General features: G+C 43.6%; 7 protein-coding genes, 2 long non-coding RNA genes and 1 other non-coding gene across 15 annotated transcripts in view; 5 read left to right on the top strand and 5 right to left on the bottom strand.

Moving 5' to 3' along the window:
- Positions 1-2966, top strand: part of cnep1r1 (CTD nuclear envelope phosphatase 1 regulatory subunit 1) — a 3935-nt gene extending 969 nt beyond the window's left edge. The window contains exons 2-6 of the mRNA XM_023820014.2: positions 1233-1304; positions 1523-1596; positions 1665-1774; positions 1901-1955; positions 2229-2966. Coding sequence (XP_023675782.1) covers positions 1233-1304; positions 1523-1596; positions 1665-1774; positions 1901-1955; positions 2229-2270 — 353 coding nt within the window. The 3' untranslated portion in view covers positions 2271-2966. The remainder of the gene's footprint in view (positions 1-1232; positions 1305-1522; positions 1597-1664; positions 1775-1900; positions 1956-2228) is intronic.
- A 3267-nt stretch (positions 2967-6233) lies between these two features.
- Positions 6234-28376, top strand: LOC111848222 (terminal nucleotidyltransferase 4B). 2 transcript variants are annotated; one of them, XM_023820062.2, is made up of 12 exons: positions 6234-7048; positions 21238-21361; positions 22360-22406; positions 22662-22782; positions 23509-23616; positions 23767-23895; positions 23992-24205; positions 24314-24440; positions 24533-24636; positions 24730-24932; positions 25196-25333; positions 25522-28376. In XM_023820062.2, the coding sequence occupies exons 1-12, from the start codon at positions 6546-6548 to the stop codon at positions 25654-25656; spliced, it is 1953 nt and encodes a 650-aa protein (XP_023675830.1). In that variant the 5' UTR covers positions 6234-6545; the 3' UTR covers positions 25657-28376. The 2 variants fall into 2 exon arrangements, with proteins under 2 accessions (XP_023675830.1, XP_023675829.1); XM_023820061.2 differs by having other exon boundaries at positions 24530-24636.
- A 711-nt stretch (positions 28377-29087) lies between these two features.
- On the top strand, positions 29088-65871 carry LOC111848207 (adenylate cyclase type 2-like). Of its 3 annotated transcripts, none has more exons than XM_023820028.2 (27): positions 29088-29581; positions 48127-48208; positions 48317-48703; positions 51617-51814; positions 52740-52901; positions 53206-53370; positions 55096-55238; positions 56479-56590; positions 56770-56897; positions 57528-57686; positions 57929-58061; positions 58150-58335; positions 58647-58690; positions 58975-59058; positions 59321-59390; positions 59595-59692; positions 59993-60077; positions 60247-60384; positions 60472-60573; positions 60811-60989; positions 61085-61184; positions 61285-61443; positions 63376-63522; positions 63610-63717; positions 64113-64227; positions 64422-64546; positions 65123-65871. In XM_023820028.2, exons 3-27 carry the CDS (start codon positions 48539-48541, stop codon positions 65318-65320), a joined length of 3303 nt encoding a protein of 1100 aa, XP_023675796.2. In that variant the 5' UTR covers positions 29088-29581; positions 48127-48208; positions 48317-48538; the 3' UTR covers positions 65321-65871. The 3 variants fall into 3 exon arrangements, with proteins under 3 accessions (XP_023675796.2, XP_023675798.2, XP_023675797.2); XM_023820030.2 differs by having other exon boundaries at positions 29089-29581; positions 52740-52889; XM_023820029.2 differs by lacking the exon at positions 29088-29581 and adding an exon at positions 32567-32716.
- Positions 65872-66282: 411 nt separating this feature from the next.
- brd7 (bromodomain containing 7) lies at positions 66283-77738 on the bottom strand. Of its 2 annotated transcripts, none has more exons than XM_023820032.2 (17): positions 77566-77738; positions 77040-77239; positions 76475-76604; positions 76262-76319; positions 75602-75746; positions 75386-75496; positions 73166-73350; positions 71488-71614; positions 70600-70675; positions 70403-70510; positions 69629-69764; positions 68335-68446; positions 68185-68238; positions 67877-67970; positions 67205-67348; positions 66942-67085; positions 66283-66463 (listed from the first exon to the last, which is right to left on the bottom strand). In XM_023820032.2, exons 1-17 carry the CDS (start codon positions 77612-77614, stop codon positions 66390-66392), a joined length of 1947 nt encoding a protein of 648 aa, XP_023675800.1. In that variant the 5' UTR covers positions 77615-77738; the 3' UTR covers positions 66283-66389. The 2 variants fall into 2 exon arrangements, with proteins under 2 accessions (XP_023675800.1, XP_072554220.1); XM_072698119.1 differs by having other exon boundaries at positions 77498-77656.
- Positions 74771-74935, bottom strand: LOC111848235 (U1 spliceosomal RNA). The gene has a single exon (XR_002839256.1). It is a non-coding gene; the product is annotated as a U1 spliceosomal RNA (small nuclear RNA).
- Positions 77739-120425: 42687 nt separating the features above from the next.
- On the top strand, positions 120426-151395 carry LOC111848233 (NKD inhibitor of WNT signaling pathway 1). The gene is made up of 10 exons (XM_023820071.2): positions 120426-120802; positions 120930-120962; positions 121159-121298; positions 139567-139624; positions 142585-142691; positions 142861-142956; positions 144725-144872; positions 145471-145552; positions 146490-146617; positions 147183-151395. Exons 1-10 carry the CDS (start codon positions 120778-120780, stop codon positions 147701-147703), a joined length of 1338 nt encoding a protein of 445 aa, XP_023675839.2. The 5' UTR covers positions 120426-120777; the 3' UTR covers positions 147704-151395.
- Positions 151396-159901: 8506 nt separating this feature from the next.
- On the bottom strand, positions 159902-163814 carry snx20 (sorting nexin 20). Its single transcript, XM_023820022.2, has 4 exons — positions 163370-163814; positions 163033-163188; positions 162797-162942; positions 159902-161415 (listed from the first exon to the last, which is right to left on the bottom strand). Exons 2-4 carry the CDS (start codon positions 163181-163183, stop codon positions 160744-160746), a joined length of 969 nt encoding a protein of 322 aa, XP_023675790.1. The 5' UTR covers positions 163184-163188; positions 163370-163814; the 3' UTR covers positions 159902-160743.
- A 5492-nt stretch (positions 163815-169306) lies between these two features.
- On the bottom strand, positions 169307-201294 carry LOC111848229 (uncharacterized). Its single transcript, XR_002839253.2, has 3 exons — positions 201156-201294; positions 170271-170434; positions 169307-169770 (listed from the first exon to the last, which is right to left on the bottom strand). It is a non-coding gene; the product is annotated as an uncharacterized lncRNA (long non-coding RNA).
- Positions 200855-201755, top strand: LOC111848230 (uncharacterized). The gene is made up of 2 exons (XR_002839254.2): positions 200855-200956; positions 201177-201755. It is a non-coding gene; the product is annotated as an uncharacterized lncRNA (long non-coding RNA).
- A 27374-nt stretch (positions 201756-229129) lies between these two features.
- LOC111848192 (sal-like protein 1) lies at positions 229130-242187 on the bottom strand. Of its 2 annotated transcripts, none has more exons than XM_023820001.2 (3): positions 241366-242187; positions 231937-235307; positions 229130-230902 (listed from the first exon to the last, which is right to left on the bottom strand). In XM_023820001.2, exons 1-3 carry the CDS (start codon positions 241436-241438, stop codon positions 230462-230464), a joined length of 3885 nt encoding a protein of 1294 aa, XP_023675769.2. In that variant the 5' UTR covers positions 241439-242187; the 3' UTR covers positions 229130-230461. The 2 variants fall into 2 exon arrangements, with proteins under 2 accessions (XP_023675769.2, XP_023675770.2); XM_023820002.2 differs by lacking the exon at positions 241366-242187 and adding an exon at positions 237826-238296.
- Positions 242188-288358: the final 46171 nt, after the last annotated feature.

Here is a 288358-nt window from a genome sequence, read left to right as displayed (position 1 = left end):
AGGAAGAAACCTTGAGAGGAACCTAGACTCGGAAGGGGACGAACTGAGCAAAATGATCTTTGGGAGTTTTGAATTTTAGCATGTCCTACTTAGAACAGTCTGTTGGTGGAAGTATAGTATTTACTGGAAATATTTTAGAGGCACTGATAATGAATTAATAATGACAATGAATATTTAAAGTACTTTTTGTAGTAATAGGCCTATTGATCTGATGCCACTCAAAATATTTACCTGTAATGTGGGTAGCCAAATATATAATTGAAACATGTCAAAGATCATATTAAACTTTTAATTTTACTGTTTAGATGTTGCAATCAATCTATACCAAGCACATTGAGAATCTAATCCAAATACAAAATGTATTCAGCATGCTACAATTACATATTTTCTTATAAAGTTACTAGTAGGATGTTTAGAGAGTTATGTTTACATATATAAAATCTATAAAGTAGGAGAGATTGATGCGATTTAAGGCAAAAAACATTCTCTTCTGTGCTGTGAAGCTATGACTCTGAATCTCCACAGTCTTGTCACTTAGTTATATCCCATATGTTCTCTGTTCCTGTTCTTAGATTCATGAAATGCATTGACATTAACCAGATTTGAAATGAGCAGTTCGAAGTGCAAGGGAAGAACATACAATATCTTGAACTCCTGACCATGGTGGTCAGAACACGCATGACACATATAAAATGTATTGAACCTTGTAGGTAACTGGTGAAGGTTGGGTTAGGGTTATAGTTTACTGGCTTCTATCGTCGAGCCAGAAGGCAGGATGTGTTCCCTCTCCTTGGGTGTCTGCCAGCAGGGAGGTATTAAAGCCTTCCGGCGACAATTTGAATGAATACCAGTATTCTGGGACAAACCAGCAAAGGTAGCCAATGGTACGCAGCAAGATAAGCAATAAATGAGAGACCATGGTGACTACAGGCACAGTGTGGAACAGCAGCAGTCAACAGTTAAACTCTGCAAAAAGACAGAAGTTGGCAGGCAGGTCTGCTGACTGTACATGCTGACCCTGTGAGAACTGTTGATTGATGCTGAAGGTTTTGCACATTTCAGATTTGTTAAGAATTTTAAATATAAACCTCCAATAAGTATATGTCCCTATTGAGGGCCTCTGTGAAACATGTTTTAGAAATAAATTTATTCTGTTCCATGTGATTGATGTATGGCAAAAAAGTCAAAAGAGAGCGAAATAGATAAATGAATGACATTGTATGCATTTTCAGATCTTAAGGCATTTGAAAGAAGACTCACTGAGTATGTTTCCTGTCTGCAACCTGCAACTGGTCGGTGGCGAAGTATGTCTCCCATTCTTATTATTTGTAACAAAGGATATTCTATAAATAATGGAAATTTTGTATGAAAATCAATGTGCTGCTTTCAGACAATAGTATCTAACTCAGTCCTTACTGGCTTGGGGAGAAACTAGGATTGGGTTGAGAGCCATTGATGTAATGTGACTTATGTTCGTTATTGATACGAGTATTTATGCATTGCTTTTTTTTTCCCCCTCAAGTGATCCTTATAGTGGTGTCTGTCTGTACTGCAACAGGGGCTTGGAACTGGTTGATAGATCCGGACACACAGAAGGTCAGTTTTTGTGCCAGTGGTCTTGTTGTTGCTCTCTTGTAAGACACTGAACTTATCTTTTTTTCTAGGTGTCCTTCTTCTCATCTCTATGGAATCACCCATTCTTCACAATAAGTTGCATCACCCTTATTGGTTTGTTCTTTGCTGGAATACATAAACGTGTTGTTGCCCCGTCGATGTATCCTTTTAATGTTATCAGAAGGCATTAATCTAGAGACAAGATTGCTGGTCAGTAACTAGTCTTTATCTCATCTATTATTCGATGTCATGTGCCACTTATTCTTCCTTAATCTGCATCGCTCAGAATTGCTGCACGTTGTAGGACAGTCCTAGCAGAATACAACATGTCCTGCGATGATGTAAGTTTCCTGCATGAGCCTATTCAAGTCTTGAGTAGATATTTTCATTTTTCATGATGGATGTGTCATGCTGATTAGGTGACCTTTGTCCTGATCTGATGGGAGACTAAATCACTGAAAATTCAAACCTGAGGGATATGTTTTTGTTAAATGTTGTTTTGAATAGATTTCTTCTCTTCATTCTTAACTTATGTAGCTAAGTACTTTTTGTTCCTCTTATTTGCAGTCTGTAACGTAACCCGTGTTTCTCTTTTGTTTTTGTGTTTTTTTCAGACTGGGAAATTGATCCTGAAACCACGGCCACATATACAGTAGACTTTCCATTGAGATGGGCAACTTGTGCTTGGGAAAAGTTTCTCACGATTTCTGAGGCACGTACCGGAAATCCACAAGCATGGTGATTTTGAGCAGGGATAGTACTTGCTGCTGGTGGGATGTACCTGTGTACATTAAGCCATGAGTGGAAGAGCATAGGACAGCGCTTTTCTAAAATTGAATACATCAGTCTTTCCATGTTACTGGAGAAGCCGTCCTCTGTGTGTCGAAACACCCCTAAAGGCACTGTATCTTTTATTAAATTTTTTTTGTCGTACTTCTTCATTCTCGATGGAAAAAGTTAGCAAATGGGATTTTTAAGCAAATAGGATTCCCACATTCCTGTTTTTAAAATGAAATAGTTTAATACACTAAGGAGAATGGTTGGAAGGTCGCTGGTTTAGATCTTGCGGTTGTGCTGATGTCACCGTTGGGACTTTGGGGCATTGCCCTTAACACCAATTGCTTCACGGACTGGTTGACTCTGCTTTTTCAAATGTCGCTTTGGATACAGGCGTCTGCTAAATAAATAAAGTGTGACAGGATCACAAACATTTCCAATCAGTTTGCTAGACCTGGTATCAGTGTGACCAAGCAGGTTCCACCATGGTTCCTTTTATTATGCCTTTCTGTTGACTAGCTGAACACAGCTTAGGTGTCCATGAGAATTTTTAATAAATTTAAAGGGAAATACTACTTTGTGTCATACATCTGTGTTTACTTTCTGAGACAATCCACTAAATTCACTGTCTTTGGATGGGTCTACATGTACTATACCCCCAGAAAACTATTCATTTTTAAATTTGCTGTGCATTATGTCCAGCACTGTTATTTTTGGTGAATCTGCTTTTAGTTTTCAGGTAATATTTTAGTTAAATTGTATTTACCGTAAATACAGATGCTCCTCTACTTGTGAGCTTTCAACTTACGAACTTTCAGACATACGAAAAAAGAGGACTGTAAGTCCAAATTGTGTTCCTTGGGCTCCTGTTTCCTGTCCATAACATCAATTTTTTTTTTCTGCGTGCCAATTCCGCCTAGTATGACTTCTGGCCACTACTCCCGCCATGCAGCAGCACAGCGTCCGTACTCCCAGCATCCTAGTTCTTTGTACTTGCGTAAAGCCTTAAAATGATGTTGAATAACGACTTACAAACATTTCAAATTACGAACGACCATTCGGAACATATCTCATTCGTAAGTAGAGGAGCGTCTGTATATAATATTTTTTTTTAATTCTCTCCTTTCAAATGATGGTTGATTTTCCATATGTCGAAAGTTCATTTTTATTCATTTGAAGCATCGTTGGTGGCTTGTCTTTATTGATACCTCTGAAGTATGGTTGTATATCACATGCGAAAGATTCCATTTCAGGTTTTTACGCCAGTGGAATTCCTGTTTTTAAAGTCAGTAGCCATGCTTTAAACAATCTGGTAACAGTAAATAATTTTTCCAGTTGCCAACCAAAATAAGTCTACTTCAGTAAATGCCTTTCTGATATGAAGTGCAGAGTGCACTGGGATTATAATCATCCAGCACATACTCTCTGAAATTTCCTTATGCAGTATAATTATATGCAAATTTTTATGATTGCAATGGGATAGTTTGTTGTGTGGTGCATTGTATAAAATGGCATGTTATATACCTCCGTCAGAGATGAAAGGTTTTATTACATTTATAACATTTATAGTTTAACAGCACTGCTAACTACCACCTGATGTAATAATTTTCACATGGTTCAGTTGGAGTAGATTTCAGGTTATCTCATGTAATAAAATGCAGGGGGTGCAGCACAAAGCACAGATCCACCTTGGAGGTTATGTAATGCTACATTGTTGCAGGGCAGATACATCCGCAGTCATATACTATGGGCAATTAATAGACACTGAATTGCTTAACTGTATAACTTTGGACTATAGGAGGAAACCCTCACAATATATGCAAACTTGCATGGAGCATGGGTGTGATTCAAAACCTCAATGGTGCATGTGTGAGACAACGTTGTTATCCACTGAGCCACCATGGCACCAAAATGTAGAATTCCCATCTTAAGTTGACACAGAAATGCAAAGAAATGTACCTAAGGTTGGCTCCAGTGCAGCCTTCAGGTTAGATGCAAATGCCAGCTCTTGTTTGTGTGTTTCTTTATATACATGTGCGTATTGCTATTTAAACAAAGATCTGGAATTCATATTGAGGTGTGTGCGTTTTTAGAATTCCAAACATATTTTGGTTGTATGGTTTCCATTTTGGTGGGAAAAACAGTACAGTCATGCATCCCTTAATGACGGCGCTGTGTTCTAAGAAACGCATCACTAGGCGATTTCGTCGTTTTTGCGAACATCATGGAGCATACTTGGACAAAACTAGATGGTATAGCCTACTATTTACCTAGGCTATAGTAAATTTTATTTTATAAGTAAAGTACATTCTAAAAGAATGATTAAAAATCAGTGTAGTAAATACATAAACAAGTGAACCAGTGTAGTTGGTTAGTATTAGTATCAGGTATTACATAGGGGTGCAGTGGTCAGCACTGTTGCCTCATACCTTTGGGACCACAGTTTGAGTCTCCACCATGGCTCTATGCGTGTGGACTTTCCTCTGGGTACTCCAGTTTCCCCCCACAGCTCAAAAACATGTTAAGGTGAATTAGAGTTACTAAATTGCCCATAGGTGTGAGTGTGCCCTGCAAGGAGTTGGCATCGCGTCCTAGGTTGTTCCCTGCCTTGTGCCCATAGGCTCTGGACCCTCCCCCCCATGACCCCAAATAGGAGAAATGGTTACAGAAAATGGATGGATGGAGATATTATCTACTGTAAATAATTGTGTATGCTGTACTTGTATATGACTGGCAGCACAGTTGGTTTGTTTACATCAACATCACCACAAACACACAAGTATGACATTAGGCAACAGGAATCTTTCATGACTATTGATTTTCATTTACGTACTGCACATGCATGTTTATCATGCATTAGTTTGGGTGTGAATTTCAGATTAGTTCTCTTGGAATTCATAAAACAGCACAGGCTTCACAGGAGCACATGACCAAAGTAGTTATGAACCTGTTTTGTAATTTTTGCAAAGTGGTTAGGGTGGATTCCTGCTGTTCACCTGGGACTCCTGTAAAACACCGCCATGTTCAGATAAACTAAATAAATGGTCAAATAGGTCAAGGTCATGACCCTTGTGACCCCACTTGTGGAAAAAGTCAGTAAAACTCAACAGAACCCTGTGAATGACGAAAATTAAAGGGGTGTCGTTCCTGATTTGTGTGCTATGTAACTCCTTTAAAGAAAACTAGGTTGCATGTGATAGTGTTGAATGTGAAGGGACCTTTAAAACTTTATAAAAGGTTATAAACAAGCCTTATGATGTAAATACTTTGAATACACCTGTTTTTTTCTGATCTCAGAAACTGACCTGATTAGTGTTTGGATGGGTCACTGTTAGGGAATATGAAGTGTGGTAAACATTGTTCAATTTGTCTTCTGGTGATTAATAAAAATAAATGATGTAGACCATCATTTCATCAATCAAATAAAAGTTCATCCATCATCAAGTTAACCCTAAAGGGAGACTAAACACAGATACAACATAAGTAACAAGTTTGTAAATGAAACATGAGAGGAAAGGATAAATGTTTGCAAAAAGCAAAGATGAAAATACATTTTATTTATTATGAACATTATTTTACACACACACACACACACACACACACACACACACATATTCTCATTGTGGAATCCAAGAGATTGCAGACAACAGAGTACATAATATATGCTGTGTATGGGATTTTTAAGCAAATAGGATAAATATATGATAATTTATAATTAAGATAATTTAGTCCTTCAAATAATCTGTACTAGTAATATTTTTTGCACAGCAACACAGCGCAAAAACTGCATGTAATTTCCGAAGAGCGCCCCTCGGCTCCCTCCGTCTGGCGTCCCCGCGAGTCTGCGCAGTGTTACTGTGCGGTCCGCCATTGAAGGAGCGAGCCGAAGACGGCTCACATTCACACGACAGCCAGCGGGCTCGCGTCTGCCTCGCTCATCTGTCACGTTCAACTTCTGTCCTGGCACTCACTGGCATTTTTAATTTTTGCTGTTTTATTTTTAAATTGTGTGTTAGTTACGGATACAGTGCGTCTGTATGTAGATTATTTTTTTTAATTCAGATTTGTTTACGCTCTACTGTATACGGTGGGAAAAGCGGAGCGTGTGGCTGCGAAGCGAGCTTCGCCCGGGGGTCTGCGAGCGGTACCGCTTGATGGATCCGACGGTCGACTGGTTTCAGCCACGACAGCTCGGAACCACTAACAGACTGTGGATGCAAATCTGGAAAACAACGCAAAGTCTGGGCAGCCTCTACTTTACTAACAACCATAACGCCGGTCACAGTACGCCGAGTACGATTCCAGGGGAGAACGGAGGCGAGGAAAACGAAACCGAGAAGAGCGGGGCCGGGAGCCAGGGGATGTCTGACCCGGGGGCCGAGGGCCACTTCGCGGAGCGCCGGGACTTTATACCTCTGGAGCCCTACGACAACCGCGACAGCTGGGCAGCGGGGAGAGACGCCGCCGAGGGCACCGACGGGATCCTGGGCGCCCTGAGGGGTGATCGGTACCTCAGCCATCGGAGTAAAAGGAGGAGGGACAGCGAGGCGGGTACCATCGGGTTGAGCACCGGCGACAACCCGTTCGCTGGATCCGCCGAGGACGGCTACACGGGGACGCCGTGGAAGACCAGGAACTACTCAGAAGGCGTTCAGGGGTATGTTGGCGGATCCGGGTCGGAGCTGCACGGCGCGATCGACAGCTTTGCTTATTATGGCCGAGCGCAGCAGTTGATGTGGGCAGCGAGATGAGCCGAGTGACAGTTAACCAGCTCCGTGATTGTGTCTTTGGTTACGGTCATCGCTGTCGTCTCCTGCACCCTGCGTTGTAAAAATGTCAGCCGGACAGCCGGGTAGGTTTACGCCGCCTCACCCCAGGGCGCTCGCATTGCACAGACGGTTTATTTGACTCCAGTAATCGCCGTTTATCACTTTAGCAGGAGTTAAATAGCAGTTTTACAGGCTCCAGCCGTAGGTCCCCCCCCCCCGTTGGGTTTGAATAGCTGCTGTTTTATAGGGCGACCTGTCTCGTCGCAAATCAGCCAAGTTGTTCGTTGTACGGTCGCTATGGATGGTGTGTAAAGAAGCCATCGGAAGTACCGTGGGGATGGATCAGTCACATACGGTCAGAAATGCAGGCTGATTAAAGGTCCGGATCATCACCCCTGCTGGGTGTGTTTCACGCACGCATGGTAAAGTTGGTAAAATTGTGGGTTATCGAAAGCTTTGCGGTGCTTTGCGATATTGAGCAGCGGTTTAAATGGGCTCCTTCCGTTTTAAATGGCCAGACAGCTGAAAGTTATACAGACACGGAGACCCGCTGTTGTATAATGCAAAATGTAGGAGTCGTTCAACCGATCCTACTGTAATTTCGTTAAGATAATGTAGTATGCATCATACATGTAGTCATTTAAGGTTTTATAATTGTACTCCTAGTCTATTTTGGGCGAACGTCTGAGGGCGTATGGCAAGGTTAATGGTAATTGTACATGGGAAAATTCAGCTGGGAAGCCTTTACTTCTGCCCAGGGTTTTAGGACGAGTTTTTCAAAAAGACATTTAGTAAGGCTTCGTTAGAGACCTCGATGAACCAGATGTACTTAACCAGCAGCATAACTATCCAGAACAGCTCCTATGTAGTTGCACAAGTGTAAACACTGTATGTTGGATAAGCGTTTGTGGTAGGGGAAAAAAATACCGTGGTAAATAATTATCCTTTATTTAGTTTCTTTATTTCTGAAGAAGTCAGTAGCTGGCCTTGTGTTGTAGCTAGGTCTTTCCTGCTGTTCTTATGGTCATTCACTTATTGCTGTTAGTATCTCTCCCATATCTGTCAGGGTCCTGTTGAGGTCTTCCTACATTTTTTTTGGGGGGGGGGGATCATGACATTCTTGCTAGCCTCTGGTGGAAAGGCATCCTGTGCTGTCACTCCCTTGGTGTTTACTCGTCGTCTCATGACTCAGGGTGCTGCGCACAAGCGACACCTCCATGGGAGAAATGTGAACTGGGAGGGCCGTTCTTACTCACTGTCACAGAAGGTTCCTTCTGTCAGTCCCTGAAGGAATTTACGCTGAGGTCGCTGGTCCTGTCGATCAGAGGGCTTGTGATGCGTTCCTCTGTCCTCCATGGGTGTAATAAATCGCTGCACGGAAAAGCACAAGTCAGAATGTAGTTCAGACAGGTTCACACGGGGACACTCAGTGGGTGAGTTTCTGAGTATGTTGTCAGTTTGTCTGAAAGGCATTACACTGCTTCAGTGCATCAGGTGTTCCCCAGTCGGGCCTTTATGGGTGAGAACCCCACCTCATATTAATCATTGTTCCAGTACCTTAGTAACCTGTAGTGTTGATATACAGTGCAAACTCTGGTATAGCTTGTGTTTCACTGAAGCCTTTTTTTCCCATGAGAAACTTTGTTCTTGTGAACATGGGAGATTCACACAACATCTGTATTTGATTTATGTAACACTGGGTGCTGCCCCTGCTTTTGCTGGGAATGACTGAACTGAGCTTCCTGGGCTCAAAAAATTCCCATCTCAGTTGCAGCATGCATATTGTACAGTTACCACTTGAGGTGCCGAGTGCGTTGGACGCAGACCGTTTCCAGATTCCCAAGACGCTCTACGTGTAGCGGGGAGGCCTAGCGACTTGCAGGGCCTACAGCAGAGCGCGAGGTTTGTCCTGGTGATCTCGCTGACAGCCAAGACACACTGTTCGTATGAACGCTTACCTGATTACAGCTCTCCACCCCCCATACATATAAGATGAGGGCAGCTGTTCTGCTAGACTAGGAGGTGGATGCTCCCTGTTTCATTAATATCCTGTCCTCCCCCAACTGTTAATACATTGTTAATTATGTGATTAGCCAAGCCTGTGTGTCAAGACTTTTCACTGGGTGTGTCCTGCAAGATGTAGCTCAGTGGCCTTGCTGTTTTGTGTAATCTGTCCTGTTTGCTTTCAGACGAGGCTGTGATGCTCCCTAATTAGGAGTTATTTCTCATTTGCTGTTTTTTTTTTTTTTTTTTAAATATCAGATCACATGCAGTTCACTTCTCATTGCTAACATTTAAATTTAAATATGGTCCTATGTATTTTTTTCTGAATGATCCTTTGCAGGTTATATCGTGGAAAATGTGAGTAGGTTTTTTTTTTTTTCTTTTTAGTTTAGTTTGGTGTTTCTGTTTACACTGGCATGCCATGTGGCCTTCTCGGGGTATAACAGGGATGGCAGACATTGTTGGTCTGTTTTTCTTTTTCCACATTGTCGATAGCTGCTGGGTGCAGGCGTCGCTGGGCCCGTCCGGCGTGGCTTCAGTGGCTTGGCCTCATCCTCCAAAACAAACCCGGCCCTTTCCTGTAGTGTAACCTGATCTCAAGTCTTTGTGGAGTCACCTATGGGAGGCCAGCCCCCCCACCCGCACCCATTTAGAGCCAACTTACTGAAGGAGCAGCACCGTCCTTGTGTGGAAACTTAATACCCGTTGTGTTTGGTTTTCGATGTCACATCCTGCTCTGGTGGTCAACACGACACCCAGTGTATTAGAATTCTCACCTGGCTCTGTTTTCAGTCCAATCATGTTGCAGTTGTGGGTGTAAGGATGTCATTTTCCCCCCAGTGTCAATTTAAAACCATTGAGTTGGGGGTGTTTCTGCTGTGGTGATCCACATGTAGTAGCAGAAGGAGGGACTCCTGTGGGAGACCAGGGTTCGATCCAGATGTACAGTCTACTCTTGGTGGCATCTCCTGATGGCTGGGAGCTTGTGCGGTTGTACATGGGACTGAGATGGTGGGGTCTTCTCCATTCATAGGTAGCTTCATTCAGTCTCGCAGCTATTTCTGCAAGGAAAGATGAGAGACTAAGGTATTGTGCTTTTGCTTTCTCAAATATGAATGTGGTGAATATGAAAGAGATAATCAGGATAAAAATACTATTGTCTTTTTTGTTGTGACGTATCTGTCTGCTGTAAGATTGACATAATGAAGCTTGAACCTCTCACATTGTCCTTCTGGAATAATTGGACTAGATGTTTATGGATGTTTTACTGAAGAGTTCAGTTGTAAACCGCACGCTTTTACATAGCTTACATACATGGAGAGATGATGTCTCCCAGCAGGAATTGGATTGGGCGCCGGTCTCCAACCGTGACGTATATGTGGGTACATGCGTGTGGAAATGCTGTGTCGCTGTGCTTGGTCTCCCAAGAAAATCTTGTTCTTGTTTCCTGACATATTTGAATAACATAAATACTGTACAGAAATCGGGATAGAAAACCATTTCCCACATGATAACTGGAGTCTTGATTTGTTATTGGTAAACTGAGTGTTTTCAAAATATTTCTGGGTTCAATTTATGTCAAATTGTGGTATGGACGATCACTAATACTGAGTCCACTCTCGTGGATGAGCATAAGTTTGCTGTAGCAAAAGCAAATGATCATCACCATTGTTTAGAATGGCAGATCTTTAATATACACTCATGCACATCCAGGGCACGAAGCTCCCGTTTCACCACATCCCAAAGATGCTCTATTGGGTTGAGATCTGGTGACTGTGGGGGCCATTTTAGTACAGTGAACTCATTGTCATGTTCAAGAAACCAATTTGAAATGATTCGAGCTTTGTGACATGGTGCATTATCCTGCTGGAAGTAGCCATCAGAGGATGGGTACATGGTGGTCATAAAGGGATGGACATGGTCAGAAACAATGCTCAGGTAGGCCGTGGCATTTAAACGATGCCCAATTGGCACTAAGGGGCCTAAAGTGTGCCAAGAAAACATCCCCCACACCATTACACCACCACCACCAACCTGCACAGTGGTAACAAGGCATGATGGATCCATGTTCTCATTCTGTTTAAGCCAAATTCTGACTCTACCATTTGAATGTCTCAACAGAAATCGAGACTCATCAGACCAGGCAACATGTCCAATTTTGGTGAGCTCGTGCAAATCGTAGCCTCTTTTTCCTATCTGTAGTGGAGATGAGTGGTACCCGGTGGGGTCTTCTGCTGTTGTAGCCCATCCGCCACAGGTTGTGCGTGTTGTGGCTTCACAAATGCTTTGCTGCATACCTCGGTTGTAACGAGTGGTTATTTCAGTCAAAGTTGCTCTTCTATCAGCTTGAATCAGTCGGCCCATTCTCCTCTGACCTCTAGCATCAACAAGGCATTTTCGCCCACAGAACTGCCGCATACTGGATGTTTTTCCCTTTGCACACCATTCTTTGTAAACCCTAGAAATGGTTGTGCGTGAAAATCCCAGTAACTGAGCAGATTGTGAAATACTCAGACCGGCCCGTCTGGCACCAACAACCATGCCACGCTCAAAATTGCTTAAATCACCTTTCTTTCCCATTCTGACATTCAGTTTGGAGTTCAGGAGATTGTCTTGACCAGGACCACACCCCTAAATGCATTGAAGCAACTGCCATGTGATTGGTTGATTAGATAATTGCATTAATGAGAAATTGAACAGGTGTTCCTAATAGGGATGCTCATTTCGATTAATTTTCCCAACCGACAACCGCCGTTCGTTAACCGAACATTAACCGTTAACTGATTAGATTAGAATATTAAATTCCTCTGGGGTCGGCGGTCCCGCCGGCGGGATCTGACAGAAATTTCGCCAAACCATTTAAATAACTCTGCGAGGTTTTATCATATACACATTTAAAAAACACCCTCAGAAACCTTGGACGGTCTACTTATATATATAATATAATATATATAGGTAGAAACTAAATATATTTTTATAGCTTCGTGATACGAATAGAAAGAACAAGAGTGACTGACTTAAGCGTCTGCGTCTCGAAGCAGCTCTGATCGCCCACCCACTTGCAAATTGCGCTATTTGCATGATAACAACATGATAATCCGACAGTTAGTATTGGATAAAGAAATATGTGAATACGCCCATTGTAACCGAAATAAAACAAGAGCACATGTCTGGGTAGTGTTTACACCGATCGGCTACAATATAGCACACGGATACGTCTCTGCCGCTGAAGCTTTGCGCCAATGTTTCCATTTTCAGCAGCAAAGCTCGTACCTGTGTTCATGGCTCAGTGGGCTAAGCCTGTGTGCCTGTAATCACAGTCGCCGATTCAAACCCAGTGTATTTAGAACGTGAAAAGCGATCTTCAGCTGAGATGCCACAAAACTTCATACTACTACTAATAATTAAAATATATATAAAAACATTTTAAACCGTTTAACTGATAGTAATATTCGGTCAAAATTAATTATTTCGGTTAACGGTTAAACGGTCAAAAGGAGCATCCCTAGTTCCTAATAATCCTTTAGGTGAGTGTACATACATCTTAAGCAATGCTATACAGCTGCTTATGTGCCTGCTTATTAGGTATATGTCTCAACAGCCATGGATCCCCCTGTTAAATTTCTGCAACGGCATAAACCAGCATTAAGTCCGTTACAACTATAGGCAAAAATTGTGCCTACAGCTGTGAAAATTCAGTTTAGAGTTTGTCTTGCGGTAATGACTTATGATAAAGACCTCAGCATTGAAGGCTTCCAACATTGCTTGGCCTGTAAAATATAATGGGCATCCTATCCAGGAAGTATCCTTATTTTGTGCTCTGTGGTTTCTGGGAGAGTCTTCAGGCCTCCCTGCGATCCTCACCATGATCAGTGGTTGAAAGATGGCTCCATGGGATGGATGATAATTCAAAGCCTCATCATCATTTACACCAGTAATTCCCCATCCAGTGCTTGAGGACCCCCAGATAGTACACAGTTCTGCTCCCTTCCACCTCCTGGTAGAAAGAATGAGGACTGTCTAGGGGTCCCTGAGGACCGGATTTGAAATTTTGCTTTTTAATGTCCAATCAAACTGAGGTTCCTTTTTGTGTTCCTGAGTAAATGACTCAGTTGTACTACCCACATAGATGGACTATTTTAGTGCACCTTGTGCCAGCATCCCTTTACACAATAATGAAGGTGTTTTGCCTGCTTTCTTCCCCTCATGTCGAGCATCACTGTTCTGCTGTTTTTTTCTCTGTTGCGTCTTTTTCTTATCTCGGAAAGCAGCCCTGCGATTTCCACAGTCGAGCAGCCAGTGGTAGCCCCCCCCCCCCCCCCCCAACTCCCCCAAACAGTAACACACACACAGTCGCCTCCTGGGCGAGTCGTTTGTGTAACCTGCCGCCCCCCCCCCCCCCACAATAGTGCACCTGCTGATTGAGCTCCACGTACGGCTACACTTGTAGCTTTCCAGTGGTGTTTTGAAAATGCAGCTTTTGCTTTTCTGGTGTAACCTAAACCTTGAACTTGCTCTGGAACCTCAGAATCATGGCAGGATCCAAACCTGTGAACTGGGAGGTGCGAGACCACACTATGACCCACTCAGCCACCGCGCCCTCTCTGGTCATTCATGGCAGTAAGAGAGATGAAATTAAGCGTAAGGGTGCTGGACACATGCAGGCAGTCTCCCCTGCTGGAGCAGAAACAACAGCTGGGGACACTGGCGGGCCCTGGTGTATTCTGAGTAAGCATCGTGTTATTTAAGCTTGTTATGGCAGTACACTTCAATATCTGCAAGCCCAGGATGTTATGGTACGCAGGAAGGTGATGATAGGGGGGGAGGGACGGGGAGGGACGTGGGCTGGACGTGAGTTGTTCGATGGCACAGACCCATGTCACGTGGAAATTGGTCGAGACGCTGAGCTGAGCGCACAGAGGAGGCAGTGACCTTGTAATATGATGTTGGCTCTGCAGGGTTTGCGCTTGTGCGAGTGACAGCCGTGACCAGAGAACAGAGTGGATGGGGGGGGTTAGGCTCTGGTTCCCTGGGTCCCGCTCTGGCAGCTTCCCTTCCTGCCCAGCTGTATGTTGGCACCTGTCTGCCACATGCTGGCTGAGAATACAGGGGAAAGGTAAATGTGTTGTGCCTTTCATCAGGGCACGCAGTGCAGTGACTCCCCGTTGCTCTTCCAAACCAGGATTCCCCTTTCTTTGACGTAGGCCTGTAAATGCGTGTTTTTTTATATATATATAAATGGCCTGGCTAACCTGCTTACACCCAGGGAGATCCCCTTCCATGCCATTTCTGAGTCTCGTTCAGCCTTGCTGGCTCTGTGCCCGGGGGTACCACTTGGGAAACGTGATGGTGCTGCTCTGGCATTTCTCAGGCATTCCCGCTGGCGCCGTCGCCCTACTGTTTGCGCTGCGTCAACTTTAAGAGCCCTAGAAAGGAGCCGCGACTGTTCAGCTGCGAGAGGGGGAGGGGGTGAAAAAACGCTCACGCATTCCTCTCCAAACACGAGGAATAGGCTGACTTCACAAGGGCTCGTGACACGTGCCTGCCCATGTTTGCAACTTTGGCTGACTCACATGCGCGTCCGTCTCGACTGCTGAACACCTTCGTGAGCCTGACCGTTGGCTGAGGGTTTTGTAAATGTTACCCTGTCGCCTGGTCGTAATCGGGCATCCTCGGTATAACCGTTATCTCCTTCCACTCACTCCTCACCTGCACCTCAGCTGAATATGACCACCTTTCCTTAAATGGATTGTTTTTCCCCATGCGTCTGTGCGGAATGAGGCTTTGAGACTGGATTACCAGGGGAGTGTTACCACTTAACAGTTCATCATTATCCATTGTGAAGTCGATGCTAAATGAAATGATGTGTGTAATAGGCTGTACCAATGCACAGGCCCTGTTGAGTCTGTAGTGTGGCTGTTGGAGGTAGTTTTGATCCGCTGTGCAGGAGAAGTTTGTAGTTAGTAATAGGAACAAGGGGCAACATGTCAGAGACTGTCTTATGGAAAGAAATACAGATTAACAAGAACACACCCACTACTGTATTTTTTTATTGATGTGCATGTTGTGAGAAGGCTGGGGTGTGGCAGTCTTGGGGGAGAGAGTCTGTGAGTAGGTGCTGTACCTGTTCATTCATTTTACGTCTACATTCTCTTTTCTGTCTAGATACTGGACTCTGATTCAGGATGTCTGTCCCTGTGTGGTTTGCTGTATTATTCCACATGCTCCTTCGGTATTTCCCTTTCTCACCAGAGAGTCTCCTTTACCCCCTCTCTCATTTTGCATAGATAAAGTCCCTGTAAACCCTCGGAAACACTGTTCCTAATAAATCTGGTGTTTTGTGTCCCATCGACGTATCCCACCTGGCTCCCATTTCGGCACCTCCTACTGGTCTGTCAGGAAAATAACAGCTTACAGCAGTTGCAGCATTAATGTTTCATTTCAATTCAGCATTATTCACTTGAAAATGCATTACAGCATTACAGTAATTTTTTCTATGTACATTGAATGTGATGAGGGGGTTATTGTGCATCAAGGAACATTTCAGTTACTGGAAAAATTAAAATGCATTCTTTAGCTATAGAAGTCATAGAAAATTACTATTTAGTCCGTACTCTTTTCATAGTTTGTAGTGCCAGAGGATGCATCTAAAACTTCATTTGTCACCTTAACGATCACAACAATGAATATACTTTAAGAAGGCCATCAGAGTTTGATGTATTTGTCGATGTAACTCTGAAAGTTAAGGGGCATAAACAACAAACATTCAATTAACTAAAATGAAGCAGTCATCTGCTCAGTACCATGGTTCACATACTGCAGGGGAGCTGAAAGAAAACTGCTGAAAGTGCGAACAATAGAATCGTGGTTCTTTATTCATCCTATATTCATCCTATATCCCAGGACAGGCAAATTCTATATTTGCCTGTCCTGTCTTGTTCTCCATGAGACGCATTCAGAGGTGAGAGCAAGATTGGGGGTCACAGCACAGGGTCAGTTAGTGTGGGGGTTGGGGTCCCCGAGAGAGGCCCCAACAGCATCAGTCTGCTGGCCTCAAGCTTCGAACAAGCGATCTTCTGATCACGGACACACAGTCCTAACCCGCTCAGCTACCACGCCGTAATGTGGTGATCTATGAAGCAGTGTGTGCTAGGTTATCTTCTGTTTGCCTTACAGCACATGGGCAGGTACACCTGTGTTCCTATTGTACAGCTTGATAAAGTAATTCCTGTGTGACTCCATACAATTGTAGCATGAAGTGAGCCAGCAGTGGGGCATCTCTTATCATATAAAGCTTCCTTGTCCTCATCAGAGACAATTTGAATGCCCCGTACCTTACCAAAAGGTTGTGCATTTAATTACAAAAACTTCTTGGCGTGAAATAAACCCATTCACCTCTGGCACTGAGCCTTCAGTCAGCAGTTTGTGCTCTGTGAAAGTAGGAAACTGATCTGCATAGTCATGCTAGAGGTTCCTGGGAGTCTCTTCAGTTATGCCATGTTCTTCTGCTGGCAGACATAAGAAGATTTGTTTTTGCTCATGAATGTTTGCCGATTTGAGTTACCCCATGCCTGACTTTCATTTTGTTATTGTTTGGTCTGCCTGATGTTTGATATTGTTCTTTCTATCTATCTGTATTTTATCTGTATGTAATAGAGGCATGTCCCAGTTGGTTATTGACCTCTTGGGGAGGGCCGGGAGGAGAAACAAAACTGAAAGTAGCCTGGTTTCTCCGGAGCTCTTTGTCGGAGCTGTTTGCCAGTGAAATGAAACTTAAGGGTAACAGCTCTTTGTTGTGCTTTTGTTTCTCCTAAAAGCTGCTTTGCAGAATAGAAAGGATGACAGTTTAGCTATTTTTCTCACCCCCTTTGTCATGATTGACCAGTTTCTTGTTCTTCTCCGAACGGCTTGGTAGGGGTGCATTAATGTACAGAAGATGTTGTATTAAACAACAACTGTTGTTTAATACAATTTTAAACCTAGAGTTGCCACCCGTTCCATATGTTTCAACACATTGTACCGTGGATGTTGACTGTGGTGATGTTATGACCACAGGTGCAATCCTGTGTCTATCCACACATCTTAACAGGTGTTGGGATGAAAGACAAGTGATCGAGAAGTCAAATATTTACATTGTTGTTTTTTAGAGGGTGGGGGGCATCCTCTGATCTTCAAATAATCTAGTTAAACAAACCTGCCATTTAAAACAGCCTTTACTTGCATGTGTTCACCCTGACAATCATTGCCTGGTAATGAATAAGCAGATATGGTTGCTAAAATGGCGCTCGCTTTGTACACTACTTTGTTTTCACTGACTCCATGTAACTTTCAGCTTATGTTGAATGGATATGCAATGAGTGTGTGGCAAAGTGAATGGGATGATTGCACTACTAGCTCATGAAAATACCCCTGCTATATATGGTGCTAGCATGGCATTAAAAGTTACCATAACTAACTGATGCCCTCCAGACAGCTTGTACGATAGTCACAGTACGATAGTCACAGTACGATAGTCACCCAAGGTTGGAGATCTGAGGTGTGCTTTCAAGAGTCTGTCCATTTTTTTTTGTGGGAAAATCAGTAATTTGGACAGACTGACTTTAAGCATCTTTTTTTTTTTTTTGCTTCTGCTTTTGTAATTGAGTGAGGGCTCCCACCCCCACGAAGGAGGGTGTGCCCGGACACCTTGCCGTCTGGTGTGGCTCCGCGGGCAGGTTTGCACAGAGCCTGCCTCTCTGCTCATTGTGTCAGCCTGTGACTGAAGCCCCACCCTGCAGTTACCCTCCCCGCACGGGTGTGTCACAGGGGGTGTGGGGGCGGCTTGAACGGAGCAGATTCTGGGGTCTGACAGGATACCGTCTTGGTGCTGATATTTAAGCCTCTAGAAAAGAGCTTTCAGTGAGTTCATTTAGGTCACAGTTTCACAGAAGCTTAGTGACCCCCCCCCACTTCTTCCTTCCCTTCTTCCTACTGGGGTTTGTCTTCCTGTATGATATGATATGATTCCACAAGCATCTGTTTGATAACTGATCTGAACATTAGCCGGCCATATAAATGGCCAAGTGCTGTCGGTTGTCTACACTTAATTTTCTTCTCGTTGAATTTCTTAGCCTCCTACTGTTGCTAATCGCTCCTTCTTGTCATGTCAGCTCCCTCAAAACCTCCGCAGTTATCTGCGCATCTGGTCATGTCGCCCTGTGTGGGGAAACCGGTCGCCTGGCGCGAAGCCCTGCATAGTTGAAGCCCGTCTCCACCTCAGCCGCAGCCACCATGTGACCTGCCCCGTCCAACTGAGCGTGTGCCCGGCCCGTCACACTGATGTCGGTTGGAGCAGCAGTGGGGCTTAAACTGTGCTCTTAAATCAATACCCTGTGTTGTTATGGATAAAAGGCTTCGGATATACTGGTATATATGGGATATTGCTGTAAAACAGAGAGAGCAAGATCAGATTCAGATCCATAGGTTTCTATGCAGTTTGGAACAGTATGGACCTTTATTTTGGTGTTTACCAACTCTGGGTAGTGTGGAAAAAGGAAAAAGTACTTTGGTGTTTCCAGGCTGTTTTTTGATTTGAATCACTGATGTGTGAGCTGCTTGTCAGCACCAGAATGTGCACAATGAGCACGTCTGAAACCAAGGAATGTGGGTGTATCAGTGGGGTGCATGCTTGATTAATCTCCAGCAAGAAATATTAATGTAGACAACCTTGAATTTGTAATAGCGAGTGTGGAGGAAATGCAAGTCTTCACCTGCTTGGCTTGCTAATCACAAATATTGTAACTGGTTGACTAAAGATCCCAAATGTGAATAGAAAGCAAAATGCAAAGATTGTGAAAGGTTGTTCAATATCTTCCCTATTTTCCTAAAACAAAAACAAGATAAATAAGGTTAACAACCACACTCTGAATCTTGGATGTCGGAAGTTGGTGTACCTATCTAAATGGGGATCGTCCATTCATTTCTATCGGCAACACCCTAATCCCAATCACGACACCCTTGACCCCTACCCATCCCTAACCTTAACCATAAGTAACCAACCCAAATACAAGACTTTTGGCATTTATACTTTTTTGATTGCATTCACAGTTTTTTTTTTTATTTAATAAAACTGAGGTTATCCAAATGGGGACCTCAAAAGATGTCCCCAAAAGTAGGGAAATTTCAGGTTTTACTACACTTTGGGGACAATTTGGTCCTCAAATGTTATCTATGCAAACCCACACAAACACACACTTTCCCTCTGCAGTCGTGCATTTAAAAATGTATAATACTCACTTAAACTACGGCCATTACACATTTGGCATACATGTTTGTACATAGACTGGCCTTTGGCTTTAGCAGCAGGCAATTTCCAAACTAACAACTGGGTTATGTCTTCACAGCAGAGTATTTTCGAGTTAGACTGGCTTGGGTCATGTATAACCAAAATATTTAACAGTAGTAGGTGATATTTCGTGTTTGCTACTATCCAGGCATTACACTAACGTATACGGTATTTAGTCTGTATTTCAAAATGCAACCGTCCCAGTATTTTGAAATGCCCCAAGAAACACTCGTCAAAAAAATACCACAGTATGCTGTGCTGCCATTATACTGCCCAAGCCTAAGTAGTACTTCTACTAATAAATGCGTTTTCAGTTCGTAAACATGAAAACACTTCAAAGTACAAATGTGTAAACAAGTTGTCATGCATTAACCCTTATATAGTTGATGAAAAATGTGTGTGTAGGCATCAATAAGTGGAACTTATCAAATTCCTGGTTCTTAAAAATTTAGAACAGTTGCTCTGGTGAGCCTAGTTATAAAATTTAGTCGTGCTGTTTCCTTAAATGCAAATAAATGGTCACAGTCTGGACCCCTGGACGCTATGGTTTCTCTAACATTAATGTTAAAGTGCAAAAAAACCGCTGTGAACTTCAAACTCTAGTCTTTCAGTCATTCATAAAGAAATTAAAACATTGTGAAATAGACCCTTCAACAGCAAAGCCGTGTGTGTGTGTGTGTGTCTGTGTGTGTGTGTGTGTGCTGCTGGTCCGCATCTGCCTTATCAGACTGGCCTTTAACTGTAATTCTGCTGACTAGCTGCTTATCGTTTAACTTTGAGTAGCTTTTTTTTCATCTTAAGTTAGGATCTTTAAGAAGTTTGACTGTTTGACAGGCGGTGCTCCATGAAAGTGTTTGGAATTGTAATCAGCGTGAAGCTTGTGGGTAAATAGATTCGCCTGTTAAAATGACAGCATTGTGCTTTTTAGAAGACTGTCACAGGAAGCCACCTCAAAATGCTTATCGTTACCCAAGGGACACAATGAGAGAAGCGCTTTAATGTTCACAAGGGGCATTCTTTTGTTGGCTTTTATTCTGAGTTTTATTCTGGTATATCAGTGCCAGCACACCTGAACATGCACACCTGAACATGCACACCTGAACAGTTTCCATTTCCCCGGCATTACATCGCCTAAGAACATTCCTTATGTCAACAATGACTCAGGCAGAACTAAAGAGCATTACTGTGTTTGATATGCACAGTGGTGGTTTTGCCAGACAGTGAATAAACTATAATCAGGAGCACAGGCAAAGCACTGCATAAGGTCTTTAGTTAAAAATGCTTTATTTCTTTAAGTTTTATTACTAGGAATTAGAGACAAGTGCCCCAGGTCATTTTGAAAAGGTAAATTTTACGGACTGCTTGAGGGGCTTACTGCACTATGATGCCCTCAAACAGGTAAAATACTGGCTGGTCTAGCAAGTTTGGGGCTGGGAAATTTCCCAGCTCTGGTTTCTTGTACAGCTCTTAGATTTTTAGATTTAAACAGTCTGGTACTAATTAAAATACATAATTAGGCAAAGAGCTATTTAATTAATGAAGTCATTAAGATCTGAGGTTGATTGGGGAACACCACACACACGGTGGCCCCCCAGGCTCGGATCAGTGCAGTCCTGCTGTGCACGTCATTGAGCAAGAGTGAGAGAGGCCGTTTGGTCTTGTGTGGTTAGCTCTTGAGTGTTTACCCAGAATGCCATCTACCATTCAAGCTGTGCATTTTCCTTTTCATCACTTCCTCATTCCATGCAGGCTCCACGAGGAGATCATCGACTTCTATGAGTACATGTCCCCAAGACCAGAGGAAGAGCGGATGAGGAAGGAGGTGGTGGACAGGATTGAGAGAGTCATCAAAGCCCTGTGGCCAGCAGCAGAGGTAAAAGCCCAGAGCCGTCTGGCTCAGCGAATCGGGACATACGAGACTGCAAACTCTTTCTTCTGATGATTAACCAGAAATGTAACAGGTTGAGGAAATGGGGCAAGTCTCCTAATAATGCATGTTAGCGCTGGTGATGGAAATTTTGCACTGTAAGCCCAGCAGCTGTCTTATCGGTGCCCTCTGTCATACTTGCCCTTTCCTTCCTCTGCCCTATTGTGAGGCGATCTCCCTGGTGGCCCAGTCCCTGTTGACTTTGAGCTGGCCAGCAGATAAGCTTGGTCCCCGCCCCTCAAACACTGCTTAGTTTGGCCACCAAGGCGCCTTGTGCTTCAAGGGCAGCATTAGCCTCTGTCCCACCCTCTAAATGTCCATGTCCTCTACTATTGGCCCACTCCTGCCAAGCCCCTCGGTGTGCCCAATCCTGTGATTCTCTTCAGAAACCGTATCCACGCCCTCACTGAAGCCAAACTGGGAGCAGCCTCTCTCACTCTCCTTCGTTGTTTCCCCTTTTTCTCACCTTTTTAATCATCATTTTGTAATGTGTATGTATCATGTAACTCAACTACGATGTTATTTAAGATCTTTGGCATTCAGTCAGTTCTCCTAGCAACATTAGCAGTGTTATGATAGCGCCTTATGACATGCAGGAAACTTCATGCTAATTTATGCATGATTCAAACCAGGCTCTAGTCGTGTATAATATTTTTTGGACAGTCCTTTTTGAATATGGTAATGAAATCTGTAAATGAGGTATGAAGCTGCTGCATTCACAAGTGGCCACTAGAGGCCAGCATGGCTAAATGTTTCCAGCAGGGCCTTCAGTGTGGTAAAGATGGGGACGTGTTCCTCAATTAACCAGCAGATATGAGCCCTTTTATTATTGAAATTATATTTTATTGTTACATTTATCATTTTTCTCATTGTTTGTTAGTAATATTGCTGCTATCAGAGATCCATTAACTGTCATTCTGAAATTTTAAACCCTGTTTTTTCAGCTTCAGATGTTTGGAAGTTTTAGCACTGGCCTCTATTTACCAACAAGGTGAGTCTGTTTTTATTGCTGCTGTTATTCGTAATGTAACATTGTACTGTTTAGCATTAGTACCCTTCTTTTATACCAACCACTGTTAATTAGACATTTTAGGGAATGCAGGTAGGTGGATCCACCCGTGGGTTTTATTTCTGCTGGAGTCTGATCCAGTTACCATGCCGCTGCCACACTGGCCGTTCTCCCCGGCGTGTGACACTGAGCAGCCCGCTGTGTTGGTGACATAATATCGTGACGTGCTTTCCTCAGTGACATTGATCTGGTGGTGTTCGGGATGTGGGATAACCTACCCCTTTGGACTTTGGAAGAGGCCCTGCGTAAGAGTCGCATGGCTGATGAGAACTCTGTCAAGGTGCTGGACAAGGCCACGGTAAGCATTGCCGTGCCCCCCCATCCATAGTACTGATCGAAGGAATGGGGTTAATAGCCACTTTCACGGCGAGGTTATGGAACCTGGTCCCTGGTTACAAGTTCTCGTGCTGTCTGACCTGGGGACTTTTGTAGCTCCTGGCCACATTCGTATGTCATTTTCACACCACACAACAGGAAATGGGACCTTTATGCTAAATAAGCATGGGAGATTCAAAAAGTAAACTTCACACACAATTCACAAGTACACCACCCCCCACCCCCCAAAAACCCAGCGCAAAAGTATATTGGTTATCGATGAAATGTGTCGATGCAGAAATATGGAGACACATGCAAAAAAAAATTCATTAAATGTAATTGAAATACAAAAATAACTTCATCTGCTCAGTTTTCCCTCTCTTCCCCACACTTTTGCATAACTTCCAAGTTGGCGGTGATGTTTATGGGCCCCGTAGTTTGTATTTGAATGAAAAGTACCTAGTCTGGAGTACGTACTAAAAAATGATTCCGGAACTGCCTCAAAGGAACTACAATCGTGCAGAGTTCCTGTGGTGTGAACCCACCAAAAGTTCTTGGTTCTGGAAAAGGGTGCTGGTTCCTCAGAAACGTTCCTGCAGTGTGAAAGCGCCTAATGTGAAATCACTCCCCCCCCACCCTAGTTTACTCAGCCACAAATTCTGTATTAAATGCTCATTTGTATTGATAAAAACTTATCACCAACATTCAGGTGCCCATCATCAAGCTGACTGATTCATGTACTGGAGTCAAAGTGGACATCAGCTTCAATATGCAGAACGGCGTAAAAGCTACACAGCTCATCACGGACTTCAAGAAGGTGGGGCAGCCATCTTATGCTGAGCAGAAGAGGTTTTGAAGCATAGCAGTGGTCTTTCTTGTCTTTGCTCTTCACTGATAGCTTGTATCTCGGGCTGATCACGCTGTAGAGCTCCATTGCTTCCCTGACGGTGTGTCTTTGTCCTTTCAGACGTATCCCGTGCTCCCCCATCTGGTGCTTGTACTGAAGCAGTTCCTGTTGCAAAGGGACCTAAATGAAGTTTTTACAGGTGGCATCGGGTCCTACAGCCTCTTCCTCATGGCCGTCAGCTTCTTGCAGGTGTGTCTCTCCCGTTCGCGCCATTTCGCGTCCTCCTGTCCCAACTTCGCAACTGAATTGTCAGATCTTGAGAAACCCCCGCTTTGTATCTTCTAGCTCCACTACCAGGAAGATGCCTGCGACCCCAACGTCAACATTGGGGAGATGTTGATTAAATTCTTCGAGCTCTATGGCAGGCAGTTCAACTACCTGAAGACGGGCATCCGGATAAAGGACGGCGGCAGTTACGTGGCCAAGGATGAGGTGCAGAGGAGCATGCTGGACGGTTACCTGCCATCCATGCTCTACATTGAGGATCCCCTGCAGCCAGGTGAACGTCCCGCTAGTCCGCAGGACGGAATCATAATTCCATAACCCTGAGGCAGCTGGGAATCTCGACACGTTTTTGCTTGTATGTTAATGTTGAGATTCCACTCAGACAACGACGTTGGCCGAAGCTCATACGGTGCCATGCAGGTGAAGCAGGCTTTTGACTACGCCTATGTGAAACTCCACAACGCCGTGACCTCTGTCAACAAGTACGCTCCCAAAAATGAGGCTGAGAGGTGAGCCGCCCCCTGGCAGTGGGCCCAGGTGCTTCTATCAGGTCGCCGTGCTCTGTAATTACGTGACTAACACTAACCCTTCGTTTTAGCAGCATATTGGGCCGAATAATTCTGGTCACCCAGGAGATAGTAGAATACAGAGAATGGGTCACAGAGAAATGGGGACTCCATTCTCAGAAAGACCCCGCTTTTAACGGTAAGGTACCCAGAGCCAAGTGTTGGGCAGAGACTCGGAAGCACAGACTCCCCCTGATGGTTCATTTATTCTCCCCTTTGCCCTTTGCCACAGGAAATGATGTCATGCTGCTGGACAAGTGCAACAACAACCTGTTCGCAGAGGCAGCGCCTGCGCCTCCTGCCGTGTCCTGTCCCAAGCTCTCCGGCAGCTCCTCCCCACCTCCCTCCCTGCTCTCCTTATCCTCCTTGTCTTCCCCTTCTTCCTCCTCCTCACCTTCTTCGTTCTCCTCCACGACATCCAGCTCCAGTGATGCTGTGAGTAGCCCAACCCCAGCTAGTAGTCATGTACACCCAATCAAAGGCTTTGGTAATTACTGTAGCAAACATCTGTTACATTGATTCAACTGTTAATATTGCTTCTACCTCACGCTGGAGTGATCACGTATGTTTTATGGGGTGAAAATATAGAACATACTTCCCTGAAAACATGTAGATGGGTGGTTTCTCTGTAAAATTACAGTTTTTTTGATTGTGTTTGTTTTCATGTGCCCCTTTGACCAATGACTGGTTGTATGCAGGATTCGGACGGGACCCCATGTAAGACTGCAAAGCAGCTCGGGGGGCGGAGCTCCAGCTTGCACAAGGAGACTTCAGGGGGTGTGGCCTTACAGAGCCAATCCTGCAGCAGCCCTAAGGGCTCCACCACGAAGAGCAAGGTGAGACTTGCAGCATGTGGTGTGAGCTGTGTGTACTGAGTAAGGAGCTGGTCTCCTGTTTCTCTTTCAAAGTAAGGCAACCCCCCCTCCTGGAATTACTACTCTCTTTGATCGTCCATGCACAAACACACTGACTAGTCATGTTCTTATGCTTGTTGATCAGACTTTGTGAATTGTCTGCTTTGCAGACCACTTCCTCCAAAACCGTTCAGGGGCAGCAGGGCACAGGACAGCTGAACGCCCTCCCAAGCATTAAGACCCCCCATAAGGGCGATCGCAAGAAGAGGAAACCCCCACTGGAGACTGTGGACCTGTGCAGATAGGGGAATGCTGCCCTCTAGTGACCCTCTGCTGTCTGTCCCAGAACTGCTCCAGGACTCTTTCCTACAGGAATATTTTATTACTGTCATTATTTTTTTTCCTTGAGGGATGCACAGCTTTTTATAAGTGAAACAGACAAATAAAAGCAGAACATGACTTCCTGGGCATGAACTCATCAATGAAGGAATGTTTTATAAGACGAATGCACTCTCCTTTTGTGGAACTCCTCGCCTTCTCACCGGAGGTTCTCGGTGATCCCGTAAGTATGGCTGGCGTCCCGGAGGAGCGAAGTTAGTATCCTGGAAGCATATTGTGGCTTTGGGACAGTCCCTAGTTTCATAATCCCCAGAAGTCAACTATAGCAGCTAAAAACAAGAACAAATATCAAAAACTGTCCAAAAATATTTGGCCTAATAGAAATTGTGAATGAGTGAAAAATGGGACAATGGGATTTTTTGATTATTCATGAATAATGTGTTGTGATTTTTATTTATAGAAATAAAGCACTCAGTATGAGGTTGAATTATGATGAAAGGCACTAATGTTAAAAGGTACATGTTAAAATGTCAGTGCTAGCTGTTTAAAATGAGCCAACACCATCCTCTCCCATTTGAAAACCAAGGTTCCTTCACCCACATTCCCAGTCAGGCGAGAAAGTATCCACAGATCTATGCAGCACGAGTTCTCCAGAAACTGGGGTAACGAGTCATGCAGCATGCATTTGTGATTTTTCATTCCCCTTGAATTTTATCGGTTATGGATTAAATTCTATATGCCTATTTATTTATTTTTTGATTATGAAAATGTACTTGTATATATGGAGTCAATGAAACACTTTAAATGATGCTGCCCTTTACAGAGCTGGGTTTGAGGGATGTGTTCTCCTAGCTGTGGTGGGAAGCGGTACTTGGCAGCATTCAGTGCTGATCCCCTCTGTATTCTTCCAGCACGTAGCATAGTTGAGTGACCAACATGCCTCGGAAAACCGAGTGATTTTACAGTCATAACATTAACGGGCCTACATACTTACTTGACTCTTAAAGGAAGTTGGGTTTAGGTTTTACTCTTTGGATTTAATGTCGTCGGCGACGGTGAGTTTTTCGTGACATCCGCTTTTTACCAATAGGTGGTGCAATAGGGCAAGAGATCGAAATCTGAATCGTTTAATAACTCGTGCCATTTTGGTTCCGGTAAGTTATCGATCAAGTACTTAACGAAATTTAAACTGATCTGCTTGCATTGTAGTTTCCGATGTTTAAACACACAATACAGTGAATTACTAAGTATTTTTAAATATGTTAATGCTTACATATTTCAGCAACCTAAACTTTTAGAACTGTATGGTTTTTATACTGCAAATTACTGTAATCGGCACCTTAAAGCAGCTTTGAACAATCTTGTATACTTCGCATAACGATCCATTGGGGAAAAATACCTTTTTAATCTCCAAAATGCATTGAAATTCATTATTGTTAACGGAATATTTCCTCGCCTTGGCATAGAAGACATCTCTTTAATAGGCACTTAATGTCTACATAGGCATCCGGAATTACTGTGCAAAAATCTCGTGCCATTGTTTTCAAAATGTTGTTCTTGTCTTCAGCATGTTGTTTAATATCGCGACTGTTGGTGGTGGTGAACTAGTTTAAAAATAACCATTCCCCAGCTGTTACTGTATAAGGTGAAGCATAAGCAAAGGTACACCTGAATGTGTTTGACGGTGCATAAGAAACTGCTGGGTAACTGGATATATTAAGAGTTAATGTTAAAAATAATAAAAAAAAAAAGCTAGAGTACTTTAAAAATTTGAGTCACTTAAATGTTTGAATGTCCATTGTCTTAATTCATGGGTTCTTTGTGTCCATTTCTAATTGGCGGGAAAAATGTCTAAGTGGACAATGTTGTTTTGTACATCACATGACGAAAACGACATTTGCTGCTTGTCGAGTAAAAATGTGGGTTCAGCTTGTCTGTCTGAAGCTATGATTGTATTCATAACTGGTGTGTTAATCTGCCTGATGTTGTTGCTGCTATACAATTTTTCTCCTTTATTTGCCCTTATGTTATAAAAAAAAAAAGTGGGATGTTTCCACAGTTCATATATACAAGATTAACCTTTGTCAGATAGAATAGTTAGTCGGTATTACGCTGGTTAGGGCACCCAAAAATTCACCCTGTCCTACAGTTCAATGCTGCTTTGCAGATCCAAACTTTTCATTTTGTTCAGTTTTAAACTGGGACCTTAGTAAGTGACGCCAGCGTGAATAAGAAGACGATGCAAAGTCCGGTTCTGAGGGTGCTGTATTGGACCCGTGGCTGCAACCCAGCCGTGAGCATCTGTGTTGGACACAAATCGAAACCGAAGACATTTCTCATGTCAGAGCCCTTTATGTTTTAATGATGACTTGATTACTTAATTTTCTATTGAGAAATGGAGGAAAATATTTATTTTGTTGTCAGGAACAGTTGAGCTGTTCTTTGCTATTTTTAAAATGTTAAGATTTTACTTGCTGTTCCTTTGTCCTTGTCACTGTCCACCTATGTCACCTGCACGTTCTGGTTGTATTTTTTTGAAAAATATAAGATCTTTTGCAAAGTATATTTTTTGTGAATATTTGAATTAACATGTTGGATTTAAGCATTAAATCCTTTAAATGGAATTGGAAAAAAAAAACTTTTGAAACTGTACGTTTGAATATTAAAAGGCACTTTATGAATGTCATTGCAGTGTCTGGTATATCTTTAAAATAACGTGTGTGTGTGTGTGTGTCAGTGAGAGAGAGAGAGAGAGAATTATATATATGAAAATGCATATGGTTTTCACTAAGGACATATGAGGAAGTGTTGAACAAGTACCAGCTTGTCTTTCATGCAGGTAACCATTTTACGTCATGTGTTTTTAAAAGGCAGTCAGTCTGAGCGCATGAACAATTTTTTTTTTTTTTTTTTTTTTTACTTTGTCCTGTCCGGCAGCTTTAGCAAGCAGAATCATGGTCTGAATGCACTGCTGTGCCATGAGGGGCTCTATAAACTCTGTATAGGTCCCTCATGTTGATTGATTTCTTTTTATTTATTTCATGAACATGAACATTTTTTTTCTCATTTGTTCAGACTCTTACCCTGTCTGACTGGAAGGCTTTGGTCTCCTGCTTAGGCTGTCCCAAGTATATTTAACACTTTTTTTCTGCCTTTGTGTATGTATATAGGCCTAGAGTGTTTCATTTTGGTGATGTCTTGCATTGCCAGTTGAAACACATAAGATGTTAGTCTTGTACAGGCTCACTGGTTTTGTATTCCAACAGGTCTGGTCTAGTTTAGGGAAGGGTGAAATTTAATTAAATTTGGGAAAAGCACCTTTTGGCATGTAGAAATCAGAACAGTTATATTCATATTTGAAAACTGGCAATGAAAGGAAGTAGTTACTGTACTGAGGAGGAAAGCCTGAATGATTCGGGTGCCCCATACGTGAAAGAGGCCCTGGAACATGCCAGAAATCTGGTGACTGGGGGGTCGGAGTACACAGGCTCACTCCTGCCTCTTACGCTACGAAGAAAAAAAATATATGCCTAAAGTGAATGGTAAACAAAAGTTAAGGAACAGCTTAGATTCCGTTCTGATATACAGAAGTGACCAGCTTTCAGTTAGGTATACCTAACTGGGAGTTGCGTGCCTTTAGACGTTACGAAAGTGTGCATTTCCGCGTTGATGGGGAAAGTGAGATGCGCGTGGTGCGATTCGGAGCGCGCTGCTTTGTGACAGTAAATGCTAGGGGGGGGCGGCCGGCTAGCGGAGCGTAAAGGCGGGCTAGGCTGCAGGCTGCGCGGTGAGGGCAACGTGGGGAGGTAAACACTGCCATCGCGAAGCGCAGGAGCGCCTGTCTGAGCGGCTGCGGGGATCCGCCGAGCGTCTTCGGCGTCCGGGACACCGGTGAGTAACAGAAATCCCGCGTTACCTGTCCTTTTAATCGAACCAGAAGCCCATTTATTCTTTTAAGTATAAACGACACCTGGATCGCCCGTGAAAGCAGCTCGCCCTAACATTGTGTCATGCATACCGACTCTTTATACTTCATTAAAACAGTAATAAAAGGCATCATTATACCGCTTCCCCCAAAAAGGATTTAATCATTTGCTGAATTTTAAGTCTGAAAGGGTGCAGTTCTCGAAGTTTAAAAATATATATATATTTTAATGCGATATCTGTGTAGGCGGTTAACGATGTTAGACTCGATCGCTTCCTTTTTTCGTTTGGCGTTCTTTCCGAAGCGCGACAAACGTGTTTATTCTTGTAGGAAAATGGAAAGACTCAACGATGTAAGGAAAAATTACTGTGAATCGGGTGCCGTTTCAAGAACTTCAGATACTCTGCCATTATTTCCTTATAGTAACAGAATGTGCAGTCTTAACGTATAGTTAGTGCGCAAGAAAAAAGGAAGAGGCTACCAGCCGCCTTTAAGGGTCTTAGTGCAAGACTTTCGCAGAGTTTGTGGGGAAAAGCATCATTTTCGTGCCTTCCCAAATAGTCCTAGCAGCAGCCTTCCAACGTTTGCATAAGTTTAAGTCAAAGTACGCATCATCATGCACATGAGTGACGGGAGGGGGTGGTTACTGGAATATGAAGGAGTGCTGTGAGTGAGAACTAAGGTGTAGGTGATACTTTATGTGTACGTGGGTCGCTGTACCATCCTGTTCGCCTTCATTTGTGGGTCTGAACTCCATTTTGTGTCTTGATCGGGGCCATAGCCAGGGTTTTTAAAATACCGAGGTCAAAAGTTAGCTTAAATATTTCAGCAACCTAAACTTTTAGAACTGTATGGTTTTTATACTGTGAATTACTGTAAAGGTATACCCCGTTATGGGTTGTACTCGTTGGATTTGCAGAAAAAATACTGAGGACTTCTCCTTGGTGTCCTCAATGGTAGGTACTCGCATGGCTGTGATTGTTTATTAAGATTATTTGTTTAGTTGAATCCTGCCCTCGCACATCTGTCCTGCTCACCTGGTCCAGCACACAGCTTACGTTGGTGTCTGTTGGTTTCTCCCAGTCACACTTGCTACCTTTCGTTTAAGGCAGTGGGAGCTGTCTCTCCTATGGAAGCAAAGCTCTCTAGCTGCACAAGGGGTTGGGCAGGTAAACTGAATCTTAAGGTAGGATCACCATATATCTTTTTCCCAGACTTGTGCTCTTTTTTTTGGGACCAAAAATACCTGAAATATCTGGGATTTCACTTCAATTCATGTTATAAATTTGTTTGCTACTTCCCATGTGCATATTTGCGTTGCTTTGACTCCTGGTCCTGGTGTCTCTTTTTTGCCAATTGAAATATGGTCACACTACTTGAGGTAATCCGTGCAGTATTTCCATGTGTGTTTTTGTCTGTGCTGAGGTAATGAGAAGGTTTCTGCATCACTCACCAAATGCTCAGTCGGCCTCCTGTCCTTCCCCTTCCTGTGAAGATCGTATCGCCCTGCTTGGGCTTGTAACACTCACCGTTTCATGAAAGGTGACCGACTGTTTTGTTTCTGGCACATCGTAGAGTGCACTCTTACCAATCCCCGTAATCAGGGCACAGTCCCCACACCAAAATAACCACTCCGCTTTTCCCTGGGTCCTAAAATCAGATTCCTGGGTAACTAACATTACATTAAAAATCTGTCATTGTTTTTGTAAAGAAAACCAAAAAAACAAAGCCTAAATCTATCACTATAACAAAATGGCCACCATTATATTTAATTAAAGATTGTTCTTGATGCTCAATGAATTCCATAAATGTGGTGTAAAGCACATGCGTTGGTGTGTGGATGTGATCTTCATACCCTGCCCTGCTTTCATTTTCTTTCAAATCTCATTAGAAAACTCCTTAGATGTTTTAGAAGCTAAAACAATGTCTTCTTTATTGGTTTTTCACTTTAACATGTTAATCAGGCCAATAATAGCTTTTGACCAATTGGCTTTCCCTTGTTATCCTTCTTTCCAAAAAGCTAGAAGTGCATTAAATTGGGAATATCTGTAATGGCGTGACACAGAATGGGAACTCTGGGTTCAGAGAGAAGCGTGACACAGTGGTTTTGTGGGCAAGGACTGTAGAGTCATCCGCCCCATAACTGCTCTTACCATAGCAGAAATCCTGATTGACTTGTTTTCACCATCGTTTACTCTCCCAGTTTTGAGAGGCTTTTTGTTATGCCTGTTTTTTTTTTGCGTGTGCATTTGAAATCAGTATATGTCATTTCGTACCAGGGTAAGGAGCCACATGATTGTTTGCCATCAAGGGCAAAGATTTTTCAAATAAATAAATAAAAATTTGGAAATGTCTGGAAAAACAATGACATAACATAAGCACCAACTGTTGTTTTGTGTTTTGTGGCGTGGGCTTTGCTTTAGTCTTTTAAACCACAGTAACACACATGACTCAAGAACAATATAAAGAACAAAAATACTGCTGTGCTTTTATGCTGTTATGAAATTGTTGGCTTCCTTCTCTTTCAGCTTTTTGATGGGTAAACGTTTAACAGTGATTGATATCACTGCTTTGATGTTTAATTTAAAAACAAGCATTTATGTACCCCAGATAGCGCTAAGGTGGATTTACAAATTCCTAATGCTGCATTTTTTTGCAGTGATTCATCCATTCAGACAAATCCAAGTGCTTAACCATTAAGGGGGGTCTCAGTGAACCTGGAGCCTATCCCAGACTGCGCAGGTCAGGGGTTAAGTGAGAATGAACCACACACTGCAGAAGTCATTCTGGATTGTGGCAAACGCAGCAGCACAATTTGGGTAAAAACAACACTGCCACTGACTGTTATTGTCACTGAAGCATCCCAGTAATATTCTGCTCCACCCAGCTTCTTCTGAGCAATAAATGCCTAAAAAGCTGCCAACTCAGCGGTAACTAGACAATACCTGCTAGTCAGGCAGCCTGTAAAGTTCTGTGCTTGGGAATCGCTCCTTCGTCGTTTTGCCACACTGTACAGAAGAACCTCAGCAGTGTATTGCTAGTTGCAAAGAGATTACTGGCCTGCATTTGTGACAATGTGCTGTGTGAAATTCTTAACCACAGTAAGTAGAAATATGCAGCACAATGCAATGGATATCTGTGGTGATTTGTAGCCGAGCATTTAATGCAAATGAGCTTTCACTTCCTGCTCCTGCCTTGGTTTTGCAAGCACTGTTTTGTCTATATATTTGACCAAGACGTGACAGCGGTCCTGCTGAGTTATGATGGAGAGCTTCTCGAGTGTCATCATACACACTCTCCGATTATCTCAATTCCAGTTCTCATTTAGCAAGTACGGTGTGATGTCTAACATGCTTATCTTTTAGGTGACATCATCTGCAGCTTGCGGTGTCGAGTTTTTCGTGCAGAAATGTAGTTTTCTTCTCTGTGGCCTCTTCAGTTCTTGCTGCTTGAGACTGTTGCCGGCGCCAACTTCTCTCATATATGACTGTGACTGAGAATGTTGTTTGCACCTGCGCTGCCAGAACTCCCAGTTGTGGTGTGCAGTCTAAGGGGTTTGCTGACTTTTAATTAGGGTAATGATGTTTACCCTCTAGCCTTGGGTCGGGCAGTATTTGGTGGTCGTGTTTTTGAAGTGACGATTATCCAGGAGCTTATCGTTAAATAAGTGCTCAGTAGTGTTTTTCTTAGTTTTCAGTTTCCTCCTTGTATAATTTTGAGTCTTCTTGCTCTGCTAATCTTAAGAAATGTGCGACGCTGGCTATAGTTTCTGGGGATGTGTCTGAAAGGGGGTCGACCTAGAAAGAGACTGTGATGGAAAGCACACGCTTCCTGAGTTTGTTTAGCCGTGCAGATAAATGTAGCTAAACCCTTGGCTTTTCTGAGGTGATACTTCAGGCGTCCAGGGCCCATAAGATCGCTTAGACACCACGTCTTCCAAGAATCCACTTCTCCCAGCAGGCTAGGCTAAGACAGAGGATGTGCTGTGCCCCGCAGCAGGAGTGCAACTTGAAGGGAGAAGTGAGCTGGAGCTGTTATGAGGAAATTCAGAGCTTGTTTAGGAAGACCGTTCTATTTTAGAGAACAACATGGGAAGGGTTTCACGCCGATAGTGAGACGGTGTGTGATTGGGAAACCTCTCCTGACGTTCGTTTTGAAAATCGAGGATTTTTTGACCTGTTCGTATACATCACAAGTGCAGCCACGTCTGGACATATATCACGTCTTTACAGCCTGTCCCTGTAGTGTTTATTCTGACCCCAATATTTTGGCGTATCTACTTGCTAATGGTTTTCTGAAAGAAGACTTTCATAGAGACATTAGTCTTACCGCAATTCAAAGCCGGATAAAAAGCTTCATAGTAACCATTGACTTTGCCTTCCTTTCTTTGTGTAAGAAATGAAGTCACCTGGGGTGAGATGACGTGAGCAGCGGTAGATCATCCTCTGCAGGCGGAGAGTAGGAAAGCAGGTTCTTGCTGTTTCTCGTAGGAGTGGTAAAATTTGGCACTGCTTAGAACTTTAGTTTTTCTTTTTTTTTAAAAAAAGCCTTAGAATGGGACAGGAACTGCAATTCCAACTTGGGACACTTTAAACTGGATGGCAGTTATTCAAGAATGGGCTGGGTGCATCTACTTACGTTCAGATCTGCTGAGCGTAAAAGGCCCCCACCATGCCCGTTGAATGCCCTCACATTTAGAGAGCGCCATCACACCTGAGGAATCTTCAGGCTTATGTGTTTTTTTTTTTTTTGGGGGGGGGGGGGGCATATCAGCTGGAGACACAGTGACGTGGCTGGGGTCTGTTTCAACAGCTTCTCTTAGTCTTGGAAGTTTGGATTTTTCTCTCTGGAATAGAGACGCGATACAACTAGTCCGCACATGCTCTCTGACTCACAGCAGAAGCATTTCCCTGACCATCACAGCCCCACCGCTTCAGCATGCTCCTCTGATGGAGCAGGCTTCTGTTCAGCAGCTCCCCCTGCAGCTCAGGATGACCATGCAATGGGACAAATCTGAGGTCAGAGGTAGACAGTTCAGGTCCAGAAAGTAAAAATCCAGACCAAGATTTTGTTTCTACCAACCAGTTGAGATCTCTGACTGTAACTCTTTATGCTCAACTGGTCAGTTAAAATAAATATTGGTCTGGATTTGTACTGATTTGCACCTCTGCCTGAGGTCTCTATAGCACATTGTCAGCTGCTGTAAGAAATCCATCTCTAGCAGGAATGTGAGGAAGTGAAAGGGACTGGAATGGAATTAGGTATGATTGTCGCGTCTGGCCGTGGGATGGAAAATCATCGCAGATGGCTTCCATTGACTGGGTTTGGCCGACTATCCTGCTGTGTTTGGCATTACTCCGAGGCGCTACTGCATGGCTGATCGGAGGGGAAGTAGTCAAAGTCAGCTATGGTTGTTAGATAACCCTATAGGAACCGTATCTCCTCTGTCATCTGCCACATAAGACCTTAGCTAGTCCTTTTTTTTTCTCACGGATCTCTAGAGCCGGTCTGGATCTTCTGCATTCTTACTCTGTTCATTTGTAGGACGTCTTTAGCAAAGTTACAGTGGATGGAACAGCAGAACTGCTAACATGAGGTTCTGTAGCATGCGGGTGGTCTCCTGAGTTGATATAATGTGCTATACTGCTCCATTTTAAAAAAAAATTTTTGTAAGTCACAGGTGTGTCTGTGTATAAGAGTGGCACAGAAAGCTTTCTGTGTTTTTGGGTCAGGATAAATTTATCTACCGGAAGGAAGTTACGACATCACGTCGTGCTGCTTGGTGTTTCGTTATGAGACATGAATACTCTTTCCTCATTCTGTAGAAATACAGCTTCAGGCAGTAATCGATTTGTCTCTTAGTGGCTTTGCCACTCCAGGTTTGTCTCAGACTGTCCGCCAGCCCGATGGTGAGGTGTGATGGAAGACAATCTTCTTATCCGTTATCATGTTAGGTCTCGCATTTGGTATATCTTACCCCCCGTTTACTTTCCCTGCTCATAGAAGGAGGTTCGCCAGCCTAGTGGTGTTGTGTTACGGTGCTGTGGAAGGCTCTCCTACTGTTGGTGTAAAGCTCGAGCTGGCTTTAAAGGGATTGGGGCCTGGTCACGGTGGTTCCCCTCGCTACGTAACAGCACCACAAGGTTCCAGACGCGCTTCGCTGTGCTGCGATCACGTTCCATCACCAAGTGACAGCACAGTGGAAGGCTTTCAGTGGCGAAATTCTAACCTTCCTCTCCAGCACAGATCGCACTTTCAGAGAATCACAGGAAGGAACTTCTGGAAACTGGAGCTGAGGTTTATTCCCCGAGGGCTCGGCCTGGGAGAACTGTAAAGGGAGTATCACCTACCAGGGGAACCTGTTCTAACTGTAAGGGATGAGAGTTTGTTGTGGATGGGCATATCCCAGGGGGGTGTCCGTTACTGTGTCTGAAAAAGGCATTCTGCATTGAAGTGTGCAAAGCGCTGCTGGATCTCCTCACTTTGCACACCTGTCGCTTGTAGCTTATGGCGTGACCGTCAAAGGTAACCTCATAATTAGCCCCATTGAAAACACTCTTATGTTTTTTTTGGTGCAGTTAAATGCAGGTTAAAATGGCGCTCAGTCTTTAATTTCATCGGGAAGTGCGTTTATTGGGGGGTGAACAGTCCTGTGCATGGGAGCGTGCCCCATACTGTCATCAAGGCTTGGGCGTTACTCAAAACACCACTCTTTTCTAATTTAACCATAGCACCATCACACCCTACAAGAATTTTATCACCATTAATATAGTAAAAAGTTTTGGAAAATAGCATCAAAATGTCATATACTGTGGTATAACATCTGGATGGTATGACGGTATGAAAAATTAGATATCGCCCAAGTCTGACTGTGAAGATGCCACTCAAGACCTGACCCCAGGTTCCGTGGAAGTTCTCCAGTCTTTGCTGCTGGCCGACGCCACACTGGAGATGTCATACAGGTCTGACTCATTAGCAGTTGCCTCACCTGGATTGGAGCTTCATTGACCTGCTGCTGTTTCAGTCAGTGCTGTACCCGCATTACCGGCCCAGTCGCCTTTGTGTTCAAATATCCACACATTACGCAACAGCACTGTGTGCCATGAAACACAGGTAAATAAAAATGAGCTATATTACTTTGGACTAAGAAATTTTAGGTGGTGTCCCATTTAGTTAATTCTAGGCTGTTTGTCCTATAAGAAGACCTATATGTCACCTCTAATCCACACACAGTCTCCTGTGGTGTTCCACAGGGGTCAGTTCTTGGCCCCATGCCCTTCATCCTCTACCTTTCTCTGCTCGGTCAGGTCATCAGCCACCATGGATTTTCCTTCCACTGCTATGCCGACAATACACAGCTTTATGTAAATGCCACAGCTGCAACGCCACTATCATCATTCCCATCATCCCCCTCTCAACTCACCATCTGTCTGGAGGAGATAAAGGTATGGATGGAACACAATTTCCTTCAACTCAACAGCACCAAAACCGAGGCCATTCTGGTAGGCACTCCTCACCAGACCAAATCATCACCCATAACCAGCATAATCTTTTCTGGCTCCAATATCTCTCTCTCATCGACAGTCACAAATCTTGGCGTAAAAATGGATCCCCAACTTACCTTTGAATCCCATATCAACCACCTCTGTAAGACCTCCTTCTTCCACCTCCGGAACATTTCCAAACTCCTCCCCATTCTTTCCCTATCTGATGCCGAAAAGCTGGTCCATGCCTTTATCTCCTCTAGACTGGACTACTGTAATGCACTTCTCTTTGGGATTCTTAGCAAGAGCCTGCAGAGGCTCCAATACATACAACACTCTGCAGCTAGGATCCTGTTGCGAGTGCAAAAACATGAGCACATCACTCCCATCCTCCACTCACTTCATTGGCTTCCCGTCTCTGCCAGGATTGAATATAAGGTTTTGCTTCTTACACATCAATGCATCCATGGACATGCCTCCCCCCCCCCCCCCTTACTTCAAAGAACTTATCAATCCATAACACGCAATACGTTGCCTTCGTTCTACGCACTCAGACCTCCTCCACATACCCAGAACCAATTTAAAGACTATGGGAGATGGGGCTTTCTGTGTTGCTGCTCCACGCCTGTGGAATGCCCTCCCTGACTTCCTGAGGGCACCACAACCCACTGACTGTTTCAAAAAGCATCTTAAGACATTACTCTTTAACGAAACCTTTGGTTCCCCCACTTAGAGGTTTTAAAATTGTTTACTTTTAAATTTGTTTATTTTGTCTCTTTTTTTTTTTTTTTTTTAAAACTTGTAGCCCTTTGACTTGTTGCCCCATCCTGGGTTGTTGCCCCATCCTGGGTTGTTCCCTGCCTTGTGTCCATAGCCTCTGGGATAGGCTCCGGACCTCCCGCAACCCTGTATAGGACAAGCAGTTTCAGTGGACGGATTGACGGACGGAGTATATACTATATTAATATAAATTGTACATATATACAATATATACAATAGAAAATACAGATAGTGTCCAGGGTTAGCATTACCTGTGAACAACAGTGCAGTAGCTAATGATACGGTGAGTTAAGTCAATTTAACAGCAAAAGTCCATTAACCTCTCATAACTGGGAGGAGCTGAATGGCTGTATGGCCGGGGGACAAAATCAGGAATGTAACAACAGTTTGCTACTGAACATAGTCCTCTGCCTGGTGAATGTCCAGAGGGTGGCTGGCATTGTCCATGATGGTCAGCAGTTTATTGACTTCTGCAGGTGTTTTTTTTTTTAAGCCCGGACCGCTGTAAAAAAAAGGAATAGGAAACTATTTTCGTTCCTGAAAGCCTCTGAAATGTAAAGATTTTGTTCCCCATTAAATGAAAACATGAGGGCAGTGTTTTGGTCAGGGAATGTAGGGAAGTGGGTGTCAAAGTTTTGATTGGTTCTTTGTGTATGACAGTTATTTGTTTCGTGACAGCTAAAATGGCACTAAAGTTTTGGTGTGGCGGCATCCCAGGGTAGTAAATAAGGTTAGGGACTATTGCCAATGTGGTGTTGGAAACGATATATAAACACTGTCCTGTCTGAAATTCCCTCCTGTCACATAGACTCTCACCAAGTGGATGGAGAGCAGAAATTTATTCTTTAATAAACTTCTTGTAAGAAGCAGGATTATTTTGTTAGTTATTCACAAGGCCATTTATGAATCATTTCTAAACCGGCAGATTTCTAGACACTTAAATGCTAAGATATGACTCTTGATGGGACTTATTTTGGAACTATGCGTGTGTGCATGTCTGCCTGCACGTTAATTTTAGTACGTCCTCATTACTATGACATGGCATACTTGCTGCCTTGGGTGCTACCGCTAGCCAAAGGATGGGTGGAGCTTGTGTTCTATCTGCAGCAATCCCCTCTCCAGCAGATAATGCAGACTATCTGATTGTTCCCCTGCATGCACCCACCCCGGGAGCACAGATGTTGCAGGTTTTACGGCTGCACATGCAGGAAGATCTTCAGAGGCGAGCTAAAGCTCGAGGCTGTGAGGCAGAGAGGAAGTGAGCGGGGCGTAACTAAGTGACAGCTCAAATTCGGCGGCTGTTCCTCGTGCTCATCATGTCAGGCCCAGCCATCTTGCCTGTGCTCTAAGGGGCTGTCTCAAAAAAGCATGCACATTTCAGGAGCTGTTTTAATTGCCCCTAGACCACAAGCGACTGCTCTATGACTACTCAGGAAGCCCCCTCCCCCATAAAACTGGCAAAAGAATTGAATTAGTAAATGTATCAAGATAAGATCATTTTATTTTGCGATTAAAAGTTTTATATATCACAGCGCTGATCATTTCACAGGAGTCACTTTTGACAATATATGCAGAAGGCAGTTTTATCCAGAAAGGGCCGTTGGGTATGTGGGTTTTTGCTGCAACTCCCTAATTAGATTACAAATTAGAAGACTGATTGGCTGAAGAGTCCTGACACCGGGATTTAAACAGCTGACCTGAAGGTTACCCCAAGAACCTGCATACACACCGGCCCTTTGAGGATATGGTTGCCCACCCCTGATATATATGTTAATTTTCCCTTTGAAACTAAGATAAATATGGCCAATATATACTGTGCTTCAATAACAGTCTATGGAAGGTTCTTGTTCGCTTTGTCTAAATGGAGAGGGAATATGCTCTGATTACATGTATTTGGAACCTGCCTGGACGCCTTGTTTCTCTAGGAGTCTAAGAGAGCTGAGCTTCATACACAGTTTTTGCTTAGGCAGCATTGGTTGGGAAGATAGATTTGCAGTCCGATATTACTGACCCGCCTAGAAGTTAGGCTTCTCTGTATGGTTCTCTGCAGGCTTCTCCGTCTCAACGAGACAGGATAAACTACCAAGGACATTAATGCTTACAACTGACAAGTTTCACATGCTGTCCGAGGGGTTGGTGGCTCGCAGTATTCAGTGATCCTGTCACGTGCAGGGCCACTGAAACATTTCACTGCCACCCGCAGTGACAGTTAATCATTTTGTATGTCTTTCACCAATGGCAGTTGTAAATATTGCAAATCAAGTCGTCATCATTGAATTTTGAATTTGGTTGTTTGATTTTCAGTGACATTTCAGTACGTTTTTTTGTAGAGTTGTCACAATTACTCAATTGAACTCGATAACTTGATTATTAAAAAGCGGCCTTTAAAATTTTCGTTCTCGATTACTCTTCATTATAGCATAAGGAAAGATGACGTGGATCCAAATAAAGAGCAAAATAATTAGTTCTGTGGAAGCACTTGACATTAAGAGTGAATGAAAATGCAGTAAAACCACAGCAGGACGGCAATGCAAATGCATCTTAAAAGAAGACATTCCGGTTTGACGGAGTCACCCAGTAATGTGACGTTACCAATATATATGTGCCATATAGCCGTTGGGCTGAATATTGGAAAAAGTTCACATTGTGATATTTTAAGTTTTTGCAGTATTTGGAAGTCAAGAAAATTAAATATATAGCCAAATATTACTTATTATCTACCAGTGGAAATTAGTGGGAGAACATTTTAAAACAAATTTGAGGAAGCACTTCTTTATACAGCGTGTAGTTAGAGTATGGAATAGTCTTCCTGCTAGTGTAGCGGAAGCTAAAACCCTGGGTTCCTTTAAATTAGAGCTAGATAAGATTTTAACAACTCTGAGCTATTAGTTAAGTTCTCCCCAAACGAGCTTGATGGGCCGAATGCCCCCCTCTCGTTTGTAAATTTCTTATGTTCTTATGTTCTTATGTCCAATAAGGTCTGTCAAATAAGCTGGAGGCTTTGCCAAGTTGTGCCAACAAATCATTTGCTTTTGTTCAATATCGTCTCTTTGGAAATCAAAATATTTCCATACAGCAGAAGACAAATGTCATTATCAGTTCCCTTTCCTTTTCTCCTCTTCACTTATTTTCGTTTCATTTGTCACAAACACACCACGAGGTCTATGAATCAGTTCCGCAGCAGAGACGAGAGTGAATATGATTGTCTCGGAGAGCACATGTAGAGCTCATGCAAAAGCAGTGGCGAGAAACATTAGACTGATTTTTTTTTTTACATACTTGATAATGTTGAAAAAGAACCGTTATATAGCAAAACTTTTAAAGATTTGTTTCCTATGATTGATTAAAAATGTTTTACCGCAACTTATTGATGGTTTGAACCCAGCAGACCGTTGTGGTCTTTGCGATGTGACAATTGCGTGTTCATGAAATGCTGTGTTGATATTTACATCACACATCGATCAAGCCTATAAAATGTGGGCGGCTCAGTGGGTAGTGCTATTACCTCACACCACTGCTTTGTGTGAATGTGAAGTTTGTATGTTCACTCTGTGTGTGCTTGGCTTTTTGGTGGATCCTCCAGTTTCCTTCCACTGTCCATAAACATGCAACTTAAGTGAGTTGAAGTGCCTAAATTGACTATGTGACTGAGTGTGCACCCTTCAATGGTTGGTTCCTTCCTTGTGCTCATTGCAATGTATATATTATGTTATATATAAATGATTACTTGATGAATCGTGAGGTAAATGGGTAGATTACTTGATTATTGACAGAGCTGGGTAATTCAGGTCCAAAGAGTAAAAGTCCAGACCAGGATTTTGTTTCAACCAACCTGTTGAATACTATGTCACTGTGACTCTTTATGCTCAACTGGTTGGTTGAAACAAACTCCGGATATGGACTTTTACTCTCTGGGCCTGAATTACCCAACTCTGATTATTGATATAGTCAATAGTGACAACTCTAGACTCGGTTAGTAGTTGCTCACTAACTAAGCTGTCTGTATGTTCAATACATATAAGTAACTGATGAACTAAAATAAGAAAAAGAAAAAACTTTTTTGGTTATTCTGCCAGTTGTCCACACAATGCTTTCCCTGTTTTAAAAATTTTCATCAGCTATTGCCCTAGAGTGACACAACAAATGACCTCCTGGAAATTCATAGGTGTGAATTCATTTCAGTTTGTGTCTGTTTAGTGTTTCATTTTATAACTCTGTGAGATCATTTGAACTTCCAGGAAATAGAGGAAATCAACTTTGCATGTATGCTTCACGTAAACAAGTAACTATTCACCATAGGGTCATTCCATGTCAAATCATCACACTTTCGGACCTCATTGTCACTGATTTTAACGAAACTTCGCATGCTGATTTGGTCAAATGAGTAACTCATGATACTGAAATTGGGTGAGTCTTGAATCAATATTGAGGGAGAACAAATTTTTTATTTTTTTTGGGGGGGGGGGCTATGAATTTGATTGGCTATATTTACCTTAATGTAAGCTGCACAGAAGTGGTCCTTATACTGTTTTAAAGCTATTGTCCAGCTCTATAGATTGAACAAATAATATGCCGTCCCCATATGAATAATTACTATGTAATAACCGATTAAAAAATAAAAAATTCAATAACAACAAAACCTATATTTCAAAATTGATAAAGTTGCTTTGTTCAGTTAAATCTCCATCACCATTGATTCACCCAATTTCAGTTTCATGAGTTACTCATGTGACCAATTTAGCATGCCAAGTTTTGTTAAAATCTGTGACGATGAGGTCCGAAAGTGTGATGATTTGACATGGAAAGACCGCATATAACTTGTAATAGTGTAATATAGTGTAAATATAGTGATTTTTTCTGGTATACTATAGGGCCTTTAGACATAAGACATAAGACATGTAGACATAAGAAAAATGACAACTGAGGAATAAAATAGAATTTTAATTGTATCAGTAACCATCACACAGGATTTAAGTGCAGTGGTATTTCCCCATGTTTACTTTTGCTTTTTTTGATTATTAGTTTATCTTTTGCTACAAAGTCTTCTAGCTATAAATGGATACATTTCACATGAGGGCAACTAAATCTCAAAAACAAAATTAGATATGAACTTTTCCCCAGCATGCCAGCTGTTTAAGAAGAATTAAACCGTTTTGGATAGATATTTTCAGCCATTGTTAATCCTTAGAGTGTTAATCTTCAAAGGTCTGGTATCATTTTTTAATACTACAGGGCAAATAGATGCTGTCTGGAATTGAATAATGTTGCCGTGAGAAACAACAAGAGTAAAGTGGAGGGAAGTCATGAATGTGATTGACAGGATCCACTCTAATGTAAATAAAGGAACTGATGTAACACAGGCTTATTTGAACATGTACGTCCATGTGAATACAGAATGTATGCTAAGGAATTATGACTTTTTACTGCTTCAAATTTTGTTTTCTTGTTAGCGAGAAAAACCTGACTTACATATTTTTTTGCAGTCATTTGAGGCACTTACAAGATCATATCACAAGTTCAAATGCGCAGAGAGCTGGCGAAGAACTGTCACCATTCTGGTGTTAAGCATGAGTCAGGGCTCAGCCTTGGGTGTCTTTGCACCTTCTCTTCCTCCACTCCATACGAGAAAGTACCAGCACTGTCTGGCTTATAAAATGATACCCTTTCAATGAAATCTGTGACCCCGTCCCTGTGACCTCTTCCATGTCCCGTGTGAAGATGGCAGCCATTTCACACAGAACCGCAAAAAGGAGTCTGTGCCCATCTACTGACACATGGACCTTTAATGTTGGCGTTGCGTAACCCCTTGTGTTACTGTGTTACACAATGCAGATTAGCGCTCGCTGGGACTGGCGGCAGCTAACGTGCCACTAATGAAGCCTGGTCACACGAGCTTCTTTTCACAGACACAGTCTGTTGGACGTTTCCAGGCGCTGTTAATGTATTTGAGGCAACAGGAACCCAACTGGTTTTTGTGATGGACTTGGCATCGGAGCTGCATATCGGGAGTGCTTTATGACTTAAAATCCCCGAGAAAGAAAGAAATTACTCTGCCACAATGAGCACAGATCTCACGTCTTACGTAAGACCGGTCTGCTTGAATGGTCATTCCGATACACTCGGGATCAATGGGGACCGTGACTAATCCGAGATGCCGTCAGGGGCTGAGGGTCCTCCTAATTCCCGGGCCTTTTGTGCACGTCTTCCAAAGACATCAGCGTGGACAATTTATGAGGATGAGTCTCAATAGCAACTACCCTTTAAAGAGACCTTTGTAATAATAGATGCTTGGTTTAGTGCTGTGACATCAGTGCGGTATGCATTGCCGTTTCGTTTATATATCCGTATTAGCTTTGGTATGTCTTTAAAACTGCCTTTTATGTAATCATTATTTTAGTAGTTTAGTTGTATGAATAAGGATATGACTTTGCCTTGTTTTTACTGTATGTAAGTCATTGTGGGCTACCTCTGACTGCTAGTAACAACACTGGGGCTGCCTTAATGTGGAATAACGTTATAGCCCATTACTTTAGAATGGCACACTCAGCGCCTTTCGCGTCGCACACAGGTCATTATTTTAATCTGCATAAGTTTACCAGCAGCATTTGGTCTGTCGGGCTTCCTGTTTTTATCTGAAACTGTGGGCTAAAAAAATGCTTCAGAGAGCCTAGTGTTAATCTGAGTACCTCTCAGCAGTGGAGTGTAGGACACCGTTAATTCAGTACCTGCAATGCTGCCTGTCGTAGCATTTTGTAGTGGCAGGATACCAGATGTGATTTTCCTACCACAGGCGAGGTAGTCAAACCTCAGCAGAATAGACCAGCGTGGATGAAGCTGGATTTCCGTCTCTGATGTTAGTAGACCCGTCTGTTGCCTGGGTAGTTATTGCCAGGGAAGTCATCGGATTACGAGGATAAGGATTTAAGCGGTGGTGTGGAAGAGAACCCAAATCAAGAGCATCACTGTGGCTCTGGGGACTATGTTCAGCCAGTGTATTAAAAGGAGACATTTCAATTTACGATATTAAAATGTTTTTATGGGCCACAGATAAAAGAATGAAAGACCAGCTAAAAGGCAAACTGCTTGTACAAATGCTCCTCATTCTATAACTGCTGCTGTCAGGTGGATGTATGCATAGTTTTGCATAGTAAAAAAACAAACGTTCATAGATAGGCCGTTGGTGATTCTTGGTGATTTGACTGAGTTTCTCAGTAGGTACATATCTGTACTACAATCTGTCAGCTTCAGTTGGTCACTGTGCCAGTCACTTGGCGCCACACAGGAAGCCACATGCTGTCCTGTACTCCTCACTCATGTGACCCTGTCTAAGCACTCCTAATTCAGCATCAGCTTTGCAGAAATGACACTTAACGTGTTGATTTTTAATGGCTGCGGCGGGGTAGGTGCTAGAGCTGCAAGTCACCCTGGGTGCACTGCAGGCAGAACGCACTCCTCCGGTAACTCACTCTGCCTCTCAAGGCCCATTGTGTTCATACGGTGGCTCCTCTCTGCTTCTCCCGACTCGACTCTGCTCATTTGCTCCCTTCATTCGTTTGCCATGGCAACTTAAGAACGATAGCATGAAGCCCCCATTGGCCCCCGGTTGCCTCTATACTGAGTTGCTATGTGACAAACTGTCACCCTTCTGGTGTTAAATGGCTGCATGATTCATGTTCTGCCGGAGATGCTTTGCAAGTTACGGCAGAATGTGTAGGTAGCGATCCGCTAACAGAGGCATGACTAATATGAAAAGGGACATTTCTGCTCTCTGCATAAGCCTTTTTTTTTTTTTTTTTTAGTAGTTCTGACTGGAGGTTTTACATACCGTATTTCATGGTGTAATCACCCACATTGACATAGAATCGAGATTCCTATTGCAGTTTCTTTGATGTGTGGCGGGTAAATGTTTGGGAAGTAAACAAAAATGTGGTCAATAAAACACAAATGAGCTGGACAGAGCTGTTGCTGTTGGTGTTGTATGTGAAATGAGGTTTCTATTGATTCCAGATGAAATTTGCAAGGCTACCTGAACATGATGAGCGGTAGGTCATTGGGACAAGACTTATCGACGGGGTGATCGACAAACCGTGTTCAGAAATAACCCCACTGTAATATGTGGGGGGTGGAGGATGTCCTGGGGGTTGGGCAGTCACATGACGAGTCCATTCAGTCACTTGTGCGCAGTTACTAAAAATATAAGACATATTTTGGATTTGGTTCTCAACTCCAGACCACATGACTATGCCTGATCCAAGTTGTCACCCTTCCCATGAGCCAACTCCCATTTGGGTTCCTACATATTTCCCATGTGCTGGAGCCCAAACCAGTGCATTTTCGTTCCTCTCTGCTGTTCTTTTTGTCCCATACCGAGACAAAGTATCCATTCGGTACTCCCATCCTCGTGTCACATGGTTTGGCTTACTGTCCGCACTGGGGCAGGGCTTCCACCCACTTTATGCTTTGTTGGGCTTTTGAAATTCATTATTCCTTGACAGCACCAGGAGGATTAGTACCAAGCGACCAAGGAGACAATTGCAATGCTGATATTAATAAATCTTGGTTATTTTTCAGCTGCTCATCATCTCTACCCTATTCCTATGTTAATATTGTGTTTACTCAGGTCCTGCACATTACCTGTTGTTGAAAATTATATTACTGGCCATGTGATTCTTCTTCGTATGCTCCTGTTCTGTTTTTAATGCATCATTTGGGCAATGTCTCACTATTCCTGTGAGTTCGATGGCTGAAATACTTATCCAAAATGATTTTGAGTTTTGCCCAGTTTAAATAGCAGTATTTCCCAATCCGGGCCTCAGGGACCCACAGCCGGTCCACGTTTTTGCTCCCTCCGAGCTTCTAGTTCCCAGCTCCCAATTCTGGGAGGGAGCAAAAACGTAGACTGTCTGCGGGTTCCCAAGGACCGGATTGGGAAACACTGTTGTACAGGATGGAGATTAGGTTTACTGCCTCCTTCATCGGTCTCGCAACAGGGGCCCTCTGTGTATTTAAACAGGCAATCATCATTCATCAGGTCTGTGGCCCCATGCTGCACACTGTCCACCACCCATACCTCCAACTTTAGAGAAAGCCGCCTATGATGTCAAACACGCTTCCTGTACCACCTTAACATGCACCACATCCTCTCCCTGAACCCTGACCCCATCGTGCTAACACCATCCATGCAGCTACAATTCCTGTGATTCCCCAAAGCCACAACCAGACTCTTGGCATGGGTCACAAACACTTTTGCTTGGAGAGAGCAAACCTTTGGGCCTCCCCTGTAACTCTTCAGAGCACGAACGTCAGCTTGGCCATGAGCTCATCATCTGCGGTGAACTTTCCAGTAAAAATACTCCACACAGATTTTCTTCATTTAGAGGTCCTGTTAGGGCCAGAGCTGCTTTCTATGGAAGCCGGGACAGACTTGGGATGCTGTCCTAGATGAATATGTGCAGTGTTTTTATTGCTTGTGGGAAGAACTGCAGAAACGGAATCTGGGAATTTTTCTGAATGGGCATGTACCTGTTAAGTTGAAATTGTAGTCATTTCAGTTATTTTCAGTCCAGTTTATTTGTTTCTGTCTGAAGGGGGGGGTTGCCTTCAGTGGTACAGTCTAAGCTTGGGTGATATCTATTTTTTTCATACTGTCCAAACATTATACTGCAATATGCTGTATTTTGATGGTATCAAAAGCAGCACTATTCTGGTGCTATTAAATCTTGGTGATAAAATTCAACGTTGGGGGGGGGGGCACAATGAAATTTGCAGAGTCTAGTGGTCCCCCACAATAAAATTTGCAGTCTGGTGGTCCCCCACAATAAAATTCATCCAGCCACTACATTGCACCGAACAAAAGTACCACGGTATACTGTATTGTCATAGTACCACTCAAGCGTAGTACAATCCAGCCAGCATTCAGTTCAGATAAACTGATAGATACATTACCTTTAGGGTGCGCAAACTGTGTGTGTCTCGCACCACATGCAACACCTTGCATTTTATGCAGTACTGCATCCTTGTTTGAATACGCAGCTAATGAGCAATGGTGCATGTACACCATGTCCCTGAAGGCCAATGTGCAGGTGAGATATGCAGGAGATGTGCAGGCGCAGCGATAGCAGCAGTCATCTGACGTCAACTGGAACATGATTGTACCAATGTACCCTCTGAAGAGCACCGCTGAAGCTCGCTGGAAGACTTTTAAAAGTGTGTCAGCTCACTGCATTATTTGTCTTCTCTCTTCACAGACCCAGGCCTATCCAAAGTTCTCTTTTTGTGGGTGAAACCGCTCCCAGGAACCTGAAGAACAAGAGGAGAGGAAACAAATTGGTAGGAGATTATAAACACGGCAGGATGTTTGACAGCTTTATCTCCTAACCATCCGGTCTACCTCCCTTCTCACTTTTGGCTTCCCCTATGCTGGTGTCGTCCCTCCAGCGCTGCAGAGCTGAGAGCATTAGCTGACCTTCAGGTGAATATGCTTCCACCCTAACTGATCCACAATCAGAAGGCCCCAGGATGCCCTGGACGAGGTGAATCACACTCGATTTTCCCACTCTGGATTTCAAGTTTTGGAATGACAGTGGCGATCCCACACTAGCACATAGAGAGTAGAAACTTGGTTCCCTGGAGTTCTGTGCCTGTGAAGAAGGAGGCGCCATGCCGGCCAAGAGAAAGTATCAGTTGGATGCCCAGGAGCTAAAGCAGGAGGCCCTGTACCACAAGTTCTCCTGCATCAGTCAGTACCAGCTGCTGGCCATGCTGTTGAGCCTCACCACGCTCTCCTGCATTGTCCTTCTCATCCTCTTCTTCGCTTTCGGATTGGTAAGTTCCCCGTCGTCCTTCACCACTGTCATCAACTTCTTCTTCGACCTCAGGTGGCTACTCACCTGCCTGCTCGTACTGAGGGCCTGGGGGAGAGCATTTGAGAAGAGTCACTCATTGTCACAACTGGACCTGTGGTGTAGTCAGGGGTGGCTGATGGGTTCAGCTTGAACTTCAGAGGCTGTGAGTTGGAAGGATAACATGGAACGCAGATCAAATAGCTTATAAAGCCTAGTGTGACAAAGAGAAATGTGACAATAAAATGATATCTGAGTATTACTGTGACATTGATGGGAAGTGGCAGAAATTCACATGGAACAGACTTAGTTGGGTTAGTACTGATGTCGACCAAGACACTGAAACTATACCACCAGATGCAGTCTCGGTGACACTTCATTAAACATTCTTTAAGCATTCTTGACAAACACGGACACGCATAAATAGATAAATTGTGTAAAAATGCAACTTTTCCCTTCAGTGCACTCTTATTAGACTCAGAGATAATGTTTCATGCTGTTCAGTGGTGTACCTGTCACACACTGAGCAGAAACGCAAATAACCTTTCCACGGGCCAAGCAGGTGTTCCCAGCTAGCAACGCGTCTTAGGACTCGCTAAACATTTGATTTCACTCAGTCTAATATCTTTTTTTAAACTTTGCAGAACTATCTTACCAAATATAGAAACAAAATAAATTAATCATAAAATTGTGCCACCTCATCCTACATAGTCTGTGTCACATTTGTTTTAATGGTGTTAGTGCAAGGTGATCCTGTGACAGAACCAAGGACTTGTTGTCACAAACATTAGAATGAGCTGTGTAGATGCAGGCATGGAGATTTATCGAGGCCCCCTTCTCTGGTGGCTATAGCCACGAGGGGCATGTTGGGGGGGGGGGGGCAGACTCGGAGCTGTGGATCAGATTCTTTGTTAATCTGATGGCCCTTCTGCTATATACCCAGACATGTCCGTGTAATCTGGGTCTCTCAGGATATCTCACAAATAATCCACAAATTGACATAATATTTCTACAATCAATTTTTTCTTATTCCTGTTAATTGTCTCTGATTATGTTACTGTCCTTACTTATTTGTCATGTAATTCTGGTCCATCAGTACAGCCGTGGCCATAAGTTTTGAGAATGACACAAATATTAATTTTCACAAAGTCTTCTGCCTCAGTTTTTATGATGGCAATTTGCATATATTCCTGAATGTTATTGAGTGACTTGCAAAGTTCCTTTTTGCCATGAAAATGAACTTAACCCCAAAAAACCCATTTCCACTGCATTTCAGCCCTGCCACAAAAGGACCTACTGACATCATTTCAGTGATTCTTTCGTTAACACAGGTGAGAGTGTTGATGAGGACAAGGCTGAAGATCACTCTGTCATGATGATTGAGTTAGAATAGCAGACTGGATGCTTTAAAAGGAGGGTGGTGCTTGAAATCACTGTTCTTCCGCTGTTAACTGTGCAGTCATTATTGCTTTGCACAAAAAGGGCTTCACAATTGTTGTGTAGAAGGCTTCAGGGCACCCAAGAAAGTCCAGCAAGTGCCAGGACCGTCTCCTAAAGTTGATTAAGCTGCAGGATTGGGGCACCACCAGTGCAGAGCTCGCTCAGGAATGGCAGCAGGCAGATGTGAGCGCATCTGTATGCACAGTGAGGTGAAGACTTTTGGAGGATGGCCTGGTGTCAAGAAGGGCAGTAAAGAAAACACGTCTCTCCAAGAAAAACATCAGGGACAGTCTGATATTCTACAAAAGGTACAGGGATTGGACTGCTGAGGACTGGGGTAAAGTCATTTTCTCTGATGAATCCCCTTTCCGATTGCTTGGGGCATCCGGAATAACGATCTTCCGGAGATGAAAAGGTGAGCGCTACCATCAGTCCTGTGTCATGCCAACAGTAAAGCATCCTGAGACCATTAATGTGTGGGGTATCTTCTCAGCCAAAGGAGTGGGCTCACTCACAATTTTGCCTACGAACACAGCCATGGATAAAGAATGGTACCAAAACATCCTTCGTGAGCAACTCCTCCCAACCATCCTAGCACAGTTGTTGATGAACGATGCCTTTTCCAGCATGATGGAGCACCGTGCCATAAGGCAAAAGTGATAACTAAGTGGTTCGGGGAACAAAACATCAACATTTTCAGTCCATGGCCAGGAAACTCCCCAGACCTTAATCCCATTGAGAACGTGTGGTCAATCCTCAAGAGGCGGGTGGGCAAACAAAAACCCACAAATTCTGACAAACTTCAAGCATTGATTATGCAAGAATGGGCTCAGGCAGGATTTGGCCCAGATGTTGATTGACAGCAGCCAGGGCAAATTGCAGAGGTCTTGGAAAAAGAAGGGGCTAACACTACAAATATTGACTCTTTGCATTAACTTAATGTAATTGTCAATAAAAGCCTTTGACACTTGTGAAATGCTTGTAACTATACTTCATTATACCACAGAAACATCTGACAGAAAGATCGACAAGCACTGAAGCAGCACACTTTGTAAAAACAAATACTTGTGTCATTCTCAAAACTTATGGCCATGGTTTTGTAATGGTTGTATGAGGAATCTGGGATTTTATGCACACTGAACTTGTAGAAGTGCAAAGTTATTTGTTTGGAGTGTTTTTTTTAGCAACAAAATCTGTTTTACCTAATGTCACACCTCATACAGAAACCTAAAGTCTTGTTTGTTGTTTCCGATCGGTCTACATTGAGGTCACCTTAGTCATGTCCACAGCATCTGTTGTAGTGTCTGTGTGAGCTTCTTGCAATGTGTCTGATTGGCTTTTCATCTGTTTCTGCACGTCTGAGTACGCCTGTGTCCCTATTTCATCTGCATGTGTCCAAGGTCTTTTGGCTTCGGTGTTTGCGTGTCTGTTGATGGTGTCTGCCCCCCACCCACAGGACACCGCCGAACACAAAGCCTTCGTCAGTGTGGTCAGCTGCGGCCTCTGCATCTTCCTGGTCGCCCTTCTGCTGGTGTGTAGCGAGGTCCTGCCTCAGAGCTGGATGAAGGTACTGGGAGCCTTGGTCTGGGCGATCCTCATCGCGATGGGCTTCACCTTTATCTTCAGTGGGGACAAAATCTGCGCCTGGGACCAGGTACACTATCCTCTGTCTCCTGGCCTCCTACTAAGACCTCATCACACCATGGTGTTCCATCCTTGCTTCTTTCCCTGTACCATGAGTTTCTCAGCAGGTTATGTGATAGTTAATGAGCTGGCGTACGAACAAGCGGCGAAAGAAATGAGCTGTTAGAACGTACAGTGTGTGACACTCCCATGTGCTGTCAGTCACCAGTTGACATTTCCCATTGGTTGTTTTCAACCTATCAATCAATCACCGGCCAATTATTGAAAGCTTGGGGTTGTTCCGCCCGCTGCGGCTTTCAAAGCATCATTTCACCCATCGCTACTCCAGACAACGGCATGGTTGTGATTTTAAGTACTCACATCAGTTTTTCCAGTTTAAACTCAACGTAAAAAGATTAATTAAGTGTAGAACTGCAAGTTCAGGAAAAGGACATTTATAACTATAATTAGAATTAAACTAAAGTATTTCTGAGAACTGGCATCCTGCCCAAGGGTCTATTCCTGCCCTGTGCTGCCTGGGATTGGCTCCAGGCTTCTCCTATAGCCCTGTGTGACACAATGACGATGGCTCACCAGAAAGCACTGACTATGTACCTCTGTGTCTGTGCTGTCCCTCTGGTGTACGACTCCATCTCCAGTTCTGTTTAATTTAATTCACAATGAATACGTCACTATTCTGTTCTATTCGTTCATTGGAGTTTTACGTGCGCAGTAATGTTCTGAGGGCGGAAGGAAAAATGATTGGTTCAGATGAGGTGGAACAAAGACATCTGATTGGTTGGGCCCGCCTCCTCTAGTTACTTGGACCCACCGCTTCTACAATGTCATTGGTTGTTTCTCTGAACTAATCATTTTTTCTTCTCTCCTCAGAACATTTACGTGGAAATTAAACTCCCATGAGCATTCTGTTTATATTTTTCTGGTCCTTCTTCCAGGTTCCATTCTTCCTCTTCATCATCTTTGCCGTGTTCACCATGCTGCCTTTCCGCATGCTGCACGCCATCGTTCTCAGCGCAATCTCCTGGCTGTCTCATGTCGTAGCCCTCAGCGCTTACCTCTTCAGCTCCCCTTCACACTCTATGGAGGTACAAGGGCTGGTAGGCTTTCACAGTCACCATTGCTGAGCGCCATGTTTTGTTCACTATTGTGTAACATACCGCTTAACTTGTTATCCATAACTGTGAATAATTATACCCTATACATGAGATTATACTCTTAAATGAGGCATTTAAAAAGCCCACTTAGTGTGAAAGTGCTGATTGTGTCAGTTAACTTAAGCACATCCAGCAGATGTCTGTGATAGGTTGGGGTTTGTGCTGGTGGGTTTCTGCCTCTGTGTGCTCACTGGCCAGTCAGTGCTGCAGGTCTGTGATGCGTCTTGCCTGTGTGGGGTCTTCGCAGAATCTGTTGGTCCAGATAATGGCCAACTGCGTGCTGTTCCTGTGCGTCAGCGCCGTGGGCATCTTCCATAAGGTGCTCATGGAGAGAGCCCTACGGCAGACCTTTCAGGACATGTTGCACTCACTGAGGATCTGCGTGAAGCTGGAGACTGAGAAGAGGCAGCAGGTGAGAGGAAGTCGGACGCACCTTCTACACCTCACCCTAACCACCATCTCACACAACTACCCTAACCACCACCTCACACTACTAACCCTAACCACCACCTCACACTACTACACTAGCCACCACCTCACACTACTACCCGAACCACCATCTCACACTACTGACCACCACCTCACACTACTACCTGAGCCACCATCTCACCCTAACCTTAACCATCTCACACTACTACCCCTAACCACCACCTCACACTATTAAACCAGATCACAGCCTACACACCACCTCATACTCCTAACCCTAACCCTAACCCTAACCAGAACCTCACACTCCTATACCAGTGGCCTGTGCTATGAAGCGGGGTTACTGGCTTATCGGGGTAACTTGTAGGATTTAAGGTACCACAGTTTAAATGGACTTCATATTTTTACTTACATTTTGCCCAGACTACCTTAAATCCGACAAGTTACCTTGATAAGCCAGTAACCCCGCTTCGTAGTACAGGCCCCTGATCACAGCCTACACAGCCTACAGCCTCACAGCCTACAACCTCACAGCCTACACACCACCTCATACTCCTAACCCTAACCCTAACCCTAACCAGAACTTCACACTCCTACACCAGACTACCTCCTTGCTGTCTCATTTTTCCTGGACTGTTAGGGCGTAGCTCTGGCATAGCTGTGCCATTTCCATACATATTGCTTTGATAATTATTACAGAAATCAGTGACATCATAATTGTGCAGCGGGGGATAATGGTAGCTTGGTAATAAAGGCACCCATTTTATAATTTCAATAGCTGCACAATTAAATTTAAAAAACAAGAAAAATACAAGACTTTGTAGTAGAAAATTGTAGCTATGTGACCTAATATAAAGAGTGTAATATACAAATGAATCTTATATGCATGTTGAGATGGTGGGACCTTTAGTTGAGATGATTGTGTATTTTTGTGTGTGCGACATTTACGTATCTTTGATATCGCAGCCTGGATGAGGCTTTTCTGTGGTTCATTATGAGTTACCAGAACTTTAACGTGAACTAAACCTCAAACAGAATAGAAGAAGCTTTCTTTAGGCAGGAAGGTTGGAATAACTGGTGACAATGTGAACAGAAGCTCTGTTGACTAAGGTCATGGTTGGAGTAGGTGGGCATTAGCGGATTAGACCTGATATCAGACAGACCTTAGCAGCAGGCCCTTGAGCACAGGAAGGACCGTGATAGGCCCCAGGAGAAGAACTGTCCCATTGTTTGCAGCTCTGGAAACATCTGACAAGGTGGACGGGCTCAGTTACCGCTGGCTCTCTCCACGTGACTTTTCAGGCTTCAGAGTTTAATGAAAGGGTGGAGGGCTTGAAACTGGAGATGGTTGACTACATTGGAAACGTTTTCCCTGCTGCTGGAGCAGAACCTGTGGTCTGTAGCCAGGCTGGTGCGGTGCCATTTACAATGAAAAAAGTCATAAGTGGAAATAAATTCAGCTGAGGATAGGAACATTTTCAGGAGTACCCTAACATTCCACCCTCTCTGCAATTTATACTGGATATCTTTGTAATTGCTTTGACTTTTTTATTTAAGAATAAAGTCACATCAGCCTAAATTAAAACATCAGAACAATGAAACCCCTGTATGAACTTGTCTATTACAGCAATCGTAAATGAAGTGAATGGGGTCTATGGCATTAATGTCTGCCTGACAGTCTGTAGCTAAATGCCTTTGTGCGTGTATCCAGGAAAGCCTGCTGATGTCAGTGCTGCCAATCTACATCTCCATGGGGATGAGACTGGCCATCATGGAGCGACTGCAGGAGCAGCAGTGCCTGGTGAAGGACAACAACTTCCACAGCCTGTACATCAAGAGGCACAAGAACGTCAGGTGTGCAGCCCGGAGAACGGTGCCCATTCCTGCATTTCTGGATGCCACGAACGTTACTGATGAGTTCAGGCTCATCAGTGGTCAGACATAGAGCTGTTTATGGTTTCTACCTCACCGTGAAGTAACTAAACACAATTCTTATAACTGAATGCGTGAGCTGAACCTTTAATTAAAGACACTATATCAGCGGTGGGCAACTGGTTGATCACGATCGACAGGTCAGTCTTGAAGACAGTAATAGTGAATTGATCATTTCCATGGTGTAGAAAAATACCAAGCCCCCCCACCCGACTGGCAAATTTTATAGAATCATACACCTTGGGCATATACTGGATAATTGGTAACGGAGGAGCCATCCATCCATCCATCTTCTTTATACGCTGGTCAAACATACCTAGACATAAAAAAAAATTCAAATTCTGTTTTTTAACTGATGTCTGCCAGTGCTGTTTGTATTCCAGACCATAATTAACCTCCGGCGTCTGTTGCAAATATCTGCCGCTGCTGACGATGGAAAGTGAAAGTAGATCATTGTCAGGCGTGGCGTTTTTTAGTGGGACCACAGCATTGTTCTCTCAGGCCGGCGCCTGTGAGCTCATGGCTTACGGAGTAGACGTGGTAAGATAGTTCATAGTGCCCCTGGGGGAACAGAGCATTGCAGCCCCCATCTGTATAAATAAGATCTGAGAGGAACTGGAATGAAGTTCTTTTCAGTTTTCTGTTACTTCTGTTTGTTTTTCTAATCATATAAATGGTTGTACTGTTTCCTGTATTTTTTAAAGACTGTATAAGTGGGCAGGAGACTTATGAGAGTTGGCAGCTGCGTTCATGCCTGGAAATGGGCAGTCAGGTCATGTTCTCAAGCTGGAGCAGGCAGTCTGAGGTGCCCAATAGCCACTTATAAGTGTTACCACCAGGGCTGCAATTTGGCACATGATTTGGTAAATGATTAACAGCACTTCATTGCGGTGCCAGGTTCCCACAAGGATGTGTGAGAACCTTATGCATAGCGGAGTTATCGTTCTTTTGTGAGAGAGCATACCTTTTAAACCTCATTCTGGCACCTATTACTCAGGCAATCATACTTGTGGTAATTGCCCAGTTGACACTGCTAGTGTTACTCATACTCTTCGTTCTCAATGGGCAACTGTTTATTCAACACCAATAAGCTGGGGTGTGTAGTTCAGAGACCCCCTACGCGTCGGGGGGTTTATTTATGGTCCTCGTCTCTTTGTTGTAGCATCCTGTATGCCGACATCGTGGGCTTCACCCAGCTGGCCAGCGAATGCTCGCCCAAGGAGTTGGTCATCATGCTTAATGAGCTCTTCGGGAAGTTTGACCAGATTGCCAAGGTGAGTGTTACGTTTTGGGGATACGATGGTCATCCTCTGTCCTCATCATTTCTCACCAATTCGTTGAACTGTTATGCCAGTAGACATTGCCATATTTTTTTCTTGATGAATCGACATATGTGTTTTGTCACTTTGGCCTGTAAGGGAGACTCACACGCTGATTCTGCTCCTTTCCACAGGACAACGAATGCATGAGGATAAAGATTCTTGGCGATTGTTACTACTGTGTCTCGGGACTCCCTGTCTCTCTGCCCAAGCATGCTGAGAACTGCGTCAAAATGGGCCTGGACATGTGTGAGGCCATTAAGTAAGTGCCGGCCTGGGGCCCTTAAGTGAGACACTGATTTACTCAAACAGCTTGAAGTGACAGTGGCTTCTTTGCATCTCCATGGTGATGCTACTAAATACTAGAGTACAACCACGCTTTCTCTGCCTCATAAAGCAAATAATCTAGGAGTTTAGTACATTACCTATGTTACTGAAATTGAGCATATGGGTACAGGCAGGGGCGGATTAACGCACAGGCTAGATATGGCTTAAGCCTAGGGGTCCCACGTGTGCCAGCCTGCAAGGGGGCCCCCATTGGCGCGGAGGGGGGCGGGGTTGGGGGGCCCACAGACTACTGTAGCCTAGGGGCCTCTGTGCACCTTAATCCGCCCCTGGGTACAGGAGATGGATTTTAACATTTTTATGCAGTCCTACATTTCATGGGTCAGTATCTGCTGTTGGTGATTAGGTATCAACAAATCACAACCATTGACATATAGGCCTTTGGCAATTGCATGTGTATTTATGAATAAGGCTTTGATTTGTGGATTTAAATGTAGATCTAGATATGGCACATGGTACTGCTATGTCAAACAATCGAAATATCATAACTGGTGATTGCTTGATTGCATGACTCTCAAATGGCCCACTATTCCTGCTTCTGCCACAGGCAGGTTCGGGATGCCACTGGCGTGGACATCAGCATGAGAGTAGGCGTCCATTCTGGTAACGTGCTGTGTGGGGTCATTGGCCTCCGTAAGTGGCAGTTTGACGTGTGGTCACATGATGTCACCTTGGCTAATCACATGGAGTCTGGAGGTATACCTGGGTAAGACTTCTGAAATGTGTGGGTTTGTTCTGCTTTAAAAATTATTTTGTCTTTTGAGGTCATATTGGGTTTGTATTTAAAAATTGCACAACCCTGGGAAGAAGGGTGGGTGGATGATTTAGATAGCAACCTTTACTATAGTGAACTAGCCAGGATGTTGATCTGCTGCTGCTGACAACGGGAAGTGGAAATCTATTTAAATCTTGTTTACGATGTACCTGGTGTGGCGTGTTCTTTGGCAGACGGGTGCACGTCACAGAGTCTACCCTGAAACACCTCAACAAGGCTTATGAGGTTGAGGAGGCGAATGGGCACCTGAGGGACCCCTATCTGAAGGAACAGAACATCAAGACGTATTTGGTCATCGATCCCAGGGTATGGCCTTCTTGGTTCTTATTGATAATACCTTTATACCTCAACGATGAATAAATGAGAACAGTGTTTATGTGGAACCTCCATTTAGTCCAAGGAGCCAGGCGCTGATCAGCAGAACCTGCCAAAGCCGCGGGTGAACGACGGGTTGAAGATGCGTGCTTCCGTGCGGATGACGCGCTACTTGGAGTCGTGGGGGGCTGTAAAGCCCTTTGCCCACCTGCAGAGCCGCGAAGGCCACATCATGGATGTTCTCGTCAACGGCAAACTGCGCCCTGTAAGTGGTTTGGTATTTCCTGTCCTGTCTTCTAGAGAAGACAATGAGTCTACAATTTAATGCTATGTTAAGCTTGCTAATTGTAATGCCTGGTGGACCAGTCAATGTGTTTGTGATGAAATATAACACGAGTAAGAATATATGAAGAATATACTAATAGCCTTAATTCAGTGAATGGCTCCGATCTATTGACTCCCAGTTAAAACATTTTGTATTGTATATGTGACTTTCTTACTCACCAACCTGAGCTGGATTGCAGATGGGTACTGATGTTGTACGCTATGAATAAAAAAGGTTATGCTCCTTCTCAGGATATATCCCAGCAATCGATGCCCTCTTCAAAAGTAACTGAAAGGTAAGGAGGATTACCCTTCTAGTAAGGACGCACCCTAAAATTCACAGTTTGAATGCAACGACTGAGCTCATTCACCCTAAACCCACTGCTTTCCCCTTGATTTAGATGACATCATACACAGAAAAATGTAACACACTGGACACTAATACATCTGCGCATGCACATATATAAGCAAACACCCATAGCTGGCCCTTTGCACAGAAAGCTAGGGCAGGAGTTACCGGCCTGTGATGGACAGTTGATTCATCTACTACTTCCAAATGCACCTATGTTTTGCAATGTAGGATCAAGTCCCAGAAGTTTGATGAAGACCTCCATAATATGATGACCTCAACCATTGATGAGATGACCAGCAAGTGTATACTTAAGTACAGATACCTCTGCAAGCCCAGATTATGAGATCTGAAGTTTTAAACATACAGTCAAGTCTCGCTGACAGTTGTGTTTCAACATAAAATTTTTATCTCATCTTGGAGTTTTAAAGACGTTCAGGAGATACATCGTGACTGGAGTAGATATCCTCCATGTGTACCTGTTTGTAATTTCACATTTATAAATTGCCATCAGATAAACCTTTAAAGCTTTAAAAATGTAATTAAGTTATGACTCCTGTGTTCCTCTCTTCTTCAGGGACTGGGTAAATTCGGAGGAGTTCAACAGCATAACTCTGTGGTTCACCAAGAGGGATCTTGAGAAGCAGGTACCTTTATTACAAGAAGTGTTACATGAGAGTCAGGGATTATTCTACTTGATTTTTCCAAGTAAGGTGTTTTTTCCAGATCAGAGAAAAACATTGTTGTTATAAAGCAGTCACCCCCACTTCTCTGTCAGTCTGACTGTGATACTTCTCATGTTTCACTTCCCGTGGTAATATACTAACGTGTTCCTGTCTTTCTGTTTCCAGTTCCGAGCTATTGAGTTGCCCAACTTCAAGTACTTCATTGCCTGTGCCTCTTTCATCTTCTTCTGCATCTTCCTGATCCAGTTGTTGGTGGCACAAGAGTCAGTGTCTTTTCTGACTTCTAGGAAGTTACTATGCTAGAGCTGTTTAGCACTTACCATTTGGTAACATGCACAACCAGTTCCAATACATGAAAAAACCAAATGACAAGAACATTAATGAATATGCATGCTTATAATTTTCACTGAATTCAATGCATTTAATAATAGAATTTGAGCATTTAGAAGTTTGAGGACAACTATGTGTTTACTTGCTAATTATTTTTGTAATTCTTGTATGATGAAACTTGTGTTCTTTAGTCTGACGTTGTAGCTGATGTTCTGATTGGCCCCGTCCCACAGGCGTACGCAGCTGGGTATGATTGTTGGCGTTCTTGCTTGTGTCCTCCTCCTGATCCTTGGGGTGTGTTTTGCTGGTCACCTGCAGGTCAGTATATGTATTACCCTGAGGACAATTGTTTTTGTTCAAAACACGCAGAGAACAGAGCAAAACTTTCTCTGGGAGGTATTTAATTTTTTTCCCATCATTCCTTGCCTGCCCCCCCCCCCACTCTCCACATCTCCTATTTTCTCCTGTGGCATCCTCAAACATTCAGCTGTGTTTCCCGGAGAAGCTGGCGTCGTGCCATTGGCTGACTGTGGTGTCTGAGACAGTGGGGAAGAAACCATGTGTACGGCTAACTTTGACCATCGTCTCTATGACTGTCATCCTCATTATGGCTGTCTTAAATCTGGTAATTACCATCACACACTGCTATCTGAAGTTCCACACCTTACTCTTTTTAATTACACAGTTAATTCCGAATTATTTTAATTCCTAGAAACTGTACAAATCTAGTTCTACTGATTGTGGAGTCGACCAGATCATCTGGAACATCACCCGCAACCGTCTGAACACAGACTGTGGTCTGTTCTGTCTGCCTGTGAGTAACACTTTTAAAGAATATCAAGAGCACATTGCAATAAACAGCTTGTGATGTTATGGTTAAACCTTTTTGGAATGATTCTTCATAAAAATATTCAGACTAAAAATATCTCCATTCCTGAAAATCTCCTTACTTGCATGCTCATTTTCCAGGCAGATTTTTTTTTTGATTTTGTTCTGATTCCCTACTGTGGACCTAGTCAGCAGCCCATGTGTTTCTTGTGTTTGATTGCAGTACTTCGTGTATTGCTGTATACTGGCTCTGATTGCATGCGGAGTGTTCCTTGGGGTAAGCTTTGAGCTTACAGTGCTACTAATTGTCCTGGCTTTCGGCTTATTCTACGAGATCATCTTCAAATCACAGAACGACCTCTTCCAGTCTTACGGCAGTATCCTGTACCACGTTAATAGCAGGTGAATTTCTTGGTCACATCATCCTAAGGTTAAATTACTGCTTTTTATACTGTGACTGACCTTAGTCAACATGTATTTCTTTGCATGGGTAACAGTGAGGTCTTGCTCAAATCTGGATTAATGAAGCACCCCCAGTCGATGAGCTATATTTACGCCGCACTCTTCTTGATTACCATGTTCTTAATCATTCGACAGGTGAGACAGTCTCCTCCTCCGAGCCTTACACAGGTGCTCAGTCCAACGAAGGCCACCTTCTAGGAAATCTCATCTCATTTTTCTCTCTGTACCACACTAGAACGAATACTGCTGCCGCAAGGATTTCCTGCTGAAAAATAAGAACCGCACTAAGCAAGATGAGATCGAGACTAAGGAGAATCTAAATCGACTGATGCTAGAGAATGTTCTGCCTGCCAATGTGGCTGCGGTCTTCGTGGGGGAGAACAAGAAGAATGAGGTATGATAAAGGAATATTTAAATGGGGGACAAGTGTAGAACATTATATGGACAGAAGTACTGGGACACACCTGTTAACCATTGAATTCAGGTGTTTCATTCAGACCCATTGCCACAGGTGTATAAAATCAAGCACCTAGTCTTACAGTCAGGTTTACAAACATTTATGGAAGAATGGGTCGTTCTGAAGAGCTCAATGAATTCAAGCATGGTGCTGTCATAGGATGCCACCTTTGCAGTAAGTGAGTTTGTGAAATTTCTTCCCTGCTAGATATTCCATAGTCAACTGTAAGTGGTATTATTACAGAGTGGCAGCATTTTGGAAACCCATAAAGTACACGTAAAGTAACAGCGGGGTCATTGAGTGCTGAGGTGCATGGTGCATAAAAGTCAAGTGTTAACTCAATAACTGCTGAGTTACGAACTGCCTCTGGCATTAATCCCAGCCCAAAAAACTGTGTGCCGGGAGCTTCATGGAATGGGCCTCCATGGCTGAGCAGCTGCATGCGAGCCTCACATCACCAAATGCAATGGCAAGCATCAGATGGAGGGGTGTAAAGCAAGCCCCCACTGGACTCTGGAGCAGTGGAAATGTGTTCTGTGGAGTGACAAATCACGCTTCTCTGTCTGACAGTCTGACGGACGAGTCTGGGTTTGGCAGATGCCAGTACATTACCTTTCTGACAGTATTGTGTCAATTGTCAAGTTTGGTGGAGAAGGGATAATGGTATGGGGATGTTTTTCAGGGGCTGGGCTCCTTAGTTCCAGTGAAGGGAACTCTTAATGCTTCAGACATTTTGGGCAAATCATCATGTTCCCAGCTTCGTGGGAACAATTTGGGGAAGGCCATTTTCTGTTCTAACATGACTGTGCATGAGTGCACAAGGCAAGGTCCATAAAGACACAGTTGGGTGAGTTTGGTGTGAAAGAACTTGACTGACCCACACGGAGCCCTGACCTCAACCCCATCTTGGTTGCCCAATATCAGTGCCTGACCTCACAAAGGCTCTTCTGAATGAAAGGGCAAATATTTCCACAGACACACTCCAAAATCTTGTGGAAAGGCTTCTCAGAAGATTGGCAGCTGTTATAGCTACAAAGGGGGGACCAGCTCCATATTGATTGCTATGGATTTACAATAAAAGTTCTTGTATGTGTAATGGCCAGGTGTCCCAATACTTTTGTCCATGTAGTGTATATGAAGAAATTGGAGAAGTAGAAATGTAACATTTACATATACAACCACCGGGCAATTATGGCATTGGCCTTGTGTAAGGCTGGTATTTACAGATTTGTAGCTAAAAGAGGAAAGGCCTATATACAGTAATGGTATAACGAAGCAGTGAACTCCCTTAACCCCCCAGTTGCTCCAGGGATTGTCTAAGCCTGCTTTCTCAAAAAATGTAAGTCGCTTTGGACAAAAGAATCTGGTACAGAAATGAAATACTGATTGCCAATTTTCATAATGGCCTGCCTACAACCAGTTATTTTTTTCAAAAAATATGATTTCCGATATAACAGTCTTAGTTGTCCATCCATCCTACTTCCACATCTGCAGTTCTAGGCCAGGGGTGAGTCTGGACCCTATCCCAGGAAACACGACATAAGACAGGGTCCCAGTTTTTTTGTTAGCTCTTAAACAACAAACAAACAAACAAACAAACAACAAAGGTCTGTTGGTTGTCAGAGGCATTTAAATTCATCTGGAGACTGATGTACCAGAGGTTCTTGATTGATTTTATCACATGAGGGCTTTGTGGAAACTTTGTTTTTCTATATAGCTTCTCCACATTTCTGGGTATTATGGAAAGTATTCTTAATGCGGTCAATAGTGGAAGTGACCTACTTGTAATAGCAGGTCTTCCAGTCATCATGGCCTCTAACAATGATCATATTTGATGGGTCCATCCTGTTGACATGTCTCCCCTTTCAGGATCTCTACTACCAATCGTATGACTGTGTGTGTGTGATGTTCGCCTCGGTGCCGGACTTCAAGGAGTTCTACACAGAATGTGACATCAACAAGGAGGGTCTGGAGTGTCTCCGGCTGCTCAATGAGATCATCGCAGACTTCGACGAGGTTAGCTTTTCCTGAAAGTACAGACTGACTCCCACGGAGGCATGACGGTCTGCTGCATTTGAATCTGTCCCATTGTCATCTCCACAGGTGCTATCCAAGCCTAAGTTCAGCGGGGTCGAGAAAATTAAAACTATTGGCAGCACCTACATGGCTGCTGCTGGGCTAAGTGGAACACCAGGTCAAGAAAATAACCAGGTTTGTTTACGGTCCTGATTATATGGAACAGTAGGGGACTTAGTCAGAAGAAAAGCTAGTCTTGGTCGGTTTTTGCTCAAGCATGAATTTCTGGTGATTACTGGCAAATGAAATCTGTACTTGATAAAGTGCAATTGAAGGGCAAATTTCCAAAACTCATTCAGTCCATGGGATAGGTTTTTGCTAAATATTTCTGTGGACTTTTGGAAATTTAACAAAAGTTCTTAATGAGGATTGAGGCAGTTTCGGTTCCCAATACTGTAACATATGAGCCTGGTTATTGATCTCATCTCGAAAACAACAAAAATGGACTGAGTCTTTGAAATTTGCTCTTAAATATGTCAACGAAAAAAAATGTTATGCTGAGTGTGACTTTTTGGCTTTTTTGCACACAGGATCAGGAAAAGCAGCTCGCACAGATTGGGAACATGGTTGAGTTTGCCGTTGCACTGGTAGGCAAGCTGGACGGCATCAACAGGCACTCATTCAACAGCTTCCGGTTGCGTGTCGGTGAGCATTTCTTGTCCTGTCACCATGCAAACCACCTAGGATCATAGATAAGCCAATGAGCCAGCTTGCTTTGTTTGCTGTGATTGAGTATGATAAATGAGAACATTAATCTGGAAATAAGATCCTTGTATCATGGCTATTGCTTAGGAAATCCTCTCATGGCGACTCTGTGCTCTTCTGATATAATATGGCAGGAATCAATCACGGGCCAGTGATCGCAGGTGTGATCGGAGCTAACAAGCCACAGTATGACATCTGGGGCAACACAGTGAACGTGGCCAGCAGAATGGAGAGCACCGGAGAACTGGGCAAGATCCAGGTACAGCAGAAAACCTTTGGACAAATTTGCATCAGACTGTGATTTCCTCTGCACCAACCCTGTGTCAGAACATGGGGTCTTCAGTAGTCTTTACTAGACACGATATTCCAATCATATCAATACTGACTGATGTTCAATAAAAATCTAAACTTCAGTATTGGTCCACTGTGTCAACCTTAGCCGATATTGCTGGCCAATATTTAGACTGTAGTTCATATTCAATGTTAGCAGCACCAGAGCCAGTGACATAACTCAAGGGAGTCAAACTTGCCGATGGTATTTAGTGGAATACAGATGTTATGTAATTTTTAAATTTGACTGACAAATGCTCATCTGATTTTGTCAGTTTATTTTAGTGTATGGTGTTTTATTACTGTTATGGTGAAGGATGCCATGTCTTGGGCACTGTGTGAGTGGGTTAGGATGCCATGCCCATGATCAGAAGGACAAATCCCAAGGTGGACAGTGACCCCACCATTGGGTCCTTAGCCCCAGTTGCTTCAGGGATTGGCTCAACCGTACTTTGCTTTGGATGAAAGCGTCTGCTAAATAAGCTGTTGTGATGTCTTGGGCCAGGTGACGGAGGAGACGTGCAACGTGCTGCAAAGGCTGGGCTATTCCTGCGAGTGCCGGGGCTTCATCACTGTGAAGGGCAAAGGAGAGCTCAAGACCTTTTTTGTGTGCACAGACATGAGCAAATCCCTGGGCCTGGGCCTCAATGATGGCAGCCAGGTGGGCGGACAGGCAGACACAAACAGGGGGAAATGGAACTGAAAATATTTGCTTGACGGAGCATGTGGAAGGAAAAAGCGGGATGGCATGAGCTGCAGAGGAGGAAGGAAAGCCTCATCGTAATTATGTCCTGAAGCAGTTTTGCTGAATTTCGAAAAGCTTATCGTAGCATATTCCAATAACAAGTGTACAGAAATGCTGCATTTTACATGCGAGGGCCCATTTCCGTCACTACCGTGACTTTTATAGAGCAGTGGGTTATTTAATAATTACCTTAGTCTTTTTACTCTTTTTTTTTTTTTTTTAACCTTTTTACTCCTCAGAAGTTTGCTCCAGTGTCGAACTAGGTAGCTGGAAATTAAGCCAAACTCCTTAAATGACCGAGCAGTCAGCTTTAAAACTAGCAGGCTCTGTTTTATTACTGTGTAATGTGCAGATTAGACGATGTGAAAAATGTTTCGTTATCAGAAACAGTCATTTTTTCATAAATCTTGTGGAATGACATTTCAACATAGAAAAAATAAAATGCTGGTGGTAGAAAAACCCCGAAAACTAACATTGCAGTCTAATTAAAATGTAAGTAAAAGATCTAATATTTTTGTAATACTTGTGGAATTTTTTCCCGTTTTATTTTTAAGCTTTTCAGTGTCGGTTAAACCCAAACGTGTATTGAAGCTGTGCTGGGTATAGGGCTTCCATCCTTGCCGCGGGTAAAACGTCTGCCACCGTTTATATGGCCGCCAGGCTGGGAAGAGGCACACATTTCCTGTGCACAACTCAACAAAGGATGTGAAATAGACCCTTCTGCCAAATACTGTCAAGCACATATAAAAAAAGATCAGAAAAAGATTAAAGCCTGATAGCTGATGCCTGACCTCAGGTGCTCTTCGCCATCTGTCCACTTTTTTTTTTTTTTTTTTTATAATAACAGCAGTAAAAATCTAACATGACAAAGGTACAGAATTCCTATCTAATTTAATAAATACCGCATTAGAAAACACATGTTATTTAAAAAAGGGGTTTATTTTGTAAAATGCTTAGAAACATAAAAAGTACCCTCTGTACAACAGCATTTAAAGCTCTCCCTGTTCATAAAGGCCTTCAGCCAGTGTCAGACTGCTATGGTGGGGATCATCTCCTCTTCCCTCGCTGGCAAGGCATCCGCTGGCTCTGCCACGTCCGACACTGAGACAGAAAACACACTCTCAGTCCGGGCATTTCTACTGTTTGGTATCTACACTTGGACTCCTAGTATGACCTTGGATTCTTGGACTTGGACTCATTTGATGTGTTTTGACAACTGTATAATAGCAAATACTACATAAAGTGTGAAACATTAATGACAAATACAAAAAGAGAGGAGAAGCACAAAGTTTTAACCATGGTGCTCTGCAGTGTGTGTGGGTCAGATATACTTTACATTGTGGGGACGAAATGACCCTACAATGTGATAAAAACCTGTTTTCATGTTGTGAGGACCAGCTTTTCAGTAAAACTCAATTCCATAAAAATCAGACTGCAATCAAAAAACTAAAAACGTTAGGGCTGGTTAGGGGTTAAGGGTGTCATTTTTGAGATTAGGGTTTTGCCCACAGAAATGAGTACAGGTCTGTGTGTGTGTGTGTCCGTGCGCACTCACATGTGCGGGTACCAAGGAGCTGACCTGTAGTGAGGTCGATGAGATTCTCCTCCAGTCCACCAGAGGGCAGTGAAATCCCCATGGCCCTCCTGATCCCGTACACGCTGCTCACGTCACCCGGCGTAACCTGACTGGCCAGGTGTGCCAGATTCCCTGATACCTTCTCAGCTGCGGGAGGAGAAGTGCAGGTCAGATGTGGGCACAGACCAGTGGCCACTGTCCACTGCATAGGACCCAACAGGCCCCATGAAAAAGGGGGGAGACAGGATGGACAGAGGCGATCATACCCAGCTCCACTTCCCTGGCACTGGGGGCCAGCAGGCAGATCATGTTGGGGGGTGGCTTGGCACTCAGACGCTCATTCTGGGCCTCCTGAAGTTCCCGCAGCAGCATGGTGGTCTCATCCAGCTTCTGCTGGAACTGCCTGGCATCTGTGACACATGAATGACGTCAACCAGCCATAAGTACTCGCTGATTTTCTCTGGCATGGAGATATTCTGGGAGTTTACTGTGAGGTTATGACCTCCTAAAGGTTCAACTGGAACAGCGATCATGGAGCAAGTCTGCTATGATCATAGTTTTTTCTTTTTTGAACTTTTGTAGTTCCCCTTGAATTACATTTTCTACCTTCTGGAGACTTAAAATTGACTTTTTATGTGGTCATGCTTTTACTTAATTCCAGACTGGCAAATATAGTAGAAATTCATTGTTAATCTGTTACTAAGTGACTGAATCACTGACTTCTCCCAGACTTTCACACTTAGCAGTATACAGAAATTAAGTGCTTATTACTTAAAGCTACAAAATTTATTGTAGCAAGCAGAAAGAAACGATGGTTGACCAAAGTGGTCAATCATCTGGGGAACAACATGATCATAGGTATTCACAAAAGAAGAGTACAGTTCATCCCAGATCCCCTTGCTATATTCTGCGATATCACGTCAGTTCTTTGCCGGTACCTTCAGAGGAGAAGTTTGGGGGCTCGAGGTCCAGCCCTAGCACTGAGTTCAGTGAGGTCAGGCTGCTTCTGCTGCTGGATTCAGCCTCAATTATCTGCAAGGGTGATCGCCACACAATGATGGAGAAATGTACGAGTTTTTCAGAAACTACAAGGATTTATTAGAAATCATTAAACGACTACTTTGTCACCACAGACTGGGAACAAACTTTGTGCTCTACAGTAAAGACAGGCCTAGGAATGGCTGGACAGAGGGATGACGGACAACTCTGCCATCTCTACACATCAACCACCTTCGTCGGGATTTACCTCCACATCTTTCATCGTTTCTTCTCCTACTGGATCGTCATCTGCCTGGTTATTCTAAGATTCGGGAGAACAAAAGGAATCTCAATAAAGAATAAGGAAACAGAAATGAGCCCAAAAAAAGATAAAAATGTAAGAAGTTATGGTCCCCACCGTGTTCACTTCCAGCAATGCCTTTGTGTGTTCCCCGTGTGTCAAGGCATCCAAAATGTTGTCTGCTAATCTGCCCATGTATTCTTCACTCTTTGACAGAGATTCAGACAAGCTGCCAATCAAAAGGGAAAAAAAAATCATAAATTTCAAAGGCAAAAAAAAACCTCACGTTTTTACAGAAACAATATTGATACGAGTTGTTAAAATGGAGGACTTTGTTCTGCAAAGCAGTTTTCACTCCTCAGTTTTCACTCTCTCTACAAGCTGGAAAACAAACCTGGTTTTTAGTTACCCTTTTAAGGCTGAATTTATCCTAACTGCATCAATTATTAATTTAACCTTGAGAAGCATGCAAAGCCATGACTGGTTAGAGGGAACCAGTCACCTCGGGAACTTTGCAAGATGGACGACGTGTATAGTGTGTTTAAGTAGGAAGGCCTGAGCTAGATAGTAAAAATATCGACCAAATTCAAGCAATATTTTAAAAAATTTGCTGCTTTTCGGCAGAATTTTTAAAATTATACACAGCCAAAACATTATGGCCACTTCCATACGAAGCACACAGTGCTCGTAAGAAGGGCACATGCCACAGTCTGGGATATATTAGACAGTAAACCAACATTCATGTACAACAGAGCTTGATGGACTTCGATTATCACTCCCTACTCTGTGGCTGCCCACGTTATAGCATGTTCGATCGCTATTAGTTCTGTGTGTCAAATGCCCGTCAGATACCTAGTAGGCTAAATATCTGGACCTGTAAGCAACTCCAGTGCGGCGTCGAGCTACAGCCAATAAGATCGCAAGACATGGGGCGAGGCGAAACCCGATGGAGGAGTTTAAAAAAGGTATAAACAGCTCAGCTTGGTTAGCTTGGACTTGATTCTTGGTGGCCCTTGCCTAATTCTTCTGCATTCCAGATTTCGACTACAAGTATCAAATGTTAGTTTACTGTAATATATCCTAAACCTTCCCTATTCAAATCTGGCCCTCGATTCCGAATCCAGGCCTTGTTTTCATTCTCCCAGGTAGTTAGTTTAATAATTACTGATTCTGATTGGCCAGAGGCTTCATACCTGGCTCACAGGTAAAGGAAGGCTGGAAAATCCTGCCCCAGACCTTGCCCTATACCTTGACAGGCACTGTTGTTATGAGGTAGCATTGTTCTCTTTTCAGTGTTGGGCATTTCAGGTCCAGAAGCTACACATTCAGACCAAGATTTTGGCACTGTCTCCAGAGAAGGAGACCATTTCACATGCAGGATGTGGTCTGTGTGCCACGAAGCACCGCCTACCTTTCTGAACCTTGGAGGCTGGACTCGTCGCCGTAAAAGGAGTAGATCAGGTCGGAGTCTTCTTTACTCACGTTGGCGAAGCTGGAGTCGTAAACTGGAGCATAGGAACTGAACGGTCCATAGTTCATATAGGCCACTGTGGTGGATGGGGTTACACACAGACAAGCACATTAATCAACATAAAAAACACACACACACACAATAATAAACAAAGCCAAAAATGTAATGGAAGCCAAAGGTTTAGGAGACAACAGTCCCAAGGCAACTAATTCTGCAACTGAAGTATACCATTAGTATATGAAATAGATTCAACATATCATAGTAATTCCTCATGTTTTGTTTCTTTTTTATGATGACAGTAGGAGAGAAATCAATCACCCAATGTTACTCATTTCTGAACTATTGAGATTGACGAGAGGAAAACAGGATGTAAGATTTACCGACATCGACACTATATCTCGAACACGAAAAGGATGCCAGTTGGCTGGAAGTGACACTGACAGGGACAGGAGACGTAGAGGGATGGGATATCAACTGGCAAACAGCTGAGGGTGTTTCAGGCACTGGGAAGGTCACCAATTAGCAGGGGTGCACAAACACATGGCTGAGGCCCTGAAAAATTCTACCGAATTTCCCTCCCTGCAAACCAAAGCTACCGTTATCTACGCTCACGGGTGCCCCCTAGGGTCTGGGCCCCTGAAAATCTTACTCTTTCTTCCCCCGTATGGATGGCTCTGCCTGCTACTGCATGTGCCAAGTACAGTCACGCCTCACCTGGGGTCACCTTGTTCCTCTTGTCCTCTTTGAAGCCTTGCAGGGTGTTGACGCCGCTGTGCAGCTTCCCCATCATCATCCCCAGTTTCACCGGGCAGTAGCCGTTATCTGCGGAAGACAGACAGGCGTTTCCATTCTGCGGCGACCCAAAAACTCAGTGGCCTTTTAGGGCGTGATGAGTGTATGTGTGCTCTCACCTCCGGCCATGAGGTCGGCCGGGTTCAGGATCCCCAGCGTGGTTGTCCCGTCAGACTTCCGCCTCTCAAACTCCAGCTTAAAAAAATAATAATATAAAATAAATAAATAAAATCAGGATACTGCGGAGCAGAAAAACTTAAGAACATGTCCGAAAACTTTATGCTTATGGTTTCAGTTTTATTTTTAAACATTACTAATTTAGCAGACACTTATCCAGAGCAAGATCAGAGTAATTGGGGGTTAGGGGCCTCGCTCAAGGTCCCCACAGTGACATCACTCTACCAACCACGGGATTTGAACCAGCGACCTTCTGATCACAGGCACAGCCAGACATTGCCCCCGTTTTGGCATGGATGGATATGCGGTTTCAGTCCTGGACCTTGAGGACAGTGTACTGTCTGGAGTATGGCACAGTACAGCAGTGTACTGTCTGGAGTATGGCACAGTACAGCAGTGTACTGTCTGGAGTATGGCACAGTACAGCAGTGTACTCTGACGATACATCAACAACACTGGGTAAACAGAGGTATCACTGAAGGGGGATCAGCTCTGTGGGTCCCAGTTTAGTACAGCAATAAATCAAAGTCTGGCCTTAATACGTTTCAGGAGACTGTAATTTACCATAAAAACAGGCTAAAAAGACTTCTACGCTTTCTTATGCAAGTAGGACACGTCAGTCATTATCAAAGGCTTAAAAAACCAAGGGCAAAAATAACACTGGATTGTGTTTGTGACCAGAAGTTGTTTTAAATAAAAACAAGAGACTCTGTACTTTTAACGGATGTATTCTGCTCAATTTGCCCCGATATTGATGCTGACATACATTCACAGTATCCATTTCAGAATACTGAATACACTCGGTGAATATTCCCTCTCCAGTGTCTCACCTCAGTCTGAAGGTCCCTATTAGACAATTTGCCACCAGAATCCTCAATGATCTTCTTGATTTCTTCTAGCTCCTTCTCAGCCTGATTAATGCTCCTCAGAGATTCCTCCTTGGGGTCCTTATCCTGCCTGGAAGCAGAGATGCCCAGCTATTATACTGGTTAAAGGTACTGACTTGGCCTTCCCAGTATGAGGCAGGCTCCCTGTAGAGGGGTCCCCCTTAAGCCAATCTTCAGCTGACAGTTCCTCACTTAGTTCAAAGAGTCTGACTACAAAAATCAGTTGTGTAATCCAAGTTAAACATCAGAACAACAAGGCCTTTCAACTGATAAAATTCTTCTCTCAGTGATCAATGAGTGTTTCGTAACAAAGCATCATCTTATAAAAACAGCCTACTAACAATTGGTTGGCTCAGTACTGATAATGATTGTTTTTGTTTTCACACTTGGGGGTCAAATACTCTAAGCCAGGGGTCTCAAACTCTAGTCCTGGGGGGCCGGAGCCCTACACAGTTTTTGGTTCACCCTCATTTAACACACCTGATTCAACTCCTTGTGCTAATTACCACACAGCTCTTGAGCTGAATCATTTGTGGTGGAACATGGAAAGAACTAAGCTACACAGGGCTCCGGCCCCCTAGGACTGGAGTTTGAGACCCCTGCTCTAAGCCAAAATAGCTGCTTCAAGCTTCACTACTCTCCCATCCAATCACAAGACCGCAGATGTTGATTCTTCAAATTCCTAAACATCAGAACATGACAGTGTTGTTCACTTCTACACCATGCACTGAAATAGCTAACTTTTAATGAAGGACAATTATCAGCAGGAAAACAAATATACACTTAAGCTAAATCATGTTATAATATCTCCTTTGCAGGTGTGCCGATTAAAAACAAATATAATTTTTAGGGGTGTAACGATATTACAAACCGAACCGAAATATCGCGATACACGAACCACGATACGTATCGCGAAACTCTCGTGGCGTACCGCGGTACTCTCACGCCCACTGCTGCCCATTGTTGAGGTTGACGTCACTTGACTCTAACTAATTTAACCAATTTAAACACATCTTTATTTTATCACATTTGATTAAATTGTATTAGTAATGATGAGCTTTTGTTCTAAATTTTGTTCTAAATATTATATTCTAAAGTTAGTATTAGAATTGTTTTTTTCTGACTAGTCTATATTGGAGGTATTTATTTAATTTTTGTTGTTTACCCAGGTATCCTGACTGTACTAAAAATGTGATGGCAAAGTTAATAAAGAAAAAGTTTAGTTGTTCTTGTTATTAAGTGAATCTATTGTTCCTTAGCATTGCTGTTAAGATGACATCAACCCTAAACCCACAGCAAACAGAAACCGAACCGAACCGAACCGAGGCTCCAAAACCGTGAACCGAACCGAACCGAACCGAGGCTCCAAAACCGTGAACCGAACCGAATCGTGCCTTTGGTGTATCGTTACACCCCTAATAATTTTATATTATGATACTATGGATGTTAGTCACATGGTCTTAATTACAAAACAACACAGGCAATTAAAATGATGATATACATGTTATAAAACCTTGAAGCTACATGTTACGTTTAAATCACAACCTGGTTTTTTTGTCTAATAACTGGCGATATGCATCATTACTCGTACTGAACCAAGAACAGTAAGATTCATCAGCACCTGGGGGCATCCCTGAGAATCCTCCTCGGTGATTGGGCGGTCTCGCTGGTGTCCATGGCCACGTGGCTGTCTTTGGACCGGTCCAGGGTGGGGGTTCCTTCTTTCTCTGGCTCCCCCTCCTCATTTTTGGTGTTTTCCAGGTCAGCCATAAACTCAATGCTTTGTTTCAGGCTCTGTAACCTCTCCTGTGGAGCAGAGATGAGCAGAGTTACAGGCCACTAAATATCCTCCTCCCACTTCAGAAAGATGTACACGTCATAGACTAAGGCCTTCTGCTGTTTCTACAGAACACGACACCACGGACAACAAAGACTCGACATGACAGGTGTTCTGAAAGCAGGTTTTACATACCCACAGTTAACGCAATAGAACCTAGTTAACAATCCGCAATTGCTGAAATCGGTGTTACATGGTACTACAGCGGTGGTTATCAACTCGGTAAGTTAAGTCGGAGTACGTCTGTACGCGTTCGCATTAAAGGAGTGGTGTCAGCATTGTAAACTAATGACTCAAACTAAGAGCCGCCCTATGACAGGCAGGAGGCAGGTAATTTCTGTCCCGCTTGCCAAACTATTGCCAACACTATGACAATATTAATCTGCCCTTTGCAAAGGGCTATAAAGGGACTGGCACCGAATATCAGTATTGGGTTCAAAACATTTCATTTTATTTGTATCAGATTAAAAATAAATAAATCAGTGGTATAGCCTGTAACAACTATTTAAGTAAAGCGTGTCTCATATAGGCTACATTTTTTTTGTGAAAGGGTGGTTCGCATGCATGTTTTTGGTAAAAGGGGTTGGACTCATGCCTGTTTTAAGCCAAAAACCTGCACTAAAACCTCCTCAGAGCAGGTTAGGCATGCAGTGCATGGTGAAGCCCCCGGCACAGTCCAGTCCGACAGTAAGCTAGAATCTGGCTCTCTGTCAGTCCGCCACTTTGCCCACACAGAGAGGACCTGCACTGAACCTTGTATCTAGTCCTTCAGGAATTTGATGGAAACACAACTTAGGTTGCATGGGCAAAATCTCAGGATGACTGATTAATAAGTAGTATATTGGCACTTTATTGATCCCAAGTGGGTAAATTCTCTTTTCACCTATCCCAGCTTGCTCTCCATGACACACAGACACATACTGTATAGGTGAGAGCAAACTTGGTAGTGATGGGCAGCCACCTGAAGAGGCGTCTGTGAAGCTAAGCGTTAAGGGCCTTGCTCAAGGGCTCACAGACATGTGACTATTCTGCTGAAGCTGGACTTCAACTGGCAACCTTCTGATCACAGGCACAGGGGCTTAGCCCACTGAGCGACAAGATGCCGCCCAAAACAATAAAACCACCCTACTGAACACGGGATCTGAACCAGCGTCCTTCAGATCACAAGCACAGCATCTAGTGATAAACAAAATGACCCTTCATGAATCATGTGCTGTATTTTGTGAACCCACTAGATGGTGCTCTCTGATCAAAAATGTGAACCAATCAATCCCCAAAGCAAAACCAGGACAAATATCTAGTGAGGTCAAAAAACCCAGCAAATGGTTTGTGAGGTCATTTTATCCATCATTAATCTAAACCCACTGAGCAACACCATACTCCAAAAATCAGTGGAGAGCACAAACACAGTCCCCTACTACCAGAACTTATGCAGTCAAGATTTCCACATTTGGGAAATTTTGCAGGGGTCAGCACAGCTGCAGGGCAATTGCTGAACTTCACCCTGGGTGAACCACCTTTGTGATCATGGTATCTCCCCTGCCAGAAAAGTATCAGATCGTATTTACCCTGGCGATACACCTGCTTTAAAAGAGAGATAAGACATGTAGTACCCAAAACTCGGTAGTAAGCCTCAAGAAACCTTGCCAACGCTAAGTTCACACTACACAACTTTTAAAGTTGTCAGATCGCTGTACTGTTCACACTACACGACCCGTCGTCTTGTGATCTGGAGTCTTGAAGTCGTTGTGTTTCACACACTACATGACTGATCAGCAACACACTATATTATCTTTCATCAGGATGGATTGCTGATGAGTCTGGGGCTTTTGTCGCCGATCTCCTAAAACTGTCGGCGAGCAGAAAATCATGTAGTGTGAACATAGCGTGAGCCAGATAATTCACTTCGTAGTACGGCCCTTGGGTCAATTTCATGGTGAACACATGAGGTTAACAAAGACAGAAGGCAACATCACCGCAGGCGGAGTTTAGCATTTCACCTACCTCACTCAGTATTTTCATGCCAGAGTGGAGAAGTTTCTTTGCAGCCTTGTAGTAAATGGTCTCAGGCTTGTTATATATCATTGCGTTCTCACACATGATCTTAAAATCTGCCTATCAACAACAAACACCAAGGAGTTATTTCACCTGAGAACCTGATGCATCCCAGATATCTATTTCGATAACAATTCAATTTTATGCTTAAAGGAAATGTCATACCTTCAGCTCCTCCAGGGACTGATAATAGTCTTTTTTTATTTTCTCCTTCATTGTGCTAAAGTCCATGGGCCTCTTGATAATCATGGAATAGCCTGGAGCAATGAAGTCTGTCACCGGGAAGGAGAAGAATGCACTGGGGTCCTTCCTGTAAAAAAAGTGGACACTTTTAGGACAGTGACTAATCTCACTCCTACACCTCACACACATCATGTCATGTCTGGTATGTAAGCTTGACCTTTTTTCAGTATTCCAGAGGAACCAATTCAACTCAGAATCTGGAGCTTATCCCAGGATCCCAATCCACAGCACAACCAGCACACACAGGGCATTTTGAAGACCCATATTCAGCTAAACAAGTGTTTCCCAACCCAATCCTCTTGGACCACCAGACAGTCCACATTTCTGCTCCCTCCCAGCTCTCAGCACACATGTACCAAGTATTTGGTGTTCTTGTTTGGTTGGAATCTGGGTGGGAGCAAAAATGTGAATAGACTGGGGGTCCACAAGGACTGGGTTGGGAAACACTGAGTTAAACGATAGAGGAGACAGACAGACACAGGCGGAACAGGCAAGCTCCTTTTCTGTTATTGACATGGCTAATGTGCCAATAGTTCTATTCACTGAAGGTTCAGTGTGTGTGTGGAGGAACAGGATCCTTGCCTTTGCAGCTGCCTGATGAGCTGTGACAGTGCCTCCTGCAGGGGACTCTGTTCTTTTTCTGCAAAAGGACAGAAGGACAAAGAAATTAGACCAGTGACCCACCGTTTTGAGACAGAAGCCGGACAGCAAAGCAACCAACCTACCTGAGGGATTTTCAGCATCAGTGTTTTACTGTGAAAGTAAGAAAAAAAAACCATTTAAAGGTTCCCCTACCTTCTACCTGGGCGATGGATGGGGTCAAGTGTTTGTCCTGGGTGGGATCTGATCGAATGGGCGTGTGGCTCTGTTCCCTCTCTTCCCAGTCTGTGTCCACGGAGTCCTGTCCCTTCTTTTTTTTTGTCATCTAGAAGAAAACACCCCCAACCCAAAAAAAAAGAATGCCACAGAAAGCCAAAGTTAGTAAATCACAATGTCACCAACTTTGGTCAGCTGGCTGGAGTGAGATGTTCAATTCTAGACTAGTCTGCACACCCATTTACATGTATGTAATAGTTTTATTGCATTGAAAAAAGTCTGTTGGGTTTGCAAACTACCGCAACGCGTTAGTTGTATTTTTAGGTTTAAAACGAAATAATACAGATTTGCCGCAAGATTTCTTGCGTGAGCGTGAGAGTCAGAAAGCGTGAGTGTCACACCGGATGCGAGAGCGGTGGCAGCCGCGCAATCAAGCATCAATAAGCGGCAGCTCAGAGGCCGCTGGCTTCATTAAGGATCCGGGCGGCAAACAGCACGTACAGCCTGGACGCAGCCGGCACGGGCTTAAAAAGACGTTAGGCACCTTCTTCTTCCGTTTGTCGTCGAGGGACGGCGCCGGGCTGCTCCTCTCCCTGTCCCCCTTCTTCTTCTTTTTCTTCTTTTTGTCCCGGTGCTTGTCCTTGTCGTGGTCGTCGTGGTCGTGGCCGGAGCTCCCCGTGGACAGCTCGGTCACCTCATTCCCCGCCACCTTCAGGACCAGCTTCAGCGGCTTCTCCGCGTACTCTGCGGGACAGCGCCGTTAGCGGACCGTGACACCGGCTCACCGGCCACGGAGCAGCTAGACACCGTTTACTTATCATGGCAGCTAACCATGTCGTAATGCTTCGCATGCCGACCGGTTCCGCTCCTGCTAAAGCTATTACATAGACGCAAGGAGGCGAGCCGTTAAACGCCACCGGAAATCGGTGGATCACCGTCCAGCGGCGTGGCTCGGGCTCCCAACGCGGCGCCGGGCCACAGCCAACCGCCCACCGCGCTTACCTGCGGCGATAGCGTGCTCGCAGGGACTCTCCGCGCCGCTCGATCGGACACATCCACAGCTCTCTTACCTTCATACGCGTGCTTCTCCGACTTGTGTTTTTTATGCTTTTTGCCCATGATTAATTAGTGATTAATTTGCCCATTTACTCCTAAAAGGCCAAATTCTTTAACGGATCCGTATGTGCTTTGTTTTGGGCTGCTAAGGTTGAGTAGTCGATCACAGAGTCTTCGTTCTGATGCATGTTGCTGGTTCTCTAGCGCCATTTACAGGCGGGTGGTTAATACTGATTTATAATTTGGCCTTTATGTTGAAAAATTACATATATATATTTATAAGGTAATATAATATTAACAACGCGCAAAATTTGACGCTTCATCAAATTGCACGATAATGTACGAATATCTCTAGTCCAAAATAGTTCATTTCAGATTGCCATAACATCATCCTTCTTGTTCTGTAGTTGCTCATTTTGGCCACCAGTGTATGCTGTTACTCTAGCATACTGAACGAGGAGCAAGCAATACTGAATTGTAATTCTTGATGCCGGGTAGCACCCTCTAGTCCGAAACTCATGCCTCAAAGTCTCAGAAATGTTCCGTATGTTTGAAAAACACACCACAGCAAAAAAAAAAAAAAAAAAACAGCCTACCACACCACAAATACAGTTTGGATACAAAAGTATTCAGATGTTGTTTTGGACTTGTAGTATAGTTTGAATATCATATTGTAAATATTTCACTAGAAGGAAACTTCTTTAAAATTGGAATTTAGAAATGTGTAGACTTTGACTTTGATTTATTGAAATATTGCTTGTGTTAGTTTTTGGTCCACACAATAATGCTGAGTATTTCTAAATGAGATTCTAGGCCGAAATGATCATTTGCATTTTTTTAAAGCAACTTCCAGGATTTTTAACAGACCCAGGAAATGCAATATATATGTTTCATGTTATACAGTCCAGTGGTGCCTGCAGAACATTTTGGCCCTGTCAAGGGTCAGTTATATTTATGGGGGGTGGCTGTGCTGCACTTTGTCTCTTTTGTGGTCCTGCTTAGAAAATAATCCATATTTCATTTTTATTATTTTGGTGTGGTGTGGCAACAGGGGTGGCCACGTATTTGCCCGCTAAATTCACCCCTGATATGGTCACATTAATGGGAAACAGAACATTGTAGACTTTGTCTGGTGTGATTCAGGGGTTTTTTGTGGCTCCCTCGAGACCTTCGTCTTTCATATCCATAAAAGTGTTTCATCACCTCCCCATATTTTCATTAGACATAGTTTTATGTTTTAATTGTTTCTGTGATGGACTGTGTAAACATTCTTGAAGTTATCAGGGTTGTTTGGATATTTAAAAACATTCCAGGGGTCCCAAATCAACCAGTCAGTGATATTTCTAGTGACTTATAATTCAGCTGGTGTCAGGGCTGTGGGTATGACCAGCCCTGCTGCTATTTCTGACTTTTATTTCTGTATTCATCTCTGGAGGCTGCAATTAAATACATGAGTGTTTGTTTATAACGTGTAACAGCACATTTTTCAGGTGGGACTGGTGCTCTCACGCAGCCAAAAAGTGTGATGATCCTTCCAAGCGTTCTTCTATGAACTCTGAATTCTAACTGGGCCCCAAACGAGTATTTAAACAGATGCTCTTACATGTGTCTAACCAGCCTTATTCTCCGGTCTCATGATGGCCAGTGAACACCTGCGTACCAGTCTCTCTCTGAGCCGGCCCGCTGTTCCCAACTCCAGAGGTCCTTGGGCACCTGTCTACTTTGCTTTGGCTGTGTGGTGCAGGATGTGAAGGTTCAGTTCCCCCCAAATGAAACTAACAAATGGGATATGTAGTAGGATACATTACCCACTCCCACAACTGAGAGGCCGCAGGGAACACTCTGAGGTCGCGTCCCAGCTGAGCCGTGCAAAACCGCTCTGCCCGCTTTCTACTCAGTGTGGCATGCCGTGCCGTTGTCTAACAATCCGTAGTTCAGGCCTAACAACACGTAATGAAAGACAAGCTACAAAGTTATTTTGAATAAACACTCTTTTATCCGCCGTTCCCATGCTTCCAAAGAGATCTGTCCCAGTCTGTAGGATGCCGTCACCATGACGACGAGCACAGTGGGGAATTGTAGCGTTTCCCATTGGTGGCTTGGGGTTTTTTGGGGTGACTGTGTGACGGGCAGCCTGACCACTTTGGAATTTGCTGGGGTAAAGCAGGCAGCACAGGGTTATGTGAACCAGCCCATAAAAGTCAAAATCCTTCCTCATTTGGGTAGCTCGCATGTCCACTTTACAGACATGCATGCAGCTGTGTCCTGGAGTCATCGAATGTGTAGCAATTGCAGCGGGGGAACTTGCATAACATTGACGGGTCTGGACATTGTTAAAACCGGGGCGTGACGGCGCTTGACATCTGCTGAGGCTGTGAGACCGACGGAGCGAGTGTATGAGGCGATTTGACCTTCCAGTTTGTGAGCTTTCGAGTGTTCCTTCCATGAGTAAAGTTTGAGAGTCCCACAGGAAATTGAGGAAGGCTGGGGTTTCTGTACTAATTGTGCGCAATGGTGTAACTGCTCGTTTTGGCTTCTGTTACAGCTAGAGATTGCACTCTACAGGATTAAATGGGCTTGAGAAAAAAATGTATGAAGGTGAGTCAAGTGACTGCAGCTATCAATATTAATTATTTCAGCTCTTTTTTCCCAGTGATTGGCATATTTTTGTTGTGTGTTTTGTTTTGCCTCCAGCATTCTAAATCTGTTTTTTCCGATCTCTGAAAGCCCAAGACCGCTACTCACATGCATTGTGGGGACCCGCACTCCTGAAGTGCCGACGGTATTTTTTTTCATTATGGCGACTGCTGCCTTAGCTTGGTTGTTCTCTATCGTCTTGTTTTTGGTCCATTCCCACCCAGAGGGGGAAATTGAACATTTCTTGGTTCAGGCTCTTCTGTTCTTTGGGCCTTAGAGTCTCTCTGAAGGATTGTTTCATACTTGCTTCTGGCGACATGGGAGAGGTTGGGTGGGACTTACTCTCAAAGCAATGACTGACATTGGTACATCACAGTGTTCTCTCACAACCTCATGGAGGGTCAGAGCAGGCTACTAGCGTTGCAGACCAAATCGGATCCAGGTATCGACCTTCATGGCTGTCTCACCACAGAAGGCCTTCAGAACCCCTCTAAACGTTAAACACAGCACGTCATGTGACAGCACTGTCATCGGCCTCTGGGTCCTCCCGACAGTGGCCAACGGGTGTTTCACCCTGCGAATGAAGGGAGTCGGCATGCGCACATTTTCCATTCCTCCTGAAATAGTACGATGCCTTAGCACTCCTGGAAGTGGCTGAATTTCTGAATTAAAGGTATGACTGTTCTGGCTCATCTGCTCAGCTAGACTACAGCCTGCATGTGCACCATGTCAAGCGTCGAATTATTATCCTTCCATCGTTTGACCACTCATCAACATGGTCAGGGTCTAGGGGATGGGGGCTCAATGCTCTCCCAGGCAGCATAGGGTTAGAGTATTCCAATCTGTCGCAGTGAAAAGTATCCGTAGCAGCGTAGGGCTGGAGTATGCCAATCTGTAGTAGGGAAAAGTATCTGTAGCTAGATTGGGTTGGAGTATGCCAGTCTGTTGAAGGGAAAAGTATCTGAAGCAACGCTGGGTTGGAGTATGCCAGTTCATCACAAGGAAAGGTACCTGAGGCAGCATAGAGTTGGAGTATGCCAGTCTGACACAGGGAAAAGTATACGGAGCAGTGTAGGGTTGGAGTATGCCAGTACATAGCAAGGAAAAGTATCCGATGCAGCGTATGGTTGAAGTATGCCAGTCTGTCCCAGGGAAAATTATACCACACAGCATAGGGTTGGAGTATGCCAGTCCATTGCAGGGAAAAGTATCCATAGCAGCACAGGGTTGAAGTGTGCCAGTCCGTCGCAATTAAAAATACCTCAGGCAGCATAGAGTTGGAGCATGCTAGTCCATCGCAGGAAACAGTGTTATTTTATTATGAGTATAGTTGTTCATGCATTTATAAAAAGGTTAAGTATTCATATTCGTATCCCTGCTTCTTGTCTGTTTTATAATGTACCTTTGCTCTTGTCTGTTTTCATAATATTCCCTTTTCTCTTCACAGTACCCTGTCGATCCATGTACTTTGCTCCAATCGCAGCTACTGCTGCAGCCCAGTTTGTGTATTTTAATGTAATCTTCCACGTCTATGGTCATGTGCAGTTATGCATTATTCTCTTTTAAAAGATCCATTACACTAGATGTGGAGATTCTGATGGCTGGGGGGGGGCTGCGGTGCGCGGCTCTCTTGGAGGGTGTGGAGTGCGTCATGTACGTGCCCATCACTGTAGGCCCATCCCCTATGTGATCAGCAGGAGGGGCGCCTGTCCTGTGTGGGAGGGAGCCGGCGGGGAGCCGGTGTTCAGGCAATGGTGTGCTCAGTGATGGCCCTTTCAGTCTATAAACTGTTTGAAAAGTTAGCAGGAACCAGCGCTGTATGGGGGCCGTGGGGGTGGGGGGGGGGGGGTGGGTTTTGATGCGGTGCAGACGTGTCTCTGGCTCCGAAACGGTGAAGTTAATTATCCGGAGACGGGGGGGTGGAGGAGACATGAAAGGGATGAGATGCAGACCTCCAGGAATCCCGGGGAAGAGGCCCTCACTGCGAGCTGAAGGAGGAATGTGCTCTTATCTCCCATCGTCTGGAAGCCAAAACAGACTTTTACGGTCTGAAAATGTGACAAATCGTTTTTTTGGAGATTCTTTCAAGGCCCTGTCATTCTTACAAATACAACAGCTGATGGAGTTTTTAATTGGCTACACGGGTGTCGCTGTTCTGTGAAGATCTCAATTCTCCCTTTGGGTGAATTAGTGTTGCAGTGTGGCCTCAAATCCCAGGGCTGGCGAACTGAGACCAAAATTTACCCCCCTGAGCAAGGCCCTTACCCACCAATTGCTTTCGGGGTGCTGCATGCTGACTGACACTGAGCTGTGACCCCCTACTGTAGCTTGCTCTCACCTGGGTACGTATCTGTGTGTCTCCTGGAGAGTAAGATGGGACAGGCCAAGACAGACTTTCCCCACAGGGATCAATAAAGTATCACTATACTATTAGTTAAACATTCATCCTGAGTTGTGTTTCTATCAGATTTCTGAAGGACTAGGACTATGGTTCAATGTTGGCCCTCCTGTGTGTGCAAAGTGAGGGGCTGACAGAAAGCTGGATCCTATAGGTTACTGTCAGGCCGGACTGGCGACTCCACTGAACCGGGGCTTCCTCCGTACACGGAGACAGAAACACAGCTCACAGCGAATCACGGGAATGTCTGCGAGGATCAAACAGAGCAGTCAGCGCACACACGTGTCGCTTGCCAATGGACAGGCAGCGCTACTTACTCTCCTGAAGGCCGATATCCCAAGATAAAACCAACATCTGTGTTGCTCAGCTCAGGTTAAACACTTCCCATTTTTTCTGTAAACTTTCCACACTAATCGCTTTAAATGGCTGCATCCTGGATCCCACTCTGAGCTTCTCTTTTGTTCCGACGACGTACGTTTCGATAACGGCAAAAAAAAAACGTAAACTGCCAGGTATCGCTGATAATTAGAAGCATCTTAAAATCCTTCGGGATGTTTTAAATTTCAGAAACTTTGAAGAAGAGACAGGTTGTTTAATATATCGTGGGAGCACACAGATAGCCCTGGGGTAGTATCTGCACAAAGTGTGCACGGCAGCGCGGTTCTGGTGTACGACGTGGCTATTTGCCCAGTACCGTACTCCCCCCACGATGTGCGTGGTTCTCACTGGGAGCTGGGAACCGATGGCTTGGACCATCCTCAAAGAGAATGCCTCACGAAAGGCCGGCTCTGCCTCCCTGGATGAGTCCGCACCTGCTCTGTGTGGGTCGACGGTGCTGTTCGTGTGACTCTCAGACCCTGTGCTAATGTCACCTTCAGCTTTTATGCTGATGCTAAAGCGAAGACGTCAGATGGCCTGTGCTGATAGGGCTTCACTATACACTATAATAAGTCTGACCCATGCAATATGATTCTGCCCTTTCCATGCATTAGTATTCATCGATTCAACACCCCACCACTTATCCTAAGAAGAATCAAAAATCCATCCATTGGAACTTAACCAGAAGTCGTCTGGAAATACCTGGTTATATAAAGAGGTTACGGCAATGCTACACTTCACCTTCATAAGTCATTCATCATGCATTCATAAAACATTCATAAGCTGCATGTAAGTATACCGTAACATCCTAACATACCTTATCAGGTTTAATATACATTAATAACAAACATTATAATTGTATAATTGAATATATACAATTACTTAGAATTATTCCGTTACCTCATATACCCAAATCAGGATATTCAACCCCAGCATGACTTTTCATAATAAGGTCCATTTTCATCATCAGCAACTAGCACACTGCAACACAAATACACAAAGTCTATTCTATTACATTGCACATTGTACAGATACTGCCTGTAATTGTAATGCTATTCGGATACATATTTTCTATATATTTAGTCTTACCCTTTGTATATTTATCTTTAATTAGCGAAACCTTATTGCACAGCCTCAGGACCGAATCAGGGTACATTCCATTACATATCGTACTTGTATAGTTGTGTATGTGACAAATAAAGAATCTCGAATCGTGTCTGTGTGAGTGTTTGTGTGTGTGTGTGTGTGTGTACGTGTGCATGCGCATATGTGTGTCTGTGTGTGTGAGTTTGTGCATGCGCATATGTGTGTGTGTGTGCATGTGTGTGTGGCCTCTCATTGGACACCCTGACCTTGGCTGTCTAGGTGTGGTTTCTCTTGAAGTCCGAGCAGCTACACATGAAAGACACTGAAAGTCCAAATCAGCCAATTCACCCGTGGGCCACTTTAAAGAAAGTATTGCAGTCCCTTTGTGCCATCTCCGTGTCAGTTTTTCAGATGGCGCGAGCCCCAATGAGCTCCTGTAATGATGGAGACCAGCTGAGAAGTGCAACTGCTTCAAAGCCTCTTTAGAAACATCACAAGGCTTGGAAGGGGCCTGGATCCCAGATGCCTCCCCCGCTAAGAGAGCAGCCAAGGTGGCAGATGAAATAGCGCAAGCAGCTCGGGGAATAACAGGAACAGGAAGTGCCGTGAATAAAAAAAAAAGAAGAAGAAGAACATCGGGTGGGTCTGAATCTCTTTTTCATATCGTCTTTGTGGAGTCCTCCGCAGATAAATTGCAAGCCTGGTTCTTTTGTGCTTCGAAAGAAAACAGGAGGATGCTGACAAGGAATGGCTTTAAAGTTTTAAACCCAGTGGGAGGGTTCAGCTGTATTATAATATTATAACTGTGCTAGGTTTGGAACTGCCTTGCTGTCAGAGGCATGATGAGCAGCAGCATTGTTCAGCTGGAAATGATACGGACTCCATGTAGATTCAGCGCTCTTGATCTGCCAATCAGTTGCTGGCTTCCCACAGCCAATCAGCCTAGTGATCAGATGAGCTTGCTGCATCCACAGTGTACCAGTTTTGGTGCCTGCTTCTGACCATCCATAATGTTTAGAGTCTTCTAGACTTTTAGAGGTCGCTGGCACATTTTGTGATATAATGTTTCTTCGGAGATCACATCCTAGCTGGGTTTTTATTACAAGTGACATCTTAATATTGTCATTATTTGTCTGGATGTGAAATGACTGATCTTCGGGTTCATTTTTGTTCCCCTGGGACATATTTTTCGATTGTATTAAACCGGCGAGACACATGTCTGCTCCGGTGGACACAGCTGCAGTTGACTTCATCTGTGCAAAATTAATCAATGTCAGTTTTGCCCTGAACTCAAATACCATACAGGAAATGTGTTTTGTAGATTTGACAATAATGTGCAGGGAGAGTTTGGGTGTTCCACATGTGGAGGTCGTCATGATGTACAACACATTTTCCATCTTTCCCTCTTAAATCTTCTGTCACGTCAGAGTATGTTGCGCCCGTCAGCTCCCTCCAGCATTCAAATGCATCAGCGGACTCGTTAGCAACAGGGCTGACACTGATAACTCATCCAGGGTCCTTCCCAACTAACAGGGAACGTTCCCAGAACTTCCCGATGTTATGTGAAGCTCCTCTCAAAATTGGCAGAGAACATACTGTATCATTAATGGAACATTTATTTCCACATTTTACATTTTAACAAAGGTTCTGTCAATATCAGTATTATATTATTACCCAAACATCATTTTAATGTGATTAATGTTGAAGAATTTTTTTTATAAAATAGAATTTTATAAAAGTGCTATATGTATACTGCAAACACACCATCTAGTCTTGAAGCCACAACCTTTCATGTGCCACACAACAGTGTTACCCACTGCTCTTCTATTCCAGTGTTACCCACTGCTCTTCTATTCCATTCATTGATTTTTTTTTATTAGTCTTACTTGTAGCTGTAGTTCTAGTGGTAGAATAACATTCTGGAAACACCAGGAAAATTGAACACTTTGAACGTTTCCATAGCTTAATCGTAACGTTTAGTAAACTTTCCTGGGTTTTAGCACGCAGTGCTTTTGAGGACCACGAGTTTCTTCACATTTTCTTAAAAAGCCACAGTACTAGCCATGCGACCCATGGTGCATTATGGTGTCCAGTCTGCAGGGGACTTTGCACCATTGACATAGGGTGACCAGATAATCCACGTCAGGGAGGACACTCTGAGCTAGGACAGGAATTGTAAATTACCATTTCAATTAAAAGGACCTGGATTTCACTTGAGCACTGAGTTCTTGCTGTGTGCTGATTGGTCAGTCTCCTATAATCATGCATGTGCCACTAATACTAATGTGAAACAGCTGGATGAGTCTTTCAGTCAAGGAAACAAACCAGTCAAAGCACAAGAAGAGCAGAACTATTTAGCAGAGCACAGGAGCCTTTCAGTTTGAAAGTAGTTTGTAAAACCCGAAGTAGCTCAAAGTGTCCTCCCTGACATGGATTATCTGGTCACCCTACATTGACAGTCATGGGATTTAGCCTGGGACTACTGTTGCTCAGCTATGCTAACAAAAACAATTAGCATTAGCTATGCTAACAAAAACAATTAGCATTAGCTATGCTAATAAAAACGATTAGCATTAGCTATGCTAACAAAAACAACAGTAACAAAATTTAAAGTATCCATTGTTGTCTTCAGCTCTTTGATGCATGGGTCACACACAAGACGACATATCATTTGTGCACAATGCAAAAAAATAGACTAAATATGTAAGACATTTAAACATGACATATTAAGACATGGACATAAGACACAAACTTGTTTATTTTTATTTCTAATCTATGGGACTGTTGTTTCTAAAGATCTGGGTAACAGATAACATTTAAGTTGATATTTTAAACGCTACTCCACTATTTCTTGCAGACTGAAAATAACTATGGGATTTAGTCTGGGACTACTGTTGCTCAGCTATGCTAACAAAAACAATTAGCATTAGCTATGCTAACAAAAACAACAGTAACAAAATTTAAAGTATTCATTGTTGTCTTCAGCTCTTTGATGCATGGGTCACACACAAGATGACATATCATTCGTGCACAGTGCAAAAAAATAGACTAAATATGTAAGACATTTAAGCATGACATATTAAGACATGGACATAAGACACAAACTTGTTTATTTTTACTTCTATTCTATGGGACTGTTGTTTCTAAAGATCTGGGTAACAGATAACATTTAAGTTGATATTTTAAACGCTACTCCACTATTTCTTGCAGACTGAAAATAACTATACATTTTCAATCCCACCGTGTGGTACAGTCTTGCATGACGCTCAGCATTGCTTCGTCTCCCAGATTCCTTTGCGTTGGGCGGGTACCGGTTGTTTCCATATATGCTTGCCTTGGGGCTGTTTCTGTCGAGCGCTATGGGTTTCACAAACAAACCCGCGGCGCTCACGGCGATGTAGGCAGACTAACTTGGCATGTCACTGAACAGGAATAGCATCCTTCCTTCTCAGTGCAGACCTGAAGTCTTACCCATAAAACCTTCACTGCTGTTTATTCCACCTTTGAATCCTGTCTCTAACCACTCCTCCCTTTTCTCAGCGGCTAAGGAGCATCATCTCCTAACATATGTACCTGATTCCCGAAACGCTTAACGTCGTGTTAACACAAGGACTTCTATATATATTAATCCACATCAGACTCTCACACTCTGTTCGGTTTGTAAACCCAGCAGAGATACGAAGCTCACTTCAGGGTAGAGAAAAAAAGATCAGCCTTTTGGGTGTTAACTGGGCTTTCACTTTTAGATACAGACACTCCCTGCAGTCAGACGAGGATTTAAGAGCCATTCAAGAGTTATGTAATTAGCGAGACTCTAATTAAAGGCCATTTTGAGGCTGGTGGACTGAAAGGCAAATTAAAGGACCTCATGAAACAGAAGGGAAGTAGTTAACAAATCTGACTCTGGCCTTCAAGGACATGCCAACAAAATGGCATCGTTTGTGTAAGGTACTATAATATCCATCAAAGCATGCTGTTCTTTAGGAGTGCAAAAGGACTCTGTGACTCTCTTTTAGGACCATTTTCAGTGTGTATACTTCAGGTTCCAATCCCAGAAGAACCCTGTTTGTAGTCCCTAAAAAATACCTCGGCGCATGACTGTGCTGAATGTTTAGATGAACTAAATAAAGCTTCCTTGTACTGTATATCAGGGGTGCATATTTAGGTCAGCATACCATATAAATTTGCACAGAAAAGTTTGGATGGCAGGATTTAGTTCCACAGAAATGCTGACTCTAAACTCATTTTCAGAAGTGCACAGTAATGGAATTAGTTCTCCTATAGGCACAGCAGCATTGTTTGTCGTGCATCATGGTTAGGAACTGCTTTGATCAAAGCATAGCGATGGTTGTGCGGTCAAGGCCATGCAGACAAGTGGCCGCAGTGGCCATGCTAGCTCTGCTATGCCCGGTGGGCTGTGCTGGTCTCCGCCGCAGTGGCCGTGCTAGCTCTGCTATGCCCAGTGGGCTGTGCTGGTCTCCGCCAAAGTGGCTGTGCTAGCTGTATTATGCCTGGTGGGCTGTGCTGGTCTGCGCCGCAGTGGCCGTGCTAGCTCTGCTATGCCTGGTGGGCTGTGCTGGACTCCGGCGCAGTGGCCGTGCTAGCCCTGCTATGCCCGGTGGGCTGTGCTGGTCTCCACCGCAGTGGCCGTGCTACCTGTGCTATGCCCGGTGGCCTGTGCTGGACTCCGCCGCAGTGGCCGTGCTAGCTGTGCCATGCCCGGTGGGCTGTGCTGGACTCCGCCGCAGTGGCCGTGCTAGCTGTGCCATGCCCGGTGGGCTGTACTGGACTCCGCCGCAGTGGCCGTGCTAGCTCTGCTATGCCCGGTGGGCTGTGCTGGACTCCGCCGCAGTGGCCGTGCTAGCTCTGCTATGCCCGGTGGGCTGTGCAGGTCTCCGCCACAGTGGCCGTGATAGCTGTATTATGCCCGGTGGGCTGTGCTGGACTCCGCCACAGTGGCCGTGCTAGCTGTGCCATGCCCGTGGGCTGTGCTGGACTCCGCCACAGTGGCCGTGCTAGCTGTGCCATGCCCGGTGGGCTGTGCTGGACTCCGCCGCAGTGGCCGTGCTAGCTCTGCCATGCCCGGTGGGCTGTGCTGGTCTCCGCCGCAGTGGCCGTGCTAGCTGTGCCATGCCCGGTGGGCTGTGCTGGTCTCTGCCGCAGTGGCCGTGCTAGCTCTGCTATGCCCGGTGGGCTGTGCTGGACACCGCCGCAGTGGCCGTGCTAGCTCTGCTATGCCCGGTGGGCTGTGCTGGACTCCGCCGCAGTGGCCGTGCTAGCTGTGCTATGCCCGTGGGCTGTGCTGGACTCCACCGCTGTGGCCGTGCTAGCTTTGTTATGCCCCATAGGCTGTGCTGGCCAAACAGGGAAGGCATACATCAGATGCCGTTACTGAAAACACTTCTTCCTTTGTTCTTGCTTTTCCTTAAGGTGAATCCTCTTGCTTCTTTCTACAATCATATTCAGAACCCCTTTGAATATCTGTTGAAGTTGCTCTAAATATATCCGCAACTTTAAACTGTTTACTTTTTGTTAACAATTTGACCTCAAAACCCACTGTGTGTATGCTGTTTGACGATGGATGGATGGATGGATTGACAATTGATGACAAATGAAACATGGTGTTGATTTTTCCGGTGTCTGAATTTAAATGTCATAACAAAACCGGCCTGATTGCTTGTGATCTGGATGGATTTGAATAATCTTACATCATTCGAGATGGATGATTTAATAAAATATGAATCCCTACTTCCACTAATCCATTAATCTATTTTCAGACTCTGACGGATCTCCACTTAAACATAAACATGCCAAACGGTTATTGCAGGGTTTTTGCTTGTTTTTCTGCAGTAACTTGCGTGACCTTGTTTCCACCAAATGAAAATGGAGAACAGGGTGAGGGTGGGGGGTGGGGGGTGGGGGGGATAGGCGCGGCGGGGCGGGGTGGGGGGAGGGGGGTAACTTCAAAAACCGACATCAAAAGGAATAAATAATTGTTTCTGCTGGTTTTGTTGTTGTGATATGGATCGGCGGAGCGGCGAGTGGCGAGCAGGAAGCTTTGATTTGCGGCAGCCTTCCTGGAGAGGGGCCCTTCTGTTTGAGGCCGAGCGGAGCTGCCGGCTACCAGAAGAAGAAGGATCCCTTGATTAAATTCCTATTTGTTTTAATCTTCCCCTCGCCTCAGGGGATGCCAGGAGAGAGGGAGTCAGCCCTCTGGGAAGGGAGGCGGGGCCTCTCGTGAGAGCCAGGGTGTGATGCTTCCAATTTGGAGAAGGTTTCAGGAAGGCAGATATGGTTTGGGGGGGCGGGGGTCATATCAAGGCTCTGAGCTGGGGCTAGATTTTAATTTCAGTGGTTCCTCAATGTATTGATACTGATCATGGGGTCCCGTCGTAGTTTACATTTTATCACAAATCTGCAGTCATGCTACCCAGATAAGTCTTTGTTTCTGGGGTCTGGGTCATTCTACCACTCTTACGTACCAGTTTTCAGGTAGCGCATGAAACCCTGCTGTGGGACCTATGGTGTGCAAAGATCCGGTGACAGAAACATGAATGGACAGATCTGAAGGAGTCACTGATGGGACCAGTGATGTTGAGGAAGCCAATGACAGGACCAATAGTAGTGCAAGAAGCAGTCACTGGACCAATGAGAGACTGACGTTAGTATGATCTCTGAAAATGGACCAAGCCAAGAATCAAACGTTAAAATCCTGAAAAGTGTACAGTTTTCCTCCTATTGTGATATGAGATGAAAGTGCCACTGGAAAAAAAAAATCTTCTGAAATGTATACGGTTAATAGGTATGTTTGCAAACCGGTGATTGCCTGAGGCACAGTCGTATACCTTGTCGATACTGTAGCTACTGAGGTGCATGACACTGCCCTGTGTTTGTGTTAATGCTGGTGTGGCTTCTCCAGAAAGGACATCTGCCGCACCATCTCAGCTGTGCTCTCGCTTGCTTGTAGAGCAGTGTTACCCAACCCAGTCCTCGGGGAACCCCGGGCAGTCCATGTTTTTGTTTCCTCTCAGCTCCCAGTTGAGCTGTACCAGGTATTCGGTGTTCCTGATTGGCTGGGAGCTGGGAGGGAGGAAAAATGTGGACTGTCCAGGGTTCCCCGAGGACTGGGTTGGGAAACACTGCTGTAGAGCATGTGCTGTAGTCTTGGGGGTCAACAGCTCTGTTTACACTTAGGTCAATAGCGGAGGGCAGCGTGTAAACTGTTTTGACAGGTAGGGTGGAGCTTGTAAAGAGGTAGCAGCCATTTTTTTGCTGGATCTTTTAGCTGGGTTACAGGTCAGGTAATGCAAGATAGCAGAGCCAAATGCTGATCCCCTCGGTCAAATACGCACACACACATACACATATTCATTTCTTTATGGGGACTCTCCATTCATTTCTTTGGGCATAACCAAAATCCCAACTATGACAACCTTAACCCCTACCCAGCCCCAACCTTAACCATAAGTAACCAAACAAAATACAAGACTTTTGGCATTTTTAGTTGTTTGACTGCAGTCAGATTTTTACGAAAATGAGGTTACCCTTTTTACAAGGTAAAAAGTTAAAAACGTAAAAAATTGCTCGTTCAATCATTAACGCGAGTTACTGCATGAAAAAAAGGAGTCATAGTTTAATACCCTTGTTTGCTTTCTGGATGTAACACCTGCACTTTCAATAAAGAAAGAAAAGGCTATTGCACTAATTTATGATTTTTAGTCTTTCATTATCCACAGTTATACAGATTAAATGCATAGATTTGACTGTACTACATTACTTTTCATTGAAGATTCTTATGAAACCATTTTTTTTTTCAAAAGCAAAACCGTGAATCTGAGCTTTGTGTATCCCACATAACATATTCAAATCTGATTTAAAGGTTCAGTTTGGAATAGCATTAAAATCGAATCTCTTCTCCAGTGTGTTTCCTGCATTTGAAAAGCCCCATTGTTGCACATGTGCGTTTAGCACTTCAGGCACAAGGAATCGGTCATTAAATAAAATTGTTGGCAGAATAAATGGGAAAGCGAATAGCTGGAGGAGCCTCTGGGTTAACATGAAAGATGGCCGATGTTCAGCTTCCTGAAAAGGGCTCGGCGCGTGCGCCACGCTTTGGCTTTTCATTTTGCAAAGTAGCCGAAAGGAATGGGAGCCGCAAAAGAGGCAGGAACGAAGGATGCACTGCAAACGGCAGGTGGGCTTCAAGCTATTAGCTGTCTCAGTTGTTGTTGACAAAATTGAGGGAAATTCTCCCTCGCTGACAACAAAACTTTGTGCCAGTCCTGTCCACCTGCCAGCGAGAAATGGAATTCATTAGGAGCTTCAAAAGCCCACAGTGGGAGACGCTCTAAATCATGAATTGAAGGCTCACATTTGCAGCTTCATGGTTGGAGATGAGGCTTTGTTTGCTGATACAGGGACAGAAATATTTTTTTATACCGATTTATCTGATAAAGTACCACATGACTCAGGGATGGAAAAAGGAGGCATGTAAAATATAGCTGTCGCTGAAGCCCCTCTCCCCTCCTCCTACCTCCTCCTCGATGAGAGGAGAAAGGAGGAATGAGAAAACAGGAAGTGAAGGCCCAAGATTATGAAAGAATGAAGCAGGAGTCATTCAATACAGAATTTGTGATAAGGAACATTGACTGAGAAGAAGCAAAGTATCAACTGCCAGAACAGCAGCTAGCGTCAGCTACAAAGACTGAGCAGTGATCTCGAATGCTCAAATCTCCCTCATGCTCACATGAAGGTCAGCTGCACATCTGCTAATGAACCGTCAGCTGAAGAGATGTGAATCTGACAGAAGTGAACTACTTTGTGATGGTAATGAATGGCATTCCCCTCATAGCATGCATGTTAGCATAGTCAACCTCAGGGGCTGGAACAGGCCTGAACCGAAGGCCCAGGAAGTTCCAGTGCTGGGCGCAGTGCTCTATGAAGTACAAATTAGACACACTCTGTCAAACCTCCCTGACCTTGCTCCATGTCACTTGGCTCATGTCCCTCACCATCCTCAGTAAAAATTCCAACATGTTCTGAGCCACGTGTTCCACTCACAGTTAAGGTTTAACCTCCTTGGTTGGCTTCAGACCTAACAGAAGGATCTGAGAAGATCTTGTTGAAAGTGCCAGCACACGTCGTAATATAAGGTTACACGTCTCAAGCTGTCTTTAGCTGGTTTGGTTCACAGATGGAACTACAAAGAAGCAGCTAGTTTTTGTTGTTGCTGTCCTTAATTGATTTCAGTGCCTGCAGGCCAATACTTACTGGTCTTTGAGCTCATTAGAAAGGGGAACTGGGCAAGAAATGGGAAGCCAACAGTCCAGCTTCACTCACGGTTCACTTTTTATAGCTAAATATTTTATTTTGACCAGAGTTAATTTACAGTACAGTATATGAAGGATTCTGGTCGACAGAGGTGGGGATTGGACAGAAAACGCTTTTTTTTGCTTGGTCATGCAACAGTTTTGCCAGGGTAGAAATACTACACCTAGATTCCAAAGCAATTAATTTTTGGCAACAAAAATGCACATGTGGGGGTGAACAAAACAAGGGAAACAGCACATGAAAAGGGATTTGAAAAAAATCAGAATTACAAATGTAGGTGAGTCATATTAGGTTGAATGCTAATTAGCAGCATGTGTCAGATACGAAAGAGGTCTGACAGTCACTTCGATACGTGGGTCTTCAAAGCAACATAAGGCAAATAACAGAGCTCTAAAGAGGCCAAAGAGTCGGTGCCCAAATTGCAGGTGCATTGGAACACAAACAGATTAATTATAAGGGTGCCTTGGGAACATAGACAAATGGCATCAGCAAAAAGGAACTGTGGTCACGAGGCGAAGGGGATAGACAGGGAAACAAGAAGACTTACCAGGACAGTTGCTGAACATCACAAAAGTACAGCCTCAATAATGACCACAGAGCTGAATCAGCGCTTGACCCACTATCAATGAAAGCTGTGCATTGCAAGCTATATCCAAATGCCAAAAAAGGCTTTCAATCTTTCAACCTTTGTATGTTAGTATGAGCAGCCATCTTGTGGAAGTTATTAGGTCCATTGATTGCTCTACATGGTTGTAGAATAACTAAGGACTAGAAGGCCATTTTAGTGAGGCCCGTGGTGCAAACATGATTCACTCATGATGTCCCCATATTTCTAAATGACATTGCAAAGTGACAGAAAATTTCTGGAAACTTTCCATGAACTTTCCATTCCATGGGAAGTTAAACTAGGGAATTTTGGAAATATTCCAAGTTGGAAACCTTCCAGGGGAGTTAATGGGAGTATATGAGAATTAATGGGAAAATTCCCAGAATTTTGTAACCCTAATCTCCATACATACTGCTAAATGAATTCATGAATGATTTGATGAACACTACATTGAAGCCAAATGCCTTTCGTGGCCTCCCAATTCACCAGGTCTAAATATCATTGTACCATTATTCAACAGCCTAAGAGAGAATTCAATGTTGAGGGGTACACAGCTTAATCATTTTAATACAAAGGTCTATCTCTTGGGAGGATGAATGAAACTAAATTAAATACTGGGGGTATGTATCCCCGCCATCCCCTCTGGTTCCTATGCTCCTGCCTTTGTGGAATGTTCTGGAGCACAGAGTATGATGTAGATTTCCACCTTCTTCATCCCACACTGTTCCTGACTGCTTTGGCAACATTCCAAGAAGGACTAAAGCTATTCCTAAGGCAAAAGGTGGCCTTACTTCCTATTATGTCCTTGATATTAATATATTCTATTTTTTATTTTATTTTGTATGCCCTCTGTACTTGTATCGGTAAAATTTAAATAATGCTAATTGACTAGCTCAAATTGATAAACAACAGAAATTCAGCGAGAATGGTTTAAAACATACAGCATTATGCAAAATATATTTAGGGGAATATTTTCTGGACTGCATATGGATATCAGTTTTAAAAGTTTTCCGGAAGGACATTTTCTTGTTCATTTAAACCTCTGCTGTTTAACTTTGCTCTTGTGCTTAGGATTACTGGGTGAGGAAAAATTACTTTTCACTCCAAACCTGTTTTTTATGTGCTTTTCTCTATCCTATCTCTTTTGGTCTTTGCTGAGTAGACGTTTCCTGACAACATCATCTAAACATCTAGATCAAAAATCTGTTTGGTTTATCTAACTAGCTATAGGTCATGTTGAGAATTCAGTTTTTTTTTATCAATGGCTTGTCTTGTCTTTTTGCCTCCCTGCAAAGTTCTGGAAATGAGTGAATGATGCACATTTTCTTCTGTGTGAGTCATGCAACTGTAGTTTATTCAAAGTTGTTGGGCTCACAGCTGCATCTCTGTACAGTTAACTTTTGATAACATTTAGAGACTTTTTTGTGTATCTGCTGAACTTTTAACTTTGACACATGACTCAATTTGGAGGCTTTGTCAGTTTCTGGTGGGTGGGGTGGCTCAGTGAGTAGCACTTTTGCCTTATGCCGCCCAGGTTGTAAGTTCAAAACCCTCCTGAGTGATGTGTGTGTGGAGCTTGCATGTTCTACCTGCGTTTCGTGGGTTTCCTCTCACAGTTCAAAGCCATGCTGTAGGGCTTATTGGAGCCTGTACATTTAGGGTGACCAGATAATCCATGTCAGAGAGGACACTTTGAGCTAGAGCAGGATTTGTAAACTACCAATTCATTAAAAGGGCCTGGATTTCACTTAAGCACTCAGCTTATGCTGTGTTCTGATTGGACAGTGTCCTGTAATCATGCATGTGTCACTAATGTTAATTTGAAACAGCTGAATGAGCCTTTCAATCATGGAAGCAAACCAGTCAAAACACAAGATGAACTGAACTATTTAGCCAAGCACAGGAGCCTTTCAGTTTTAAAATTTTTTGACTGTTATAATGAAGTAGCTCAAAATGTCTTACCTGACATGGATTATCTTGTCACCCTATGTAAATTGCCCATGGAGTATGACTGTTTGTATGCCTGGCAATGTCCTGTCCAGGGTGAACTCCAGCCTTGTACACTGCAGTGCCTGGGACAGACACCGCGCGACCCTGTCTCAGATAAGCTGTTGGAATATAGATGATCTTCATGATTATCCATGTGAAAGGCTGCTTTAATAACTAACAAACTACATATAAATATATTGAATACAATTCTAAAATTGTTCCCTATTCCCTGCCTTGCACCCATTGTTTCTGGGATAGTCTCTGGACCCCTGTGATTCTGCAAAGGATGAACAGATATGGAAAATAAATGGATGGATTACAATCCTGATATTTAATGACCAAATGTCCTTGAATCGTGTTAAAATTATTGAAACCATAATTACATAAATGACTGTAACAATACAAATCAGGGTATCTTTCTAGAAAATGTGTTTTCCGGGCAGCCCCAAGCACATAGACCTAATTAATGATATGGCCTCCTTATTTATGTTGCATTCGCAGGCAGAATGTCTGTTAAAGTTACCCATGTAAACCTGAAGATGTCTGGTGCTGAAGATCCAGCGAGGACGGGTTTATTTATAACAAATCCTCTGATGGCACAGCTTCCTTTTGAGGAGTATAAAGATGATTCTGTTTGATGGTCTTCAAAAGTTACAGCGAGTCCATTTTCACTGTGAAACGAAAGTCTTTTTGCTGATAGTACAGATTAAAGTATACGGATGTCCAAGTGCTGTTGGAACACTTTGCTTAGATGTCCCCCCCCCCCCCCCCCCCCCCTTGGTTTTCTTTCCTCTAACGTAATTAGAGTTAAATCTAAGAAGCTAAGAATTGATAATTTCAAAGTCATTTACAGTAGTGTTTCAGGAGAAACAGGAGAAACGTGTAAGACTGAAAAGACTGATCTAGTTAGAGAAATTGACAGTGGTTTCATTCTATTCATGGACTGGAGTCAAGGATAAAATATATGGTAACACTGTCTATGAATGGCGTGTGTATAAGAATCCTTGAATACATTCATAATACATTTTTAATACATTCATAAATCATTATGACACTGGCTTTAAATATTTAGGTACCACTTACACTAAGACTACCCTGAAAAGGGTTTATAAAAGGTTTATAATCAGGTTGTAACACTTTGTAAATTATTAATAGACAATTATAAACACAGAATACAACACAGCTTTTTAAATACCAATGAGTTACTACCATTTATAAGTAGCAAAAGGGAGTGTTATTGTAAAGTGGTACCAATATTTATAAAAAGGCATAACACATTATAGCCATGTTTATTATGCATTATGACTGCCGTAAAAAGCTCTCAGCTATAATGCACTATAGATACTTTCATAATACAGTAAAAAGCATCCTTAATTCTTATACTGACCATTATAATGCATTATGAAGGTATCTATAGTGCATTATAGATCAGAGCTTCCGTGAAGCTTATGAAGTATTATAATCAATACCATAATGCCTTAAAACTGTCCGTAGAAGATGCGTTATTGCTTCTTTACTGACCACTGTAATGCATTTTGAAGGTATCTATAATGCATTATACAGTAGATGACAACGTTAAGGAAAGTGTTAACAAACATACTTACCCAGAAGATTTGTAAGTGGTATATTTTTTCTTGCTGAGATACCTCCCTGACAGAATATTCTACTTGTCAGCCCATTGCAGATAGGCTTGAATTTGTTCAGGGGTGTTTTGAATACATAAATGTATGCTTTTGCCCCTGTGCTAATTCTGGGTTTCCATTCTATGATTTCCAGCAATTTCTTTTATACGTGTGTATATACTTAAGAAGACTGTCTGTAATGATAACTAGTCCTTAACGATTCTCCCCTGGAAACACATTAACTGCTATTCATCTTCCCTGTGAATGTGAAAAACAGCATTAATCACGCATGAAATAATGCATGAAGTTAATGCTGACGTTCAGCACGTCATTTTTTTGTGTTGAAGCTTGAAAGTTGAAGTGGATGGTCTGCAGAGATGTGAATTATGCTTTCTATAATATCAGATCAAATCCACCTCTGATTTTTTTAAAATCCAGAGCTTATATGTTTCTGAGACAAGCGCATCCTGGTTTGAAGAGCATATCTTTTCAAGCCAATCCAATTGTCAAGAAGGGGCAGAACATGTGTAATGAGGTCTTTTACCTTCTTTTGAAGTCAAACCAGACTGAAATTCCTTATTTAATGGATGTTCCTCTCTTAATATTTCCATATAAGGGGGGGGGGGGGGGGGGGGAGATCCCGTCTGACTGAAAGGATGGCTGTCCTACTCTTCTTTAGAGCAGGAGATCCATATCAGTCTTTCTGTCTATGTTCTCTGTGGATGACTGGAGTCTTTAATTGGGCCAAGTGTGGTTCTTCTTCTGGCTCCTTCTTCCAGAACACATGCCATTTGTGTTGCTAATGCTTTTATCTGATATTCCCTTTGTGCTGGTGTTGTGTGACTGGATTGGCACTTAGTTTATGGCACAAAGACTTCACATGCCTCACAAAGATTCTTTTAAAAATGTATTTTTTTTTTTTTGCTTATATCTGTTTGGAATGATTGCATCCCTCTGCAGGCAAACAAAACAACAGAGAGGCCCTTTTAGTGGAGTTGGATGAGGCTAACTTGTGTAAGGGCTGTGTTCTGGAACTGAAAAGCGCTGCTCGAATATGCACATGCTACAATGGTGTTTTACACTTCTGAGGCTGTGGAAGCTGTGTCTAAATTATGTGGCCTTTTTATCTCTCTGTTTGATGCTGTTTAAAAGGAGAAGGCCCCTATTGTCCTTCATGGCCTAGAGGAATGGTGTAGGCTGTACAGAGATTCAGAGGTTCGGGGCTCGTTAAATGTCACCCACATAGTTGTTATCACATATTAAAATGCCAGACTGTGTCTGGATGTCCTCTTGGGGTTGGGGGGTGGGAGTTTGATGGCTATAAATTGCATCTTTCTGAAAGCAGACAAAGTGTTTTGTCTGGGGTGCCTATTTGTCTGAATTTATTTTCTATAGGAAAAATGCCAGACTTATATGAAAGAGGATAGTGAAGGTATGGATTGACCCTCAAACACAGGACTGTTAAAGGTTAGCAGGAATGTGTGCCATATTGAAATGCTAGGATGCTGTTAGTTCTTTGTGAGGAATATTGGGTAAAATATAGTACTGTGCAAAAGTCAAAGAAAATTATGTTTAAATGATGTTCTTCTTGGTACAAATCTATGATATTATGTCTGTAAAAGTGTACCAGCTCAACTATTTCTATAGCTCTCCTAAAGTCACCCCAGTGTTTGCAGCAACCATCCAGGACGCCCATGTATGTTTTTGGCTCGAACACAAGCACACCTCGTATGGCTAATCAATCCCTCACTGACTTTTTTTAACTGATTAAATTAATCAGTTCTGAGCCGGTGGTGAAATTTAACAAACACATGGAATGGGTAACGTGCCCCTGGAGAGAAGTTTGGGAACTGAAGCTGTGTTCATCTAGCCATCCAACTAGATATCAGTGACTTTTTGGAGAGCGGGAGAAATTCCTGTTAGTTTGTATTTTCATATGTTTTAATGTTAAATTGTATTTTTTTTTGTTCTGAGCAAATTTATGCACTTAGTACCCAGATAAATAACTTTAAACATTTCCCTTGACCACCAAAGACCTTTGCACAGCCCTGTGTATATAGAGAGTATAGTAAAACCATTATAGCAATACAAGCAGAAGTGAGCATCTGACAGAAAGCCATTATCAAGCCGACTCATGATGACTCATTACTATCAGCCACTAACCTGTGTGCAGACTGAAAGAATGGCAGCATATATTCTTCTTTTGTACTCCCATGTCTCCTAGTCTTCATACCTACTTGTCCCTCCGCTGTCAGGTTACCACGTTCCCAAGCATCTGTGGGAAGATGAGGTGCAGTTATGACCTGTGTTTTTTTTGGGAGCAGACAACCATGACTCATTTAGTGGAAGTAGGGAAGTGGCAAGCGATGATAGCTGTAGTCCTTCACTTTGAAATCAGACAGTATGTCAAGTGCCCTGACACAGGTGCCTGTTTGAAGACGTCACAGGCTGAATGGCTTCTGAGATCAAGGTTGGTCCTCGAGTGATCATTTACGCAACGCCTGTCTGACTGACTGTAAGCCGTCTGCTTGGCCCTCATGGGCTTATTGAAGAATGACGGCTGCGGGGGGGGAAACAGACTTGATAATCTGCATTTATTTTCTTATTGTCGATTCAGGCTTGTGTAGGTTTTCAAAGAGGAGGCAAAATATTAAGGGAGAAGCCCTGAACATATACATTTGTTATGCTAAAACAATAAGATGCTGGAGAGGTGATTCTAACTGCATCTCAGGGACTCTGTGAAGTTTTTTTAAGATGTTCACAACTCACAGAAGAACACCACTACTGTAGAAGGGAGAATAAAAATCAGACATAAAGCCAGTGGACATCTTAGCGTCGTTTGGAAGAATCCATTGACAAATGTAAACGTGTTATCATTTCGCAAACCAATTGCTACACACAGAACTGAGCTGAGATCATCTTTCAGAAAAATGTCCACTACATGTATCACAGCATTCCTAAATGCCATCTGCGCGAAAAAATGCATTAATGTTTACCATTTTTCTTTCATTTTCTGTATTTCTTAGTGTTTTTCTTGGGTTTAAACAATGACATCAATAAGCACTACAAAAGCCGTAACTCTGCACTGGCTGCTCTCCATCGTCTAAATACGTCCATATGTGAGCGGCATGTGCAGGGCGGGAAGGGGCTGTGTTTTGGTGCCGGCTCTGCCAGCGGAATGTGTGCAGTGCTTTGCTTCATTATACGATAAGTCACTGGAAACAGCCTGTGCACACTCAGCAGCAGCAGTGCTTTGCTTCATTATATGATAAGTCACTGGAAACAGCCTGTGCACACTCAGCAGCAGCAGTGCTTTGGTTCATTATATGATAAGTCACTGGAAACAGCCTGTGCACACTCAGCAGCAGCAGTGCTTTGGTTCATTATACGATAAGTCACTGGAAACAGCCTGTGCACACTCAGCAGCAGCAGTGCTTTGCTTCATTATACGATAAGTCACTGGAAACAGCCTGTGCACACTCAGCAGCAGCAGTGCTTTGGTTCTCTGGTAAATTCTTGTTTAATGGACATAAACAGCATCCAGTTTGGCCTGTTCCACTGCCATGTGCCCTAGGCAGCACTGGGGAGGCTCTAGGCCTCCCTCGTGGCCCTTTCCACAATGATGTACGATGGATTTTTAAACTTTCAGATTCCTACAGCAGCGTTTTGAAAATGGTTTTATCTTCGGTGAATCTGAATCATGATGCAGCAAAAAAAACAGCATTTAACAATCAACGGACAGTTCTTGCAAGTGTAGGTCACAGTGAAAACGGATTGTGTGGCACATTTTACACGTACAAGGACCCCCTCGTGTTTTTAAGGTTGGCGTGCAGATCTGTCCCCGTGTCTGTAGGAAGGTGTAGGTTTGAATGCTGTGGCTGGTAGAGTGTTTATATAACTGTTGGGTCCCTTAGCAAGGCCCCTAACCCTAACTGTTCCTGGAGGGCTGCACGCTGGCTGACCCTGTACTTTGCCCTCCCCCCCAACAAAAAGCTGCTGTATGTCAGAGTTCCCCAGTTCCGGTTCTAGAGGGTTAGTTTGTGACGTGTTTGCAGATTTCCTTGCTCAGACACACCTTCTAAACCTATAATAATTATCTGAGATGTGTTTGAGCAGGACTGGAACACTGGTGTATGTGAAGACCAAAGAATTCCAGTGCTAAAATGGTCAAATATGTCTTTATATAACCAATAAGAAACTGAATTGAAATACAGTCCTTCTGTTTTGACCTGGTCCTGAAAAGCAAGCTTATTGACAAGTTCCTGGTGTATAAGGTTATTAGGCATTGTGAAAGATGAAAAGGGGGACATTCTGACTTTTTAAGTCACACGCCTGCTCATTTCTGCTGTGCTCCGTAGCCATGGGATCAGCAGGTGTGAAATTAGACCCCTTTATAGGACAGGATGGCCCAGCCTTCAGTGTTGACATGCTGGGTATGCAAAGGAAGCCAGCTATAGCAAACGGTGACTGCTTCCCCACAAGGACAGGTCTACGTCTCAGGTCCACATCTCAGGTCCACATCTCAGGTCCGCATCTCAGGTCCACATCTCAGGTCCACATCTCAGGTCCACATCTCAGGTCCACATTTGTGTCCGCAGCTGCTGTCTCATTACTGTCAAGTCAACAGCAGAGATTCCCAGGCCCACAGAATAGGAATCCACTTTGCATATGCTAAATGAATGCAATTCACTTAATATATTCTTGCATGTTCTCCTCATGTAATCGTGGGGTTTCCTCCAGGTACTCTGGTTTCCCATTTCAGTCCAAAAACATGCTGAGGCTGATTGGATTTACCAAATTGCCCATAGGTGTGCGTGTGTCAGTGTGCCTTGCAAAGGGATGACGCCCCATCCTAGGTTGTTCCCTGACTTGTGCCCGTAGCTTCTGGCATAGGCTCCGTCCCCCCCACGACCCTGAATATAGGACAAGTGGTTACAGAAAATGCATGGATGGATGAATGGATTCATTCATTTATGATATTTGATTTAATCAACCTAGACAGGTTCTGTCCTGGATTTGTGTAACAATTTTGTTCATCTCATGCAGGTATGACTTTAAGGGGTTGATCAGCATTTAAGTTAACGTGCAAATAACTTATCATGTCCAATTTGTGCCATCTATAGATTAGCTAGTGTAACAATGGATGGTGTTCTTGGATAATAATGACATTTGTCTCACGGGAAGAAGCTGTCAGTCTGCATTTCTGATATAGTTATTAAGCAAAGACGACATCCAGTTCACATGGTAAAAGTAATTTTCTGACATCAGATCTCCTTATCGCTCTGTAATACCTCTCAGCAAACCCAGGATTATGGTGGAAGCAGCGTCACCAATATGCTGTATAGTTTGCCGAGGCCCTGCTGCTCTATCTGCAGACAAGATTTGCATTTTTAATTTCTTTGACAAATAGCTGCAGATACAGGTAAACAATAAAATTATTAATTGTTGTGATGGTATGCAGCTATATGTAGGGCTTTGTTATAGGGGCCGTGAAGTGGGAGACCACATGGAGCAAATGCAAAAACATTAATAAAACAGTTTTTTTCTTTTCTTTTCTTTTTTTTTTGGTGTTTATTAAATGTTTTTGCTTTTTCTTCATGTTTTGTGTTTTGCATTTCTGGGCCATAATCTCTCTCTGACCCCAATGCTGAACATATGGAACTGAGTTGTCTTTGTTTTAATTGACGGCTGCATACCTGCAGCCCTGGGCCAGTTGTTTAAAACTAATATTTACCAGATAGCTCACTTTTTGAACCGTTGACCCACAACAGGAGACAGCCAGTGGGAAGAGAGCTGGTTTGTGCGGACTCCCTGTGAAGGTAGACAGTGTTTCCTTCCACCTGAAGAGACTTGTGTTGTGGACTAAATGCTGACTTTATTTGTTTTCAGTTTGTTTGCTCCGTTATTGTTCCTGTTTTTGGTTCATGATTTTAGTTCCTGTTTAATTTTACTCAATCCTTTTGTTTGAGTTCCTTTTGCCAAAGGTCCCTTTTATCCTGTTTTTCTCTCATTATTTTCACATTCTTACAATTCTAACCTTCTACAATTCTAAGTTGTTCTTGAGGTGACCCCTCCAGTGGCTGCATGGTACTGCTTCTCTGAGCGCGGTGTCAGCTGGCTGTGCCCAACTCAGCCCAAGTCCCCGGGATGCTGTCTTGACAGTCTTCAACCAGCCTATCAAAATATTTTGAGACATCCTACGGCTCTGGTGTCAACTTTCACCTCAGTTATGGATGGGAAGGTTCGACGTGCATGATGTTAGAGCTCCTGCAGATTGCTCTCAAATTTCACATCTGTCCCCCAGTGATCAAATAATATTTTATTTTTTGGCCCAGTGGGTAGCACTGTTGTCTCACACCCCCAAATTTGCGGGGTGAAATCCTCCAACATGCATGGAATTTGCATCGTCCCCTGTGTTTTGTGGGTTTCCTCCAAGCCAAGGACCACAGATTACTTCCCTGAGTCCACAGATACACAATTAGTTTAACTGATATCTCTATATGGCCAATAGTATATGAAGTGCATGTGCGCTGTGATGTACTAGAATCCAGTTCAGGGTGAGCCTTGTGGCCAGTGCTGTCTAGGTGAGGTTTCAGGTGGCCTTTGCCGGGATTAGTGGTTAAAAGACGAATGGATGGTGACCTGGGGGTGAATAGCAATCGATACCTAATACAGGTATGATTTCTAAAAATGAGCAGAACACATTTTATATTACAAAATAGCATAGGTGAATTGCAGAATGCTTTCCGAACTGCAAAACTGATAAAAGTGGATTATGATAAGATAAGATAAGATAAGATAAGATAAACTTGATCCCATGGGGAATTTACTGTGTGTACAATAGTAAGGTTCATGAAGTGCGCACAAACAAGACACAGAGTGCAAACAAGTAAACATTTTCAAAAACAATTTTTGAAAAAAAGTACATAGACAGAATATCCTGAAAAAGAATAATGGGAAATAAATAGCTATAGATAAAAATAAATAAACGGCAACGAAAAGACAGAGAGAACTGATCTTTACATCAGTGGTGTGATGCTATCCTGACATGTTATGGCTGGGGGTGGGGGTGGGGGTGGGTGGCGGCACGACAGAAGGAGGCGCTGCAGTGCCCGATGGCAGTGGGTAACAAATGGTAATGAATATTTTAATTGCATGAGATTTGCACTGTGTCTTTTCTCGTCGGCCGAATCGCAGCACGCTGCTGCGTGGGAAGCACAAGCTATTACAACGGCATGTTACAATGGCTGTTTGCTTCTCAAAGCTAAAAACAGCGGCAGAATGTTTCCTTTTGCACGCTTCTAGAACCTTCCAGAAATGGTTTACATATTTCAGCTCAACAATTGGAGGGGAAAAGGTGACGAAGGGTCGCAGGAAGACAAGTGTTAATTGTGATGGTGTTATTACAGCCAATGAAGTAAATGGCCATTCAGTGCTCTTTTAGCGGTTAGCCCCCTTTTTTGTTTTGGGAACGGAAGGCACGGCAGATCGATTCGGCTTCGAGATAACATCTGGAAGGAACACAGAGACGTTGCGAGTACTGGTCCTCAATCATTATTCTATAGAACTACAAAGAATCCTACTGAAAGGAGGCTCTGAGAAATCAGCATGTTAATTAGTGCTCAACAATAACAACATTGTTTTCAATCATAGGCACCTTAAGAGCAACATTGTTATTCCCATTAACTCCATGATCCTCCGAAACTTCAGTGTCCAGAGCTCATTCTGATTAAAGTCTGCTGTGTAGATAATGCACCTCCATGCTTTGTTTGACTCATTGTTTCCAAGAGCTTTTATTATTACTATGTCCTTTGTGTTATTTAAGTATTTAAATTGAAGTACATTCCACGACACTTGATTAATTTGCAAGCAATTCAGCTTTTAAATTAGTAATTTTATCATGGATTGTTTAATTTTATCTCCAATTCATTTTTATCTGCTTCTTGCCTGGGAATCCCTTTGAAATTCAGATTCTTTAAACAACATTGCTATGCATCTTTGTCTTTAAGTTAAATCGCTGTTGCAACACACCATATTTACCACATAGCGATACAACCAGCTCATATCCAAAGCTCTGAAATCTGAAGCAATGAGTCATTTATTCAAATGTTTCCCGTTGAAGAGAGAAGCCATTTAAACTTGATCTGTGGAAATATTCAATCAAACTTAAGTCGATGGTGTATATTTTATAATGCAGGGTTTAATGTACATGTGATGAAAAATTTATATGAGTTCTCTCTCAGAAGAACCCACTGATATGTTTTAAAAGATTTCCCAGGCTTGTTATATGTATGAGGACTGGGTGAGTAGACTTTTTTGGAGATTATTGTGTTTTGTTTCACTTTTTGGCTAACTATGAACAGAGGTGGATAGCTCAGGTCCAGAGAGTACAAATCCAGACCAAGGTTTTGTTCCAACCAATCAGTGGAGTACTCTGTGACTGTGACTCTTTATGCTCAACTGGACCTGAACTATCCACCTCTGAGTATGAAAATCAAAACATGAAGTATAGGGCTGCCATATTTGCAGTTTCCAATAGTGTGCTGATCTATACTCTGACAAGGTAAGGACTTCTTAATCTGACCAGTCTTACAAAGGTTATCTGCAGAATGCTTTGACCAGAGGTAGATAGTTAATGTTCAGGAAGTAAAAATCCAGACCAAGATTTTGTTGCAACCAACCAGCTGAGCATAAAGAGTCACAGTTACAGAGTAATCATCTAGTCGGTTGGAACAAAATCTTGGTCTGGATTTTTACTTTCTGGACCTGAGCTATCCACCTCTGGTTATAACCAGCCGGGGAACCTTACTTCGCAGTGAGCTTGTGTTGTCTAAATAGCAGTGCTGCCCCCCCCCCCCCAGTTTGACTTTGGGAAAGCATCTGTAGAGTTTCAGAAACAGACATTCTCTGGTGTTGGTGATTCTTAATCAGCTCAGATGAAGTCCAGGCCTCTACAGAAAATCAGTTATATTCCTTTTTATCTCTGAGGAACAGTCAGAGATTGAATTGCATCCCGCGATGGCCATGAACTTGCACATCTTAAAACTGTGCGGTTCTTTGGATTTTTTAATAAGGACGTCCTTTGAATGATTTTCTCACTTTTTGAACTAGGTCCCCTTAAGTATAAATGAAGCACCTCAGCCTTTTGAAAACCCAGACTTTAAAGTCACCATTCATCTTTGAGATATAAAGTTCCCTCTAAAGATAAATAATTTTGATGAAGTACAGTGCTGAAATCTGAGTTCCGACACCAATTCTGTCTATTGGCCATTGGTAATCTAGGTAACCATTTAGAATGGTTGGTGAGTATCAGAATCAGAATAGATATACTGAGAGTCTATTACTGACATCACATTAATCCTTTTACTTGCTTTTAGTTTATTAATCTAAGGTAATTGAAATTGTAATTTAATTACAATTTAGGTTAATTGTAATTGTTCGTTGTAATTGAAATATGCACACATTACCCAGTTATAGGAGGTTAAGTCTTGGTCTTTTGTTTTTGGACAATTGTAGTGTCTCTGGTATCTACTATACTGACAAATTATGTAAATGTATATCAGAGTAACTACCTTTTCTGTTTCTGTAGTTTACAGCTCAGTGCATCATTAGCTACTGCTCCTGATGACCGCTTAATAAAACAGGCTTTGTGTTTGTTTAGGGGATGTTTCTTTGGCATCCTGGGGTCCTCGGGCACACACTCCAATAGGACTATTGTTACCTTCCCCCAAAATTTCAACACTGGTCATTTGCAGGGCTTCTTTATGGAACCTACCTTGGAATGTGCATTTAGACATTGATGGATTGTGCTATGTACATTTTCCCTCTAGATTCTAAATCTGAAAATCCCTTTAAGGCCGTGTCCAAATGCAGGTCTTGTTGTGCTCAATCTAACAGCTGCAGTAGGTCACTGGTGTTGCAACAGTAATTCCTCTTACCGTTAAAGTGCTTTAGCGTTGTATTATATGTGACCATAGCTGTGAAAGGCATTGTGTGTCTTTACTGTAAAACACAAATGAGGAACTCAGACTTATTTGTCTGCTGGACTGCACACTACTAAACAGTCCGAGTTACATTTTTAATGTTTGAATCTGTGTATAATGTGAAAAAACAGGGTGATTATCTGCTTGCTGGTGCAACGTGGAGAACAGAAGGCAATTGGCTAATTGGAATGAGGTGGTTATTTCAAACTTGAAGGTCCATCACACTGCCCTGGATCTGGAAGCACAGGCTTCTGGAACTGTGAACCATTGGTCCCTTCATCTCCTGAAGTGCCTGGCTCTTGGGGGGGGGGGGGGGGGGGGGATATGGATGGACACTAAGGAAGAAGGAAAAGGATTAACAAAGGAGTGTCCGGGATGACAAAACGCTGGGCTGCTCTCCATCCAGACACATCATCGCTGCTGCTTCTGTCCTCTCAACCTTGGTTTCATTTATGACAAATTTGTTGGAATGACTTGGTGTAGCTTCATGTATGCCAATAATATATGCCAACAGGCTTCAGTGTATTTAAAGCTTGGACTATGTTCAAAGGGAATTATAATTCCTCTCAAACAGGCCTTCTGAAGGCTTTACATTGTCCTTTCTCTCCAGCTAATCTTAACGCCCTGCAGGACGCCAAAGCAATTTTCTAATGCCGGTTAAGCTCACCATTTGCATAAAACAACTTTTTAACCAGTTTTTGTAATTAGAAATGATATTAAATGATCCTTAAGTTTAACGAGCACTTGTTATTGTGCTGTGCTCCTATTGGCATCTTAAGTATAAGACTTAGTTGTTCTTATAAATCATGTTTTGGATTAATAATAAAAAACATATTAAAAATATAAACAACTACAAATCAGTGGAGAGAGATCATCTTTCTTCTCAAGAAAGATTATGTTATTTATACAGCAGATGTTGGCAACCTTGTGTATTTCGCCCCAGAAATCTTGTAATTGCCATACAGTTGTCTTAGGAATTAATTAATTACAATTAGAGCAGCACTCCAAAGCACAGTGAAATTATGCCAAATGGTTTCATTACCGACAAATATGACCCCCAGGAGAAAGTGGTATTCTTTACAAATTTCTTGCATGTTTGTGTGGAAGTTGAAAGCATTCAGTTCCTCTGTAGTGGAGCTGGGCACATTCTTTTCACCAGAAGGGAGTCGACCAGAGGAGAACCTGCTGTGGGAACCAAACAGAGCCCTTTTCCAGGATCCGCTCCGGCAGCCTTATGGCTCCAGATCGTTTCTCAGACGTGGTGTGTGACAGTCACTGATGTTTAATGACTTCATCCTCTTAAGCGCTTCATGTGTTACATGAGCAATTTTTTTTGAGAAATCCTTGCTTTCATACTTGTACTGTAATTATCTCAAAAAGCTACTGAAGTCTTGAGTGACTCATTTGAGTAGAAGGACTGAAACGCAACCTCTTACCACCCTGGTTTGTGATCTGTAGGCAAAATTAAAAAAGAAAAACAAGCAACATCATTATGATTATGTTTTTGTGATTTTCAGCTATTGATTAGAGTACCTCTGTGTGCATGAAAGCCAGAGTTAGACATAAGGTGAAATTAACTGCTTATAGAGTGAAGCCATCACCTTCATTGCTAATGCCCATGGAGTCACAGGATACCATACTTGAGAAGAAGGAAAGCATTCAAAGGTGAGAATTCTCACTGGAGACTCTCACCCTCTCCGGATCAAAGCCCAAAATAAGCGAATAAATATTATAACTGGTAAACCTCATTAAAAGAACGAAACAGAACTTTTTCTGAAGTCAAAATAAAAGATTCATATCCTCTACGGCACAATACCCCATTACCAGACAGTCAGCACTTGAGTAAGAAGCATTTCGATACATTTTTCACAGTAGCCATGACAGCATGGAAAAATAGGTTCAAGATTTGGAAACGTAGCAAAACGCTTGGGATGGCAGCACTGAAATCAGGTTGACTTTGTCAAAGAGGATCTGTGAAAGGGGGCTTTATATCCCACACACTACACACCTTGGCAGTCTAAGAACAGACATATTTTAAGGTGGAACAAATACGCACCTGTAATCTGAAGGGTAGATTAACATTCTGCAGCATGGATCCCGTGTAAAGACGCAAAATCAAAGCTGCTTGATGCTTTGATCCCCTTTTTTGCCGCCTTGTTGGTAATTTGGTGATATTGACAAAATATTTTTTTCAAAAATGATAAAAAGCCATTGCTGCTCGCTATTTCCTAAAACTGTTCTATGTGATGGTCACTGGCGTAACGGTAAACCAACCAACTACATCAGGGGTAACAAACTGGCAGACTTCAGACTGAAACACAGTTTAACCCTGGCCGCCCCCCGCTCAATTTTCTCGTTGAAGTATTTTTACTGATTACACTGCTTAGAAAACCAAAAAAAAGCACTGATGTTTCTGTGCCCCATTTTTGTTAATTACAGGGATAATTGACAGTTATTTCAGTGGCCCTCCAGCATCGGGGGTAACAATGAGCTGGCAGGTGAGGAGAGTCTGCGTGACGAGTGGCTCAGCGGATGACCCGGTGCCCCATGGGCATCCGCCCTGCACGCCTACAGTGCCATTCATCCTCTAACTATCTGCTGCACCGCGTTTGGAATGGCCGTGGTGTGAGGCCGCAGCATCTGCTCCCAGTTATAATGTTACATGCTTCGGGGGGACAGCACAGGAAATGCTATACAGTGCGGGCCAACCAAAAAAAAACCCTGAAACAATTAGGAAAACAAACTATGGCCAGTCCTCCTGATGCCCCGGTGTCTCTAAGGACTTCAGCCCCCCCCTGAAGTGACAGAAGTGTCTTTGACAGTGTGAGGATTAGGGGCAATCTCTCATTTCCTGTATGCCTTGCAGCTTTTGGGAACACAGTCTACCCAACGACATGTCCCATTGTATAACTCTGAATACGTTTCGGACATAATGAAGCAAATGAATAATGCTAAAAGCGTGAGACTTCATCCTCACTTTGCCTGTACATTAAAACAGCTGGTATCCCACACTATGGATGCTCATATATGAAAAAAAATATTGCATGTTACCCAGAAGACTTGTATAGGGCCTTTTAAAAATCATATTAGTGGCAAGGTTTTAAGAGATATGGTGATGTTTGAACTAGGCATCCTAGATATTGTGTTAAGGTGTTTGACAACATGTTACGTAATAATACCTCGTTATGTAATAACTTGACTAAGTGTCAATGAATATATTTTGGTGGTTTATTACATAATGCATAGTGTTACATATTTATCATTAAAAAGTACAACTCCCGCATTTTGTAATAACCACCCCAATATGTAATTTATTACAAAATGCAGAGAAATTTATTGCGTATTGCTTTCCAGCTACAAAATGCGACAGATTATTGCGAAACGTGGGTGCTATTACATAATGAAGTGAAAATTTGTTACATTTTGTCAAGTTATTACATAATGCGAGATTATTACATAATGCGTTGTTACAAGATGTCAGATTCTAATGGCAAGATACTGAAGACAAATATTTAAAAAATTGTCCCCACAATGTCAAAATAACAGACTTTTATCACAGTTGGTCCTCACAATGTAAGGTAAATCTGCCCCACCTCCACACACACACACACACACCAGAAGTTTGGATCCCAGATTCCTGTTGCAGATGGCCGACTGACGAGACAGAAGGGCCTTGAACATCACCTCTGTTTTATAAAATGCTGTCTGGCCATCTTTTTTTTTCCCTAAATCTATGTATTACTCTTACTACGATTTGAAAAGTTGGAAATTGAGAACTGCTGTATCAGGGTAGAAAACTGGCATTCTTCAAGCGATAAGGCGTGAGATTGAAGCCTGCATTGCATTTGTGGAGTGCATTATGTTTAGACTTGGTTTGCTTATAAATGTAGACTCTTTATGACTATTAGTATGTCTGTATTGTTTATTAGAAGCATGAAGATTTTAAAAGAATGCAGGAGATGCAACTATGAGCAATTTAGCAGTGGATCTGACTGCATTCTGTGGTGTATTGCGTTCAGGGTTCCTTCCTGCCATGTAGCGTTTTGGGTAACCGGACGTTCTGTGGAGGCTTGGGTCACTGAGGGCTCCATTGTACATTTGGCATTTGTGGCTGGCCTGTGTAAGCGATGTGGAGGCTGAGCGTGCGGTGAGAGGCACTGGCAGGTGTGGCTGGCCTGTGTAAGCGATGTGGAGGCTGAGCGTGCGGTGAGAGGCACTGGCAGGTGTGGCTGGCCTGTGTAAGCGATGTGGAGGCTGAGCGTGCGGTGAAAGGCACTGGCAGGTGTGCAAGGCAGCTTAATTGGCCTGGGCAGCATCCGGAAGCTGATGGGTATAATTGATATGGGGGCGCACAGAGGTAGTTAACATTCTATGTTTTGTAAACGATAGAAACGGTTGTCAGAGACGGTGCGGTGGAACCTATGAACTCACCAGATGGCTGAAGACGTCCAGGAGAGATGATCTGGAGGCGAGCCCCCACTCTCCTTTGCTGCCCCCCCCCGCCAATGTACTTTGGCACAGTCGAACTGGCTTGCACGCCAGCTGTAAACACTAACAGTTGTCCATCCTTTTATGATGGCCCAAGGTCCCTTTGCTTTAATGTGAATTAATCTTGCTTTTAAAAATCCTAATTAAAAAAAAGTTATACATGTCACGTAGCTCAGTCTAAGTTTGGGGGCAAAAAAATGAGCACAGCAGTAGGTGTGACATTAATCAGATTTTATCAGGCTGCCTCTTTCCTTTTCTTATCAGGTGTTACTGAATGGTGGTTTACTAGCTCAGCCTGTGCAATCAGGAGCTCTTAGCCCTGCTTGTGTCTGAAACACTCCAGGTGACGTTCAGCTCGTTTCACACGACCTAGCAGGTGTCTCTTTCAAGGATATGATTCTGCACTTTAGCTTTGTGGCAAAGTCCTGAGATGGAAAAATCTTGTCATTTATACTGAAAATCATTCCATGTATTCACAGGGAAAGTTCCTCTCTTCCAAAAGCTGTCCTCCCTCCTTCCTGCTCTCCTCCATCCGTATTCCCACCAATCTCTCGCTCTGCCCTTGATCTCAGCTGGAGCACTGTGCTCTATGTCATGTAGCACTGTTAAATTCAAGTCAAGTGAGCTGCACTTCTCTTCCACATTTTTCTTTTTTTTTATCGCAGGTATTATCGGACAGCGGAAAGGTCGGTCACACCACTAGCCAATTCTGGCATCTCAGGGCATCGTTGTGGCCTCAGCTCCACTCATCGTCTTTCCTCCTGAGCCAGATCACCACAGAAGGGAAAAAGAGAGGGAAAAGGGAACCGTACTGGGAAAGCACTGGTTACCAGTTTACTGGACAACTCCCCTTAAAGATCACTTAAAGATCTTTAGAAAGCAACCCAAGTATACTAGTCTTTGCAATAGTTAGGAATTACAAATAGTAGCCAGCAAAAGAAAGGCAGCTTCCCACAGCGCTATTTATGAAGTGATGGTGATGATGATGATGAAAATGATGATGATGATGATGATGCTATAAGAATAGCCACAGCCAAAAGCTAGACTGTGAAGCTGGCATCTGGAATGCCTCAGGCTCACACCAAACAGCAAGGTCTGATGAAATGGGGTTTTCAGTGCCCAGAGCCACCTTCTGATACGCCCCGACGCTGGCGGTCTTGTGGAACGTGCCGTTCTCCCTTTTGTTAGTCTGCTCCACAGAAGTATATCTTGCGGTCAAGTAGAAGCTCAGGTTCCCACTTTTAGGCTCGTGGGAGTTTTACTTACACAAAGATGTTCTGAGGGCAGAATTAAAAATGATTGGTTCAGGGAGATGACCAATCAGATTGTAAAGAAGGTGGGTGCAACACATCTGATTGGTGGGTCCCACCGTCTCAAGTTGCTTGGACCCACCTCCTCTAAAATGTGATTGGTTCAGAGAGATAACCAATCATTTTTCCTTCTGCCCTCATAACATATTTGTGTAAGTAAAACTCCCATGAGTCGCTTTTAGTGAGGTCTCTCTCAAGTGGGATCCTGACAAGTGCATTTCTGCTGATCCGGAGCAGGGTGTCAGTCTGACCTCGGCCTCATAGGCATTCCGGAGCATTTTCACTTGCTCTTGGGCTAATAGATAGGGCGAGGTTGAAGGAGGGAGTATTTATGATCATGGCTTGCAAGTACTGGCATACGATACTTCAGAAAAGCACATTAGCTTGATAGATTGAATAAGTAAACAAGTGTATCACTGTGTGAACTTTAAGCTATGAAACTTAATATATGTTAATACCCCAAGATCCTCATTTAACATCAAACACTAAACTATCATTGTCCAATGAAAGACACATATCTCCAAAATTCAGTCAGAATAAATCACGTAATGTCATTTATGGGTAGGTACAGCTGAACTGCCGAATGACTGACTTCAGTAACTCTGTCTCCCACTGTTATTCCTCAGAGACCTGAGTCAGCCATAGCGACTAAGAAGCTGGACCCACGAGACTAAGCGCAAGTAGCGACAGAGCTAGTTACCTTTGGGGGAAAAAGTCCCTTCTTTAAAAGCTGCGCTACAACTGAGGACTACAAAGTTAAAAGTTATTATCAGTTTTGGTGAGACTTCGGATAAAAGACAATCGGCTCTTGTTTCTTTTTATTATTCATTGAAGGGATTCTGAAGTGCAGTCGAGAGAGATAGGCAGAGCCATTCAGATGCAGCTGCCCTTTTCCAGGCTGAGCGGTGAATCGTCTTGACATCTCGGCCCCTAGGACTGGAAGCTTATAATAGAGGATGGTCATGGTGCGCCTTACCCCCTGCTGGTGCTGAGGGAGGGGCCTAGCTGGTCACTCACAGGTCACCAGGCAACCCCACGGCCCTCTCCTCCGCACAAAGCCGTCCTGCCCGCTTACGTGTTGGTGGCCGCATTCAGCGAAGGCCCTTCGCATTTCAGAGCTCGCCTCCCACCTCCTGAGCCGAAACGGTTTGTTTACAACGTTGTCGGTCCGGCAGCGGGTCTGAAACAGTGTCTGCGGTGGGAGCTGTAAAGCGTTCAAGCTCCGGGGAGCCAGTTTGGGGTGGGGGGTGGTTCGGAGTGGCTTGGAGGGCCTACCGAGCTGGAGGCGCTGGCGCACCAGCAGGGGGGGAGCCTGGGAGTGCATGTGGAAGGCCTGATTTTCCTCTGATGGTGCAGGCAGGGTTTACAGGGTTCTCCCAAGAGACTGGCTCCCACCCTTTGAAGCTCATGTCCTAGCAGCTTCTCTCATCTCAGAGAAGGATTATGTTCTCTCCTCCCTGTTCCCTCACCCTCTCAATTCTTCCACTCCGTCCATGATTCCACCCTCCATCTAATGTGCTTTCCCGCTATAATTTTCTCTTTCCGTCACGCCCCCTCCTCATCCCCACCCTCTCTCCTTTCCCTTGCTCCCCGTTCTTTCTTCTTCGCCCCCTCCCCATCCCTCTTTTGTGTCCATTCGTCACTCCGTTCCCCTCCCACTTGGCTGTGACATGCCAGGTAATTAATGAGCATCATAAACTTCGCTTTCTATTAGCCACCCATTAGTAAGCCTAGTAAGCCTGTCATTGTGGGCAAAAACACACAGCCCCTTTATTTGATCCCCACATCAAAGGGGACGCCCTACTGCTTGCCGTTGAATACGCTAATTATGAGTTCATCCTGGAGACAGCCACATCCTGGGCGCTTTTAAAGAAGTAGCCATCGCTTGTTACAGATAGCAAAGGAGAAGAGCGAAAGCAGAAAGGGCCGTGTGAGAGCTGTGTTTAGACAACGGGCTCTGCTGTTTTGAAACAGAAAAAGGAGAAAGCGACGTTGCGGATAATGAGAATCATTGTTTCATCCAATTTCGCTCGCTAGCTAGCTAGATGGGCGAGCTCAAGACTCTTCCAAAGACTCCATCAGATAAAAAGGAATCATAAAGTGGGGCAATGGTGTTTTTCCTGCTAAACTCCACAAGCCAATAAAATAAAGTACAGTATCAGCAGCTAATTAAGGAAACTTTAAAATAGCGCACCATCAGGTCTACACTTTCATTTCTAAGGTATTGCATATATTACAATTTGCATAATCATTTCATGTTGCCTGCTCTTTTGATGTCCTTCTCATTGATATGGTAAAATAGGTGGAAACTTCATTTTAAATGTGTTTTAATGCTTTATCATCAGGATTTCTGAACTTGCATCAAACAAGGTGGGTCTCTCTGTCTAAAGAGTCATGGGGTCACTTAAGCTTTAAGCTCTCATTTGGATGGTATCACATACAAGCTGAAAAAAAACATGAAATCGTTTTCACAGGCATGAAGTTAAGTACAGTACAAATACAATAGTTTTAAGTTACGATGTTTTAGTCTATTGTAAAGCTAAAGACACATGCTAAAGTTTAATTGAAATGCTTTTGTGCTACTTAGAAATAGTGAATATCCACCTTACTGGTTATCTGGGAAACTTTATTTGTTAGCAGGTTTAACTCTTAATACTCAAAGCTGTTCTTCTCCCCATCAACTAGACATCAGTTAAATGTTAAAGGTTAGCAGGAATGTGTGCCATATTGAAATATTAGGATGCTGTTAGTTCTTTCTGAGGAATATTTGATAAAATACAGTACTGTGCAAAAGTCTTAGGCAGTCAAAGAAAATGTTTAAATGATGTTCATGTTGGTACAAACCTATGATATTATGCCTGTCAAAATGTGCCAGCTCAACTATTTCTATAGCTCTCCTAAAGTCCTAAAGTGTTTGCAGCAACCATCCAAGACACCCATGTATGTTTTTGCCTCGAACACAAGCACACCTCGTATGGCTAATCAATCCCTCATTGACTTTTTTTAACAAATTAAATGAATCAGTTGTGAGCTGGTGGTGAAATTTAACAAACACATGGAATGGCTAAGGTGCCATTTGGGAACTGAAACTGTGTTCATCTAGCCATCCAACTAGATATCAGTAACGTTTTGGAGAACAGAAGAAATTCTTGTAACTTTTTTATTGTTTCAATTCTTCACTTTGTTACTGTTGAATTGCATATATTCGGATGTTAAATTGTATTTTTTCTGAACAAATGTACACTCACTTCCCAGATAAATAGCTTTAAACATTTTCTTTTCACAGTGCTGTATATCTTTTCACAAAGTTATGTATATTCCACACATTGCTCATCGTACAAATTGTGAAAAGATAGACTGCTGGTATCTCGAAGGTCCCTGATGCAGCAGGTTACACCCCAGCTTTCCCAGATACAGGCATAAATATACCGTGTTAAAATGCAGTTCCACCAAATGGGGTATGAGCCTCATAGGGACTCACAGTCACATACTTTTAGGTAGCCCTAAACTCTCCCAGCGACACACTGTCTCTGTTAGCTGGCACATTACATCATGCTATTCAAGTGTGTCCCTCAGCAACAAATCCACATTCCAGTCTCATTGCTTTCTCCATTTCATCTCTCTGTTTGTTGGGAGAAAAACTGTCAACAGCTTTGCTTTACAGCTATTTTATTGCTTATTACCCATTATTATTTGCGGTGACCTCTTTTGGTTACAACTTATCCTTTCCATCTGTTCTCCCTGCACTATTTATCCCAAGCAGAATCACAGCAAGCTTGGACACTATCCCAGAATGCAAAGGGAACAAGGCAGGGTAAATGGGATGCCAGTAACACATAAGATCAACAGCGCAGGAGAGAGTTTGACATTGGAGGGGGTGGGGGGGGGGGGGGGGGGTGCATAACTTAATAATTTAAAGGCAAAGGTCTATTTATTGGGGGGGGGGGGATGACTGGGGGGACATAAGTTAATAATTCAAGGGGAAAGATCTATTTATGCCGGGGGGGCTGGGGGTGAATGAAGCCAAATTAAATATTGGGGGGTACACCACCCCCCATGTTCTTACAGCCCTGCATACAGTGAAACACTAAAAGCAATATATAGACACTGGTTTACCTTGTTACAAGAGGTAATAAACATGAACTGGGGAGAACACACCAATGTAAGATGTTAACCAGTTCATTATAATTGCATTTTCCTGGGATTGGATCTGGCCATTAGTCTTCCCTTCATATTTTCTACATGTGTTACTCAGAGCTCTTTGTCCTCTGCAGGTTTCACATTTGCCTTTTCTTCAGTGCTCCTTGCTGACCGGCCTCTTAAGAGACTATTGTTCCACGGACATAAACAAGGAGAAACAATCGGATTCCTTATAGGGATCTGGCTGAATGGCGTGATTGTGTGTTTCCAGGTGGAGTTGCTGATTAGCGCTGCGGAAAGGCCTCCTGCCCTTTCTGCAGCACGGTCGCCGGGCCAGGTGCTCTGGCGCGTTGATCGATACGCAGAGACTCGCCCTCTGAACCTCCCCTATGGTCATTGTATGACTCTCGCAGGTACCGAATAACAGCACCCAGCTTGATGGCTCCTGAAGTCTGCTTTTTCACTAGTGCTCTTGTGAACTAAGGACCCTAACCTCTTCCATCATGGCAATGTCAAACAGCAGGTGTGCGTCTTTGAATTTGCATCATATAGAGTTGAACCCATTCGACCTTCTCATTCCTTTACTAGCTGGATTCCTATCTGTAATAATTGTTATTTATCGTGCATCCATCTTCCATCCATTTATTCAATACAAAGACGATCAGTCATTGCAAAACAAGATGGCAGCTGACATTAAGTTCTCATAGAGGACACATTTTTTGTATAAGCATCTGGTCATGACATTTGTCTTGTGAGTGTCTTAAGTGGCCTGGTGTCCTTGCACGCTTTGAGGCCACAGTTATTGACATCCTGTCTTGTTCACTTGGGTTTGCATGCTTTGGTGCAGCTGAATGAAACCAGGCTGTTTTCCTGACTTCAGGCAGAGGGATGTGCACTACAGCCGTCTGCCTGCTGCCATCGTTTCCTTCCTTTGGGAGAGATGGCCTCATAAACTCCATCAGAAGCACGCCTGCAAGCTAAAGGCTAATCTGACTACTCTTTAAGTCTGCCAGCCTTCGTTCGTCCTGCACGTCGGTGCCAGAGATGACTCCTGGTGCTTGGGGCTAATGGAGGACTGTCAGAATGCCTGGGAGCAACAGGCAAACGCAAATCTTCGAAATCATGGGCGCCGTTGGAATTTGCATCACATCCTAGGGTGTCAGACGGTCATCTAACCCGTCTCCATGGCAGATCATTTCACATTTCATTACCCAGTGATAAAAAGGCAGTGAGTTGCACTGGCTTTCATGTAACATTTTAGATATTAAATATACATGTCACTCCACACCTTACTATACATGCCCGGGCAGGATATATTTCTTGATCTATAGTCGGTGGAGGTTAAATCATTAATTCACCATAGCGTGGCAGATAATTGAATATTCTCCTCTGCTTCATTTTATTTTGTCATTTTTAAGGGACAGGATTAAGAGGGCCATTATTATTATTAAAAGGACATTTAAGATAATTTTGTGCACTCCGTAAGATTTGAAATAGTGTTCTAATAAAACTTTATCTGGCTATATGATGAGTTATGGGATTCTTACAGAAGTTCTACAAACCCTAAAAAGTAGAGGTGCACCGATACATAAGCTACCTACAGTATTAGACGGATCGGGTATCGGCCATATGTGACCGATCCACGTCCGATACTTACTTATTTAATTTCTGGCAGTCTCTAAAAAGACAGTTCCTATTTCGTGATAAATCTGTTTGTACAATCAATCGCACGACAGCTCCATCCCATTTTAGATACATTTTTTGCGGCATTCAAGATGATCGCCAACGCTGCCACTCAGTCTATTTGCCACTCAGTGGGTGTGAGCGCAGATTTCTCCTGCTGTGACGTCACGTGCATACCCTTCGCAGCCGGAGAAGCATTAAAACAGCAAATAAGGTGGTGACGTTCTGGAAGTATTTTGCATTTTTAACAGCAACTAGTAGCACAGCGATTTGTAATCTTTGTAAAAACAAAGTTTTGAGTAGCGTTAAGTGTAAAATACCGCTAAACAAAACGCACGCAGTTGTGCGATACAATGCGAGAAATATGAAAAAAGCAGTGGATGATTTGGGAGTCGCTATCTCTTAAAATACTTGTTTGTCATTTTGAACCGTGTTCCACCCGTGCACTATTAATTTCCGCTCCCATCCGTACCCTGTTCCATCAAAGGTTGCGGGTTACCCCCACAGTCCGAAAACATGCTGAGGTTAATTGGAGTTACCAAATTGCCCATAGGTATATGTATATATATGTGTGTGTATGTGTGCGCGTGTACGTACTCTGCGAACGGTTGGTGCCCCAACCTGGGTTGTTCCCTGTCTTGCGCCCGTAGCCTCTGGGATAGTCTCCGAATCCCCCGTGAACCTCAATATAGGACAAACTGTTTCAGAAAAAGGATGAATGGAAAAAGTGTGACAGATTAACACAATATTAATAAACTAATATTCTGTTTGGCTGCCGTGTACTTTTTAAATTTGTTTGCTTGTCAGCACTGTGTCTTTACGCCTTGTTTTGTTTTGCGCTGCGTTTGTGTGTGCGCTTTATGTACCTTTTAGCTGTACCTACAAGTATTTCCCCTGGGATCAATACGTTTTTCATATCTCAATCACTTAAAATAATTAGTGAAGTATCTTATTTTCCTTTGTGCGTGTATATTGGGCTAAATGCCTTCAATTATCATATTGACTTTTCATATTACTCTTTCGGATTTTTTTTTATAAACCTATATAAAACGTTTTATAACTCTTACATAAGCATATGATTAATATTTATGCTCTATAAGGTGTTACATATCGATACAGAAGGAAGCCATGTGTTTTAGACACTGATTATTTAGAACACTGGGCATACCATAAAGTTTTATAGCACGGTGCTCTGACTGCGTCCTGCCAACTAAGAATGGCTTGTGGGGGCAGCCGTCTTTATATTTGGAGACTCCAAAACCATCTTGGCTCCCTTTATGTGCCGCCACGGCCCAATAAAACAGAGGGAGCGTTAGCAAAACGTTCTAATCTCGGAGATGTGTCAATCATGCCTCTGTGGAGGCTGAAGTGCGGGGTTTGGTAACTGCCCCCCCGATTCCTGGGAGAGAGACGGCAGCTACGGCTTGCTTTGAAATCAAAGACTTCCAGGACTTTGTCGTCGTAGGATGTACTGACTCCGTTTTGCATAACACAGCCGTAAGCGCGAGGACGTATTTGACTTCTGGATTATTAGTCCTTATCAAATGGTTTTCAATCTAAACCCAATGCGGAGAAATGGGTAAACTTCATTCAAAGCATGGTATGTTTCACTGCTTTACCCCGTCGAATGATTTATGTCTTTCTAGGCTGAATTATGTTTTCACTTTATGTTCGTTTAATGCATTTCCCCATTTTTCCTTTTATTTCTGCATTTTTCTCCCGAAAAGCTGCCATTTGTAAACCGAGAGAGAGCCCTGAAGGTAAGATCAGTGAGAAGGAAAGTTACTATGTTGATCGCGCAAAGTAACTTGCGTTCAAAGTCTATTGGATCTATGGGTCCAGCCTTTTTGACAAGTAATCAGGTCCGCTCTGCAGTTTGCAAAACGGATTGACTTAATAAAAACGATATATTTCGCGCACGTAATTGGCGATGTGTGTCTTCTGCGGTATTTTTAGGCGATAGCTTTGTAGTGAATGCCTGTTTGGCGAAGAAAGGGATCGACGACTGGATCATTAAGCAGAAGTACTACTGCACCGGATCTCACATAGAGCAACGGGACGGCCAGCAGAAAACCATCTGCGATCTGTCGACAAGAGTGAGTATTAACGGATTTGTCTGCGTCTACACATGGACTGCTTCTGCTTTAACCATATTACAGCTGGGTTAGGGCTTATGAAAATGCCAGGGCTATCAATAAGCTGTTTTTTGCGAAGTCACTTGAGCATTGGAAACGGCTTGAAAAAGTGATAACTCTAAGGCGTAAAAGAAGTCACATTCAGTAATGTTTCAAGTGTTCAAATGAATGTTTTCAGTCCTTTCATTTAGCCTACCTGCTTTGTTACCTCATTTTTATGATTGAAAATCGGACGTTTCCCATAATTTCATAATTACACATTATTGCCTCTGCTGTTTCCCGACAACTTTTAGTAAAATTTTGGTTTGATATATTTGATATGATTATTTAGGCTAAAATTGCTAGTTTTCCTCGTTGAAATGGACAGGACTTATTTGTGCGACCGTTTGCTAGCGAAACAACGTTTTTGATCACCCTTATCAGAAAGTTAATGCTTAACGCTTAATATCTCCTGCACGTGTACGAAAGTTTCGATTGTAATGCAATTCACTTAATTAAACATATGTTACTGTCAACTAGGCTATATTTTTTAGGAAAATTTTTAAAAATCGTGGGCGATCGTTGTAGCCCAGTGTACCTTAAGTTAACTGAGCTGTATAGGTCTCGATCACTTTCAACAGAGATAATGACATTTTACAAGTAATATCTTCAGTTGATACATAAAACTTGGATTTTTTTTATTAAATAGCATCAGTCGCAGCTCTGTGGATGCTTTTTATTAACCGTTTACAAAAGGCATGACATGTCAAAGTGCCGTTTTATATATAATAGGCCATAAGCGCTCTCACGTGATTTCTAATGTATACATTTTTGGTGTATTACTTGCTTGGATGGAATCCCTGAAAGCGGGGTAGCCTTTTCTGCTTTTTAATTAGTTAGATCTCAAGATCAGAAGAGAGTTGGACACAGTGGATGGATAATATAGTTTTATATACCGTTTTGCCAAAAACAAATACAGCCAGTGGTACATTTTGAAGGTTATTTCGATGGACTGATATCTGAGTGTTAATCTACCAACCAAAATTAATGCAGCCAGTGTTCTCAGGGTGTGTTTAGCTGAGCTTGAATGTTTTATGGTATGCGTATATTCTACTGATGGGGGGGTGTCTAGTCTCTTAGCAGCTCCTGATTAAAACTTTACGACACACATATGCTCTGAAATCTGAGTTTAATATTTATTTAAGACTTCCTGGCAACAAGAAACAAAGCAGATTTTGTGGGTTTCTGAGGATGATTTAAAAACCGTTACCTGTATAAGCTGGCCTTCTGTATTTTATGCAAGTATATTATGGTGCAGTCTGTAAGATGCGCAGGTGAGGTAATCTCTGGCGGCCTCTGAATATTTTGCGTGTGTGTGTGTTGCTCTTATTTTATTCACCCTTATCAAAATTAACCCTCCAGTCCCAGGAAACTTGCCTGTGTCTCAGTACTGATCCATCACTGTTTGTTTGAAGACGTGTGAGCATTCACACAAGCCCGAGTCAGGAAATAACCCAGTAACTGCTGTTACAGAGACAAACAAACCCAGCCTGGCTAACAATGCATATCCTACACCCAACATCCTGTATGTTACCCCGGGTCATAGATTGGTCTGTCTGTCAATTTCTTTTAAAAACATTAACCCATGAATAAGCTGAACAAAGGACCATTGTTATGCGCTGAGATGTTACTGCACGCTTTATGTGAACAGTAAAGTGTTATCTTCTCTGTGCTATTAGTTCATTGTTGTTTTATTGCCCAGTGTCATCCCTTGATTTGGCTATGGCTGAATGAGTGTGGGTGCCAGTGCACTTACTGCACATGGCCAGTAAAATGTCCTGAATCTTAAATGGTGCTTTCATGCGCCTGCACCATACCACCTGCTGCAAAACCTGGGGCAAGTCTGTGGGAACTGTAGAGTCCGTTGCTTTTACACAGTAGGGGAGATGGAGGTAGAGCTTCTCTTATGGAGCGACCACGATAAGGAGCCACAGAGGAGGTATAACGGTGGCATGTAGTTACAGGACCAAGCTAATACCGGCTTGGCCAGGTCAGCCATTATTACTAAACACCACTGCTTCCATGAATAGGATGACTGTCTATACGTGTATGATAAGGGTGCTTGTTTGACGTCTACAATTTGAGGTAGAGGCTGTATGGAAAGGTGTTTATTCTCAGTTGTTTAGTGGCAATTTTGAATCTGTGTCCTGTCTAATAGATGCTGGGTGGGTTCTTTTTGGGTCTTTCTGAAACTCAGACGTCTGGACTCCATTGGGTTTTCTGAGGTATTTAAAAAAAAAAAAAAAAAAAAAAAAAAATTTAAACAGTTGGGTTTTCTTGAAAGCGACGGAACGAGCAGGTAACCCCACATTCTGCTTTTGGTTTGTTGTCAAAGTGCATAAACCGAACATTGCAGATAGAAAGATTCCTGCTTATGCAAGAGATCTGTTGAAATACTGTTTTATAGTTTTGAATTTGAAATGCTGGATTTCAGCTTTTTTTAGTAGTAGTGTTTTATGCTTCTGATTGTCTGCTGGAATTTTGTAATAAAGTATCCTTTTTCATTTCCTGAAAAAAACGTAGTTATGAAACTGATGGGTCTTTAAGTAATATGTTTGTTTTCATGTACTCTGTTACATTGTCCAGAATGTTTTCTTTAGCTTTCAAAGGAGTGTGTTAAGTAGTGGTTAGAGAGCTGGGTAAATTAATCTCTGGTGCTGAGCTGCATATATGGAGCATAAACAAGCCCTCTGTGATGCATTTCCAAGTGAGGATAGCTGTTATTCTGGAGACTGAGAGTCTGGATGCTAAACTGGGATTCCTATGGTCCACTTTGCCATTATTCTGCTAGGAAATTAAATATAATACTGATGGATTTATCATCCGTCGTCTAACCGCTCATTTTGGTCATGGAGGGCACAAGGGTGGGGTATACCCTGGTTGGGATGCACTTTTGAATTTTAGTATTTTATTTGCTTCAGATCTGTAATTTCCTGCTTTTGCTATTAAGTTTGGACTTTTGGACATTGAAAAATAATGATCACAAGTGTTAGTGTTTGATGGTGGGGTTCCTGTGTGGGGATTCTCACAGGAGATTCTGGAGACAGTGTTTCTGTCCCTCTGTCAACCCTGTACTCCACCCCATCCCACCCCCCCAGCGACCCCCCCCCCCCCCCCCCCCCCACTCCCTGAACACGCGAGGAATGTTTTTGTGCCCCGAGGAGGTCTCCACTCTGGTGCCTGTGTGTCGCGCTGCCCCTGCCGCCAGGCCGGGACGGGCGAGGACGCCATGTGCAAGGCTTTGCTGCTCACGCCGTTGAATGCCCCCCCCCCCCATGATGTTTCCCAAGCCCTGCACTCCACCTGTTTGCAATTCATGTCTGTCCCTTTCAGGCCCACAAACCAGGACCTCTGCTCGCTCTTAGCTCCTCCTCCTCAGCTCTGCATTGTGCACTTTTCAGTTCTCCTGCCCCAGCTTCAGTCCTGGGATCTTTTCTCTCTCAGTGAATCAGTTCCTTCATGCTGGCTTGTGGTTCATAGGCTGGTATTAAAGCTGGGGATCTGGCAAGTTGGATAATATATATGTTATCCATTTCCCCACATAAATATCTCTCCATTTCCCAATAGATCACCCTAAAATCTACCTATCCTTCCAAATCCCACCTCTTTTTTCTCTCTCCCTTTATCTGTTTCTCACATTCACCCACAAGCTGCACAAGGCGCTGCTGATGAAATAAGGCTCCACTTGAAGTGGGTCATGCAACTGGATGGCTTAAAATTCAATAGTTCTCCTCCCTGGAAGTTGGGTTAGATGCCCCCCCTCCACATCGTTGAGTTGACCCGGCTTGCTTCCTCGCTCTTCAGACTGGTGGATGGAGCCAATTGGGCTGCCCTATTAAATGCCACTGGGGGCTCAGAGGCACTAAGGTCACAACCCATCAAAAAATGATATAAATGCCGTCAATTGATTTACAACGGCAGGGTGAGGGGAAAACAGCCGTCGGGTCTCCAGTCCCTATGTTACTCTTGGTTTTTTCCGCTACGCTAGGCTAAAATGCTACTGTAAAACTTTCTGGACCGAGCGAAGCCTTTAAAGGATTTCTTGGTACCTCGTATGAAAAACACAGCAGGTTTTCATTCTTTTCCCTCCGTTTTTTTTTAAACCCTCACAAAGCACTAGCTGTTTCCATTGTACTGAATGCGGCATTTGATGTTGGCACCTCACCCACATTCCTGCGCTTTTTTTTTTCTGTGTGTTTGCGGTAAACTCCTAGGCACATCACCTTCATGAAACAGAATTTCCTATTATCTGCTCCCCTTCATGCGCCATGGCGTCGTCTTCCCGCTCCCTGTCATGCTGTTCTGCTTTCTCCCCTTGCCGAATGCTCCTGTTGCTCTTTGAAGAGACTTTGAGAAGTTTGTAGTCCTCAAAGAAAATGGCTTGCCTTTGGGGAGACTGTCTTCTGGTCAAAGGATAGCTTTGTTTTTTTTATTATTATTATTATAATTCTCTTCTTTCTCCTGAGGCGAATAGACATCGCTGCAGAGTAAATGTGACTCTGGGGCTGGGATGGATTGGAGCGTCATGGTGTGCAGTCTCTGCTTTCATCCTACCATTCCATTGGCCAGTAGCCACACTGGCTGTAATAAGAAATTAGCTTGTGCTGAAACTTCTGCGGTTTGTTTGAAACTCATCAGCTACAGCCAGGTACTCTGAGGAGTGAGCTTGCTGCCACCTGGGCCACACTCTCAGAACAAAGGGTAACACATTGTACCTTTGCTTCTCAATCGGGCTGTACTCTTGTAATTGTACCTTGAAAGGTACAGAAATGGACTCTGCGGAGCATCCCAAAGGTACAAACAGCGTTAATGTAGCATCAATGGTACAGAAATGTTCCTCAGTCCATTTCTGTACCTTAAAAGATATATAACCTGCAGCTAGGGTACAGTTGGCAGACCCTTGAGGGTGCAGCCCCAGTGACAAGCAAAGGTACAAATTTTTACCCTTTTTTGAGAGTGCAGAGACCCCCTTAATCCCGTTTTAATGGCATTTCCTCTAGTTGCTTGTAGCGTCCTACAATGAAGAAGAGTTTTTGGCTATTATGCACAGCACTATATGTACATTGTCATGTGGCATATCAGTTTTGTTGTTGTTGAAAAAAGGGTACCAGTTTGGGGTTATGCCCTTAAGGGTCTGCCAATTGTACCCTAGCTGTAGGTTGTATACCTTTTAAGGTACAGATATGGACTCTGAAGAACATCCCCAAGGTACAAACATTAATGTACCCCTAATAGCACAAAAATTCCTCAGAGTCCATTTCTGTACCCCAAATTAAATTAAAAGGTACATTTATTTACAACTAGGGTACAAATGACAGACCCTGCACTGGGGTACAAATGACAGGCCCTGCACTGGGGTACAGCCCCAGTGACAAGCAAGAGTACAAATTGGTGCTCTTTTTTTCTGACAGTGTAGAGATTTTTCTGCAACCTAGAGTTGACGTGTCTAACGCTAAGTTATTTCATCTGTGCTTTAAAATCCTTGATATTTTTTGCCTGTCTCGCTGTAGTTGTCATTGTTAGTTTAACGTCCAACGCTGGGAGACGCTCATGAGCTCACTGTGACCCTAGCCAGGGTAACTGATTGAGAGCTTTAGGTGTGGACGCAGAAGGAGATGATGGCTGCTCACCTTGGCGTGCTTGGAGATGCCTTTACATACAAAATATGCCTTTTAGCCGAATTTTCTGTCACCGTGTGCCCTGGGATGGATTCAGTGTCCTCTGTCTCCTGCTGGTGCTACCTGGGATTGGCTGCAGGCTCACTGCAGCCCTGAATTGGATAAATAGCTATGGGAATTGGACGGGTGGGGGAGCGGAGACCCCCATTCCTTTCAGGTGAGGTAAGCCCAGAAGTGGGATTGTCGGGCTTCTCTTCTAAATGCAGTTGAAGTTTAGGGTGGTGTTTTTTGTACTAGTAATTTCTTATTTGATTAATATAATTTTCATTTGATGGCATTTTGATTACTACTCGGGGAGATTAATTAGAGGCAATGTACTCTGTTTTACTTGTTGATCATCATGACCGTTGCTGTTTATATATTTTTAAAACCATGTTTCTAACTTGGCCCCAGTTTGATTCTGAACTGAAGTGTAAAAACCGTATTAAAAAAAATGCTGTCTGGCTCAGCCTTGATAATTCTCATTGGGCTGATTTATTTATTTATTTTTGCTTGGCATGATTATTAAAAAATGTTTTTTTTAAACGCTGTCATCCATGTCTGTCACAGAACGGCATGGCAAACCATGTGGGATTGCTGGCGGATATGTGTGTGTGTGTACGTGTGTGCACGTGCATGTGTGCGCCTGCGCGTGTGAACGTTTGTGAAAATAGTGATGAGCCATGTGAGGCCCGGGAGGTAGCGGGAAAGCGGCGTGGTGGCGTTCGTCTCGCCTCGGCTCTGCGGATGTGCTGTGGAGATCAAAGCCTTCCCAGAGAGTGTGCTCAGAATCCCGAAAGGATTAGCAGCTGAGATTTCTGCTTCATTTTCTAAAATATCTTCACGCTGCGCCATGATCAGGAGCAGTGAGGCACCTCCGAGTGTCACTGTCCGGCCGAGGTTCCAGGTTAAGCAGGTTCTGTGTTGTCGATGTTAAAATAATCAGATTGAACTGTTCAGTGTTGTGTAATAAAGTGCTCCAGTCAAATTCCAATTTGGTATCGGTGCCAGGATTGAAGGGAATATTGACCATAGAATTAAGGTTAGAACATTGTGTTGGTAAGCCCACGTTTTAGAACCTTACAAAACATCTAAAGATTTTGCCTCCAGAAACAGTACACACACTCAGGTGTTTTCAGTATATATGTTCTCTCGTGTTCCTTCACTGGTTTCATCTGCATGTTGTTTGGTTTGGCACCAGCTGGTGGAGAAGGGATCCTGTGCAGTGCCTGTCTATAAATTTCACACCGTAGTTGGAGGGTAGGTCAGGTCCCGGGCACCCACCGATCGCTGGCAGTCTGGTGTTTCAGGACCAGCCTCCCTCTGACTGTTGCATCTCTGTTGCCTATAGAGCCTTCCAGAAGTGGAGCATGATGATGAAACAAAGTGAGATTTCGGGTCAGGGAGGCAGAATCGAGGTGGTGCAGGGAACGGCCTGCTTGTGGTTAAGAACATAAGAACATAAGAACTATACAAACGAGAGGAGGCCATTCGGCCCATCGAGCTCGCTTGGGGAGAACTTAACTAATAGCTCAGAGTTGTTAAAATCTTATCTAGCCCTGATTTAAAGGAACCCAAGGATTCAGCTTGCACTACGTTATCAGGAAGACTATTCCATACTCTGACTACACGCTGTGTAAAGAAGTGCTTCCTTAAATCCAGTTTGAATTGTTCTCCCGCTAATTTCCACCTATGGCCACGAGTTCTTGTATTTGAACTAATGCTGAAGTAACTATTCGGTTGAACAGCATCCAAACCTGTTAGAATCTTATAGACCTGGATCATGTCCCCCCTCAGTCTCCTTTGCTTGAGGCTGAACAGATTTAGCTCAAATAACCTTTCCTCGTATGACATTCCTCTAAGACCAGGAATCATTCTTGTGGCCCTACGCTGCACCTTTTCTAAGGCCGCTATGTCCTTTTTAAGATATGGTGACCAAACCTGTACACAATATTCTAGGTGAGGTCTCACCAAGGAATTGTATAATCTTAGCATTACCTCCCTTGACTTAAACTCCACACACCTGGAGATGTACCCCAACATCCTATTGGCCTTTTTTATTGCTTCCCCACACTGGCGAGAATGAGACATGGAAGCATCAACATACACACCAAGGTCTTTCTCATAATCAGCTACCTTTATTTCAGTAGGTCCCATAAAATACCTGTACTTTATATTTCTGCTCCCTACATGGAGTACCTTACATTTGTCTATGTTAAATTTCATCTGCCAGGTGTCAGCCCAGTCACTAATTAAATTAAGATCCCGCTGTAGCTGCTGAGCCGCTAGTTCAGTATCTGCTACACCACCCACCTTGGTGTCATCTGCAAATTTCACCAGTTTACTGTATATATTGGTGTCTATATCATTTATGTAAATTAGGAACAAAAGTGGTCCTAAAATTGAACCCTGCGGTACCCCACTATGAACGCAGGCCCACTGTGACATCGAGCCTCTTATAACTACTCGCTGCTTCCTATCCGTTAACCAGTTATCAATCCAAGTCGCTACAGTTCCTACAATACCTGTCGCTTTGAGTTTAAGTGAGAGCCTCTTGTGGGGAACAACATCAAAGGCCTTTTGGAAATCTAAATAGATGACATCATAGGCCTTCTTATCATCAACTTCCTGAGTAGCTTCCTCAAAAAACTCCAACAGATTTGTTAAACAGGATCTACCTCTCCTAAATCCATGCTGGCTATCCCTCAAAATGTTATTTGAGTCCAGGTAATCTACCATTTTCTCTTTGATTATAGCCTCCATAACTTTACCAGTTATACAAGTTAGACTGATTGGCCTATAGTTTGACAAATTACTTCTATCCCCTTTTTTGAAAATGGGCGTTATGTTGGCATGCTTCCAATCAGAAGGTACCACACCTTCAGATAAGGATTTTTGAAACAGTAATGTTAAGGGTCGGCAAATAATATCCCTCATCTCTTTTAACACTATAGGTAAGATGCCATCAGGGCCCTGTGATTTATTTATTTTGAGCTTAGCTAGGCTTTGCAAAACATCAGCTTCAGTTATATATATATTAGTTATAGACGATGTTGAATTAGTAATAAGAACTGGTAAGTTACTAGTGTCCTCGACAGTGAATACCCGTGCAAAACTATCATTGAACTCATTTACTATGTCAATGTCGTTTTCAATTATAAGACCCTTACTATCCTGCAGATTAGTAATTTCAGCTTTTAGAGCTCTTTTAGAGTTAAAATACTGGAAGAAACTTTTAACGTCATCCTTAGCCTCCAATGCGATCTTCCTTTCGACATTCCTTTTAGCTCGTCTAATGTCATTTTTTAATTCAGCCTGTAGATTTAGATACTCTTGCTTTATTATGTCATCATCAGTTATTTTCCATCTCTGGAACAAAGCCCTTTTCCTCCTTACTTTATACTTTATGTCCCTATTAAACCACCTAGGTTGCAATTTCCTAGATTTATTTTTGCTAGAAACAGGTATGAAGTCCTCTTGTACTTGCAATAACGTGCTTTTAAAAAATTCCCATGCCTCTTCAACAGTTTTGTTATTTAACTCCATCCAGTTCACGGTTTCTAGTTTTAATCTCATACAATTGAAGTTAGCCTTCCTAACATTATATATTTTTGATTTGGACTTTGCTCTTCGGGCACTAAACTTAACCTCAAATTTAACCATGTTATGATCGCTACTGTCAAGTGGTTCTAAAACATCTAATTTACCAATCCTGTCCTGGTTATTAGACAAAACAAGATCAAGAATGGCATCTCCCCTGGTAGGGGTGTTAACAAACTGAGTAAAAAAACAATCCTGTACTAATTCCACCATCTCAAGTTCATTTTCAGAAGAGCCAGCAACAATGTCCCACTGTATCCCCGGTAGATTAAAATCACCCATAACTACCACATCATTTTTATTGCTCATAATCCTAATATCACTGTATAACAATCTGCTTTCCTCAGCAGCTACATTGGGTGCTCTGTAACAAACACCGACAATTAGGCTATTTGAGTTTGTAGCATCTAATTTTACCCATATAGCTTCCGTATGGTTCCCTTCCCTTGTCTTAGATACTGAGGATTTAATATCGGCCAAGTCAGTAGGGGTGGCTAGTGGGTTCCATCCAGTGTTCCCCTTCCTGCAACCTGTAATAGCTGTAACTGAGGTGAACCTGATTTAGCTCTTGCTTAACATGTCCACTTAATGTTCAAAATATAAATATTACGTTTAGGACATTTTGTTATAAAAATATAGCAAAACTAAACATTTGGCTGAAAAAGTTGCTTTATGAAGCTATAGATCTGATCCCAGCCTGATCTGACTGGCCCCAGCCTGTTCCTGACGTTGGTAATCCGGTTGAGACCGCCCCTGAATGCCTTCATTTTGAGAACCGCGGCTCTGTGATGTGGCGCAGGGTGGGGATGTAAATAGTCACCAGCGGCCATGTTCGTTATAATCGCACCCCGCCATACGGTGTCCGTGCGCTCACAGGGACCGTGAAGGAGGCCTTTGAGGGAGGGGAAGGTGGACCGGGCTGCTTGTGTCAGGGGGGGGAACCTGCCCACCCTTCCATATGCCCTCTGAGGTTCTTCAGGATGTATACTGATCTGCAGTGTGTGTGGGTGCATGTGTGACAGTGTCAGAAAGTGCTAAAAAGATCAAAAGTTTTCATCTTGCATCAGCATTGATTTATCATCATTCCATTTATTCGTTTTGGAACGAATTGTTAAATGTGGCTAAAGATTGATTGATTTCTTTTTTTTTTTTAAATGAAACCGCGATATGCTGACAGGAGTGCATGTCATTCTCTCAGGATTAAATAATGGCGATAGTGCTTGTGATATTCCATCTATTAGCACCAATTAATTTTAACCCCCCTCCCTTTGCCTTCTCTCTATCCACCTGTACTGCTATCTGTCTGTCATGAAACATTCAAACGGGTGAGTAGATGCCTTTTAGTGGGATTACATTTTGCTGATGGTATAAAGTTGCATGTGCCAGCGGGGGCTCAAAGGAGCCCCCCCCCCCGCCCCACATCTTGATCATGGGAGCCCTACACCTGAGTTGCCTGTGGGCCATCCAGCCTGTGTGATCCCCACTTCCTCTCCTTGGAGTGATGTCATTCTCTGAAATTCACATGCAGCGCAGCATCCCTTCTTCCTCCGGCAGTCATGCTTGAGCTGATCCACCCTGACTTTGGCCTGTTCTCAGTCCCCCAACCTTCTTCATTTTGCATAAGAAATCTGTGGCACTTCTTAAGGTTTTCTTGTTCATTGGTGCTTTCTCCTTCCTCTACGCTTGCCGTTTATTTTTGTGTCACTTAGCAGCTGTGTTGGTTCTAATGCTCCCCCTTCGGTCACATGGACAGCCCCCTCCTTGCCGTTTCCAGAGCGTCAGGGACACCAGTGGACCGGAACCTCCACATGGGATTCTGTGGACACCGCTGGGATTAAATGGTGGCTTTGAAGTCCATTACAGTTACACTTCATGCTGGTTGAGTGTGAATGAAACTGCAGCTGAGGTAGACATGCCTTCGCATTCTCTTGGGGGACGGCTATGAAGGAGGGTAGTCTTTAGTACCTTACTCACACGTGGCTTATGTGGCTGCCCATGTGCCGTTTGGGAGCTTTTGAGAAGCTTCTCTTTTATAAAAATCCCCCCAGTGGTTTGTAGGGGCTGAGAAGTACATGATCGGGGTCCTGTCCTGTCGCATGGGGCACGCCCCTGCGGTTTTCTGTCTCAGCCGCAAGCGGTGCACCAGGGCAAATGAAAGCTGAGACATTCAAGAGATGTGATGGCGCATTCCTGTTGGTGCGGAAAATTGTGCTGTGCGTGTAGGAAGACCGTTGGAGAGGTCATTGGGTTGACCCTGACCACACTGGCAGACCTCTTTCTGGGTCGTCCTGGGTCTGCTCCGGTGATCAGCTGAGCCACCCCTGAAAAAGGTGGTTGCTGGAAGGTACTTCTGGTCTGTCTGCACCTTTGGAAGGATGTAGAATGAGTCCAGAGTGTCAAGGGGGCACAGTAACAAGCCAACTTACTGCCTCTTGCCGTGGGGAGAGCGCGGGCCCCTCTCGCTGCACTACAGCTGATGGTTGGATGTGGGTCGACTTCCGTAAACCTGCAACCCTTTAATTATCCAGAGGTTGTAGGTGCCACCTCCCTCTGTCACGGCCTCAGGAATGAACTGCTCGCAAGCTTCTTGGTCATAATTGGGAGTTTGATGTAGTAAAAAACATAATAATAATAAATTGCCATAGTGAGATGCTTGAAGAGTCTCTCTCATTTCAGTGCTAGCTGATGAACTTGATGAAGCTTGCCAGTCTTTTTGAGACCACCTCCACCATCACCATAGTGTTTTTTCCATCTCTAAGGAACTTCATGTATGCTAACAGGCTAATACTGTTGATTCATGGCTTTTGGCTGACCAGGGGGAACCGTAAATCTACTCCGACTGACGGAAAGACCCCATCCCTGTCCCAGTCCTCATGTCCTGTAGGCAAAGAAGCTTCCAGACTGGATTTATTGGCTGAGACTTGGCCAGAAATGTTCAGGGCAGTTTCTCATTTAACCCTTTTAAGGGTTGATTCCCGAGATTCTGTCAAATGACAAAACCAGGCAGCTATCAGACTTAGACACTGTGCTCCTGAAATTTTAACTGGCTTCCTAACACCGGTTAAGGATTAAGCAATGGAAAGATAATGGATCTCGGGTGGTTGCAGGAATTGTAAAGAATTTCTTTATTTATAACGAGAAAAAAGCTAGAATCGGAGGGTTTGGAGATTTAGAAGTAAACTTTGTAACGCAATTATTCTCTGCTTTGAAAGGAGTGTGTCCATATTAAACATCACAAAGGGCCACAGTCTTTTTAGCACGATACGGATAAGCAATACAAGTGCACGCATGGCCTACCATATAAGACTACAACTTTGGTTTTAACGTCATGGATGGGCTACGTTTTCTAACACTTCAAAGGCTGTCACTTTGCTCGATCCGTCCACCATCAAACTGCTTGTCCAAGTTAGGGTCATGGCGGGTCTGGAAAAAAATGCAAGACAAGGGGGCAATTTATAGGTGCCAATGTCTTTCAACTGTGGCAGGGAACCAGCTTGGCCCAGGGAGAACATGCAAACTCCACACACACGGAGTGGAGGTGGGATTTGAACCCACAGCCCTGGAGGTGCACGGCAGCAGTGCCTCCTACCTGTCTCTGTGCTCCAGTAGCACCAAATGCATCATCGGATGAGGAATTCCCAAAGCGCTGTTTTTAGAAAGAGGTTTCCGTGGAAAAACACATAGTGGAGTGTGGGCGGGGGTGGGGGTGGGGGCGGGGGCTGGGGCTGGGCCGCACTGCACAAGAAGACCTTCTGACAAAAATAGGGGTGTTGATTACTTAGCCAAACCCAAGGTGCTTGGAGGGTTGGAGTTTGTTTGCTTTCATGTGGAGGGTTTCTTTTGCTGAATGACAGATACTTTTATAAATTTGCACGAGGTCGGTTGTCCAGCTGAGATTTAGGGGTGCTGGAAATGGGAATTTCAGACATGCTTTTTACCGCAAAGTACCTCTCACACTGTAGTCGTGCTGTGTTTGGTACTCATGTTTTAATACCTTTTAAAAATCCTTCATGAAATGACAGCATATTTATTTAACATTTGCGGCATATTAACTAATTTATTCTAATGGAAGTAAATTAACTTGCCTGGATTTTGCCGAAATGCAACTTGTGCGATTTCGGCTGAACTAAAAGTGTAACTTATTAGCATTAATTGACTTTGATTATCATTTCAAATGTGGCCCAAGTTATAGTGAAGTACGAACTCAGTATTTTAATTCTAAAGAAGACTGCTTGAAACTTTTTTTATTATTATTTTTATAATGCCCAATCTGACTAAATGTGAAGGATTAAAGAGTGTATTTTTAAACTAAGCTCTTCAGTAATTTTCACCTTGAGCTGTTAAAAGAACTTTTTTATCTGCCTTTATGGGCTCCTCTTGTGTCTGTATAAACAGCTGAATCAAGCGACTGCATCCTGGGGAGTTTCTCTGGTGTGTTTGCACAGTTCTGGAAGGGGGATCTTGTTGTCAAGTGGAGATGACTCACTGATTCTTTTGGGAATGGGTGTGTTTGCCCTGGGAAAGTAGGTGGAGTCTCCCTGTCGTCATGGTCGCTGTTTTATCAACACACCCTCAAGGACACTGGATTGGCCGATCTATCCATATCCATCTATGCACAGCTGACCATGTGGGACTCGGCCCTGCCGACGCTCATGTTGGCAGATGTGTAGAAGCTCAGTCATTTTACCCCAGATAACGATGAGAGGGATCCAGCTGTTTAACCTACCTGTGTTCTGGTGTCCTTGCTGTGCATGGAGAGTGTAACACGGTGGGACTCCGGCATAGGCTATGAGTATCTGTGAAATGGCTTGGGTGCTGTCTAATTTTTCATGCCGTCATACCTTGCAAACATTGTGACGTGATGCTATACGGTATTTCGACAGTATTTCCAAAAAGTAATGCTTTTCTGTTGTTTTGAAATCTTGGTGTGGGGGGTGGTGGGTCCCCTGCGCGATTCATTTCGCCAAACCACCACACGTGTTTGAGTTCTACTGCCAAGATTTCAGATCCCTGCAGTATACCCAAAATAGCCTGGTTTACCATATTACCTTATCGAGAACAGTGTGTTACACATCTATGGACTTTCTTCACTAATTCCTCTGCTTACCAAATTTGGTAAAGAATCATTTAGCCCTAGTTTGCTTGATTATCTGCCCTGGGTTACCGTGATTCGATATCTGCTTAGTAAAGGCTAATGATGCTGAGGTTTAGATGTACTAGGGTGGGACCTTGTTGAGCCAGATCATACCTTCTCGGCTGTCACCTCAGACGCCTTTAATATAAAGGACGCGGTTGTTGAAATTCATTTCTGGAGGGTTGGGATTCCTTCCCCAGTGTGCTGTGAATGTCACTGAGGTATCATTGACATCATGGCATAGAGCTGCTGTGAAGACCTAACTGTGTTCAGCACGCTCTTCAAAAACATGCGGGTTTCGAATATTTTGGACCGAAACTGTTTGAATGTTGAAGAAGATCCAGGTGGCGTAAAGGTCAGTAAAACTGAGAGCTAGGCCTGAATTTGGGACGTACTCTGCTGTTTGTGTGTGTGTGTGTGTCCCTCCCTTCCCTGGTACTGTTCTGACTAAAGCGAGTGAGCAGTGAGCCCTGGCGGGAGATCAGTGGAGGCTGTCGTCGCTTCTATAAATCACTGTCCTGTGCAGGCTTTTCAGTTGACGGGAGCTGCGTCGACCGGCACGCGCTCCCACACTCACGCACACACCCTCGCCGTCTCCCCCCGCGCTGCAGGTCTCTGCACCATCCCTTGGGCTGGCGTCTTGCCGCTCTTGACGTTTTGGCCCTCTGTGCCGGGCTGGTGTAGCCAGGCTGTCCCATCAGCACTGGGCCTGGCATCAAGGCTGACCAGATTCCAGCTGGCCTCCCACTGTACCCCCAGCCTACATGAAATACCATGTTGACACCAAATGGCGCTCAAACCCAAACCACAGTCTTGTCAGAAATTCTCATTTGCTCGTTCCTTTCACTCTCTTCTCATTGTGGGCCTCTTAGTTTCATTTGTTGGGGTCTGCATCTCTGTACTTGTACGGCTGCTGAAGTACGGCAAATCAAACCGGCTAGGAGCAGGTCCAGGATTTACTTTGTAATAGAACACACGGCGTTCTGTGGAAGTGAATCACCTCTGGTTTATGAAGGGACTTACAGAAGCACATAAGGGGGACACGGAGCCAGTGCTTTTGAAGGCTCTGGCAGCAGCTGAAGTTTTAATATATTCTTTTTGGCTCCACAGAACCTGTTAAATGTCATGTCTGGAAAATAATTTTTAGTACCTCTGATGTTAAGGAAGGTGTTTTTTTTACGTGTTAACTGCCTTTCATTATGCAGTAAAGCCTCAGTCCGAATTGGGCGCCTCTACTTACGGAGAGAAATGAGGAGTCCTTCAGCTCGTATCTGAACCCTGTCAAGTAATTAATCCCCCCCCCCCATTACAGTGGTCATTTTTCACCCCGAGGGCATCTCATCAAAGTCTGTCTGCGTGGTACTCGGCTAAAGTGAGCAAATCCACTTCTCTTCAGAAACAGATTCAAGGAAATTCATCATTTAAAAAAAATGTATTGACAATTTTTTTTCCTCAATTAAAATAATTCTAGAAATGTACAGTTAATATATTTTTGAGGGAAGATAGTACAGACTCTCATCTTCCTAGTACGACGTGGGCACAGAGCACTCTGGGTTCTCACCTAGCCGTCTGCTGTCAGCTCACTGACTATGGTATCGTTCTCCTAACCCTGCTGTGTGTTCTGGCATTGCTGGTTCCCTCTCTGCCCTCAGATCCATCCGCTTCCGTGTCTCCTGTCCCGCGACGTTCATACGGAATGCACAAACGGTGTGAAGGCAGCTGCCTGTTCTCACCCCTGTTCTCTTCTGATCACGGCCAAGCCTGTTTAACGGCAGGCACTGTGGGCAGCCCAGGTTGTGGGCAGATGATCAGGTTTTATTTTCACTGCATGGAGGTCAATGGGATGCAGCAGAAAAGCCCTCGGTGTAACCGCTGCAGGTGCCGAGTCTGTTCATCATGCCTGTCAGCCCTGTATCCCAACACTCAAGTCTACAGTTTAGCTTGGAGGACTGAGAAAATGGGGTGTTGGCACATTACTGTGTGGTGCTGCCCTCCCCAATCAGAAATGACCCAAATGAAAGGAAATCTTCCTGAAGCCAGTATCCCAAGGTCTCTTGTTTAGCTTCAACGAGAAGAGCCAGTGGAGGAGGGTCTCCTAGACCTCGTGGAAAGTAGCTAATTATCCAGCTGCCATCCATCACGGCTAAACATCTGCTAAACAAGCCATTCTCATACCTCCCCTCCTTAATTTGGGCTCATTTATCTATAACAAATGTCCCATGTGGGTGGGGTGAGGGGGGTGTGGCCATTTTCCTCTACGTTACTCTGAGTGATCTGTGATGTCAGGAATGTTGGTTACAGATTTGCAGCTTTTGGGGTAGAACTGGCTTTTAAGGCTGCTGGTTTGTACCTGGCCAGCTGAGGCTTTTTGCTCATCAGACTGACGGCTGATACCCACCGGGGGTCCGTGTGAACATGCTGTGTGACGCGGCCCCCCAGGTCCAGGGCGCTGGGGCCCTTCGGCCACTTTGTGTCTTCATTTGCAGCGTGCTGGTCCATTCGTGCTATCTGTCCCAAAGTGTTCCTGTTCCCCAGATGATTCTAGTGGCTATATTTGTGTAATTCATGATGGGCTTGAGTAGTAGCCAGATAAGGTATCTTGATGCTTAGTACTATATTTACTGGGAGACCTGGAGGAGATGGACTGCAGCGGTGATGATCCTCTCGGGGCTGTTCTTGGCTTTTCCGAATTAATGACTGTTCCATGCCAGACGTCTCATTCGGATGTTCTGTGTGGAATACTGTCCATAACAGTGGGGGCAGTACAGGAGCTTGCGTATTCCCTCCTGCTTACATTTTTTTAAGTCCCTATGCCAGACTCGTTGTTTTATTAGAAGCTGTTTGGGAATTGTAGCCACATAAATGTCTTTAGCAGAGTGTGTGGTTATTAAAGGTTCCTGTCTGTTTACTTAGACAAATCCCAGAATTTGTCTTTCTGTCCCAAGGCAGTATTTTAACAATTCCGTGCCTTTTAATTTCACAAATATTTCCTCAGGGATGGGTATACTGAACGAAACCAGTTTGTTGGGGGGGGAGGGGCATTTTTTCCCTTGGCTTTCGTATTTTAAGCCAAACCAAAAACCAATAGGAAAATATTTGAGGAATATAGCACCTTTCTTGAGTCTTTGTGCTTTTTTTGGGAAATGTGAGTGGCTTTCTGTATGTACAATGTACATGGTTTTCAGCTGCACATACAGAATTAATGGCTATGTGTATAAATAGGATTGAGGTTTATACCAGCAAGGGTCTATGTTTTTTTTTTATCTGGAAAAATGTTTGCCAGCGTGGTCATGCACTAAAAGGCCGGTGACCAGTTCTTGTGCGCTCTCCAAGACGAATGAGACTGCCAAAGTGGTTTGGATTAGGAATTTGGGGGGGGGGGGGAGGGCAGGGCAATGGGAGACCCTAGTCGAAGTCAGGTTTCAATTTCATAAGTGGGGGTGTTGGGAGGGGCTGGGGGCTGTAATGGTTTTCACTTGGATTCAGACAGGGTGTTCGGAAGCAGTGAAGCAGATACCTGATCCAGTTGATCTGGTTCCCGCTCATGTGTCCCCCTGGCGCTGGGATCGGCGCCCCCTTCAGTATGTGTAAGCAGGGGCCACGTGGACCTGAATGCCCTTCACAGTACGGTCGCACCGGCTGCTGCGAAATGATACTGGTGTAGCTGCAGACCTGTCCGTAGTGCAGTATGTGACAAGGGGCAATGGGACCGTGCCATGCTGAGTTTATATGTGTTGTGCTAATGTCGTAAACTGGATTTCAGTTCGTTCAGCGTCTGCTGTAATGTCGCCCCCTACAGGAAGCGTCTGATGAGGGCTGCGGAGAGGGGATCAGCGAAGCACACTGCAGCTTAGAAGGTAGGCCGTCCTCAGGTGCCGAAATGTGCCGATGGGTGAATACGGGGCCCTCTCCCAGCTCCCCAGTTCCCCCTCTGCCTCCTCTGCTGTCACTCTCTCTCTCTCTCTAAGCCAATATTTCTTAACCCAGTTCTCAGGGACCCACAGACGGTTCACGTTTTTGCTCCCAGCTCCATGTCCAGCAGTCCACAATGGGAAGCTGGGAGGGAGCAAAAACGTGGACCGTCTGTGGGTCTCCGAGGACCGGATTGGGAAGCGCCATTCTAAGCCCTTGTCACTTAATCTGGGCCATTTTCTCTAGCCGTCCGCGTCGCCCCTGGATTAAAGGCTGAGCGGAGGGAGGGGCCTCTGGCATCGGACCCGTCTTATCAGTCCTAGCAGAGGCGGGTTTGTGGTGAGGGTGGGGCTAGTTAATCTACCATCCAGCCCTTGCTTCCCCAACCCCCACCCCTCATCTAGCCTGTGTAACAATGGCGGGGGGTGTTCAAGCCCAAAAGTTGCACCCTGCTCTGAAATAAAAAGGTCTTCCAGCAGCTCTCAGGAGACCCAGGTGCAGCCGCCCAGTGCTTCTGCACATGCTGGCCTAACAGGAAGTCACGAAACGCCGCTGGCTGACAGAAGCCATGTTTTTGCCGCCGTGCCTCTGTTGCGGCTCGTGGCCCCTTCTCTGTCCTCCAGGTGTACTTGACAAAGACCGTGGCCGCCGGTCAGGAGGGTATCTATATCATCGTGTCTGCCAGTCCTGCTGGCACGAGTGAGTACACTGATGCTGATGCCGGCCTGATAAGAGTCTCCTGTTTCCAGGAGGACTGCGGTCGATCTCTTCCTGGAGAAGGAAGCCGCTGCACCGAAGGATGCTCTTTTTTTTTTTTCTTTTTTGCTTGATGATCATTTTCCCAGAATCCCTTAGTCCGCTCAGGGTTTATTCGGTGCTCAACCAAAATGGTTTATCGGCACTGGGTACAACCTTGGCGGGATGTCTGTGCGTCACCTGGCACTTGTGTTCTCATGCACTAAGGCCAGTTTAAGGACACCAGTTCACCCATATTAAGCATCTTTGGACTGTGGGAGGAAGCTTCCAAAAACTTCACACAGCTGGGAAAGGAATCAGGCCTGGGGGTGTGAAGTTGATATCCTTGCCCCCAACCCGTTTCGGCAAGTAAATGTCTGTATCTTCAGTTTGGGGTTTTTCATACTGGGCCTAAACCCTTGCATTTACTGGACTAGTGTCTGAAGTAACTGGTGCTGTAGTCCTACTGGTTGTATGGAGCATTGTTACCCTGACTCTCAGTTAGATGAATGGGAAGATCTCAGCTGGGGACCAGGAAAAACTAAGCGTGTTTCTGCATCTGTAGCCCCGGCAGCGGGGGCTCAGGTTGCACTTCTGAAGGGTTGAGTGAGGAGGGGGGGGCTGTGGTGGCTTTCAGGGTGAAAGAATGGAGGGAGAGCTGTAGCTGAGAGAAGCTGAGGCTGCATGTGTTGTTCTTTTGATGTGCCATTCCACCTTCCTCTCTGTGGTTAATTGTGAAAGCCAGGAGGCCATCTTTCAAAAACCAAAAGGCAAGAGTGTTAATAGACAGGAAGGAAGTCTCCTGCCTCTGAGAATGGCTTTCTAAGTAAGCAATCAGTCTAGTAAAGTCATAGAGAAGAAAGAAGATACCAGAAAGATATCTGTGGCTTTGCCCTCACCTCCCCCCAATGCATGTGTGCTTTCTTTCTGTGTTTTGTATTAAAAACTTTAATTGTGTTTTTTCACGGGCTTCAGGCCTCCTTTCATTTGTTTCCCAGCCAACGTGATGCTTTATATTTTGAGGGAACAGTATGAGGCTCAGCGAGTTGGACGCTTCGCCTCTGATTGGAAGGTCACCATTTCAAATCCCAGGGTCGGCAAAGTGATTTCACTTTCGAGTCCTTGAGCCCTTAACCCTCAGTTATTCCAGCGACTTTCTGACCGTGGTTTCCCAGTTGTATGTCACCTTATATAAAAGATAATTCAAAAAAGTTAGTTAATGCTCTCTATTAGAATGATAGTTTTAAGATTTGACCTTAAAATGTGCCTGAAAATGGCACTTTGGTCTAGGAGACAGTAAACAAATGCCGTAGAATTTCTTGTTGGGATATTGGGTGGAAAAACACATATTTATGATGCCAGAATCTTGGGATCCATCTAAGCATGAAGCTGGTTGTGTTCATGGTCTTATAGTGTTGATGCTTTGCACATATCAGAAGGAGGGTCTCATTTTTCAAATGTAGTTATAGTGGATTTTATTTGGACATTTTGTTACTACCGAAATCATTCTTTCTTAAACTAGGATCTGCAGCATGGAGCATTTGAGTGTAAGCAGTTCTGCATTGGTTGTTTTGTGTCTTAGATGATTAAGAGAGGTCTTAGGGGTGTTTGCCTTGATTTTGGTGAAGTCTTTCCAAGAAGATCTTTTTTTCTTCTTCAGACTTTCTGTTGAGGGAAAGGACAGGATCTTTGATGTACAGAGAGCAGAGCAGGGAGATGAAATATAGCTGTTTCGCCTGGCCTTTTGGCTAATACAACAAACACGGTTTAAACTTCACTAATTAATTAGCGATTCTGTTTCAAAGCTGTCAGATCTTTATCCAAAAGGCACAGCAGAGCTTGAGAATAGAGCTTCAAAGTGCAGCGGAGGGAAATCGAGAGGGCAAATTTAATGTGCCACTTTTTTACCTGTGGCTGAAAACCAACCTTAGTGCTTTGCAGAGCTGGTACCCCATTCGATCTTTGACAAAGCGGAATTCTGAAATCGAACGGAGACATTTACTGCTGACATATTCCCACCATTATTATTTTTTTTCCTCTCAGCTGGCAGGAAGACTTGGATGGACTAACTGAGCTGCGCCCTGTCAGCCTCGCTTTACTCGCCCTGGTTTCTCTGTCCGAGATGAAACGGTTTCTCTCCGTTGGCCAACATACAGTCTTTCTTGTGCAGTGGCGTTGCCTCCGGAGAAGATGGAGAGCTGCTGCACTGAGGACAAAATGCAGGAGGACAGGAAGAACCCTGTATCTGGGGGGGGCAAGAAACAGCTCAAATTTGAAGTGAGTGTGGCTAAGCATTGGGGGGGGGGGGGTCTACTCACTTCATCTGTGGAGGAGACATAGTGGGGATGTGTGTATCCTCTGAGTCTGTCTGTCTCTATCTAAGCTATCTATTGGTCTGTCTAATCTACCGAATCTGTCTATCCACATAATTTTGCGGTTTCCTCAGGAGCTTGAGTGTGCCGTCTCATTGGAAGATGACAACAGGCAAGAGTGGACGTTCACCCTGTACGACTTTGATAACAGTGGCAAAGTCACTAGAGAGGTGAGAGCCCTCGTGGACACATCTGCTAGTGCATTGCACGTTAACGTGCCCAGCTACCCTGAACTGTCACTTGGGAGCCTTCTGAATACCAGTACGACTTATGAAACGTGACCTATTCTCTTAAGCTGACCTGCCTTCCATTACGGTAATGCAATGAAATGTTTCTTCTCGCAAAGCCTGCTTGCTGAGCTGCGACTGACAAATCTTGTGCGTTGGCGATCTGAGGCTGCAATCAGAAAGTCCCATTTCTCTGAGAAGAGGCTGAAATGCCGTGACGAGACCAAAGCAGCCCCTTTTCCCGGCTCTGCACTTTCCCGCAGCATCGCCTCTGGTCCCACAGCAACCCTGGAATGACAGAAGAGATATTTCATGCTGCTGTTTGAAAACGCATCTTATTTGTGTCTCCAAAGACCACCTGATGGTTCCTCATGCTGGAGGTAGCGGGTCGAGGCGGTAGGAAAGCAGCCATATTTAAGATACCTCACGGAATGAGAGCAAGCTAATTGGTGCAAAACAGCTTAGCTCCGTGATTGGCCCGTGGTGCTAGGCTATGGTGTGATGGCCCGGGGGGGTGGGGGGGGTGTCGGCGTCTTGGGGCTCGTAGCAGAGCTGGTATTACTTTGGTGGTGGGTGGGGCAAAATGAGTCTGGGAACATGTATAATTAAACCTAATGTTTTTTTTTTTTTAATTTTAAAAGTCTGTTTCTCCCCCCTTCATCACCAGTGGGATATGCTCAAGTAAAACCCTCTAGCGTAATTGATAAATAAAATAATGCTTCAGTTACCAGTTGTCAATTAAAAACAGAAGTATGTTAATCCAGTAGCTTGAACTCATTAAATACCCTTTTTTTAAATAATAAAAGGCAACTTTGTAGATATTTGTGGTACTGTATGTTTGGGTGGTATCTATTTTTCATACCATCCAGACATTATACCATGGTGTGCTTTAATGGCAGTCAGCAGTCCGTATCCGCGGGTTCCGCGTCTGTGGGCCAAACCATCCATGGATCAAAAATATTCGGGGGGGGATTCCAAAAGGGAAAACTGGGATTTATCACGCATTGAGCACCACGCTGAATCAAAGTGTGTGTGATACGTATGACCTGCTGTAACCTGTCTACTGGACACGTACATCCTTTTTTTTCGTGTCACTATTCACAAAATAATACGGTATGACAACTATTTATTTAGCATTTACAATGGATTAGGTATTATAAGTAATGTGGAAATTATTTAAAGGACACAGGAGCATGTTCATAGGTTGTATGCAGAAATTATCGGCGTTTTATATTAGAGACTTGAACATCTACAAATGTTGATTTCCACGGGGGGGGGGTCGGGATCCAATCCCCCACGGATTCCCCGGGACAACTATTTTCTACATTGGCGCTATGCCGGTATGAAATCTTGGCAGCTGGGGGGTAGGGGGGTGATGTGAGACCACACCAGGGAGGATCCTGGGGGCGGCAAGCTTGGTCCTCGTCTTCACTTCTCCTGGTGGATGTGATGTGGTTGTGGAAAGGGCCCAAAGACTTAAGATGTACCGCTTTCCCCCATGATAAAATTGGTCCTCCACGATACAAAATACCACGGTATACCGTATTACTGTGACGTGACCCAAGCCTAATTACTGTCCAGGAGACTCAGTCTCAGAGCATAGATGTCCTTTCTGTACTGATGCGTTTCTTTAAATTTAAATGTCAGAGAACAGCAGTAGTAACTTTCCTGGGATCTGAGCGATTTCTTTCTCTCTCTTGGCATCCTGCAGGACATCAGCAGCCTGCTGCACACTATCTACGAGGTGGTGGATGCTTCTGTGAACCACTCCCCCAGCACCAGTAAAACTCTGCGTGTCAAGCTCTCTGTAGCTCCTGACTCCAGCCAGACCTGGAAGAGCCCTCCGCTGCCCGTGCCAGGTCAGCCCCCACTACCGCTCCGATGGTCCGCTCACCACAGAGCTGCTCAGATTCATCCCATCCCTCCATCAGCTCCAGTACGAGGGAGTTTGTTTTCCATGACAGTGGTCATGGCTGATTTTCATTTGTGTTCAGATAAAGGAAAGTTTTAAGAGCTGAACACGATCCTTCTGATAACGGCAGTGAGTTTCCAAGAGCTTTTACCAGAGAGGGTGGTAGGAAAAGGAAAATGCATCTCAGTTACTCAACTTTTCAACTTTTAAACTCTTAGGCTATGTTTCAAAAAAGCTGAGCGCAAACTTGTTAGTTTACTTGCTATTCTGGGTACTTTTTAGCCTTTAACAAAGAGCAGTCATCATACTTCCAAACTATGTCTGCCATCTTTTTATAATAAAGACTAGAAAGAAAACTATGCCTTGATAATAAGAGAACCCATTGTTTATTCTTCTTTTCCTCTTGAATTCATCTTCAAAGTGGGCGGCTTTGAGCGCAGGTTCCTTTTTGTAGATGGTGCCTCTATGCTGAGGATTCTGGGATATGTGTGTTCCACAGTGCAGCCGCGAGTGTGTGCATGTTTTTACGCTGTCTTCTCTTGCAGACAACAGCCATGGCAGACAGAAGATTGACAAGTGTACCGAAGATCCTAAAAGCACTGACAAGAAGTCCCGAGCTCCTCTCAGGTATGGAGCATTTGTCTCTTATGTGGGCTTGAGACCCATAAGGTTATGGTGCCTACTGCCCTGGCAATATGAGCAAAATCCCCTTACCATATTAACCCCCTGGCTCCTGTGTGGAGGAAAAAAATAACTTTGGTTTTCCACTAAGCAAAATGCTGATTTTGACATTTACTGGGAAACTGTAAAATGTGCAAATGATGTGCGAGGAACAGCAAAGTCAAACACCTTTGGCAGTCTGACGTTTTAAACGGGGAGTGCTTTTCCTGCTGATAGATATTTGTGTAGAACAAAACAAGTCTAATTTGTGCTTGATTTACTGGCAGATAGAATTTGAGGGACAGTGGCCCTGGTTAACCAGCCAAAAAGTGTCTGGCCACAAGCCGAATCCCTGTGTTGATGCGTTGAGTACAGTGTTGACTCATAATAACAGCCAGCGCCACAAGGCCTTGAGGTCGGAGCCCCCTTGAGCCAACAGAGCAGTTGAAAGAGTTTAAGTGTTTCCTGGAAGGGAAATGTTTCCAAATTTTGAATCAGAGCACGATTGTTAAGGAATGTTTTGGAAACCTTTTGGGTGGTACGTGTGGCCTGTGTCGGACTGCTGAAATGAAGGGCAGGATTGTCCCCAAAGAGATGCCACCCGCCCGCTATTGATAGCCACACAGCTGCTCTTTGATCTGGCCCGTGTGTGCGGGTCGCTGCCATGACAGAATGCTTGTCGTTTATCCCGTGCAGTGGGTGTCTGGGCCCGTCTGCTCGCAGCAGCTGTTGGGAGAAGAGTGAGAAGTGGCGTTTATTTTATTTTTCAACAGTTTACAATTCCTGTTGCCGACTGGAGTGGACAAATGGAAAAATCCCCCCCCCACCCACCCAAACCGCCTGCCCTCCGACCTTTTGTGGGAGAGTTTAACAGTTAACCAAAATTATGCAACCCCCTCCCCAGGCGACACTGCAGTGACCATCATGCCCAGCCGGGCTGCCTGCGCCACTGTGTGGATGAGAACCTGGAGCGCCGGAACCATTACCTGGACCTGGCCGGCATTGAGAACTACACGTCCCGTTTTGGGTCCGGTGGGTTCCTTGGCCAGCTGGCCTCCGTCTTGCTGTATCCACTTAACAACTGCCCTTAATTGCATTTTAATTTGAATAAACCAAACATGTTACATATTAAGAAACCAAGAAGAAAATAAAACAAGCTTGTACAAGCTTTGCATGCAGAAAAGTTTCCTGGCAGGATTAATGTAATATTTCTAAGGATGCGGTATTTAATTATGTTTAGTTTATTTTACTGGGGGGAGGGTGGCATGGGGGCTCAGTGGTTGATAATGTTGTCTTTTTCCTTCAGGGTTATAGGTTTGAATCCCACTAATTTCTCAGTGGAGTTCACTTGTTTCTTCCCACAGTCCAAAAACTTTAATTGCCAGGGGTGTGAGTGTCTGTGTGCCCTGTGATGGCCTGCTATCTCATCCAGGGTGTTACCCCAGCCCAGTGCCTTATGCTGCTTGGGCCAGGCTCCAGGTCTCCCCTGTGACCCCGACCAGGATAAACGGTTGGAAGTTGGATGATGGTGGACATTAGCAGTGTTAATTATACCGAGCTGTGCATGTTTTGAATGTTGACTTTCCCCCTTGTCCAGGCACAGGCACAGAGCCAGCCAAGGCGGAGCCCCAGGCACGGCCAGCCAATCAGATGCGGTCTCGCTCACACGAGCCGGAGAACGGCCGTTCCTATTCGCACCATCGCCGCTCGCAGGCCATGGAAGGAGCGAGTCACGGCCCCCCGGCCTCAGAGGCCCCGTGCCCCCGTCAGCGCCCCCAGGACCCCAACAAGCACCTGTTACGCTCGCCCAAGAACCATGGGCGGGCGCCCCCTGCTCAGGCCGCCGGGAGGTCCATGAGGAGCCGGGGGGGCGCTACCCCCTTGGCGCTGCTCTGCCAGAACCCCCATCAGCAGCCCTCTGCCCCCCACAAGCGGCACAAGCAGAGAGCCAGGGACTCTCAGCCAGTGTACCGGTCTCTGGGGCTGGCCGGGCCCTTGCTGGAGAAGGAGCAGGTGCGAGAGCTGTCGGGGGGGCTGGGCAGCCACGTGGTGCAGAGGCACGAGCATCACCACCATCACGAGCACCACCATCACTATCATCACTTCTACCAGTCCTGATTAGCAAGTCAAACTCTGTATAAGATCAACTGTGGGGGGGGGGGGGGCAGCTGGGACTAGCGCCCCCCCACAGATGGGGTGTGATCGTGCTGGCAAGGATCTTGGGGGGTCAGCACCCTTGGCCCTCTTTAGTTCTCCTGGTGGTTGTAATGTGGTTGTGAAAAGGGCCTAGAGACTTAAGATATATCAGTCTGCCCAAAAGTTATACCGCAAATGTCTCCCCCTCCCCCCTCAGTCTGAAACCCCAGCAAGTGGGCTTACGGCCTGCCTCTGTGACCGTATGGGGGCTCTCTGGCTCAGTCTGTGGGGTGGGGGGAAGACCCGGGGGCGTTGGAGAAACAGGTGAGCCTGGTGACAACCCATCCCTGGGAAAGTCCCGCTGTGGGATGATTTGGGACATCACTGACCCCTTTAGAGTGAAGGTCACATCTGGACTCGAACACAAAATGGCGAGTGAGGGTGACTGCCTGAAGGAGCCCCCAAATAGCTGCTACCTCATATATTACGATTGTTATCACACTTATTAATATACAGAAGTAATTTTGCGTAACGTTTTCTGTGCCTCATTGTCGGTCCCTTTCCCCATTTCGCGATCATGTCGCCTCGTGGTCACCTGTCCTGTAACTATAGACTCGTGTCATGGGTGCTGTGATGGATTTTATACCCAGGCTTCTAAGTCTCTTACACTCCTCAATGCCGACGAAGCTGCTCTTGAAGACCACTTCTTGCCTCAAAGTTAGGTGCAACTATACAGTCAAACCGTTTGACGCCTGACTCAGTGTTGGAGGCCTCTGCTCAGGTATTTTTAAGTTCTCTGTGGTTGGATATGGCTGATGTGAGCTGCATAGTCTCAGACTCCAGTATTTGCTATTGTTTTGTTATTTGTGGGCCCGCTGGCCTGCTGTAGTGGGCTGCGCCATGTCGGGCTGTCCGGCATGCCTTTGAGGGACGTCCCGCTGACTGATGGACCCGACCTCGGCTCGCTGCCCCCGACTGGGAGAAGGGTAGCCAGGCCGACAGCTCACCGCTGAGCAGTGCATGACTGAGGCCTCTCCCGGCTGTCAGCTGTCACCGTTGCCGTCACCGGGTAGCCATGCGCCGGGCTCCGCCTCTGATTGGCTGGCAGGAACATGGACGCGTGTCGCACGCCAGCTGTCTGATCCCGTTGGTGCTACAGGCCGCCAGGTCCCACAGGCGGCCTCATGACTCACTCCCAGGGCGGCCCTATCATGTGAACCCGCCAATAAGAACCCATCCTTCCCTTGTCACATGGGCCGCGTGCCATCGGCACCACCTTCGATTTATTATCGTCCCCAACGCCTGGATCCAAGCTCTAAAAATGGACGCTGGAGCTGAATGGGCCCCCAGCGAGGCCCGTGTTTACGGCGTGCCCCCCCCCACGGTATCGGGTGTCCAGCCTCCCATGGCTTCAGGCGGCAAACAGGTGCGTGGCCATCCAGGCCAGGTGTGGGGGTCGAGCCGCCCCGGCCGGGACAGGAGGCTGGGGTAGAAACACGGGCGTTTTTTCCCCCCACAGGAATTCCTTGCACGTCCTGCCATCTGTGAAAGTCGACGGCCTCCCGCAGCTGCGAGCTGTCGGTTGGAGACCCCGATGGGACCCCAGGCACCCCCCACTGGGGAGTCGCGACTGCGGCCCGATACGGTCTCTAGCCCTTCAGATGGAATCTCCCACCGGAATCTGCTCTCATTTATTAATAGCTGTTATGGAAAAATGTTAAACAAAGCACCTCCAAAACACGGCATCATCGGGGGTCATGGCTGCCGCTGGGATGAAGGCAGTGAAATTGGAGGGAAACCAGAGCTCCTGATCAGTGGGGTTGCAGGACTGGAGGAAAACTGGCCGCACTTTGGCTCAGGGCCATGTTCACTGTGTCCGCAGTCTCCCTGAGCCCTGTCCAACCCAGTGGGACAGAAGTACCTAAATGTCAGCTGTTCTGTTAGAAACCGGTGAGCTTTCACTTTGGCAGAGTCCTCGATCTTCTCATCGTCATCTCAGATCATCAATTTAGGGGTTAAACTGACATGACACATGTAGGGATGGCCAAGGTGGGAGTCTCAAGGGATTGGATGCAGACTCTGCTGTAATTATGTTCCCATAATACAAAGAGACTTCATAGTCTCGTGAAAAAAGCCAAGCTTGTGTTTTCATGCTGAGATACTGTACTGTTACCTTGGTAAATACTTCACAAAATCCCCAATAATCTTTCAGATGTACACCACCACTGAGTTATGTTAGCCTGGGTTCATGTACCTACAATTAAAAAAAAAAAAAAAAAAGCTAATGTAAATACTGTATTTGAAGCACTGTGGAATGGATGTTCACGAATCTTGTAAGAAGTATAAGCTTATTTATATTAATAAAATAACAGATGCTATGTATGCAGACCTGTCACCTCTGTCTCACTGCCTCAACTGGTTTCACCGTGTCAGTCAAGGCTGCCAGGAATAGGTATTCTAGTGCTTTCTAGTGCAAATCGTGAATCGAGACTCTAACACTTGTCACTTGTCAGCCTCAGAAGTAGCAGTTTATTTTCCCTTTATTTTTCCCTGCTCGTATAGTAAATATAGATGGTTTTGATTTTAATGCTTTATTTATTTCATAACAAAACTGTGCCAAGAGAGAAGCCCTTTCATTAAATTTTTAGCTAGTTGAAATTTAAACTGTTTAAATCTTTCGTATTTATTTTCAAATAAATGTCATGCTAGCCCACTGGTTGCCTAACTGGCTCACTGTGTCCTAGTTAATTTGTCACCCATAGCAGCTGAAAGTCGCCAGCATGTTGGAGGAACCCAGCTATCTGGGTGACAGTTGAACGGTTTTGTGTGACTCTGAGAACCATTTCCCCCACATGCCATGTGACCTGTGTTACGTTTTAACACTGTTTTTCCTGGGGTCAAACCACTACGGACAATAGGGTTCCTAGACTTTAAACGTGATAGCAGGAAGACTCTTTGTGCTGCTATTCAATGGGTCCTTTCTGTTTCCTCTGTGCTGACTGAATGGCTCCCAGGTCACGGCTGTTAGACACGGATTTGCGCCAGCCGTCATGGACAGAACTGTAAAGTGAGTACTGCTTTTTTGGAGAAGCTGGGATGAAGAAGCAGAAAAACCGCGGATGGGCGCACAACCCACCCCCCCCCCCCCCCCACAAACACAGCAGTGTCATGTGATGGTCACCAGCCTTTTGAAGCAAAAGCTCATGGAAAGATGAGCAGAATGAACCTTGCCTGCTGGGGAGAGACTGTGTGGTGTCCTAGACTTTACACTTAACCACAACGATAAATAAATGTTACTACAACATTTATTTTATCGCGCAGATGCTTTTCTCAACGTACAATTGAGGAAGCAGAGGATTGGCCATGGAGCAATTGTGGTTAAGGGCTTTGCTGAAGGGCCCAACAGTGCAATCGCACTACTAGCCACAGGATGTGAACCTGCAACCTTCCGATCATGGGTGCAGCATCCTAAACCAGAAAGCCACACGAGCCCAGTCTGGAATTTGCATTGAGCCTCCTATACTTGGAAATGTAGATCATCTCTGAATGTTTGGGATGCTCTGGAGGAATGTCATAATCGCACAAAGCCACCATGACCACCCGTATACTTCACCCGTATTCTAATACTTTACATGTAATTACTTTTGTTTGAAATAAAATTTCATTTCAAGATACGTTTCGTTTTTTAACCACCTTGTTTGCAAATGTGTAGGTAGCTGCTGATGTGCTGGAAATCTGCACCCATTAAGACTCATGCTTGTGACTGTGATGTTCCCCAAACTGGGAAATTTACCCATAAGAATCACGGCCACCACCACTGATGCAAATGTGCATGCAGTGTGTAATTTCTCATACCACGATGGTGGGAGGTCCCTGACTGGTCCCACATGTTTCCTGTTGTTAAATTCTGAAGCATTTCCTCCCGCAATAACATACTTTGGATAAAAGCAACTTTGCTGCGGCTATAATATATAATTCTAATCACCGTGGTTTATAGTAAGATGCGCAGTTCAGACATTAATATAATTAAGGACACTTAAAGGCAGTATTATGCTTTAATTAAGGCTAAGCGCAGACCGACCAACCAGGCAGAGCTGCTGTTTTATGTGGATTTTGGAGCAGGCAGGCCACACACAAGCGCCTGAGTGCGCAATGTGGACGAGCGAGCATTTGCCTTTTGGGCCAGATGTGTCCGATGTGCAACGTGCCCCCATATTTGCTCTTTAAAGGAGGTGGTGTCGCATTCCCCCCCAGTGGGCAGCTCTGCTTGTGCTACTGTAACATGAATTCATTGAACTGGACTTTTAAAATATCGTTTGTCTTCCTCTACAGTTCTGTTCCCTCTCCTAAAAACGAAGGATTACCCGATCAGGGAAATGCCCCCCCCCCCCCAACACTCCGTGTGCCATGTTACCCATTATGAGATTTCGTGCTCTTAAAGGAGGAGGAGTGGAGATTAACCGTATCATGTTACCACTGAAAGCAGAGAAGCTATGATATTGCCTGAAAAATGCGGGAACATGACAAACGGCCATATGCTTTCGGTTTGCGCTTTGTCTCCTGCAGATAGCCGGGGAGCTTTGAAGTGTGAATTGGCACAGTAGGGTGACGCTTCTCTTGGAGAGAAGATGCTAAAATGCTAACGATGAGGAGGACACAAGGTACCTTGTTATGAATACAGCTGCACAGAGTGGGGGGAAAAAAAGCTAATCCAATGATATTCTACATTTGTTCCAGAGCATTTATATGCTTTGAACATTTTTTAATGTGCAGATAAGTGGGTCCTTTTTCTTACAGTATCTTAAAACTTCAAAGCAGATCCGCGGCGTAATACCAATGATCGGAATATGCCTATGTTTGGTGGCTCGAAGCATGAAAAGAAAGAAAAAGGAATTAAGGCTAATTGCTGTGGCGGGCTTTTATGCGCTGTGAGGACAGCACTAATAAAGCAGCACGATAATTGTTACATTCCTTAACTGAGTAAAGGGAATCAAAAGTGCTAAAGATTGAATCTTGCTAGTTTATTAAAGTTTAATGGGATTTGCGACTTTGCGAAGCTTTGCTTAGCCAGGGTGAGGTGTATCCCAGCTTTCCATTTATGGGTCTGTTGATGATATAGGAAGGTTCCCCCCCACCGCCTTTTTATAGATTTATAGATGCATGTATGCACCCATGGAGTTGGGGGGTGGTTAAGGACCTTGTTCAAGGGCCCATGGACAGGAGTCTTGCTGAGGTTGGGGCTTGAACTGGCAATGTTCTGATCACCGGCACAAAGCCTTAGCACACTGAGCTATTCACCACCACCCCCAGTTTTTGGTGGAGGTGGCAGCATGAGTTCAGCTGGCACCCAGAGTCCCTGGAGCCATTGGGGCTGAGGGCCTTGCTCAAGCACCCAATGCTTGGATGGATGGATGGATGGATGATACTGCAGGATTCTGGGAACTTGGACACACATTTTACTCATGCAGGTTGCCGTGAGAATGTCCTCATCATTGTCTCTAGCATGACGAGTCTGATGTCGTAATAAGGAGAATGTGACATATGGATAAGAGATGGTACTAGGGGGTGGCATGGTATTGCAATGGCTGGTGCCATTACGTCGCACCTCTGGGACCAGGGTTCGAGTCTCCAGCCCAGGTCTATGTGTGTGGAGATTGCATGATCTTGTCATGGAGTTTCTTTTATGTTCTTCAGCACCACCACCCCCCCAATCCAAAAACATGCTAAGGTGAATTAGAATACCCAAATATTGTGTGTGTACACATGTGATGGGCTGATGCCCCCTCCAAGGCTATTCTCTGCATTGTGCCCAATGGCTCCAGACCCCCACAACCATGAATAGGACACGCAGGTTTAGAAAATAGGTCTGACACAATCAGAGGTGGATAGTTCCGGTCCAGAAAGTAAAAATCCAGAGCAAGATTTTGTTTCAACCAACCAGTAGAGTACTCTGTGACTGGCACTTGTTCAACTGGCTGGCTGAAACAAAATCTTTGACACAATATTGGTTTTTATTTATAAAGGCCTTCTTTAAAATATGATTGCAAATGTACTCAGATTTAGTATCTTGAGAGGCAATCTGACATACAGGTATTTTTTAACTCCGTGGAGAGTTAGTAGATGTATCAATGATCGTTTCACCAAATGTTAGCATTCATTGGTGCAGATGGGCCCATGAAAGCTGTTTTTGTCAGAATAAATAATCAGTCTGCTAACAACATGAAAACATACGTGAACTAGTGAATTATGAAACCGAGCCATGAGCCCTGAACCATAGTGACCTAGTAATTTCAGTTTTTAATTTTCAGGGATTTTTTTTTATAGGTTAACCTAATGGGCAAACAAAATCATACGATGGCAAGCTTCCAATGTAGGCTAAATGCTCTTGGATTTGGCTGATCTGTGTTATCAGGGGTCTATATCCCCTGGTTCTGAAAGCTGAGGATTTGAACTCATGCCCTAGTTCCAGTGAAGTGCAATTGAATTTGGCCAGAAAAAACAGAAGCAAGTGAATCTACTTTTTGTTTACCAACATAAACATTTATGTCTGCAAAATACAGCTCATATGACACGTTAGCAGATTTATGACTCATGAGGCAAGATGTAAAGAATTAACTTTTGCACCGTCGTCCTCAGGGTTCGGCATGAACCCCGTGCAGTATCTCTCTACACCAACCCATGAAATCAATGTGAATTCATTGTATCTCTTTTTGAACAAATTCCAAGGAAGGTCCAGGGGGAAAATTGTCTTGTAAGAGTGTCCTGATTCACTTGATGACTTTCTGTTTGTGGAATCGCAATCGGGTAGGACAGGTGGAGAGGGACACTCAAGGTGGACATACAGACCCCTGTAAACCTCAATATTCATTGTGTCACCTCAAATAAAGGGTGACATCTCCATTCCTGACAGATCTACACAGTGCCATGGACTAGGACATATAAAAAGTTTCCCAAACTGCAGGCAAAAAAAAGTGGAGGTTTTCTTTTTAGAGCAGGAAGAGAAAAGAGCAACCAAAAGTTTCATTGGTTTTCGGTAAATCATTGGCTTCTTTCTTTTCTGTAACATCAAAGGCGTCTCCTCCTCTTTGATGTCGCAGCAAGCTCTTTAAGGTACAGCATGAATGGGGAGATGTCAGGCTGTAAGGTGCCAGTGCAGGGGCTGAAGATGAAAGCAGAACAGAGGGGTAATGAAGGTCCGACAAGCCGGCGGGCCGTAGCTAACAGCCCACACTTTTAACCGGGCCGCCAATCCAACCGGTGCGCCAATTTGTTTCCTACATATTTAACGGCCGTCGCCAGAATCTGGAGAAGGCGGTTCATTGGCCAGCTTCCTTGATTGCCATTGGGTGCTGGTGTCCGGCCCGATTCCTGAAGGTCCTTGATGTGACCGCAGAGACATTCTCGCTGTCTCAAGCGAAGTGCTTTTTAAATTAGCCACATGGCTCAATGCTCATCAGCAAGTAATAATAATGATGGTCATGATTATTAATAATAATGATAATAATAATTTACTTCTTGTTTTAGGAGAACGGTTTTGTCTTAATTTTATACAAAAGAATGCATTTGATTTTTATAAGAATAAGCTGTTCTTTATATTTAAATAAATATGAGCATTAGGTTATTATATATTTGATATGAAATTGGATAATTTTCTCCACCCTTTGTATTTGGCCAGAGATGAATCAGAAAGTTATTTTGATTCAAAGTACATATATGTTACTCCTCTATTAGTCCATATAATAATACATGATTATCTTTTTGTTAATTGGAACCTGTGAAATATTTGGTTGTTCTCTTGCACTGTGTATTTTTAAAGGGAAATAGGAAGCGAAGTCTGACTTAGGCCGTGCAGTGAAGGTCTTAGCTGTGACCTTGGGCCCAGACAGAGCAAACTGGCAACTCGTACTGGTCTCTCGCGGTTCCTGGGGACACGCGGATTCCCTGCCTTTTCTGAGTGTTTTGTACGCTATTATCATATCTGTCCTTTTCATCCTTCCTCCGGGGCTTCCGGCTGCCTAAAACACACACCCCCCCCTCCGAAAAAGGGAGCCAGCAGCGATATGGCCACATTGCATTTTCCCCCATGTTGCAAAGCGCAACAATTAACTTTCTAGTGATTGCTGGTAACACAATAGCCTGCCTGGTTTCTATCAAGCGCTGTCAGAGGGAGCAGCTGCGACTCCACCGTAATGTTGTTGGCCTCTAGTTAGGCTCATATCTGCTGCCCTTTGCAAACATCAAACGAAATTACGACCATGTAAAGCAGGGAAGGGTCCCAATGACTATCGGAACCCTTGCCTTTTAGATGCTTTTAAAGGGTGAAAAGACGAGGGAACAGATGTATTGAAAAGAAAGAAAGACAGGCTACTTGCTATTCTGTGATGCGGCCTATTTTCTATAGCAGCGATGCTCTTTTATCTGCAACTAAATAGCACGTGGTTCTGGCTGATTGTAGGGCCCCTACTGGTATTAATCAGTGTCCATACTAATGAGTCCAGCAGCCAGCTGAACAGATGCAGGAAGGCGCTGAGCGATAGCGGCACTGCCCAGCTGCAGACCGACGCTGGATCGTGCCCCTGGATATCTGGAAGGGGGCTGGCGTTTGCAGCTTTTCTCATACATGCCTGATGAGAGACGGGCAAAGTGATGTGTCATAATGGACAGAGCAGCAGTCACGACAAGGCTTTTTGCACAGCTGCATTATGGGTAGGGGGGCGCAGTAAGCATACCCTGGCAGATTCAGGGGGGCCAGCACTTTACAGGAGCCCTTGAGCATGTAAAAGTATATGTAAAATTGGACGGCGAACCCATGGTGACATTTTGTCAGGGGGCCTGAATTTCTAGCTACACGCCTGCTTATAGGTTTGGGGTTTATTTGCCCATCCAGAGCTTTAGAGTTCTGTCAAAAGTACATGACTGATAAGTCTCAAGGAATCCAACAAAACCTTACCAAGATAGCAGTCCCTGTGGAACAAAAAAATCAGGTTTTAATTACTCAAGTTGTGACCATCTGGATGCCACTTAGAGATAATCCTGATAGATATTTCCCTAGCCTGTGTCATTTCTGGTGTCTCCTTATTTAGAGGAAAAACGCGGATGTCTACTTTGTTTTGAAAATCACTCGATTAACAACATTTACCGCACACGTGTCAGGCAAGCCAAATGCTAATTTTGACACTCCGCTGCTTATCACCAGTGAGATTTCCTTTACTTTGTAGCATTATCTCAATACGAGATGTCTGGTCACTGAAAGGCTCATAAATCATAACTAGAACATCTCCACCTCATTAGAGAGCCCGGTGTCATGGAGTCCTAATGAACGACACTGCATGTGTTTTTAATATAATGAAATGAAAGATGCATATGGTTGGAGTCTGAATGGGAAGGGTGGGGTGACATTTATTGGCTTGTCGCACCCTTGGGAGTTCTAATGAGCCCAGATGGGCTGAGAGATTGCCTCAATATGAAGTCAACCACATTTTAGGGAACATTTTCCCCATGTTGGATTCAGGATCTGCGCTGCATATGTTCGGTGGGAAAAGAGAAGCGGATCTCTCTGTGAAAGCCCGTCTCCCACTCCATCTTTCCCCAGGGACGTTTCTGAAGACCCACCTCATATGTTCAACGTGGGCTGGTAGAAAATCAAGCCTATTTTTTTTTCTTTTCGCCTTCCTCTTCATCCCCGCACATCTGTGCGAGATAAACACTGGCTGTGCTTGAGAAGCTCCCCCAGATGCCTGTCAGTCGGCGCTCTAGGTGTTGGAGCTCAACGGGCAGCTTGTTACTGTGTCAAACACCATGATGGAGAAGGAGAGGTGTGCCGATTGCCCCCCCCCCCACTGACTCTACAAAACAGGAGCAGACCGGCAGACTGAAAGTTAGCCGTGGAGACTATTTTGGTGAGTCTGTCTAAAGCACTATGTTTATTAATCACTTCAACACCAGAACAACAGAAACACACATACCACATGTGGTAGAGTAGCTGTGGGGCTCAGTGGTTCAGGATGCTGTGCCTGTGATCAGTGGGTCACTGGTTCAAGTCCCACGACTGGAAGAGTGATTTCATTGTTGAGCCTCTAAGCAAAGCCCTTAATACCCAACTGGGACTATCTGACCCAACTTTCACTCAAAAATGTCACTTTGGATAAAAAGAGAGAGGTACGGAGCATGCACTAATTACAGTGTGTTGTTGCACCCACCTCATCACAAACCACTCAGGGATGAGAACCTGAGTGCAGCCATGCAGTGGGTGATACCTCAGAACCACACTAGTCCAAATAGAACAGTGTGACTTTTTCCAGTGGCTGGAGTGCCGATCCTGCCACCAACCCCCAAGTTATTCCCTGTAAGTTGGAGGACCTTCTTATAGGGTTGGATGTAGATGTCATACCCAGAATGAAACAATTGCAGGTTAAGGGCCTTGCTCAGGGACCCAACAGAGTAGAATCACTCTGGCCATTTGCAGGATTTGACCGAGTGCCTTTCCAGTTGCTGGCACAGATCCCTAGCCTCAGGGCCACCACGCCATCCCCGTTAGATAAAAGCGTCTGCAAAATAAAATGTAGATGTTTCACCCTGTCCTGGTGAACATCAATGAATGCCTTCAAATCATAAAACCATCATAAAAATATGAAGGATATTTGTCGCAACAGCCTTTTCCCCATTGGCTCCTTTTTTTTCTTTTAATGCCCTTTTTAATTTTACCAAGAATCTGAAATTTGACCAGGCCTGGTTTTCCAATGGATGACCCAGAACCAAGAGTCGAGCCAACTTTTAAAGTAGTCAGAAGTACAATTTTGTATCTTGTTATATGCACCAAAGGTTTACAGTTTAAAAGCCAGACTACATTAAAAAAAAAAACTATAAGCATCTGTGGGATTTCGTAGACTTGATGGCGTATCTCCAGACTGAGCGTTCAAAGGAGACGCAGACGCCAAGCCCTGTGTATGATTGGATGAAAGGGGGCGCTTGTCTTTGCTCTTGGTGGGTGTGATGGACAGAGCCCCGGTCTCCCTGTGCTCTGCCACCTCTCGCTGATCCCACTGGCCCTTAATCTGGGCTTCACAATGGCACCGTTAATCCACAACTTTCAAGGGCTGTACATTTTATTTATTTATTTATTTATTTATTTCCCAGCCTCGGGTCAGCAGCACCTTTGACGGCACAAAGGTAAATCAGCGGCTCGCTGGCGGAATGCAGGCAGATTTATAAGAATCCATTTTCAAATTAATTTCCGCAAAAACGAAACAGTCCTAAATTTACATCACTTGAAAGTGATTTTGTGTAATAAGAGGCACACAATCAGAGCAAACGCTGTGTGCGTGACTGAGTATAAAGTCATTATTCTGAGGACAGTATTACCATATTCTCCGCAGAGGAGGGCGGTGAATGCAAGACGCTCCTGCCGCATATTTTTATAGTACACATTTATTTGAACAAAAAGGACTGGACGATGCCGGGTCCAAACAGCCCCGTGCCGTCGGCTTGGTGCCTGAGATGCTATCAGACAGCAGACCATATATCAAATGAGGGGTCCGGAACTGCAGCGCATTAAGCGCAACCTAATACCGATTGCTGCCTTTGCTTCTAATATTGGCAGACAATGCGAATGGACTTCTGCCACGCTGTACCGCCAGAAGTTAGGTGTCACTGGGCCGGAATGCTTTTTTATCTCTCTCCAGGCATTTCAGTGGCGTCTTCCAATACTGCATTCTCGTTGTTTTAAAATGTATGTCTCCGTGAGTAACGCACATGCTGGAGAATGTTCTAGATCGCAAATAGATTGTGTCAGTGTTATTGTTTCGTTTGGTCCCGGAGACCAGCTAAATATATCGTGGCCAAACAGCTGTGAGTGTGTAACGTGCGATCGAGGCCGATGGTCGTTTCAGGGACCAAACGGTCGAGTGGACAGCGAGCGGCAGTAGCTGATCGCGCGGGATTTTAGAACCGTTCATCGGAAAAGGTGCCTCAGCAACAGAGGATCCATCCTGTGCTAGTGTCCCGCTTTCGGACTCCCCCCCCCCCAGCTGCTATCCGCGGCACGTTCTTCATTACGGCTTTTGAAGGGTTTCTTCTTAATCGTGTGTGTGTGTGTGTGTGTGTGTGTGGGGGGGGGGGGCGGCAATAATCTAATCACAGAACACGGGCTGGTGTTGAAAAAAATACACAGTCCAAAAAAAGCCCTCAGATAACATTTTATTTTTCAGATGAAAGAAAGCAGGAAGAGGAAATGGCAAACAGAATGACCTGCATTTCCACTGATGTGCGTTTGATGAGCTCTTTTAAGATTTCATCAGAAACGCTGCATGCTGGATACAGACCCCTAAAGGCCAACCAATTATTTTTGCCTGTTTTTCTCTCACTTTCTGATGTCTGACTTCCACCCCTTTTCAGCTCTGTTTGTTCCCAGGTAGCCTGACTGCTTATTTAAGCTGACAGAGAATGACAATGTGCTGGCAGGAATTCACCGACAAAATTCTGGTGTTCATAACCACTTATTTTCCAGTAGCATATATACATTTGAATTGGAAATCAAAAATGTATTAAGTTGTGCTTTTATGCTCTTTAAACGGTTGGGTAAGCGAAATGAAGGTAATCTGGAAGTTTCAGTAAATATAACAGCCCCCCCAAGTGGTGGTTTCCAGGCATTGCCGCTGACTCGTTGTTTTTAATGTGTCCTGGTGCTGTACAGTGACAGTACTGCGGTTTTAGTTAGCCTTTTGTGCAAGCCATGGTCATTACAGTTCAAAGTGAAAAGTGAACAATGATACTTTATTAATCACCTTGGGGAAAATTCTCTTTTAGCCAAATTCTCTTGGTTTTCATGGTGCTTAATGACTATTTGAAGGACATGTAGTTTGAGTCAATGTGGACAAAGCGATTTCTCTGCCAGTCCAAAAAATGGGGAGTATGACTCATCTGGCTTAAACACATTCACTTTTTTCAGTGACACCACTTAAAAGATACGGTGTGTAATTAATCATCTTACTTTTTCAGATGTTGTTTTAAGTCCACATTCCAGATCATTCTGTGAACTCCTGTACCATTAGCTCCTTCAGGGAGAGCGTTGACACCAGGCCCCTCTCAGCGTTCCTCACCTGGGAAAGCTCCTCCTGCAGGTGGGCGATGGGCTGGCCCAGCTGGTAGCCGAGATCCACCAGCATGGCCAGCAGGGGGCAGCGGTACTTGTCGAGGCCGTAGCGACGCACCAGAGGCATGACTTGCTGGCCAGTTTCGAAGGCACGGGTGGGCTCGTCCAGGTCACGTTGACAAACCATGATGGTGCACAGCGTAGGGACCAGGAGGCAGGGTGAGTGCTGTGTGAGCTTCTCCTGCAGGTCGACGACATGCAGAAGTCTCTCAAGCGCCTGGCTGTACTGTCCACCCCGCAGATAACTATGAGCCAGCCGCAGTTCCGGCCTGGTGAAGAAGTCGAGGAAGACGGGTGACTGCCGGATGCAGCGGATGGCGTACAGCTGTGCCAGGTAATCTTTGAAGGCCACACGGCGCTCAGAGATGCTCCCCTCGGCGAAGTTGCCCGTAAGCCTCTTCCTGGGAAGCCCCACGTCCTCTAACTCCTCGCTGAAGTCCTGCAGCAGCCGCTGGTGCAGACGCTCAAAGTCACTGTAGCGCCTCTCGATGAAAACCTGCTTGGAGTCGTAGCTGCCCGACTTGATTAGAACGACCTGGTACACCTGTGTGGGGAAACGCCAGGCTGCAGTGTTCGTAAGTGCTACGTTTAAAGTTATTCTAATGCAGAGGTGGGCAATCTTATCCACAAAGGGCCGGTGTGTATGCAGGTTTTCGCTGCAACTCCCTAATTAGGTCACTAATTAGAGGACTGATTGGCTGAAGAGTCCTCACACCTGGGTTTGAACAGCTGACCTAAAGGTTACCCCAAAAACCTGCATACACACTGGCCCTTGGCGGATAAGATTGCCCACCCCTGTTCTCACATCTGATGCTGGATGATTTTACTGGGGTGCAATTGCTCCCCCTACTGGCCAGATGGAAATGCTACTTGAAGATATTAAGTTCAGTAAAATCAAATTATATTATAAGAATGTTATATCTGAAATTGTGGCTTGTTAGTCATATCAATGTGTAATAATTAACTGGTTGGGCTCATTCACCTTGGGAGAAAAGCCTAGAATCACCAATGTGGATGATTTATGTACTGTTTCTTTTCATTCGTTTTCCTTGTAAGTTAAGTACCAATTAAAGCGGCGGTGTTTGGCTCTGTGGGCCGGGACTGTCTGACCCTGCTCTCTCAGCTGTACATCACTTTATAAAGGTATCTGCTAAATAAATGTAAATACTTAGGCAAGGTTGGCCCAAGCAATTTTTTTATTGAACCCCTACAGTTCATATATTCCTATCATTGTGGGGACCCTCCATTCATTTCCATGGGCATAACCCTAACCCTAACTATAATAATCCTAACCCCTACCCAGCCCTAACCTTAACAACAGGTAACCAAACAAAAGACAAGACTTTTGGCTACTGATTGCAGTCACAGATTTTTTATTTTAAATTGAGGTTTATATTGCGGGGACCTGAATAATGTCAACACAAGCTAAAAAGTAACAGGTTTTACTGTGTCGTTGGGACATTTGGTCCCCACAATGTGGTAAATAGCAAACCCGCACACAAACACACACACACACACCACAGACAATTTAGTTAATTATACCTATGGCTGGCCCTGAATACTTTGTATGCAGGGTTGATGTCGTGAGGGGGCATTCGTGAGCTATGCCCCCCCCCCCCCCCCCCCCCCCCCGCCAAATGAGCCATCATGTCCCACAATGCTATCCACCATTTTTTTTTAATAAGGGCGCACATTCTAAAACAAATAAACCCGGTCTCTCGCCGGGGGTTTGGCTACAGGTCATCTGCCTACTCAACAGCCCCCTGACAAACAACTTTTACCATCGCCACCCACCACCCCCCAATCGATGGGAATCTTTGCCCTACCCATCGGATTTGTTCTGGCACAAGCACTGCATGTACGTATTACTCACCAGCACTGCATGTATGTGTTACTCACCAGCACTGCCTGTACGTGTTACTCACCACATATTTGGACAAATTTTGCTCCACTGTACGGGATGAGGGGACGTCGAAGAGCAGCCTGGCTGGCTTACGCCCCGATTTCAGGGCCCGCCAGTGCTGCTGCAGCTCCCTGGTGGTCATGGCGGAGCTGGACCCTGGACTGGGCTCTGCGTGGAGCACACACAGACACCATGCTTAGCTGCATATGCCCCCCATCACTCTTGCTATAGCCATAGCTCTGAAGCTGATTCACTGACCCAAAGTGACAGTGCCATCATAGCCCTGTGACCGGCAACAGCCTGGATCCTTCCTGTCTGCGATGTGAGGATGAGACTGGGTGAACTGGGCTGGCAGGGTACTGTCCTGATTGTCAGGTAAGCCCCCTCTTTGGGCTGACCACTCTGCCATCCTGACTAAATAAACAGCGAGGTTAGACAAGACGATTAAGAAAAAGTAGGCCTAATGGTTTCTTTCATTGGGAAAACAACATACAGAGTTAATATCTGTCTTAATACTTTAACTCTCAACTAAAGGGCTTTCAGCAAATCGTCAGGCAATCTTATCTTCACTATTATAAAACCATAAATACTTTACCAAATAGTTTTGCTTGCAGTCTTCACAAGTTATGCTTTTGCTGTGCTTGAATTGAGGAAAAACTGTTTTCCGTTAAGATTTATATTAACGATTATCCTCCTTTGTACAGTCCAAAAGAAAAACTGAACTTCCTCCAACCCTATTGCAATGTTTTGAGGCAGCATTTGCACGAAAAGGGGAAGTGTTTAACCTGACACCCGCGCTAGCTTTGTTTCCTCGGCTGAAGATCTAAATCAGGAACCTCATCTGATATTTTAAATATGCTGTCACAACAATAAGCGCTCGAAAAGCACAAGCAAGTCCCATTAAGTGGCTGTCAGGACACCTGTCCCCGCGCTCAGCCCGTCATTCTAGCTTTAACTTCCCGGTACCGAATAATCATGGTTGGCGACCGGACTGAATCTGATATGCTAGCGAGTCCCGCATTGCAAACTGCGGATGGGAGGAGATTTGCTGTTGAGGAAGTGAAACGGTTTAGCTTTAGGGGAGCACTTTTTTGATTCTTAAATTATTGTTTAAATAATACTGATTAAATATTTTGGGTATCTTTTTAGTAAGAGCTACATCTTGTATAAGTAAAATGCTTAAAGGAACATATTGATTACACCAGTTCCGTGCAAAGACTTTTCGAGGGGCAGGTGCTCGCCCGGGGTAGGGGTCTCGGTAAATTTTGTCAACCGGGGAGGGTACCCCTGGAGAATCTTTGAGTGATCGGTGATCTAAAAGGTGCGCTCGGGACCTTAGAAACGGGGGAGCACTTTCAAAAGTGGCAGGTGTTAAGGCACCCTAAGCCCCACCGCACGTGCCTGTAAGTCACCACTAGCTCTACGTCTTCCAATAATGCCTTACTTAAAACCACATGCGCAACTAGAAAACCAGTATGTTAACAAAGCGGTAGAACATAAGCAGCAGATGATTTTGACTCCCTTGCGACTACGAGAGTAAATAGATTCTGACCTACACAGCTATTTTTTTTCTGGAACTCTTCAATAGGACACATACAATAGGAGAAACCGGGGATAGTTGTAACGTTTTGTACATTTTTGTATCTCGGAGCTCTTTGAAGGATTCGCATTCAAAATTTGAGACCACCTAGTGGTAGAGTTAGGTATAGCCCCCATCAATGCATCTGGCCCAGCGGTTGTAAATTGAGTTTTTGTTGTGCCCCCGTTGCTAATGCACCACCGAGAAACTGTGTGTTTGCTCGGATATTGATGTAGTGAGACTTGAAAACTTAGAATGTGCCATTTGAATGTCTCGGTAGGTCTGTACTGTCGTAACGCCTAGCCTCAAGTCATTTTTGACCAGTGCGAGGCTGATAATGTAAGTCTACTGAGGCCTTATGAGTATATGTGTACTACTGTATTAGGGCCACATTTCTTATTCGCCTCGTGAGGACAGAAGTCAGTTTGCTGAGCAAAACATTTCGAGAATGAGGCTGTTGTTGTGGCTAACTCAGAAGACTTTGTTCCCCAAATTTACAACTGAAGTTAATCGTCTTCCGTTGTTTGTACATGGCCTTCATTTTACATAATTTGTTATTAATTTAATCGTTTTCGTTAATATCATTTTAGACGTGTTTGTTATTAATAATATATTTTTGGACAGTTGTATGTTACTATCGATATTGTTACTATTGAATATACAGCCATCTAGCACTATTTACCTTAAAGGTCCATTGAAGTAACACTATCCAGTAGCGGTGTATGGATGCGCGCTCCCGATGACGCTGTCTGCGCACCTTGACGGCGTTCTCCCTATTGACAGCTGGCTTTGTGCTGGGTGACAAAAGCTTCTAATGACACTCTTCAGAAACAAGTGCGGTCGATTTATGTCCCCTCTGGCGCCTCTTTTCTCTGGTAAGTGGCTTTGAAAGGAATATGAGAGAATTGGTTTTGAGGGGTGCGATTAGCGGTGATTAAGAGCGAGCGCTCGGGCATACAGCGGATAGCAGCTTTTGCACCTCTTCTTGTATTCGGTAGTGACTTTTTGATCTTTAGACATTAAAAGCTGTAACTGCAGAATAATGTCTTTGTCATGGACTATCTCACGCTTACACACTGCGTAGGTTACAAAATGAAAGGAAAATGTTTATGTTTTGGCCGATTCATGTATGGATATTTTTATGAATTAGTTGGTATCTTTGCAGAACTGTCCTGGAATGATAACTCTTTACAGCATTTGCCCTCTTTGGTTAGAATTTGGTTTTGGGCAAGTAAATCACGATCGGTTTATCTTATCATTATCGTATCATCATTTTTGTTGCCCGTTCTTATAAAGTCAGTAGGCTACTTTAGCCTTCCCGGGTCATTCTTCCGTCTTATTAAAAATATAGCAACTGGCTAATATATTAAGAATTTAACTTCCTTTAAGTTTAATGTATTTTCAGCTGCTAAATTTAGTTTACTTCTGTAAAGAAATTATTCTAATCAGTGAGATTTGCCTAAAACCGTTAACAATTAAATGTGTACAGAACCACTGAGTGATCTCTGATTTGGGACCCTTATGTTGACCCTTATTTACAGGTGTAGGAAAGTTGACAATTCAGTGAGAGTCAAGACTTAAAATGCTGTTTTTTATTTTAACAAATGTTCATTTTGATTAAAAACATTTTTTTGTTTGCCTGTTGCCTTCATCCTACAAAAAAGGCGGTGATGCTCTGCACCAGTCCGTCAGTCACTTATTCCTACTCTCCCTGGGATCCTACTATTATTATCAGGAATTGTCATGTTACTAGAACAATAGTTGGAGACTGTAGTTTTCGTGGTGTGTAAATGTGTCTGATATCATCTCCCTAAACAATTGTTTTTGTGTGCAGGCATCAGTTGAGGGGAAATTCAAAGCATGTAATACCAAGAAGCTCCACTTGGTGGAGACTTGCCATTAAAAATGCCGATCTTTCGCAATTCATTGCGAAGTTTATTCATCATTCCGTGTAACTTCCAATGGCTTTTTACTAAAGGTTTCAGGGGGACCTGGAGCCTGTCCCAGGCAGCATAGGGCACAAAGCAAGCATGGTCCCGGCTGGCTGCCAGTCCACTGGGCATGTACGCAGACCCTAATGGCATTTTAGAGATGTGGGGTAGTGTAGACATTATCCAAACCGGCCCTTTGAACTACAGGACAAACTGGAGTACCCTGAGGAATCCGGCATGCAACTGCCCACAGAGCAGAGACAGGATGCGACCACACAACCTGAGGGTGTTAGGGAATAGCAGTGCTACATGTTTATGCTCATGCAACATGCTCATGTGACAAAGCAGTGCTTTTGAAATTTAATAAAGGGTCATATTAACAATGTGTGTCTCCCTCTGTATCTACACCAGTACCAACAGAACAATCCTGTTGTCCATGGAAATTCTATCAATTTTTCCCAGTGTGTCCAGAAGACTGAAGGATGTTAAGTTCCCTCTTGTTCTCATGAGCCTGGTTACAGACAAGCCTGCAGGACAAACTGTTAAAAGTGTGCACTATTGGTACATCTGCAAAACTACTCATTAAAGCTTCCACAAACAAACATAGTAGTACCGTCATTACTACAATTGGGCTTATTCTTAGAAAAATGTAACTTAGATATTTGGTGGGTGACTCCCCGTGACTGATATGAGCAGGACTCTGCCCTGTCGCTCTGGAAAAACCCCAGGCTGTTATTCCACCAGGCATCAGATTGCCAGTTGCCTTTGCAGTGCACTGATGAAAATGGCCCCTTCCAACATGTCCTCCTGTTGCATGTTAACTGTGGCAGTAAATAGAGCCGTGTCACCCTGTCAGGGATAGCTGCCGGTAAGCTGGCTTGTTTCTGTCATCCTTGTTGGCTGTGAGATTTGCAAGTGCATGTTGTGCATGCCGAAAAGCAAATGGCCATCAAGCCTGCAAAGATGCAGGAGCAGCAGTGTAAATATGGTTATATACTTTGTCAGAGTCCTCTTTGGTTTTCTGAATGCTGGGGTTCCAGTGGTAGGCGGGTTTGCATGGCGCAGAGATTCTGTGGGCAGGCTGAAATCAGGTTTGTCGTCTGCGGCTTCTGAGGACAGTTGAGGTCCACACCAGGAGGTGACAGCCATCCTACCTGAACACATTCCTGCCACTCAGCGGTGACATGGTGAATACTGGTAACATCTCCCAAAGGTGCATCTCAGTATATGTTCATCTGTCAGGACATTCATTTACTATCTATCTGCTCATATCCTGATCAATATTTAAAGCAAAGTCAACTTGGCTTGGTGGTTTAGGATGCCGTATCAGTGATCAGAAGTTTGTTGGTTCGAATCCCAGAGTTGGCAGGCTGATTTAACCATTGCACCCTTAACCCCCATTTGCTCCAGGGCCAGTCTGATCATGTATGTTGTTTTGCATAAAAGCTGTCTGGTAAATAAATGAAGTGTAAACGTAAACTCGAATTGTCAAGTAAATTCTCCCAGGATCTGGGGGTGGGATGTGGCTTCTGTTGCTTCCTGTAACAAAAACTGATGGGAGGGGTGCAAGAATGCGAAAGCACGCACGTCAACATAGCAGCTGGCATGCAGGCGGCTGCGCGGCTCTCGCCGCAGCATACGCGTTGCCATGCTGCGTGTGAAGGTTTGGCGGGAGCCGGTGATGGCTCAGCAGATGGGCTGTAGTGCTGTTATTCTCACTCAAGTTCAAGGAGGGGGGGTGGTGGTTGCTAATTCAAATATCAAAGCAGATGGACTGCTTTGGCTCACCGTAAACAACACCATGTCTTATCTTGCCCCTTCCCTCTGATGGTTAGGCTCTGCCTGCAGCAGGACAGAAACGCTGCGCAAATAATAAAACATAAGTTACTCGTATATGCAGGGGCCAGTTTCTTGTTTCTGGGGCCCCAATGAAAAGTCAGTACGGTGTAGTAACTTTTTGTGGCCAACAGGGGGCCCCCAAACCTTGAGTGGTGGTAAACACTGCCACTGCTGATAGAAATTAACATCTCAGTTAACCTCAATTAAAAAGCAGGAGGTTCAGCAGTAGAGGATTTAAAGCGATTAAACAGGTGATGGGGGGACATTTTTGCTTCTGCAAACCTGCCAAGACGACAAGAAGGAGAGATCTTGATCACTGACGCACCTTGTTCCCAGAGTTCTGTGCCGTCGGTGGGGCTTTGTGAGAAGCAGGTTGAATAGGATTCCCTTGTAACCCCAAACCATGCCTGTAACCGGGAGAATAAGATAACCAAGGTAGATGTAATTTGTTTGTGTATTTTTGTTTACTGGAGGCTTTGTCTGATGACGACACCCCATCTGAAAAGCACAGCAGGGGGCTCCTCTCCAAACAGCCATGCTGTGTTTGTTTGCTAGGATGCCTTCAGAAAGCAGAGCGGTTCATGCACTTGTGCTGAGCTGTAAAATATACTGTCCTCACGGGGAACAAACGCTTAAAAAAACAGGGTAAAAGTGTTCGTTTACACAGCAGGGAAACTGGGTACCCGTCACTCAGAGATGAAAGAATGCGAGGGAATGTCCACTAAATTACATCCACGCCAAACTGTCACTCCAGCCAATCGTGTCCAGGCCAAACCATCACTCCAGCCAATCATGTCCATGCCAAACCGTCACTCCAGCCAATCAATCACATCCATGCCAAACCATCGCTCAGCCAATCACATCCATGCCAAACAGTCACCTTTCCCCCTGTACTGTTGCCATGTCATTCCATTCAATCACATTGGCCATTTCCCAGTAAGTGATGTTTAGCTGCTAATTAGATCAACAGGACATGGTGATGCTATGGCCATTCTTAATGAACAGCCTGCTCTGCTTGATTCTTAGAAACAGAGCTTCCCGCTGGTCCGAGTCTCTACCTTCTGTGTCTTTGAGTAGTGAGCACTATCAGTATATGTGAGGAGGTCCACACATGCTTCATTAGACACAAATGTAGTAGTACAGGGAACTGAGTTACAAAGGGACTCACATAGAAGTTTCCCATCGCTGCTAAGACTGGTGAACAATCTGATTGCATGACTTAAGCCTCATTCTCGTCATTGCCTCAGACTTCTTTCACAATACATCACTACACACTAACCTCTGAACAGTCAACTTCCTCATCATACTAAGAACATCTAAAGCGTTCATATCTGCTGAACATGGTTCAACTTGACATGAACGTTTTTCAACATCAAACATGGTTATTTTCTACCCAGATCTCCATCTACTTTAATGTAATGAGTGAGGAAAAAAGTGTGCTATTTAGTGTCAGTGTTAATTAAAAAAAAATGCAGGAATTGTTTTTTCTAGTACAGGGATTCAGGCCAAGTACCTAACTCGAACGGTCCGGCTGTGCTTATTCTGGCATTTGAACCAGCAGCTTTGGGTTCACAGAACCTTCAGTAACCGCTGTCTGCTGGCCTTCTGTGTCGTCTCTTGGCTTATTTCACGCCTTGATGTGCAGATCTACAGAAATGCATAATTCATTGGCGGCATAATGATGCATCACAGCATAACGAGACGGTAGTAGGTTAAGATCAAGCAGAGATAGTGGCCTGGGGATCAGGAATGGGCTGCTCAGCCACCCGCACTGATCCCAGATCTGTAAGAGCGACAGGATTATCTTAAAGTGGTGTTTCCCAATCCGGTCCATGGGGACCCAGAGCTGCTCCATGTTTTTGCTCCTTCCGAGCTCCCTGTCAGACAGACCACATTTTTGCTCCCTGCTGGGAGGGAGGGAGCAAAAAACTGGGAGCCACAGAGAGTCTACAAGGACCGGATTAGGAAACACTGTCTCAAAGGATGTCGCTCCGAGGCTGCCACTGGATGTAGACATGAGTCCCTGGACATACACACATAAATCCCGCCTGTGAGCTAACAATGGCGTCAAGCAGCCGTTTCATCGCCCCATTGTTCCCAATGGCAGGCCGCCACTCTGAACGTATTTATTAGTTAGTGATACATACATTTCCCGTTGTTGCAGGGACGCTGGATAATGCAGGTTTTGTTCTGACGTCCGCGGTGCGCGCTCTCCTGGTCCCAGCTGTCAGGCCCGATACTGCCTCATTGTGACTCGTGTCCCCAGTAGCTGAATCACTAATTAGATTTGCCTTTTGAAATCTGCGGATTGCTATAAATAATGAGACAAAGGGGCAGACAGAGTGTGGCATTCAGCCCTGACTGTAACAATTAATAATCACCGTAATTAACATCACGCTTCGTCCCATTGATTATGACATTACCTGCCTGATTACATTCCGTGCCATTTCATTAAGGAGAGACGCAGAGCACAGGCATAAATTGTTATTAATAAACCTGCTCCTCATGTGAAAAGGATATTAATTACACAAATTAGTGGGTTCTAAGTAATCGAGTTAAACCTGTGCGATTTAAAGTAAGTGATCTAATTTTTGCTGACAATCCTGACTTGATCTCGTTGGACAGCCCCCACAAGAAAAAAAATAGCCTCATTAAGAAAAATTTAATCCTAATCATAGCTCAGGAGTTGCCTACTTTAAGGTCATATCTGAATGTCAGATCCATTTGAAATTGACTGTAGTTAAACTGAATCGATGTGATGTTTAAGCAAACAGTACAGCTAATGGATGAAGCTGTTCAAGCCCAAAATAAACGTTTATCAGGATGCTGAGATCATGCGGATCGGCACGGCGGCTCTTGTAATTGATGTTGCCTGTAATAAGCAAAATGTCAGGACCTCTGTGATTAGGTGTCTGTCGGAAAGCCTGTCGCGATTGTCGCCTTCTGGAAATGTGTGTGACACTGAGCTGACAGCGCAAAGAGCAGCACCTACCAACGGCACAGTGCACTTTTTCTCTGAGATTGTGGTTTTACAAAGGAAAGGGATACAAAAAGCTGTCCTTTCATAGGGGACAATGACAGACCCATCATAAATAAGTTAAAAATAACATCTCATGCATAGTTTTGCGTAAACCGATTCTGTTATGTATCAGAAAGTTTCTTCTCTTTCATTATGTGAATTGCATTTGGTTTCTGTACCCAGAGGTCAATCCCATTTAACAGCAAAGACAAATCACCATCTTTTTCTTGTTCCAGATGGCTGGCCGGATGCCAGATATCCTCATAAAAACCCCAGAACATGGAGGAGCCATGAGCTTCCAAGGTACCACTGCTTGGCCCTCACAAACCCAGACCCTGTCCGCAGTGCCCAGGCCCGTCCTATTAGGAGCTCATCTGTTATTGGATGGAGGTGGAAAGTTCAGGCCCAGAAAGTACAAATCCAGACCAAGATTTTGTTTCAGACAAGTAATTGAATATAAAGTCACAGTCATAGAATACTCAACTTGTTGGTTGAAACAAAATCTTGGACTGGATTTGTACTTTCTGGACCTAAACTTTCCAACTCTGGTTCTTGGTAATTGAATTTTAAAGGAAATTTTGAAGTGCACAGTTGAATATGGAGAAACATCTACAATGTCCTTCCCTATAGGCAATCCTTCAGAACTGTTTCTATGATCAGTTTGTTCCTTCAAGAAGTAAAATGACTTCTGGTACAACCCCCCCCCCCCACACACACACACACACACACCTACAGCTGAATATAGCAGGATGACAGCAACATGCTTCTGAAGATGTGGCTGTTCATCAAACTAGCGCAACATGTGATATTTCAACCAGTGTAATAAGGCTAACAGGCGAGTGCCATTTTGGGTGCCATACGTTTGATTGTCCACACTGAAATCGATGGCCGCAAACAATCGGTCGTCAAGGCGTTTTCTTGTCGCCTTGGGCTCAGACTGTCATTTGTTCTATGTTTTGGCGGCCCTCTCTCAGCGCTTAACTGGGTTTATTGATGTGCAAGTCAGAGAGGTGGGACGCTTTCAGGAGCGTGTGAATGCGAGAGCAGCTGTACTTTCATTACCTCAGATTAAAATGAAACATTTTAGGGCATGTTGGGCTTTGGCTGGCCCAGAGCAGGGATGACCATAATGACCAGAAAGCGGCCCCTTTGTCGATGCTAAAGGAAACGTGGAACAAATAGCCAAGTGTCAGGCTTCACTGTCAAAATGGAGTCTGAAGGCACTCTGATATTAACTGCTTGCCCTCACTTCCCCTAACCCTACTGACCACCAGAATTTGTCATGTCTGACTTGAAAAGAGCACTTCTGTCTCTACAGTAGCACAGAACTGAGCATTTATGTCAGAATTTACTCTTGTTTATGTCAGTAAGAAGTGCATTTTTGGCTTTGGCAACTGAACAACCTAAGTTATCATTTTGATTCTGACAAACTTAGACACTGCTGAAATAATATTTTCCCTCATCAGAAGAATAGTATTGATGTGTCTGTCAAATGCACTAATTTTTTTTGTAAACTGTAATAATGACTAAACTTACCACTACCACTGAATAACATCCTGCTGATAAGATGAAAAACCATCATGTCCAGAAGGGGGCGCTCTGGGGCACCTGTAGCTGTCCTCTCTGTGGGGAGGGTGCAGAAGTCACCGAGGCATGACTGCCATGTGGAACATCTGTCCACCCATTGTATTTGTCAGCGCCGTGAAAGGAGCACTTTGTCATCGTTCATCTATGGGACCAGCAGGATGTGACGACCCCCTCCCGTCCTGCCCCTTCAGCTGGAGTCACCTGACTAAACTAAGCGGCTTCATCTCAACATCGAGACGGATCCCAACCCTGTGGGTCCATTACGGCTGCTTCACATGAGGGGCTTTCGTGTTAAGATGGCACAGACGCATCACATTGGGAAATAGGTCTCATCTCTATACCCAATCCACAGAAACGATGTGTGGCTCAGCGGTTTGGGACGCTGTGTTTCTGATCAGAAGGTCATTGGTTCAAATCACAAGGCTGGCAGAATGATTGGTCCTTAACCCCCAATTAAAAGCAAACTAGCTATGCGGTTTCCTGGGCTTACAGAGAGAGAAAACATTGGATTTTTATACTTGGATTTTTAGTACAAAACAGAGCTAGCATTGGAGACAAATTAAGTGCTGTAAACATGAACCACATTTCAGTGCATCCACTAGTGGAAAATAAAGCACTGGACTTACGTACTTAATCCATATTACTCTGCTTTTGCACAATTTACAGAAAAGCAATGCTCCAAAGATGATCGCTTTATCAATAGTGTTGTGCTGCACATCCTCTCACAGAGACTGTGTAATGACAGCAGAGCATGATGTCAGTACTGCTCAGGAAAACCGAGAAAGGAGCTTCACAGTTTTGCTTTTTTTGCACATGATATTATTGTGATGGTGACTCAACAAACCTAAAATTATTAATAACAAACAAATAAAAACCATGTAACGCTGAAATTATTTAAAATGACTAAAATAAACATGAATACATCCTTTAGGATCCCTTGGCATTAAAAGACATTTGTAATTCCAAGACACTTCAGGCAGGGATTACTCCAGGCCCCTAGGGGGCGTCCAGAACCAGCTCAGGCCAGAAATGGTTCAGGCCTTGGGTACCAGGCTATGGCGCTTGCGGCAAATTTGGAAGCGTCCCCTGAAATGTTTAGTTGGGCCTTTTTCTAGCAGGACCTGTTCTGTGCTGACCACTGATCCGCGCTGCAAAATTGATTAATATTTAGTTTCAGAATGACGTGCAATGATGCATGTGTCCTCTTGCTGATGCAAATGAATACTTGTAAAGAGATGAATAGCCCCTGCAGAAGACTGCACAGTTCAGGCAGCAGATTTGCATGTTTATATTGAGAGTTGCTGATAGTAGTAAGGGGGGAGCGCTGGGGTGTCCGTTTGTCATTCAGGGAATCGCAGCAAGCGAAACATCATTTCCTTACTCACTTTCAGCTGGGTGACTAAAAATCTGAGGACACGGGTTTAAAAATAAATACCAGCCAGACGCACGGGCACCCATTTAACAAACCATCAAGATAATGAAACTCGCTGACACCCCAAGACCCTGAAATTGAAAGACACAGACAATAGGGACTCGGGATTCACTCGTGCTGCTGCTTCTTCCAATCCCTGTGAATCTCTGCTTCTCCTGAGCTGCAGGGCTTGTGGGGCTCCTGTACGACCACGGCGCAGATCTTACATGTGTGTACTTTTCATTTTTATTGGTTTTAGCACACATTTTATATATGTATTGGTCTTACCTTGCAAAGCACTTAGTGACTGTCTGTAAAAAGTGTTATATAAATAAACTTTACTTAACTACTGTACATCTAATGGCCGCACACAGAGGCCATGGTGATGCCAATAAGCCCCCATCTACATTTGCTCTTATGTTGTTACGGCATATAAATTAGCGCCCCATACCACAGCCACTCCATGCTCCCACCTACAGGAGCCCCCACCAACACAGGAACAGTGTGGGAGGCTGGCCGGTCCACACGCCCGGGTTCTAATCACGGGACACGGCTGATAGTCATGTCAGCTGGGCTTTATTGCCATACCATCCTTATACACGTGTAGCAGCCAGAAATGGAATAACTGGCCAATAATGTAATACGTTTTCTGAACCAATAGCATAAATTATTACGTTATTGGTCGGTTATTACATTATTGGCTGCTACAACGTATCAGCACCCAAACAATCCCCACAAGCCACACTCAAAGCACACCTAATAATACTACATAATTACAGAGTCTTTATTATTATTATTATTTAAAAAAAAATCTCAGTGGAGGTCTTAAATTATGTGGACACTCACACATGTGCCTTGACTTGTACTCCAACAGTGATTTACTGTGTGATAATGAGGCCAAGTGATCTCCTGAATGAATACGGTGTTTACCTCGCCGATACCCAGCCTCACGCCTCCCCTCCTGAGCGGGACAGACGAGGACAGAGACAAACCCCACACAGGGGGGGCAGGAAATGTTTCACAGCTCCCCTGGCCAAAACACCCCCTAGGCCATGGTGCAATAGCGTCTGGAGCAGGGTCCAAGCGCATGGGGTTAGGGTCTCTGCACGTTTTATAAGACGCCAAATCAATGAATTTTCACATGCAGGGGGGTCTGCGTTTTCACATTACACAGTGCAGACAGACAGCAGATTCAGGGCAAAAATTACAGTGATAATTAGTGACCGACATGCTGGATTAAAAAGCCAGAAACCTTACATTTAAAGGAACAAACAAATCTATAAAACATTTTTCTTTTTTTCTCCATCATAAACATGAATAAGTAAGCACACAAGCCGGTGACACTGTGATGACAGGGTAAAATGTTATTAAAGTGTGGAAAATGGATACTAAAAACCTTCCAGTTATAATTTAAACTGTGTGCCCCAGAATTAACTTAGTTCCCTGCTGACCTGAGACCCTGGCATGACAAATTTATTTAAGTAACATAAAGTGGGTCTTCATTCAGCTCTGCAGTTTGTAAGACAGTATAACAAACGTAGAAATTGCATTATGGTTTAACCCGAATAATTGGATTATGGGAAAAATGTCAGGCACATCATAAAACATAAGATAAATTGAGAGCAGTGTGTAAGACATCAGTGGGGAAATGGCGTTCTGACTGTGGGGCTCTTAAAGGAGTGTGCAAGAGAAATAAATAGACAGACAGACAGATTAAGGCATAGATCAGTTATGCTGAAGTAAAACAAGGAATCCTTTACGCAGTAAGAGCTGCCTTTTTTTCAGAACAAGATAAGTTTCACATCCAAATAATGGTTGTCAGTTTAATGAAGATTATAATATGTGTGTGTTTGTGCCTGGTGATATTCTGGTGCCGCATCCAGGCTGCACCCCAGCTTTGTGCCCTGTGCTGCCTGGGATGGACTCCAGGGTAAGCGAGATGCATGAAAATCCAAAGCTGTCACAAAGAGGAGCAGCCCAGTCTGCCGTTACAGCATGCGGATACACGTAAGGTCCAGGAACAAGTGATAAAGGGACGCGCTTCAACAAAAGTTCTGTAATTGCCAGCACTGCGAGTTACTGCAGCAGTGCTGAATACAGCAGCTGGATAACCTGCGCAAAGGTCTGCGAGTGTCTCTCATATCCATGAAAGCACCGTCTGTCTGCTGCAGGTCCTTTATGGCAGCCAGGGGTGAGTGAACTCAAACAGCCTCGTACTGCATCCACAGGGGTCTAATCTGTCCCCTCGCCAAGTCTGAATTTAGCACAAGCTGGGCTTGTTCTGGGCAACATCCTACCCCCTGACACTCCCAAGCACCCCCCACACCGGCCCGCAGGAGGACCCAGCCCTGTTGTTTGAGGTGTAATTTGATAATTTCAATCATAATTGTGTTAGATGTAATCCATATGACATTCAGCACACTGGGGTCAGTGGGGGGGAAATCATGCCTCACTTGCCATCAATTATCAGCCACGGTGGGGGGGGGTTAGGGGTAGCAGGGGCCCCTATAAATACCATTAAGAGGCCCCGGGCGACTGATCGATGCATACAGTTCGACTGTCACGGCCTTAATGGTGGCTGGTATCCCGGGCAGCTGGATCGATAGACGGTCTCTGACAGCGCAGACTGAGGCGGCCCGCCGGTGCCGCGTCGCTGGGGACGCCTGTGTTATGATCTGGGGGGGGGGGGGGTGCTCCCGGAACCTTCTGCTGTTATTCACTCTGGGACACCCATGTCACAACAAGCGCACCTCTCCAGGGAACTCAGCCTGCGGGTCTTTTTAAAAGCAACAATATGCTTAAGAATAAAGAAATAAGAACAAATTAACAACATTCTCAACTGAAACTTTGTAATGTTGCTACTGTGCCTCCACCCACACAGACACACAGACACAGACTCAGACACACACATTTGTATCTTTGTGGGGACTCTCCATTCATTTCTATGAGCACAACCCTAATCCTAACATGACAACCTTAACCCCTACTCAGCCATAACCTTAACCATAAGTAACAAAGCAAAATACAAAACTTTTGGCATTTTTAGTTTTTTGATTGCATTCACAGATTTTTTTTAAATTTATATCGTGGGGACCTGAGGAATGTCACACTGCAGGGACAATACTACCCCCCCTCCCCCTTCCACACACACAGCTCAGGATGCTGCAGAGTGTTGAAGATAAGGGAGGAACAAAAGATATAAGTGTAATTGATTAAATAGACAAAACTAATCTCCTATGCTGGCTGCTTTAATGGAGCGGTTTGGTGATTGTACCATCATATCGAATCCGCTACGTTCGCCAGAGGTTATTAATTCACTAAACTAATTATAAGCACTCAGACTATTTTACTCTTAGAGCTGCAAAGCTCAGTGTAAATAAAGTGTCCCCCCGGCACAGGTCCTACTCACCTACTCACACTGCATCACACACATGGGTTTGGGTGCTGGTCCATCTGATCACATGCTCAGGCACAGGCTGGGGGGAGGTATCTGAGCCTTTATTTACCAGTATAATTTTTTGCATTTGGTAAATGAACTTTGTATTTAATGTTTTTTTTTTTTTACAAAGAGCTGTCTTGCATGGTTGTTTCATACCTTGACAAACAGGCTCCTCTGCTAGAGCAATGCTTCGAAAACAAAATCCCACTCTTAGGGAATTTCAGGTTTTCCATGTGTCGGCAAGGGTGACATAGAAAGACTGTCAAAAGCCAATGAGGAAAAAGCAAACACATCTCAGGCTGCAAAACCTGTATTCCTCTGCTCTGCCTTCTGGTACCCCCCTGCCATGATGAACACAGCTGGGTGACTTTAACCCCCCCGTGCCCGGGGAAGACCACTGCAGATAGGAATTTGAGTGTCAAAGCCACCCCCCCAACCCTGTCACCCACATTGAATAGGATGAGGGGGGAAGTTCTCTTTATAAGAATGTCCTCCTAAAATACCCCATTTAAGTCTTATACCTCCCAGTGGGGTAAGAGAGACAGATACCAATCCAGTATCCAGTATATGGCATTCCCCTGTGCTGAGCGAGGCCACCCCCATCCCCATATGCCAGCCCATCATGGCCGCACAATCTGGTACCGAGAACTGTCCTCGTTTGGTCCTTTTATTACAAGATGCTGTCTGGGAGAGTTTCATGCCTGACCCCCCCCCCCCCCCCCCCCATAGGCTGAGGCGGCCTACTGCACTCTTTCCCCTAGCCCTGACACATCACATTTTTCACACACACGGTGGGGGCTCTTCCTCTATGCGAGACTCAACACTCAGCATTTATCTAGTGTGTTCACAGTACCAGGAGCAAACAAAAACAAACATCTGCTTGTTTAATTTTCGTCCGTCTCAGAGCCTTGGAATCACCCAAAACAAAACAAAAAAACTGCTTGGCCAAGGTGGATGTTATCCATATCACCATCTCAAACTGACCTCTATACAGTGTGGCTTTTCTGCTCATTCCCAACACCGAAAGCCAAAAACAGCTCACACAAGTCAGCTGTCGATTAAGAAAAGTGGGAAGGCTTGTACTCTGGGCCGCGTGTGCGGCAGCGGAGCAGACAGACAGGGGTGACACGTCCCACAGCCAAGCAGCAGTTTCTCATTAGAGGTCTCGTCTGCTGATTATATTCTTTACACATCTGCACTGCGGAGTGAGAAGCCGCTGTCTCTTTAGCATAACGAGCACTTGAATTAATGACACGGCTCTGTAATTGAACCCTTCTCGTGGATCCCTCGGCAACGAAAACATGCCAAGTTAAATCTGTATTAACAGAGCATCAATCATATGTGATCAAACTGTAAACACCAGTGCAACCCAAGGCAGTATCAATGTGTGAACGAACAGGCTGAGCAGCTCCCTGTCAGACCACTGTGGGGCGCTGTGCTCCACAGTACCAGTGACTCTCCCTCGCTCCCCCTCTCGTTTGTAGGCGGCTGTCTCTCTCCTGTGCTGTGCTTTATCCACCCTGGTTATGGGCTTTTTCATAATTAGGGAATTTACTGTAAACAAGTGGGCCGAGAATTAAACAGAGCAAAGCCTTCTTAAATGGGGTCATCAGAGAAACCGCATTACTATGGCATTTCCTGTGGGGGGCGCAGCACTGCCTGGCAGACAGCTAAAACACACACAGGAATACCTGAAAGCACCCGACTTGTCAGCACGCGGCACTGCAGCTTGCCAGGGCACCCACACCGCGGGGATTTGAGCTCAGGCTCACAAACGGGCCTAGAACAGCTGAGCCAAACGAGAACAACCTAATAACCAGGGCAACTTGTGCCTCTCTGTCTGTCCCCTTACAGAAAATCTGCTGCCACTTAAGCCATGTGAGGTACCACTAGGACGTGGGATCAGACCTCCTCCATTGTCCTTTTTCCCCCCATTTCCCTACTCTGTGCACCGTTTCGTATAAACGATGTAATAATGAATTGCTGCACAGTCCTGTTGAATGCCTTGAGGTGAGTCTGCTGTGAAAGTAGCTATTTAAAAATAAACTGAATTGAATGTTAAAACACACAGGACAGCTACAAGCTCTGCTCAAAAATATATAAAGTTTAATTTGTTCTGTAAATGTGGAAAAAACTTACATTTAGAGTAAATATTGAAATAGAAGGAACTCTTCAAACATTTCACTACCACAACTAACCGTAACTAATGTCATACTGATCAGTCAAATAAAAGCATAGAAAAAAAAAAAATCAGAGTGCAGAAATTACACGACCACAGTGATGTGTGCTTTATATAGGATGCCCATTGCTGATTGCTGTTTACCAAAGACTGAAATATGTGCATAACTGATCATTACCGTAATTACTGTGTATGTGCGTGGGGCAAACATGCTACATTAGTGCAGAGCGGCCAGATTACAGGCATGGAGCTTCATCCCTCATGCTACAGGAGTGACCTTTTTAAATGGCAAACAGCAAGGGAGAGACCCAGTCAAACAGCAGCAGCAAGGACAAGGAACCGTACCGGGACAAATAAGGAAGGTTTATGGTTAAATATGACAGTCTGTCTTTAAGTTGAATTTGCAGGTAAGTTGGATGGTGAGTGGCTGACTGGGAGACTTGCCTGTGATCAAAAAGCTGCCATTCAAGCCCCGGACTTAGCAGAACATTCACATGTCCGTGAGTGAAGGAAGAATTCCAATGTTCCTGTACTTGTGCAAATGACAAATAAAGGGTTTATTTTTAAAAATAAAACTACATAGTAAAAACAACTACAGATGGTACTGTAAAACTGAGCCTACGAACTGCTGAAGCCGTGTATGTACGAGGTGTCCATAAGTCAGACATTCTTAAGCCGGGGACTGCCTGTAATGTTTGCACTGGAACCTTAAGAGAGTAGGAGTAGGCGAGTAGAGTGTGATGCGAGGACAGGCAGAGGGCAGCACAGCGGGAACGCACGGCCTGGTCCAGAGGAGGCCCGATAAGGTCCTTCAGCTCCGTATTCTGATCCAAGCACGGATTGTTTGATTAAGGCATCGCACGCCGTGTCACCTCACCAAAACCAATTTCAGCCTATGGCAGAGAACCAAGCGAAGGCTTTCTGCCTTCGGAATTAGGGTTAGGGTTTGGGCACCTCGGCTCAGAGGGGACTGCGCCCCCCCCAAAGCCCGGCAGCTGACAGGCACATCCAGGGCCTGCCTGTCACCTGACACCTGCCAATACAGGGAGGGGGGCGGGGAGTCACGCTATCTGATAATTATTGAATTATACACTGTGTGCTTCTTTTACTAACCTCTACTCCCCACCCCACCCCCCCAGGTCTCAGTTGTTCATAAAATACTTCCAAATAAGAAAGAGGAGAGGGGAGAAAAACAGGAAGGCGTCACGGCCCGCTGGCTCCCAATACCGCACGCATTTGCCGGGTAGCCTCGCTCAAAAGATACAATTTCACCCAATAAGCTGGGTGGCAGAGTGGCAGACAAAAGAGACAAGATGTTGCAATCCAGAGGTCACTGACACTGTCCCCGTTATAATGACTACACTTTCTGCGGTGCTGACCCCCCCCGTGTGATGAAGAAGGACCTGCAGCAGACTTTTTAATCACCTCGCCTTCCGAATCAAACCATTTACACTATGGTCCGGAAACTGCTCTGTAGCTCCCCTGTGAGTTAAAAGGAACAGACAAACAAACTTATTAAATTTGATAAAGAATTCTTTTTTTTTCTGAGAAATATAAGTGAGCACACAGGCCGGTGATACTATGATTGCGGTATAAGATTGGAATACAGTAGAAGACGTACATTAAAAACCATTATAATTTGAATTATATATCTGTGAAGTAACTTGGCTTCCAGCTGACCAGAGATCCTGGCATGACTGAATATATTTTAATAAGATGAAGTGTGTCCTCATTCAGCTCCTCAGTTTATAATACAGAACAATGGCCTAAGAGAGTATCACAAACATCAAAATACTCCCTAATGTTTGAGGGGTTCACAGCTTATCCCAGAAGCTATGGGAGCAAGGCAGGGAATAACCCATCACACGGTACCACACACCATTATCATCTATGAGCAATCTGGCAACTCCAGTTCACCTTAGCATGTTTTTAGTCTGTGGGGGAAAACCAGAGGAAACCCCGTGATGACACGGGGAGAACATGCAAATTCCACACGCAGAGCCCCGTAGGTGTGAGGCAACAGTGCTAACCACTGTGCTACCATCTACCCCAATTAAATTATTTATTTTACTAAATTATATAGACATTTTCTGCTTTCTTCTTTGCGCTGCGATTTAAAGCTGACAACACTTACGTACAATTCTGAATATTACGGCCATCAAAATGAATTTTTCCAGTGCTTACCTACTTACAGGACATGAAGATTAAGGATTGTAAACCCCAAATGGTTAGTCATGGTTTATTTTAGCAGAGATATTACAATATATTTTTGTAAAATGAGTTGCAGCACTAACCAAAGCAACACGCAGAAAACACGTGGCGGATGTTGAGAAAGAGATAAGGTAATTTCTAGAGCAAATTTAATAACTGCAGCAAACATTTCCCGGAGACGCGGGTGGTGGGGGGTGTATTTCTTCCCCCTTGGAAAACAAAGTGCAAAGTATAGTGTTCACAATGCAGGAAGTCGTCTAATGATGAACAAAATTATACACATGTAATTTTTAGGGCGGAATCACCGTTTAACACAACCTAGGAGAAGGTTTCTCCCCGAGCTGGGACAGATAAGGCATGCCGAAATGAAAACAGCCTTTTCTGGGGGAGTATCCACTTCCTGAAAACTGACGGGTGGGGGCCTGACCAGCCAACAGATTACACCATTGAGCCGTTATGCCTCAGTCTCCTTCCACTGAAGCCAGATCAGACTGTCAGACATTCGGGCCACAGTGAAGCACTGGCTCAACATCCTGCAAAGGAGGATAGTTCAGGTCCCGAAAGTAAAAAATCCACACCAAGATTTTCTTTCAACCATCCAGTTGAGTATAAAGAGTCACAGTCAATCAACTGGACCAGGGGTGGGGAACCTGTTCCATGGAGGGCCAATGTGGGTGCAGGTTTTTGGGATGACCTATCAAATCAGCCAATAATAAAACAGGGGTTCTCAACTCCAGTCCTGGGGACCCACTGTTATTGGCTGATTGAGAAGCCATCCCAAAAACCTGCACCAGCTCTCCATGGATCAGGTTTGCCACCCCTGAACTGGACGGTTGAAATAAAGTATTTCTGAACCTGAACTATCCACCTTTGCTATTATATTGTGTGGGCAGCAACACAAAGCTGACTGCTACACGCTAACTCTGTATAACCGCCAGGGTCTCTGCGACAACATGCTAGTAAGGTGCAAAGAGAGAGATGCTTAGGCACAATTACGATACGCGTGCACACAAATTTCGATGAAACTGGGAAAAAGGGTGAAAAAAAAGAGTAAAAGCACCCAGCACTTGAGGGTCCTTTGAAGATGAATCAATCACTGTATGACGGCAGAAACCCATAAGGCCTGTCGACGGCCGCTACTTCATAGCAGTCCATGGGCATTGATGTGGTGATTGATCGCTGAATGGAAGTAACTGGGATGGAGAAAGGGATTATGCTTGTCAGATGCGGTCAATACTGGAGAGCTGGGTGGTCAGATCTCACATGGTGCTGGAAAAGCAAAAACGTTAAAAAACAAATAAATAAATAACTAAAAATAAGAAGCCTTGGCAAGAAATTGACTGGCAGGCCAAAGTATGCGAGAATCTTGCCTCTGTCTTGCCTGACGATGAAAAAAAAAACGTGGTTCTGAACATCACCAGGTGTTCACAGTCAGAAGCATCCACACCTCCCACAGTGACCAACTCCGCATTTACACACAAACTACTACAAAGATAATCACAAAGCTCTCTAACAAACAATCAAGAGTTGTATTCCCAGCCTCTGTATGGCCTGAACCATGCAAATTTAAATGTTCCGAAAGCACAACAAGGAGGTTTTACGCCGGATGGCTCCACAGAAGTGCAGCCCTGATCCTGTTCTTACCGAGCACATTACAGACACACCGCGGCTTTGATCAGGGCCCCCAGCCCTTTGATCACTCCCTGCTTCCCGGACCATAGCTACTGGGCCAGCAATTCAGACCGGAGACATTATACATTTTCCTCAAATGCCAGGAAGGCTGGAGAAATGGCCATGAAACACGTTTGGGAGGAAGAGGTCCCTGCCCCCACCTGTGACCCGAGTAAATCATTCCCAGTAACGCCCCGTGTCCCTAAGTACCTTAATCTCACACCTCTCTGTTAGCAGAGGGCCTGGAGGGCAGACAGGGTGTGTGTGTGTGTGTGTGTGTGTGGGGGGGGTTAAGTGTTTCCCCACCAGCCATCAGGACACACACAGATGATACCAGGTTTGAACGACAGACTATAGATCTATAGCTTAAAACAAACAGGTGTGTGACTCACTAACCCTTCCTGCTGAGCTAAATTGTAGCCCTAACCCTCACAGGCAGGAATTCAGGGGCTGCGAGTCCTCACAGCACAGATGGAAGGGGGTTCCTTCACGACAAAGCACCTGTCAGAGAGCGGGGGCTTCGCCTGAATGTCGGAGAGCAGTAAGTAAATTCTGCGAACGAAAAGCTGCAATAAAAGCGGACGGCGTGCAGAGCACGGCGGCTCCCCGATGCATCGCTCTCGCGCGGCCTGCACACTCGCAGCTCGCCGCCGAGATTATAATGTTTGCTTTTATCTGTCAGAAATCAATATTTCAAATGTCCGATAAAAGAGGAAATTGAAGTGGGAATAGGCTGAAGTGCTGTAAAAGTACAAAGCGCAATTATCAAAAGGCCTTATGGAGCTTAATAGGACACACATTAAAAAAAAGACGCTCAAATTAATGCCTCAGAGCCATAATGAGAACTTTTCTTTGACTCTTCGGCCCGCGACCCCCCCTGCCCCCCCCCCGCCCCCAAAGCCTTTTGATCATGATGCTTTTCCATCTGAATGTCTTTGGCTTGGTCAATATGGCCTGCAATATATATACAGAGCCTCCGGAGGGAGCAACCTCTGCATTTTAAGGAAAACATTAAAGCATTAAAGCATTAAAGCAGGCCTGCCAGTTTATCACCGTCGCTGCTGCAGGCGGACGGCTACCCAGCCCTGATATGTTTAGGGAAGATGAAAGTATTTTTTTTTTTTTTTGGGGGGGGGGTAGTGCCAGATCTGTACTGTGTTTCTTAGCGTCAGTTTCGTACCCCTCTCTGTGACCGCTGGCTTGGTGTCCCTTATACTGTGTGGAGTATACCCAAGGTATACTCCATTATAACATTTATTCCCCCCACTAATACCACAAGTAATAAAAAATGCACAAAAAATATAGATCATTTTCAGCTAAACATGAATAAAGTGTTTATTAGGCTACACTGTAAGCTGCACCATCCCATAATAAGGCCAGAGGAAAGACCGATGGCCGGTTCATTGGATGAAACACTGAGGGCCTTCACTGTTTATCCGTCGGCTACAGTTCAGAAAGCAGCATGTGCCAAACGGCCCCAAGCCGGACTCCCCCAGGATGGGAAGGGGAGAGGCCCGTATCCCGTGAGAGCAGACAGGACAGACACCTGGCTGTCATTAGCCATCAGCCAGAGCTGCTCATTAATTCATAGGCCAGGCTCACCTTCTGTGTGGGCCGGGCCAGGCCTGGCTGGGGCTGTGTCCCATCCTCACGACCCCCGTGGGTCCCAAACAACCGGAGAGGAGGGGGGGGGGGATGGCCCCGGAGTGCTGCTTCACACCTGCTCCCCTGCAGGATTGTGTTCAGGCCGCCGGCCTGCTGTGTCCTAGACTGCAGGACGCGCTTGATGCCATCACCTCCACCCTTCTGGGTCGGATCCTCCATCCAAGAGCTGCACTGTTACCTCAACACACGTGGTCCTTGTATGACCATCCTATCTACAGAATCAACTCAGAGACACATCTGTCCCTCTTTTTACTTTCAGACTTGTATTGATTATATGGGGTCCACCTTCTCAAAGGCACTTCAGATGTTAGAAACAAGCTACATTAGAAATTTTTAAAGCTCTGCCCCCCCGTGATCCTGACCAGGAAAGCAGCTGGAAAATGGACACTGATAGAAATACCATCATAAACTCCTCAGTGCAGCATGTAGAACCTCGTCTGGCTTCACCGAGCAGTGCATGCATCTTCTTTTTAAAAGTTCCTTCCATTTGGGGAATAATCATTTTCTCTTCATCACAACCCATTGCTTGTTTTTGGGTGGAGCTTACAGATCAACCAATGAGAAACGAGCTTGGTAGCCATAGCGCACATCTTGCGTGCTCAAGAGCAGTGTGCCGAGAAGTGTGGACGTCTCAAGTGACTACTCAAGAAAGCAGCTCAGCAATTACCCTACCCAAGTGCGGGGCGTATAGGGGGCCAGCGCACACGGCTCTGTCACGCACCGGGCTCTGAAAAAACATCCTCACAGGGCTGACGTGGTTGGGTTCACAGGCCAGTAATAGGAACGCCAACTGTTGCTACATTGGCTATTCAGCATTGTTCTGCGAGCTGGTGATGTGCTGCAGCTGGTGGTCACATGACCACCACTCACGGCAACCACATTATACCTAGTCATTCCACAGCCAAAGGTCGGATTACATTCACTGTTTGTTTCCTTGCCATTTATAACTTCATATCCTGAACAATGTCAAAATCCTCTAAGTGACACGATTTGACTGGAGTTCAGCAGCACTACTTTAATGAACCTCATTGTAGAAAACAAACAACACCTTGAGAAGAATACAGATTTGATAAACAAGATTTATGGTACAGAAACCCTACAAAGAAAAGCAATAGACACAAGTACCTTCCCCGAGGCACCTTACTGCTGTTATCTTCTCTTTCAGCCTCATTTACATTCTGTGTCATTAGTCATCAAATCGGTGCTGAAATACTTGGTGCTTTACAGTGAATGTTGAAATGCTCTAGGAGAAAATGCATTTGTCTGTTTAAGCTGCCCCTCAAAACTCCAATGTTCAGTGACCCGCCAACCCTGACACATCTAAGTGCCTTAACAATAACAAAAGGATACAATCATCTTGAGTATGGAGCCCATTCTCCATTTTGTTGAGGATCCATCCTTTTTTACTTTTGAATTCAAGATTTTGCGGAGTTCATCAGCATCTTTGAACTCAATAACTGTTCTCCTTTCAAGACCATTAGCAATAAACTCTGCACTGAAGAAAATTCAATTTTTTCTTATTACCGAGCTGAAATCAAACATTTATAAGTCTCCTTTAAAGCTGACAGCTAAAGTCACTGCTGAGTCTCAGGTGAACCTCCAGAAGCATTAATTTCTTCCTGTGAAGCTTTGGGATTTTTTCTTCCTGATCCTACCCCATAGTGTCAGGACTCTAGGCAAAAAGGCTCATGAACAATCCCATCGTATCGCCCATCAACGTGCAGGAGCCTCCTACTCATTTCGCAGTTATTTCTCACCTTCTAACGCCCTTCAAGTGCAAATCTTCCAGTTGATTCGAATCACATTTTTGATATTTGCTTTACGTTGGAGCAAATTGGATGTAAACGGCTTGAGGAATGCACACCGATGTCCCCGCCGCGTTGACAGTGGTCCGCCAAAGTCCGGCCCAATCTGCGAAAATGTGCTGATGCATTTTTACGCAGCACGGCGGCTGGGCTTTGAGCAAACAAAGACTGTTATGGCGGAGAGTGAGCGGCAGCCACCTGTAATAATGCACGTGTCCATAGGGGGTGTCAGCAGCCCTCACTCAGGGCTTCACGCCACGATCCTCGGTGCACATTTACCTTCAGCCCTCACAGGTTTTCTTCAGCAAAGGGAAGGAAAATGGTTCTGGCCTAATCTATGGAAGGTATCACCACTGCATAAACTGGCCTGGTTAGGGGGTAGTTGAAAGTGGCAATGCAAACATGATCCCAACACACAGCTGAAAAAAATATATACAGGATATAATTGTATTGTTGTGCAAAGGCAAAACACCAGAACCGGACATTTTATTAAAAATGAGTTGTAACCAAAATTGGGTCTCTTAGACTGGTTTTGTAACAAAATACCATAGTTCAACTATGCCTCGTTTGGAAAGGGCATTTTGCAAAGAAATTCTGGGCCCCGTGGGCCGTGACTAAACATGGGGGGGGGTACATTTTTCTAAGCAGAGGGCACCGGCAGTAGTATGTTAGGGCCCCTGTAAAGTGCCTGGCCCTCTGAAATCTATCAGGGCATCAATACCCCCCCCCCCCCCCACCACCCATGACTACACGTACGGGTGGACAATGAAACTCTGAATTCGATTTCCTCAGTTTCAACATGAGCATAGTTTCCACCTTTGAGTTTCACCTTTGTGGAGCAGAGCAGCAGAGGATGGTTGATATTTGGAGTGACACAAGTTAATACTTAATAATATAAAGCTAAAGGTCTATTTATGGGGGCGGGGCAGGGGTGGGGTGGGAGAAGCTGAAGTACATGCCCCCCCATCCCCCCCGATTCTTACGCCCCTCTAAAGGCACAGCCCCGCCGTCCTGCTAACAGCTGTCTGGTCAAAAAATGTATTTTGATCATAGCTTACAGTGGAACCAGTGGAACTCTTAGCTGTGGGATGAGAGCAGCTCGATAAAACATACGGGGGAGGCAGGAAAGGACCCGGGGGAATAGGACCACTGTCTGACAACATTAAGCCCCCCAGGTGCTGCGGGGCAAGGCAGGGTTTTAACAACCTCCTCAGATGTTGGATTACGGGGTAGCGGACACTCGGAGAGCAGGCGGATTCTGGACCTGCAGAACCGCATCTGGCCCGGAGCTTTCTACCCGAGTTATCAGGATGTTCCACCGTCGCTCTGTGGCCGTTTAGCTATCGTTTCCGCCACTGCACATGTGAACGGGGTATGATTATGGGAAACAGAGCCCATGGGATCTCCAGCAGGAACCGTGTCTAGCTGGAGCTCTGACAGACAGCGACAGGATGACAAGCTACATATCAGATGTACAGAATGCACAAAATCACCGATTACATCCATTCATCGTCCAAACGTTTATCCTGATGAGGCACAAGACTTGGGTGCTCTCTGGACAGGATGCCATGACGAGGCACACACATGCCTAACTGCAGACCCAGTGACATTTATTTTTTTAGCAGATTCTTTTATCTAGTGACATACAAGTAAGGATCAGAGAGCAGAGCCAGCCAACATCCCTGAAGCAAACGGGGTTAAGTCTGGACCTGCATCACATGGGGAGAAAATGCAAGGCCCACACAAAGCAAAGGGGGACGGGGTTCGAACCTCTGACCCTGTAAACAAGAGGCAACCGTGCTACTAACTGAACCACCATGACACCCATCCCACTCAGATTATAATAAACTGCTGAAATTGAATTAAAATAGTAAACATGCTTTGTACTCTATTAACATTTGCCAACATAAACTTCAAATAGCCTGAAAATTCAATTATGCTATAGATCATCTGCAGGAAAAAAAAATGAAGAAAAGCCAATGAAAACAGGCGCTGAATGAAAATGACACACAATCAATATTACACTGTACCGACCAAACAGCTGGAATTTTCATCCAGTCGGGGAGCAAGACCGACTCGGCCGGGTTGAAAATGCAGACTCATCAGCAGATTAAATATGGGCTGAACCAGGACGACTCGGTTTGGGACGTGAAATGTGATTTGATCCCGGCCCTATCAAGAGCTCGCAGGCTGTCTGGTAAAGAAGGCTTGAGCTGACGATCCCGAGATGACCTCCCTCATGGCCGTGGGTCACCAAGCAAAGCACCCCGCACCAAGTGGTCACATTGTGCATTCGGGTGGGCACTTGATTTAAGTGGGTGGGGGTGCGTAAAACAGAGCGCTGCCCTGCAGCGACGCAGCAGATGGTACTTGAGCTAATTCCTGCGACCATGGAATGGGTGCTGCCCGATGGCACCTCAAGGAACGAGATGCTAAGACTGATCAGCCTAGCCGCCCAATTGGGGCCAAACACAGAGATATCCCAGCCAATGAGATGCGATCACAACCCCACCTCCTCTTCTTCCACGTGACCCAGAAAGCCGTAAACCCAGCCCGACAGGCACAGAAACTGACGAGCGTGAGAAAGAGGGCACGACAGAATGGGAAAATAAGCTTAACAAGACTATGAGAAACAAAGAAATGTACCTGTAAGCTTTTCAAAAAGGGAAGCATCTTAAGTTATTTACACAGGCAGCCATGGTTTCTCAGATGCCGTAACAGAGCAGGGATGCCAGGCCGTCCGTAAATCATGACGTGGCGCCCAGGCGTTAAATAAATAAACTTCCACACGGAAGCAGACGTGACTGACGTCGGCACTTGAGGCGGCTCATTATACGCTGACAGCTCTGGGCTGGGATGCAGGATCAGACTGGGGGGGGGGGGGCGTAATTCTGCCTCATTACTGCGCCAATGTGCACGTCCACTCCCTCTCCTTAATTCATTTCTTATAGTTTGCCCTGTCGCTGCCTCTTGTTTTACTGCTAACAAACCGGCACGTTATGGTCCTAATTTACAGCCAAAATCGAGCGCCAGCAAATCACAAAATATTCCCATCGATTAGCACAAGCGCTGTGGCCCCCGTCCGATTGTGTGCGACTTACTGATCGCCTGGCTCTGATCTCAGAATCAATCAGCATGAAACTGCTGTATAAATCCAGGCTAATGCAGCACATCCCATCCACAACAAAAACACAGGCTTTCACCAATGCTGGGGATGGACACTTTATGGCCCCCTAATACCGTTTCGCTTCAAAACACAAGAGCAAGCATGGAAATTATCACTGCATTTTACTAAACGTTCTGAGAAAACACATATTCTCAGTCTCTGTGTTTAATTATAATTTTTATATAACTATACACACACACACACACACACACACTATTTCGGCAAAAGTATTGGGACACCTGGCCATTATACCTAGAGGAACTTTTATTACATCCCATTCTAAATCCATAGGCATCAATATGGAGTTGGTCCCACTTTGCAGTTATAACAGCCGCTACTCTTCAAGGAAGGCTTTCCACAAGATTTTGGAGTGAATCTTGGGAATTTTTGCCCAGGCATCCAGAAGAGCATTTGAGAGGTCAGGCACTGATGCTGGAAATGAAGGCCTTGCTCCAGTTTATCCCAAAGGTGTGCGATGATGTTGAGGTCAGGGCTCTGTGTGGGCCAGTCAAGTTCTTCCATACCAAACTCACCCAACTGTGTCTTTATGGACCTTGCTTTGTGCACTGGGGGACAGTCATGCTGGAACAGAAAAGGGCCTTCCCCAAACTGCTCCCACAAAGCTGGAAACATAGAATTGTCCAAAATGTCTTGCTGTGCTGAAGCATTAAGAGTTCCCTTGACTGGAACTAAGGAACCCAGCCCAGCCCAGGAAAACAACCCCATACCATTATCCCTCCTCCACCAAACTTTACAGGTGGCACAATGCAATCAGGTAGGTAACGTTCTCTGGGCATCTGCCAAACCCAGATGTGTCCATCAGACTGTCAGACAGAGAAGCATGATTTTGTCATTCCACAGAACACATTTCCACTGCTCCAGAGTCCAGTGGCAGTGTGCTTTACCCCACTCTGACGCTTGGCATTGAGCTTGGTGATGTGAGGCTTGCATGCAGATGCTCAGCCACAGAAGCCCTTTCCATGAAGCTCCCGGCGCACAGTTTCTGTGCTGGGGTTAGTGCCAGAGGAAGTCTGGAACTCTGCAGTTACCGAGTCAACAAAGCACTGGTGACTTTTACACACTATGCGCCTCAGCACTCAGCAGCCCTGCTCTGTTACTTTACATAGTCTGCCGTTTTGCAGCTGAGATTCTGTTGTTCCTAAATGCTTCCATTTTGCAATAATACCACTTACAATTTACCATAGAACATCTAGCAGGGAAACAATTTCACAAGCTGACTTACTGCAAAGGTGGCATCTTATGATAGTACTGTGCTTGAATTCAATGAGCTCTACAGAACGACCCATTCTTTCACACATCTTTGTAAACCTGACTGCATGGCTAGCTGCTTGATTTTATACTTGTGGCAATGGATCTGATGAAACAGGTAATTCAATTATCAAGTTCCCAAATATATTTATACTATATGGACAAAAGGAACAAAACATTTTAAAAGTATTTTTACCAGGGGTTACAGGGGTTTTCTTCCTGGGGTGTGAGCTAATAAAGAGTGCGAATCCAACCCCCCTCCCCCCCTAGTACAATGCTTGTAGAGGCCTGGAAAAGGAAAATGAACAGGCAACAGCCTCAGTGTTCAGTAAATAAATCCCCATTTTGATCACCCCATATTCCATAACATTACCTATACCGCATATACATCTATTAAACACATTATGTTGCATTACAGGATTATAAACATCTTATGCCACAGGTTATACAAGATATAATTAAGCGCAAAAGTGAATATTAAAATAAAAAAAAAATCTAAATAAGCTGATGATTAAGCTGCATCAAATCACACAAAAAAATCCTTCAAATAGGAGCACTCTTTTGGTCTCAAACGCCACAAAGTCTGAAGGCTGGAGTGCAGCATCACACCTGGTAGTAGCCTGACCGCTCTTACAAAACAACTTCCAAATTCTTCTGACAGTAGAGCAACTTGAGTCCGTAACACAAGGTGGCGCTGCTAATTATAGAACGTGCCCAGCATGCTGGGGGTTTTACACAAAATAAAAAGCAGTCACGTCTATTCATCTTCAGGCAACATGCAAACTTCCAGGTCTACAAGCTAGAACGAGCAAGATGAGATAAAAAAATAATAATAATCACGCTGCCCAGGTTATGCCTTTCTTCAGGCTATAGACTCCGCAGATGGTTCACTGGAAGCCCGTGTGAGGGCACGCCTGGCTTTGCATAAGTACAGAGATCAGGTGGCGTGTGTACGGGACATGAAGGCGATATGACAGGAACTGATGTTTATACAGGGGGACAAAAAACCAACACATTACTGTCACTGTCAGACGAGGAGAGAAACCTCCCTCCCTCACTCTCCTGGGTCTTTCCTTTGGCAGGAGTTTGCAGGCATGTATGATTACTATGTTAATTTCAAATTTGGCTTCTATTTTAATATTATGATATGGCATACTGTGGATTCTTCAGCCACTGAGCAAACGACTCAGTGTTAGATTGAGAGATGGAAAGTTCCGGTCCAGAAAGTACAAATCCAGACCAAGGTTTTATTTCAACCAACCAGTTGAGTGTGAAGAGTCACAGTGACAGAGTGCTCAACTGGTTGGTTGAAATAAGTCTGAACCTTATACTGGATTTGTACTTTCTGGACCAAATCTTTCCACCTCTGGTTAAGTTCCCACAAATGTACTAAGCTGTACTTCGCCTGGAGCAGGAGAGTTGCCAAGCCTTATGTCTTGCACTTATTTTCTCCGAAAATTAGCAGCTAAAAGATTCTGTGACGTGACACACATCTGGGAATCCTTCACTCACAAACAAGGGGCTAACGGATGAGGCAGAGGGGATGCTGGCCTGGGAGCCTCCCAGATACAGACAGACAGCACTGCTGACCACACCTGTTAAACCGTAATGGCCACGAAATGCAAATGGTATAGGACAGCAGCTTCAGCTCACATCACCACTACCGGTGCGATTCACCAAGCAAGAGGATGAGCCTGCTGTGCTCAAAACCTGGGAAGCAGTTCAATTCTTGCCTTAGCCACAGGTGGTGATGTTACCATCGAAATGCTCCATGAAGGCTGCAGAGGACGCTCAGGCAAACCTTGAGGGACATCAGCACGATCAGGCATCTCCCTCACAGATCGTCTGTACGGCCACATGCACAGCTCACAGAAGCCTTAACAGGCTGGAGAAACACATCTGGCAGCAGGAGAACATCTATATACAAGGCATACGTACCACTGTGTAAAGCTTAAAGCAGTGGGACATACCTGACGGACAAACACGGTTACTAAGAACAGGGCAGAGCTGGTCTGATTGGCTCGAGGTTCACAGGGAATTCATTTCATTTGCTGCTAGAGATCACAGCTATTCCATTGGACGGTGGCTGCTAAGTGCCAAAACAGAGAAAGGAACCTCGGCTACATTCACGCTAAACGGGCCACTTGTCTTTCATCAATCAAAAGGTACAAGAAGTTACTACAGATTTCCTGTTTTGACTGGCCCACACCCCCCCTCGCACAGACTGCTCTTTTTAACTGGTGGGTGACGTGTGCCCGCAAATATTTACAGCGCACGTTTCGTCTGCCGTCCCGGACTTCTGGGTTCATCTCGTGAAAAGGGAGGCCTGATTGCAATGTAGATAGAGATCAAACATTTGCAAGCTCCCCTATAGACACAAAGCCGACTTATTAACAAACACACCCCACAGAATCTCAGCTTAAAATGTCTGCGTTCAACTCTGGTCCAACTGTGATTAGCTCTTTAATCCACATGCAGGGTGTCCCAGTCATAGTAACCTACTGCTCAGGTTCACTGTATTACACAAATATACAGACATTTTCATAGACGACAACAAAATAAAATAATAAATGCATTTAATGACTCCTGCATTCACAAATCTAAAAAGAAATGAAAGTGGCTAAATAAATAAATAAATAAATAAAGGGTCCAGTAATACCCAAAACAGATATGCGCTCATCTGGGGTGGGGTGGGGTTTGGTTTGGCTCGGTGGGTTAGGGCTGTGCCCATAATCAGAAGGTCGCCGGTTCAAATCCCGTGGTTGGTGGTGTGGTTACACCATTGAGCCCTGGAGCAAGGCCCTTAACCCCAATAGCTGCAGGGACTGGCTGACCCTGCTTTCTGCTAAATAAACGTGAACATTCAGGAAGCACATTAAAGTTTAACATCAGTGTAAACACTGCTTGTAAATGTAAAAAAAGAAAATGCGAATGGAAAACCATAGTTTTTGAAACTATCTTATCCTGCGAAAGAGCCTCTTAACACTCGGTGCATTCAAAAATAAACCACCAAATGGAAAGTCTATGTACACTATATAGACAAAAGTATTGGGACACACCTTGTAATCACTGAATTCAGCTGTTTCATTCAGACCCATTGCCACAGCTGTATGAAATCAAGCACCTAGCCATGCAGTTAAATTTTACAAACAATTGTGAAAGAATGGGTCGTTCTGAAGAGCTCAGTGGATTCGATTGTGGTGCTGTCATAGGATGCCACCTTTGCAATAAGTCAGCTCGTGAAATTTCATCCCTGCTAGATGTTCTATGGTAAATTGTAAGTGGTATTATTGCAAAGTGGAAGCATTTAGGAACAACAGAATCTCAGCTGCAAAACGGCAGACTATGTAAAGTAACAGAGCAGGGCTGCTGAGTGCTGAGGCGCATAGTGTGTAAAAGTCACCAGTGCTTTGTTGACTCGGTAACTGCAGAGTTCCAGACTTCCTCTGGCACTAACCCCAGCACAGAAACTGTGCGCCGGGAGCCTCATGGAAAGGGCTTCTGTGGCTGAGCATCTGCATGCAAGCCTCACATCACCAAGCTCAATGCCAAGCATCAGAGTGGGGTAAAGCACACTGCCACTGTACTCTGGAGCAGTGGAAATGTGTTCTGTGGAATGACAAAATCATGCATCTCTGTCTGACAGTCTGATGGACGCATCTGGGTTTGGCAGATGCCCGGAGAACGTTACCTACCTGATTGCATTGTGCCACCTGTAAAGTTTGGTGGAGGAGGGATAATGGTATGGGGTTGTTTTCCGAGGTTGGGCTTGGGCCCTTAATTCCAGTGAAAGGAACTCTTAATGCTTCAGCACACCGAGACATTTTGGACAATTCTATGTTTCCAGCTTTGTGGGAGCAGTTTGGGGAAGACCCTTTTCTGTTCCAGCATGACTGTCCCCCAGTGCACAAAGCAAGGTCCATAAAGACATGGTTGGGTGAGTATGGTGTGGAAGAGCCCTGACCTCAACCCCATCAAACACCTTTGGGATGAACTACAACGGAGATTATGAGCCAGGCCTTCACTTCCAACATCAGTGCCTGACCTTACAAATGCTCTTCTGGATGAAAGGGCAAAAATTCCCACAGACACACTCCCAAATATTGTGGAAAGGCTTCTCAGAAGAAAAGGGGGAATAACTCCATATCGATGCCTATGGATTTACAATGGGGTGTCAATGTTCCTCTAGGTGTAATGGCCAGGTGTCCCAATACTTTTGCCCTTATAGTGTATGTATGTGGGGTTAGGCCTCTATGCTGTAATAGGATATTTGCCAGTTCGAATCCTGTGTTTTACAACAGGGGAGCTGTAAGGGTGGGGTCAGGTTAGGTCAATTCCAAAGTCCCCTGAGTGACAGTGGCCGTAATATATTTGGAACATAATTGTATTAGTCTGGGTTAGGGGCTCAATATGATATGCTTTCATGGGGCCCAAAATCCCTAGTAGATCTCAGGCTTGGCAGAACAGCCAAATGTCCGTTGGGCCCTTCAAGCAAGGTCTTTAACCCCCCCCACAAAAAATGCAGTCAGGGCACTGGATGGATGAATGACTGTGGTCTCAGTCCCCAAACTTTGCACTCACCACAATTTGTGCCTGTTTTAAAAAATAAGAGCTAGACAGGATATGCAAAAAAATAAATAAATAAATAAAAAAAACACAAAGATTGTAATGTACCTGTACCTGCTTTCGTGCTTTTACAAATGGCAAATAAAGCAATAAAGCATCATTTCAATTGCAGCATGGTGCTTGTTTATGGGGCACCTCCCCCCCGACCCTGTCGCCGCACCTCCATCACACTGAGACACAGCTGTCTGGCAAAGCTGCTTCTGTGATGGAATTGATGCAGGCAGGCATTCCTACACCCTCTAGGGTAAAAAAAAACAAGACAGACTCAGGTGAGCGAGAGGGAGAGGAGGGAGACAGATGGGGGCGGGGGGGGGGGGGGTGGTGTATCAGCATCCGGCGGTCAGTGGGCTGGGGTGCTCCATTGTGGGGTGGGGGGGGCGGGGGGGTTATGGGAAGACAAATGAATCAGGCAGTCATTCCGTACACCCCGGAGATTGCTTATCGATCCGCATCACAATATCGTGGCCGGCTTGGAGGGAACGGAGAATTTTCTAAGGGAGTTAATAGCCTAGCCGCTCAACTGTCTTGTTCAATTCACCGAGGGGGGAGCCCTAATCAGGGCTGAATTCCTCACTTGCTGGGAAGATGGGGCACCCCTGCCTCATTCCCCCCACGGCCCACATCCCTGTCTACCTCCTTCCCCTCCGTCAGAGCTCTGAATGCGATTGAAGTGACAGCCAGTAGAAAGCGGCTAATCAGATTGTTTACATCGGTGAGAATCGATACAAACGGACTGCTGAAACACCAAAGCAGCCTGTAAGAAGCAGAGTAGCTACAGGCCACCGGCAGCTGTCCAGCTAGCGTCTGGCCTCAAGCAAATCTACACGGTGAGTGAGTTTTGGTTCTGCTTAAGTGGCAATGACCCATTGGGCTCAGCTGACTGAGGCTGATCCTTGAACTGGCTCTGGTCACTTTATCTTATTGTTGTTATTTATCTGTTTATTGTTAGTCACTATAATTATCCCACCCCATTACGCTGCTCCCTCCCTACTTCTCGTTTACTTACATACACTTTGCACTATATTTATAAACCCTTGTGTCCTGCCCCCGTTTTTGCGCTGTCCTGTGTTTTGCACTTAAAGTACTGCTGTTAAGTGATGTACCGTGGTCCCAGGAGAACATTATTTTGGGTCACTGTATACCTGCATATAGATGGTATGACATGAAAGCCCACTTGACTTATCTTGACTGCCAGACTGTATTAGAGAACGTACATATAACTACTGAAATCTCCAAACACAGGATGTCTCTTCTGTGGTGGGACAAAAATAACATTTCCATCAAATAACAAAAAGAAACCTTTAATTAGGAACCGGTGAAAATGCAAGACACCCCATACCATGTGACACCCTCTCCCAGAGAACCATGGGCAGCACATGCACTGTGATGCGTCAGTGTCCGCTGCTCAGGGAAATTACCCAACAGCTGAGGCGTCATTAGATCAGGATACAAAAGACTAAGAAGTGATGAAACGTAAGGCTGACTAAGTCAAGCCTGAGAGGAAGCGATCACATCTCAGAACCGCCGATAGAGTTGCGTCGGGCATATCGCCACCAAAACGTAGCACCACACAGAGACATGGACTCAGAAGCCTCCAGGATATACAGACACACCACAGTCTTTCAGCCTGACTGCACACATTAGGTTAGGATGTCGGTATCTGAGACATCACACCTGCCAACCACTGAGACAGGTGCCCGCACATCTAACCAGAACGCTTCCGGCACCGGGAGACTCGTTCATCTCCAGCTGACGTCCCATCCCAAGGCTACCCATACACCTCGTGATTCAACAGAGATCTCCCAGTCTGATATCAGTCCCCTACACTGTATAAGCTGCAGCGATAGCAAATATGCACTCAAGCAGAGAAATCACGGTAGCGTCAGCCAGCAGATCGACAAAAAGATTATACATATATGTTCCTTATGTCTATGAAACTTGCATGTGAGTTACAGGAATGCAAGCTTTGTCTTAAAAAGAGATCAGATTAAGACAGACAAGTTCTGCTTCCACTATGAAAAGCAGCTGTGTGCAGCTCGAGACCTACAAACTCAAACATGTATGCATTTTTACTGATCAAGAGAGAGATAGCAGGACACAGAAGAGACACTACTGATTTCAAGGCCTTCCTGTTATTATTGGCATGAGTTGCTAACAGGTGGTAATACAGACATTCACCGAATCAGGAAAAAAAATAGGCCACAGCCTAGACGCAACAGCAAATATACGGCCTCTCCAGTTCTGTGGCCCCTTTTGGTGCTTGACCAAGGGTTTGAGTGGCAGACAACCTCTCTGAGGCTCCTACCCTGTGACTACAGTTAATACCCGGTCATTATTTGAGGATGGAGGGAATGAAAGCCTGAAAGAGCCACTCTGGTGAATCATTAATACTCTTCTCAGAAACACATAAGCCAAATAGAGACTCCACCTCCCCATATCAAGGGTATCCAATTAATGTGATTGAGATCCAGCTGAAACCAGACACAGCTGACGAACGTTTCGATATCGTACTTATGCCGGCTATTATGTCCTCAACGGCAGCCACAGTGCTGCATTATAGATAGGCTGGAAAGCAGGGTTTCAAGTTTTTACACAACATCCGAACAGGTTTTGTCATTAAACACCAATTAAACAATGTCAAAACATACCAGGTGGACAAGTACTCTAACAATCTGGGTGAGGCTATACATTCCAAGAGATTCAAGATCAAATTAGGGTCAAACAAGGGAATCCAACCAAGGCACTGAAATATACAACCCTAATTTGAGGCAACTAGCATAACATAACATAATGATTAGGTTTGATTGTAATACCTGAGCTGATGGTTATGTTGATGGCACCAGTGAATACAGAAATATCTATAGTAATATCCACGTGTGTTTTGGCACATACGTATATCAATGTCAATTAAAGAGACGTCAATGGGAAGGTCGCAAAAATGACAAGGTGTGCGTGTATTTTCACTGCAGGGCTACTTGCAAATACACAGAATAATGCCTGCAGTAATACTTTCCTTTGGAAAATTAACTAGTCCTAGACCACTGATAATACTGAGGCTAGAACATGACCTTCTTAAGAAGTGTTTAATCCCGTGAAAGGCTGCACCAATCTGCTCTCTCACAGGCGGCCGGTCTCCTGTCGACTCATTAGCAGCTTGGGGGCAGCACACCGACGAGCCCCTCCTCCGTCAGCCCACCACCTAAACCCGAGTGTGATGCGGCGGACCTCGGTATGCTGGCTGACACTGGTGGGTGCCCCACAGAGCCCGCAGGACCACCTGAGGAGAGGGCCAAACCCCCACGCCTGTCACGCAGTAAAACTTCAGCGGTGTAATATCCTGGGGGCCACAAGGGGCACTGTCACCTGAAACTGCTGAAAAAAACACGTGAAAAGTGTTGGGAAATTAACACCCTGCTAGTGTTGGGGTCCCCTTCTTGGGTTTTGGAAACATTTACCAACACAACGTACCATTGTCTTAATAGGCCAGGTGCCAGTAGTGTTTTAGAAGGTGTTTAAAAATATATCAAAATACAGATACTCTAGATATTTCTGAGTCTGAGGAGTGAATCGATCAGCAATGCAGGCGCACAAGTTAGGCCCATTGAGAGTGCAGTGCTCAGGAGACAGACGAAACCTCTGCTTCGGAGAGGATTTCCGACATGTCCAGCGAGCTTTGGCCTCTTAGCTCTCACGGGGATAGACATGAAAGTGGGATTTTCTGGGACTGCTAAATGGAGCTCTTGGCTGTGTCCGTGTTCTTATAAACTCCACCAAAGCCTTAATACTTTAACTGTAAAACATGCAGGCGTACGACTTTTCAATGCGTGACTGACAGTTTTACCTGTTCCCCTTCCTGCTTCAATGCATATGAAGTATGACATTATGAAAATGTATGACATTATAAAATTGAGGCGGGGGGGTGGGGGTTGAGTGTTCATTTTAGGGTTTTCAAGCACAGAAATTAAGGAAACCTCAATAAGGAACTCGACTCAGAAGAGTTTCCAGTGCTCTGAAAACAGGCATTTATGAGCAAAAGTTTAACTAAGAAACAAAACCACTTACACACAGACAATTTGAAAACAGCATCGATCTCAACAAAGCGCAAAAAAACAATCCTCACCCACGGAAGTGAATATGAATCTATCACTGGTTGTGTCAGAAATAACCGGGCATCTGCTGGCTGTCATTGTGCCAGCAGAGACTACTATATAAACTCTCACTTTGCACCCCCTGCACGTCCAGGGAAGTAGTACAATTTCAGGCACACGCCTACTATATCTACAGTGTTATAAATTACACACATCATCATTGCCAACAGCTGGATTAGTCTAAAATATTACGCTGTTGTGTTCAAGGCACCGAGACTGATTGACAGGGCCGTTCCCTTGTCCACCTCGTGTCACTAAGCAAGCATGAATCCTTCTAGAGACGGCTCCTGAAAGAGACCTTTTAATCATCATCATCATAACCATCTCTCTGCGTTCAGGCACTGTGGTACTCTGTCTCTCATCTCAGGCAACGACCGTCGCGATTCCCTCAGCTAGGTAATGTAACATGCCCGTCAATGACAGCTTCATCCTGGGGGGCTGCTAATCTACGTCACTTTCCTTGTTTATGGTATGTTTTTCCGTATTATTTTTCCCTAGCTCCGAGGCAATTACCACATTGATTTTCATGGGGTCAGAAAGTGGTTTGAAGACTAAGAATATGACAGGTGCTTGTCAAATCTTGTCATCCAGCGTTAAACATGTCTCTACCCCCTCCTCCACCGGACCAGAGAACAAGGTGAAAAATGCATGGTCTATTCTACTGCAAAATATTAATCACCTCTAAATACATCTTCTTCAGCCTTTTTTCCTATGGAAAATTGGCATATTGATTTACCACCCGTCTCTTACTTAACATAAAGAGACAATAAAAGATATTTATGGCTGATTATTACGGTCATCCGGCTTTCGTGTTTCCCAGAAGCCCATGTCATCACCTGTAAATCTTTGGCCCGCAGCTGTCAATCTTGGTCCTTCTTGCCAACAAACGGACTGTGGAGTGCAAGAGAAGCAGCTACATTATTCAAGGGACGGAGATGAGGAGACGTGCAGCTTCTGGCCACCATGCCAACTTGATCTCCTGCTTGACCATCAATAGGTGCCCTGGATACACTGGCGGTAAAGGATCCCCTACACCTCTCTGCATGGACACCAAAAACCCTTTAAATTTATTAACCCACAGCTGGTCTTAGATAATCCAGCCATTGTTTCCATGCTGGGAAAGGGTAGCATATTATTGCCAAGGGTAAAGAGAACAGAACAAAGATGGACAACGGTGATGACACCACTGACTTCCAATAAATCATTGCCATTTATAAAGAAGCATGCCTGAGTCATACAGCCATGCCAGATCAGACAGGGCCAGAAGCTCACTGATATCAATGCAATGCATCATGGGAATGGCCACCTTCTGGTGACACCCAACCGCAGGCAGGTAGAGGACCACCCAATAGAGAATACATTGTAATTCTGACACAAAATTTGTTAAATAAGGAAATAATTTATTTATATTATGCAATAAATATGAGTTTGTCCAATGCATTCTATTTCTCATTTCTCAAAACTAAGAAAAAAATGTTGGAAGAAACAATGAAATAAATTTCATTTCTGAATCCTGGATGAATCCATAAACTTGTACAAGGTAAGATGATGGAAGATGTTTTATCAGACATTGTGAGTGGAAGGCAGGATATTTCACTGGTGTCATGCAAAGAAACCTTAGACAGCCTGAAGAAAGTGACTGAGAAAAGCCTGACTGTTTTGAAAGAGAACACACACACACAGTCATGTGATCATATCTTTTTGGGGACCGCTCATTCATTTCTATAGGAAAAATGCTAATGCTAATTATGATGACCTTAACCCCTACCCAGCCCTAACCATAACCATAAGTAACCAAACAAAATACAAGAGTTTTTTCATTGAAGTCACAGATTTAAAAAAAAATAGAGTTTTCCCATATGGGGACCAGGAAACTGGGTATTCATCACGTTGTGGGGACATTTGGTCCCCACAAGGTAAGGTATACCTGGACCACACACACACACACACACACACACACATACATACACACACACCACTTCTGGGTTTGTCTGTCCCATAATGGAATTTACTGAAAGCACTCACGATAAAATAGATTACAGTAATATTAGGTGAAAATCAAGCTCTGCTTCGTCACTTAATCAGGGCAGGACCTGAAACAAACATTAGCACACATGTTCATTTCACTAATTTAGCTAACCATTAATTAAAGAACCCTTTTCCAGACAAACTGTGTGAGTGTATTCAACAAAAATGCTTGTGGTTGTTAAACAATGCGGCATCACAATAACAACTCCCATGACTCCCAGTTACTTTTTTTGCATGGGAATAATAACTATATTTTGGGTCTTAAAAGGTTTTGTTGGAGATAAATTGATAGAGAATTAGGGAAACATGATATATGTTTATGATCAACATGAATGCCAATATGTATTTTCATAGCACACTTAAAACATATAAACAAAATAACTCAGTAGATGCACATGTCGGAGGGCACAGTCGGGTCCCAGCACCTTCTGCTGTTTCCACTGGATGGAGGACAGTGCGTCGGACTCCTCTTACTGCTCACAGAGGAGGGGGGTCGTGGCAGTCACTCGGCTCGCGACCGCCGCATTCCCTGTGCACCAGCTGGCCGCCATTCCTCTTTGCATGCCGCTTTCTGATTGGCCGGGCTGAAAGCAGGCGCACTGCTTTACTTTTCAATTAGCTATTTTCCATGGATTCAGCAGAAAGCGTTTTATTGTACATATTTTCCTCGCCGATTCTAAATAGACGACGTTTCTGCACCCACGTCTCCCCTCCCCCCCACGTCTTGCTGTAATTCTGATTATCCGTTTATAGGAGCAAAATTCCCGTGGCCGCTGTTGTTCAGCAAGCTGCAAAAGGGCTTCACCCAAAAGCCTCCATGCTCTGGACCTTAGACTGGCCACCCACACAGATACCCGGCGTGGGGATTTACACTCCCTGACTTCCCGGTGCCACCTCACCGGAACAAGACCCCATGAATGTCGAGGGCAGCTGGGGCTGCTGGGAAAAACATTTTCACAATCACCACTACACTGACAATCGTACACCGGCCTTACGCAAGAACACAATCCATGTTCTTTTGTTGAAATTTCTTTTATCCTAACTAGCCCACCCCCCCCACTCTGCCTTTCATTCATTAAAACACCAGGTGGCCACTGCCTCAACACCCCCACCCCCCCGCCCCCCAACTGGCAGGGCGTGCAGCCCGCACTGCAGTGATGGCACACAGCTGCACCCTCACGAGTGAGCCGGGGCTCTGCCAGTCCCGCCCCCCAGCCAAAGCAAACTGCAGGCAGGGAGCCATGTCCAGTGCACTCCCACAAATGCTAAATTTAGGTCCAGCTAGTCATCTTTACACTTTTCATGAATTCCTCTTCTCAGGTTCACATAATGCATCCCAGTATGCAAGACCGAAGTCGGCCAATGGGAATGGCCCTGCTCAGCAAAATGCCAGCACTACCCATCTCTCCAGGGGGCACTGTAACCCCAGGGCATGTTCATTCACCACTAGAAGCAGAAGCAGAGATAAATATTAATATAGGAAACATGAGGTTTAAAACAAAGCATCCTGTAGGGGCAGCGTCTTCATATACAGGGGCTTTAGCAGGGGACATTCCGGTTTATTGGGAGGCATAATTCATACAGAAGGATGAACCGTATCATTATCCAATTATATGTCTTGAATCTGTGATTGACAGGGGAAGGGGCACTCCGAGGGCCAATCAGCTTACAATCAGCCGTGGGCTGAGGACAGCAGTTTCCAACACTGTCATAGTGCCATCGACGACCCATCGATGATTAATATAATTAGCTGCAGTCTCTAAGTCAGCTAGACTATCTCATCCCAAGGTTCTGAGGACAGGGCGCTAATGAACACGTCAACAGCTGACTGCAGTGTAGAAAAAACTGCAAAAACCTGTCATTCCACTAACACTTCATACCTTACGTGTAGCGAGATGGCTCTCTTGTAACATCTCAAATCAGAGGGGTATCCGATCACTCAGATTTCAGATAGATCTGAGGTGTAACAGTACAGCAGCTTAGCTTCCAGCTACTTAAAAATGCCTGCCTGCTCAAATTTAATGGAAACGCAAGCAGTTAGTCGGGTAAAATTAGCGGCATTTTAATGCGGCCATTAATGTGATTAAGGTTAGCCGGCCCAGGGGAGGTAAGCTAAAACCAGGGCTTTTCGTAACAGAAGAGGCCTGTTTCCATGTCACGTTCGAGGTAAGCCATCTCGGGCGGGTGACATACAGAAAAAAAAAAGCCACAAATAAATAACAAGGATCTGTCGTGTCGCATGCCCTGCAACAGGCTTGGGTGCATGCCACACGCAGCTCCCCGCGTGCCAGCCTCTGCCACATGCGCCCGTGTTTCTGCTCGGCACCGTGACAGCGGGTGGAAAAACAGCACTGAGCGAAGGGTAACTAAAGATCGGGATGTTAATAATGTAAAGGCTGCCGCTCAGAAATCGCATTTATGGATTTTGCGCACAGGGCCGCTCTTCTCCTTGGGCACACCGGCGGTGTTAAAGGGTTACTGTTTTTACCAGGCAGAGGATTTTTTTTATGCCAGATATGCAGTATTTACATTTATTTTTATTTAGTAGATGCATTTGTCAAAAGTGAGGCAAATGCATTACAAACATACATGCTAGGCAACTTTGAATAAGTGCAGCTAGGCTGAGCTTCTAGTGAATTCCCAGATACAGGTGCAAATGGTATTAGAACAAGATCTACACATCTTCATAACAAAGCAAGAACCTTATAAGACCGCTATTCAGTGAGCAGAAAGAGGAACATTAAGGACATTCGGGGAGAACAGAAAGGTGTGAGGCTACTATAATAATAATAATAATACATTTTAAGACACTCAAAGACGCTTCACAACACAATAGAATAAAATAGCACACAATTGGACAAACTGGCATTTTGCATATCATTACACGGACCCCATTGCAGGTACAGTACTGTGACGTGAGCCCTGTGGCGTTCTTGCTATAAGAAATTCAATGCAGCAGACACTTCTGACAAATTATTAGCTTGTTTGAAACCCCCCCCCCCCCCAGTTCAGTCCCCCCAGCCGGCCTATGAATGATCAGGCGGGAGGTTAACGGCAGGTCAAAGACAGCTCCCTACCGCCACGCATATTTATTCAGCGAAATGAGAAATTGATCACATTATCGCACTAAGGAGGACCTGATTCATTACAACCAGGATGGTATTGGCAGTCGAGGCTGAGACCCTTAGATTGGGTTCCCTCGCACAAGCAGGGGCTCACCAGGGCGCAGACCGTCATAGAGCCACTCGCTCACCTCACTGACCTTTGGATGACCACTTAAGAAAATGGAGGGGCGGGGAAAAACAAGAAAACAGTAATGGGGGGGGAGTATGGGGGATCATGTGACTGTCACAATGAATGCTGAACATTTACATGGTCTGCTTCGCTTAACATGAGGACACTGTACATTGTTCACATCCATGCCTTTTAGGAAGAATTAAAGCACAATTTTCATTATTTAACAAATGCTTTTATCCGAAGCAACTTACATTCTTTTTGTGAAAGCAGGGTCAGACAGTCCCTGGAGCTACTGGGGGTTAGTAGACCGATGGCAAAATCACGCAGCCAAGCCTGGGATTTGAACCAGCAGCCTTCTGATCACAAGCTCGTACAAGTGAGACAACAAGCATACTGCTGCACAACATAGCAAATTTTTGACAATTCATTTTGATGCATAAGATTTTTAAAAATTTGTCAAAAGAATGAGGAGCCTCCTGCTCTTAGTCGGCGTTTTCTATAACGTCAGTGTTTCTGATTTTTGTTCTTTACTTAGTCTTGTACATTTCATCCTCCAGCTAATTTTCTGTACTAATCCCTTGCCTGAAAGAAAACCCGCACTCAATCTCTCTCCCCGCCTACAAGGCTAACAGTGTTCCTGTACGCCTGTTTACAGTAAAAAACATCTGCATTTAAACCATTCCGTTTCCCCAGGCTCGAATAAAATCACCCTGCTCGAAAACAACAACAACAGGAAGAAAGCCATTTTTACAATGGCCGCACTTAAATATATACAAGACGCCCCCACCAAATGTAGAGTCATTTAGCATGGATGCGATATTGGTGCATGCTAAGATAAATAAGTACAGGATAAGGACTGACCTTGCAGAACACACACTGAAAAGTCGCTGCTTCAAAAGCAACAGTCAAAGGCATGGTAAACCTGAGCTGGTCCAAGCCTCCCCCCAACCCCCCCATAATGCACACATATCAGGTCGTCATGGGAGCTCAAAACACAGGCTGCATAACATGGTGGAAACCAGGCAGGGTTCAGTCCACCGAGCACCAAGCAGCCCCTGCTGCTGTGCTGCAGGTTCCTTCTCATGCCCTCATCCATCCATTCATCCATCCAGGTCACTTTCCCTGCACAACAGTGTTTCCCAATCCGAATCCACAGCCGGGCCACGTTTTTGCTCCCTCCCAGCTCCCTGTCAGACAGTCCACAGTTTTTGCTCCCTCTGGACTGTCTTTTGGTCCTCGAGAACCGGACTGGGAAACACCGCTGTACAGGGTCACCGGGAGCCTGAAGTCTACCCCAGGCAGCATAGGGCATGAGGCTGGCGAACACCATGGATGTGATGCTGGTCAATAACAGCAATGGGCAATTAAGAGATGCCAATGTCTAATGCCGTGTCTTTGCACTGTAGGGGGAAACCTGCACAACACAGCGAGAAAGATCACGCAAGATCCAGACCCATACAGCTGGAGGTGTACAGGGAGCCCTGAAGGTGTCAGCTTAGCAGTGCTGCCCACAGAGATGCCCCAGCGGAGACAATGATCTGCTTCATAACTTCCTCGCCCACCTTCACATTGGGTCATTCCCTTCCTATAAGCAAACTCAGCAAGCTCTACTATCCCAGTGGAGATAACACAGGCCACATCTCAGGATTCAGACCTCAACATCCAGAACTGCGATATAACACAGCATCGTACATCTTTTCTTCCATTTTTATTGGTAGCATAAGAATGCAGCGGTTGTTTTTATTACTTTGAAAAACCCCTGAAATCAAAGAGCTCCTCATTCCTTAGACACTCTGAAAGGACATTGCAGCACCACTCCAGAACACCTGCTTACTTAGGCTGCAGGCAAGTTTAACTGACCTTTCAAATTCTCCACGGAGTTGCTGACACATTTCCCTGAACGGCGACATGACCCTGTCATCTCTGAACAGTAGCTGGTATAAAGCGCGAGAGCCCAGCTTTTCCTGCTGCTGTCCAGACACGGCGGCGTGTTTTAGTAAAGCTTAGGCCTCATCCCTAAGCAGTTTACTGTGTCGATAAATCATTAAGACTTTGCTAGGACAGGTAGACGGCTCAGGGGGCTGGCCAGCACCCCAGCTACCGCTACAGAGCACACAGAGCTGGTAAAAGGGCCTATTTTAGGATTAGTCGGAAGATCGTAGAATTCATTCCACAATAAACGTGAATTATAGGTATAATTATAGAACTGAGTAAGATTTCCTTTCCATAATGTACTACTCCTACAAGCGGCATATAAAGGATTCTTGATTACATGTATTAGAGTACCTAAAAGACAACCACTCATCTCTAATCTGCTTCTAGCAAATATATTTACTGCAATAAAATGTAATAAAAGCAACATAGCATTTCTAACAGCCTCGCTAAAAGCCTTACAACTGATACGACAGTGCAGCACACTAGGGTTTGATTCTAACCCTGCTACACTTGTGGCAGAAGTGTTTGAGGGAGTTAGCATCTAGCCACCTAGTGGCCATGTGGAGAATCCACTCTCCCCTCTCAACTATTCTAAGAAGGGCAGTTTAGAGAGACGAGCAGAACAGTGGGACATATGAGGTGAATGCGATCTAAATTTATCTGAGGCAACACATTCAAATGTTCAAGGGAAATACACAATGAGCTAATAGATGAATTAGGAATTTAAAATAGGACCGTGTGCAAACCACACAAAATGACAACTGTGTGGGGGCCACCAAAGGACTGAAGATCGTGAAAAGTGACAGAAACATTTTGGCGGACTGCTATGGAGAAGTGAGGCCTTCTGGCCACAAAAACCCGTCCTGGTGAGCCGTGTGCAGAAGTTCAGCTGCCACAGCTGTCGGGACGCCGTTGCCACGGCACAGGACGCGCTCACAGGGGATTCGGTGAACGTCCCACTATCAGGCGGCAGGGCGAAAACAGCAGTGGGCGCTTTCACTCAGGAAAACGGATGATAATGACAGATTCCTCAGTAGTCTGCTTACTGCTGGACACCCCGGTGTCAGATTCTCTGATGGCGGAAGGTGCTTCAGAGGCGCGGGGCGGCGCACGTCAGTGCTCACGGTTGATGCATGGCCTCTGGACCGCGTCCCTTCTGGACGGGAGGTGGGGACCTGGAGACCCAGACTGAACACTGGTGTAGAAACGCCTCACAGAAATCCTGCCATACACCGAATCTGCACTTAAAATTTTACCGTTACCTGAAAAAAACCCACGGTGCCAAAAGTACATAAAGAAATATGTGCACACATGTACAACTACTCAGCCAGGCTGGCCCAGGGCGGAGCACAAAGCTTCGGAGGCCAAGCAATGAATAATTCATGAGAAAAATTGATAGCAGTTACAAATGTTTTCCAAGACAGACACTGATTTTCTCAGTTATAGGTAAATAGCAAATTTACTCATGGAATTTCCAACGAACCACTTTTTGTGGTGTCAAAACCTCACTGTCAGTCAAAGCTCAACCCTTGAACTTATACGTGGGACCGTGCATTATAATTTAACTTAATTACGTTTTTAGAATGATGCATATTATTGTAATGGCTGATTCTAATAGTAGGCAGTTACCAGTTCATCCCATTACCGTGGGAGCCAGCAGCGCCAGTTTGGGCTGGAGTAACCAATGTGCAGATAGCCAGATGGAATACGTACGTCTCTGAACGCATAACCCACCAAAGCATGCTTATAAACTGCGCCCTGCAGTCAGCGCAACTTCCAGGCGAGCAGAACGAACTGTGAACAATGTCTGAGTCATGTCACGGGCTGGCAAATTAATGGGACAGGTGAGAGAAAGGAACAGAGCAAAAGAAAAGGAAAAAAAAAAAAAAAAAAGCCTTGCCCAGCGTCAGCCTGGAAGCCTGTGATGACATCACACATACCGCAGGTCCGTTTCGACCCCCATCAGACAGAGATAGGATCAGGGTCTTCAGGAAGCACTTCCTCTATCGAATGATGCAGACCCTCCGCAACCGGAATGAGGCACATCCAAGCCCCCGAACCATTACAGTTTCTCAAGGAATTTAAGTCACCCTGGTACAAGCTGAAAACATAAAAATAATCACCCCCCCCCAATACATTAATAAATAAATAAATAAATAAATACAATAATAAAAATCTAAGCAGTTAAACCATCCACAAATGAAATTAGACACTAGTTGCCAGTTCTTATAAAACTGAGATGGGACAACAGAGTACATGACCAATAAATACTTAGGTGAACTCCTGCCTTATTGAAGTGTGTTGTGTTAAAGCTCAGAATGACAATGTCAGCAATCCTCCCGGCTCAATGGCAGCAGGAGACTCGGGGAGAAGGCAGCGGAGGCACTCCCTGAGGTCACACTTCACAGCTATTCAGCACTGGTGTGACTGTGACACAAAGAGCAACACGGCCAGCTCCCAGTAAGTGGTCACGCTCAGGTGAGAGTGGGATCGGGCTGGGGGGGGGCGTGCAGCGTTTCTGCATGTGGGCCAGCTGGTCGCCACGGCCACCACTCTCTCTCTCTCATACACACAGGCAGAGGAAATACAATCAGCATATTATTCACTGAAATTATAATGAGCGACTGTCACTGTAAATATTACTTTTATTACCCCTGGGGGGACATGGAAAGTGAAATTTAATATTAATCTATGCAGCCTGTTCAGTGTTAAGTTTACAAAAAGATTAAATCATGCACAGAATGTAACACAAATTATGGATAATTATACGTATTGCGTGTAAGACTTTACCTCTAATTAAACAGAAATTGTAATGACTAAAAAACACACACAGTTCCATTATCAATTAATCTTTTTCTCTACTCACACAGGTGTAAAACTGAAAAATTCCAAAAAGGTTGCCGATCAAAAATAAACCTAAATTTTCAAAATGAAGAAAAACAAGAATGCATAAGGAAGAGCAGGAAGAGCAGGCAGCATGTGGCTCTGCTGGTTAGGGGTCACGATTGGAAGGTCACCCTTAACCCCAACTGCTTCAGGGACAGTCTGACCCTGCTTTCTTAACTGGACATAAATTTGGATAAAAACCATCAAATAAATAAAAATGTCACACAGAAGATTCACAGGGTACTGCTTGAGCATGAAATAGAATAAAAACACAGAGGCACATTACTCTGGTTAAACAACACTATTAAAATTCCACATTCTAGGTCACTGACAGCTCAGAATGTGGAAAGATCTGCCTGCTGTCAGACTGCTTTATGCTCTTTAATTATAAGTGAGACACTGTACACCTTCATCACATAGACACACGTCAGTCTCAACGATTCATACGGCAATAAGATGTGAATAAGACGCGTATACCACCAAAAGATGGCTCTATGACATGCATGCATCGTTTCAATATTCATCAGCTGTCGGCACTCGCTACTGGTAACACTGGGATGTTGGTGTATGGTTTCTATCCCACAGCTGGCCATCATAGAGGGGCTTTTAATGTGTGGGACAGAAGCCTTTCCCCCTATTTGTATTTCCTCTGTCTGTGTGTATGACACATCAATGACCATTTTCAATTTGAGAAGCAGAGATGCCTCTAAGAGCCTGAAAGAAAATGTCTGCGTGTTTGTGGGTTAAGACAACATGCCCGTGATCAGAAGGTCACCGGTTCAAATCTCGCGACTGGCTGAATGATGTCACCACTGGGCCCTTGAGCAAGGCCCTTAACCTCAATTGCTCCGTTGAATGTCTGACCTGCTTTCTCAGTTCTGCGTCGTTTTCCATAAATGTGTCTGATAAATAAATAAATGTAAACATCCTGACAGCTTTTCTTTCCCACTTAGCAGAAGCATAAAGGGTAAATAATTACGTACTTTCCTCTGTTCTCCATTAAAACCACAGTCAGGCAGATCGAATATAATTACTACAGCCTGACACTCTGGCACTGGATATAAACTGAAGCAAATAATTTGGAATTTGCTTCCATTTGTGACAGCTGACCTTTCAGGATTCAGCGTTCTGACAGTTTAACAGAGAAACTTTTTAAGTTGTGCTTCTCTGAAACGCTGGCCACTATTCTCCGGCATCGAGCCCAGAGGTCTGAGCACTGAGACAGGGGTCTGAGTAAGCAGCCGTTTTGACTCAGCACTCTGTGATAAATGTAACCTGTTGGCTAAATTCTGCATTGCTTTCCGAATGTTAACAAAAAGGCAAAATGTTACGCTCTGCAGCGCCTCACTACACCAAGACAGGCTGTAAAAACATTTCTGCGAGTTGACTCTGTCACATCCAGCACTACCTAGGATCGACTGATGTATTATTTGACGGAAAACTACAATTAATATATAATTTACTACAAGCATTGTAATATGCATTTTTTAATCTGATGAGAAAAATTGATTTCCACAAAAAAAAAAACAGCTAACCTCATAAGCAAAAACAAATTGAATAATTTAAAATGCTTTCTAAAATGTATTCTCTTTCCTACCAGGTAAATGAAATCCACAGGTATTAATAAAGAGCCACACAAAACAGTCAAAGCATATTTTTAGACATGGAATGTAAAGTGGGTTTAACGTTTTTGCTAGCTAAGGATTCACTGTTCCCAGAGCCCCCCTTCTACAGTGCGACGCCTTTGTAAACGCCCCCCCCCCCCATGTTAAATCCCGACAATGAGAAGACAACGTAAATGTATTACTTAACCAGTACGTTAATAACTACTGCTATATGGCAAATTATACTTTTTAAATGAAAATCTTTTCTCTGAGATGTTGTCATTTATTGTAACAAGCACCCGACAACCAGGTGCTTGTATTATGATCCAGTCATGTTAAATTAAATACAAAAATCTAGTAATTACTGTGACACAGCGAGCATTCTAAAATTGGCATAATTTCATACGTAAATTTTTAATGCTTCTATTTCTACCGTCTAACCACACACGTTTCTCTAATAACAGAAGAGATTGCAATTAAAAAGTAATATAATTGCGTCTGTAAAAACTACTGCCCTTCCCCCCTCAAAAGGTAAGCCAAACTAAACGGGAATAGGGAAACATTAATTCAAAATTAAAAAGTAAGCCAGGTATGAGCTGCACTTTGCTAAGGCACTGAAATCTTGTTGCGGTACTTGGAGAATGTATTTTTCTGCGCTACGTTACGCTTCTTCAGTGGAGCGTCACCGGGCGCACAGACGCTGTCACTTGATGTCGACTTCCGTAGTGAAAAGATAAGGGGAAAGTCAGTGGGATATTTTCACGTAAATAAAAATACATCTAAGCACAAAAATAAATTAATAAAAGCAAGTGGTTGACCATTTCCACTGGGGGGGGGGCTGAAGCCAATTGTTCTGTTGGGGGGGTGTCTTTGACCTTAATGTCCATCAGCATTAAGAAGCAAAAGACAATTTTGAAAACCGATAGCTTTGCCTTGCAGTCACATTTTGAAAGTCTTTACCAATAAGTAACTTACTCTAATTTCTTAATTAGACTGTCTTGCTTCCATAAGCTTGACTATTTTTTTTCTGTCGTTAACTTTTCACCAACTTTAGCGATCCACCCCCCCCCCCCTCCGGCGCATCCATGTTGACTCAGTCAAGAAAATGCGTTTACGTTTGTTTTGCCTGTTCCCAGTGCACAAACTTTTTGCCCACATATATAAATGTAAACGATAATAATAATATTTTTTCAGACCCAAGTAGCATATGTATTTGTAAATACACATAGGAGAACCACGCATGTTGTCACTGACCCCCCAGAACCGCCCCCGAATAAAAGCAAACTGGGTGTTGCAAAATAATGCTGCAGTCGTTGCCTGGGAGCCCAGCCGCGGCACTGCGAGTCACAGATGCCCAGCTGCACCACCACCGCGGCAAATTAAGAGCTCGAAAATAAACACCAAGATCCAGCAGTTCTTATGTTAAGACTAATAATGTTAAGCCTATTTATACTTTTATACTTTAAAAGAGCGTGCGGTATCCCAGTTAAAATAGTTGTTCAAGTTTCACTGTCAGCATTTTGGATAAAAACTAGATCTCTTATAAGGGGTAAATGAGCTGTCGAAATTCTTCGTCCTCCACACCTCTGGAGCTGCTAACTTAATACTGATAACGTTTAAATATCGGCCACCGTTACCGGTACGTTAACCGATATATCGTGCATTTCCATATAGTGTTCCTTCTTCATAAAGAAAATATGGAATGGAAAATTAGTATTTTGCTCAAGAATAGTGAGAGAAAACTTTGATCTCGATCTCAGTGGGAAGGAAAAATCGTGAGTCATATTTTACTCAGAATCGCGCAGCCATACCTCCTCTTCACGTTTCCGTCGGAGCTATAACGAGACAAACAAGGACATGCAACATTACCAAAAATAAATCTAAATGCTAACGATTAAAATAATTATTACCTATAATTAATTACTGGATGGATGTACAGAACACACAGTATAGACATTATTCTCTCCCAGTCGCAAAGCATATGTTACTTACGAAACACGAACACCAAATAAAAAAACTGCATGCCTATTAACACCCCCTATACACCCCAGGTCAAAAAGAAAATTATGTCACTACAAAGGATTCCTGCGCGCACCTCTCCCTGGCATGGAAGTGAGTAATTTGTGCAGAAGTGTGAAAGGGGAGCAGCCGCGAGACGAACGTTGCGAGGCCCCGCGCGCCGCCGATGCCTCCAGCACCGCAAACTGCAGCCAGCGCGCATTTCCAAGCCGGGTTCGCGTGCCCTCTCACGTGGAATTACGAAAGCACATCCGCAACTCTCTTCCTGCATCCCACTTGTACAAATCTGCTAATCATCATTAAGATCTCATTACAATGAATGATGCCATGCCTCTCATTCTTTTCCTACTAATACATTATAATCAGTGATTCTAATGTTGTAAAACAAACACCAAATAAATGATAGCTGTATACTTATGTGAAGAGAGTTTTTCCTAAATAAATTCACATGAAAATTTTACATTAACCGTATCGATTAACATTTGAGACTTCTGTGCAGATTAAATTTAAATCAAATTGGCTGGGATACATTTTTAGATTCAATTTAAATATTTGTATTTTTCGGCAACTTAGATTTTCTGTACATTAAGAATATTATGTGAATTAATTCACATAGGTGTACACTATAAAAATTTCCCCAGGGAGGGAAAAAAGACAGCATCCATTAGAAGAGTTTTCATAAACACCACATAGACTGTACTCCACATGCAACATACGGACCTGCACATATTTCAGGAAGAGATTACAGAGAGGATGGGCCTAGGAAGCTTTAGACAAAGTTTGGGATCTTGGAATGGGAATGCAAATACTTCTGGGGGAAAAAAAAAGTCTCACAAATGCCTTCTCAGCAAACACATTTAAAAAAAACAGGCAAACCAACATCACCAGGAGATCCGTGTGAGAGCAGACAGGAAGCAGAGGCCTCAAGGCACGGGAAGGCAGGATCGCAAACGAGACGACGTGATTATCATTCGTTAATAAGCTGGGGCAGGGCCGTGCCAGGGACTGGCAGACAGCTCGCCCTGAAACACACTGTCCCACCAGAAGGGCCTCACAAGACCACAACACCCGAGCCCACCAGACACTGCGGAATTGCACTGCCATTGTCCCTCGTCACATGGCTGGCAGCTTACAGAGCTCGCATTGTCCCCCCCCCCACCCCCACCACAGGGTTTTGATACCACCAGACCGTGTCAGAGCAGCCACAAAGGGTTAAGAACATGGAGCAGCCTTCCCCCAGCACATCTGCCCCCCCCCCCCCCTCCTCATGTCACAGGTTTGTTTAACTTAAGGCCAGTTCATTCATGTGGGCACTGCATGGGCTTGAATGCGATTTCCTCCACCATGCCTGAATTCATCTCTAAAAACATCCTGTAATACTAAACTTAGAGACCCCGAAGCCCCATTGAGAGCGATTTAGGTGTCGGAGTCTGTCTAGAACCCCCTTGTCAGAAAAACTGAACCCCGGAATTTAGGAGCTACATTCCCCTGTAGTTTTACCTCCAGGAGCAGCTCAGTTTAAACCAACCTTTAATTTAAGCACAAGCCATCTGCTTGATATTTCATATCTACAGTACAGTGGTACCTCAGAACTCGAATTTAATCCGTTCAGAACTCCGGATCGAATCCTAAAAAGTTCGAGTCGTGATCGAATTTTCCCCATAAGAAATAATGGAAAACCAGTTAATTGGTTCCTGGCCCCAAAAAATTACACCTAAATATGTTTTTTTTTTTTTTGTATTTGAACACAAAATGAACCGGATAAAACAAGAAGAGCATATCCTGTACTAAACACATCTAAGCATATTTATCAAAACAGTAATCTGTAAAGTAAGAAAATAAATGTATCCAAACAATGTGTAAAGTTAAAAAAAACAATGTGTCCTGCCCCGATCCTCCGCTCCTTCCGTGTGCCATGCCCCCTCGTTAACCCCGCGTGGGATTCCCGTGTGATCAGCTGTTTCTGGTTGTTGTCATTAGTCCTCTGTATTTTGTCCCCGTTTCAGTTTGTTTCCCCAGCCCAGTCATTGTATTGTCGGTCTGCGTTTCGCCTGCCTTACCTGTAATTAAACCCCGTATTCCCGATACCCTCATGTCTGCGTCTTTGTCTCCATTCCGTCCCTGTTTGGCAGGACAATATTATTATAATTAAATGTATTCATGGTTTATTATTAATATTAAAATAATTAATAAGAAATCTTTATTTTTAAATGTATTTTATTATATAATAATTACTGTTACTGTCTATCATTGTCTAAATGTATTTTACTGTCTAAATATATGTATTCAGCTAGTGTAAACATGCATGATGCTATCACAGCGAATGCAAGGCTGAGACTGAAGCGTTACCCTTTGTTTCCACTGAGAGACGTGCTGCGTGACTCATTTCCTCGCGTGTACAAGTTATCTTAGGTTGGAGTTCACGGTTTGACTTCTGAGATTCAGATCGAGTTCTAGGTAAATTTTTTTCGAACTGGTTGGTTCGACCTTTAAGAAATTCGAGTTCTAATGAGTTCGAGAACTGAGGTACCACTGAATTAGCTTTTACTTTATCCATTACAATACAATCCTGGTCTTGTAGTAACGGTTTCAAGTCACAAACCAAGACAAAACCAATAGATCCTGCTAAAGGGCCTTCATCTTAATGACGCCAGCCACACTGCAGTCTGCCCTGATCTATCCTAAACTTTTCAAACATATTTAACAGTAATGCCTGTGTGTCCACCATGATTTCTAGCTGAAACTGTCAAAAGGCCAGAAAACGTGTTTATCTGGCTCACCGAGGCCAACATTAATTACACATTAATTTACACAGGGCTGATTACTATTGGCTATACCAGATCTTCAGAAGCGGCCGCTGTCTCCCTCACACAAACCCAAATCTGATGGCTCAAGTGTCTCAAATATACAGGAGTGAAGGTTCTGGAAAGGAGGGCAGGTGGAGATATATGGGGGGGGGGGGGTGACTGGGTAGAATCAAACAGCATGCCCCCACACCTTGGATAGTGGCAGGGGGCAACAGACATGCAGCTGCTCAAATTCCAGGGAGTTACTTAGAGTAAACGTGGGAAAATTCCCATAATTAATGGCATCTTCTCCACTATGATCACCAGTGCGAGACCTGCCTCCCTGTATACTGCAGAACAAATGACTGTCCTCCAAATAAAAGGGGGCATTAAAAATGACAAAACCTTTGGAAGGATGGAAGACCAAAGGGGGTTTAATAGAAGTATACTGCTATGAATTAACCTGTTTCTGCACTCAGTCTGTCATAAATAAACCCCTGAAACACAGAACACACAGCCCAGGCAGTAGCTAAGAGGCGCTATACACAGACGTGGCTGGTGTAGTCACTGAGTGTGAGCAGCGTGACTCACTCCAGGCACGTCGAAGGCAGACCAACCACACGGCTGTAATCTGAATGGTGTAGTTAATGCTGACTGCGTGATGGGAGCATTGACAGGCGCTGTCATGGGAGCATGCCTGCGGTCTGTTCTCCACCGTGAGCTTATCAACAACCCTATTAATGTGCATGAAGGGACAGTGGCCACACACAAGCAACATGCTGCCTGGCCCCTTGTCACGAGCACGTCCATATGACTGAGGCATTGTTCCTCGCTTGGGAGACCCTCAGACAGTCCACATTTTTGCTCCCTCACAGGTCCCAGGACACCTGAATCAATCAATCAAACAATGAAGAACAAGGAATACCTGGTAGAGAAGAGTTGTGAGCTGGGAGGACAGAAAAATGGACTATCTGAGGTGGCCCACCAGCTGGGTTAAGAAACACTACTTTAAAGGGATTTGTTAAAAAGAGTCTTATTTGTGTACGGGACTGCAGGACACACAGGTACCATTTGATGGGTCTGTCAAAGCCAAGTGTGACTGTAACAGGGAACAGTAAAATGCTGGCATTTGATTGGCTGTTGCTCCGGTGTACGAGACCACATCCTGGTATATCACCTCAAGGAGGCAATCAGAGCAAACAGCAAGTTTTAGCACTCAGAAACTTCTGCTCCTGCATTGAATTCCTCTCCACACCACCACCTCACCTTCTGGATGGGTCACTTCATCTCTGGGTGCCTGTAGTGGGCTTTTCTGCCTACCTCTGGCATCTTCCTGGTACAAAGGCAGTGGGCTGCTTCAAAATCCCATTACCAAGAGCTCCAAATAACCACAGCATGTCCGCCCATAACCCCACAGAATGTCGGAGATTAGAAACATGCAGCAAAGTTACCCTGCACTCATACAGCCTGCGTCGGAAAATAAACAAAATGCCTTAAAGGTTCAGTAGTGCAAAGTGCCGAGAATGATATAAACTAGCATTTAACAGCAGATTTGATGGATTAATGCCGTGCGCTCTGAGCAAACGTCCCAGCCTCTGTGCTAATTAATTACAGGTTTGAAAGACAAACTTCACAGGCACAAAAGCTTTAAATTCTTCTCCCAGAAAAATTGTGGGAATGTAACAAAACATGAAGGTGCTTACAAATGAGGAAATGCATCGTACGGGGATCAGTAGCTGAGAAAAATTTGCCCATTACACTAACAGGTGAGGAAAAATAGGAAACTCGCAGACGTGCTAGCAAGAGTGTCTTTTTGTTGCATTTACAGTGCCCAAACTGAACACGTTAAGCCCTGCTTGCACATAACCTAAGAGGCTGCATTTTTAAGCACATGGCCAGACAGTGTTATCAAAGCTGTGTGTAAAATGAGGGTGAGCGTTAAGCGGATGGTAACTGGCAGCCATTGTCAGGCCCCGGAAAGTCAGGCCTCACAGAGGCAGCTGTACAGAGTTACAGGGCTAATTTGCTGACCCCGAGCAGCGCTGCCCTTTTTTATATAAATGAAGGAGCTTTTTCTTTTATAGGATAACAGGAGGTATCGTCTTTCCCTGGGCCAGAATCATTAAGTATTAACACAATGTGTTATTATTGTTTTTTTGTATTGAAATGTAAATTCTGGGAGTAGTGTGACCCACATCACTCTGGAAGAAAAAGGGCAGTGTTCTCATTTTGCAGACCGTGGAAACCGGCACTGGTCATGTTAATCTTCAACCTCGGTCTTCAACCCCGGCTTAACTCAGAAGCTCTGTGGCTGAGTTTTAGCAAAACATTTTATCAGTACATTTAAAAAATAACTAAATTAAAACAGAGAGTACCTGATGTACCTTCAGGATCACTAAGCAGACTAAATAGAGGTGAAGTAAATTGCCCCCCACCCCCCCCCCATATTATTCACAATACAGAACTACAATTTACTCATTCATCCAGATGAGAATTCAAAAACAAGTTTGCCAGTTTTAACTAAGTGATTTAAAACTAAAATTAAAAAATGACCCCCCCCCAAAACATCAGTAATGAAACAAAATAATCATAGATAAATAACAAATAAAGACCACAGCTGAAGCACAGTCTTTGGATGTCGTGAAATGCCCGATCAGCTGCACGCCAGTGAAACGGACAGAGAGGAAGTGGACATACCTTTAGATTGGGCTACAACGTAACAATACAGGGAACTTTATCATAACCACGCATAATGCATGTTGTGGACATGGTGGTTGTTTTTCCCGATTTGATGAGTGACTCATTGTGTGGGGAAAAGGAAAATCAGGCCATTGATGCCTGTAAAAACAGTGTTTGTAAAGCCGTGCAAAGTTATTGTGCTAAACTGAATTGAAATTAACACACACAGGTGAAACCATCACAGAAGTCTCATCCAATACACCTCTATTGATTATTCCTTTATTGATGTGTCTTTACTGCAGATTTGTGGGCTGCTCCTTCATGATTCAAATCTCCTGTTCCACCACATCCCATAGATACCTTATTGGATTAAGATCTGGTGACTGTGGAGGCCTTCTGAGTACAGTGAACTGTCTGAGGCTGCCATGAAACCAGTCTGAGATGATATGAGCTTTGTGACATGGCCTGTTATCCTGCTGGAAGTAGCCATTAGAAGCTAGGTACGCTGTGGTCATAAATGGATGGACATGGTCAGCAACAATACTCAGGTAGGCTGTGGCATTTAAACTATGCTCAATTGGTACTAATGGGCTCAAAATGTGGCAATAAAATATCCTCCGGACCATTACACTGCCACCAGCAGCCTGAAGTGTTGATCTCATCTGACCAGGCAACATTTTTCCAATCTTCCATTGTCCAATTTTGGTGAGTCTGTGCCCACTGTGGCCTCAGTTCCCTGTTCTTAGCTGACAGGAGGAGCACCTGGTGTGGTCTTCTGCTGCAGTAACCCAGCTGCTTCAAGGTTTGTTAGGTACTTCATTCAGAGATGCTCTTCTGCATGCCTTGGTTGTAACGAGGGGGCATTTGAGTTGTTGTCTTTCTAACAACTTGAACCAGTCTGGCCATTGTTTTCTGACCTTTGCCATCAACAGGACATTTCCGCACAGAGAACTGACACTCACTGCATGGTTTCTCCTTTTTGGCCCATTCTCTGTAAACACTAGAGATAGTTCTGCATGAAAATCCCAGTAAATCAGCAGTTGCTGAAATACTCATACCATCCTGTTTGGCACCAATCATGCCACATTCAGTCACTTTAAATCACCTTTCTTCCCAATTCTGGTGTTTGATGTCAACTTTAACTGAAGCTCCTGATCTGAATCTGAATAATTTAATACATTGTGCTGCCAACATATGAATAGATTAGATATTGGCTTCAATGAGCCGTTCAACAGGTATACCAAGTAAAGTGTCCAGCGGGTAGAGTCCTACTTTAGATATTATACATTCACCCACACTTTCTTCCCTTCACACTTAAAATTGCTGTTTCATCATCACTCACAGTTTTTCCAATATTTCATCAATCATTTTTCACCATCTCATTATTTCCACATCCGTTCCACAACATCCATTCACACTTTGCACTTTAAACAAAGTGACTTCATCTGTGGAGTGACTTCATTTTAGCATTTGAGTTGCAACCAGTATTATTACAAGGATTCTCCAAGAATGGACTTAAGGTAAAACAAAGGATTGGCAGTTATTGACTTAGCAACAAATTTCATACATCACAGCAGAAAAAATAAGGGCTGAGGTTGCAAGCAGAACTATTCCGGAACCCAGACTACATGACGTGCTCGTGGCATGTAGGACACCTCAAGTGAGGACGAAGAGCAACAGAGTAGTGCAGGTGGCAGTTACAGGTCATGTGTGCTAAAAGGTCACTATTGACCTGAAGGAGCTGGAGAAGAAGCCTCGTGTTCCGTGCACAGAGGTGAGGCGTCGCACATGCTCCCCGGAAGCTTAGGCACGAGGGCCCAAGTGCAGTGAGAGATTCACTACATGCCACAGCTGCTCAGCATATCAGTGCCTGGTGCCCTCGGCCGACTGGACACTATTATGAAGAGCCATAGGTACAGTTCAGAGAACACACACACACACACACACACACGCACACACACACACACGCACATAAAAGGAATACTGACGTGTGACATGCAAGCCCTTAAAACATGTTATTTGGTTGAGGTAATCATCATAAACATATGTGGGAAATTATTCTAATTTTAGCAATGGTTCAAATAAATTTTAAAAACTCCAGGGAACACCACTTCATCTGCATTCTTGTTTAAACCCCAAGCTGAGAAACTTAAAATTATACTAAAAGAAACATACTACAGGTTAAAAATACAGAAATTTAAAACTAAAGTCTTGCTTCAGTCAAAATTCATTCATTCATATTGTATTCCTACATCTGCTGATGAAAACATCACAGTAATTTCCCCATCATTAAATAATTGTTGGATATACTGGACTTCTCCGCTTCCCTCCTCCATGATCAACTCACACTTTAATGGGGCTTACCTCTTCTTTTTGCATTATCAGTAAATAACATGCATGCTGTACTATTTCCCACAGTCTCTTAAACAGATTATTAGTACATATCCATTACTCTCTGTATTTTACATTTATTTCCATTTTAAATGCAAATTTTACAAATTTTGCGTTTACAGCTGCTTCCTTGTTACATTCATAATAGGGGGTTGTATTATCGGAAAATTCTTTGTACATCATGCACCTGGCAAATAAAGCATTGGATTATGTTTAAGGGATTATGATACAAGAGCCTTAAATGCCATTTAATATACAGAGAGGGTCTCATTTAAAATGATCAGACCAATTACAGTTTGGGTCGGCATATACCATTCAGGGCCTGAACAAATTAAATATTCATACATTACATTACCATACCCAAACAGTCTGGGTGGCATTTCCTGGGCTAATTTAACATTATTTCTTTAGCAGTTGATGGCAATTATAAAAACCATGTGTAGTTTTTCTTTGATAAAATTATAAGTCTCTAAATTAAGGGAAGGCATATTATTATAGACACACCAGGAGACGCAGTGTCTGAAGTACACCTCACTAATGCTGAGTAGGTCCCACTTTTGCCTCCAGAACCACTTCAAAGGACGAGTCGTACTTTTCAGCGAAGCCTTTTTGCCCACCACCGTCACTGTTCAGCACAGCCTGTGGCCCTAAACACTGTCACCAACAACGCATTTTGTACACTAACTTGATGTTTAGTTGTTTATCACACCATTCTCTGTAAAGACTGTAGTATGTGAAAATCCCGGAAGGGTGGTCATTTCTGAGATGCTGGAACTGCCACGTCTGCCACCAACAAATATAACATTTAAAATCATTTGGATCATGCATCACTACCTACCAAGTACTTTACCGTAGCTGCTACCATAAAAGACTCAATATTACATCTCGTAAGCTGCTCTAAAAATGCACCTCCTCACTTTACATCACTGTCACTGGTCTTTTGCTGTTTTTGCACTACTGACTATTGCACATTGTACTGAGGTTTACTATTTACTATTTTTAGTACTGATATTTATCTTATATCTTTATACTTTTTATATTTTATATTTGTACTACGAAGATGTAATAGCATTTTGATTCCCTTGTATGTTATGGACATATGGAGAATTGACAATAAAAGGCCGTTTGAGTTGATTTAATTTGATCATAGCCATTTAAACATTTAGCCAAACAGTTACCGACCCTCTCGACTCCGTCGGTGTGCTGTATGTATTCATTTGCAGCCATATGATTCTCCGTCTGGAGGAACCGGCAGTCTCTGTTAAGGAGCAGGTGCACATTATAAGGTGGCCACACATTCGTAATACATGAAAGACAGGATCTGGAGGTTTTGTTCAGTAAATGCTACGTGCAAAAAAACAGATGTGAGGGTGAAAAAAAAAAAACTATATTCTATTATGCATACCTGCTCGTGGGATCAGAGTGAACCTTAAGGACATAGCATGAGGCAGCGAACACACACCAGATAACTGTAGACAGAAGTCTCACAAGTAAGCAGAGCAGCCAGAGTAATCCCTCATGGACCAGCATTCCATTCCACATTCTGAAATAATGGATCCCACCTAAAGCAGCAGACGTGTACTGCTTAGTTTATGAGAACAGCCCTAAAACAGTTTTATTGTTACATTTAAAATGTTATCATTAAAACACTGTCAGTTAGAAGTTGCATGACTGATTTAACACATGCAATGTTGACAAGAGGGACTCAACAGCCAATGAGTACAAATGTTTCATTTCTAGCAAAAAAAAAAAATGTGGGCCAACCCACCTAAACTTGTAGAAGTTCTGCACATCTTTGTAAGTGCTGAAAGTGGCGCTTTCCCAACGCGCTCCCGAGCCGTAGGGGCGATTCTACATGCAGCATGTGTAGGGAGCAGACAAACCCAATGATAGGGGAGACCTTCACTACATCAATGGCCATCGTATTCAAATTCAGAGCACAACAAACAAAATCATAAACTACACATTGTTTGCATAACACATGACTATAATACAACTTAAAGCTGTCTGAAAGACTACTACAACTTCAGGGTTTTCAGACAAACATTCCAAATGTACAATTAGATGCATATTATCCAACTAATGAGTGCTGAGAAATATACTATATTTCATTTCAGAATTTTGCTTCTTAACTTTCACATTATTCTGATTGTTGTTGACAAGTTTTTTTCAGACAGAGCACTGGTTGGGAGCCATGCAAACTAGATGACAAACTATATTTCAACAATTACATGAAACACCTGTTATTGCAGAATGGAGAGTGTTACAGTTCTCTCAGGTTTTTTTTGTGCTGAAAACATCAAGAAAGCATCCAGTTACTGGGTTATAAAACTATAAAAAGATATCTCCCTCGCATAAATTAAAGTTAGATTGTGATGAAGTAATCTAATCTCCGAAATGAAACTGTACACTGGTCTTTGTGTGTTTAAACTCCGAAGCAGACAGTTTGGGCTAAGGTTACGGGTTGTAATTCTGATGGTGAAAGAGACAAAAACCACCCATTTTATCTTCAACTGGGACTCGAGAAAGGAGACTAGAAAGCGGATCTCTCCATTCGACAGTACAACAACATACCATTAACTGTAAAATGGAAGTACAACTTTAAAAAGACATTCAGACAGATGGAGCCTGAACAGGCAGTAGTAACGTCTCTCAGTTCTGTTTCTACTTTAGTACATTTCTGCCTCACAGACTAACCAATTTTGAATGAATAACCCACCAAACACCCCCCTCCCCCAATTTAACAAATTAGCATGAAAATGAAGGAAGTTTCCCTCACAATAAGAGAGAATGGTGAACACAATTAGAATGGCTCTTTAATTTTGCTGGTGATGATAAGTTAGGGACAGTAATGGCAGTGGCAATAAGAGAAGCACAACAGGCACATTCACCGGGCCAGCGCAAGTGGTTCCGCCTGGCTGTGGGAGATGGACCTTCTCCATGCTGCGGACACGCATGAGTGGCTGAATACAGCCTCTCTGCTCCACCTCTGCAAGACTCCCCTCCACCAAGCTCGGACACTTTCACAACCAGGGCTGCCAGCTCTCACGCATCTGGCGTGACACTCACGCAAGAACGCAATCTATATTGTTCCATTATAAACCTAAAATTATCTACATCAAAAGTGTTGGGGTAGTTTGCAATTACAATGTAATAAAACTGTTACATACATGTAAATGCGTGTGCAGACTTGTCTGGAATTGAAAATCTTACGCCAGCCAGCTGACCCAAGTTGGAAACACTGCACAACAGTTCTTTAATGAGCCTCTGTGCTACAGCAGGAGCTGAAACCCAATGAAAGGGCATCCGAGTTTTATTCAGTCACACTAAAGACGAATCGAGACACTGCAGGCGCAACAGCAAACGGACTTATTAGATAAACTGTCATCCGGAGACAGCCTAATACTCCATTTCGGCAAACGATGTTCATGTTGCTGTTGCAGTGTTTATCCATGAGCTTACGTGGTACTGCAACAAAAACGAGTTACATTTTTCAAGTTGTGTTTACTGTGTTGTTTTCCGTCTTCCTTTTTAAACCACTGCACGAAACGGTACTGACAGAAATCAGTTTGTCTTAAGTGCTTTGCGGACGTGGCTGGTGATTCAGAAAGCCAAAAGAAACATTACCTGCATTAAATTATGGCAGTTAGCTTCAATGTTCAAGAAAATGGCCTGATATGTGGGATTTCCTCCCCCGAGGGCTGCCGCTCCACGCTGCCACACGAGCGCCTGAGTTATGTGGCTTAAACGACTGCATGCTTAACAAGGCCTAGGGAAACAACAGGGGCTGCTCTTCCCGCAATTTAACTAGCATAATTCATGGTAATCCTCTGCTCCCCCTAATAATGCTCAGAGTCGCAATTCCCACCAAGTTTCCCGGAGCTAAACCCAGCTGTGATCGCTGCTCACAGATGTATGCGGCGCTTCTTTAAAACTTCAGAGTAACATGCCCCATTAAGCTACAAGAGAGAGCAGGCATTATTTAAAAAAAGAGCAAAAATCAATACACATAAAAACAACACCCGGGGTGACTGACAGGAGGTTTTAAGCTTGCATACAGCAGCAGCGTCGGTGCACTATAGGTTACTGCTCATTCAGGTGATCAGTAACAGAGATCTTACATACAGCAGCACCCCTGGCCATCGTTATACACTCGACACAGGCTCTGATGGCGCTGTACAATCACCCTACAATTCCTTCACCCCCTCCACCAGCCCGATCTGCCGGTGGTGGCAGCCCAGCGGAAACGATCAATTCAGTACATCGGGCCACCTGAGCTTGAAGCGTTTCTGTATTGCTCTACAGCTCCTCGATCGATATGCGACCATACGTGAAGTGCAGAGGAAACGAGACTGGAGAAATAAGGGGTGATTCACTGTTAGTCACCGTCGGTACATTCCTCGTCTTTTTTATATTTGTCAAATAAACCTTAGTAGTGTAATCCCGCCTTTATACATTTGTCCACGACTCATAAAATGGTGACATGTGCTAGGGGGATTTACTGTCCATTCATGACCAAGACGTTTCTAGATGTAAAGCTAGATGCTGATCTGATATCATTGGTCTGGAATAAATCAAAACATTTCAGTAGACAATCAAAGCGAAACCTAAAAACATCATTAGCCCCTTTACACAATGGCAAATTGGACATTCATTATGAGTTCAAATTAAGTTTGCATACAACCAAGCCTGATACGAACACTGAAATTCCATTTTTTTAAGTTTCTCTAGAAATCTAATTTAATAAAATGGGTCAGATTATTTTCAGTTACGCTCAACAAAGTAGGTAAATGCATCTTCTGTAGAGTTTCCCCCCATCTTCTTACAATAAAACTGCCTTTAAAGATATGAATTACATAGGCATCTTATTGTGTGAGTCAAATTACTCCTCTGCGGGAATTACATTTTTACTCAGACACTTTCCTGTTTTGACTGTAAAAAAATTGAGAGTACGGCATATGGTTAAGGACCATTAAAAGAGCGGTACCCGGGATCATAAAACCCAGGGACAACTTAACACTAGCATTAAGCATTTGATCGGCAGTGGAGTGCTGGACGTGTTACTAACTCGCGGCCCTTTGAGGGAAATAAAACAAATAAATACTTAAAACTATAGTGCCATGCAAGCTTTTACACAATCATTGCATGATTATTCTGAAACTAGTGACCAAAGGCAGCGCGTTCCTTGCATTTACTCAAAATGGATAAGCGTTTCCTACAACCCTTTCTTTAGTTTTTATACAATATAGCAAAGAAGTAAATTGCATGGCTGGTTTAACAGAAGCATCGTAATCCATAAGGGTTCTACAAAGGAGATTACAAGAACAACATTCGGTTTTTGTTAAAAATAAAATGAGGCCCACCCACCAAATCTAACTGACCGCCAGCGCGTCCTCGCGAGCCAGCAGGCGATCACCCACCTGCCTCTTTGCTGTTGGAGCGACTCTGCATGTTACGCGTGTGTCAAATTCAAATTGAAAGATCAAATCCATTCACTACACCAAGGATCTTCCTATGTAAAACCAGAACACAATAAACAAAAAGTATTAAGTTAAAGTCGTCAGAAATCAGATCTGATTTCTGAAATGTTTTTTCGTATTACACAATCAATGAATCCTGAAATGATGATTTTTAAAAATACATTCAATTAATTCGACTTATTACCCGATTTTGGTTAAATTTATATATTTCAATATATAATACCCCTCCTAATTTAGTTTATAAAATGTGTGAAGGGACATGTAAAGTGTTTCATTTCATTATTCCTTATCTTTCGAAAGTTTAGCAGCCTAATTTCATAAACAAACCCTGGGACGCTCATATCTGAGGAAGTTCCCGTACGCTTAAAGTAAATAAATGAGCGATACAGGCCAGGTATTTATTGGGTTGGTAATAAACTATGCAGAAGCTATGATCTGTACAAACAAAGCGGGACCAGATGTTATTGTCTAACGGAACAGGCTATGGGGGAAGGGGCTGAGTTGGGGGCAGGGGTGGATCTATCGGCAAAACCTCGGACCTTTGCTAGGAGCATTTTGAATCTAGATCTAAAAAGTATTGAGAAAGCAGAAAAAAAAGATGGTGAGGAGAGCGAAAGAGAATGCGGCCTCGAATGAGCAGATCCCGCTTTTCAGGAAGCGCACCGATGTGTAAAATTAAATGCAGCTGTTGAATGGAAAGGAAAATATGTCTTATACATTTTAAAACAAGTGTCCGCTTCTATACCGATATGCTAACATGTCACTTATATCGTACTATACTTTGAGGTCAAGTATGTGAATACTTGCATTCCTGAATTTTAGGGAGTGAATCTGAATGTTTCCAAATACTATGTATAGCCTAATGCTACATTGCAATACCAAACAGCAACATATTCTTATAACGTGTTTACGTGACCTTACACTGCACCACGTATAGCCTAATGCTGCTTAATAGTTATTAAAGTAGCATACATTTTAAAGAAACAAAACAACGAAACTCAGACAAGGTAAAAAATGAATACAAATAAAATTAAGCAAATAGGCTACTTTAACGTCGATTCCCACCGTGTATAGACTTATACTTGTTTCCTACTAATAATCAGTTATGCAAGTGTGGGTTATGTAAGACTAAGTAAAAACTATTCCAACAGTACAATTACTTTACCTAGTTAATTCTGGGCTCTGAATTCAGAAGGTGATGACCTGTGCATATTAGTATGAAACATTCAAAACATACATTTTACACAAAATTAATCCTAATAAATAGGATTGTTTTATAAGACACATTAGTTAATATTAAATATCCTCAGTCCTGACAGTGGGAATGATGGAAAGACTTTAAGCTGTCAAAGTTTTTTTTCCTCCTTTTTTTTAAAGCATACTTTAGCAGTGTAATCTCTGATCATTAGCGAAACCCACAACCAAACTGGATGGAACAGCTAGGGTAACATCTCTTGAGAGGGCACAGACTTAGCAACTCCCCACCTTCAACCCCCAAAGTGAAACTGGGTTGTGAAATTTGCTGGAGGGGGGGGGGGGGGTGAAGCTTGCCTGTGGCACCACATGGGCTTCGAGTGGCATTGCGCTCTGCTGTAAGCTGAAATAAAACGCATAGGCCTGTGTAGCAAAAGCTGATGGCACCTACACCGAACTTTCATGCAAATTCAACGACAATTACATTAACAAAATGCATGATATAGTACAGGAATAGTCACTTAAGGGTATAGCAAATAAAAGCCGAGAATTAAAAACTACCCACACAACATTTATTTTGCAAAACTGATGTATTTGACTATTAGAGTATAGAATTACAGTATTTCCGTTGTTAGTAGGTATTAAACTGTAGAGAAACTGGACTCATAAAGATCTTCCAACTTTCCAAGAATGTGCGTGTAACAGTCCAAGTATTTTCAGACCTTTTATCTATAATTATGTATATATACTGTATATACACATAAATTTATAAAAACATGTATTCATCCCCTGCTCAAGATGGACTTGTTTTGTAATGAGTATATGTACATCCATAACTGACGGTACTTACAATAGCATCTACACGTCCTTTGCATGTGATGTCGATGGAGATGCAAAAACATAGCAGCAACGTGGAAGTTCAGCACTTTATACACATAAAAAACACCAATACGGTATTTTTTCTCCTTCGTTCTCGGGTCAAACAACTACGCCAAGAATTCCTGAAAAATGCTCTCCTCTTCATGAAATTTTTGTTTTTAAATCGAATGCACCCCCATACAAAAATGACAGTCAAAGCAACCGAAAAGTCACAGCAAGAAAAATATGTGAAAACAAAACCAATTAAGATTAAAATTCAATATAACCCTTTTTCTCTTTTTCTTTTTCAAATGTAGTGGTATAATTATTTTTTGGTACTAATATTTGAGAACTCTTTTTGTTTTCAAAATGAAAAATGATATTAAGTGAAATACAATGACAAATTTGTTGGACTCGATCAGTATTCATCTACATACTAACTGAAATAAGTTTTTTAAAACTTTTTTTTCTTAACAAAGATTACAAACTTAATAAAATTAATGATCAGGTAAGTATTGTTCCTTGTCTTTTTTCTTGGAAGGTAAAACATGTATACCTGAATGGATCCCCAAAATCAACATATACTACGTATATCCTTTACGTTTTGTTTAATAAAGATCTAAAACATTATTTGCACACCAAATATTATGTATTTATAACAAACACACTACATATACAAAATAATTTATAGCCAAGGTGAAGTAGCCTAACCTAAGCAGATGTATATGGAAACGTTGACTTTTCAAGGAATATTTTCAAATTCTTCATACAAATCCATTCAGGACATGAAACAGGAAAACCAGTGGGACTGTTAATGCTTACACTTGATTCCAAGCGACATCATAATCATCACTAATAAATAAGTTCCGTAAAACCATAACATGTTGTACATTGTACAAAACGTTAACAATAATGTTGTACATTGTACAAAGGAAATGAACATTTTCGTTTGTTTCAAAGGCAAAAGACGTTCTTTACTGTTCCTTACATGTATTGAGATACACATCTGGGACTGTCACTCGGGTGTCCCCCACTGTCCGCGGGTCTAGTTGGTGACAATCTCTTTGTTGTCTTCCATGAAGCGTGTAAACCGGAAATGAGCTCCGCTTTGCACGCCTGCCATCTTCTCCAGGCTGGCGAGGGCGGCACTGGGTTCTGCGCTGGTCAGCCTGTCCAAGCTTCCCGTCAGGCCGCTGATGGGAGAATTCCCTCCGTTTCCAATGCTCCCAGAAAGAGGAGCCAGTCCCCCGTTCTGGATGACTGAGATCTCGTTGGCCTTCATGGCCAGGCCGTTGGGAAAAGCTGTGGCATACTGGTTCCAAAAGTTCCCTGGTTCCCCATTGCTTGCTCGGGCTGTGATGTCCTTATGGAAGATCTCAGGAAATTTGACAGGGTTGGTACCCAGGAAGGCCATGGGGCCGTCCACAGAGAGCCTCCTACCCCGACGGGCTTGGGCGCTATTCCACATGTGTGTTCCCATGTGTACCTGCACAATGAGACAGTGAATGGGGCATCATATTAGCTATTTAAAAAAAAAAAAACACGGACACTTAATTGTGTTACATTGTCTGCAGTTTGCTTATATTTAAATAATCTGTAACATAAATTTCTAAGTCTCTAAAATTTATATTAATCATCACACGAAAACCTAACTATCCAGTGAGAGAAAAGCATGTTTAATTGTTTCTTTTTACAAAAATTATTTGAAATTGTATTGTATAAAGGGTGTAATGGGCAATATAAAATAGGATCTTTAAATACAAAAGGTATTCATTTACACTGACTGAGATAAGCTCTTTAAATAGACAGATTTTCTCCTCTTTCTCCTCTATTGATTGTTCTGAGGTTGTGCCGCATGTTAATAACTTTAATAAGTGCTTGCTGGAGACACCAGCAAACATTCAAACAGAGGTTGTGTTACGTGTCTGTGGCTAAATGCTCAGGGCCTGATTATTAATTTTCCATTAATTAATGCCACACTAACATGCTATAAAATATAAACTCTTACTAATCTTTAGTTTTACCCGTAGTACCCATTTTATACTGTTATTGGAAAATGCACCTGTTTTAATATCTGCTGTGCCACTCAACAATACTATGTTTAGCAACTACTATCGTAATTATTATTAATAATAATAATAACAATTAATTTTTATTAAGTTACACAGCTGGATGCTTTAGTAGCCAGCTACTTATCCATCTGTCCATTTTCTGAAACCATTTGTCCTATTCAGGGTCATGGGGGTTTTGGAGCGTATGGGCACAAAGCAGAGAATAACCCAGGATGGGGCACCATCCCATCACAGGGCACACTCACACATGCACACCTATGGGCAATTTGATAATTCCAATTAACTCCAATTAACCCCACAACAACAACATGCAAACTCAACACACATGGAGCCATGGTGGAAGCTCGAACCCTGGTTCTAGAGGCGTGAGGTAACAGTGCTAACCACTGCACCACCATGCCACCCCCAGCTACCAGCACCCACCAGCACCACAAAGAGACACGCTAACCTTGAGATTGCCTTTGGTAGTGAATGCTCTGCCACAAATGGTACAAGCAAAGGGCTTCTCTCCTGTGTGTGTGCGCTCGTGGATCTGCAGAGCACTGGAGGAAGAGAACATCTTCCCACAGGTGTGGCAATAGTGCTGCTTGGGTGTACGACGAGGTGGAGCGGCTGGGAGCACAAGGGATGTGGCACCTGAAGAGCTCACCACACCCACTGCAGGGTCTTTGCCATCGTGGGAGGAGCTGTGCAGAAAGCCATTGACCTCGGTCTTGATCATGGATGATAGCGACCCAACGGAGAGGACTGACGGGGTGGGGCTAGAGGTGAGACTAGGATTGGATGGCTCAAAGAGCTGGGAAGGCAGGTCTCTCATCTGGTGGGTCAGCATGTGTTGCTTGAGGTTGCCCTTTGTGGAGAACCCCCGATTGCAGGCTGTGCAAATAAATGGTCTTTCTTTGGTATGGCTTCGGTAATGGATGTCCAAGGCACTCTGACATGCAAATGTCTTGCCGCAAATGTCGCACACCGTGTTCTTGAGGGTGCCACGCTCTCGGAAAGGGAAAAGCATGCTTAATGGGTCTTTTGAGGGGTTGCAAGATGTTAGGTCCAAGGCTGCCACACTGGGGAACTGCATGAGCCTGGTGCCTGAGTGTTCTATCAGTAGAGCTCTCTGTTGCCTTTCCTCGTAGCTGGGGGATGTGCGTTGGCCAGGGACAGAATTGGTAGGGGATGGTGCTTGCATGGAGGAGGTAGATTCAGAGATAGCGGGGCTCCCAGGACACTGACTCTCAATGTCCTCTGCAACAGTTGATGAGTCATTACTGACGTGATCTCCCTCCATTGTACCATTTTCTGCCAACTCTTTAGCCTGCAATTCGTCAATCAGCCCCTGCTGGGTGATCCGCTTCTGGTTCTCCAAGCTGGCCATCCCCATTATTTCTGGTTGTATGGGAGAGGAGCACAAACTCTCCTGGGAGGCGTCCGTTGACTTGGGGGTGTCAGGGATCCCGTTCTCAGGACAGTCCTCCATGGTCTCATCCGAAAAGTTTTCAAAATCGTCGAAATTTGTCTCCTCAAGGGATCCTGTGTCAGACTCCATGGATTCAGGGTAATTTTCTGGCAGAGGGGTGTTGGGAATCTGCCCGCCCATGTGCATGCGGATGTGCTGCTGCAGGACCACAGCATTAGTGAACTTCTTCTGGCAGATGGGACAGGAGTGCTGGACCCTTAGTGGTGGCATGGCGCGATGTACGCTATAGTGCGTTTTGAGGTTGCCCTTTGTGGTGAAAGCGCGGCCACACACCTTGCATTTGAAGGGTCTCTCCCCTGTATGTGTGCGGTAGTGCATCTTGAGGGCACTCTGGCAACTCAGCACCCGGTGGCAGACGATGCACTCGTTCGGATCCGCCACCTTCTTGTCGATGCTCTCCACTAGCTGCTGGAGCTTGGAGGTCTCAGATGACTGTATTGGGTCCAGAAGACCCGCAAAGGGAAACTTAGCCTTGAACTGCTCTGACATCAGAGGCATGAGTGGATTGGTAGTCACAGGGAGGCTATTAGGGGAAGTACAACCTGATGTATTCTCTGTTGTACAACTGGTAAAAAGACTAAAAGGTCGATCACCCTCTTTAGCTTTTCCCTCTGATTTAGGCCAGTTTCCCCCGTTTCCTTCTTCTGCTACACCATCTGTTCCCTTTGCGGAAAGCTCCACGATTCCTGAGTCACTTTTAACAGGACTGGAAGGGTTGGTAATTGCAATAGAGTGACACTCCTCCTTCTTAATGAAAGGGGGCAAACACGGAATCGTTGATGGGAGCAAGAGGCCTACTGAAGTGGTCAAAGTGGACAGAACAGGTTTACTGTCCAGCCAGGTGGTGACCGGTTTTTCCGGGTGCATGGACATGCCATATGGGATACCAGTACTTGTTGGAATATTGTCCAGATGTTCGGGGACTGGGTATGGATTCATCTCGATGTGGGGGTACTTCTCTTTATGCCGTTGAAAGTGGACCTTCAGGTTGCCGCGGGTGGAGAAGCGGTTCCCGCAGATGTTACACTTGTAGGGCCGCTCGCCAGTGTGGGAGCGCAGGTGGATCTGCAAGGCACTGTCGCTCCCGAACACCTTGGCGCAAAACCTGCACTTATGCTTGAAGAAGGCCTCCTCTGGAGCGCCCTTGGGCTCAAAGGCGGTGGTTCCGTTTGGCTTGCCTTTCCTCTGCTGTGCCAGGGCAGACAGGGAGCTCAGGTCTTCCACCATTGTGCTGATGCTAGGTAGGGAATTAGAGAACAAGGGGGTAACAGAGGGGGACTGAGGTAGAAGCGGGTTTGCCCCAGAGTTTAACAGGCTACTTATTCCGAACGCCTGTGTATTTGTCAATGGCAGGTTGTTGGGTTGAGGATGCACCGGCTGTTTGTCAGAGGGTTGCTCGCTAAGTGCCGATTCTGCCATCGTGCCAGTGTTCTGAGATGATTCTCTGCCGGGGGGGACGTAGCCGCTACCAGGTTTACTCTGAGGTAGCTGTGCTGCTGTAGCCATTTGCTTGAGGCTGCTTATGCCGGCTGACTGGCTCGCCAAGCTTTGCGCTAATCCTGCGGCAGCAGCCAGCTGCTGGGAGAGATGAGAGCTGAGGGTGGTCAGCGGACTCCCGGGTTTCGGTATCGCACCTTGAGAGGAGATGGGGGGCAGAGGTGCCTCAGGGTTCTGGGAGGCCAGCAGTATTATTTGATGACGGATTTGCTCGATTAGCTGCAGCTGATGGACCTGCTGCTGCTGCAAGGCCAGGAGCTGCTCCATCAAGGTCGGGGCCTCCACCTTGCTGCCACCTTTGGAGCGGCTCTCCTGGGAGAACTGGGCTACGGCGACTTTCGTGCTCTGCAGGTTTTCAATGATGACGTTGCTGCTGATCATGGAAAAGTTGCCCAGTTTATTCAGGTTGTTCATTTGAGGTGAAGATGCTGATGCCTCTATCTTGTCCACGGATTGGCTGCTGTGGGCGACGACACCGCTGCTGTCATCATTGATGGGACTGCTGTTACTGCTGCTATGGTTACTCGGAATTTTGGGGGTTTCCATATCCATCGACTCCTCTTTATCAAGCACACTGGGCTCAAAAAGGTCCCGGCAATCACCATGGTCTGCTTTAATAGCCACGTTGATCATCTGTTCTTCTGGGTAGATAGAAGGTGAGCTTGGGGAGAAGGCATCAGATGGAGATTCTGGATTCTCATTCACTATCAGAACTAGCTGGTTCTTGGTGCAGTTCTTCTGGTGCTGTTTCAAGTCGGACAGCTCAAAGAACTCTGCACAGCAGCAGCTACAAATGTGTGCATCAGTGTCCTTAAGGGGGGTGACATCCGAGCAGGGTTCCGTGTCCCCTGGAAACACAACAAAGAACAAAAATATTACTCCATAGAAATATGCTGTAGTTGGAGACGTAGCCTCTCCTGCTTACAATCCTTTGCTAGTCTTTGGTAAACCTATTTAAATTTAAACTTCCCACAAAGACGGAGGAGAAAAACCTAAATACTGTGCTTCAAGTACAGAGATTAAAAAAAATCAATAGCACTTCTCAAGTATTGTTTAAAACTGATCTTTTTAAGACGAATGTCACTTTTGTCAATCCCACTATTTTAGATAATCATATTTCTTCAGATAATCCATCAAAATATAAAGCATTATGAAGTGCAGACACTGGGACTTAAATTTCAGGAGGGGTATTGATTTCCAATTTTTCATACTCTTCATTGTTGACTGGCCCACTGGGTGCAAAACAGCCATCTGAAGGATTTATTAAACTTTCAAGCTGCTGTCAGGTCTGCTTATTTTCAACTATTTTCAAGTTTATCCCTGTTACTAAACTAATTTGTAACCATTCAGGCTACAATCAGGGTTTGACAGGAACAACCTTTGGCGTGGAGATTGCGTCCAGTAGCCAATCGGACATTTTAAACAACTCGGCTAAATTTGAACCCGAGAGGGGAAAAAATAGACTTAAAAAAAGACTAAATCAATTTGAAATTATTATTTTTCCAAACTACAAAGCCAATTTACACCATATAAATAAACTGTTAAAATGTAATTATAAAAATATAAATTCCATTTAAGAAATATAATAATACTTACTACTTAATATTATCAAGATTATTTACAATACTAGTGTAAGGACAAAGTCAGGAGAAAAAAATCCATGAGGATCAATAAAGTATCATTATTCTATTCTATTCTATTCTAAAAACATATACCTCTGGTCCAATCAAAAGGCAGATTGGAAACTGTCATCAGATCAACAAGTTCAGCAACACAATACTGCACGGTCAGCTCAGTGACCCCTCAAAGCAGATTTTTAATGCTAGGATTACATTGCTAGACGTGGCCTGCACTGAAACATCAGTCATCCAAAAGCAATCAAAACACAGCTTTGCACCGCCAAATAGCACAAGAAAAAACACCTTTTCAATATTATCATCAAACTACCTGTATAAATTCTGGTTGTGAGAAAGAATTATTGCAGATTAGCAGAAGTGTACTGGTTGCATTATAAAACTTGCATTCATTCAGGTTACGCAAGCATGATAAATTAAAAATAGAAAAAAGAAATCACAGGAAAAATCAGGAAAGAACAAACAACATCAGCTAAATATTTAGAAAATCACTCATCATCAAACGAAACATTTTGGGAAGTTTTCCAAAACAACTTAAAAATGACATTGCATGTTATGTATATGTCATACCTGTGAGAGACCCTTGAGAAATGGTACTTGATGTCAAGATTCAAAAAAATAATTAATAAGAAATAGTGTCCTCAGTATCTTAATGAAAATGCACTGTGAATTTGAAAAGAGCAAGTTGCGCAGGTATCGGCAAAAGCGTAAAGCAGCATTTCCCACATGCACATAAATTCACACTAAATCGTGCTTTGTGACAGAAAATAGAATCTAAGTTTGATTCGCGCAAATTCACAAGTTAGTGCTGTCAACTTCACTTTTTTCGGACAGAGACTTTTAAAAATAAATCACAGGGACATATAAAATTGCACAACAAAGTTATTTGCCCAATAAACCCAGTAATATACTGGTAAATAAGTGGCAAACTGGACAGCCCGACAAACGAAGCAATCTCAAAATAGTTTGATCAATTTTAAAGCTGAATGATGGATTCAGAATGCAAAACAACCTGCTTAACTCAACCAAAAAATATTTTATTTAGACTGCTACATACGTCATCTTAAAAAAAAAATCTGAATTTATCAGCTCTTTAAAATCTGCCCGTCATCAATGGAACATGATTATGAAATCTGACGCAGAGCAAATAGCTAACACAATTTTTTTTCGGCATTCGTACACTTGATTCTGCTGTTCTGTCGTTTCAGACGTACTGACCAACTTCTCATAGAGTCTAGGGAATAAACTTAATGGGATTATTTTTTATATTACATCGCTGTAACCAAAAAGATTAAAGGTTGATTTCATTTTTTTCTGATGTAACAAATAATCTTCCTTATGCATGCAAAATGTTTAATTCTACAAAACTCTTAGCAGAAAGGCTTGCTTGACGCATAGAGAATTTGGACAGAAATCTGTGTCAATCCTGTAGCAAAACATCATGTTCATTATATTTCCATAAATATGTGCTACATAGAATATTCAAATACTGTTTTTCTCTCCAAGGAAAATGCAGTGAACGATCATCGTTCGGCATCCCTGCGGACAAAAGAGAATTAAATGAGCACACGCTGTCCATGTAATGAAAAGCCCGCCCATGGTCACCATGAACACGCCATCGTAAAAGAGGAAGGTGAAAAGGAATCTGTGGAAAGACTTAAGATATTGTTGGGATGTAAAATAAAGACACGTTAAAAGGAAGAGCGGCCTTCCCCAGCAACGCTGACTTCACCTCGGAGTCGGCCAGGTTAGGGAAGGAGAGCCAGCTGGACGTCAGACCCCTGAATCCGCTCCGGGCATCCGTCGGAGCTACCAATCTCTGCCGAGAGAAACCCGCCGCCTGCCAGCTCTGCTCCACCCAGGCTTTTGGGGACGGGGGGATGAAGAAGAGGAAGCATAGAGGGTGGCCACAGGGCTGTACCTAAAACTGCGTTATATAAACAGCAGCCGGTGGAGAAGTAACCAAAACCTTCACTATTCAACAGGTAAAAAAAAACGGAAAACAAACGAACGCTAAGTTTCACTCACTATGTCAATCACGCTTTGAGATGGGGGGCAAAGGCGATACAGGGCTAAAGATAAACGAAGAGGCCATTAAGACCCCCTCTCAAATAAAGTGCAAGCTTTCTAGGAGGCCGCTCGCCCGCCCGCAGTGCTTTGCCCAGAGGTTAACAGCCCCTTGCGGGGGAACCCCGTGCTTCCCCTGAACTCCCATAATCCCCATGTGAAGGGGAGCTCACAAAGGTTAAAACAGCAGAGGGGCAGCAGCTGAGCCTGCAGGACGAGTGACTGCAGCAGGGGCCTGGCTTTATCACCCCCCCCCCCCCCCCCACCATGGTCCCCGTAAGCCTTTGGCCTGAGTTGTCTCCACTACCATCACAACCACATCCCCAACACCATGCTCACGCCCTCACTATTTGCTTCGTAACAAGAGGGCTTCCAGGGGATGGGGGTCTGCCAAACAAGGACACCCCCAGACTCCGCAAGGCTTTCCGTGCCCAAGAATTACAACAGTTTGCACACCCGTGACTACAACTTAACTGGGCGACTTCAACAACGGCGCCACAAGTCCAACGCTGAGCCAGAAGCACATCTCAGCTTACGTTTTGTATTCAACTTTTCAGGCCGCTGTCCATTGAGACAGGGCGACAAATGTGGTTATTCATTGAGTTATTAAATTTAAGGGAAAAATGTCCCACAGTCATGACAAGTATGTCCGGGATACACTGGGTTTTGTATCGATCCAGCGTGTGTGTGATATGACCCAGCACAGGCACGCAATGGACGACATTTACAAGACAACAAAATGTCAGTTTGTGGAAACTAAGCATTATAAACCAACAGAATGTACACAGCAACTTCTGCACAGTATGGAAAAAGACAGAAATTCATTTTAAGAAGACAACAGTGATCTCCTCAATTAGAACACAAAAAATACAACTGAATCTACACTGCATTATTTTATTTTTTTTAAAAGACACTATTTAAATATATTTACTGTAGATGTACAATGTGTCAGCAGTACATCAGTACTGCATAATAAGTTCATATTTGTGTAAAACACCCAAGCATACACCCATCTTAAAAATATACCACACAGAATTAAGGTATTTTGGGAACTTACATAAAGTTAAAATATGTCTGTACAGCAAGTCAGGGAATATCATAAAATGGACATAATTATTAACTGAGAAAAGTACTAGCAATTGCTGTTTTTTTTTTTACATTTTTCTTTTAACCCAGCATTTAGAAACTTTGATTTATCAGCTAATGGAAAACGTAATTTTGATCAAAATACTTACTGTTATAGTCTACATTTTCTTTTAAATATACCTACTGTTTCAAAACAAACGTTGTATATTTAATTTTTAAACCAATAATCCTAAAGTTGCCTATAGAAGCAATAAAAAAAATAAAGCAAGAATATTGTATTTTATCCTGTGGCGACATAAAAAACTTCAATATATTGTGCACCACTAAATAATATGCTGGTCAAGATACCAAAAAGTTGTTCATTGTACTGTTTTATTAATTAGGAACACCACGAAACGAAATTCCAGTAGTGAAAAAGAACACATGTATACTACAGGTATTTTTAAAGGTCTTATGTTTGAATAAAATAGGAAAAGTGCCACGCAAGTCATACGTATATTTTTAAAGTAAGCGAAAGATTTGAGTGTGAATAGATTGTGACCCGCAGACCTTTTTAAGACATAGTGGTAGAGAAGCTAAAATGAAATCATAAGGATTTCAGATTAGGACAAATTTTAAGTGGTCCCTGTCATGAGATGCAGTAAAAGCATACTTCTGGACAAAGCAATCTCTGAAATGCTAAAGATTAGGAGTAGGAGCTTCCGCGAATTCACCAGCAGGCCCTGGTATTTATTAGAAAACAACGTAGCTGCAATTTATTTAACTTTATATTATGGTAAACTGAAGCTTTATAAAGCAACATCTGACTACGATTTTTACATTTACAACTCGTCTCGAGTGTATTTCATGTATATTAAGAAATGTCACCTTAAAAAACTGTTTTGGGGCGTTAAAACTAAAACGCTGAACAAAGTTAATTAAGGACTGACTGGGTGTGATCCGAAACATGCTTCGTATATTATACAACTATAATACAATTTAGGCCTGGTTTTGATCATTTATGATTTCAGTGGTTTGATGATGAACAAGGAGTGAATGTTCGGTGAACTTATGTCCGTCGGAAGCATATCTTTTGAAGTAACATTCCAGCGAAGATATTTCGCACTTACGCGCTTCTGCATCCGATGTTCCCCCCAAGAGACTGAGGGGCTGGTTACTGGATAAGATCATGTCGACAAAGTGAAAGGGATCGTTCTTTTACAAGTTTTATTAATTGCTCACATTTACGGATATAACTTGAGTGTAGATGTTGTGCTGTCTCGACAAATACCCAGTCTTCAACAAGGACATCATAATTTACTCGTTGCAAAGGAATGCCCACAGTACTCCCACTGTTGCTTTCATTTCAACATCATAAGGAGACTGAATCTAAAGTATATCCATTTGTAATTGCGATATATTACTTAAGTTGAGCTAACGAAGCACACTATTCTGTTTTGCGAAATATCAATTCGCAGTGTAAAACAGAACATTCATTATTAAGCTTAACACAGGATCCTTGTGTGGTACAACGAGAGGGAACAAGCAGTTTATAACCGCTTAAAACTATATACATTATACTTGGACTAACCTAGCTGAAACAGTGAAAAAGACCCAATACTACAATGTGTGCAAGAACTATACAGTATTCCTATAGTGAAGGACAAAAGCTCATCTATAGTAATCGGAAGAAGCAGCAACTCGTGTAAAACTGGTAACAACGTATTATTTATGTAAAGTGAGTTTTTATTATGCAAATATGTTTTACTATTAGTTATCTATACAAGCAACAACATTATTAATTATTCTGAGTTTGAGAGATATTCATAAGTAACCACAGATATGTTTGGTCAAAGTTTAAAAAACAGTGAAACTGCTCATTGGCACACCGACTGGAAACAGTCACACAATAAAAGTAACCAACCTAAATAACGTCAAATAACATGCTGGAAACTCCAACACGGCTGACTTAACTACTATTTAAGAAGTTGCAGTTAAACACTTAATCCTGTCAAAGTTGAAAACCTAATCAAACTGATTAAAATAAAAACCTCGGACGACATCGATTTATGATTTGGGTTTACGGTTAATCCTTAAGAAATGGGGGAGTGTATTTGATTCTTGCTCGGCTATAACTTACCATTGTGCTCGGATAATGCCAGATGCGGGTCCGACTGGAAATGCTGCGGCTTCGCTTGTTTCCTCCGCGACATGCTGGTTCACACATCAGCCGGGGCAGAATAAAAAATTACCAAAAAATCTTCTCAGAATTACGGAAATCGAGCCCATCCACCGCGCATGTGTCCTGCTATAATTATGATTATCAATAATGCTTTGCGATTAATCATACAGGGGTTCTTTGAAAGGCAATTGGCACATCGCCAGCCCCCTATTCAAATGAAGTCTCTTTAATCAATTAGCTCCTGATTTGCTGGGGAGTCTTGTCTCTCTTTCAGCTCCCATCCAATGAGTTGATCCGTGTGGGGGAAAGGCAGGATTCTCCGACGGCTTTCAGATACAGTTTAACCCTTCTTAGCAACCAGCTGGGAGCCACGCATAGTTTATCTTGGCTGGTACTGAAATGTTATTTGTAGTGTCGCTCCCAGTCGTTCCGCTATATCTCTTCTATGTATTAAAAAAGTTTCAATACTTCAACCTGGCCAGAGGCGATACTAAAATACGACTCTGTACAAGTGCTTCTATTCCACACATCACCTTTTTCGGATCTCTATAACGTCAAACACCTCACCTACCATAGTACAGTATGCGATACGTGAAAAAAGGTAAATCGACAAGTGAAATTAAGTTTCGTGTCTAGTCTTGATAAGAAAAAATGGGTGATCCATGGAATTCCTGAAATATTCCGAGTCAAAGTAATCTGATCATCGCCGTACAGTGTAGCTAACACGTTTTCAGTAGGCACTGTATTCCGCGAACAAACAAACTTTAAGATCCCCATGCAACTCTGTGAACAATCTGTAGCCCAACCCACCTGTGATGCTATTGGTCATCGGTCTGTTCTATCATAAACTAGGAGCGCGGGCTCGCGTGCGTGCTTGCGCGCGCACGCGCATGTGCGAGGGAGCGACGGGGTGCGTGAGTGCATGTGTGCCAAGCAAGTGGCCGAGCGCTGAAAAAGGGGGAATATCGAGGTGTCCCGTTTTACCAATGGAAACAAATGCATTACTGCCTTTGCGCGCATATTTGGTAAAAAAAATGTCATTTGTGTTTTTGAGTTCGTGATTTAACTTGTCAATGTAGGCTATGTTTTTTTCAGGAGTGTAGATATAAATCAGTTACGGTGAAATAAGATGCTACTGAAAACCGATCGAGAATTTAATTTGTAAATGTAAATCTCAGGTCTCAAAAAACAATCGTCACATGCGGTACATTTTATTAACCAGTTTTAAGATTGTTTAGGGAGCACAGGATTGCTGTCGGCGAAGTACCCTACTCCTTCCAGATCTGTAGTTAGTATGCTAGAGCAGCCTATATCAATTTAATCAGAAGTAAGAAAGTAGCCTAATATCTGCAGCCGTGACCGGATTTTGAAATACATTCAAAAGTTGTACATGTAAATATTGGTCTAATAATATAACTATTATTAATGGAAACTTGTTAAACTGACGTTCTCAGTGCCTTAACAGCAAAACGAGTGCCTTAACAGCAAAACGAAGCCGAAATTAAAAATAGGCTACGTTTTTGTTGAATTTGGTTATTTGAATATATTAATCAGCAACTAAAGTATTCTTAATTTATTTATGTATCCGTTTATTTATTTATGGCGAAATCTAAGATTAAAACAGTTATACATTACGATGTCAAAATAAAACAATCATGACAGTAAGAAGCAATGCAATTTTCTGTCGTGGTAATGAAAGTTGTTCTTTGGAAATAATTCAATAAAAATGTCGCATAATTAATAATGTGTGAGATGCGGTGGTTTCGTAATAAAATTCCCTGGAGAATCCCAAGAAGCATTCAGTATGTCGGCAGATTTATTATGTGGTAAAGACAAACGAAGCTATCAGTCGGGGTGATTTTGAAGAATGAAGATAATAACGTTACTATAGGTGATTCCTCAGATGCCATTATTTTTCACTGAATATTTAAAGAGCAGCTGCAGGGTAGATGGATATAGTTCTTTCCTGCGTCAGCTACCTACTTAGAACGTCTGTTATTTATTTATTAATGACAAGAAAGAAAAAAACCCTTAGTATTGTTTTGTGAGTGGGAAACTGATATTTGTGGTTCACAAGCAGTAACAACCCTGGTAATTTTTGCACAAGGGTGCGTCGTGTTTTTATTCATTAATTATTGTAAAATATAAATAAACTTGTTTATCACATAGTTTATTATTATAGTCCAAGAACGCACACCAAACCCGTGAAAAAGTATGTAAAACATTTTCTCATTTGGGGTAAAATTACCATTATAGTGAAGAAGGGCTCTAAATAACCATGATAAAATTAACCAACTATCAAAATCGTATTTTAAAATTCATCTAACCGAGATAAATTCGGCTTTCTTTTCAGCAGGTATAACCTCTAAACATGGAGAAGAAATAAAGGAGAAATAGCCGCAGTATTATAATGTCGCTGGCTGAAAAATCAATGGCAACTTAATTGATGTGAGTGTTGGTGTGAGATTGTAAACAGGGTGATTTGCAGAGCAGTCAAGCGAAAGGCACTTTGAGCGAGATTCACTTCGGACGGTCAGGCTACATTGTGTTAACAATCACAGAATGAATGGCACTAACGAGAGAAGGACAAAGAGATGGAGAGAAGTCAGGTGCTAAGGATAGGACCTCAAAAGATCATCCCAAACTATATTCCGAACGTGAAAATCAACATATAGCCTATGGGATTTCTCTGTTCTTAAAAGTAATACACAAGTTCTAGATTATCTAATAACATTAATAAAAGACACCATATATACAAAGTAACACATTCTGATACAAACAAATACACGGAATGAACGTGCAGGAAAATGCTACATTTGAATATAACTACATGTAGTGATTTAACGGGTAGGTTTTATTTGTGGTAAAAGGCTAGTCCCTCTCAGCGTATTTTTAAATTGCTATTGGAGAATGTGACACAAGTCTTGCTCTGTGGGCATGATGCGCACACATCTGTGATACGCGCCAATCAATACAGGCTTGAAGGGTTCAGGCTGTGGAGGAACATCTTTCACGATCGTTACAGACATCAGATAACTGATTACTGTGCGAAAATACATAGCGTTTGACATTATTTAATCGTGTGTGTATATATATATATATATATATATATATATATACACACACACACACACTTTGCACGAAAATTTATAAGGCGTTTCTGTCTGGTGATGTTTTCACATTGAATGAATATTTCATTAAAAGTTCACGCATCGTTGTATAACAATGTAGACGTGCTTTTCGATATCTGCTATAAATAAATTAAACTAATAAACTATTACCCCATATTAGGAGGCAAAGTAATTAGGCCGTATAATACGTTAGGCAATATGTTAAATATATGTATAAATATATGTTAAATAATAATAATTTAAAAAGAAAACATTTTGTTTAGAGATGGCGGTGTTTTCTCCCCAGTGTTGCGGTACCCTGTTACCCATTCTTTGCACCTACATTGTCCCGCTCATTACACCCGTTGCGGTGGATAATTTCCTGCACTTTATCAACGTGATCTACATTCGAATAGATGGAATAACTTGCGACTATTTTAAGGCGCCCTGTTTACTCCTATTCATTCAGAGCTGAAGATAAAGAGCGAAAAAACGACAAAAAACTCGTAAAATAAGTGAAATAATTACCCACCGTAATTCACGGACGTGTAACATATGGGACGAAGCAAGAAGAAAGTATGAGCAGTTGCTTTTGATTAAAATGAATATCTTGTAAAAATTAGAATCAAAACATCTAGGATCTGGAGTTTCAAAACAGAACTTGATGACGATACGTGTATCTTCAATCCCACTGATCGATAAAGTACATACTGCTGCACCACCCGTTAAGGATTATGTTTCTACATTTACTTTTTAGGTGTTATATTCAAGTTATCAATTATAGGCCTATTTACTATGATCAAATGCACAGCCGGTTTCAGTCTGGAATAAAAAGTTGAGTGGTCTTTAACAGTTTGTAAGGAAACGTTTTTTAGGCAAAACAGTTCCAATTTCTTGTACTTTTAGCAGTATCCTACATGACTGAAATATTAAGATGTGTACAACACAGAACATAAAAAGACTGTCGTATTCCACAATTAGACAGCCCTATAATCAAAATGTCAGTTAATTTTTGTGGTGATGCATTAACCGTGTAGCCAAGAGTACAATAACGTGATGTATGCTTAAAATCCTTACGGACAACAGAAGCAACACAATTCTCTGAATCAATGCGTTTTTTTTTAATTTAATGTTATTTAATTTGAGTAAAACTTTAAATGTCCACTCATTTAAAAAGTAAAAATCATACTGAAAAAATTGTGACATTTATTTAATTAAATCAACGCAATACATTTGCAAACGAACAAGAAGTAATTTGTTGAATTATTTATTTAAGAAACAACTTTCGAAATATATATCCATACATGCCAACATAGTGAAATATACAGTTCTCAATTACTCAATTATACTGCAATAAATAATAGCCTTTAGTTTTACATTGTCAAAATTCTAATTGTAATAACCAAAATCGAAAACAGCGCATAGTAAAATGACAAGTGCAAAACTAGAAACGTCATATTTCAGAGGTAGTATCTTGGGAAAATCATCTACACTAACATTTAGAGCAAACAGAGAGTGGTCGTCACTAATTAAATGATTAGCATTGCTTCGCCGTCTTCCTATTATCTGCTCAGGGATTGTCTTGCGCTTCTTGTTTTATCATCGACATTCGACAACTTCCTGCATTGTCAGTCACCCTCATCTGTTTTCAGGCTATTAATACCTTTTCTGTTCCTTTTAGAAGTTATTGAGATATAGCCTATTGCTTAAAAACTGTAATAAAAGTGAAAGACATGACTGATAGCTAATATATACAATATGTGCTTCTTTCTATGTAACTTTGTGGTTCCCTCAAATGCAGTAATAGGGAGAGGCAGTTTTGGAGGTGACCTCAAATAAGGAAGGCAGGCGGAGATCTGAAAGTGCACTGTCTTCCCAGCCGCAGGGTCCGAACAGCCAGGTGGGAGAATCAGCTCCGAGAGCGGGCGGGATGGAGCAGCCGCAGCCGGCGTGAAAGCTTACACGCAGTATATTCATACACACCCAGACATCCCGGGGTAGTTTAACTAACAAACTTTTCCGATGAACCGAAGGAATTTTGCTACAGGGCTTGCCTCCTCGTACCAAGTTCATGCTAGAGTGACAAAATGCGCCTAACTGAATGGGAAGTGGCGCTCGTTCACCCGGCATTTCCTGAGCGCTTTTCTCCTCGTCGGTTGTATTTTGCTTTCGTCATGCTAAAGCTTCCTAAATTGCTTTCATATTTGTAAAACGCACCGGAATTATTGTCTGGATATGCGTAATAAGGATATTAAGAGATCCAGCAACATTACATGCCAGCAAGGGTTTAACTGGTGAATCTTAATTATTATCTGTCTGTATACTTTGAATGAACGATAAACGACAGATACAGTTAATCCTGGAAAATGCTCTCACAATTAAATAAAAGAAATGGCATATGTTAGTAACAATAAATATCCACAGACAAAGCATTTGTTGTGGGGATTGGCTTGGGAGGAAAGACAAACACTATACCGACATCTTAGAGAAATCAAAGTAATTTCACAGGGAAGCATGTTAAGTTAGTGTATTGACAAATTACAACAAGAACTGTAATCTGCTCAGAATATAAATACAAAAATAGGGAAGTAAAAAGAAAACATTTGCTTACACTTGCAAGCAAAAAGTAATTCTGTTTCAAAACTACTGCATTAAAGAGAGAAACGATGGTATGAAGTGTTTATGGAGCGTTTCGTTTTCTCAAACTGCTCCCGCTAACCAGCGTGAAGGTTCCGGCTGGCAAACGGACCTGCTGGCGGCAGGCTGAGCTCTTGATCTTACGCTGATTCCCGCCTCTCCGCAGCGGAGTGGGCGGGCGGGCCGGCTCTCTCTCACCGCGCTGAGCTGCCTCCGCAGCGGACACACGTCCGTCACGAGGGTCTTCACTTGCTTCCAATGGTGGCAGACCCACAGTGATGTCAGAATGCCGCCATAAATTTACGCTTGTAAGGCGGTACAGTTAATGGTTCAATGACTCTGAATGGCATAGTTACGCTATTAAAACATATTTTATTAAAAAAATTATCATTTCACATATATTTGTTTGTTTAATCTTTATAATAAAATGTATGGCCTATTGTATTGTAGTTTGTGCAAAATATATTTCGGGAGGTCTTACTCTGATATAACTGAATCTAAGACAACTGTGCAAGGTTAGGAGTGACCCGTTTTAAAAACGCGAAAAAAACCGGTCGCTTCACCATTAAAAAGCATCTCATGTCTGAAGTATTTTTCTCCTACAGACACACAGGTCTCCTTTCAATGAAGTTTGCTGTTCTCTCCCCCCCCCCCCCCCACATACACACACACACACACACACACACACACACATACACACCACTTCCTGTCCCATTCAGCCCTCCACGGCCGCCGTTCCCCCCCCCCCAGTGCCCAGAATACCCCGTGAAAGAGGCTGCTCCATTATCAGCCCTGACACTCAAACCGAGCTTTGTTTTGTGCTGATAGCCCCCGGCTCTCGTTAATATTCACGGGGAGAGCCTGGGCTTCCACAAGGCTGCCGGGGTTCACAGTGCCCCCCCCCCCCCTCCCAGAATGGCCAATTGTGGCCCTTCATTTGTAAACACGGTGGAGAGGAGGAACATCTCCTGACAAACACCCCTAGGGACAAGCCGCCGCGATACCCTCAGTCAGGGCCAGCGCTGGACCTGAAGCGGTTACTGTGGACTTGTGAGCAGCGGTCCCACAACTTCTGGGTCACACATGATCTCTCAAGCAGTTTGTGTGTCAGCTGTGGGTGAGGGAGAATGGTGTGTGTGTGTGGATTATTTTTATATTACATTATGGGGACCAAATGTCCCCCACAATTTAATAAAAAACTACATTTTTTGATGTTGTGGGGACCATTTTTCAGGTCTCCACAAAGATCTTTGAATGCAATCAAAAAAGTGAAAATGCTAAAAGTCTCATATTCTGTTTGGTTACTTATGGTTAAGGTTAGGGCTGGGTAAGGGTTAAGTTCATCATATTGGGATTAGAGTTTTTCCCATAGAAATAAATGGAGAGTCCCCACAAAGATATAATTTTGTGTGCGTATGTGTGTGTGTGTGTGTGTGAGAGAGAGAGAGAGAGAGAGAGAGAGAGAGAGAGAGAGTGTTCATGGTTTGTGTTGTGTCGGACAGGGGTGAGCACAGGGATGCAAATCACCTCTACCCACTTTGTTATATAAGATCATTTTTGTTATATTTTGGTAGGAAGTTAATATTGTACTACAAAAAGACATGGATAAGCTCTGCATTTCACATATTTTGGCATACAGATGAAATTTTGGTTCTAAAATATTTATTGTAAATATTACACATAATTTCTTCACAAAAAATCTACTACAAAACACAATAGGCATTTTTCCACATATCAGAGAGTGGGTAACATTTCCTGCAGCATCATGGATTTGGACCCCAGGACCTGCAACGTGACCTGACGGCGAATATTTGCAGGACAAAAAAATGCTAATTTTATAAATGTCTGAAATGGAACTTTAACCTCCTGAGACCCAAGGAAAAAAGTGTCCTTCAATTTTAGGTTATTTGTCTTTGGGGGAAATAAGACATCTTACAATTTAGATTTTTTCAAATGTATTTTTATTTTTAATTTCACAGCATGTCCTCTTTAGTGTACAACAGGAATAAATATGTTTCCTTACATCAGTGAAAAGATAGATGCAAAAACAAAATGTCCACTACAATGGACATAAATGAATGGGTGGGGTCTCAGGAGGATATGGAAACCTGTAGAACTGAAATGCTACAGGACAAAAGATGTAAAACAGTCACATGAGAAAGAGTGGCTTTGCGTAGTGACCTGAGCAACATATGGGGCAACAAAATCAGGCCCCAAAACAGCATGCAAATTACCAGATCCATGCACCATGTATGGAGACGCATGTTCAGAAGGACTGACCATGTCCTTTCCAAGCGTGAATTAAACGAGTGATAATTTCAAGACCGGTGAGAAGTGATACTGGGACTCTATGATTAGTTCGGACTGGAATAACACCAGGATTTGGATCTGGCTTCTGACTGAGACAGCTTTTTGGCATCCATTCCATACAATGAACAGGATAATGGATCCTAAGTAGGACACAGGGCTAATCAGACAAACATAGATGGTCTCAGGGTCTGATGCTCTACAATTGGCTGTTACCAAAGTAGCATGAAACACCATTTCCTTCTCTTGTCCATCAGTTAACTTTGAACATGTAGATGGATTTTGTTGTGGTTTCTGACCAACGGCTTTCAATCGTATATAAATGGAAATAATGCTCGGCCTGGCTAAAGGAAAACAGAGTCACTGACTCACACAGGATATAGTAAACATCAAATTTAGCAGCGACATTTGTCATTTCAAATATCAAACGTTAAACAAAGGGGAGTGAACAAACAATTTATGTGTGTGGAGTTCTAAGAATGATCTGGGAAATTACAGTTGTGGCTTATCAGTCGTGACTCATTAATGAAATTAAAAAGAATGACCACATGGATGAAGAACTGGGGGATTAATTTTGCATCAGCATGCCTTTGTATTATTTTTTAAATATAAACCCCTTTCTAAACGAATGGGGCCTAGATTAGACGAAGGACATTCTGATAAGATAAAGAACAGATCTGCCGGTTTAAAAATACATTTAAAAAAGCAAAAGTTTATCAACAATGCTGTTGCGACATATTTACAAAATTTTCTAGAGGATGTAATAGCACACTGTCAACCTGATGAATGTTACCGGTAAAAGTTGGCAGCCTTTCTGATTCTTAGCTGTAGCACAATAGTGTGAGATCATGCCGTTAGTGACATCAGAGGGGCTACATCAAAGGTCCCACCGGAGCCCTGGAAGGGCACGCAGAAACACACCCTGGGGTTAACAGCAGCTTGTCACATCCCTAGGAGTGGCAACTGGGGCAACAGAATACCCCAGGCACCCCCCTCTATGGCCGTAACTCACAGACACAATGCTGTCCAGAACTTCACACCTTAAAGCTTTTCACAATTACCCATCGCTATGGGTCAATAGTTGATTAACAAATGTTGTGCCTTGTTCTTGCTAGTTTTGTCCTTAGATTTACTGTCGTGCCTTTTCTGTTCTTATACCCAGGTTAAACATGTTGTGGTTAAACGCCTTGTGATACTATTATTCGATTTATTAATCATGCAACGATGTTGCAAATACTCATTTAATATCTATTCTGCTCCTAACCACTGATCCTGGTCTTGGTATCAGGAACATTATAAACATAAACCATTTGCACACCACAGTTTTTTACCACTTTTCCATTTATTTCATAAACTTCAGATTATTTATTCTTCTTAAGCATTGGAAGGTTGAGTGAACAACTATAAATGAAAATATAAGTCAAATAAAACAAGATTCCTTTATAACATGGTAAGAGTATGCAACAGTGCATGTTACTTTGATGAATCAAAGATATGACATTCTCTTCCTAATAAAGGTACTCAAATGTGAACATACTGTACATTTATTTGTTAGCAAAGAATATTGAGTGTATTTTTAGTAAATGTTAAGTGAGTAACATGCAAATGTAGAAAATCTCAGTGTGGGCAAATACTTTTGACTGGTAGGACATTTTGACTAGTGATGTATATAACTTAGTCTATATAATATAGAGTAAAACAGTAAATGAATAGCTCACCGTTGCAAGACCTTTTTTGTTTTTCCTCAACCCCTAACATGGTACTGCAACTACCAACTTCTCTCATTTGGTAGATTCAATTTATTTTGAGGATTAAAGAGAAAAATCTCCTCTCCTTTTGATACAATTACACCTCAAACCTTGTCTGCTCAGTGGGCCTGTGAACACAAAGATCCACAGTGACACGATAATGAAATTTACTTTATCTCCAGAAGACTTCCGCGTCTTGGAACCGAGTTGAACGTGTGCGATTTAAGTAGCACATTGTTCCTTTAAAAACATTCACTTTTATATCCATGGGAAGATTTACGTCCCGAAACTATCAGTTTTGCTTAGTTTTTATTCTTGTATTTATCAGCTTGAACTAAAACCTGAAACCCAGGCTGTAACCGTAAAATCCTACTCTCAGGAATTTAAACGCGAGCTGCAATAAAGCACACAGCAGGTAAACTCAATCTTCAAGTCGAAGCGGGAATAGGATTTACCCTGACAAAGCCGTCAAAACTCACAACAATTGTCTCTTTCATCTTCAGTCTGAGAAAGAATTACAAGTCAATATTCCGGAGTTTTAAACTGTATGAATGCCCCATAAAGATTGCAGACCAAAAATACCCAGTACCAAATCCAAAATCTATTAGGTCTGTTAAAAAAAGGCCAGCGTGGGCTCCCTTGTGGCTAGTCATACATGGGGTCATGGGGAATTTCCCACACAAACTCCTCATGAGGAATAATGCAATTTGGGAATCACACAGGCCTTCTGCCCGCTTAATACGAAATGGGACAGCATCTCAACACACGTGCTGCAAGTCGGAAAGCAAAAATCCCACAAGCAGTGGGCTACCACAGAATAGTTTGCAGCTAAATGCCAAGAGCATCCTGAAAGAAAATGCTTATAAATAAAAAGATATACAATGGGAAAACAATTCATTCAATTTATACAGAGTGCATATGTATAAACAGCACATTTATTTCTTTAGCACTCTATAAATCCAAAAACATTTATTACACACAACTTAATACAAGCATTACAATATATTGAATTTTATTCTTAATGATGATAGAAAGGAAAAGCACTTTAGTCGACACACCAGATTCTCATAATCCTGTGTGAAAAATTTTGAAAACCTCAGACTGCAAACTTACTTTCTTAAACAGCAATTTACAAATTCAAAGATTCACCAACAGTGCATAGAAAATGTGTAGCTAATGAAACACTCAGCAAATAATTATTAATTATATAAAACTCTCTGTATATAGTCCTGTGCCATGTTTGGAATTACTTGTTTCAGCAAACATCTGCATTATGCTTGTTATGGCAACATAATTATTTTAGAAGCGCACATATATTATAGAGAGGTAGAAAAATTAAAGAACAGGAAAAAAGAAAAGAAAGGAAAGACTAGATTTAAATATGGAATGGAACAGAATAGAATAGAATAGATCTTTATTATCATTGTTTTCAGAAACAACAAAATACCATTTACTGTAGCAGCTCTATGGTTGTCAGAAAATGACAAAACAAATGTAGACATAAATATGAATAAACATAAATAACATAACACACCCATCCACTTGCAGTACTATGGGGTGTTTGCTAGTAAATTAAAACTCCCAGATATACAGCTGTGGTCACTAATGTCAGTGAGCTGACACGTTTCACTATCTTGGAACAAATGACATGAGGTGGACAGTGTAAATGTATGTGTAGCGAAAGAGTGCTGAATTTTTCCATGGAAGCAGCTGCAGTTCTTGCAACGGTCCGGAAAGTCATCAGTCTGTGCTGCATTTAGAGGCACCCAGATATCTCTCATGCCTTAAAAGGATTAAGGTTCAGCGGGTTACGAGCCATTTCTCTTTGTTATCAAGCGAAATGACTCCGCAAATATGACAATAAATCAACCGGCAAGTCGATGTGAGAGGATGCAACTGCTAGGCACTGATAATGCATCAATCAATATTTAATGTTTGGACTTTAATTAATCCACAAGCAGGAAACATTCTTTCAGTGACAAAAAGAGGTAGATGGAGTAAGTAAAGAGTGCTTGAGTCCAGAATAGGTTTTATATCAAACATGGACCAATTACTTTGTGTGTCTGCCCTGACAGAGACCCCATTAGTCAGTTCTCTTAAGATTTTGTTTATTCCTTTCATCTCTATTTTACAGAAATCTGACAACTCGCTGTGGAATCATCATGTATTTAACAGGATTACCGTACTAAAGATAAGAGAGACTTGAATTAAAGACATCAGTTAGTGATTTTCTGTTGAATTTCATTTTTTTAAATGTGAATTCTTTTTTTTACAAGCATCAGTTCTCAGATAATTCTTATTTGATTGCAGCTGGAAGATTAAAGAAGATCTTTTTTCCTTCTTACACAATTGTATCTTAAGCCCTGTCGTGGTAGTAACATGTACTGTAAACACTGCAATAATTTATTTATCTGGTTCTCTTCAGGTGATTTGATTGAAATTGATAATGGATCCAGAATATTGCCATTTAATTTATGGCATGTGTAAAACCATGCTGACCAAACTGAAACATTATGGCACTATGAGTCCCTCTTAATGTCAGCCACACTGTTGCTCTTATTCATCATTCTGCTGTCATTCTACCTTAAAAGTTTACATTCTATGTTTACTGTGAGACATACACCGCAGAATGAGATGCTCACTCGCACAGCGCCCACGGACTGTCAGTTACCGCTATGTTAAAGAATAGTGGCAATTAGCAGCGGCTTACAATGAGGACACAGGAACAATAAGTAACACACATAATGAATAACACAGAACAATAAAGCAGTAAAAGAAAACAATAAACAATAGCTTCTGAGAATACACCCGTCAATGCACACGATCTCGTATGTCAGCAACTGAGGAAGACAGAGGAACATTAGCGTCTATGAAGGACGTCAGGCCTTGTCATCGTGTGGTCCCCCCCCCCACTCCCAGTTGCATGCCGCAGCTCCTGATTGGCTCGTGGGGGACTGTGGTCACCAGACTAGTACCACATAGTCTTTTTTACTCACTACCTCATAAATAACAAGAACTGAATTCACTGTAAACTGGTTAGAAACATCGATTTGACAGCACTATAGCATCACCATGTGTGTGGCCCTTAACACGTCTGCACCAATGGGGGGGGGGGGGGGGGGGCACACTGACTGACCCTGTGCTCTGACTTACATATACTTGTGTCGGTCTCTCGTGTGACAAACCAAGGAGTTCCTCTGCATCTGTAAAAATGGCAAATGAAGTGTCTTTCTTTCATTTCTTTTTCATTCTTGACAAAGCCAAGCTTGTTATCCCTTATTTTCGTCTTATTTTATTTTAACTGGTGTCTTAAGGTGAATGAAATTATTTTCTAGTTGTTCACTTTCCAACAAGAGAAATGAATTTGAACACGCAGACTTTTAACATAAGTTCACTAAAATATGTAATTATTCTGATTATATATATCATAGAGCCACAGCTCCAGGTCTCCCCCAAACCTAAAACTGCCTCCTGTTGAATCAGAAAATTACTCAGGCTAGCTTCAGGAGGTATTAAACCGTGTCACACCCCCAGTCACACAGTTACGCACCTGTGCTGCCACTGCAGGCCCTTTCAGAGAGAGCTGTCTGCGTGCGCAGCCCCCATGCAGTGAGCCCCCTGATTACAGAGACAACTCAGATAGGTATTAATTACAGGGCTGCTGAAGATAAGCTGCTGTGGGATAGCAGGGGGGGGGGGGGGGATGCTGGGATACCTGCAGGATGGTGATGCCATTATGCCCTGAAATAGCGAGGCCTCAAAACCAGGGCATGGTGTGTGACCAGGGGCGTCAGAAGCATTTTGAATGTGGGGGGGGGGACACACTGGCATAAAACTAATATTTTATGTTAAATGTGGGGGGGTCCAAACGAATAATTATGAAATGTGAGGGGGACACGTCCCCCTCAGATTTAATGGCGGCGACGCCCATATGTGTAACTGAAAAGCATGAGCCACCGTAGCCTTATGGATACATTCCATTTTACACACTCTTTCAGCCAGGATGCCTCCTAAAGGTTGTGACAGAAAGTTGAGTATTACCAGAAGCATCCACAAGCTGTGCTCTGCAGCTCATGGGAGTTTTACTTACAAAACAATGTTCTGAGGGCAGAAGGAAAAATGATTGATTCTGACATGATAACCAATCAGATTGTAAATGAGGTGAGTCCAAGATGAGGCGGGACCAACCAATCAGATGTCTTGGTCCTGCCTCCTCTTGTTGCTTGGTCCAACCTTCTCGACAATGTGATTGGTTATCTCTCTGAACCAATCATATTTCCTTCTGCCATCAGAACATTTTTGTGTAAGGAAAACTCCCATGAGCTGCCCTGCAAAAGTCTATGTATGACACTACTTGACTAAAACTCGTGCATGATTATTTATATAGCTGGATATTTTGGATGGAAAGGTGCGGGTTAATCAGCTGGCTCTGGGCTACTGAGGCATGGGATCACCAGGTGCCTGGAACCACAGCCTTCACTGTGCATTGTCCTGCAGGGACCAAGCTGCCTGCGGCCGGCTTCATGTTTGTTACTCTTGTGTGTCTCTGAGCTGTGGGCCTCACAGGTGGTTCGACTAGCCACCAGCAAAAGCAACACATGATGACCCCCTAGAGATGCCACTTGGGGACGGCTGCATCCTATGGCAGAAGAGGAAGCCAGGAGGCCAGTGCGTGGCCTACGGCCGTCTCTCCGTGTGCGTCCAGGGTGTCACAGCAGCCCTGGGGGCTATATGTCTCTGAACACTGCACTAATTCACTACACATGTCCCTAATGCTGTGAAACTACCCCCCACAGCGCACCAAAGGAAAATGACTCTGGGAAGCTATTGCTAATCACACAGAAACAGAAAAAACCTATTACCAACACATGGTTAGCATAATATCAACCATATTTTCTATAATATTCTCTCCATATCAAAATAACCTATTAATAACATACAGTTAGGATAATATTAGCCATATTTCCGCTAATATTTTTCCCATATCAAAGTCACATGACCTTGGATTTTGAAGACGTTGGCTTCATTCCTGTTAACACCTATTTTATTCTAGGTAAATACCGTATTTCCACAACCTCGTTAAACGTGGCACACAGATTTTTTTTAGAGATATTTACACTTAACAGAAAAGCTTTTCAACTGGTAATGTGAACTAACCTTGTTAAAGGCAACATATATTTTAAAATGTGTGAGAAGTTTATGAATATGGTGTGTTCAGGAAATGTGTTTTTTCTTTAAACACATAGCAAATTAAATTAAAATGAACCAAACAGTTCTGTATATTCATTTTTCTAGAGATTTTTAACCGGTGTGTTAAATATGGCATTAGTAATATTTCTTTCAGTGTCCCTAAGCTTTTATAGTAGCTAAAATGATTAATGTAACAAAAAGGATCATTTAAATCAAGGTAGAATAACAGTGTAAACCCTCATTTCCATAAAGTACTTCAGAATGATATTTGAAAACTGCCGAAAAAGTATCAGAAAATTGAAACATTTAAACAGGATTTAAACAGTCTGTGTGCTGGCCATAAGGACATTATTCAATATTGTTGTAAATCAGCCTCTTTCCTTATGCCATGAATCAACAGAAGTTACAGTTATAGTTGACAAGTCAATACTAAGACTTACAGCTGAAAGCCTGCAAATATTTGAGGTGTCTGGGTCTTGCTAGGCATTTCTGCAAGCTAAAATAAATCAGCACTAAAATAAAATCATCATTTTGAAACAGGAACAACAATGAAGATGCATGAACTGCCTCTTAAAAACTGCCTTTATGTATGAAAATATGTATGTGTATGCTAAATATGCAGAAATAATTAGTCTTCTTGAACCACAGCATACTATACAAAACAGTGTTAGGTAAACAGATCATCCTTAAAATAGATTTGGCATGACTATATGTAAATTATAAGTCAATCACTTATATAACTTCTTATTTGCTGGATATGACCTGTATAGGATAAGGATGTCACTCATGGACGGGTGAGATCTTTATGTAAAGTGCATTGTCTAACTATTAGTTATTTCAGTAACACTTTACTTAAGACAATGTTTTTAGTAATTTATAAACACATTCATAATGCATAATAATGCATTCATAAAGTACTGTATTATAAACACGGCTTTAAATATGCAACAAACAAATGGCCATGTATATAATGCATTATGAATGTGTTTATAAATTACTAAAAACATTGTCTTAAGTAAAGTGTTACTGTAGATACAGTGGTACATCGGTTCTCGAACTCACTAGAACTTGAATTTCTTGAAAGTCGAACAAACCAGTTTGACCTAGAACTCGATTTGAATATCAGAAGTCGAACTGTGAACGCTGACCTAATATAAATTGTATGCGCCAGGAAATGAGTCATACTACAATGCAATTCTTACTTGAATGCCTTCTTCACAGGCTGGACGAATAAAAGCAGCGCAACATTACTGTAACTAACAATAAATAAACCACTAACTTACGTGTAATATTACAGCATTTATTTCATTTATTTAAACTTTATTTTACCAGGTAAATTAACTGAAAACCAGTTCTCACTGCTTTACATGATATTCGGGAGAAATAGCAGATTACGCATCGGAACTGCGTGGGATACAAACGTCATGCGTGTAACTCTTCAGCCAATAAGGGCAAAGGTGTGTCGTCACGGAGGCGGTTCCAGTTTGTGCAGCCGAGTGAGAGGTCGCAATGCATCTAACCGTAATGCATTGCGTCAGGATCAGAATGTGTTGCTTTAAGCCAGCGCTTCGACTTTCGCGGCTTCACTCTATCGCGGTTTTTTCAAATACATTTATTCATTAAAAAGTTGATAGACAGTGAAAATGATACAGCGCGCGCTCGGTTGTCTGAGTCAATTATACACCTCTGTATTACAATTAAAATTACTGTACGTATGCACTGTAGGCCTATGTATTCGAGCACCCCCGCAAATCCTTCAACGGCAGGTGCAGCCGAATAATAAAGAATCCTACTTCGCGGAAATCCATTTAACGCGGTAGAGTCTGGAACGGATTAACCGCGATAAACGAGGGACGACTGTAGTGCATTATAGCTGAGAGCTTCATAAATCAGTCATAATGCATTATAAAAATGGCTATAATGTGTTATGCCTTTTGATACATATTTAAAACCAAGTTTATAATGCTTTGTGAATACATTGTAATGCAGTATGAATATATTTATAAATCACTAAATACGTGGACTTAAGTAAAGTGTTACCAATCTTTCACTGTAACTATGGCTCCCCTATCGTCTATAGTATATTTATTGTTTATTCATTTATATACTTCAATTGTTACCTAACTGTGGCTGAACGAGGAAGCATCACAATGCACTAGTAGCACATGGCCATAAGAAGAAAGACATTTAATAAGTTTTTAACTCTGTGATGGACAGACACACATTTAGTTGGTCATGTGTAATATCCGAGAGATACGCAGTCAATGCCAGGGGTAATCGAGACAATGGCTTTACTGAGCAGTTTGATATGATGGGCCAGGGAGTCTTGTGTCACCAAAAATGGACACACAATGTGACACCTACAAGGACCATGTGCTCCAGTACACAATCTTATTAATCTCTGGCAGCAGCTTTATCTGTCACTGTGGCTCTGGAAATTCAACCAATTGGGATGCAAGTTGATTGTCTGCAGAGCCATTGATTGGTTACTGAAAAGCATGGGGCAGGGGGTGGACAGTATGTATCCCTTTAAAGGTGATTTATACTCATTATTTAACGCGTGTAAAACATATCTACTTTTGGCACATGTTGTTTTACAATACATCGATCTGAAGATCTTCCATCATACAATAATAATGCCTCAAGCTGTGATTTTAAGCAGAATCAAGTCATTCCACAGCAAACCCTATATCACCCCCCGCCCACCAGAACAATACCCCTGCAACTTATCTGCTTGGTTGCTTGCTCTGGTTATTGTCCTATAAAAGGTGTGATTTTGCTCAGGGACAATCAAACAATTGTGCTCATTTGCTAATTGAAGGTGAAGCGGTAAAAGCATCAAGGCCCGGCCCCCGTTTATTTGTTTGTTGTCTGGCAGTTAACGGCCCCCTACTCCCAGCATGAATCAAGGCCGTTTGCCCGGCTCTGACCTGCTCATTGTTGCTTTTCCACTTCACATTTTCATAAATCTCAGGTGGTAATCTCTTAATGCCATGCACCTCAGATGTATTTTTTTTTCCAGATCTATGGAAAAAAAGAGTGAGCTGCTGAACAATGGTCCCTCTGGCTGATGTTATCTCCAGGACACTGACAATAAAAGCAGCCCCTCTTTACCTTTGGGCATTCTGAAAAAAAAGTGCCCCCCCCCCATGAGGGAGCCTTTCGTTTACTCAGTCTCCTCACACGGATCTTATCTAATAAAATCGAAGACTGGATTTTGTTTAATCAGTCATTTCTGTGAAAAATAACACATTATTATTAGGCGTATGTGTTGAAGATTGATTGGTTGAAGCCAAACACCTAAATAAACACCAATCCAATGGAAATGCAGCTTTTATAATCCAAATCAAAACAATCAAAATGTAGCCTGCGGCATGTGTGAATATTTGCTGTGGTGTTAGACAGACGTTTCCTTTAAGGGATTCCATCTGCCCGCATGTAAATTCGGATTGTGCCATATTTAACTGTGCTATGCCTGGAGAATCCATCATAATCCAGCAAGTTGCTAACTGAAAATAAAACTAAATTTTTAATTCCGTGTGTCACCACAGGATGCGGCTATTTGTCTGTTGCCCACTCAGCGCTAAAATTGCATCAATATCATTAGTAGCTATTCGCCCAACAATAATCCGCATTCAAAACCATTTATAAAACCATTCAAAACCATTTATAAATCACCAAATGCTATAGGAATAAAGCATGTCATAAGCATTGTCTGCCGTGTCAATTTGATGCTCTCGTTATTTACAGACAAATTACAAAGCATCAGACATCCTGGGGATGACCACTTTTATTTTTCCTTATACAGCTTCGCTACAATGTTTTATTTTATCGTTATAAAACATACATCAATAGAGCCGACTTGTCAGCCCCTATCCAAAAGTCTGTTGGGTTAGCCATCTGGGTTTGAGTAAAAACAGGCAGGGCTGCAGACCTGCAGGAGGGGCCTGACTCTTGGGCTTGGGGAGGGTCTATGTTCTGTATTTAGCAGAGCAGAGATATTTCTGCCACACGAAGACGGGCTCACCCGGGTTGGATCAGCTGAGGGCCAGCAGTCTATATGATTGTTCCAGGAATAGTGTGATACTTCCTGGTAACCGCAGAGCCATTTAGACACACGGTTGTCAGCATTAATGCCTTTACATATCCCTCCATACACGTTTTACGTTGTGGCTTTAGTACGTGAACTGCACCGAAAAGCGACCTATTATTTGAACCCTCAATTCATTTATCGACATGACTTGTTAACTGCACAATGTCAGTAAGCTTGCATCTCGCCCCTTTCCCAATAACCCATCCTTAAATATATAATTCATGAGCCTCTGTGCCTTTTATCCTTGCTTCGAGCTGCTGTAAATGGTGAATGGCTACCAAGTTGCTGAGTGCCAATACAATGTCATGCTCAGAATTGAAATGGGCCCCGTTCGCCCTTCCATCCATCACGCTGTGCGGACAACTCCGGTTGCAGTATTATCCAAATATTATTAAATCTTTGGACCCTATCCTCATAAATTATGAGGAAATGTCCCTATCTCCATTATGGGGTGAAATGTATGGGCTTCAGCTGCTTCAGAATAATTGTGTGCTTTAAAGGAAACGTGGTCGAGCATTTTTGACCAAGTGGAAAGAGTAGAAGAAAGGGGAAAAAACAGTATCTTATGCACCATTATTCATACATTTAGGTCAGTCTAACCTGACCACTGAACCACTATCCAGCCCAGACGGGCCAAACATCTGCTGCAATATACTCTCAGCCAATCCCGTGGCACATTAGTGATCTTGTCCTTTTCAGATGTCTGGCTTGCACTGGTGCACTTCAAACACTTGGCCTTCATCTGCTGGCCCTCTCCAGCCCACTATGTACAGCCTTGATTTCAGTCCCAGCATTAATATCTGTTGATGACCGCAGCCCAACGCTTCAGTGCCTTGCAGGAAGTAATGTTACTTGTTGTTGAGAAGCTTCTACCAGCACAAAGCCATGCTGCAGGTATCTCTCCCCGCTTCGTAAACTGATGAGCATGGCCTGTTTCATCAGTGTGTTTACAGCTGGCAGAGAACCGGTGTGGCCATAAATCCTGGGCCTGCCTCGCATACCTAACGCACTTCATAAAGTTTTATGAATGATTATTTCAAAGCTGATGTGTTTTCTACTGAAAGCTGTTCGGAACCTCCATCCTTGCACCTGAAAGTCTGACTTAACCGTGAATTGAAAATTTATCCTTACTAACCTGACAAGAGAACTCATGTGCTAAGTCTCAACACACTTAGTTTGTTTCCAGAGTTTGACACTGACAGAGCAGGTTTCCTTACTGCATATACTCAGTGAACTCTACTTTAAGTAGCAATACTAACAAGCCAAAAATAGCATATACTGTATTTGTAACTAACGAAATGCAGTGTTAATCACATACTGTACAATAGAAGTGGTTGTGTAGTAATGGAAGAACAGAGATACTATCTTTTTGACCAAGACATTTAATATATGTCGCTCCGGTAAAATATCTATGTCAACGACTTTCAATTAACTCCATGAGCGTTCCGCACGTCACTACAGTCAGCTATGGTTATAGCTCAACTATGCCATTTAATCGGACTACTGTCCTTGTCCCAGTATACATGCACAGGAGGGGAATCGATTTACTGACTGACATATGTCCGACTCCGCTACCATAGGTGGTATTGGGCTCTTTCCCATTGACCTATTATGTCACACACGTAAAAAAAAAAATAATAATAATATATGCGTGGACAAATGAAGTGACACAAGCTATCTGGTCAGAAGAACAGATACAACAAGATCAGTATAGCATAGCAAGAAGTAAAGTATTTTATATTATATACTATGACAGCAAGGTATTGGATATTTTTCAAACATTGCAAGGTGATTGCATTGTAATAAATATTGGGGTATTTATGAAACAGAGTTTACAAACATGTCTAGGAATGATATAAACAGCAAGGAGGAAAATGATTATGATCTTGGAGAATGCACACAGCACTCATGCAAAAGCAGTGGAGGTAAACTTTGATTTTTTAAACATATACTAGATAATCTTGAAAAGGAAAAGGTTTTTTTCCTATGACAGAGTAAAAGTGTTTTAGCAAGACGCCCTGAACTATAATATCCATACCAAATTGAAGGTAAGGAAAAGCCTCATCTTAATCTTGCTGACTAGTAATGTAAGAATTGCATGTGCACAACATGTGATGTTGGTATTAATATTGCACATCGAACAGCCCTATAATAAACTACAGCCTTTTTTTGAATTCAGTACAAAATACCCCACTTCACGTTGTGATGTCATTGGGCGCCGGTACCAGTTTTTATGCCAGTGGAAAACCAACACCTTGAAGTACCGTTTTTTTGGTACCTTCTTGAAGTTCCAAAAGTATGGTACCTGGTGGGGTGTAAAAGCATCCTTTAGTTGAATGGTGAATTTTACAGTGCTGTAGTCCAATTGAGTAAATCAACTCCCAATCGCAAAATATGGGTGTTTTAGTCTGACTTTGAGAAATTCGATTTAGTACGATTTCAGTTGGACTAACATGTTTACATGTTAAGTCCGATTTCATTTGGACTAACGCAATAATTTGATTTTCTTAGTGTGCATGTAAATGTACTGAGTCAGAGTAGTGACAGCAACAAAATCATGTTTCCTCACAGCTACTGAGGGACACACTCAATGGCTGCTTTTATTCTGGTTGCATAAGAAATCACTTTCTAACACAGAAAGCAATTAAATACTCAGCGGGATGCCATAAAAGCATGTTGTACTTATGAATTTTACTGCTAAATGAATAGCTAATTGGTCTGGGCATCACTCTAGTGATGCTGTCATAATCTGAATGAAACTGAAAATGAAATACTTTCGGCTCACTCTATTAAACCTAGACACCACATTTTCATTCTCTCTTTGAAAGGAATGCTTGCCTAACAGAACAAGGAATATGTTTGGCAATTACTATGATTACACGTTGCCTTTTTTTAACAAAAATATTTCTGTCATTCTTCTGTTGAAAGGACATTTGGCACGTAACATGAAAGGATTATACAAGTAGGCGTAAGTGTTGCTTAACGATAAGAGAGGCAGGGAGGAGGGGTACAACCCCTCATCAAAGAGATATACATGTTTCTGTTAGTTCAGTTTCACTGACTGTTCCCCTTCTCCCGCCCTGACCCATGTCCTACTCGCTAAAAAATAGAGAATGAGCTCTGTTATGTTACCTTAAAACAAAGCACTTCTTCTTAAAGAGGTTTTGAATACAGCATTTCAGTCCCCTGATTGCTATCTTGGGGCAATGCAAGGCAATTACTTGTTGGAACCATTGAAGTGGCTGATTGCACATATTCCAGACTTTACACAGTGATTTCCAGGCACAGGTATGGCAGACAGACACTGACCACCCACACGTGGCTCCCCTAAGGTACACACTCACAATCACCCACGTGCAATATGCTTAGAAAGTATCCCCTCAGCATCATGCTCCAGGTATCTTGTCTGGCCTCTTCAAACGGCCTTTGATTTTAACACTCATTGGGCTACAAGTGGCTCTCCTGCCCCATGTCATGTGACCCGTCACGCGTGAGGAAGGTCGGCCATAGGTTAGGCAGGAGGAATCGACGGGCAGGCTCAGATGGCAGTGGGGAGTCAGACATAGAACCGGCCATGACCATGCGGAGGAATCCTGGGAAAAGTTGTGGATGATTTGCGGGCACATCTCTGGCATCCTCTGAGTCCTGAGTGTGCGGTAATCTGACCCCCCCTCCCCCCCTCCTTTGTGAGGCACTGGCCTTTGCGAAGAACGGGAAAAGGGACAAAATGGGGAGAGGGGTTGCCGGGTGGAGGTGGGGGGGGAGTGTTACTTAGCAGTTTTTATAGCTTTAGGCCCTGTGGTCCCGCTGCTCTTGATTTACTGCCTTTCTCAAGAAACCACATCTAAGGAGACAAATAATTAAAAGCCTTAAAAACGTGCCTGTTTAAAGTTGTAATGAAATTGTTGGGCTGCTGCAGGGTGGGTGCGGCACAGATTGAGACGGAGCGTGGGTTATGGACGCTAACAGCTAACAGAGGAGCAGCCTATGATCCGACTTGCAGAGAACACGTCAAATCGCCCATACAAGGTCATCTGTCTGTACCCACATTTCGTTGCGTTGATTAACTGTATCCTCCTGTAGAATCTGCCAGTTTGTGGCATACATTTGGCTGGGGAATACTGGGACAGGGCCTTTTTAACCCTGTCCTCCAATGCCACAAAGTTCCAGGTCGAAACTGTAACTTGAACCAAGGACTGAAACCAGAGGCGATTCTAGGAATTTTTAAAGAAGGGGGCATAAGTGAGGCCATAATTGATAAAGAGCAGCAAACCTTATCATTAGCCAATGACATATTTTGAAATGGTGAGTAACAGGGGAGGGGGAATTCTGACGGCCAATCAGCTTTCAGTACCCCTGTAGCCCCACCCCTGTATACACCCCTGAAACTCAATACTATATAGCACTACAGCCAATAATTCAGTAGCACAGTGGCACTAGACCTAGGCTCAGACCTGAAGCTAAAGCACTGCAATTAGATCAGCAAGATGGGTTAGAAGGTGGGGCTTCTTAGCTATGCTGAATAATCCTTCCGCTGGCTCCAACATTAACAGCAAGAATCAAATCCATGTACACCTGTAGTTATACTGAAATTAAAGGATTGGACAGTGACTTACACACTTTAAAATTATGCTAATATTTTCCATCCACTAAAAGCAAAGGGAGAGGCAGTGTGTCTCCACGTTTTGTGAACTTTACCCTTATTCCTTAAGGCTGGGGCATACTTTCCCACACGCGATTAAAATTCATGCACCTGCACGTGGACATGGAACTGTTTGTTCTTCTGTGGTCAAGCCCCCACAATGCACACGTTCTAAGAGAATTTACAACAGATCATAAACATTTTGCACTTCTAATTTAAAATAAGGAAGAATAATTTTGAAATTAATATTATATTTTGGTAAAATATTTTATTCATAATCCCAAACATCTCCAAAGACATGTGTATCACATCTTTCACATTGTCCTATTATTTTATATTTATGATGTTTGAAGAAACCTTGTGATCAAAATGCTTTGAATTGTCCTGTTCGTATGTATGTGCAATGGTTCAATAAAGTTTATAAGAAAACCAACAATTAACACATATGCACAATGTGCAGGAGGAGGAAAGAAAAATATTCTGAAATAGAGACATGCGCAGTGGGTGAGGAACAGTGTGGTCCATGGCTGCGCAGACACAAAATCTATGTGTTTCAACGGCTCAGCTGCAGAGAACTGCATTTATGTTGTTACGTTTTTACCCTCAAAGCGCAAACCAGATTATAAACCAAATTATAATACAATGTCATTAGAAGCAGCACCAGATTAACATACAAAGAAACAATAATGATCAATATCATAACCAGGGATCGTCACCCTGTCTGTGCATGAGCGAACGTGTCTGTGGCTCATCTGTGTTTGTGGCAAAATGATTTGTTTGATTAAAAAAAAAAAAACAGGGTTGCCAACTCTCGCGCATCTGGTGCGACACACATGCTTTCAGACTCTCACGCTCCTTTAACAAAATTCAATGGAAAATCTGTATTATTCCATTATAAACCTAAAATTACATGAAACGCATTGCGGTAGTTTGCAAACCCACCAGACTATTTTCAAGGTAATAAAACTGTTACATACATGTAAATGCGAGTGCAGACTTGTCTCAAATTGAAAATCTCATGCCAGCCAGATGACCAAAGTTGGCAACAATAAAAAACTATGTAGGATACACTTTTAAATACCATATTTAACATCTCTGCAGTGCTTCTGTGATGTGGAAGTCAATGGTGTGAACATAGAAACACGAAACCCATTATAAACATGTAGCCCAAGCCAAATAAACCCTGTTTTTTTTCCCATAGGCTTAGCATCAGCATCACTTTGTTTGTAAAAGCTTTGGATTTATTTGCAGACATTTAGTAACACAAACTAATCTCACTGGAGCTAACAGCACACAGTATCATCATCTGGAAACAATTTTTTTGGTCCCCCAGTGATGTAAATCAGTGCATCCTCTATAAAAAGAAATCAGTTTAAATGTAAAATGTACACACGCTTTTGTACACATCTTCATTTCCATGCTTTCTTCCTTCCGCAGGACATATCTGTGTTTAAATCTTCCTGTGCGATGGCACTGGGACATCTGTCCAAACGGCGTTCCTCCAGTGACCGCCGTCCCTTTGCAGGCAAATATATGTGAGACAGACAGATGAAAAGGGAATCAGGAGCAGAGTGTGGGGCTGTGTACGATCTATAAAAATAAACCAGGATGCACAAAGAGGATACATACTGAACAGCTGCAAAAGCAGGCTTCTGAATAGGACTTGATAACTGGTGAAGAAAGAGGTTCACACCAAGATAGTTTTATTTTCCCTGACACAAAGGCACTAAGGACAGGTTTTCTGCACTAAACTGTAAGGAACTGTAAGCAAATTTTGTCTGCTCTCCAGTGGAAAAACCATAGAAAGGATAGGTTATTAATTTTACCAATTGCATCAGTTGTAATTATTTTATGGTTTGATCATCTGGATGAATCAGACTCTATCTTGGAGCCCCACTCTGTCTGTCTGATACTCTGATACTGAAGCTTTGCCAAAAGCCCTTTGCAGGTAACACCTATCGCCAGTCACTGCTCCAGCACCACTGTTTATGAGCCAGTGTCACAGGAAGTGTCACAGGCAGTGACATCAAAGAACGAAATTCACTGTTAAGTCATATGATTTCTGAGCAATGGTTCATTGAAGCTTTCTTTTACGTGAACAATTTTTTTCACGGTTTGAAAGCTCAGCACACATCCTGCATCTTAAAACTTTCATTCACAAAAATATCCCTCAGGATCCAGCACAGGGTGACAGGGAGTCTGCAGCTTATCTCAGGATACCCTGGGGAGGGCAGTGTCTGGATGGGATGCCACACATTGGGCATGTCACAGCAAGGACATGCAAACTCATCACAGTTTGAGGATGGGATGTGAACCTCCAATCCCGCAAGTTTGAAGCCACAATATTACTCACTGCGCAATTTTATGCCACCAAAACAAACAGATGGATAAACTATTATGAAGTGCACCCTGAGTGTCTGTAGGTGCCCTCGTTTTCTAGAGGCTGATGGGAAGGGAGTCCCAGTGCTGTTTGGGCTTACCTCGACAGCAGGCTTTCAAATTAACGGCACTCGCTCAACTTAAAAGTCCCCTTTGAGGCGACTAATACAGCTGAAGGGCTCAACTGTGGGATAACCACTTATTTAATGATATGAAAGAATGCATCCCTCGTTAGGCCCTGCTCTGAATGTTTCCACGTCTCATCTTGCTCCCGTGCATCACTCAAATGGAATGTCATCTCGTCTTCTAATCATCCCTGGGACTCTTATCCTGCAATTACTTACAATTTCAAGATACAGCCCTTAGGTCATATTCTGGTCTGGGAAACAGAGCGACGTATCGCTCTCTCTCCTTCTTTTTTTCACCCGTTCCGCCTCGGTGTCACGGCCAGGTTTTCTCCTGCCTTTGCCTAGCAGATCTGCCTAGCAGACAGACCGAATCACCCATGCCTGTGTATTCCGGAAGCGGAGAGAGAGATTCCCTTCAGAGCAGCGTGCTTTGAAACGTTCACTCTGGTTCACAAGGGCGCCATTCCTGCACAACCCCCGGCACCTGCGTGATTAAATGGTGACACCGTGAAAGCATCCCGGTTGTGTAGCCACAGCAAGAGACTCTCACAACACTCCTTTCCATGAGCTTTGGGTCAGTTTGCATTGTATCTGGCAATTATGGCCAATAAGTCTGCCCAGAGGTCACCTTTGCTAATCTGCTTACGGCTTCTGAGAAATGCAGCAGTGTGAGTGGGGTCAGCCTCTCACATGTGATTATAGGGACATCTGAGCATGTGCATGTGCAACGCATGGATACACCAAATCAACTGTACATGACGACAAATCGGATCAGCAGATTACCCTGATCACACTGACCGCTGGCCATCAGCTCTGTGACACGCCGTCTTCTGCCCTCAGGTGTATGGTGGCATCCTGAATGGTCTATAATGTCTTATGCCTTTTTAATAAAGCTTTATAGCCATGTTTATGATGCTTTATGAATGCATTATTGCTTGTAATAAATTTGTTTATAAATGACTAAAAACACAAGTAAAGTGTTACCAATGTTTTCGTAAAAGGAAAGATCCTTCACCAGACAATACTGTTCATTAGCTTGCTATTAATTACACTTAAAATACTCTGCTGTCTCCGGCAAACAATTTAAATACAAGCTGGCACGAGTATTTAAACTACACAGGAGCAAAAATTACAAAATAAAATACCCGAGATACAGATATGGGTTATATGGGTTATAGCTGCGGCACTTTCTGTCAGACTTAATTCATAACATTTTGCTGGTATTCAGTAGCTGTTTTTTTTTTCTTTTCATGCGAGCATAAAAGTGCAGCTACCTAGCCTTTGATCCAAATCACTTCCTTTCACACACCACAACTTTAATTATGTGCTGGGAAGAGAAAACAGGTCCGACAATTTGTAGTAAGAAATCATATTTGTATGGGAGGGCCACTGGCGCAAGCAGTGATTTACAGGGGAAACGTCATAATTATTTCTTTTTTGCACAAGCCGGGATCAGGTTTCTGCTAATGGGGACAGAGCTGAAAGCACTAATTAGTTTCTGTAGTCTACTGCTATCAGCAGAAGAAGAAAAGGGCCAACAGTAAATAAGTTCTGACTTGGAGCCTGTAATTTGAGTCGACGCTCCAACGCTACTTGGAGGGAAACGTAAACTTGCTCATGTAACGCAGATAGCGAGCTGCTTCGGATCTGTCTGTGCTTTTGTTCAGCGAAGATGAAAAGCTACTAAAATCATTTGCAGTAAATGGACTAATCTTTTAAAAAAGGCTTGCATATATAAATGTAAATAAAAGCTCTTAGCTGGAAAATTAATATCAACTCATGGGTAACACTTTACTTGACGGGGCGCAAATAATATAGTATTATGCTATTACTTCTGTATTAATTAACCATAAATGAAGTCTTAGTTATGTACTGATCTTATGTTAATTCATTATTACTGCATGTTTTATCTCAAGCAGTTAATATATTCATCACTATATCTGTTAATTCTGTAAACATTTGTGAACATTCAAGGAACAAGTCTTGATGTGTCTGTTCATCATTAATAAATAGTGACGCATCTTTTATCTCAAGTAGCTACTATATTTGTTCATGATCTATCATGAGTTGTACTTCAGTAGTAACGGATATTTGTGCCCCATCAAGTAAAGTATTATGGACTGTGATTTTGATTCTTAAGTAGTATTTTAATATGAAGAATATCAAACAAATCGCAATGCCAAAACAGTAAAAACTTGTCAAACATAATTTATTCAGTCAATTGTTTTAAGTTTTTCACTACTTGCAAATAAATTTAGCAGACATAAACAGGCTTTTGTCATTGATTAAGTTGATGGCTGACGTAAGCTACCTTTCAGGTCTGGAATTTTCTATCAACGTCATCTTTTGATTCATACTGTAGATCATTCAGCTAATTACTGAAATACAACTATATGTCTGGCTACCTTCCTCTGAAGCAGAGGCTGCTTGGTTGTGTCCCAGGTGCTACATGAGTCACGCCCCTGTCATTAGGCGTGAGAGCGCCCCCTAAAACAGCCCCAGGCCTCAACAACCACGTAACTCTTCGGTGGGGACAAACAACAGCTGTCCATCTGTCCTGAAAGTGGCACTGACACGAGTGTCATTCAGCAGTCATGGGGAAAAACAAAAACGCTGAGGCGAACAATTAGAATATTATTAAACACAGATGATGTATCCAAATTTTGGAAGCTTGAAGGCAGAAGCAAACATAATAATAATAATAATAAATAAAAGAAGATGATAAATGATTGTTATTATTGTTATGTTATTATTGTTATTGTTGTTAAGTTTGATTTGGGACCCCCTCTTTCATATTACCTCATACGCACACATAAACACACACTTCCTTTTACTCGTTTGTCTCAGCTGTGCTGACAGAGGTGCAACAGCTTGTTTTTCATATCATCTCCACTTATGAGAAATTAGAGAGATTTGAGACGCCAATCTCAAAACAAATGTCTTAACCTTCATTTTGTTTGTGTATGCATTTGATTTACAGTGTAACAGGCTATGCAGACTCACACTCATATACACACTAATTTCACTTCTTAGATGCTGACACATACCCCGCTCATCACGGAAAGCAAACAAACTGAAACGGATGACATCACTTAGCAGAAACGACGGAAGGTTCCCGAGATGAGACGATGTGCCAGAGGACGGTCTTTGATGGATGTCCCTCAGTCTCCAGCGTGGGGCGTCACCTTACTAAGCGCGGAGGGTGGCCATGTCACTATCTGACCTCTCAGACACCCTGTCTTTCCATCATTTCCCTGCTTCTCTACCCTCTACTAGACAATCCATCCATCCTCAAGGAGGACAACAAAAGTGGAGGGACAGAACAGGCCCATACTTGTGCTCCACTGAGGCAGTTACCGCTGCCCTTGAAGATTACAGGCATAAGAGGAACCATCATGATGTATGATATTATCGTCTCGGCCTGCATTTTGGTCACTTCTATAGCAAAAGAAGATTAAAGTACATAAGCAGGAAGTCAGTGAGGTAAGCGCCCAGCGCCCGGGGCAAATGCACTGCTTCTCCTTTGAACACTGAACTCTATGGCATCAACACCAACCTGTCACCCCTCCCTCTTACCCTCGCCACAGAAATACGCCTCCTGAACTGCCGGCAGAGCTCAGGTGAACGCCACTACACTGCACGTCTCGTTAATGAGCCAGACCGATTCAATTGACATATTTTGGGAAGAATTTTAACATAATAAAGCCCAAAGTGACTGACAACTTGATTCAATTTGCCATTATCAATTTGCCGTCCTTTATGTCAAAGGACAATATTTCTCATCTTTTAGGTAGCAAAGGCTGGGTAAAGACAGGATGATTCCAAGGGCCCTTGAGTGACAGGAGTTTTTAAAAACTTAGAACATGACGGGATTGGTGTGGGTTGGCGGCCCCCAAAATCTCTAGTAGCACCCCTGGGCAAAAGTACTGGATTGTTTCATTAAATGACAAGCATATACTACATACTATGTGATGACCAAGAGACGTCTGGGGTGGGTGGGGGGTCATAGCAACAGACCCTAAACTTGGATGCTGGGTACAATTTTTTTACAGCCAGTTGATTGTACAGCACTGAATGCAGTCATTGCCCCGACCAACAGCTCAAATTACAGTTAAATGGTGCTTAGCAGCGTGGCGGAATCATGCGAGATCTAGTGCCACATCTGTGGTAACACACCATAATTAGGAGAGCGCCAGGGAACACTAAGTTTAGAATACTTTGCAAGTGCGCCCCCCCACCCTCACACTGATATTTAACAAAACATTAATCTTCTTGCCATGGTTTCCAAAGAATACTGTGATGTAGCTGCTCCTCACAAACCGGCTGATAGTAATTCCATTGTTCTTGCCTTTATTTATGCCTTGGCTGTACCAGGCAGATGAGGTAAGTCTTTTTTTTCTATGTTATTATTCAAAACTGGGAGGGGGGGGGGGCGGTGCATAAAGTCTGATTACACAAATGTCTCTATGAGTCAACGGTGTTGCGAGTCCACACCTCCCACCCTAACGTTCCCCTAGCTCTGCCACTCTGCCCCCCCCACCATATTTGCATATGAATTCGTGTATATTGTCTTTCATATGATACACTGACAACATTGCCATCAAAGTCCCCCCTCCCCTGTCCCATCCCCCAACAAAACAAGATGGTACTTCTAGTGCCCTCTGAAGCATTGCATTGTTCAGCATAACTGTTGAAAAGGATCACGCTGTGTTTTAAATATAAAATTCTTTGTTGGGATAATAGGCACTCTGTTGCTGTTGTTACTGTATGGGTCAGGTCCCTGAATGCTTCTTTCATTGCAATTTCCACCATCACACTTGTTGGTCCAGCCAGGATGCATCTTTGTCATTTTATATTTCAATTATCACTTTCACGGACTGGATTTTGTGTTTTAATTAAATATAGCCAAGCCCTCATCAAAACCTCACAGATAACATTATATGTGTGTATGTGTGTGTTGGCGTTTAACAGCTGCATATTCCAGTAAGTCACATGCTTTCTTACTCACCTATTGGCTTGTGGGAGTGACTCATGCTGTGTCACTGGTCAGCACTGGGGGGGCTTTCATCCATAAATAAGTATTCATAAAGCCAGGCCATTTCCAAATATTTCAAGAAAAACATATGACCACAAAGCCCCTCATTGCCTTCTACGGGGATTAATCCTAACAATCGGTCGCTGGAGCGAATGGGAAGGTGACTGAGTCCGGCTATAGGAAACAGCTCAGGGGCCCCACAGATGACTATGAGTATTGCTCCATACAGGAGACCAAGCAGAAATGTTGTTTTAGTCAAACAGCAGTCTGCAGATCAAAGTTGACATGCTTGCGGGATGCTTTTTTTTGACATGAAGTTGACGGCAATCATGTGTCTTGCCACCTGTGCCGTGCATCCGGTGTTTGTCTGAAGTGTTAAAGTGCACTGTGGTGAATTTCAGCACAGGGCAGAGATCCAGCGGTCTCTACATGCCCCAGCAACGCTTGTTATTGGAGGTGGGGGGGGACAATTAAAGGGACATGAATGAGAAGAAAAAAAAAACTGACGAAAAATGAAAACTTGCAGAGCTCTCATCACCTGAACAATCCTGTGTGTGTCTGAGCATCTGGGTTCATACAGTTTCTTTGAGAAGGCTTTAATGTGCCCTCGGATGTGAGGTTGGGGCCCACTGTCAGTACAGATCATTCAAAAGGCCCAGAGAAGCACAGCTTCTACTTAATAACAGCATTTGTAGACTTCAAACCAATTAAAATCAATGAGTGTTACTTTGACAATGACGATAACAGATAATTTGATGTTGTGCAATGGATGTTTGATTCTGGAAATGACGGAAACTTCATATGGGAAAAATACACTAGTGGGAACTAGTGTAAATTGTGGGAACACTTTAAATTTTTAGAGATTGCAGAACTTTATTCAGCTATTGCTCCAGTCACTTACTTCATGGTCCGATGTATATCAAACATTCTTTGATCGTTTATGAACATCACCGGCATTATTCCTGCAGTAGTTTTTAAAGCGTACTGCCAAAAATGCTAGGTGTTGGCCACTAGTGCACGTGGTTGTGTAATAAATTTAAGTCACGAGACAGAGCTTGGTGGTCGTTCTTCTATATTCCAGCTCTGAGAAGCGAAGGCTGCAAAGGCTGCTGGGACACAACAGGCAGATTCCTACAGAGCATCGCAAGTAAATTAGCTTCCCAATCCTCTGACGGTTGCCCACGGGTGATTGAAAAACTTACATTTTACCTTCTGTAGAAAAACTCTCAGTTCATGAAACGTCTTTAATAAATCACCTCAACAAATGAGAAGACTATATATTTACATAACGACCATAGGACATTTGAATCTTCAGACAGCTTGGTATACATTAACAGGAGCAAGTTACCTTTGACTCAATAATGTGTGGCCGGACAAAATTTGCCAAACGGTATCCCTGCCTAGTGACAAAACTGTTGTTGTTTTGTACACTGCAGTGGCAGCTGAAATGAACAATGTCTGTGGTCATTCAACAAACTGGAAATAGCAAAGAAATAACATGAGTATTAAGCATAAGCCGCCTGTAATGAATGGTCCTTTCAGTCGGTCCGAGGCTGTCTCCGTCGACTCTGGCGCTGATGGGGAGGTCAACCCTGTAAATCATACTACAGATGACAGCCTAACAAAACCGTCGGCCCTGCACTGGGAAGCCTGGACAACCAGTGTTCGACAAATAAGACCTCCCTCCCCCAGTATCCATGCCTTGCCAACTACAGCAGCAGGACAATTCAAACCACTTTTGCCCCAGCTCTGCTCAGGGGGCTAATTCTGTGTTTCTGGTCACCATTTGTATTTACTAGGATGACATAATTAATCTCCTGTTGCGATCAGCAGGAGTGGGAAGTCTTGCTGCTCTGCAGCTTGCCTCGTTGTTCATCGGCAATCCACGATGGACTCGGGATGACTTGCAAATGTTGTTTCTATGCATAGCCTAAAATGAGAACTCTAGGCAGACTGATAAGGCTTACGAATACTAACTTGTATATTGTTGTGAATGCAGTGTTGGTTTCTAGAGAGTACAATGATGGCATCCCATGACCAAAGCAGATAATTTGCAATTGATTTATAACTGTCACTTATGACAGTTGCGCGGATTCTCTGTGCCTCCTGATATATGACTGAGAATTCATTCAAGTTTTGTTACGTGGCTTGCAATTCAAGGTAAAAAGTGTCTGTTGAAGTTTAACCTCTGAATGCAATGATTTAGCTGTTCTAAATGCGTATCTGAACAAATTTTATCATCATGTTCCTGGGAAAGACACATTTAGGGTAAATTCATAACAACAAAGTTTAACCCAGAAAACAACAATAACGTTATTATGAAGTTCCATGTAGTGATTGAACATTATTTTGCCTTCGTGGACCACATAATAATGTAATTGATAATTGCACGTCACAAAATGATTGTGCACTTGTTTATATACATAAGAGCTGCTTATTGACAGAATATTTGCATGCTTGTTCAACACTAATGCAAAGATGAATTAACAAACAGTAACGTGCATGTTTGTCTCACTGGATACAGGGAGCCAATCACAAACAGAGTCTGTTGACCACCAAGGATCAAAAGCGGCCAATCGCTGCTCTTTTCTTTGTGACGTTAGCGTCAAACTTCTTTTTTGTGTCAGTATGAAACCTTTACATAAAGAGGCCAGTTAGCTGGCCCTTCCTTGCCAGAGCATTGGAATATTCCCACTGTTGGTGCTGGCCAAGCGCTCCTGCTTTCACACGGAGCCGGACAATGAGAAGCGGACAAGCTCCCAGCCATGAAATAAATCAGCACATACAGGAACAGAGTGGATCTAATGGAGCTGGGAACGGTTTAGGGGCGCACACACCAGACAAGAACAAAGGGTAACACTTTACTTGAGGGGACACAAATACTCAGTAGTAACTCAGTTGCTACAGAAGTACAAATCATGAACAAATTTAGTTGCTACTTAAGATGGAAAAATATGCCATGATTCATTAATGATGAACAAATATTAGATCAGTATTTCGCTTGTGTTATCCATGACTTGTTCCTTCAGTAGTTTACTAAGTTTTACAGAATTAACAGATATAGTGACAGATATAGTAACTGCTTTTGATAAATGATACATCACAATTAATTAAAGATGAACAAACATAAGGTCAGTATTTTATGTGTGTTATTCATTATTTGTTCCTACAGTACTTCCTTCAGTGGTTCCTTCAGTAGTTCACAAAGGTTTACAGAATTATAGATATAGTAACAAATATAGTACATGCTTGAGATAAAAGATGTGATAATTCATTAAAATGAACAAACATGAGATCAATTAGTAACTAACACTTAATTTGTAGTTAATTAATACACAAGTAATAGCATAATACCATATTTGTAAGTTTGTAAGTGTTACGAAACAAAGTATCGATTCAAATTTATTCCTTAGTACTGAATATTAAGGAATACATTGGGAGAGAATGGTTCTCTTCAATATAAAACCATATTTTTTTTAAATAAAATGTGTAGGTTCTTCAAAACAAGGATGAGTACTGGATGGTCCAAACCCACACACAAGGAGTATTCAAGATGCAATAGGATGGGGCAACACTGATTAACAGAAATATTCTCATCATGCGTATTTCAACATTAAAACATTTAGACTGAAAAAATAAAGTCAAACCGTTTCAAGTTATCTTTCTAGCAAAAATAAATCAGTAACAAACATCTCTTAAACACTGATATGAGCAAAGCTGGTGCTGGCCAAATCCCTAGTTACTTAAAAAAGATAATTATACAGTATAGTCAAAATAGCATTGCCTCTAGGCCATAAGAAATGATAAACATGCTTCCTATTACTAAAACTGTTTTTTTTCTTTCCTGAGGACAAAAATCAGTTTTTAATCATTCAGCATCTGCAGGAACCCAGATGAGCAGAGTTGCCTTTTCCTAATGTTCAGCCCACAGATCCCGTTCTGGCACTAAATATATTATACTGTACAGAACTGTGCTTATTGTATCAACATGAGAAGGCCTAGCTAACATTTATGGGGCTGTAACCGGTACTGATTGCTAACGCAGAACTGCATGTTACCTATACAGCAGAATACGTTTATGACAGTATTTCACAAATACTGTCATGACTATTTTAAATACGAATTAGCTAAGGCAGTGAGAGCATATGTAGAATTGGTGAGTTTGGGTACATGCATAATGCCTGTGGTCTGTAATTAATACAGGAGATTGGTTACAACTCTTGAACAGGGCCAGTTAGAAAGATGAAAAGATTGTTTTTTCTCTTGTATGATTTTTCTGTGTTTTATAAAAATGAAAGATAAAAATACAGCAATCGTCCCTGGTCTCCACCATCATAGGCTGGTCTGGGTAATCCAGGTGTTTTATTCAGACTATTAACTTTGCAGCATGTATATTATTCAATGTGCATTGAAGTGATATGGCTGGATTTGTGGCACCCAGAGGTCCTGTTCCCCTGTGAGTCAGAAGCTCACACTCATTGAGACGGCGGCAGACATACAGGCCGTCATGTGTTCCTGCTCAGCACTCGTCATTTTTACCAACTTCAAAACTCGACCCATAAAATACGAAAAATACTGCTGCCTTCCCTTCCCGCTGTGACACACAGCCACTCATCGCCTCTGCCTTGACCTTTTTTGTAGAAAAGAAAAAATCAAGATGACTTCAGGCCATAGTTGTAAATTCAAAGAGCTATGAAATTAATCCACCAGGGTTTATCAAGTTGCCGTATTAATCATACGTAAAGAAAGGGGGATCAAAAAGAGTCAGATTAGAACACATTTTTTCTGGCAATGAGTCACAATGTGAAATTACGGTCTGTAATACAAACTGCTTTCTTGCTGTGTGAATAAGCTGATTGTGTATATAAAGCAAGACCCAGGAAGACCAGAACAGCAAATGGATGTTGCAGTTGCCCAGGTCCAAACAGAGATCGTTTGCCTACAAAACCACACACTGTGAACTACAGGTTCAAAACATCTCACCAGTGCCCCATAAAAGTACTTAAAGTGTGTAAGAAAGGCTTGGCAAAACAGGGCCAGCCCGCTGTAGAGGTGACCTAGGGCACCGTTTGATCAAGTGGGGCAAAAAAGCAAGTGAAAAAAACCTGGGGTTGGGGCCCGATGGCGAGCGCCTGGTGGCCAGGCCTATACCCATGGGGCCTGGTCGGGCACAGCCCGAACAAGGCACGTGGGTCCCCCTTCCAATGGGCTCACCACCCGTAGGAAGGGCCATAGGGGTCGGGTGCATTGCGAGCTGGGCAGTGGCTAAAGGCGGGGACCTTGGCGGTCCGATCCTCGGCTGCAGAAGCTAGCTCTTGGGACATGGAATGTCACCTCTCTGATGGGGAAGGAGCCTGAGCTGGTGCGCGAGGTTGTGAAATTCCGGCTAGATATAGTCGGGCTCACCTCGACGCACGGCTTGGGCTCTGGAACCAGTCTCCTTGAAGGGGGTTGGACCCTATTCCACTCTGGAGTTGCCTGCGGGGAGAGGCGCCGAGCGGGGGTGGGCATACTTATTGCCCCCTGGCTGGGCGCCTGTACATTGGGGTTTACCGCGGTGGACAAGAGGGTAGCCTCCCTTCGCCTTCGGGTGGGGGGACGGGTTCTGACTGTTGTTTGCGCTTATGCGCCGAGCGGCAGTTCAGAGTACCCACCCTTTTTAGAGTCTCTGGAAGGGGTGTTGGAGAGCATTCCTTCTGGGGACTCTCTTGTTCTGCTAGGGGACTTCAATGCTCACGTGGGCAATGACAGTGAGACCTGGAGTGGCGTGATTGGGAGGAACGGCCCCCCCGATCTGAACCCGAGTGGTGTTCTGTTGTTGGACTTCTGTGCTCGTCACGGATTGTCCATAATGAACACCATGTTCAGGCATAAGGGTGTTCATATGTGCACTTGGCACCAGGACACCCTAGGCCGCAGTTCGATGATCGACTTTGTAGTCGTGTCGTCGGACTTGCGGCCGCATGTCTTGGACACTCGGGTGAAGAGAGGGGCGGAGCTGTCAACTGATCACTACCTGGTGGTGGGTTGGCTCCGCTGGTGGGGGAGGAAGCCGGCCAGGCCTGGCAGGCCCAAGCGTATAGTGAGGGTCTGCTGGGAACGTCTGGCTGAATCCCCTGTAAGGAGGAGTTTCAACTCCTACCTCCGGCAGAACTTTTCCCATGTCCCGGGGGAGGCGGGGGACATTGAGTCCGAATGGGCCATGTTCCGTGCCTCCATTGTGGAGGCGGCTGACCGGAGCTGTGGCCATAAGGTAGTCGGTGCCTGTCGCGGCGGCAATCCGCGAACCCGCTGGTGGACACCAGTGGTGAGGGATGCCGTCAAGCTGAAGAAGGAGTCCTATCGGGCCTATTTAGCCTGTGGGACTCCAGAGGCAGCTGACGGGTACCGGCAGGCCAAGCGGGATGCGGCTTCGGCGGTCGCTGAGGCAAAAACTCGGGTTTGGGAGGAGTTCGGTGAGGCCATGGAAAACGACTTCCGGACGACTTCGAGGCGATTCTGGTCCACCATCCGGCGGCTCCGGGTGGGAAAGCGGTGCAACATCAACACTGTTTATGGTGGGGATGGGGTGCTGCTGACCTCAACCCGGGACGTTTTGGGTCGGTGGAAGGAATACTTCGAAGACCTCCTCAATCCCACCGACACGCCTTCCGATGTGGAAGCAGAGTATGAGGACTTGGGTGTGGACTCCCCTATCTCGGGGGCGGAGGTCGCTGAGGTGGTTAAAAAGCTCCTCGGTGGCCGAGCCCCGGGGGTGGATGAGATCCGCCCAGAGTTCCTGAAGGCTCTGAATGCTGTAGGGCTGTCTTGGTTGACACGCATCTGCAGCATCGCGTGGACATCGGGGGCAGTGCCTCTGGACTGGCAGACCGGGGTGGTGGTCCCCCTCTTCAAGAAGGGGGACCAGAGGGTGTGCTCCAACTATAGGGGGATCACACTCCTCAGCCTCCCTGGTAAGGTCTATTCGGGGGTTCTGGAGAGGAGGGTCCGCCGGATTGTCGAACCTCGGATTCAGGAGGAGCAGTGTGGTTTTCGCCCCGGCCGTGGAACAGTGGACCAGCTCTATACTCTCCGCAGGGTTCTGGAGGGTTCATGGGAGTTTGCCCAACCAGTCTACATGTGTTTTGTGGACTTGGAGAAGGCATTCGACCGTGTCCCTCGGGGAGTCCTGTGGGGGGTGCTCCGGGAGTATGGGGTGCCGGGCTTCCTTTTAAGGGCTGTTCGGTCCCTGTATGACCGGTGCCAGAGTCTGGTCCGCATGAGCGGCAATAAGTCGGACTTGTTTCCGGTGAGGGTTGGACTCCGTCAGGGCTGTCCTTTGTCACCGATTCTGTTCATAACTTTTATGGACAGAATTTCTAGGCGCAGCCAGGGCGTTGAGGGTGTCCGGTTTGGTGACCTCAGGATTAGGTCTCTGCTTTTTGCAGATGATGTGGTCCTGTTGGCTTCATCAGACCGTGACCTTCGGCTCTCGCTGGGACAGTTCGCAGCCGAGTGTGAAGCGGCTGGGATGAGAATCAGCACCTCCAAATCCGAGACCATGGTCCTCAGCCGGAAAAGGGTAGAATGCTCTCTCCGGGTCGGGGATGGGATCCTTCCCCAAGTGGAGGAGTTTAAGTATCTCGGGGTCTTGTTCACGAGTGGGGGGACGATGGAGCGGGAGGTCGACAGGCGGATCGGTGCGGCGTCCGCAGTGATGCGGGCGCTGCATCGGTCTGTCATGGTGAAGAAGGAGCTGAGCCAAAAGGCGAAGCTCTCGATTTACCAGTCGATCTACGTTCCTACCCTCACCTATGGTCACGAGCTGTGGGTAGTGACCGAAAGAACGAGATCGCGAGTGCAAGCGGCCGAAATGAGTTTCCTCCGCAGGGTGGCTGGGCTCTCCCTTAGAGATAGGGTGAGGAGCTCGGTCATTCGGGAGGGACTCAGAGTAGAGCCGCTGCTCCTCCGCATTGAGAGGAGTCAGATGAGGTGGCTCGGGCATCTGATTAGGATGCCTCCTGGGCGCCTCCCTGGTGAGGTGTTCCGGGCATGTCCCACTGGGAGGAGGCCCCGGGGAAGACCCAGGACACGCTGGAGGGACTATGTCTCTCGGCTGGCCTGGGAACGCCTCGGGATCCCCCCAGAGGAGCTGGATGAAGTGGCCGGGGAGAGGGAAGTCTGGGTTTCCCTGCTGAGACTGCTGCCCCCGCGACCCGACCTCGGATAAGCGGGAGGAAATGGATGGATGGATGGATGAAAAAACAGAATAAATACCTCTGGTTGTATTCCATGACATCACACTCATTTACACTAGTTTTAGTATTTCAGTACTTTTCTTGTGAAACAGATGCTAGCTAGTTAGTTAGCGGCCAGACACCCTGTGCTACTGAAAATTTTAAAATATAACTGCACTGACAAAATCTTTTCTGCTGCTTTGAAGGGTGTATGTGTGTGTGTGTGTGTGTGGCGGGGGGCACCCTGGGCCAGCCCTAACTGCTCACATCCCCAAGCATGATAATCTCCATGCAGAAAAGATGATAACCATAAGCATTTTTAAGCAGATGAACAGGAAGAGGTAACCTAGTTCAGAACTGGGCTGAGTATAAAACAATTGTTGTAAATGAGGATTTAGATAGATATTAATGAGACCTTCTCAATGGTTGCTGTTTTCATAAAACTGGATTTTTATGAATTAAGACTGCAAGGAAATGTTATTTCACAAGAAATGGTGTAATGGTGAACTTAGCAAAAGAAGACCAACCTAATGGTATAGCAGTAGGGACTCCAGGCAAATTTATGAGAGGAAAACAGAGGATCTCAAAGATTTTGAGTGTTGCAGAAGAAGAAACCCTACAGGATGAAATTTAATGTGTAATATTCATGGAAGGAGTTTGCCTGTTCAGCTGGTGTTTTGTGTGCTTCCTCTGACCAAAGTCATGCAGTTAATTGGTACCTCTAAATCACCCATAGTGTCTGAATGGGTACATGTGCCCTGTAATGGACTGGCATCCCAGCCTTGTGCCCTGTGCATTCTGAAATAGCCTCCAGGGTCCCAGTCACCAGGATGACCAGGATAAGAGGTTAGATGATGGATGGGCGGACACATTCCAAGGATAAAATGTGATGTAAATTTCAATTTTGGAAAGCCTCAGTCTTGTAATAGATGTTAAAATATGACTTAAGTTTCTGGTTTTGCCCGATAGCTCAGAGAGCTACAGAACCGGCCACACATTTTTCCTGCGAACCCGCAGATGAAACCAAGCCTGTGACCTTTCTTCCGTTGACTTTTCAACAAAGGTGAAATGATGGAGAATGGTGGAGATTGATGGAGAAACTCAGACCACAGATCCATATACCAAGAGAAGACTAGAGGGGCTGTAGCCGAGCCAATCCAAAGCACAAACAGAACAGGAACTACCCAAGTGCTAGAAAGAGTTAATGAAGGCTAGGTGTCCCTGTTCCTGCTGATCACTGGGGACAGGCCTGCCACATTCACACCCCCTTGAACCCTCAGACGCTGGAAACCCTCAAACCTCTCCTAGCAACATGCCAATATGGCCATTGTGTGTCAAGGAGAACTGTCTACTACTTTCTCATGCTTTAGGTCCTCAACATAAAGCCTCTCTTGCATGAATATGGTGTGGGGGGAGGGGCGTTTGTCCCGATGTCTCTTAGGGGGTAGAATAATTGCTCTCGAGATTTGGGGAGGTGTCGACCAGAGGCACTCCTAACTGAGCAACTCTGACAGCTACTGCGCATAAAATTTGATGATGTCGGAGTATGAAAAACTTTCTACCAAGTCACTTTTTTTTGCCAGAAAAACAACCAGTTCAAAGCAACAAGACTTCCTGAAAGATCACATAAGACTTTTGGGGAACATTTTCAGCAAAAAAATTATATTAGTCAAATACATGTGCAGTGTACTGCGATTTAAATAATCTGTTCTCGACAAATGGAAATAAAAAACAAAACAAACAAAACAAAAATAAAAACAAAAACAAATATTGTGTTCTGACAGTTTTTAAAATTCAAATTTGACATGTAGCGAGCATATCTCAGTGTGTGATCAACCTTTTGGGATACTATTGTTACAGTGGTAGGGCAGTCAGTCTTTGACATGCCAGCATGTGTATCGTTACAAATGGCACTTTCAGTTTGCTCTCTGCTCCTTCCCACTCCTGTACCACTGGACAAATGCTGAATACCTCCAGTTACAATAGGTCACCTGTGATTACAACCTGCGTGCAACTGCTCTTTTTCTCCGCAGTTTGCTGTTTGATTAGGGAGGGCGGAAGTGTGGCTCAGTGGGTTAGGTCTCTGTGGAAGGTTGTCTGTTCAAGCCCCGGCCTTGGCAGAATAGTCACATCTCCCTTGGGCCCTTGAGCAAAGCCCAGGTGTGCTGGATAAATGGCCTGATGCTGTGCTCAAACCCCAGGCTTCACTGTTATAATTCTATATGTAGAGTCTATGTCTCAGCAGAGAGCATGATGGGATATGCGAAAAGAAGCATTTCAGTGCACTTGTGCAAATGGCAAATAAAAGATAATTTCATTTCAGAAAACATTTATGGCTATGAATAATGTGATAGCATTTTAATTTATATTTACAGTGTATTATAAGTCCATACATGTAGGGTCAGGTGTACTTGTAATTTAAGGTATATTCCAATGTGAAAATGGCATTGATACTGAGTGATGTTAATAACGATATTTCTTGCATTTTATCAGTATGCTGCATTGTGGCTTCCTATTGTTACACAAAGTGTGTATCACCTGAACAGCACTCTCGTGGAGTAATATACGCCAGGGGGATAGGATACCTACAGGCTGAGAGTGTGTGAAAGGGGTAAAGATAGACGGATAGAATTTTTAGCACTGTGTAATTGGTTGGGGTGGAGAGTGAGGACAGGTGTGGAGCTATTGTTCTCTTTGATGGGATTATTTGCTCCTTTCTGCAGTAGAAATCAGGTATCATTAAGAGCAGCCAACTAAATTTACTATACATGGATTTCTTCCTTCCTTTCTCCTAAGATTGTGTTATTAGGCATGCTCTGTAATTAGGAGAAGAGACTATAGCCTTGGCCCTCTCCTGTGTACTCCAAGAGCATCTGCTGAATAAAAGTCTAGTTTTTTGTGTGTAATAACTCATCTGTTAAAACTAGTTAACAGTCAAATATCAAATACTGCCTCTAAAAATGAGAAGCACATACCAGCGCCTATAATCTCACATGGTCATCTTAAAATTGTATTTACTGTCACAATGCTATGCATCTGAAAATATAGGCAAAACAACAGTCAATTATTTGCACGGAATGCAAAGCAGGCAACCAGCCAGATATCTCAGTATCACCACCCATCTTCACAAAGGGGATGTCATAATTTCAGACAAATTATCCAGCAATTTTTTTAGTTGTGTTCAGCAATGCCTGTAATTTTACGTTTACTTATTTCACAAACTGCTTTTATTTGAAGTGACGTACATTTCTGAGAAACCAGGGTCAGCCAGTCCCTGGAGCAACTGGGGTTAAGGGCCTAGCATGAAACAACAGGTGCTCTTCCTCTCCAGTAACAAATGATTTCAAAATAATTTCAAAAATGTATCATTTTTCCTCCTCTGTGTTTTCTGTCAGTTGCCGCTTTTCTACATATTTGCTCAGCATGAATACCGTGAATCTCCAGATCTTCAAAGCTTTGATGTTGAATTTAAGAAGGAGTCTGAGAGCCGCAGACATGAAAAAGCCCATGTAATTCACTGGTGACCCTCATTACCGGGGCACACCGTGTTTAATCTGATGGAGATTTGCACCAGATCAACATTAACACCATATGGATGCTTTATTACTAACTAATAATGCCTGGAAACGTGAATGTTTTTCCCTCATGCTACTTTGAAGTAATTTAAAAGCCACACTGTCAGTAGTCTGTCAGGTGATCTTGCACAGATCCAGGGGGAACATATTTCACAGCTAACCCAGCCTGAAGAGGCTTGTGGTAAACAAGGACCTGCTCAGAAGTTTGGTGTTGTGCATGTTTCAGTCAAGGGAATCTGGAAATTAAATCTGTCCAGATTCGCTTTGAAAAAACAGTTTAACCTCACTAATCTTGCCGTAGTCCTTTAACAATAAAACATCATTGTGACTATATTCTGTGAGTTTGTCACGTGACACATTTTAAAAGATAAGGTCTCAAGACCTCTAATTTTGTCATTTTTTTGGTTTACTTGGTAGAAGTTACCATCTGGCAAAAGTGTGCTTTGGTAAATTCCTGGTTTTAGTTAGTTTTAATACACTGGCTCTCATACCAGGCTGCATTTGTACCATTAAATTACACGTGACCTTGGAGTTCTAGCTATTACCGTGTTTAGATGTACAGCTGCATGTATTAATTAATAACTGAGCTTAGCTGAGAAAAATGTGCAAATTAATAAACTTTGCACAATTAGGCACCTACAGGAATGCAGGGCAAAGCCGGTTTGGGCCAGTTGCTTAGGGCTCTATAGGGAAACGTTGAGGCATAAAGAGCTCTTTTTGTAATTTTCCTATAATTTTCTGAAGATGGTCCACAGCATGTAGAGTGGGGGGGGGTTGTACTTTCTGATCACACAAAGAAATCTGGCTAAAGACTTGGAAAAAAGGTGAAATTGGAGCGGTTTTAGGACTAAAGCCAAATGTTTGCTCTACTTTGCTTTCTTTATTAGCTCTAGAGGTATTTCAGACTCCAAGAATTAAAAGTGAGGGAATCATTTGCAAATGAATACAGCTGCAGTTGTGAAAATATAACTCTGAGCTCAGTGTGTGACACTGGAACAAATGCTGGCTTTGTTGGGAGAGAGGGAAGAGAAGTTCTCTGTTAATTTATAACAATCTCACAGCATTTCTACCTTGATGCCAAGGCAACAACACTTTTGGGTGCTAAATTAAATTTTGTTCTTCCACAACAGAATCCGGGCCCTTGCCTAAAAGAGTCAGCTTCCTGTTTGGCTGTTCCTGTGGCTTTTCCGTGGCGTGTGACAAGCATGCAGGAGGCACAGTGAATAATTATTTTGCAGTACTTGCCATGGCTGATTCAATTCGTTTGCAACAGGCCTAGATTACGGCATAGGGGATGCCGGTGCCCCGAACTATCCGTAAGCAGGCTGCTGTCGTCCGCTTTATATGCAGTGCCATGCGTGCAGAGGACTCAAAGTCTATGAGTCCCTCCAGGGAACAGCGTTTCTGCAACATATCAGTTGTACATTATGGGCTTTTGTATGTGTAACTGATTGAATTGCTCCTCAATTGCTCACACTTGTGTATGTTTTTGGTAAAAATGAGGAAGCCGGCTCAGCGTTCCACTTTTAAGCACCGCTATGTGAAACCAGTGCAGAATGAGAGAAAACAGATATTACATAATCAAAATTCAAGGCAATTAAATTACACAGAATACATAAAAAAATAAATCACAAAGAATCTCCTGTCATCAACACAAAAAGAAACACTTACATTACAACAAATTAATAGCAAACATTAATAAAAATACATTTATGTATGGAATTCCAGCACAAAGGAAAACACAGATATATGGACAGTTTTACTGCGCTCGACTGTACCAAAAAAAGCACATGCTTGATATCATTTATGCCCACACAACATAAGCTCAATAATTGGTAGTGATATAAAAAATGACACATATAGAAACAAAAACAGAAAAATAAATAAAATGTGACAATTAATTTATTTAATAATATCACTCACCTGAATAATACCAGTGACCCTGTCTAATGTGTAATTTAGGGAAATGATCTTGACTTGTTGTATTTGGCATGGTTGGAGAAGTTCCACATATATAATTTGCTTTGAGATACCTGTTGCATTTTGTTATACAAAAGCATGACAAAAGCGTTGTCTGTTCTTCGTAAAAGAATTAATAATTTGATGTAATATTGTAAATGCAATTACACAGTAATATTTTATTACGGTGAACAATTAATTAGCGAATGGCAAACAGACAAAATCTTTGTCGTGCTTTTAGATACCAAAATGCTACAAGTATCTCAAGGCAAAAGTAGCCCCAAGCTTCTAGTGTCAAATGAGCCACCCAAACCACTGTGATGCCTCTGGTGGGGACGGGGGGGTGATGGGGGGTGGTTTGCTGGGTCTCAGCCTTCAAAGTCATAGGCGTCATGACATCATCACCAGAAGGAAGCAAAATGATTGGCCATTTTCACTTTTGGCAAGCTCATGAATATTTATGAGCATATTGGCTTGAACTCTGTTTTGATGATTGGTGATTGTCACTGGAAAAAAAAAAAATTTGCAGTTCACATATGAGTGTGTGCATTAGTTGTAAACCTTCCTGCGAAATGACCTCAACATGCACTTGATTAAGTTAACTGCTTATATTGTCTTTAAAGCCCAGCATATGCTAAATTGCTATAGCCTGCATGACTGGACTTTCCAGAAATTGCACTGCTGTGTGGACTGCATTTTGAAACTGCTGCTTCGGAGGACGCATCACTTCTTTGTTCTCATTCGGTCCAGTTTCGTGAGGAGCGCCTTAGCCATCCATCCAGATGAGGTGGAGCCTAAATTTAGTGGCACTCCAGAGGTCAGCAGGCACGCTACTCTCTGCCGTGCAGGACTGCACATCACGGGGGCTAATATCTGCAATGGGATGCCGGAGACCTAGAGCGGCCGCATTCAGAGCCGCAGCAGACCCCCACGGTTCCCTGGCCCCCTACTCCAGGCACGTGATGAATGAATGCGGGTTCTATTTCCCCTACTGACTGACACTACTAATACAATATAAAGTGTAATAAAACGCTCTTGCTCTGGGGATAAAGGCGCATGATTTACATGCGTGGGCATGAAAAAGCAAGCGTGCCATTAAAAGCACAGGTGTTAGGAGCCCACTCTGGCTGAGCGGCCTGATCGATAACACTGCTTTAACACGGCCGGCTGCGCCGCCATGATCCATTACAGCCACTGCAGCACGGGGATCTGGAGAAAGGGACCCCTTTACGCAGTATATGCACAGGAAGGCTGCATTTAGAGTACTGCTGTAGACCGTGGCCCTTTGGGGCCAGCAGTACGAGTGCGGGGCCCCTTAGAGGCTATTGTCTGTCTGCAGTAAGAGTCATTACTATAACATGGCTATAACATTTAGCACATTATTATTATTATTATTAATAATAATAATAATAATGACAATAATAATGATGATACTGATTACTATTATTATTAGTTATTATTATACACATTGTACGTAACAAAAGGATAGTTGGTTTCCAACCAAATACCCTTTATTCCCACTGCATTAGTTCATCTTTCTTTGACCCAGAGTTTTTGGTTAATGTTAAAAAGTGGATTTCTGCTCAGCAAGGCCCGGGGAGGTATAGCGGTGCATTGCTGGATAAGCAAATGAATATTTCACTCATTGGCACAACGGAAGCCGCAACAGAGAAGTGGTTTATTTTGGTGAATTAATGGGAAACCCTTTTGAGTGCGTCGCCCCTTTCCCACTAAGCCACTGCCATGAAAATGAACTATTAATCTGCTTCCCAAAGGAATTCCTCTCTCGGGACCCGGGGCTGACAGCCTCAGTACTATAGTTGTTGTGTGGTCAACAAACAATTTTCCTGGGCTTCAGTGGCTTTCAAAAGCAGTTTTTCTTCCCCCCGATCATGTGAAAAATGTAGCTGTCAAAGGTTCCTTTCTCCTTAT

Source organism: Paramormyrops kingsleyae, chromosome 13 (assembly GCF_048594095.1).
Source record: "Paramormyrops kingsleyae isolate MSU_618 chromosome 13, PKINGS_0.4, whole genome shotgun sequence".
Lineage (NCBI taxonomy): Eukaryota > Metazoa > Chordata > Actinopteri > Osteoglossiformes > Mormyridae > Paramormyrops > Paramormyrops kingsleyae.
This window is presented reverse-complemented; position numbering and strand designations above follow the sequence as displayed.

What these genes read in the sequence shown, in the direction of transcription:
- LOC111848207 (XM_023820028.2), top strand. Translation starts at nt 48,539, where the DNA reads ATGCCGGCCAAGAGAAAGTATCAGTTGGATGCCCAGGAGCTAAAGCAG. An exon ending in GTTTTGCTGGTCACCTGCAG is followed by an intron (nt 60,078 to 60,246) that starts GTCAGTATATGT and finishes TCAAACATTCAG; the next exon opens with CTGTGTTTCCCGGAGAAGCT. An exon ending in CTGTACCACGTTAATAGCAG is followed by an intron (nt 60,990 to 61,084) that starts GTGAATTTCTTG and finishes CATGGGTAACAG; the next exon opens with TGAGGTCTTGCTCAAATCTG.
- brd7 (XM_023820032.2), bottom strand. Translation starts at nt 77,614, where the DNA reads ATGGGCAAAAAGCATAAAAAACACAAGTCGGAGAAGCACGCGTATGAA. An exon ending in CATTGCTGGAAGTGAACACG is followed by an intron (nt 68,239 to 68,334) that starts GTGGGGACCATA and finishes CCCGAATCTTAG; the next exon opens with AATAACCAGGCAGATGACGA. An exon ending in CCCAAACTTCTCCTCTGAAG is followed by an intron (nt 67,349 to 67,876) that starts GTACCGGCAAAG and finishes CATGTGTCACAG; the next exon opens with ATGCCAGGCAGTTCCAGCAG.
- LOC111848233 (XM_023820071.2), top strand. Translation starts at nt 120,778, where the DNA reads ATGGGTAAACTTCATTCAAAGCATG. An exon ending in ACCGAGAGAGAGCCCTGAAG is followed by an intron (nt 120,963 to 121,158) that starts GTAAGATCAGTG and finishes CGGTATTTTTAG; the next exon opens with GCGATAGCTTTGTAGTGAAT. An exon ending in CACGTCCCGTTTTGGGTCCG is followed by an intron (nt 146,618 to 147,182) that starts GTGGGTTCCTTG and finishes CCCCTTGTCCAG; the next exon opens with GCACAGGCACAGAGCCAGCC.
- LOC111848192 (XM_023820001.2), bottom strand. Translation starts at nt 241,438, where the DNA reads ATGTCGCGGAGGAAACAAGCGAAGCCGCAGCATTTCCAGTCGGACCCG. An exon ending in GGCATTATCCGAGCACAATG is followed by an intron (nt 235,308 to 241,365) that starts GTAAGTTATAGC and finishes TTGTGTTTCCAG; the next exon opens with GGGACACGGAACCCTGCTCG. An exon ending in CTACCAAAGGCAATCTCAAG is followed by an intron (nt 230,903 to 231,936) that starts GTTAGCGTGTCT and finishes CTCATTGTGCAG; the next exon opens with GTACACATGGGAACACACAT.
- snx20 (XM_023820022.2), bottom strand. Translation starts at nt 163,183, where the DNA reads ATGGCAGAGTGGTCAGCCCAAAGAGGGGGCTTACCTGACAATCAGGAC. An exon ending in TGATGGCACTGTCACTTTGG is followed by an intron (nt 162,943 to 163,032) that starts GTCAGTGAATCA and finishes TGCTCCACGCAG; the next exon opens with AGCCCAGTCCAGGGTCCAGC. An exon ending in AAAATTTGTCCAAATATGTG is followed by an intron (nt 161,416 to 162,796) that starts GTGAGTAACACG and finishes TTCCCCACACAG; the next exon opens with GTGTACCAGGTCGTTCTAAT.
- LOC111848222 (XM_023820061.2), top strand. Translation starts at nt 6,546, where the DNA reads ATGGATCCGACGGTCGACTGGTTTCAGCCACGACAGCTCGGAACCACT. An exon ending in TACTCAGAAGGCGTTCAGGG is followed by an intron (nt 7,049 to 21,237) that starts GTATGTTGGCGG and finishes CATTCCATGCAG; the next exon opens with GCTCCACGAGGAGATCATCG. An exon ending in TCATCACGGACTTCAAGAAG is followed by an intron (nt 23,617 to 23,766) that starts GTGGGGCAGCCA and finishes TTGTCCTTTCAG; the next exon opens with ACGTATCCCGTGCTCCCCCA.